The sequence below is a fragment of the Schistocerca nitens genome, chromosome 3 (assembly GCF_023898315.1).
Source record: "Schistocerca nitens isolate TAMUIC-IGC-003100 chromosome 3, iqSchNite1.1, whole genome shotgun sequence".
In the NCBI taxonomy this organism is placed as follows: domain Eukaryota; kingdom Metazoa; phylum Arthropoda; class Insecta; order Orthoptera; family Acrididae; genus Schistocerca; species Schistocerca nitens.
This window is the reverse complement of record NC_064616.1, coordinates 350320519-350608876: the sequence shown is the minus strand read 5'-3', so window position 1 is coordinate 350608876 and position 288358 is coordinate 350320519. Positions and strand designations below refer to the sequence as shown.

Genomic DNA, 288358 nt, shown 5'->3' with positions numbered 1-288358 from the left:
TGCTAACTTACTTGTGACCTGAGCGCATCTTTCAAAGGCTTAACGTGCCTGGAAAGAGTTTATAACGAGACATTTGTCAAATATTTTATTTATCTTTTGTGTTACACTTAATAACTATTTACTAAATATTAGTATCAGTATGTTAAGTTGAAAGATAAATACCCCATAACGCAGCTGAATGCTTGTAGTTTGTACTGTTTACACGATAACTCTGAACATTCAAGGTGGCCATGAAGCATTGCGTATTATTTCTCTCTTTCCGCTCGTTTCATCTTTGCTAACTAACAAGGTGAAAATGTTTAGTAAGAAATGTTTGTAAGAAAATGAAGCTCTTCAATGAAAGATAACATTAACTCATTTAACAGAAATTCTATTTGATACGTCTATACCTCCAGAAAAATGTACGTGGTGAAAGTAAAGTCACTGAAAAATATGAAGTGTATACTTCACTTGTCTTTTTCCTGTTATATAACTTCTAGCTCTTAGAAGCTCAAGCTGAGTATATCTAAATTTAGTGGTTGTAATATTTTTGATCAATAAAGGTTACGTAAATCTGTTGTATTGGCACCATCACTGACTCAAGCCATTACCTTGTCTCCTTATCATTTATTCCATTTATGTTGTGATTTATTATTGTTACAGAAAATAAACAGACGAGGTTGGTGGCGGACTGTTCGGACAGGAACGATCGAACACTGTTGGTGATCTTTCGGCAAATGCTTTCCTATCAGGTACGACAGCCTCTGGGATATTTAAATGGACCAGTTTTTCTATTGTACGAAATACTCTATAGCAAAATTCGCACGAGCCTGATCGGTTTCTGCTTCCGAAAAGTGACTCCCGTGAACCTACTCACTGGCCTGATATAACGGAAAATAGTTGAATAAATACGAGAATGCGCACCACAACGTACTCCGAGTTAGAAACTGCAATATGCTGTACTACAGTGTGCAATTTTCGCTAGCGATGCCCATCCTCAATAAGGGCTGCCCACACGTAGCGACTGTTACGCTATATTTTATTGCATCATTTACAGATCATTAAATTAAAGTCTTTCCTGTGAGAAGCGCATTATATTGTCATCTCATTGCTGAGACAGGAAGTAACGCCACACTATCTACTGTTTCACGCTGTGTTGTCCCAGCTTCTTTCGGGTCTTCTCTTGCTGCTTCGATCGACTTTATTGTCTCATTTCAGTTTTACTGCGAGATTTGTGGAACAACTTTTGTAATTAATGTTACTGATTCCCTGCTTTTATTACGCATATAGAATAATAGCATACGATTTTTCATATGCAAATAAATGGCGTAATTCTGAAATTCTATACTAGCGCTTACTTTTTTAAAACCTCCTATGCCCGTGGGAAAACGTTAGTTTTATTGAGAATCCTTGTACCCGTGCCTCCTCTTTCCTTGGAGTAGTAGTCACCCTGAAACGAGGCAATAATTTACTTATTAATGATGGTATAAGAATCTTTTGACGCCCACACTAACGTTGAAATCTGTGCTGTAGCGAAATTACTACCGCCATGTCGCCAATCGCAATGGGCTGGTGGTGAATACATGCCTGTTACCAACTCATTATCTTTATCATTACTAGATATCTTACTAGTTTCCACCGATCATTATCACAGACCAACATTCAATTTATATGACTGTGCGTTCATATTTCTTCTGAGCACCACCGGAGTGCTAGCACATAATATCACAACACGAAAGAACAACCAAAAAAAGAAAAACACATCAACCATAAGGTACTCGGAAGATGACCGATTGTGTTTCTCGTATTGTGTTTCACAAAATATAAATACTAACATTTATAACACGTAGCTGACTGACTAAAATATTTACGTTCCTTTGTTAACTAAATAACAGAAATAATTACAATACTACATTATGCAACTTTAAATTCATTTGAATAACATTTCTGTTATTGAGTTACCGAAAATATTTTCATTTGTTGTTTACTCTCAGCCCTACGTATCGTCAGCGCATGCACAAGGAAATAAAACAAACAAATATTTCTGTTAGTTCCCGAAGTTGACGTTTCATAACATTAAGAGGAATCAGAGTGTCTGCTGCATCTCAGCACCAACTACCTAAAGAACACCAACATTGGTACAAAAAATTATTTAATTACAATTGGCATTTGAACAGAGGAGTATTAGCATTTCAAAAGAAACCTTGTCTTGGCGTTAAGGACTGTTCTGATAATGAAATATTAATTAACAAAAATGTATTAAAGAGAAGGGAAAAGAAAATTAACTTCACTCTTAAAGAAGACACTGCCGATGATTCCAGTTCGCTCGTAGGGAAGCTCCTTACCAGACTCACCCTACTCTTACAACTATGTGTACAATTAAATATAATCAAATGAATGCAAGAGATAATTTCTGCTCAATTGCTTCCTGAAAATTCGTTAATGATTCACAGTAAAAGATAACAAAGGGATACGAAGACCTATGAAATGTGTCTTAATAATTATTCTGTCACCAGAGAACTTCAGAACTCGCAGACTCTACTTGTATAATCATATTTAGAAAACCATCCTTTTCAACCTTTCCTGTAATGTTAATTTTGTAACTCACAATGCTTCCGTCTTATTCTATTCACAATGAAATCATAGTCATTCAGATCATCCACCCATCAGTTGGTATTGCTATCATATTTTCACCGTAGATACGCAACGTTTACTATAAAGTAGGCCAGGGAATGCCGCCTTTCTGGTCGAGAGTATCGTGAAAAAGCTTTGGTATAGGCTGCAACAGTGTGGTTGCAGCTTCATTAGAACCCTTCATTTCAGAAATCACGTTCACTGAAATACAAGTCAGCCTTTCGGTGCTCCAGTTCACACCATATAATTCGCTATTACAACTTCTGCAAACGACGTGTTGGTCAACACGTCAAATCGTAAAGCGCACGTACTGACAGATATACAGGGTGTACATAAAGTCCGGGGACACTTTCAATTATTTGTTGCACAAGAACTGAAAATTGTACAGATGTCATTCATATTGCAATTTGAAGAGAAACTCTGAAAGGTTTTTTACAAACATTCAATATGCGAACCATAAGTAACCCAGCAGACGTCGATACGTTAATCGAATTCTTGCCATACCCGTCCCAGCATGGCATCGTCGAATGTGGCAGTCGCTTCTCGTATTCTCTTCCGGAGCTCTGCTACATTACGTGGTAGAGCCGATACGTACACCAGATCTTTAATGTGTCACCACAGAAAAAAGACACAAAGAGCGAGAGCTGGTGACCGGGGAGGCCATATCATGAAACACGGCAGTTCCATCGATGCGGAAGCTCCGTGTTCAGGTACCCATGAACTTCACGATGAAAATGGGGTGGAGCCCCATCCTGTGAAAGATGAACGGAGAGTCCGATTGTATTTGAGGCATCAACCATTGCTGCATCATGTCCAAGTAGGAATATCGAATGATATGCTCTCAACAAAGAAGAATGGTCCGTAGAGTTTTCGACGTGATAAGGCACGAAAAACATTTACCTTTGGGAAATCACGCTCAAATTCAGTGCATTCGTGTGGATGCTTTTTAGCCCAGATTCGACAATTATGCCTGTTCACTTTCCCATTAGTGTGAAAAGTGGCTTCGCCGCTGTAAATTAAGCGATCAACAATGCCATCCCCATCCTCATAATGGCCGAGGGGTTCTAGGCGCTACAGTCTGGAACCGCGCGACCGCTACGGTCGCAGGTTCGAATCCTGCCTCGGGCATGGATGTGTGTGATGTCCTTAGGTTAGTTAGGTTTAAGTAGTTCTAAGTTTTAGGGGACTTATGACCACAGCAGTTGAGTCCCATAGTGCTCAGAGCCATTCGAACCATTTGAACCCATCCTCATTCAGTTGTTCCAACTGTCAACAAATCTCAAAACACTTGTCTTTGTCGTCGTCATTGAGCTTTGGCACTAGCTCCAATTTGAATGGGTTCATAGACAGCTTTTGTCACAGGACTTTCCACACTGTCATTGGAGCCATTTCGAGTTCATGGGATGCACGACGCACCAATTTCTTTGGACTCCTTATGAATGTCTCTCGTACGCGCTCCACATTCACTTCACTCACACTGGGACGTCCGCTTCTCTTTGTTGGAAACAAGCAACCCATCGTAACGAATTTGTTGTGCCAGTGGTAAATGTCCTTCCTTGTTGTTGACTTCTTACCGTACTAGGTTCTAAACATCCGTTGAACAGCTGTAGACACTTATTTTTGTCGAACTCCAACAGACAGAAAGCTCGCTCCGCACCTGAACTCGCCATGTTTGCGACTAACGAAGACTATCGGCAAATTACCAAACTACGCTGTGGCCATATACATGAAAAAAAAAAAAAACTTTCAGAGTTTCTCTTCAAAATGACATATGCATGACATCTATATAATGTTTGGTTCTTGAGCAATAAATAGTTGAAAGTGTTCCCGGACTTAATGTACACCCTCACATTGTTAGTCCGAATCTATTTGTCAGCCTTAAGTTTGCAGAAAGAATCCGCCACACAACCTAGTTCGACTGCGAGATAAAGCGTTGCCGAATGCCATTTTTAACAACAATTTACTCAGATCCTCTGAACAAGTTTTCAAGCGAGCTGAGTGACATATAGAACACATAACACGTCATCATCTTTCCATTACTTAAGTACAAAGAAACAATGAGAAGTTTTTATAATTACTACTGATACATAAACAAGAACCATGACACACTACTTCACAATCACATCACTATACAAAATTCAGTCTGCGCTACATTAGGTAGTTATTGTTCTATAATACAAGAGAGATTCATTCAGGTTCGGGAAAGCATCATGCAGCCAATTTATAATAGACATGATTTGTAAAAGAGAGAAAAAAATGTGATTGTGTACCTCAGAGCCACTTCGCAGTTGAAAGACAAATCGTTAGGTCAACTTCGCGTGACCTTATTGTCATCTATCCATAATGAACATCAAATATCACTAAAGCTGCAGTCCTGACTTTGCTTTACAAGTGCTTGGTCTACAACGAAATTCCCCTTTGAACTTTCTATATGCTGTGTTACTTCATTCCGTTGTTAATGAATTACGCCCTACCCACGCACCGTACGACACCTCATGAGTCAAAGAAGCAAAATCTAGCGTCCCTAACAGTGCTATCTGAGGCACTCAAATCATCCACCATGCATAAATGATTCTTTAAATCAAGCATCACTTACAGGAGCCGTCTGTATAGCATGCTACATATCAATGTTATCAACGTCATTCCTTCTAATAGTACAGCAGAAACTAAATACCGATACCCTCCATACCCTTCAGCATCATCAAAATTATACAGTATCCCTGCTTTGCCTCTTATCCGTTTATACGTTCTCATTCTTGTCGACATCTTTACACCTTCACACAACAGAAATAATATAATAGTAGTATTATTGTACAATGAAACGTAAACTATCACTTGATTTACCTTTTAAATATAAAGGACACCTAAAAAAAGTTACTCACGAAGCACTATATTTAAAACTTGTGAGTAACTCTCAAACAACATCATAGCCTCCGGACTACAATTGGCACCGTGTGACCAAATCAGTTGTAGCTCTGACCTGCCATAAGCCTCCGTACCTTTGTGATACTTACTACTGTCTGCGCAGTATGCCTACTTGACAGAAAATATAGCTTTACAATCCCATACCTCTCGTCCTCATTTTCAGGCAACTTGTAAATTTCACTGTGATGGCAAATGCATTAAGTTACATCCAATTGTTATCACAACTTACACACTCTTGTCTCATAATACTGCACGTACCTTACTTAATTCATGAGTCAAAAGAAAAAATGAAATCCCAGCTCCATCTCCCAGATCATGCATAACATAGTAAAATAAAAAAGTACTACATATGAGGAAAAGGAACCAAATCCACAGCTACCTCGAAAAATCCCATACTCGCTAAGTATGTATCTGCGATAGAGTGGCAGATTCTCTAGGGGTTTTAGCTATTTCTCTGTATACAGAGCGAAGAAAAACACCAGCACATGGACTTCGCAGCGAGGTTCCCCATACTAGCAATACAAAAATGTCTCTCACAAGGGAACCTCCCCATCGCACCCCCCTCAGATTTAGTTATATGTTGGCACAGTGGATAGGCCTTGAAAAAATCAATCGAGAAAACAGGAAGAAGTTGTGTGGAACTATGAAAAAAATAAGCAAAATATACAAACTGAGTAGTCCATGCGCAAGATAGGCAACATCGAGGAGCGGGTAAGCAAAGGAGCGCCGTGGTCCCGTGGTAAGAGTGAGCAGCTGCGGAACGAGGGGTCATTCGTTCCAGTCTTCCCTCGAGTGAAAATTTTAATTTTTTTATTTTCGCGAAGTTATGATCTGTCCGTTCGTTCATTGAAGTCTCTGTTCTCTGTAATAAGTTTAGTGTCTGTGTTTTGCGACCGCACCGCAAAAGCGTGCGATTAGTAGACGAAAGGACGTGCCTCTCCAATGGGAGCCGAAAACATTTGATCGCAAGGTCATAGGTCAACCGATTCCTCCCTAGGTAAACACGTCTGATATGTTCTATATGACACTGGTGACGGCATGCGCGTCACATGACAGAACTATGTTGTCGAGCCACCTAACTTTTACACTTGGCGAATGGGTACAAAGATTCTTCTACCTTGCCTGATTTAGGTTTTATTGTGTATGTGATAATCACTCCCAAAAAGTGATGAAAACATGAGTTTGTCAGATAATAATTGTCTGAAAATAAAAAATCTAACTTTTCACTCGAGGGAAGCCTTGAACCAAGGACTTCTCGCTCCGCAGCTGCTCACGCTAACACAGGACCACGACGCTCCTGTGCTCATACCGCCGTTGTAGTTGCCAATCTTGCTTGGACTACTCAGTATGTATTTTTTGCTTATTTTTTACATAGTTCCACACAACTTCTTCCTGTTTTCTCGATTGATATGTGTTCAGTTTTTCAAGGCCTATCCAATGTGCCAACTTATAACTAAATCTGAGGGGGGTGCGATGGGGAGGTTCCCTTGTCAGAAAACTTCGTCCGGTATTAAATGGACGTTAAAGATTGGGAGTTGGCAATACTGTAGTCTCTTGTACGGTAACCACCTAGACCGGGATTTAGCGCAGTTGGTGCAGTGGGTAGCGTTTTGGGTTAGCACACAGGAGGTCGAGGGTTCGATTCTGGGTCGAGGCACATTTATTTTTATTTGCTAAATGTAGTCTGCGTTGTGTGGTATCTGTCATATTAATCGTCATACAGTGATTACACAGGGTCTTCGACAAAACATTTGTGCTTAAGTACGAAGAACACAGAAATGGTAGTACAATCATTTTGATTGGTCAGCTTTTAAAGAAGCATTTTGCACATCGTGGGACGGGAATTGTTTCGCACCACTTCATCTACTGCATTCCAAATCTGTTACCTGTGTTCCTTCCCCCCAATGGTCCCACTGACTAGTATCACCTATTATTCTTACCTCACTCAGGTTCATTGCATTTCGTTAGGGCCTTGCGTCACCAGTAGGACTAAATACGCTTTGCAAATAATCTCCAAACTCGGTTGCTATTTGTGTTATTATCACCGTGAAACCACTAATTATGCCTTTAAATATTGAGTCTGGTAAGCGTATGATGTTTATTAAGTATTTACATGCATTACTGTTATTATTATAATCGACAGAAATGTGGAAGCATCACCTCCAAACAGTTAGGGAAACGGTGTAATTCATGAACGAACATTTCACATTTAGCAGTGTCAGGATGAATTATGCAGAACGAAAGCTGTACTAAAGGAGAAGCGCGTTATGTGCAACAGTCTGCTTGTACTAAAGACGCACAGTTCACCAGACAGGGACTAACTGCTAGCGGAGCAACGAGCCCGACACAGACTCCATGTACATTAGTACATGCATCGTCCTTTCCTCTTGTGTTATTCTAAACAATTTGGCAGATGTATGACATACGAGATGATGAATATGTGAGTATTCTTCAGGTCCTTGGTGCATCTGAAACCCTGGCTGGTGTCGCCGCTCGTGAATATGTTACAAGATATCCTGGTCGACGACATCCAGATAGAAATGTGTTTCGTCCTCTGAAGCTTCGCCTTCGGGAACCAGGTTCTCTGCTTCCATCATCGCGTGACAGTCCACGGACTCGCCGTACTCCAGCTACCGAGAAAGCTATTCTGGAGTTCATACACCAAGAACCCCAGCAATGTAACGTAGCAAGGCAGTTGCGTATTCCGCAATGCACGGTCGTAGACGTGCTACACGAGCATGAGCGTTTTGGGATAGCACGCAGGAGGTCGAGGGTTCGATTCTGGGTCGAGGCACATTTATTTTTATTTGCTAAATGTAGTCTGCGTTGTGCGGTATGTGTCATCTTAATCGTCATACAGTGATTACACAGGGTCTTCGACAAAACATTTGTGCTTAAGTACGAAGAACACAGAAATGGTAGTACAATCATTTTGATTGGTCAGCTTTTAAAGAAGCATTTTGCACATCGTGGGACGGGAATTGTTTCGCACCACTTCATCTACTGAATTCCAAATCTGTTACCTGTGTACCTTCCCCCCAACGGCCCACTGACTAATATCACCTATTATTCTTACCTCACTCAGGTTCATTGCATTTCGTTAGGGCCTTGCGTCACCAGTAGGACTAAATACGCTTTGCAAATAATCTCCAAACTCGGTTGCTATTTGTGTTATTATCACCGTGAAACCACTAATTATGCCTTTAAATATTGAGTCTGGTAAGCGTATGATGTTTATTAAGTATTTACATGCATTACTGTTATTATTATAATCGACAGAAATGTGGAAGCATCACCTCCAAACAGTTAGGGAAACGGTGTAATTCATGAACGAACATTTCACATTAACAGTGTCAGGATGAATTATGCAGAACGAAAGCTGTACTAAAGGTGAAGCGCGTTATGTGCAACAGTCTGCTTGTACTAAAGACGCACAGTTCATCAGACAGGGACTAACTGCTAGCGGAGCAACGAGCCCGACACAGAATCCATGTACATTAGTACATGCATCGTCCTTTCCTCTTGTGTTATTCTAAACAATTTGGCAGATGTATGACATACGTGATGATGAATATGTGAGTATGCTTCAGGTCCTTGGTGCATCTGAAACCCTGGCTGGTGTCGCCGCTCGTGAATATGTTACAAGATATCCTGGTCGACGACATCCAGATAGAAATGTGTTTCGTCCTCTGAAGCTTCGCCTTCGGGAACCAGGTTCTCTGCTTCCATCATCGCGTGACAGTCCACGGACTCGCCGTACTCCAGCTACCGAGAAAGCTATTCTGGAGGTCATACACCAAGAACCCCAGCAATGTAACGTAGCAAGGCAGCTGCGTATTCCGCAATGCACGGTCGTAGACGTGCTACACGAGCATGAGCTCCACCCCTGTCATCATTCTTTAACGTGAATGGTTACAACAACAACAGGAAGTCAACGACGGCTTCATAAGCACTGTAATATGGTAAGATGAAGCAGCGGTCACTCGTGAGGGTGTCTTCAATATGCACAATGTGCACCAGTGTTGGTACGTTACCGACACGTCATCCGCGCGACACGTCATCCGCGACAGTGGATATCAAGTTCGTTTTGGCATCAACTTCTGTCCCGGAATACTGGGAGACAGGAGTTTGGATCACTACTTGTTGCCTGACCTATCGACTGTATGAAGGTATACACATTCCTCTCAAACTATCTGCTTGACGAATTCGTAGATTTTACACTTCATGTTCGGCAGAGGTTATGGTTCTAAGATGATGGTTCACCTCCACAATTTGGAATTAATGTGCGAAGGTGTGCCTCCGTAAACTTTCCTGGCATAGTAATTGATGATGCTCATATCAGGGCTTCAGCCAGAAGATAATGTCATCTTGACACATTATATTGGAGGTCCACCTGGCCGTCATTTTCAGGTAAGTTAGCCCATCGCACTAACTCGCCGGATTTGCAGTCAAACACTTTTTCTTTTTTTTTATTTATTGTAATTTCATTCCCCTGCCCATATGAGCAGTGGAGGGCTGGCAGCGGCACAGTCTACCGCTCTTCAGCCAACTGGCTGTACAAAAATACAGAAGGGTGATTACATAAAGAGGGGGTAATAAAAAGGGGGACATAAAAAACACAGTAAGTGGAGATGATGGGAGTTAAAATATACACTGAAATGAAATGAAATGATCGTATGGCATTGTTGGCCGGGAGGCCCCTTGCGGGGAAGTTCGGCCGCCGTATCGCAAGTCCTTTTTAGTTGACGCCACTTCGGCGACTGGCACGTCAATGATGATGAAATGATGATGATGAACACACAACACCCAGTCATCACGAGGTAGAGAAAATCTCTGACCCCGCCGGGAATCGAACCCGGGACCCCGTGCGCAGGAAGCGAGAACGCTACCGCAAGACCACGAGCTGCGGACAAAATATACACTAAGATGGGGACATGCACTGGGGGACAGTTAAAAAGTCGACACAAAGTTAAAAGAACACAGCTGGCAAATCAAAGTGCACTTACAAAAACACTGGAGGCAAACACAAGTTAAAAGTCTGCCACAGGATAAAAATCATACAGACTACAACACTTAAAAAAACCACTAGAAACGACAGAGCAATTATGATGAGCAAAAAACCGCAGGTAGGGATCTGCTGAGGGGCTGGAAGCTGGAGAGGAGGAAAAAGAGGGTACGAAGGTGCGGTGGGGGGGGGGGCTTGGGGGGTGGGAGGAAGAGGAAAAGAAAAGGGGGCAGGAGGTGCACCAAGTGGCAGGAGACGGGCAGGGTGGGAGATGAAGAGGGAACACAAGGCATGAGGGAGAGCACAGGAGAGGGAGGGGGTGTAGGATGGGGAAAGCCACTCAGGAGAAGGGGGGAAGGAGAGGGAGCCCCTTAGGAGGAGACAGGGCGAAGGTGGAGTTTCAGTTGATAGGAGGGGTAGATGTCAGGGCGAAGTTCATCATCCGGGAGAGTTAGGTGCTGGAACCTGCATTGGGAAAGGAGGTGGAGGGTGTGGAGATAGAGAGAGGGCGGGACACAACGGTAAAGGCGCGGCAACAGCCTGGGGGTGGAGAGGAAGGTGGACACCAGGGGGTGGGGAGGATCGAGTCGTTGGGCAATATACAGGGTGTGGATGTATTCAGTGAAAAGAAGAAGGTGGAGGAAGAGGATGAGGTCATAAGGAATGTGCACGGGGGATGGAAGGCGGATATGGAAGGCGAGGCAGAGTGCATGGCACTCGAGGATTTGGAGGACGTTATAGAATCTGAGAGTGGAGGAAATCCAAGTGATGCTGGCATAACAAAGGATGGGGCAGATCAAGGATTTGTAGGTGTGAAGGATGGTGGAAGGATGCAATTCCCATGTCTGGCCGGACAGGAGTTTCATGAGGCGGAGTCTGTTGTGGGCTTTGTGGTTGGATTGTAAGGAGATGGGGAGTCCAGGTGAGGTGGTGGTCGCGGGTGAGGCCAAGGTATTTGAGGGTAGGAGTGAGGTGGACAGGACAGCCATAAATGGTTAGGTAGAAATGGAGACAGAAGAAGTGGGTGGTGCAGACTATGATGATCGCCTGGGTCTTGGAGGAGTTGATACGAAGGAACCACTGGTTACACCAAGTGGTGAACTGGTCAAGGTGGTTTTGGAGGGTACCACAGGTTGAGGTAAAAGCCAGTGGACATTTTACAGGGTAGCAAGGACAGCCAGGAAGGGTGGGGGGCTAGAGGCGAGTGGTAGGACAGAGATATCAGTGGGGAAGAGGGAGTAATCAAGATGGGGATCGTCAGGAATGGAGAAGACCTCAGAGAGGTGGGAAGCAAAATGGTTAGCCTTACTGAGGCTTTCAGGGTAGGGGAGATCGTCATCGAGGATAGGGTGATATGGGGTGGGATGGCAACCAGTAAGGCGCTGGAAGGCTGACCAGTACTTGGAAGAGTTGACAGGGAGGGTGAAGTTGAGGCATGTGCATGTATGGCGCCAGTCCCAACGTTTCTTTCCTGTAAGAAGGTTCCGGATGTGTTGCTGTAATTGCCAATGGCAGATGAGTGTATCCTGGTCACAGGTGTGGAGGAAGGAGTGGTAGAGCCTGCAAGATTCACAAAGAAGAAGGACGGCCTGCAGAGTAAGTGTAGGGAGGTGAGGGTGGATGAGTTTGGTAGGGCCTCCACAGCGTCAGTGATGGTCTTCTGAAGGAAGGAAGAGGCTTACGTGATGTCAGTGGGACAGTGAAAGGTGAGGGGGTGGCTTTAGACCTGTGAGGCAATGGATTCTCGGTAGGCATACAGTCGGCACGGCAGTAGTCATGGACGGACTTTGGAGGAGCAGCTGGGCAGGGCTGCAGGGGGGCCACAGGCAGAGGAGACAGTGAGAAGGATGGGGAGGTGGTCACTACCAACGTGGTCAAGGACGTCCACAGTGATATGAACAAGGAGTTTGGGGGAAGTGAGGATAACATTGGGGGTGGAGTTACTTTCAGGACGGGTGTGTTGCAGGAGAGGAACAAGGCCACCATGGAGGGTGGCAAGGAACTGATGCCACCCCCCGAAGGGAGGGAAAAAAAGATTCTGAGGAGAAAGTGTTCAGTTGGGTCACTGAGAAGGGGTTGTGGCTCAACAGGGAGATGCTTGAGGTTACAATGGGGACGGGTGAAGGGGAGGTGTAGATGATGATGGTAGTATGGTGTCCATGATTGAAGCCGGCATCCTCTGGCGACAGGAGTCGCCGAAGTGCGAGAGAAAGAAAAACGGGGGCCGACGACGACGGGAAACGGGTGGCGGCTACGGTGGCGACCCGGTGGCGGCGTCGGTGGCGAGCACCAGGAGGCGGCGACCAGGCGGCGGCGGCAGCCACCGGGAAGCGGCGAGCACCGGGCGGCGGGCGGACGACAATGGCTGGCAGGCAGGCAGGCAGACAGACAGCAGCAGCAACAGCAACAGCAAGAGGCGCTTCTAAACCGTACATTGCACCCCAAGGGTAGCCCAGGCTCTGTAATTTGTTTATTTCGAAGTGAGGGGATCCCCACCCTCGAGATGAAACAAACACGCAGTGTCGGCTCCTTTATACACCGCCTGTAGGTCCACCGCGCGTGCGCGAACTTAACTGCCCTCTAGCGCTGAGCACGCCAGCACACTGGTGGCGAAAACTCGCGGAAGCGATAAATCGATATCAGGCAATGTTGGCACAATTTGATGACAGGAACAAAGAACGTTGTTTTCTAACGACAAACAAAACAGGGGTCAAGCTCTTACTTAAAGAATATCCCCTATCTCTGTTTATAATATTGGCAGACAGCCGGATTTAAATAGCTTCTTTTACTATACAGTCTCAATAACGCGACGCAGGGGCAACCACCTGCATCTCATCATCCGATATTTTATGTCCTTCAGTAAGCGAATGTTTCGCCGTAGTAGATTTTTCTGGCTCAAATAAACGCGTGGGTGGTGATGCTCCACGCATCGATTCTGGACAGTAGGAATCGTTTGTCCAATATAGGCTTCCACGCAATGGCAGAGAATTTTGTAAACACTGGGCTTCCGCAGACCCAAATCGTCCTTCACTGAGCCCAGCAGCGCTCTAGTCTTAGCTGGCTGACAGAATTCATTTTTAATATCAAATCATTTTAAAATTCTTCCTATGTTTGAAGATATGCTTCCCGCGAAAGGTAGAAGCTCCATCGTTTTGTTTTTATCTTCTGCTAGTTCCCGCGAAGGTCCAATCTACAGATCACGACTGATCTGATTGTCGGTAAAACCATTCTGCTTGACTACTACTTTTATATGATCCAGTTCTTGTGTCAAGCTATCTGCTTTTGAAATGACATAATCTCTTCTTACCAATGTTCGAAGGACCCCTTTGCGTTGGTACCATGGATGACAAATTGTTGCATGAAGATATCGGTCCGTATGCGTGCGCTTACGATAAACACTGTATCCCAATGTCCCATAAACTCTCCCGTAGACCAAGAATCTAAAAATGGAAGATTTCAATCCTTTTCAACTTTCATCATGCACTAGATATTGGGAGCAAACAATTAAAATGATCTAGGAAACGATCTACAGCATCCCTCCCATGTGGTCATATCACAAACGTGTCGTCGACGTATCTCCAAAACAAGCTGGTTTTAAGAACGCCTTCTTGAGTGTCGTGTATTCAAAATGTTCCATAAACAAATTGGCGAGTATGGGGGATAATGGGCTCCCCATAGCCACTCCGTCCGTTTGTTCAAAGTATTTATCATTAAATAAAAAGAATACGTCGACGTCAAAACATGGCGACAAAGTTTAGTTTTTTCTTCGTCCAAATTTTCATCAATTAACTGCAAAGAATCTTCAAGAGGAACTCTGGTAAAAAGAGACACAACATCAAAAATAACGAGCAAATGCATGGGACTGAGACACAAAGACTTCAAACGCAGAAGAATTGAAACTGTGTGTTCGCATTTTCCTGTCGTTCAACGTCCGATAGGTCATATATCGGATTCACAGTGTAGGGTGAATCTGATAAGTGACCTGACGGACACTAAACGATGATGAATCTAGCCGTTACAGATACGGTGACGCTAGCCGAGAAGCCGACACCCAGCTACAGCCGCCGAGTACCACCACCGCACAACGTCAAAAGCATCCGCCTGCACGTTACCCACTACTACTGAAAGACTAGAAATGCCTTCTGAGAGAGAGGAAAAAGTATTTGATAACTTATTGTGCCTCCCCCACTCTCTAAACTATTATCAACACTACTAGGCTTATTCAACATTTCAATCATCTGGCCAGAAGTATGAGCACCTTCCCGCTTTCGATAACCTGCCAATTCAATAAGCTACTTTCCAGTGGCAACTTCATAACTTCATCCCCTAGTTCGTGAATAACCTCTTTCTGTTTAGCATAAAGATATTGAATGCGGTTGACCAAATAATTTATTTGTGCCTGATTTCGAAATAATTGCATACGGCTAGGAACACTCCCCTGCAGCAACAGTATATTAGCCTGTACGCTGTCAAGAAGGCTACGAGAACAAGCCTTACTCATAAAGCCACCTGACTAACTGTTGATAAGAAGGTTGCGCCCTAACACTCCGTGCAGACCCTGGGCCACTTCCACCACGTTACCATCAAATTTTTCTCCGTGGATGGTGAGTTTGTACTCCAGTTGTGCCTTATTCAAATAAGATATAACCAGCACATGTCTAGCTTCCATACTTCACACGGGAGGAACCTGAAGTCCAAGAAAATAGATACAATAAGCCCATTCACCAACAGAACACCGTTTAACCTAATCCCATCACAACACGGAATCAGAATCCTCCAACTCCTCGTAACGCTCTTCTACCATTGTATTGGTAGGAGTGGCGAGGAAGTGGCAAGGTGCTGGGCCGAAATTACATTACACATTTTGCTTAGAATAATTTATTACACAGAAATTCGAACTTCAATATCAACACGCAAAAACAATGTTTTAACATTCACAGGATAAATGACACATGTAATGTATTTCATATTACAAATTACGATGATATCGTGCTACGAGAAATAACAGTTTAACTGTTTGATGATGATCCACATGAAACCAAACTGAAACCACAAATATTACTCAAATGGTTCAAATGGCTCTGAGCACTATGGGACTCAACATCTTAGGTCATAAGTCCCCTAGAACTTAGAACTACTTAAACCTAACTAACCTAAGGACATCACACACACCCATGCCCGAGGCAGGATTCGAACCTGCGACCGTAGCAGTCCCGCGGTTCCGGACTGCAGCGCCAGAACCGCTAGACCACCGCGGCCGGCTATTACTCACTGACTATAGCTAAGGAAAGGAAGGTTTAAAAAACTGACATCAATTTCATAGAGCTTAGGTAACAACTATACAGGTTACATCCAGAGTATAAACGTAGCTGCGTTTTCGCGATTTTTGACGTAATTCAATTCCAGAAGATTGAACTTGCACTTACCACATAAATTACTAAAACTTGTAAAAGGCATTGTAGCAAAGTTCTCTGCAGTGAACAGATTTTAAAAAGAGCAACAGTAACTACATAACTTCAGCTAGAGAACACTTTTAAAATTTAAAGAGTAAATACACAAATACCAAGTAACGTATATATCAGGACATACATCTCACATCCTTTTCAAACAGTATCTAACTACAGTAGCGGATGTCTCTTATTAGCAACAGTGGTAATTCCAGAAAACAGTAATGACAGTTTAGAATTAAATAGCCATTTTCTGTAACTAACACCAAATAACAATTACCAATGACTGGCTTACAACATAACAAATTAAAACCCAGATTACTGAAGAGAGCGGCTCCAAATAACAACACACAAGTACAAGTCCCACTAACAAATGGTTGCTTCCTTGGTTTTTTACAAAACAACAGTCATCAAGATGGTTCTCCTATGCGTTATCAAAGGGGAACATTTGGGTAGAAATACCTGAAACATAGATTTGTTACCACAAGCAACCAACGTAACTAAAACATAAAGGAGGGCATTTATACATCTGTTACATGCAATAGCTATTGATTCGAATGTTAACGAAACATGACGAGTTTGAAGTCACAGTACTGTTCACACGTTGACGTGAGAATAAACGTAACTTGGTTTTTAGATGTAACCAGGGCGAGGGAAAAGTTTAACTAGTACAAACATTGTCATCGCTTTCTGGAGGACTCGGTTGAACGAAACCACCGCCACATAGCTTAGGTATCTAAACCAGCTAGAATTAACACGGCGACGACAGGATACCAGAGTAAGAATGACTGACAAGTCTCCCACAAGAGTCCACTCTTCAGGGAGCTAATAGAGCCCTTAGAGACATACGTGCCTCTAGCAATGGCAAGCCGGACCACGCTACTGCACAAGTAACAGCCACCTTAGACACACAACGGCAGACTGCTCCGGCGCTTGTCGTCGCAGTCCGCGTCATTCACGGCATCTTGCACAGGGCCACCACAAATGCCACGGTGCTACTCTCGAAGAAATAGCTTCGTGCTCGCTGCACAAGAAATCCTCTGACGGGAAAGTTTTGAGAGAACAGTCTAGTTATGCAGGAAGTTAGAAGGGTCTACAAAACAATCGCAAAAGAATTTCACAAAAGCAAGTTGGACATCTCAATTACAGAATTTAAAGATTTAATGGAGTTCACTGCACACTGCCCGCACTAGGACTCTGCAAGGTGAGAAACAACTTCTTACTGATTTCATGGGAAAGTATTTAAAAAGAAGGGACGCATTCTGACAAACACAGTCAATTTCCCTAAGCTCACAGGCGTTAAAGAAAACACGAGGTTTGAAGAATCCGTTGTAACCTTGACGGAATTACGAAGTTTCATTCGAGACAGTTTCCTAAACGTTTTGAGAAAAATGGCTCTGAGCACTATGGGACTCAACTGCTGTGGTCATAAGTCCCCTAGAACTTAGAACTAATTAAACCTAACTAACCTAAGGACAGCACACAACACCCAGCCATCACGAGGCAGAGAAAATCCCTGACCCCGCCGGGAATCGAACCCGGGAACCCGGGCGTGGGAAGCGAGAAAACGTTTTGAAGACACTGCCAATCTTGCATCTGTTTTTGAACTGTATTCGAGACCGTTTGTCGTTTCAGTTGAAAGCACCCCTTGCATATTCAGATGTAGCTGATTGATCTGCAAGGTAATTCCCATTTTAATGACCAATACCTTTAATGTTAAAACTGCCCAGTACAACTACATTGTTTTCCTCAGTCAGAGTTTCCACGTCTCCATAATGAGGTTGCAAAAGTGCTAGAACAATTCGATCAACATATGTGTGATAGACTTGTTTTGTATTATGAACCTAAAGAAGTCAGCCGGCCAGAGTGGCAGAGCGTTTCTAGGCGCTACAGTCTGGATCCGCGCAGCCACTACGGTCGCAGGTTCGAATCCTGCTCGGGCATGGATGTGTGTAATGTCCTTAGGTTAGTTAGGTTTAAGTAGTTCTAAGTTCTAGGGGACTGATGGCCTCAGAAGTTAAGTCCCATAGAGCTCAGAGCCACTTTTGAACCTAAAGAAGACAAAATTACGTGGTAACCTGATTGCGAAAATCTGTGAAATTGGGTGTGTCTGTCTCTATGTCGACAGTTTGTACCAAACAATAATTATACTATTTCTTCAGCGTGCCATAAATAATTCAATAATACTGAAAATTTCTTGTGTTTGTGTTTGTGATCTACGTTGTTGAGATACGTGAAATATAAAACCAAGTCGTATGAAGTGCGACTGTATTGGCATTTAAATGTGGGGCGATGGCAGTTTCCCCTTCTTTCCGCCGGCCGGAGTGGCCGAGCGGTTCTAGGCGCTACAGTCTGGAACCGTGCGACCGCTACGGTCGCAGGTTCGAATCCTGCCTCGGGCATGGATGTGTGTGATGTCCTTAGGTTAGTTAGGTTTAATTAGTTCTAAGTTCTAGGGGACTGATGAGCTGAGAAGTTAAGTCCCATAGTGCTCAGAGCCATTTGAACCAACCCTTCTTTCCGTTCGTCTCTTATAGCGTGGTGTGGCGGTGGGGGGAAGTGTGCCAGCTAACTCATCGCTGTGGCACTTGTGCCAGGGCACGGCTCGCTAGCTGAATTCCTCGCCACCGCTGGTCTACATCCTTATATCGTAGTCATTAAATTCCTCACCTAATGCTCGCAACATTACTTCGATCTCTACAAGAAGGAGAATGAGACAACGAGTAATCGAGACCAATATCGTTATCGCTATGTGCCTGTTTAGGCTTGTAATAATTGCGAGCATGTCTGAAGGAGCAGATACTGTTGACGATCCACAGCTTTACGAAATACATCGAAACGTAATTGCTGACTGCAAATTCCTTGACATCAGCTGTATGAGGCATAGATCTACCTCGCAAAAGGAACATTCGAGAAATTTGCGCCACACTGCTAGTCGAACCTGGATATCCCGCCGATAGCTAGCGGTCGCCTTAAACACTTTCAATTTATTTTTTATTAAGCTTCATTTTTTTGTTTTTCGGTCCTCCCATCTTCCCTTATACCTCTTCCTTGCTCACGCCAACTGCACCTTCATCGGCGAGCTTCATTGCCATAATTATATGCTTGCTCCACTCTTCTATGTACCCTCTGACGGTGGAAATGTGTTGGTAGGTGAAACGCAAACGCCTCAATCGCAGGAACCAAAATGCATTCTCTACTCCGTAACAATGGAAAACTAAAGGAAACTAAACATTTTAGAAACTCTTTCTGAAGGATTTGAAAAGCTCCACTTCTTAACGAAGTAAGGTGTTTATATTCTTTTGAAACTAAAATATATTTACATCTTAAAAAAAGAAATGCTTCTGCACCTAAAATGAAACTTATTCTTCCTCGGAAACCCTGAACGGCATTGTTGCATTTAAAACAGAAACTTTTGGCTGTTCTCTGACGAAAATGAGCGGCGTTACCAGACACATAAACTAGGAACCGAAAGAAGAAGAAAGATAACAATAGCGCTGCAGTCCTGAATTAAAAACAAAAAAGTAATATTTGCCTTCTGCGAGCCAAAGGTAGCTCCAATACAAACTGGTTAAAATCCCCCTGAGAAATAATCAAACTTTAAATCAGTAAAAGTCCAATACGAAACCTAGGACAGCTAGTCTGGAAAACAGAAAAACACTCCTCTTCAGAGCACCAGAACTTGACCGCACTTAGCATAACTCCAGTTCGGCAAAACAAAAATTTTTTAATTCCTGCCTTGAATGTTGATTCTACAGTACTGGCCATTAAAATTGCTACACCACGAAGATGACGTGGTACAGACGCGAAATTTAACCGACAGGAAGAAGATACTGTGATATGCAAATGGTTAGCTTTCCAGAGCATTCACACAAGGTTGGAGCCGGTGGCGACACCTACAACGTGCTGACATGAGGAAAGTTTCCAACCGATTTCTCATACGCAAACAGCAGTTGACCGGCGTTTCCTGGTGAAACGTTGTTGTGATGCCTCGTGTAAGGAGGAGAAATGCGTACCATCACGTTTCCGACTTTGATAAAGGTCGGATTGTAGCCTATCGCGTTTGCGGTTTATCGTATCGCGACATTGCTGCTCGCGTTGGTCGAGGTTCAATGACTGTTAGCAGAATATGGAATTGGTGGGTTCAGGAGGGTAATACGGAACGCCGTGCTGGATCCCAACGGCCTCATATCACTAGCAGTCGAGATGAAAGGCATCTTATCCGCATGGCTGTAACGGATCGTGCAGCCACGTCTCGATCCATGAGGCAACAGATGGGGACGTTTGCAAGACAACAACCATATGCACGAGCAGTTCGACGACGACGTTTGCAGCAGCATGGCTGCGGTAACCCTTGACGCTGCATCACACACAGGAGTGCCTGCGATGGTGTACTCAACGACGACCCTGGGTGCACGAATGGCAAAACGACATTTTTTCGGATGAATCCAGGTTCTGTTTACAGCATCATGATGGTCGCATCCGTGTTTGGCGACATCGCGGTGAACACACATTGGAAGCGTGTATTCGTCATCCCCATACTGGCGTATCTGCCAGAGTGATGGTATGGGGTGCCATTGGTTACACGTCTCGGTCACCTCTTGTTCACATTGACGGCACTTTGAACAGTGGACGTTACATTTCAGATGTGTCACGACTCGTGGCTCTACACTTCATTCGATCCCTGCGAAACCATACATTTCAGCAGGATAATGCACGACCGCATGTTGCAGGTCCTGTACGGGCCTTTCTGGATACAGAAAATGTTCGACTGCTGTCCTGACCAGCACACTCTCCATATCTCTCACCAATTGAAAACGTCTGGTCAATGGTGGCCGAGCAACTGGCTCGTCACAATACGCCAGTCACTACTCTTGATGAACTGTAGTATCGTGTTGAAGCTGCATGTGCAGCTGTACCTGTACCTGTACACGCCATCCAAGCCTTGTTTGACTCAATGCCCAGGCGTATCAAGGCCGTTATTACGGCCCGGGGTGGTTGTTCTGGGTACTGATTTCTCAGGGTCTATGCACCCAAATTGCGTGAAAATGTACTCACATGTCAGTTCTAGTATAATATATTTGTCCAATGCGGGGGAATTTCTTCTTGGTGTAGCAATTTTAATGGCCTGTAGTGTAAGAACAAGTGCAAAGAGATTTTTCATAACCGTTATGTAGAGCAGTTGACAAAAGTTTTTCACCGTATTCTCGATGTTTGTCAAATTTTTTAATTTGCAAGTAGTGTTCTCATAAATACCTCAAGTAATAAATCGCATCTCCAGTTTGAACGACTATGACGGCAGAGACCGCATGGCCGAGGAACCATACTGTGGTGTTATGCTTCGGCTTTGGCGTGGGGTTAAAACCTGACAGGGTAACACTGGTGACGGTCGAATTTGCACGAATGGTTGTGTAGATAAATGACATAATGACGAATGCCACAATGACTGAAACCCGCCTCGATCCAGATTTAGGTTTTACATTTTTTCCCTAAATCATTCCAGGCAAATGCCTATGTAGTTCCTTTGAAAGCGCACGGTCGATTCCCTCTCCAGCCTTCACACAATCCGAGCTTGTACTCCATCTCTAATAACCTCGATGTCGACGGTACGTTAAATCCAGCCTTCCTTTCTTTTCCCAAAATGAACTGGCAATGTTCCCACACTGCTTTAACAAAGCGACAGTGGAATCGATGTTCACGTGTGTGGAGTAACAACACTTCCAGCATGCAACTGATTGATGTCGTCGAGTCACTGGTTTGTTGGTAATGTATTATTCACTGGTTTGCACCAAGCGCGCGAACATCTGATGGCAGCACTGTGTGGCTGGCATTCTTCCACATCCGTTGGAGGAACCGAACTTGCAGGTTGTCGACCTCTGGTTGCCCGAGCGTTGCAGCATAAAGTAGGCAAACCGTCTTGTGCCGGTCCGCGGCCGTTCGCCCACTCGTACGAGGCCGATAGACTGTCAGAAGTGCCGCTGTCGATCCGTCCGGGCTGCTGGCCTGCAAGCTGGCTGCGCGGTGGACCAAAAACGTCGCATACTTTGAAGTCGACCAGCCATGTCCAAGGGACTTGTCAGCGCACTGACTTTAAAAATCTCGCGTCTCCAGAGCAGCCAGTATACAGCTTGGCCTGCCGAGAAGCTTTGTCAGACTTAGAATTTGAGTAATGTACCAGGATGTGGATAAGATAAACGTTTTGATTTGTGTCATATTTTGATGCAGGTAATCCTGCTATTTGCGTATATTCTACAAAGTCCCTTTATAGTAACAAGGATTCGTCGCCGGGTTCGTACCTTTATTTGTTGCGGACATGCTGTGACTCCAAGGCCCAGCCGGCCGCTGTGGTCGAGCGGTTCTAGGCGATCCAGTCCGGAAACAAGCGGCTGCTACGGTCGCACATTCGAATCGTGCCTCGGACATGGATGTGTGTGATGTCATTAGGTTAGTTAGGTTTAAGTAGTTCTATGTCTACGGGACTGATGACCTCAGATGTTAAGTCCCATAGTGCTTAGAGCCATTTGAACAATTTTTCCAAGTCCCAATATCGTGTGCTCGAGCGCGACACGGTATCAAGTTTGTTTGTTGTATTCTGTGTGGATAGTTGGGCGGAGGTAGTTTTAAACCAACTGAGTGCCGCTCCCGAGGTGCGCGTTCATATTGAATAACTGCCTAATCAAGTCAATGTCATTGGCTTGTTGTATGAAGGTGCCCACGTCATAAGTATAGGCTGCGCACTTGAGGGTGGCGTGTTCTATCACCACGGTGCCAACCGCGCGGCCTTTGACTCGCAGAAGAGGGACACCCGCAGTCACAAAAAAAGAAGAAGAACAAGACAACGGGAAGCCCTGCCGAAAAGACGGTTGTATGGCAATTAACTTCTTCATTAATGATCACCACAGACCTCGCTCCTATGAAGAAGTTCTTGACCATCTGCAGGAACTGTTGACCAAAGCCTAGTTTAGCTATGACCCACCACAGATAATTGTGGATGATGCGGTCGAAGATGCGAGTGAAGTCAACAGACAATTTCCTCGGAGAGCCCATCGAGCCCATTGTAGGAGACTGTGTCCTTGTAAACTGATGCAGCGTGGAAGGTGTTACGACAGCTGACTCCAAATGTCTGAGATGGGCAGACGACATTGTCTACGACAAGCTTCGGTTTCGTCATGATGCATCTTGTTGCAAGTTTGTAATGGAAGTTGGAAAGTGTTATGGGTTGTAGGTCTGAAACACGACACGTCTCCTGTGCCTTTGGTATCAGCACGATTGAGCCTTCTAGAATTTTGCGCGGTATAACTGTACCTCGAATGATGTTTTGCACGTCCTTAAATGTGTCTCCAATGATATGCCAGAGTGCATGGTAAAATTCCGTCGGAAGACCGTCCAAGCCTGGGGACTTTATTTTAGGGAATCCTTTCAAAACCATCGCTACACCATGCTACAACACTTCCTCACCTAATACAATGCGATCAGAGTGAGACATAACGTGGGACATTCCTTCCAACAAGGAGCATATGGCAGTGTTATCATCATCGGTAGACCGAAAGAGAAAGGTAAATAAGTCCGAGATAAGAGTTACAACAGCGGGCACCAGCATCCGTTACTGTGGTTGTAACTTGTCTCCGTGCGTGTCGCGTTTCTCGCGGCAGGTGATAGGATGACGGTGCCTCGTCGCTGAAGTCACATAGGGGGCGGCTGCGACGTGGATCCCTTCTACATCTACATCTACATCTACATGATTACTCTGCAATTCACATCTAAGTGCTTGGCAGAGGGTTTATCGAACCACAATCATACTATCTCTCTACCATTCCACTTCCGAACAGCACGCGGGAAAAACGAACACCTAAACCTTTCTGTTAGAGCTCTGATTTCTCTTATTTTATTTTGATGATCATTCCTACCTATGTAGGTTGGGATAAACAAAATATTTTCGCATTCGGAAGAGAAAGTTGGTGACTGAAATTTCGTAAATAGATTTCGCCGCGACGAAAAACGTCTTTGCTTTAATGACTTCCATCCCAACTCGCGTATCATATCTGCCACACTCTCTCCCCTATTACGTGATAATACAAAACGAGCTGCCCTTTTTTGCACCCTTTCGATGTCCTCCGTCAATCCCACCTGGTAAGGATCCCACACCGCGCAGCAATATTTTAACAGAGGACGAACGGGTGTAGTGTAAGCTGTCTCTTTAGTGGACCTGTTGCATCTTTTAAGTGTCCTGCCAATGAAACGCAACCTTTGGCTCGCCTTCCCCACAATATTATCTATGCGGTCTTTCCAACTGAAGTTGTTCGTAATTTTAATACCCAGGTACTTAGTTGAATTGACAGCCTTGAGAATTGTGCTCTGTATCGAGTAATCGAATTCCAACGGATTTCTTTTGGAACTCATGTGGATCACCTCACACTTTTCGTTATTTAGCGTCAACTGCCACCTGCCACACCATACAGCAATCTTTTCTACATCGCTTTGCAACTGATACTGGTCTTCGGATGACCTTACTAGACGGTAAATTACAGCATCATCTGCGAACAACCTAAGAGAACTGCTCAGATTGTCACCTAGGTCATTTATATAGATCAGGAACAGCAGAGGTCCCAGGACGCTTCCCTGGGGAACACCTGATATCACTTCAGTTTTACTCGATGATTTGCCGTCTATTACTACGAACTGCGACCTTCCTGACAGGAAATCACGAATCCAGTCGCACAACTGAGACGATACCCCATAGGCCCGCTGCTTGATTAGAAGTCGCTTGTGAGGAACGGTGTCAAAAGCTTTCCGGAAATCTAGAAATATGGAATCAACTTGAGATCCCCTGTCGATAGAGGCCATTACTTCGTGCAAATAAAGAGCTAGCTGCGTTGCACAACAACGATGTTTTCTGAAACCATGCTGATTACGTATCAATAGATTGTTCCCTTCGAGGTGATTCATAATGTTTGAATACAGTATATGCTCCAAAACCCTACTGCAAACCGACGTCAATGATGTAGGTCTGTAGTTCGATGGATTACTCCTACTACCCTTCTTAAACACTGATGCGACCTGCGCAATTTTCCAATCTGTAGGTACAGATCTATCGGTGAGCGAGCGGTTGTATATGATTTCTAAGTAGGGAGCTATTGTATCAGCGTAATCTGAAAGGAACCTAATCGGTATACAATCTGGACCTGAAGACTTGCCCGTATCAAGCGATTTGAGTTGCTTCGCAACCCCTAAGGTATCTACTTCTAAGAAATTCATGCTAGCAGCTGTTCGTGTTTCAAATTCTGGTATATTCCATTCGCCTTCCCTGGTGAAGGAATTTCGGAAAACTGCGTTCAATAACTCCGCTTTAGCGGCACAGTCGTCGGCAACAGTACCGTCGGCACTGCGCAGCGAAGGTATTGACTGCGTCTTGCCGCTTGTGTACTTTACATACGACCAGAATTTCTTAGGATTTCATACCAAATTTCGAGACAATGTTTCGTTGTGGAACCTATTAAAGGCATTTCGCATTGAAGTCCGTGCCAAATTTCGCGCGTCTGTAACTTTTAGCCAATCTTCGGGATTTCGCGTTCTTCTGAACTTCGCATGCTTTTTCCGTTGCCTCTGCAACAGCGCTCGGACCTGTTTTGTGTACCATGGGGGATCAGTTCCATCTATTACCAGTTTGTGTGGTATGAATCTCTCAATTGCTGTTGCTACTATATCTTTGAATTAGAGTCACATCTCGTCTACATTTGCATAGTTCGGAAGGAATGGAGATTATCTCCTAGGAAGGCTTCTAGTGACACTTTATCCGCTTTTTTAAATAAAATTATTTTGCGTTTGTTTCTGGTGGATTTGGAAGAAACGGTACTGAGCCTAGCTACAACGACCTTGTGATCACTAATCCCTGTATCAGTCATGATGCTCTCTATTAGCTCTGGATTGTTTGTGGCTAAGAGGTCAAGTGTGTTTTCGCAACCGTTTACAATTCGCGTGGGTTCGTGGACTAACTGCTCGAAATAATTTTCGGAGAAAGCATTTAGGACAATCTCGGAAGATGTTTTCTTCCTACCACCGGTTTCGAACAAGTATTTTTGCCAACATATCGAGGGAAGATTGAAGTCCCCACCAACTATAACCGTATGAGTGGGGTACCTGTTCATGTGGATGCGAAGGACCATGTTTTTTTTCTTTATTTTACTGAGACTCAGGCAAAGAACTGTATCGTGACCTACACGAACGTCGAGTGAATCTTGGAGACATTGCTGAAAAAACGAAAACGTGAGCCATTTCCAGAAGGATGCTTCGTGACTGCTCAGCAATCCTCAGCTGTGGCTTTGGAATATCGGTTCATCACTTGAGGGTGGAGCTGCAACTGCCCATTTTTTGTATGCAGTGATGCCACACAAGACGTACTTCCGAGTGGAGACCGGCTTAATCAACATGACTCGTATTGAATTTCCATAAATATGAGGCTATCACGGAACTATCACCCTGAGGTTTCATTTTACAAGCAAAGTCAGAGCAGTCACTGAAAGTCACGAGATGCACTGCAACACTTTGTTGATCAGCTCAGAGGCACTTCGAGCCTGTCGATCATACTGGCACCGCCATTACACTCGAATATATGCGTAAACTGCGCCGAAGTTGAATGTACATGACACCATATGTTCAATAATTCCTTAGAAGTCAAGAACTCTTTGAGTTTGGGATATTTAGTAGGTATAGGATCCAAGTCGGCCGAGTCCGTAACGCAATGAAAATCTCCGCCGATGACTACTGGATGGGTCGCGGCCAAAAAAAGACCAACATCTTCATTAAAAAAGTATGGATTTGGCCCGAGTGTTATCTGTGTCAGACGGCGCATAAATATTAAGAAATTGAACCCCCTTGATAATACACGTTATAGCGCAGCCATTCGGTAAAACTTGGACGTGTGTTGGCGCAAGCATGTCTTTATAAACAATTACGGTGCACATTTAGTGTCGAGGTTAGTATTCTAGATGAGTCATAGTCAGTTATATTATCAAAACCATTGGTAGTCACCTCTTGAAGTGAAATTACCATAAAGTCGCCATACTTTCGAAAATCAATGAAAGTGTTAAAATGGAAAACGCTTCCAACTTATTTTTATTAGTGGGTATAAAAAATTGTGCACTCAGTATACTTATGTAAATAAGTTATTAAAAATGTACTGTGCTGTCATTTGCTTCTAGAAGTAAAATCAGTGTAAAAAGTAAAACTGGCGTAAAATTAAAAACTGGCATAAAATTACTCTTTTGTAGAAAACATCTGCGACTCACATGTTAGCAAAATTAGTAGACATTACATTGTAAAAATACCGAAATCATGTTACTACTTTATCCAAACCCCCCCAAAAATAAACGCAAAGGACAGCTGTTTAAAAAAGCAGATAGAAATTCGCTTAACTCAATTGTAAGAGACAGTCTCCACTCCTTCCGATTTAGCGTAGACCAGAGGTGGTCTGGATTCAAAGAAACAGTACCGACGGCAATGGAAAGATACATACCAAATAAATTAATAAGAGATGGTACTGATCGCCTGTGGTTCACAAAAGCGGTCAGAACACTATTATATAAGCAACGAGAACGCTTGACAACTTTAAAAGAACGCGAAATCCTCAAGACTGGTTGGGCGAACTTTAGTACGAGATGCTTTTAATAGTTTCCACAACGAAACTCTGTCTCGAAACCTGGCAGAAAACACCAAGAGATTCTGGTCATACGCAGAATACACCAGCGCCAAGAAGCATTCAGTACCTTCACTGCACGACAAGAATAGCTATACTACTTATGACACTGCCACTAAAGCAGAGTTCTAAACACAGTTTTCCGAAAGTATTTCACTAAAGAAGACGAATGAAATATTCCAGAATTCAAATACAGAACAATTGCAACCATGAATAACTTAAAAGAAGTTATTTTCGATGTAGTGAAGCAGATTAAATCAGTTAATAAAGGAAAGGCCGCCGGTTCAGATTGTATACCAGAAAGAGTCCTTTCAGAGTATGCTGATACAATAGCTCCATACTTAGCAATCATGTACAACCGCTCGCTCGTCGAAACATCCTTACCTAAAGGTTGGAAAGTTGCACAAGTAACACCAACACCCAAGAAAGGAAATAGGAGTAATGCCCTGAATTGCAGATCCGTATCACTAACGTCGATTTGTAGTAGGATTTTGGAACGTATACTGTGTTCCAATATTATGAATTACCTCGAAGGAAACGATCTATTGACAAATAGTCAGCACGGATTCAGAAAATATCGTCCTTGTGAAGCACACCTGACTCTTTAGTCTTGCGAAGTAATGAGTGCTGTCGACAGGGGATGTCAAATTGATTCCATATTTTTAGATTTTCGGAAGTCATTTGACATTGTTCCTCAGAAGCGACTTCTAATCAAATTGCGCGTCTATGGAGTATCACCTCAGTTGAACGACTGGATTCGTGAGTTCCAATCAGAACGGTCGTAGTTCGTAGTAATTGACAGAAAGTCAAGGAATAAAACTGAAGCGATATCTGGCGGTCCCCAAGGATGTATTTTAGGCCATCTGCCGCTCCTGAGCTACGTAAAGGATATATGAGACCATCTGAGCTCTCTTCGATTGTTTGCAGATGATGCTGTCATTTACTGTCTTACAAAATCATCAGATGATCAAAATCAATTGCAAAATGATTTAGACCAGATATCTGTATGGTGCGAAATGTGGCAATTGACTCTAAATAGTGAAAAGTGTGAGTTCATCCACATGAGGTCTAAAAGAAATCTGGTAAATTTCGGTTACAAGATAAATCACACAAATCTAAATGGTGTTAATTGAAGTAAATACTTAGGGACTTCAATTACGAATAACTTAAATTGGAACGATCACATAGATGATGTTGTGGGGAAAGCAAACCAAAGACTGCCATTTATTGGCACAACACTTAGAAAGTGTAATAGGTCCACTAAAGAGACTACTTACACCACGTTTGTTCGCCTTCTTTTGGAGTACTGCTGTGTAGTGTTTGATCCACATCAAATGAGACTGACGGAGAACATTGAAAGAGTTCAAAGAAGGGTAATTATTGTTGTATTAGGGGAGTGAGTACCACGGACATCACACGCGAATTGAGGTGGTAATGACTCAAACAAAGGTGTTGTTCCTTGCGACAGGATCGTCTCGTGAAATTTCAGTCACCAACTTTCTCCTCCGATTGTGAAAATATTTCGTTGGCTCCCACCTACACAGAGACAAATGATCACCATAATAAACTAAGAGAAATTAGACCTCACACTGAAAGATTTAAGTCCTCGTTTTTCTTTCGCTGCGTTCGGAGTGCGGAACGGTAGAGAAATAGCTTGAAGGTAGTTCGATGAACCCTCTGCCAGGCACTTAACCCTTTCGTGAGCCGTGGGAAACATGTTTCCCACTACAATGAACTCGCTCCTTGACCCGTATTATTCACAGTTCCCAACTCTGTACGGTACTACCACCTAGTGAACAGTATAGGGTAGTACCTCCAATCGGAAGTTCCCGCCGTTTTTGCTGTACCTTCGCGCAGAGGCATTGTATAGCTGAGTGTTGCTCTGTAGAGGAGCCTTCCAGTGTTGTTTGCGTGACATTTTGTGATTTTTCTCCTGAAAGCTGTAGTATAAGGTAAATACTTTTGATTTACCCAAATTTATGAAGGATAACGTAAATTTGGAACGAGGAGAATTCCAGTTTGAAACAAAAGGACTCATTTCTGCAGTAAAATTGATCGCTGGCTTCTCATCCCAAAAAAGGCGTGGACAGAAACCTGTCCTTCTGGCAAAAAGGGGTAAAGTACCTGAAGATTTTCGTCATGTGGCTGTAAGGGAGCATCAACCCATTTTAGGAGAAACCTACTGGACGTGCCGTCATTGTAGTACCAAAGCTGCGGAAAAGAGCACTCGCTGTGTTTGTACATATTGTCAAATACCACTTTGCATAGACCCATGTTTCAGAAAATTTCATGGCAAGTAATTGAGAACAATCATTGTAACAAGAGAAGTAAATTTATCAAATAAAAAGTTGTTTTTGTCATTTAACTCCAAGGAAGGGCTGTGGGAAGAATACTTCCCACCTTGTTGTGTGACCTCACTCTGACAGTTGGGGCAAATTTGATATTCTTTATGACAAATATACCTATCTGTTAACTACTATCTGCTCTCCATTCATTGAAAAAAACTGCTCAATAATTTTGCCCACGAAAGGGTTAATTGTGAATTGCAGAGTAATAACGCCGATGTAAATGTATTACTAGGCATTTGTGTACAACATTTCTTCCGCGACAGAGGGACTGAGGCAGGGGTGCTACTGCATGTTTGCCGGCCGCTGTGGCCGAGCGGTTCTAGGCGCTTCAGCCCGGAACTGCGCTGCTGCTACGGTCGCAGGTTCGAATCCTGCCTCGGGCATGGATGTGTTTGATGTCCTTAGATTAGATAGGTTTAAGTAGCAGTTCTAAGTCTAGGGGACTGATGACCTCAGATGTTAAGTCCCATAGTGCTTAAAGCCGCCGCTACTGCATGTTTCCGTCCTGCTGCTACCGCCACGGCCCGCGGCTGTCAGCGTGACGTGCTGAGCGAGCGCTGTCCTGCCCACCGCCGTCCTCAGCTACGTCGGTCGAAATTGCTGCTTCCGCCAGGCCGCCGCGAGGGTGGAGCCCGAGACTGTCGTAGCTGGTTTCCACTTGTCCATTGTGAGGGCTCTCGTTACTCTGTTCGTTTTTGCGCTTAGCGAACGCCATGCCCTGCTCTTTTGACGTGTTAAGTGTTCGGTTTGCTAGCAGATGCCGGCTTGCCGAAAGACCCTTTCGTCAGGCAGAGCATACGAGTATTGACCTTCCATTTCACTTACGTTTTCTGATACGGGGGCGCTGGCCAACGTATCTAGGTTCTGTTCTTTGCCACTATTACCCCTGCTCCTCCTCATATGTGATCTTTTTGTTGCCCTCTGAAGCGTTTGCCGGTGGGGGCGGCGGAGTTAAAGTGGCCTAGGTAAAGTCACCTCCAGCTGTTCTGGAACCTCACTTGGATTACTTTCCACTTCATCCGAAGTTCCCTGATTTGCTACCTGTAACTGTTCTGGTGAGAGTGATGGAGCCAGAGCAGCCTCCCTAAGTTCCTGTGTCGCATTAGTAACGGTATACAAAGGAACAGCAGCTTCCACCTCTTCTACTTGTGCCGTCTGCTGGGGTTGTATATCGTGCCCACTACTATCTCATTCAGTCACAGAACAAGAGTGCCACCACAGCTCACAGCACCCTCATGTGGAAGCTGCAGCTGGCGTGTACTCGTGCACTTCATGCTTAAATGTTCCATAGAATTATAGATGGAACAAGTTGTGAGTTGACCGATATACATACCAGAGCCCAACATCTGTCAATGTGGTGATGTGTTTCTTGAGGTCCACGCGAACACTTTTCACGCTACTGTTAACATTATATCAGTGGGTACTGGACTATTCCTCACTGATAGCACTACCCCGTACTGAATAAGGGCACGAGTAGTCAGTTCATTCGGATATCCAGATAGCACATTAAATACCCCGACTTGCTGAACACCATAATCAGATTGCCCAATTTCAACACAGCTCATACTACCGTCAGTGTCCTGGAATTTACGCACGCCTCCGTCTTTTTCTACAGATTGTTTGCAAATGTCATTTGTTATGAATCTGAGAAGTAGTGCGTACTGTATAAAGCCCAGCTGAAATCTCACTAGGATTACTTTCCACTTCAACCGAAGTTCCCTGGTTTGGTGCCTGGAACTGTTCTGGTGAGAATTATGGAGCCAGAGCAACCTCCCTCAGTTCCTGGCAATATAAGATCTTCGAATAAGAATTTATGAATTTCAGACACCGTTGGGCGCAAAGCATTGCAGTCAAAAACGCGCTGAGCCTTTTTGGCCCTAGTGAACGTCTACATTTTCACTAACGTTATGTTGCAATTCAGCGCGTCGCGCGGTTTAGCCGTGCGGTCTAGCGCCTTGTCACGGTTCGCGCAGCTTACCCCCGTCGGAGGTTAGAGTCCTCCCTCGGGTATGGGTGTGTGTGTTGTCCTTAGCGTAAGTTTGTTTAAGTTAGATTAAGTAGTGCGTAAGCTTAGGAACCAATGACCTCAGAAGTTTGGTCCCATAGGACTTACCACAAATTTCCAATTTCCAATTCAGCACGCTGCTCGTCTCCCTTCCGCGAACACTGCCCGGCGATCTAAACATGCCCGTTGAGGCCGCATTGCTCCGTACGATGTGCACTCGACGAGAACCGCTTTGGGTATCCGTGCACACTCCCGGACAGACCCAAACTTCCGTCTCTATCATTCTCTTCGTTGCGGGAATCCAAGTAGCGTTGCGAGCATTAGATGCTGAATTTAATGGACTACGATATAAGGCTGTAGACAGTGCGACATGCGGAAGCTTGAGTCGGTCTGGGCAGCGTGCATGAATGGGAAAGAGTGGTGAAGGCGGCCGCAGTGATTAGCAGGAAATCCGGTTTGAGTCCCGATCGGGCACAGATTTTCATATGTCACTATTGGGTAGTAGATCTATACCTAATACAAGTGATGTCAAGAAATTCTCAGTCAGTGTATTAATTTCGTACAGCTGTGGATCGTCAACAGTTTCCCTTCTTTCGGACATACATGCAAGTAAAAAATATGATTAACATTCTCAAACTGTTCTCGTCGTGGGTAGTCCTCCACTACTATGTCTGGACCTTCTGATGGTAGTTTGAGTGTACACTGCCTCCCAAAAAACGGGAGTACCCAGAAAACTTGGTTAGATGTCAATATATTCGTAACTTTGTACGTGTACACGCCATCGACAAGTATGTAAATGATTGGAGCTGTGATTCTCTGTGACAGGTAGAACAGCCACCAGAATGCATTAGTATTGTTCGTGATTAGTGTTGTTACCTGGCCTTGAGGAGAATGAGGTGCGTGAATAGCATCAGATGTTCAGTACACATTGTGGAGGGCACAGAAATGCAAGGTAGGTGCTTGTGTGAGACAGCAGTATCAACACTTGACACCTTTTGAAAGGGGCCTCATTTTGGACCTCCATTTGCCCAGCTGGTCGAATAGTGGAATATCCAGATTTTTGGGGCATTCTGATGTGAGAGTTGTCAGATGGTGCACTGCATGGGAATATCAGGGTCGTCAGAGTTCCAGTCGGCAGCGTTTGACCATTACAATGGACGATCGCCGTGTGTGGTTGGCTGTCTAATGTGACGGAACCGCGGAAATCTTGGGTCGCAAAAATGTTGTTCACTTGTGACAAGAGTATAGTCGTCGGTGTGCAATCGCTCGTGCGTATCACGCGAATGCAGCAGTAGTTTGCGAAATGAGTGACTGCAGTTAATGGATGTGCATGTGATCTCGAGAGTAACATGTTTAGGTTGAGAGCACTGCAGCCCTGTGATGCGCACAAATATTAATAATAATCAAAGTTCTAACAGACTCGTGTGACGTCACTCGGCAGTGTAGCAACCCCCTCCCCCTCCCTCCCCATTCCCCTCTGAACTTATTTGAACATTGCAGAGACGTTCCAGCATCGTAGCAGCGCACACTACGAGGGACGAAGCGAACGTGGTCTGAACAGTACGAGGTGAGTGGGAATTAAACAGGCATACAGACATTAAACATCGTCATATATACAGGATGTTAAAAAAGTTTCGAATACTTTGAGAGGTGTTAGTACTCATCGAAACAAGAAAAATATGTTCAATAATCATAGGTCCGGGAACACATATTTTACGAGATAAACGCGTGTTTATAGGAAGGGCTGCAAGACGCTCGGTTGCGAATATTTGCAGAATCGTCGCACTGGCGCTCAGTCAGATGTGTCGGCAGGGTATTATGTCTTACTCACAGTACTCTACCTACCATTAAATAGTCTGCAGTTAGTTGTGTGGTTCAGGTCATGTTGTAGATTACGTTAGTTTTCGTTGCGTTTGTGTGCCTTATTGTACAGTACTGTCAATCCTGGCTACGTATCATGGCGTTTTACCTTCTACCAAATGCGGATTCACTTATGTCTTTACTATTATCGCGGTGATTTTATGTCCAGCTGATGTAGTACATTTACATTTGTCTCTTCCACCACTTGTTAGCAATGTAAGCCTACTACTCGGCTAGTACAATGGCGGATGTGATATTCTGCAATGATTTAGCAAATGGACGTAGCCTGCGAGCCCGTGCCCTCTGCCTTTAAAATGTCCACAGCGCTGAGTGCCCTCTGATAAGCTGTTCGGCAGACTTTTCCAGCGTCTGAGGAACGCAGGTACCCTTTTTACACGGAAAATTGATAGTAGGGGACTCCGTACAGTACGCACACCTGACATGGGGGAGCGTGTTCTACGTTCGGTGGAAGAAACTCCTAGGACCAGTGTGCGACGTTTAGCAGCAGCAGAAGGCGTGTCTCACCCTCTATTCTGGGAGGTACTTCATGAACAATTGCTGTACTGTTATCGTCTACAGCGCGTTCACGCCCTAAGGCCACAGGATCATCATGGCAGACGGCGGTTCTGTCAATGACTGTTAACAGAGGTGTGCCGCTGATCCACAATTAACATCCAAGATTTTAATCAAAATATCCACGAGTGTGCTGCCGGTCTGTAGTGTCCAACGGGCATAATACACTCCTGGAAATTGAAATAAGAACACCGTGAATTCATTGTCCCAGGAAGGGGAAACTTTATTGACACATTCCTGGGGTCAGATACATCACATGATCACACTGACAGAACCACAGGCACATAGACACAGGCAACAGAGCATGCACAATGTCGGCACTAGTACAGTGTATATCCACCTTTCGCAGCAATGCAGGCTGCTATTCTCCCATGGAGACGATCGTAGAGATGCTGGATGTAGTCCTGTGGAACGGCTTGCCATGCCATTTCCACCTGGCGCCTCAGTTGGACCAGCGTTCGTGCTGGACGTGCAGACCGCGTGAGACGACGCTTCATCCAGTCCCAAACATGCTCAATGGGGGACAGATCCGGAGATCTTGCTGGCCAGGGTAGTTGACTTACACCTTCTAGAGCACGTTGGGTGGCACGGGATACATGCGGACGTGCATTGTCCTGTTGGAACAGCAAGTTCCCTTGCCGGTCTAGGAATGGTAGAACGATGGGTTCGATGACGGTTTGGATGTACCGTGCACTATTCAGTGTCCCCTCGACGATCACCAGTGGTGTACGGCCAGTGTAGGAGATCGCTCCCCACTCCATGATGCCGGGTGTTGGCCCTGTGTGCCTCGGTCGTATGCAGTCCTGATTGTGGCGCTCACCTGCACGGCGCCAAACACGCATACGACCATCATTGGCACCAAGGCAGAAGCGACTCTCATCGCTGAAGACGACACGTCTCCATTCGTCCCTCCATTCACGCCTGTCGCGACACCACTGGAGGCGGGCTGCACGATGTTGGGGCGTGAGCGGAAGACGGCCTAACGGTGTGCGGGACCGTAGCCCAGCTTCATGGAGACGGTTGCGAATGGTCCTCGCCGATACCCCAGGAGCAACAGTGTCCCTAATTTGCTGGTAAGTGGCGGTGCGGTCCCGTACGGCACTGCGTAGGATCCTACGGTCTTGGCGTGCATCCGTGCGTCGCTGCGGTCCGGTCCCAGGTCGACGGGCACGTGCACCTTCCGCCGACCACTGGCGACAACATCGATGTACTGTGGAGACCTCACGCCCCACGTGTTGAGCAATTCGGCGGTACGTCCACCCGGCCTCCCGCATGCCCATTTTACGCCCTCGCTCAAAGTCCGTCAACTGCACATACGGTTCACGTCCACGCTGTCGCGGCATGCTACCAGTGTTAAAGACTGCGATGGAGCTCCGTATGCCACGGCAAACTGGCTGACACTGACGGCGGCGGTGCACAAATGCTGCGCAGCTAGCGCCATTCGACGGCCAACACCGCGGTTCCTGGTGTGACCGCTGTGCCGTGCGTGTGATCATTGCTTGTACAGCCCTCTCGCAGTGTCCGGAGCAAGTATGGTGGGTCTGACACACCGGTGTCAATGTGTTCTTTTTTCCATTTCCAGGAGTGTATTTCGGCGATCATACATGTCGCCATCATCAGGTCAACTGACTGACTGAGCTCCTGTGAACGTGCCGGCACGGAGATCCGTACGCTAAGGCTGCTCAGAGGGAACTGGGTTCGGTCGCGGCGGCGGCCGATTTAAATACCCTCCGCCCGCGGCGCGCTCCCTCCGCCGTCAAGAGAAGGGCTGACGGCACCCTAGGTCATGGGGTGTATCGGAAGACAACGCACACTGATCTGTATTTGCACGCAGACAGCTGCCACCACCCTTCACAGAGGAATGGGGTACTTAAAACTCTAGTACATAGGGCGCGCACTATCTCTGACGCAGAGAGTCTACCCCAGGAATTGGAACATCTGAGAACTGTATTTCGAAAAACTGGGTACTCAGAGTGGCAGATTCAACGTGCTCTCCGCCCAACCACTGCAGCACAACCTGTTGAAATGGATGAAGTCACGAGGGAGGAGGTAGGCACTGCATTTATTCCATACACAGGCACACTCTCGGGGAAAATCGCCCGCATTCTGAAGAAACACATGGGTCGGAACTGTGTTTTGTCCTCCAAATAAAACTCGTGCACTGTTGGGGAGCGCCAAAGATGACCTCGGTTTGAGGAAGGCCGGCGTGTACCAGATTCCGTGTCAATGTGGCTAGTCGTATATTGGTCAGACGATGCGTACCGTCGAGGATCGATGCCGTGAACATCAGAGGCACACTCGACTGATGTATCCGAGCAAGTCGGCGGTCGCTGAACATTGTTTGTCGGAAAATCACGCCATGGAGTATGACCGCACGAGGATTCTGGTACAGACGTCGAGATACTGGGACAGCGTTGTTAGAGAGGCCATCGAAATTCGCACCAATGACGACCTCATAAACCGTGACTGTGGCTATAATCTTAGCAAGGCTTGGGAACCAGCGATTGGGTTAATCAAGAGTAAATCGAGCAAACGTATAGTTGTGACGACCACGGCGGACAGAGCCATCACACCGACGTCATCTCAGACGCCGTCGCAATCTGTTCCACCGCGCGACCGTGGCGCGGGGCGCGGACGGCGGAGGGAGCGCGCCGCGGGCGGAGGGTATTTAAATCGGCCGCCGCCGCGACCGAACCCAGTTCCCTCTGAGCAGCCTTAGCGTACGGATCTCCGTGCCGGCACGTTCACAGGAGCTCAGTCCGTCAGTTCACCTGATGATGGCGACATGTATGATCGCCGAAATATTGTGCTCGTTGGACACTATAGACCGGCAGCACACCCGTGGATATTTTGATTATCAAATACGCCGGGAGAAACTCAAGAATCACATCCAAGATTTTATTTACAGGTGAGGCAGGTTTCACAAGAGATGGTGTTGTGCATTTGCATAACCAGCATGTATAGGCAGATGTAAATTCCCAAGTAATTCAGGAAAGAAGACATCAACACCTATTCTCATTCACCGTATGGGCAGGCGTACTTGGCGATGGTGATGGATTAATAGGGCCATACATGCTACCACGAAGGTTAACTGAGGGGCATTATCTGGAATCTCCCATTAATGTGTGGCCTACCTTGCTGGAATTTGTGCCACAGTAGCAACGAATACAAATGCGATTCATGCATGATGGTATACCAGCATACTTGCGTCACAATCTGCTCGAACATCTGGCCGCTGGATTGATCAGGAGGGCCAACATCTCGGCCTGCTAGTTCCCCAGACCTCAGACCCCTAAACTTTTGGTTATGGGAACACTTAGAGGAATTAATCTGCCCCATGCCAATCACTGATATGCGGACACTACAGTTGCGCCAGCGCGTGCCAGCAGGTACAACAAGAACCGGGTATACGTCAAAGGGTCTGTCATTACTTACGCCGGAGGGCAGAGGTGCGCCTTGTCGTGAATTTAAGCCACGTTGAACACCTCCTGAAAACAAGTGTTTATCACTGAAAGTATTCATTCCCGTACCCATGTTTGCTGAACTTATTTTTCTTGTTTCGATAAGTACTACCACCTCTTAAAGTATTAGACTTTTTTTAACACCCTGCATACATGCCCTTATCCCAACCGAAGGTACGTTCGCTTACATTGCGAATACGTCTTAGGATTTCTAATTTTCGCATCAGAGGTGCCGATTGCAGGGACTGAGAAATTAGACTCAAGTGCTTGTGACGTGTGTGTAGTGCTTGTGACGTGTGGTGATAGACAAAGAACTTTAAGTGCCCAGTAATCCCAGTTGAAAAAATAGAAGGGTGAGTATATGCAAAGAAATTGCGGTCAAAGAAGTGGCAATAAGATTGTAACAGCTTCCCGCCGTACCAGACGAACAAGTGACGATCGTAGCCATTGGCAATGATTCATAGTGTGGCGCCACAGAAGATCTGATCTCAGGACAATAGAGCATCGCGAGCCGTATCATCTCCCCACCACTAACGGAAGCTGGAGTATGCCAGCTGAATATCGCAGCATTTCAGCTTTGGTCCACGCCGCGGCGCAGCAACAGAGATGATATCAAGACAACTGAGCATCGAGAGCCTCATCTGTCTCCATCCACTCCGCACCCAACGGAACACGAGCAGTGCTGACGTCACACACCAACATGCAGCCGGCGCACTCTAGAAGTTAGCAGACTTAGTGTCGCGGAACTTGCGTGACAAAATTAACGACAGTAGCGCACCATGCATTGTATTAATACTAATAAGGCGATCAATAAATACATTGTATCATATTGCATAACGAAACTAATTAACAGTTATGGTTATTCCAAAACAAACCTAATTTGGCAAATGTTAAATATATGAGCAACTAACGAGTGTTAAAGATTGCTGCCAGCGCTCACTGCTGTGCATTAATGAACTGAAAGTGTATTTTAGTGTTGAGTTCTGTCCTTGTCAGTGTGGAGTGCTGTTGATTTGTACAGTAGTTCTTATGTGGAGGATAGTTTCTGTATCTGTAATTAGCGTGAAGTATAAAAATAGGTAATCCAACTACCGATGTGAATACAGATATTGATGATGTAGCAAGGTTACTTAACTGCGAAACTGAGGAAGTAGATCTAAGGAGAGTAAAGACAGAGATAGTTGACGATGAGGCTTTAAGTGATGGGATATATGTTAAGAAAGAGGTTGAAGAAGTAAAGATGATGAAGGAAAAGACGGAAGTAGTAGACAATGAGGGTTTAGAGGACTCCAATTTTGAGGCAGTGTGTAAGCATGTAACTGAGATGGTTGGCAGGAAGATGTCACATGATGACACTGTCAGAAATACTTCCATGGTCAGTGATGTGGGAAGTTCAGGTGTGGATTTTCCCCCAGCTTGCACATTTATTAAACATGAAGAAAGGAATCATAACCTAGACTTACTTGCTGTGATAAAGCAGCCTTTGGAAGACAACACTAACCAGAACCAGAAAAAAACAGCAGGGAATCTGAAAATATCTGAAGAAAATATAAAAAGAGGTAGTAAACAAATTAAGAAGGAGATTAGGAATGAGACAAAACAAAGTAAAAGGCTCAAGAAGCTCTCATGAAAAAGTTTGATGACAGGCTTCAAAAACAGGATCAAAGGCTGGATGAAGTGACAGGGGAATTTAAGGAAGAAAAATGGTTCAAATGGCTCTGAGCACTATAGGACTTAACTTCTGAGGTCATCAGTCCCCTAGAACTTAGAACTACTTAAACCTAACTAACCGAAGGACATCACACACATCCATGCCCGAGGCAGGATTCGAACCTGCGACCGTAGCGGTCGCGCGGTTCCAGACTGTAGCGCCTAGAACCGCTCGGCCACTCCGGCCGGCATTTAAGGAAGAGATCCAGAAGGTGGAAGAAGATTATAAAAATGGAGAAAGGGAATGGTGATGTAAGAATTGTGTTCGATGCCAGACCTGTAAATGAGCTCATCTTACCTTAGAGAGATAGACCTCAGAACTTAGAGGAACTACTCCAAAAATTCCATGGAGCAAAGGTATTTAGCGGTATCGATTTGAGATCTGGCTACTGGCGGATTCCACTGCATAAATACTCAAGACAGTATACGGCTTTTGTATATGAGAGCAAAAGCTATCACTACTGTGTTCTACCTTTTGGGTAATATTTCAGTTTCAGCCTCCATCAGATCATTAGACAGGATACTGGGAGAGAAACTAAAAAGGTTACTTGTTATGTCGATGATATTTTTAAAGCTGTTGGAATGTGGAAAGAGCATGGAGAAATCTTGGATGTTCTCTTAACTGCATTCAAACAAGGTGGAGTGGCCGTGAACATAGAAAAATATGAACTTGCGAAAGACAGAATTCACGTCTGAGGTCAAGTAATTAGTGAACAAGGGATTGAACCAGATGAGGCAAAACTATAGGCTATTAGAGACATTCCTGCACCAAGCTGTAAAAAACAATTATTGGTGTGGCCGGATTCTACAGAAAATTTGTACGGGATCGGTCATTACATAATCCTCATCTGATGAACCTCCTGACGAATAAAGCCTATCACAATGTACAGAAGAGTGTCAGCGTGGCTTTGATGATATTGAAAGTCAGCTGTGTAATCCGAACACCCTGTCACACCAAGACTTAAATCAAGAGTTCTGTATAGTTTGTGAAGCATCAGATTATTGGCTTGATGTCCATCTCTATCAACTGTATGACGCCAATGAGAGAGAAATCCAGACCATTGCGTTTACAAGTTAAACACTGAAGAAGTGGGAATGCCAATACACAGTTACAGAGTTGGAAGCGATAGCAACGCTTCGGGGATTTAATAAATTTCGATATTGTTTGGTGGTTAGAACAACGAAAGTAGTGACAGACCGTAAGGCGCTCTCTTTTCTACTTAAGAGTAAATTACGTCACAACAGGTTAACCAGGTGGACTCTTGCATATCAGAAATGCCAATTTGAGATCGTATATAGGGCGTGTGGTTCCTGAAGAGGGGCAGCAGCCTTTTCAGTAGTTGCAAGGGCAACAGTCTGGATGATTGACTGATCTGGCCTTGTAACAATAACCAAAACGGCCTTGCTGTGCTGGTACTGCGAACGGCTGAAAGCAAGAGGAAACTACAGCCGTAATTTTTCCCGAGGACATGCAGCTTTACTGTATGATTAAATGATGATGGCGTCCTCTTGGGTAAAATATTCCGGAGGTAAAATAGTCCCCCATTCGGATCTCCGGGCGGGGACTACTCAAGAGGAAGTCGTTATCAGGAGAAAGAAAACTGGCATTCTACGGGTCGGAGCGTGGAATGTCAGATCCCTTAATCGGGCAGGTAGGTTAGAAAATTTAAAAAGAGAAATGGATAGGTTAAAGTTAGATATAGTGGGAATTAGTGAAGTTCGGTGGCAGGAGGAACAAGACTAATGGTCAGGTGAATACAGGGTTATAAAAACAAAATCAAATAGGGGTAATGCAGGAGTAGGTTTAATAATGAATAGGAAAATAGGAATTCGGGTAAGCTACTACAAACAGCATAGTGAACGCATTATTGTGGCCAAGATAGATACGAAGCCCTCACCTACTACTGTAGTACAAGTTTATATGCCAACTAGCTCTGCAGATGACGAAGAAATTGAAGAAATGTATGATGAAATAAAAGAAATTATTTAGATAGTGAAGGGAGACGAAAATTTAATAGTCATGGGTGACTGGAATTCGAGTGTAGGAAAAGGGGGAGAAGGAAAAATAGTAGGTGAATATGGATTGGGGCTAAGAAATGAAAGAGGAAGCCGCCTGGTAGAACTTTGCACAGAGCATAACTTAATCATAGCTAACACTTGGTTTAAGAATCATGAAAGAAGGTTGTATACATGGAAGAACCCTGGAGATACTAAAAGGTATCAGATAGATTATATAATGGTAAGACAGAGATTTTGGAACCAGTTTTTAAATTGTAAGACATTTCCAGGGGCAGATGTGGACTCTGACCACAATCTATTGGTTATGACCTGTAGATTAAAACTGAAGAAACTGCAAAAAGGTGGGAATTTAAGGAGATGGGACCTGGATAAACTGAAAGAACTAGAGGTTGTAGAGAGTTTCAGGGAGAGCATAAGGGAACAATTGACAGGAATGGGGGAAAGAAATACAGTAGAAGAAGAATGGGTAACTTTGAGGGATGAAGTAGTGAAGGCAGCAGAGGATCAAGTAGGTAAATAGACGAGGTCTAGTAGAAATCCTTGGGTAACAGAAGAAATATTGAATTTAATTGATGAAAGGAGAAAATATAAAAATGCAGTAAATGAAGCAGGAAAAAAGGAATACAAACGTCTCAATAATGAGATCGACAGGAAGTGCAAAATGGCTAAGCAGGGATGGCTAGAGGACAAATGTAAGGATGTAGAGGCTTATCTCACTAGGGGTAAGATAGATACTGCCTACAGGAAAATTAAAGAGACCTTTGGAGATAAGAGAACGACTTGTATGAATATCAAGAGCTCAGATGGAAACCCAGTTCTAAGCAAGGAAGGGAAAGCAGAAAGGTGGAAGGAATATATAGAGGGTCTATACAAGGGCGATGTACTTGAGGACAATATTATGGAAATGGAAGAGGATGTAGATGAAGATGAAATGGGAGATATGATACTGCGTCAAGAGTTTGACAGAGCACCGAAAGAGCTGAATCCAAACAAAGCTCCGGGAGTAGACAACATTCCATTAGAACTACTGACGCCGGCCGAAGTGGCCGTGCGGTTAAAGGCGCTGCAGTCTGGAACCGCAAGACCGCTACGGTCGCAGGTTCGAATCCTGCCTCGGGCATGGATGTTTGTGATGTCCTTAGGTTAGTTAGGTTTAACTAGTTCTAAGTTCTAGGGGACTAATGACCTCAGCAGTTGAGTCCCATAGTGCTCAGAGCCATTTGAACCATTTGAAGAACTACTGACGGCCTTGGGAGAGCCAATCCTGACAAAACTCTACCATCTGGTGAGCAAGATGTATGAGACAGGCGAAATACCCTCAGATTTCAAGAAGAATATAATAATTCCAATCCCAAAGAAAGCAGGTGTTGACAGATGTGAAAATTACCGAACTATCAGTTTAATAAGTCACAGCTGCAAAATACTAACGCGAATTCTTTACAGACGAATGAAAAACCTAGTAGAAGCCGACCTCGGGGAAGATCAGTTTGAATTCCGTAGAAATATCGGAACACGTGAGGCAATACTGACCCTACGACTTATCTTAGAAGCTAGATTAAGGAAAGGCAAACCTGCGTTCCTAGAATTTGTAGACTTGGAGAAAACTTTTGACAATGTTTACTGGAATACTCTCTTTCAAATTCTGAAGGTAGCTGGGGTAAAATACAGGGAACGAAAAGCTATTTATAATTTGTACAGAACTCAGATGGCAGTTATAAGAGTCGAGGGACATGAAAGTGAAGCAGTGGTTGGGAAGGGAGTGAGACAGGGTTGTAGCCTCTCCCCGATGTTTTTCAATCTGTATATTGAGCAAGCAGTGAAGGAAACAAAAGAAAAATTTGGAGTAGGTATTAAAATCCATGGAGAAGAAATGAAAACTTTGAGAATCGCCGATGACATTGTAATAATGTCAGAGACAGTAAAGGACTTGGAAGAGGAGTTGAACGGAATGGATAGTGTCTTGAAAGGAGGGTATAAGATGAACATCAACAAAAGCAAAACGAGGATAATGGAATGTAGTCGAATTAAGTCGGGTGATGCTGAGGGAATTAGATTAGGAAAGGAGAGACTTAAAGTAGTAAAGGAGTTTTGCTATTTGGGAAGCAAAATAACCGATGATGGTCGAAGTAGAGAGGATATAAAATGCAGACTGGCAATGGCAAGGAAAGCATTTCTGAAGAAGAGAAATTTGTTAACATCGAGTATAGGTTTAAGTGTCAGGAAGTCGTTTCTGAAAGTATTTGTATGGAGTGTAGCCATGTATGGAAGTGAAACGTGGACGATAAATAGTTTGGACAAGAAGAGAATAGAAGCTTTCGAAATGTGGTGCTACAGAGGAATGCTGAAGATTAGATGGGTAGATCACATAACTAATGAGGAAGTACTGAATAGGATTGGGGAGAAGATAAGTTTGTGTCACACCTTGACTAGAAGAAGGGATCGGTTGGTATGACATGTTTTGAGGCATCATGGGATCACCAGTTTAGTATTGGAGGGCAGCGTGGAGGGTAAAAATCGTAGAGGGAGACCAAGAGATGAATACACTAAGCAGATTCAGAAGGATGTAGGTTGCAGTAGGTACGGGGAGATGAAGAAGTTTGCACAGGATAGGGTAGCATGGGAGAGCTGCATCAAACCAGTCTCAGGACTGAAGACCACAACAACAACAGTATATAAATATATCACCCAACCGAAGGTACGTTCGATTGCAAGAGGTCCTATTGTTTCAGTGTTTAGGAGAGACACAGCGGTGTTACTCCTGGCGATATGATGTAAGAAGACATCGGGTACAAATTCAGGTAGCGGCTGGTAGTGACTGAGGGTACGCTGACGGCACAACGGTACGACAGACCTCCTGTGGCCTCATATGTTACCTCTCGTGCGACAGTATCATAGTGCTGTTTCTGAACAGGACAGTGCTCGTCCACACACGGCACGCGTCTCTGTGTACTGTCTGCATGATGTTGGGGTACTCACGTCGCCAGCTACAGTCCCTGATTTCAACCTTATAGGATATGTATGGGACCACTCCGGAAATCAACTACGTCCAATATCCAGGATATCAAGGACCAGTTACAAGAGCTGCGGGCCAGCTTTCCACAGGAGAGGATTCAACGGTTTCATGCCATCGGGTTTCATGCCATCAGGTCATGGAGATGCAGCGCCGTAGTGATAAGTGGGCTCATACTGCCAAGTTATTTGTAAATTTGACTCGATTTTGTTATCACTGAAATAACATCACATATCCTCAACCAGTGATGTGCCATCTCGCTTCCACCTCTTCTGATGGGTGCCGTACTTCTTTAGTCAGACAGTGAAATTCCTGTTCACAGACAGTCGAGAGATGTCAAACGCTTGCAAGCCACAGCAAGTATTGTTGGAGGGTAACTCCTCAATGCGTTGCGAAACGTCCTCTTCAGGGGCAGGTATTCGAATAAATCATGGATAGCCTTTGACCATTTCTGACACCTAATACCAGACAAAAATGCGGAACCATTGATACAGAATTTAAAAGCCTGCCATACGTACAGTAAGTTTATGCAGTACTACTGTATGTGCAGGAAAATGTAATAAGCACAGAAAACGCAATTTGCTGTAGGTGCACGCTGCAGTTTTGGAGAAACTCCTACGGAAAAAAACGCAACTTACTTACAATTTTCTGATATATAGTACTCTCCTCTTGTTTTCTTTGAATGTCGAGTGCTGTGGAGTATGTCAGTTGGGAACCTTTCGTCGTACAATTGCACAGCAACTGTTCCATTGCCACCAACTTTGCCGTGTGCAAGCATCATATCGTTCATTTCGGTATTTGTGTACTGGTAGATATCAAAATACTTTGAACAACGCTCCTGTACTGGTAAACAAAAGACTGGCATGCTATGAAGCGCAGTTCGTGAATCCACTTTACACTAATGTCTAGTATGTTACGTAACTAATTAGGCCAACAAAGACCAACCTAAGAAACACTGGCGCCACCTTTGTGAAGTATTAACGTTCCAGAGTACCAAAATAATGTATTTCCGCACAGAGGTTCCTCCTTGAAAAATGACTAGTTTCTCATCGTGCCCAAAGTGGTAAGCGTTGTCGGTGGCTTTTGATATACGTTTAGTTTAAAAAAGTATAAAAATGATTGTTTCCTTAAGTATGCCATTGACTGTTTTCATTATGTTAAAAAAATTACACACACTTCTCTCTTCTACAGTCTATTACCTACCTAATCACACTATCGAAATGCTCTTCGAGTCTCTGCATATGATTGAGTTGATAAAGCTGTGCGTGTAGTGTAGTTCTGAAGTAATTAGGTATTCACCCAGACTCTCACTTTTGCACAAGTTGGGTTTTTGTATGCAAATGACCATTCCCACGAGTATTGTACGACTCCTCTTCTGATTTAAAGTTGGCGCCATGTCTTCGAATTCTTTGTGTATATTGAAGTTTTCAGATGTCCTCTCCTTTCATCACAATAACCACATTTTGGCATGTGTTTTTCTATTCTTACTTATTTTATTTTTTGCAACAGGACTAGCCACCACGGCATATTCTTTAATAAGCTGTAATCAATGGCCGGTGACAGACTTAGGCTAGTGCTATCGGGTGGTTTCGATATAGTAGGAAACAGAAGTGTTTCATGAGAACTTTTTGACTTAAGAAGCCTTTGGAAGAGCTTTGTGTACCTGATCATGTGTAACAGAACTGGGGTGCTGCAGATGTCACAAAGACTTCTCTCTAGCAAGTGGTTCGCTTCAACTGCTAATCTAAACTCGGCTCGTGGCAGTCATTGATGACAGAGTTCTGATGTTCCTTTGCCGGCCGCGGTGGCCGTACGGTTCTAGGCGCTGTAGTCCGGAACCGCGGGACTGCTACGGTCGCAGGTTCGAATTCTGCCTCGGGCATGGATGTGTGTGATGTCCTTAGGTTAGTTAGGTTTAAGTAGTTCTAAGTTCTAGGGGACGGATGACCTCAGATGTTAAGTCCCATAGTGCTCAGAGCCATTTGAACCATTTGATGTTCCTTTGTTGTTGACTATAAAGCAGTCTCATACATTGTGTGCTATCTAACAAGATCTGCTGCGGCGGCGGCGTCCTCATAGGGCCTGCAGTGTACGGCCGAGAACTGTCGTGAAGAAGGAAATGAATGACTGGTACGATACTTGGAGTTACATGAAATCAGCCGTTACCTCGCAGCGGACGCCCATACTTGAGATAGTATTGTTCTGGGCATATTTACGTGCTTACTGTGTTCTCAGAATTAAAAAGAGCGACGTGACGCGATCGATAGGCTTACTAGAAACACTGCCCAACACATCCGTGCAAAGCTTCATCGGATTTTCAATGTCGTTTCAATTTTGCAGTCTATCGGACCTGACTTTCCGAACAATCCTCGTATTAACGTACAGGAAAAATGATCACAACAAAAGACCTATAAATATCGTTTAAAACAACGGATGTAATGTCAAACTTCAAGAACTATGAAAGCCAGTCAAAGACTAGGTATGTAACAATAAAACGTGCCAAAGGCTTTAAATATCCAGGCCCATGGTATACAGCTAATCTGCTAGATAAAGAAGCTTTGATGACAAGAGACAGAAAAGTGGGAAAAGCATTCCAAATGGTATGGAACATTTACAGCAAAAAGTGGTTTTCAATAAATACCTAAATTCGTCATTGCAACTCTCTAATACAGCTAGTCTACCCATGTATATCCGAGCTTTTATCCCCTCAAGAAGATGTTTGACTGCGAAATCTGAAAAAAAAGACGGAGAGACTTTGCACAACTTATTGGGACAATATTACAAAAGTCGGACCGATATTAATATACACTCCTGGAAATTGAAATAAGAACACCGTGAATTCATTGTCCCAGGAAGGGGAAACTTTATTGACACATTCCTGGGGTCAGATACATCACATGATCACACTGACAGAACCACAGGCACATAGACACAGGCAACAGAGCATGCACAATGTCGGCACTAGTACAGTGTATATCCACCTTTCGCAGCAATGCAGGCTGCTATTCTCCCATGGAGACGATCGTAGAGATGCTGGATGTAGTCCTGTGGAACGGCTTGCCATGCCATTTCCACGTGGCGCCTCAGTTGGACCAGCGTTCGTGCTGGACGTGCAGACCGCGTGAGACGACGCTTCATCCGGTCCCAAACATGCTCAATGGGGGACAGATCCGGAGATCTTGCGGGCCAGGGTAGTTGACTTACACCTTCTAGAGCACGTTGGGTGGCACGGGATACATGCGGACGTGCATTGTCCTGTTGGAACAGCAAGTTCCCTTGCCGGTCTAGGAATGGTAGAACGATGGGTTCGATGACGGTTTGGATGTACCGTGCACTATTCAGTGTCCCCTCGACGATCACCAGTGGTGTACGGCCAGTGTAGGAGATCGCTCCCCACACCATGATGCCGGGTGTTGGCCCTGTGTGCCTCGGTCGTATGCAGTCCTGATGGTGGCGCTCACCTGCACGGCGCCAAACACGCATACGACCATCATTGGCACCAAGGCAGAAGCGACTCTCATCGCTGAAGACGACACGTCTCCATTCGTCCCTCCATTCACGCCTGTCGCGACACCACTGGAGGCGGGCTGCACGATGTTGGGGCGTGAGCGGAAGACGGCCTAACGGTGTGCGGGACCGTAGCCCAGCTTCATGGAGACGGTTGCGAATGGTCCTCGCCGATAACCCCAGGAGCAACAGTGTCCCTAATTTGCTGGGAAGTGGCGGTGCGGTCCCCTACGGCACTGCGTAGGATCCTACGGTCTTGGCGTGCATCCGTGCGTCGCTGCGGTCCGGTACCAGGTCGACGGGCACGTGCACCTTCCGCCGACCACTGGCGACAACATCGATGTACTGTGGAGACCTCACGCCCCACGTGTTGAGCAATTCGGCAGTACGTCCACCCGGCCTCCCGCATGCCCACTATACGCCCTCGCTCAAAGTCCGTCAACTGCACATACGGTTCACGTCCACGCTGTCGCGGCATACTACCAGTGTTAAAGACTGCGATGGAGCCCCGTATGCCACGGCAAACTGGCTGATACTGACGGCGGCGGTGCACAAATGCTGCGCAGCTAGCGCCATTCGACGGCCAACACCGCGGGTCCTGGTGTGTCCGCTGTGCCGTGCGTGTGATCATTGCTTGTACAGCCCTCTCGCAGTGTCCGGAGCAAGTATGGTGGGTCTGACACACCGGTGTCAATGTGTTCTTTTTTCCATTTCCAGGAGTGTATAATAGTAACATGAAATCCATACATACTACTAAATCAATGTCCCGCGCCCGTTTTTCTGTCTGTATGTGAAAGCTGATCTCAGGAATTACTTTACGGATTTTGAAACGCTTTTCATTAATGACAGACAGATCCAAGAGGAAGGTTTGTTATCACTACGCCAGATGTATCGTCAGACCGTAGATACGAGGGGCGTTCAGAAAGTAAGCTCCGATCGGTCGCGAAATGGAAACGACTATGAAAATCCGATAAAGCTTTGCACAGATGTGTAGGGTAGTGTCTCTAGTATAACCCCGGTTAGCATCACGTCGCTCTTCTCATTTCTGAGCTCGCAGTGAGTGCGTAAAGATGTCTAGAAAATAGTGTCTGCCGCCAAGTACGAGGGCCTGGTGAGAAATTTCGCCTGAAGCTATGCAGCTAACATTACATAACTGTCGTGCTGTTTCTTCTTCAAGACAATTCTCAGCCGCATTCTGCAGGGGCAATGAAGATGCTCCTGCATCGTTTTCAAATGGAAATGTGAGATTACCCACAATACAGTCCGCAATTGTCTCCCCCTGAGTTTCATCTCTGGTCACATGAACCGCTGTCTTTGAAGACAACATTTTGACACAGACAACGAGGTGTAGGCCAGCGTGGAGAATTGGCGGAAAGCACTGGCGGCTGCCTTCTATGATGAGGCTATTGAAAAGTTGGTACAACGCTATGACAAAAGTCTAAGTCAGAACGGCGACTACGTAGAGAAGTAGCTGACAGGTGTAGCTAATTGTTACAAGTAAAACATTTCTGATGTTCACTGTGGTTTCAATTTGGCAATCAATCGGAGCTTACTTTCTGAACAGGCCTCGTAATTAATGCCACCCGTGCGAAGTCAAGGCAGGTCGCTAGAATATTTCAAAATGTAAAACCATACAGACAGAATACGAAAACGCATAGTTCAGTTTTATGGCCACGTAAGAAAAATGAATAACTCGAAATGGGCGAAATACATGTTTAATATCGGAGACTCGAAGTTGTAAACGCGAATACCTTGACACATCAACAACAAGAGGTATCTGTATTCGAGACGAGATTGGTAAATTGTCAGAAGACACGCAAAACCGAAACATCTTCAGAAAAGCTCTAATGACGATTAGAAATTTGCAATATGTGTAATAGATAACTGGTGAAAAATAAGCAGATGAAAGCTTTGCTACACAGTGAACTCACGAAAATATCTGGCTTCAATGATAAAAATGAAAAAAAATAGAGAGTAACTTTAATAATCGTTGTAAGCTAATCGTGGTCTTTACATTGCCGACTAACAAAGTAAATACAAATTACTGACAGTGTGCCTATCAGTCATATAGAACTATATTTAAGTTTTATTTAATTGTACATGAGTGTAAGTGGTACAGTGCCATAAAAAAGTTATAAGACACGAAAAATTGAGTGAAGTACACGAAAATAAAACTATTAAACACTGAAGGAAGAAATTCTGGAACGAAGTACATTGAAAAAATTGTAATAAAGAGTAAAATAATGTAGTTCATTTAACAAATCTAAAAAATTGGTACAGCTGTATTAGATGCAGCTGTACCACCCATCGATGAAGTATGAAAATTTGTGCCAGACATATAAAAATAGTCTCAGTACCTCACAGTTTCATTCTTTCTGGTGCGCCAATACAAGCGAAGTTGCAAAAACTAGGGGGTAAAAAGGTTAGATTATGACATAAGAAAGTAGACAGTCTGACGTATGGAATTTTTGGGTCGGTCTGGGCAGCGTGCTCGGATAGCCTAAGTAATAAGGCGACCACTAGCAATAAGCGGGAAACTCGGGTTTAAGTCCCGGAGCGGCACAAATTGTCATATCTTACCGATGGGTAGTATAGCTGTACCCAATACAGCTGATGCTAAAAGGTTTCGTAATTGAGCGAATATGTTTCGACGGCTGTACGATCGGAAGTACAATATTAAATTAGTGTGGCTGGATTAAGTAAACTATATTAACAATTTTCAATTAACAATTTTCGTAATTTTAGTGATATACAAATCCAGTTATAATAAGTAGACCGTAGCAGTATTCTCTGCTATTTTGTTCACTTCAATAAATTACATCTCTGTAATTCAAGTAAATGGATCTAAAGTATTCTTGCTGGGGAGAAAAGAATCTTCTCACGAGAAAAAAATCCATTTTGGGTTTTAAACCTGCGATCTTTCCCTAACACCCTTCAATTTTTCTGAAAATGCAGTGATAATGTATGATGGAGGGCACTGTACACGTCTTTGAATACTGGTTAAGGATGTGCTCTCGGCATAAAGATCACTCCTCTGTATTGTGTTCACTTCATGGATGCTACTGTATCTTTTAAAGACGTTCATGTTGCAAAATATGAAATCGATTGTCTCTTCAGAGAGTTGCTCATGTAACCAAGGAACAGTGATGTAAAACACCAATAAAATATGTGATAAATAAACTTTCATTTACTTTCTAGTAAATTCTTATCGAGTTATACTATGCATTAAATAGTTAGGGCAGTTTGTATTCGCTATATTAATTCTGAATTGCACTGTAGTACAGATGATGTGAACGTAACTGAACAGCGACAGCTTACGTGCCAGAGGCAAAACGGACGCGCCGGCTCTACTCACTGCTGCTGCCCGCAACAGTTGGAAGCCTGGCGGGTTGCCACTCAAATCCGTGACAGGCGCTTCCGACGCTGTCAGCCTACAGGACGAAGTGGTATACATACAGTTTTTGTTTAGGGAGAAGGGATATTCCACGCTTCAAATTTGAACAGCTCTGTGAGCCAAAACTCTTAATTGCCTGAGAACGATAAGCTGCTGGTTCGTCAAAGTATTTCAAAGTTTCAGTAAACCCATTAGGCAGAACGCTCGAGAGGTTCAGTAATATAACAGGCGATCAAAAAGTTTCCTTTTGTGGGCGTTGCTACAGCGTTTAAGCAACCCAGCGCCACTTCGATGCTGGTATATAAGTACTGATATGTGAGTAAGGGATTAGCGTTGTCTTCGAACGGAAACTTTTTCATCGACTCAGATGACAACGTTTTTTGCCGTTGAATTAATTGACGGTAATACTCACAGGCAATTGGAAAGTTTTATTATTCAAGGAGACATGGTGTTATTCACTGACCATCGAACAACTGTTTTTAAAGGAGTGGAGCGGAAAGTAATTTGTGAAACAATTTGTTGCCGTAAGAGAGCATCGCTAAGGAATGTCTTGAACGATTTGCAGAAAAGTACCGTCTCACGTACCTATCAAAACTGTACGCGAATGGAAATACACAAGATGTACTCGCTGCACTTCCTAACTTCTTAACGCTTGTGTGACACGAAGGTACCTCTAGCATTCAGACATGAGCATTGAGTGTACAACGGTAAAATCACAAAACTATGCCTCATTTCCAGAAGAAACAGTTGTCGTGGTTGTTATTACAAGATATAAAATGTGATATTCAGATACGATGCGAGCTTACGAAAAGTCACTGGTGCGATAATTTGATTATTTAAGGCTACTGTAGTAACTGTCACAATTCTTTAGAAATCCTTCTCATCAGTAGAACGTATTAAAATAAATTTTGATTACAATGAATATGTTAATCATGGAATAAATTCTCTACTTGCAAGATATTATTATTCATTTATTGTTTGCGTGAAAACTTGCACACAATGTCTGTATGGTTGCATTCATAGGAAAGAGTGGACGTGATATATTTGACTGAGCTGAATAACCAACTTTTCACAGTATTAAAGCACATGGGGAATTGTATAAATCATTTTTCTTAAACAGCCTACATTTGTCTCCTGTACCTGTTATGACGTTTGGATTTAGCGAAACAGAATTAAAACAGTTGTGTTTAAAGGTAACTATAAATAGTGACTTCCACGGATACTTCATTTTTATATCTCGCAACAGACCTTACGGGGTAAAGTGGGAATTATTAAATAGCTACGCAGAGAATCTGTGGGAGTAGCACTGAAAATTCATGCAGTTGAGCAGTTGATAGTAAAGCACAGATTCGACTCATTTAAATGAAGTGTTTAAGTCACTCTCGTAGTCAGTATAGTGCTTCTAGTCACACTTTACTTTTCAGAGTCATTTTTCATTTCGATTTCAGCTTGCATCTTTCCTCAGTTTTGTTTAGATTTGTGTTGACATTTTGTAGTTATTTCCCATAATCTTATCTGTCCGAAGTGATTTTTAATTCGTGTTTTCTTTTACTTCTTCTCGTTCCCAGTTACAATGGTGTGTTTACATCTTCTGCTTTTTCCCTTAGCGAATACCGCTAAGTTATTACAGCTTTAGCAACATATCACCTCCCTTTAAAAACACCTTTCTTCTTATATATCGTCTATTATTACTAGATTACAAATGGAAGTTTTTACAGAAATATGACTCAGAGGATGAATTTATTAATTTTACTTGGAGTCATATGTATAAATGACTTTTGAAGTTACCATGAATACAATGAAAATATTTTTAAAAATACGAAAATAGTACATGAATTGAAGATAAGTTCAATAGTGTCACTTCCTTTGAGCATTTCACATGTTGCACAGTAAGTTGACGGTAGGGTTAAATGTAATAGGGACTGATCATCTCATATCTGCTATAGCAACAGCTACACTTAGCCCCTAACATCATCGATATACTACTGGGTAACACTGCAAAATAAGAACCTTGAACACACCTGCTATCAATGTAGCTTTGTGACTGAAGCCTAAGTAATGGGAAAGTATTATCGCATTACACTATCAGGTTCTTTACAATGTGGTCGTTAAAGGTTAACCGAGTAATTAACTGAACAGTTCTAGTCTACGGTCTTACTTTTATTTACTTCTAATAACCACCGGTTTCGGTACCTGGTGGTACTGTGTGGCTGTAAATGAAGGGATCGCTCTAGACCCATGGTTTAGTGTTGTATGAGCAGCTTGAAACAGGAGTCGAGAGTTTTAAAAGCACAATGGTTCCCAAATTACATACTTTGCGTGACTTTCATTTTTAGAAATATTTTACACATTCATTATTTCTCAGAAAGTTAAAAAGAATATTAAAAAAACCTTTGTGTATATGGAGTAGGGGCCACCCGTATCACTCCTGATCGCAATTGCGGTCTACTTCAAGCAAATAACAAATAAGTGGTGCGTGCCAAGGGTAAGGGACTGCCTGTTTATGAGGTTGCAGTTTATACCATACGTTAGCTACCATAGAAAAAAAATATTTTGTAGTTATTTTTTAAATAACACCTTAACTATATACTGTTATTTTTGGTCGTAGTATGATTTGCTGATGATACACGGCATGTAAACTGTATAGTCATTAGAAAAAATAGGAATACTTCTACAGAGAAAGGAAAATAAATTTTTTGAGTGTGCTGGTCGCTGTTCCAATATTTAATGAAAAGCCGTTTGAAGACCTATTCATTTATTCAAACTCCGTTGACGTTACTAACGAACGGACGTTGCACAAGGAAAAAGGAATATTTAGTTAGCATAAGAAATAGAATTGAAATTAGAGGTACTGTAAGAAAAAAATCCATCAAAAGTGTATTGTACACTCTGTTCCTTGTGAAACTAACCAACGAAAGTTTTGGCTCAGTATTAATGCGCGGTTTGTGTGTATCAACGACCAACAGTAAACGTATAAAAGTTTTCAGTGATCTGTGTCTTGAAGGAGTTAAATTTTGTAAGAAATAGGTAGCGATATGTCAACCACACCTGCTATTTTTCTTGTTTGCCAATTAATTTCGAACATAACCAGTATTCACAAGACTTCTATTATAGAGAGAATAACTTATACATGCCCGCATTGAATACGAATAACAAAGTTCCAACAGTATTACGTTTAAGGCGATTATTAGTTACGCAGTCTGGGTGTGGAGCTATACGTGTTTTTGTCACACCACTTCGCAACAACGTAGGGTCACCACTGAAATTTGAAGCATCTGTAGTTTGTATCTTACCCTGTGTTTCTTCATCTATACATTGTGCGAAAATACTTTAACAGTGATCATGTTAACGGTACCTTTATTATTTAACGCTTATACGATATCCCCAAGAACCATGGACCTTGCCGTTGGTGGGGAGGCTTGCGTGCCTCAGCGATACAGATGGCCGTACCGTAGGTGCAACCACAACGGAGGGGTATCTGTTGAGAGGCCAGACAAACATGTGGTTCCTGAAGAGGGGCAGCAGCCTTTTCAGTAGTTGCAGGGGCAACAGTCTGGATGATTGACTGATCTGACCTTGTAACATTAACCAAAACGGCCTTGCTGTGCTGGTACTGCGAACGGTTGAAAGCAAGGGGAAACTACAGCCGTAATTTTTCCCGAGGACATGCAGCTTTACTGTATGATTAAATGATGATGGCGTCCTCTTGGGTAAAATATTCCGGAGGTAAAATAGTCCCCCATTCGGATCTCCGGGCGGGGACTACTCAAGAGGACGTCGTTATCAGGAGAAAGAAAACTGGCATTCTACGGATCGGAGCGTGGAATGTCAGATCCCTTAATCGGGCAGGTAGCTTAGAAAATTTAAAAAGGGAAATGGATAGGTTAAAGTTAGATATAGTGGGAATTAGTGAAGTTCGGTGGCAGGAGGAACAAGACTTTTGGTCAGGTGATTACAGGGTTATAAATACAAAATCAAATAGGGGTAATGCAGGAGTAGGATTAATAATGAATAAAACAATAGGAGTGCGAATTAGCTACTACAAAAAGCATAGTGAACGCATTATTGTGGCCAAGATAGACACAAAGCCCATGCCTACTACAGTAGTACAAGTTTATATGCCAACTAGCTCTGCAGATGATGAAGAAATTGATGAAATGTATGACGAGATAAAGGAAATTATTCAGGTAGTGAAGGGAGACGAAAATTTAATAGTCATGGGTGACTGGAATTCGTCAGTAGGCAAAGGGAGAGAAGGAAACATAGTAGGTGAATATGGATTGGGGGGAAGAAATGAAAGAGGAAGCCGCCTGGTAGAATTTTGCACAGAGCACAACATAATCATAGCTAACACTTGGTTTAAGAATCATGAAAGAAGGTTGTATACCTGGAAGAATCCTGGAGATACTAATAGCTATCAGATAGATTATATAATGGTAAGACAGAGATTTAGGAACCAGGTTTTAAATCGTAAGACATTTCCAGGGGCAGATGTGGATTTTGACCACAATCTATTGGTTATGAACTGCAGATTGAAACTGAAGAAACTGCAAAAAGGTGGGAATTTAAGGAGATGGGACCTGGATAAACTGAAAGAACCAGAGGTTGTAGAGAGTTTCAGGGAGAGCATAAGGGAACAATTGACAGGAATGGGGGAAAGAAATACAGTAGAAGAAGAATGGGTAGCTCTGAGGGATGAAGTAGTGAAGGCAGCAGAGGATCAAGTAGGTAAAAAGACGAGGGCTAATAGAAATCCTTGGGTAACAGAAGAAATATTGAATTTAATTGATGAAAGGAGAAAATATAAAAATGCAGTAAATGAAGCAGGCAAAAGGGAATACAAACGTCTCAAAAATGGGATCGACAGAAAGTGCAAAATGGCTAAGCAGGGATGGCTAGAGGACAAATGTAAGGATGTAGAGGCTTGTCTCACTAGGGGTAAGATAGATACTGCCTACAGGAAAATTAAAGAGACCTTTGGAGAGAAGAGAACCACTTGTATGAATATCAAGAGCTCAGATGGCAACCCAGTTCTAAGCAAAGAAGGGAAGGCAGAAAGGTGGAAGGAGTATATAGAGGGTTTATACAAGGACGATGTACTTGAGGACAGTATTATGGAAATGGAAGAGGATGTAGATGAAGATGAAATGGGAGATAAGATACTGCGTGAAGAGTTTGACAGAGCACTGAAAGACCTGAGTCGAAACAAGGCCCCGGGAGTAGACAACATTCCATTAGAACTACTGATGGCCTTGGGAGAGCCAGTCATGACAAAACTCTACCATCTGGTGAGCAAGATGTATGAGACAGGCGAAATACCCACAGACTTCAAGAAGAATATAATAATTCCAATACCAAAGAAAGCAGGTGTTGACAGATGTGAAAATTACCGAACTATCAGTTTAATAAGTCACAGCTGCAAAATACTAACGCGAATTCTTTACAGACGAATGGAAAAACTTGTAGAAGCAGACCTCGGGGAAGATCAGTTTGGATTCCGTAGAAATGTTGGAACACGTGAGGCAATACTAACCTTACGACTTTTCTTAGAAGAAAGATTAAGAAAAGGCAAACCTACGTTTCTAGCATTTGTAGACTTAGAGAAAGCTTTTGACAACATTAACTGGAATACTCTCTTTCAAATTCTGAAGGTGGCAGGGGTAAAATACAGGGAGCGAAAGGCTATTTACAATTTGTACGGAAACCAGATGGCAGTTATAAGAGTCGAGGGGCATGAAAGGGAAGCAGTGGTTGGGAAAGGAGTGAGACAGGGTTGTAGCCTCTCCCCGATGTTATTCAATCTGTATATTGAGCAAGCAGTAAAGGAAACAAAAGAAAAATTCGGAGTAGGTATTAAAATCCATGGAGAAGAAGTAAAAACTTTGAGGTTCGCCGATGACATTGTAATTCTGTCAGAGACAGCAAAGGACTTGGAAGAGCAGTTGAACGGAATGGACAGTGTCTTGAAAGGAGGATATAAGATGAACATCAACAAAAGCAAAACGAGGATAATGGAATGTAGTCAAATTAAATCGGGTGATGCTGAGGGGATTAGATTAGGAAATGAGAGACTTAAAGTAGTAAAGGAGTTTTGCTATTTAGGGAGTAAAATAACTGATGATGGTCGAAGTAGAGAGGATATAAAATGTAGACTGGCAATGGCAAGGAAATCGTTTCTGAAGAAGAGAAATTTGTTAACATCGAGTATAGATTTAAGTGTCAGGAAGTCGTTTGTGAAAGTATTTGTATGGAGTGTAGCCATGTATGGAAGTGAAACATGGACTATAACCAGTTTGGACAAGAAGAGAATAGAAGCTTTCGAAATGTGGTGCTACAGAAGAATGCTGAAGATACGGTGGGTAGATCACGTAACTAATGAGGAGGTATTGAATAGGATTGGGGAGAAGAGAAGTTTGTGGCACAACTTGACTAGAAGAAGGGATCGGTTGGTAGGACATGTTTTGAGGCATCAAGGGATCACAAATTTAGCATTGGAGGGCAGCGTGGAGGGTAAAAATCGTAGAGGGAGACCAAGAGATCAATACACTAAGCAGATTCAGAAGGATGTAGGTTGCAGTAGGTACTGGGAGATGAAGAAGCTTGCACAGGATAGAGTTGCATGGAGAGCTGCATCAAACCAGTCTCAGGACTGAAGACCACAACAACAACAACAACAACAACAACGAGATGTGATTGGAAAGTTTTAAGAATGGGTTTGTAATTTTACAGTGGTGGTACTTACATGCCACTGTGATGCATCTCCTTCAAAATAGTCTCCTTGTGACTGAACACACCGTTTTCAGTTTAGAAAACAGGTTGAAGTCCACAGGGGCAAAATCAGGGGGAATATGACGGTTGTGGAAGCACAGGAATTTAGAATTTGGTTAAAAATTCAACGATGAAGAAGATACGATGATCTGGAGCATCGTCATGGTGTAGCACCCAACTCCTGTCTTTCCACAATGCAGACCTTTTCTCCCGCACCTTTTCGCGCAAACGCTCAAGGACACATTTGTAGTATTGCTGGTTAATCGTCTGTCCTACAACGGTAAATTCATGATGCACAATACCGGTAGAATCGGAAAAAGTTACAAATATTGTCTTCAAAAAAATGGCTCTGAGCACTATGGGACTCAACTGCTGAGGTCATTAGTCCCCTAGAACTTAGAACTAGTTAAACCTAACTAACCTAAGGACATCACAAACATCCATGCCCGAGGCAGGATTCGAACCTGCGACCGTAGCGGTCTTGCGGTTCCAGACTGCAGCGCCTTTAACCGCACGGCCACTTCGGCCGGCCATTGTCTTCACCTTCGACCGACTTTGCCATGCTTTTTTCGGCTGTGGTGAACCTGGAGTCTTCCACTGCAAAGACTGCACTTTGGTTTCAGGATCATATCAATATAACCACGATTCGTCACCTGTAATTACATTATTTAACAAATCTGGGTTATTTTTAGTCTTTGGTATTGTCTCTGGTCACTTGACAACACTTTTGGAATGAATTTTGTGGACACTCGACGCATGCTCAGATCTTCAGTGAAAATTGACTGAACTGCATGTAAACTTAAATTAAGTTCATCAGACATTAAGTTCATCAGACATCTCCCTAATTGTAAGTCTACGATCAGAGCGCATTAAGTCGCGAACTTTCACAACATTTTCATTCGTTATTGAGGTGAAAGGACGGCCAAACCGTGGTTCATCTTCAAACGATTCGCAGCCATTTTTGAATCTGTTGAACCAGACAAAAACATTTCACTTGGTCATACAATTATTTCCAAAAGCTGTTTTTAATATTTTGTAAGTCTCAGAAGCTAATTCCCCGGTTTTAAAACAAAATTTCACACAAACTTGTTGCTCCGCTTTTACGTCCATTTTCAGACAGAATCCGGCAATAAGCCGTAACAGGCCCGCACTCAACCAGCTGCCACAACGAACTGAATGAAGGAAACGCAGTTTCCTGTCAGAGGGCGTTGAAGGACAAGGCAATGACTCACACTCCCCACCCCCCGTGTACCTGCCCGCCAAACCAGTAAACAGTAGCGGATCCATTCTTAAAACTTTGCAATCACATCTCGTTCTATTTTCTCCACTTCAGATGTATGTATTTATTATGAAGGAAATGTTATATTTGATCTTACTGTGTAGCACGCTATTTTCTGTGCTTTTGCTGCATTGTCCTTTGCGAAATACATTAAACACAAGAAATTTCTTGGCAGATTAAAACTGTGTGCCGGACTGAGACTCGAACTCGGGACCTTTGCCTTTCGCGGGCAAGTGCTCTACCAACTGAGCTACACAAGCACGACCCCCGCCCCGTCCTCACAGATTTAATTCCGCCAATACCTCGTCTTCTACCTTCTAAACATCACAGAAGCTCTCCTGCGACCTTGCAGAACTAGCTATGAGGACGGGGCGTGGGTCGTGCTTGGGTAGCTCAGTTGGTAGAGCACTTGCCCGCGAAAGGCAAAGGTCCCGAGTTCGAGTCTCGGTCCGGCACACAGTATTAATCTGCCAGGTAGTTTCATATCAGCGCACATTCCGCTGTAGAGTGAAAATTTCATTCTAGAGACATTAAACATAGGTTATTGTATAAAAAATCTAATGAGACACCATGTGTCCTGCTGGACAGAGACATTGATTTGGCCGTGAGTGGAGAGCTCATATTAACAGTTGTATCATAGCATTATTCTATCCAAAGTAAGGCATCAAGGAAAGTTCGGTTAATATATGAAAATGTCTTTCTTACAACAACATTCTAGTATTTTTTAATCCCCTAGAGAATTAAACGCTGCCACACGGGATCAACATTACATCACTTCAATGTATTGTATCAGACAGTGTTTTGCTTGTTTTATTTTCGGAGTACGCCAGTCACCAGATTTATAATGCAGACAGCAAAGTTGGACTGCGGAACGGCGGAGAGGTTGCTGCTAAATTTGGCGTTGCCGGGGCAAGCCAAGTGAGCGCGGTTCACAGGTCGCTGCAGATCGATGTCCGTGTATTCTGAGAGCGTGGCTCTCAAACTGGCCACGCTGCAAATCTACGGCCGCGGTCGCTGCGCTTCCCTGCACTGCGTTTTCCTTTCTCTGCCTCTTTCATTACTTTACGAACAACAGAATTTGTGTGCCATTCTGAAGAAATGCAGTTGAAACACAGTAAAACGAACAAATTGCAAAGTTATACTGCTAGTAGTAAAGCATTTCATCTTAGTACAACGAAGTTCATACTTATGTGTTACTTGCAGCACCATTGTTTTCAATATATTTCTGATTTTTACATTGATGCTCGTATTCACCACATTTAACCTCTTACTCAAACATTTAGTTTATCAAACCCGCCATAGGTTGCCTAGCGAAACAAATTACCCTCACACGAAGGCACCGTCCAGTCGTGCCCAGGAACAGTGTTCTGTCCACCGATGAGTCACGGCTTAAACTAGAGAGTAATTTTTATTATGAAACAGAAGTACTTTTTTCAAATACGTGATTCACATGCATTGCTCAGTTAAGACCTCTTATCACATGAAATATTGTTTTCACCCATTGGTCTCGAAGTGCTCTGTTTTGGATCATCTACCGTTTCAAGTAGGGTCTTCAAATAGATACAGGCAACTAAGGGCCTGTGTTGCTGACACCAATCTATTGTAAAGTAATGGAACAAATTTAATGCTTGCGTTCTATTACTGTTTTGGATACCGCAAATATTCTCTCTAGGAATCAGAATGCATTCCTCAAATATATGTCGTGTGAACCCTAGCTCACTCTGTTCGTCGATGTAATGCTAGATAGCAGTATGTAGTTTTACACTGTGTTCCTTGACTTCCAGAAAGTATTATATAGAACTGCACATTGTTGCCTTTTCAGCAGCAAGGAATGTCTGACCAGTTAGACCTAAGGTTTGCTGGCAAATAAAGCTCGGTATGGCGTTCTTAAAGGAATGAGACTTTAAGGGGGTAGGACGTTAAACGGGACGATTTGGAGCAGGAGAGGTACAAGAGGACATTTTGATTTCCACTGTCTATACTTTTACGAATACATTCATAAAACTTTCTCAGAATGGCCAGAAAGGATTCAGGATTCACACTCATAGCAGTGGAAGTTCAAAAACATTAAAAAATATTTTTTTTTACATGTGAACTTACATCATTTTTTTCACTTAAGATGTGAAGTTAGTGTGTGTATCAAAGAAGCATTACAGGATTAGATCTCTTCACAAAACATAAAAATGTCATTGAGGAAAACGTCGGGAATTCCATGAGACCCTTCACAGATAATGCTGTAATATGTAGTACATTCTCATTACCAGAAATAGAACTGAAGCAATACCTGCAGAAGATCGACGCAAGGGCGTGACATTTTGCCCTCAGCACAAAAAAGTAACTTATTAGTGGTAAATAGGCTTAAATACCCATTATTGTGCGAATGCTCTATTATTGAGATCAGTGATAACCGTAAAGTATCTAAAAATTTGAGCGATTTAGTGTGGAACTACCACATAAAAGTCGTAATTCATCGATGAAGGGGCAGCTGACGAAACACACTACTGACTAATTTCTGAGAATCTTTCCTCCGTATAAGATCCTTAAGACGGGAGATTAACGGAAGAGGCGGAGAAGATGCAAAGATGAGCCATGTCTTTTGTCGCGAGTTCTTTCAGTTAGATCTAGAAAATCACTGAGGTTCTTATCCACCTTTGTTTGCAGAGGCTTTAACAGAAGAACTGTGCAGCACAGAGAGACTGATATTTAAAATTTCGATGACAGACGCTGCAAGAAGAGACAATCACCTTATTACTTTGCAGCACATACGGATAGCTATCCTGCTGGAAGATACCATCGCAGGGAAGTCATAAAGCATGGAGAGATGCAACTTGCCCGCAGTAATCTTCACGTAGTCTACAACTGTCATGATGCTACCGATTACTGCCGAAAGGTTCCACTGAAGCCCAAGCGAATGTTCCCCATTGCACGATATTGTCCCCACCGGCCTGTGTCCGTGGCGTGGCGCATGTTTCGAGTATCCGTTTGCCTGGATGATGGCTAATCTGGTCGTGGCCATCGTCCTAGTGTGAGAAGCAATGTGATTCATCCAACCAGGCTACACGTTTCCATAGATCCACGGATGAATTTCAATGGCCACTGCAACCGTTACTGACGATTCCATTGGATCAATATGGGAACACGCAGGGATCATCTGCTCCGGAACCCTATGTTCAACCACGTGCGCTGAAACGATGTGCTCAGAAACAATTGTACTTTCACCACCGTTGTACTCTTTAGTCACATCTGCCACAGATCGCCGCCTGTCCTGCTTTACAGAGCAGGCAAGCTTCCGAGCCCTGGGACCTGTGATGAGGCGTGGACGTCCAACACCTTCTACATCTGCATCTACTTTCATACTCCGCAAGCCACCTGACGGTGTGTGGCGGAGGGTACCTTGAGTACCTCTATCGGTTCTCCCTTCTATTCCATTCTCGTATTGTTCGTGGAAAGAAAGATTGTTGATATGCCTCTGTGTGGGCTCTAATCTCTCTGATTTTATCCTCATGGTCCCTTCGCGGGATACACGTAGGAGAGAGCAACATACTGCTTGACTCCTCGGTGAAGGTATGTTCTCGAAACTTCAACAAAAGCCCGTTCGAGCTACTGAGCGTGTCTCCTGCAGAGTCTTCCACTGGAGTTTATCTATCATCTCCGTAACGCTTTCGCGATTACTAAACGTTCCTGTAATAGCAACGGTTCTACGACACTCTCCTGCGGCACACCTGAAATCACTCTTACTTCGGAAGACTTCTCTCTATTGAGAGTGACATGCTGCGTTCTGTTATCCAGGAACTCTGCAATCCAATCACACAATTGGTCTGATAGTCCATATGCTCTTACTTTGTACATTAAACGACTGTGGGGAACTGTATCGAATGCCTTGCGGAAATCAAGAAACACGGCGTCTACCTGGGAACCCGTGTCTATGGCACTCTGAGTCTCGTGGACGAATAGCGCGAGCTGGGTTTCACACGATCGTCTTTTTCGAAACTCATGCTGATTCCTACAGAGTAGATTTCTAGTCTCCAGGAAAGTCATTATACTCGAACATAATACGTGTTCCAAAATTCTACAACTGATCGACGTTAGAGATATAGGTCTATAGTTCCTCACATCTGTTCGACGTCCATTCTTGAAAACTGGGATGACCTGTGCCCTTTTCCAATCCTTTGGAACGCTAAGCTCTTCTAGAGACCTACGGTACACCGCTGCAAGAGGGAGGGCAAGTTCCTTAGCGTACTCTGTGTAAAATCGAACTGGTATCCCATCAGGTACAGCAGCCTTTCCTCTTTTGAGCGATTTTAAGTGTTTCTCTATCCCTCTGTCGTCTATTTCAATATCTACAATTTTGTCATCTGTGCGACAATCTAGAGAAGGAACTACAGTGCAGTCTTCCTCTGTGAAACAGCTTTGGAAAAAGACATTTAGTATTTCGGCCTTTAGCCTGTGCCGGCCGCGGTGGTCTTGCGGTTCTAGGCGCGCAGTCCGGAACCGTGCGACTGCTACGGTCGCAGGTTCGAATCCTGCCTCGGGCATGGATGTGTGTGATGTCCTTAGGTTAGTTAGGTTTAAGTAGTTCTAAGTTCTAGGGGACTGATGACCACAGCAGTTGAGTCCCATAGTGCTCAGAGCCATTTGAACCAACCTTTAGCCTGTCATCCTCTGTTTCAGTACCATTTTGGTCACAGAGTGTCAGGACATTTTGTTTTGATCCACCTACTGCTTTGACATAAGACCAAAATTTCTTAGGATTTTCTGCCAAGTCAGTACATAGAACTTTACTTTCGAATTCATTGAACGCCTCTCGCATATCCCTCCTCACACTACATTTCACTTCGCGTAATTTTTGTTTGTCTGCAAGGCTTTGGCTATATTTACGTTTTCTGTGAAGTTCCCTTTGCTTCCGCAGCAGTTTTCTTACTCGGTTGTTGTACCATGGTGGCTCTTTTCCAACTCTTACGATATTGCTTGGCACATACTCATCTGATGCATATTGTACGATGGTTTTGAAATTCGTCCACTGATCCTTGTCACCAACTGGTGTCCTTCAACCACTTTCCATATATACTCACAACACCAGCACACCAACAGTCGACCATCTACGCGGTTTTCGAGATGTTCGTTCTCATGCACGGCCCAAAGGAATCTGCTCTTTGCTAAAGGCACTAATGTCGGTGGTTTTCTCTATTTGTGGCCCCTATTGGAGAATGATTCCCCATTTGTCTCCGCTCCGCTCCGTTTATGTAATTTCCTAACGGCGTCTCTTGAGCGGAACGCCACCACGGGAGCTTAAATGTACAGATGCTCTCTTCTGTGAATATCTCACGCAATTGCTATGAAGGTAAAATTAGAAGAACCGTGTTATGTATTTGCTTGCATCCGATCGTTCCTCTACGTGCCATTCGATGAATGTGTCGCGAGTGGGGAGAGTGTTAGAGAACAGAACCACCTGATGTACCCTCCGCCACATACTATAACATAGCATGCGGAATATAAATGCAGATTCCCTCTGTCTCCTCAGCACCCGTGGAATACGTTAAATAACTTCCAGTTTCGGCGGAAGCGACCGGTATGGCTCCGCCAATGTTCCTATTTGAGGCCTCATTTCTTCTAGTACGGTGGCGGCTGTGGTCGACATGCATGGCATCCTCCAATGGTACATGCACGCTTCCCATGGCGCATATGGAACTGAACTCTCATGGATGATACACAAGCCTGGTAAGGTGGACGAGTACCTACAACATGAGGATATCACGTGCGTAAAATGGATATCTCGACCTCGGACTTAACCCCAATGAACACGGATGATGGGCTGATGTACACCAACTAGAGGCTTTTCTGTAAACCATGCTGGAAGGCCTGCTTCATAAGAGGGCGTGCTAAAAAGAATGCCTCCGACATTTTTATGTGAAAACTCTTAAAGCTATTTATACAAAACAAACCTTATTAACATCGTAAACCTTTGTTCTTCATATCCAAATATTTATTTCCCAAAATAGTACCCCTGACGACGAACACATTTCTCTCAGCGAGAGACCAGTTTATTAATACCATCACTGCAGAATGTTTGAGTTTGTTGACGGAGACACAACTTCATCTCAGCCTGCACCACTTCATCTATCTCAAAGTCAAGTTCTCTATGGTGTTCTTTAAGGTATAGAAACAGATTAAAATCGGATGAGACCAAGTCGGGACTGCATGGAGGTCGATCGATGTCAGTGACTCCAAGGCGTCCGATTGTTGCAGATGTCGCAGCGCTCGTGCGTACTCTGGCATTATCAAGCTGAAGGAGAGGGTGCTGCATGTCTGGATGAACTCTTCGAATCCGTGTTTTTAGTTTTCTGGGGTTCTCTCTCGCGCCGATGTAGTTACGCTACACACCGCCACGTTACACGTTAGAATTAGGATCCCTCTAGCAGCAGAGGGCTGCAACTTGCGTCATCGAATCGGGAAATTCGACCGAGTAATATGAATAATATGTAATACCGCGATCTATATTAAGAACAGAATAAAAATACTATTCAGCACGTACTGGTAGAATGCAGAGTTGTTGTGCATTTTGTATTGGCATACCAAAGCAACTCATCCACTGTTGGCGTTCTATAGGCGCTCGACAGAGAGACATCGCATTAAGTAATTTTCACATGCCATGAATGGTCTGTTTTCTGGCCGCAGTGCCATGTGTCAAATGTTGAACGGGCCCCGTTTAATGCACACATTACCGCCATCCTCGTCTTATAGACATGGGTGTACTAATTCTGGTTGCCACTTCGATACATATTTACTCTTGTACAGGATAGGGCAAATAAAAGTTGCCCAGGCGAGTGGATATGATTGGAGGTGAATTTGTGGCGGCATTAATGGAGGCTGGAGCAATTGCTCATATAGAAGAGCGAACCTTGGAGCAGTTCACGCCTGGCAGAGTAGTTAGCTGAGGTCAGTCTGGTAGCGGCCCTAGCTGGCCACCAGGGTGACCTGATCGTCAGTGTGCAATTTGTATGTGTGTGTGTGTGTGGGGGGGGGGGGGCTCAAGTCTAAGGTGTATCGCGACAGCCCTCACAAGCTTCAAGAACTGCAGCAGAGCGTTTAAGGTGAGACTGCAGCAATTCCAACAGTCCAGCCTCGATCTGCCTTCAGCAACTTGCTGACCAAGACCCAACAGTGCCAAGTGAAGAATGGTGGTCACTTTCAACATCTGCTATAGCCGGGTTAGTATTGTACTTCGTTTCCTCTCCTGTGCTTCTTTATACCCTGGAAGACTGTTCTCTGGGCCACTTTCATTTTCCACACAGTGTATATTACGTCCAGCATGCAGACAACAGTTTAAGATGCCTGCCAAACTAATAACAGCACTGTCAAAACCAACACATTTTTCGGAATGCATTTATCATGAATTATACTGGTTTTCTCTTCCATGAATCTGTCTACTGAGTGGCCCTTTGGTCTTGTAAGATGCTTACATGAGCTGTGCCAAGATACTAGTCTTCGGAGCGACGCTAAAAAGTAACATAGAATAAAATGACATATGTATCATAGCATAATGCAATAATTTAGAACAACGATACTCACATATCATGAATTGGCAGCTCTTGTAAATACTGAACAAGGCTACATGTAGAAGGAGAATACATTCACAAATGCTCTTCTCCTAATCGTTTTTTATACCTCTCTTGTCTCAAAATTAAGTATTAAGTCCCTCTTATTAGCCACAACTGGTGTGATGCTGCAGAATTATGTGTTTTTAGTTTTCATTACAAAATAGCTGTTACGGATAGATGAAATTTATGTGAAAGTGCGTTGAATTATTTCATTTCTATAGCTTACTGCAGCGCTAGTTTCATTATCTAAGAAATTTGCTGCTTTGAATAACAATAAGATATATACAGATATGCGAGAAAGTTTCAGCATGATTTTCAGTGTACACAGATTGCGGACGTCCGTAACAACATGAAATTATATCGATTCCGATGATGAATTAAAAAAGGTAGAGAAACGGCAGTACGGAAATATCCGTGTCAAGGAGCTTATTGTGATAGTTTAAGCAAAAATGAATGACAGTGACAAAGTGAAAAATCTTAACCTGGGACCAAGTCTCAGCAGCTGAAGGCAGCAAGCAGCACAGCGGGCGAACGATAAATCGAATCGGCAAGCATTAGGTTTCAAAGGCGCTCCGGACGTCCTGATTTAAGTTTCCCGTTACTCCCTGAACCTATCTACCAACGATTCCCTTCACCTTCTTTGGAAACTGAGGTAGTGTTTGTTCGATGACGACTTCGCTATTCACTGGATGCTATAGCACAAGGAAAATAAATAAAGATAGATTTTCGCTGGAAGATAACACCGGAAACTCTCTTTGGATTCAGTCAGCGATTAAGAAACCAAATCATTAAGACTATTTGTTTTGTAACAAACTGGGTACAAAGGACTTGTCAGTGTACGTATTTCTTCTGCAGTTGCGAAAATTAATCACCTTAAGAATGCATGATGATGAGTTTCATTTTCGCTGCGTATAGGAATATTAAAAAGACCTTTAGACTTTAAAGTGAAGAGAAAAACCTGTAAGATTACTAAAAGCTCAGGTAGCAAGCCAAGCTAAGCAATAAGAGGTGGCAGGAATATACTGAAGGACTGTACAAGGGAAGCGAACTTAAAGGCAACCTTATAGAAAGGGAACAGGAAATAGATAAAGATGAGAAGGGAGATATGATACTGAGAGAAGGATATGACAAAGTACTCAAAGACTTAAGTCGAAACAAGTCATATGGATAGGACGACATTCCCTCAGAACTGTCGCAATGCTTGGGAAGACCATGACAACAAAATTATTGCACCTAGTACGCAAGATACATGGGACGGGTGAAATACCCTCAGACTTCAAGAAGAGTATAATAATTTGAATTCCACAAATAGCAGTTATAGACAGGTGTGAATATTACGGAACTACCAGTTTCGTAAGTCATGTTTTCAAAATACGGAGAGCGAATTGTTTACAGAAAAGGAGAAAAAACTGGATGTCGCCCTCGGAGAAGATCATTTTGGGTTCCTGAGAAATGTTGGAACACACGGGCAATTCTGACAGTACGAATTATCTTAGGGGATAAACTGAAGAAGGACAAACTTACCATTATAGCAGTTATGGATTTTGAGAAAGCTTTCGACAACATTGAGGGAATACACTCTTCGGAAATTCGAAGATAGCAGGAATAAAATAAAGGAGCGTAAGGTAATCCACAATTTATACCAGACTGCACTTATAAGGATCGAAATATACGAGGTGTGGCTAGAAAAAAACCGGACTAGTACTGGTGAAACAATAAAACGAATGCAATAAGGCTGAAAGTCGCGTGGCCTGTCACGTGACTCTCGCTCGGCCTACTGCTCGAGTTTCATCTGCCTCCTGCACACAGTCTGCCCGTGGCGTCTGTTTTAAGTAGTTGACGTTTTGTCTGTGCGTCGGAAAATGTTGAGTGTACAGAAAGAACAGCGTGTTAACATCAAATTTTGTTTCAAACTAGGAAAATCTGCAAGTGAAACGTTTGTAATGTTACAACAAGTGTACGGCGATGATTGTTTATCGCGAACACAAGTGTTTGAGTGGTTTAAACGATTTAAAGATGGCCGCGAAGACACCAGTGATGACACTCGCACTGGCAGACCATTGTCAGCAAAAACTGATGCAAACATTGAAAAAATCGGTAAACTTGTTCGACACTTTCCTTGTCAACTCCTGTTAACTCAGATACTGCTCTGATTGTTAAACGGCGATCTTGTCGAACAAGTTTACCGATTTTTTTCAATGTTTGCATCAGTTTTTGCTGACAATGGTCTGCCAGTGCGAGTGTCATCACTGGTGTCTTCGCGGCCATCTTTAAATCGTTTAAACCACTCAAACACTTGTGTTCGCGGTAAACAATCATCGCTGTACACTTGTTGTAACATTACAAACGTTTCACTTGCAGATTTTCCTAGTTTGAAACAAAATTTGATGTTAACACGCTGTTCTTTCTGTACACTCAACATTTTCCGACGCACAGACAAAACGTCAACTACTTAAAACAGACGCCACGGGCAGACTGAGTGCAGGAGGCAGATGAAGCTCGAGCAGTAGGCGGAGCGAGAGTCACGTGACAGGCCACGCGACTTTCAGCCTTATTGCATTCGTTTTATTGTTTCACCAGTACTAGTCCGGTTTTCTTCTAGCCACACCTCGTATGAAAGGGAAGCTGGAATGTACAGACGGTAGCAGAGCCAGTATGGGGAAGGTGTAGGCACATTTATTTGGTCCAAGCCTTGTTGACACAAATTTATTATTTACCAATAATTGGTTATACATCCAAGTTAACACAATTAACAGTTTAAAGGAAATTTTAGCAATAGAAAAATCCCTTTCCTTTTTTTTAAACATTCTCCAGAAGAACATGCAGCCCCACTCTGAAACATTACATAAAGGTACTGTTAGTAAAAGTTATATTATATGACATGTGCAGTCATCAAGACCTCAAGAATACTGTTTTGGTTCAACATAAGGTGAAAACATAAAAAATGCAGATCTTCAAAACAACTTACAAATAAACAATTTAACACATCACTCACGAAACTACACGAATTATTTCACACATATAGTCTATTACGAGCTCAACAGTCGTTTCTGCCAGCTGTGTGATACCTAAATTTGATTGATACAGAATAAACACAGCTCAAAAGAATGATATTCCAACATACTATAAAACAACTTTATTATAAAGGTGTTTGTCCTTTTTTCATTCAAATTTCTGCATAATAGTTTTTGTACTAGCAAGCTACAGTTGCTGTCTCTTACTTGCTACAGACAGACAAACACATCTGTCAAGAAATGATTGATTAACGAGGTGGCAGTTCAGAGCTAGCAACTTCTTGTAACAACTGATTCTCAAATGCTGCCACGAAAAACATTATACAAAACAGAATCACACAAATTAAAGCTCCACTAACTACAAAATCCAACAAATCACGCAATATAAATAATGGTCACTTCGTAACAATGGAACTGAAAACATTACACACTCAAGTGTGCTTCTCACTCACAACAGTCCTTTTAAGTGCACACACAACACAGGTCAAAATCTATATCCCAAGCAGTATTAGTAGAATTAGGGAATTTGCAATTTAAACGCACCAAGGTTAACAAGATCTAATGTAATAATAATTTGGACAGAACTTTCCTAAAATGATCGATGGTAGTGGATACCGTGCCATACACTATGAAACAAATTAAGAACTATTTACAGTAGACACCTGGCACGTGATGATATTCTGAATATTCCAAATCACAAAATGTTGGCTACAAGTACCAACCCCATAATAAGTAATGATCATGAAATATAATAAAAGTATATGAAAATTTCGGCCTTAGCCAGGTGACGAGAACCACACCAATGCAGTTTCCTGTTACACTCGAGTGCTAGGCCCAACAAACAACAGCTGGTCATGGAGAACCACGCTAAGCAAGCGAGCATTCCGTCCTCCCCACATGCTCGCAAACAGCCATCTTATCGCAGTCCTTAAACGGCAGGCACCAGTTGACTCCCAGCCGCTTCCGTACTGTCGCCACCCGACGAGCTACCAACGGCCTTCCGTCTGCGTCGACCACGGCCCCGGCGCGTACTTGCACCGTGCGGACCTGCTGCTGACTGCCAACTCGTCCAACCACGGAGTAACGACGAACCCGACTCAGTGCACAAGCCAACAGCGACTGAGACTTAGAGCCGACCGACTACCATGCGAGTGTCTGCCTTCTGACTGACTCTGTCGCCTCACTGCACCGACTCCCAGACTGAGCGACTAACCGACTGACCAGACTCGCCGAGACTCTCTCTGGTCCTCTCGCCATGTCCCGACCGAGCCATCTTCCAAAATTGTTGCTTCGCGCACCAGCGCCAACAGCGCTCAGCGATCACGCCCCCTACCGCTGCGGTGAAAACAAGTGAATAATCTCGCGGGTAAATAAAATGAGCTGAGCCGTGACACGGCTCAGAGGCTGTTGCTGAAAAAGGACTGAGACAATCTTGTAGCCTTTACCCAGTCTTATTCAATCTGTATATTGACCAAGCAGTAAAGGAACGCAGGAGAAATTTGGAAATGGAATTCAAGCTCAGGGAACATAAACTAAAATGTTGAGGCTTGACAATACCGTCAGAGCCGTCAAAGGACTTGGAAGAGCAGTTGAACAGAGTGGATAATGTCTTGATAAGAGGTTGTGAAATGAGCACCAACAAAAGTAAAACAAGGATAATGGGATTTAGGGAGTTAGTTAAGCAATACTGAGGATTTTCGATTAGGCAATAAGGCATTGGAAGTGGTAGATGAGTATTGTTATTTGGGCAGGAAAATAAGTGGTGGTGGTTAGTGTTTAACGTCCCGTCGACAACGAGGTCATTAGAGACGGAGCGCAAGCTCGGGTTAGGGAAGGATTGGGAAGGAAATCGGCCGTGCCCTTTCAAAGGAACCATCCCGGCATTTGCCTGAAACGATATAGGGAAATCACGGAAAACCTAAATCAGGATGGCTGGAGACGGGATTGAACCGTCGTCCTCCCGAATGCGAGTCCAGTGTGCTAACCACTGCGCCACCTCGCTCGGTCGGAAAATAAGTAACTATGGTCGAAGTAGAGAGGATATAAGATGCAGACTGTCAATAGCAAGGAAAGCTAAAATTGTTAAAACTGAATATAAATTTAAATGTTAGTAAGTCTTTTCTGAAGATATTTGTCTTTAGTGTAGCCTTCTGCCGAACGTTGGTGATGAACAATGAAGAAAAGAAGAGAATGGAAGGTATTGAAATGTGATGCTACAGGAGAATGTTGAAGGTTAGAAGATTAGATTGGGTGACTAATGAGGACGTACTGAATCGAATTGGCGAGAAAAGATGTGTATATCAAGGAAGCGTCAATTTCATAACGGATGGAAATGTCAGGGTTAAAAACAGTAGAGTGTGAACAAAGCTTGGCTACATTAAGCAGGCTGAAATGGATCTGGGCTGCAATAGTTGTAGAGATAATTTTCCATGCTTGCACTCCGAGCTAACAACGTGCAGTACTGTAAACTGAAATGTGGCAGTTCCTAGCCACGCAACATTCTGAGTTCAAATATAGTAAATTTCCTTGAGACGCAAAAGCTTTTATCCAAACATCAGCGCGGTTTTGGAAAGCATCACTCGCACGAAACTCAGCTTGCCCTTTTCTCACACGATAGCCTACAAATCATGGATGGAGGGCTAAAGATAAATTCCGTATTCCTAGGTTTCCGGATAGCTGGTGACATGGATCCCCACTGCAGGCTGTTTGCGATGGTTCTGGCATGGGGAGTCTGTTCCCCGTAAGGGGTTCGTAGAACTTGTAGGTAATAGAACCCAGGAGGTATTCCTCGACGGAGAGTGTTCATCAGAGACAAGGGTACCGTCATGAGTGTCGCAGGGAACTGTGATAAGACCACTCTTATTCTCTATATACATAAATGATCTTAGCGGGCAGGGTGAACAGAAATCTATGGCTATTTGCTGATGACGCTGTCATGTAGGGGAAGGTGTCATCCTTGAGTGACTGTAGGGGAATACAAAATGACTTAGACAGAATTTCTAGATGGTGGGTTGAATAGCAGCTGGCTCTAAATGCAGAAAAATGTAATTTAATGCATGTGAGAAGGAAAAATAATACTGTAATGTTCGAATAAGCATTATCAACGTGCTGCTTGACAGAGTCACATCGATTAAGTGTCTAGGCTAACGTTGCAAAGCGATATAAAGCGTAATGAGAACGTTGGGTTGGCAGACTTCGTTTCATTGGGAGAATTTTGCGAAAGTGTGATTCATCTAAAAAGGAGATGGCATATGTAACTGTAGTGTGACCTATCCTTGAGAACTGCTCGTGTGTTTGGGAACCCTACTTGGTCGGATTAAAGGAAGACATCAAAGCAATTCAGAGGTATGCTGCTGGACTTGTTACCGGTAGGTTCTATCAGCAAACAAGTATTACGGAAATGCTTCGTGAACTCGGATGGAGAAACCCTGACGTTCTGTCCACGAGACACTGTTGCGTAAGTTAAGAGAACCGGCATTTGAGGCCGACTGCAGATCGATGCAGCTGCTGCCGACGTACATTTTGCGCAAGGACCACGATAACAAGATGAGAGAAATTGGGGCTCGTATGGAGGTTCATAGACAGTCGCTCTATTTCAGAGAGGAACAAGAATGAAAATGCCTACTAGTGGTACATGGTACCCACCACGGTGGATTGTGGAGTTTGTCTGTAGATATAGATACTGCATCAATCTGGGTACCACTAACTACTCACTGGTGGATGTCCTGGAGAACATAGGTTCAGAAGATCGCTGTTTGTGGAATATAAGCAGGTTACTACAAAGGTTGTTTCCTGTCTCCAAAAAATATGTTGACACGCGATCATGATATATATATATATATATATATATATATATATATATATATATATATATATATATATATATATATATATATATATAACGGAGTCGCTGCAACGTATATGCAATGCAGCGCGACTCAGGTACGGGCATATAAGCACCTAAAAGTATGCGAGAGATTAGTGTGGCATTCGTATCTTTCCGATGCTCGTACTAAATGCAGAACCACGAACTGTGATGATGTTATTACCAAACGCGTCCAAAAGAGAAGATCGTGCTGTTTTTTTTCTGCCGAAGGACCAATGGTGGTAGACATCTATCAGAGAATGAAGAATGTGAATGGGGCAACATGCCTGACGTAAGCCACCGTTGTGGAATGGTGCGTGACAAAGGGTGCTGCTGCTTCATGGTAATTCACGTCCAGATATCGCAAATGTGGTAAAGCAGAAATTAGGCTAACACAAGTGGCAGACACTAGAGAACCCGGTCTATAGGCCTCATATTTTCCGATGAGATAATTACGCCTTCTGTCACTTAAATAAGGCCTTAGATGGTCGACGATTCCTGTCTGACGAGGATGTGCAGCAAGCAGTTACGTACTTCTTCACGGAGCACAACACGTTTTACCAAACGGATGCCGTTAAACTAGTGTGTCTGTGGGATGATTGACTCAATGCTGGCGGTGATATTGCTCGATCGGCATACCGATTCTTGACTGTACGGCCTCCGAACGGTTTTGTATGTACCTTCACCCTGAGTGTAGACACCCCAGGTGTCATTTAGTCACCATGTCGTAATGCTGAATTGGTGTCCCGGATATCGGTAACGCAACTGTTTGCTGAAAAGCGGTCAGACCTAGATACTGAGGTCGGACGCTATCGCGCAGTGCTGTAACAGCTACTTGCAGCAATCTGCGGCGCTTACGCGATCATCAGACGGTGATATACAAGAGTTGGTTAGCGGTGTTACGCAGAATTCTTTGCCGTTGGGGACTGATGACCTGAGATGTTAAGTCCCATAGTGCTCAGAGCCAACTTTGACGTTTCCGTCGCTGAATAATAGAATCGCACTTCACCGATTTCATCGTTCACGTTCCACCCAATCACTGGCCTTGTTCTGATCTATTTATTCCTTCCGATCTGACCCAACACATCATACTAACAGTACAATTATTAATTAAAACTGTAATTTATTGTATTAAAACAAATTTACACTACTGGCTTGCTACACCAAGCAATGCAGATGATAAACGGGTATTCATTGGACAAATACAGGGTGTTTCAAAAATGACCGGTATATTTGAAACGGCAATAGAAACTAAACGAGCAGCGATAGAAATACACCGTTTGTTGCAATATGCTTGGGACAACAGTAAATTTGCAGGCGGACAAACTTTCGAAATTACAGTAGTTACAATTTTCAACAACAGATGGCGCTGCAAGTGATGTGAAAGATATAGAAGACAACGCAGTCTGTGGGTGCGCCATTCTGTACGTCGTCTTTCTGCTGTAAGCGTGTGCTGTTCACAACGTGCAAGTGTGCTGTAGACAACATGGTTTATTCCTTAGAACAGAGGATTTTTCTGGTGTTGGAATTCCACCGCCTAGAACACAGTGTTGTTGCAACAAGACGAAGTTTTCAACGGAGGTTTAATGTAACCAAAGGACCGAAAAGCGATACAATAAAGGATCTGTTTGAAAACTTTCAACGGACTGGGAACGTGACGGATGAACGTGCTGGAAAGGTAGGGCGACCGCGTACGGCAACCACAGAGGGCAACGCGCAGCTAGTGCAGCAGGTGATCCAACAGCGGCCTCGGGTTTCCGTTCGCCGTGTTGCAGCTGCGGTCCAAATGACGCCAACGTCCACGTATCGTCTCATGCGCCAGAGTTTACACCTCTATCCATACAAAATTCAAACGCGGCAACCCCTCAGCGCCGCTACCATTGCTGCACGAGAGACATTCGCTAACGATATAGTGCACAGGATTGATGACGGCGATATGCATGTGGGTAGCATTTGGTTTACTGACGAAGCTTATTTTTACCTGGACGGCTTCGTCAATAAACAAAACTGGCGCATATGGGGAACCGAAAAGCCCCATGTTGCAGTCCCATCGTCCCTGCATCCTCAAAAAGTACTGGTCTGGGCCGCCATTTCTTCCAAAGGAATCATTGGCCCATTTTTCAGATCCGAAACGATTACTGCATCACGCTATCTGGACATTCTTCGTGAATTTGTGGCGATACAAACTGCCTTAGACGACACTGCGAACACCTCGTGGTTTATGCAAGATGGTGCCCGGCAACATCGCACGGCCGACGTCTTTAATTTCCTGAATGAATATTTCGATGATCGTGTGATTGCTTTGGGCTATCCGAAACATACAGGAGGCAGCGTGGATTGGCCTACCTATTCGCCAGACATGAACCCCTGTGACTTCTTTCTGTGGGGACACTTGAAAGACCAGGTGTACCGCCAGAATCCAGAAACAATTGAACAGCTGAAGCAGTACATCTCATCTGCATGTGAAGCCATTCCGCCAGACACGTTGTCAAAGGTTTCGGGTAATTTCATTCAGAGACTACGCCATATTATTGCTACGCATGGTGGATATGTGGAAAATATCGTACTATAGAGTTTCCCAGACCGCAGCGCCATCTGTTGTTGAAAATTGTAACTACTGTAATTTCGAAAGTTTGTCTGCCTGAAAATGTACTGTTGTCCCAAGCATATTGCAACAAACGGTGTATTTCTATCGCTGCTCGTTTAGTTTTTATTGCCGTTTCAAATATACCGGTCATTTTTGAAACACCCTGTATATTATACTAGAACTGACATGTGATTACATTTTCACGCAATTTGGGTGCATAGATCCTGAGAAATCAGTATCCAGAACAACCACCTCTGACCGTAATAACGGCCTTTATACGCCTGGGCGTTGAGTCAAACAGAGCTTGGATGGAGTGTACAGGTACAGCTGCCCATGCACCTTCAGCACGATACCACAGTTCATCAAGAATAGTGACTGGCGTGTTGTGACGAGCCAGTTGCTCGGCTACCATTGACCAGACGTTTTCAGTTGGTGAGAGATCTGGAGAAAGTGCTGGCCAGGGCAGCAGTCGAACATTTTCTGTATCCAGAAAGGCCTGTACAGGACTTGCAACATGCGGTCGTGCATTATCCTGCTGAAATGTAGGCTTTCGCAGGGATCGAATGAAGGGTAGAGCCACGGGTCGTACCACATCTGAAATGTAACGTCCACTGTTCAAAGTGCCGTCAATGCGAACAAGAGGTGACTGTGTCGTGTAACCTGTGGCACCCCATACCATCACGCCGGGTGATACGCCAGTATGGCGATGACGAATACATGCTTCCAATGTGCGTACACCGCGAGTCGCCAAACACGGATGCGACCATCATGATGCTGTAAACAGAACCTGGATTCATCTGAAAAAAAGACGTTTTGCCATTCGTGCACCCAGGTTCGCCGTTGAGCACACCATCGCAGGCGCTCCTGCCTGTGATGCTGCGTCAAGGGTAACCGCAGCCATGGTCTCCGAGCTGATAGTCCATGCTGCTGCAAATGTCGAACTGTTCGTGCAGGTGGTTGTTGTCATGCAAACGTCCCCATCTGTTGACTCAGGGATCGAGACGTGGCTGCACGATACGTTACAGCCATGCCGATAAGATGCCTGTCATCTCGACTGCTAGTGATACGAGGCCGTTGGGATCCAGCACGGCGTTCCGTATTACCCTCCTGAACCCAACGATTCCATATTCTGCTAACAGTCATTGAATCTCGACCAACGCGAGCAGCTGTCACCAACGCACATTTCGTGTAAAGATCACAAGTGATTAATTCGTTTTCAGAGTTATGAGTTTTTCAAAGTATTATATGCACAAATATCTTAATACATGAATGGAAGCGTAAACTCGCAGAGTTTGCATTGTGCCCAAAAGTTGGCGTTGTGAGCGCAGTGCGTTGATAAAATGATGACAAAGCAAGAAAAAAATAATCGGAATATGCGAGACTTTTGTCTCTTACAGCAGTGCAGCGTGCATTCACAAGATATAATGGAAAATTACCGTCATGTAAAAAGAGCACAGTGAGCTGTTGTCGACAGTTTAGAGACACTGATTGTTTCAGTGAACAGAAAGTATCGGTCGACTAAGTGTGCCAGGTGAAACTGTGTGAAGGGTGAGGAAAAGCTCCTTCCGCAGTCCAAAAAAATCAACTGTCCGAGGAATCCCGGAGCTTCGAATATGCAACTACTCTGTGATAGATTTTGTGACGGTGGTTACATTTCAAACCGTACCGTCTGCAGCTCGTGCAACAATTAAAACCGTAAGATCATGATCGACTCCTTCAATTTTGCATCACAGTGCTGGAAGCACTTCAAGATGAACATTTCACCTTCAAGCTGGTATTCAGCGACGATGTAACGGTCCATTTATCTGGAAATGTTAATCTCCACAAAGTGATAGTGGGAGCACTAAAGCTCCCCATGAAATTGTGGCGCATGAACGAGATTCACCGAACGTTAATGCTCTCTGTGCAGTGTCACAGGTCAATCTGTACGGGCCGCTTTCCTTCCGTGAGAATGTTGTGACGGGTACTTCTTACCTTGACATGTTGCAATTTTGTTTGTTACCACAACTAACTGCTGACTGCAAATATTTCATCTTCGAACAAAACGGGCCACCCTCTCCATTGGAGCATCAATGTGTGTCGCTACCTAAAGGACGTACTTTCGCATTGTGAAGATGTTGTGGCTCTGTTCTCTTGCCCCTCCAGCTCGGCTGACCTAATACCTTGTGACTTATTCCTTTGGGGGCACGTTATGGACCGTGTTTACGTACACCCATGCCAAAAATCTGGAACAATTCACAGAACGAAACAATGCCGTGTGATGACCATTGACAGGACAGTAACTTTTCAGAACATTTCTCCTGGAGAAAATCAATTGTCTAGCTAAATTACTCTAAAATGGATTAAAACATTCATGAAGGCAATAAAATATTTATTTGTCCTGGTAACCAGCTTCGATCCGAACGTGACAATCTTCATAACTTTTATACTACGATGGTAAATGATGGTGGTGAACGGAGCAGAGGTCTGAAGATGATAGCATTCCAACTGAAACCGGTTACCACTACAAATAAATATTTTCCTGCGTTCAGGACAATTTCAGTCTATTTGTATGTGTTGCTACACTAGGTATAGAACGAACCTGACTACCACTTGGACGTCCGTTGTGTGACCAGAGGGACTCGGAGAACATTTGTAGAGTGAAAAAGGCAAACCTGGTGAGTTTACAGCTCTACTCAAGCTTCAGTCATGCAATAGTTTGGAAAATAAAGAACTCTGAAAACGAATGAATAATCTATAGTAGCCCTTTATTACAATATGAATAAATGTTTCACGTTGTGCTTGCTGCGTCTGAGTTTTCGATATAGATTTCGATAAATCCCCCCGTCGTCATCGTCATAATATTTCAGTACGCCGTTAGGTACTTTGGTTAGAATTATGTCATGGAGGCATCATGAAGTCACGGAACTTCTGTATGCTACCAGAGATTACGTCGATGTTCAACATCAAACGCCCGTTTGCATGCAGCACTAAGTTTGTAGGCACTGTCTCTGTTAGATGGTTCAAATGGCTCTGAGCACTATGGGACTCAACATCTTAGGTCATAAGTCCCCTAGAACTTAGAACTACTTAAACCTAACTAACCTAAGGACATCACACACACCCATGCCCGAGGCAGGATTCGAACCTGCGACCGTAGCAGTCCCGCGGTTCCGGACTGCAGCCCCAGAACCGCACGGCCACCGCGGCCGGCTGTCTCTGTTAGAGTTGTTACACATTCTGATTTCAGCGGCTTCTTTAATGATAGAATCCAAGTATATAGTTGCATGTGATAATATTTTCGTTTTATCAAACGTAAACGTAAGTTTGTTCATGAGGCTGTGTTCGGCGACAGCAGATTTGTCGAAATCGCAATATTTAACGTGGCGTCGCTACTCTGTGCAGCGTTGTCCGTATTGACTGAGCAGTGTTGTTATTTGCTGGCACCAAGTCGTCTACGGTACACGGTTCATTCAAATTTCTGCAGTAATCAAGTTGGGCGGATCTTGTAGTTCGCCACATTCACAGAGTTCGTCATTTCTATTACATCCACATTGCTTCAAATTTTCTTTCCAACGGGATACGCCCGTCCTTAGCCGTCTCAGGACTTTCCAAGTTGTATAAGGGGTTTAAAATCCCTAGAAAATGCCTTCTTCTGGTTGTTCCACGGGCTTTTCGGATATTGACTGTAAAATACCTTTCTTGATTTCTGTCTTAACGGATGAGAAATGTGTCCACACATAGGGGCCTTTTGTTCTTACTTCTGCGGGAGCTGCGCCCATAAGATGATAGATCTGGTTTACAGATGTAGAGCGAAGATATATAATACTAATGCATCCTGCCTCGTTCAGGGCTACAACTCCTTGTTTTGCATGAGTAAACTTCAGTCAGACAGAGGCCACATACTCAACGTCGAAAAAAAAAAAAGAAGCAGACGTAGGATGGTCTATGGGTTGTGCTTCCTATCTGCTGTTTTCCAGCTATCGTGTTACCCTTTTCCGGTCGTATACTTTCATTTTTATAGTCACATAGTGTAAAAACGATGCGTATATGTTGTTTGATGTAGAAAATGGTTTTAAGTGCTAAGTCTATCGACACCATCGCAGCCAGTGGGCTACATATAGACATAAACACAAGAAATAAGAAATGAGTAATATATTTCAACAGGAAGACAGCCTGTACTGTCGAGTACTGACTATTCTCGACATAAGTACAACGGCCCATATCTCAACAAGTATTATTTTCGCACATATGTTTGTAGAAATTTGTTCTGATGTTGACCAGTACTATCGCTTGTAAGAATATGTCACTTTTTGAAATAGCCTCTGTATATAAGCGTACAGTAAACTCATCAGGTCCAGTCACCTCTTCTCTGTTGAGATAATTAAGTGTATGTTCTATTCCATGATCACTTATCTCATTTACGCATTCATGCCAGAATTAAAAAGAGGAAATATACTACGAAATGCTTCAGCGAAACAAGTTTAGAACACAGAATCCAGTGTTTTTGACTTTTCTGTCTCACTTTCCGTTTCGGAGCCCTTGTAACCACTGAGCGACTTTATAGATAACTATGATCCGCTTGGAGACTTTACATAAGATCAAAATTTCTTGCGATTTTTCGTAAGGTTTGTGAATTTTATCTTCGGTTTCATTGAATACGTTTCTAATTGGCTTCGTTCCGTTTTCTCTGACAACAATTCATCGGCTTCTTTAAACCTGTGAAGTTGCTTTATTTGTTTTCGTGGCAACTATCTAAAATTTGTATTTACTCACAAAAGATTTTTCCCCCCTTACATCCTTTGTTCAGCATCTAATTCTTGCCGTATTTACAGAGTAGATATTTACTCATCTGTTTCATCTCATACCTTTTAACACCTTCAGCAATGGCTACTGATTACCCCCCATATATTAACTGAATTCGTAAGTGTGGGTCTCAATGCTATGAGAAGCTCCAAGTCGTTACGTTCAAGCGTCGATCGTACAATAATTAGCTCAAAGTAATTTTTGGATAGGACGGTTATGAGAACCAAGCCATCTGATATGATTACTTGAACCTTCTAATGTAGAGGTAGTAAGTAGAAATTTCCTAGGAAATTGATGCACGATATTCTCCAGGTTTTCTCTGAAGCGTCCTGTTACTAAAACTGCTGAAAATGTGGTCTATGTAACCACCCGATTACCATGTTGGACCATCTTCGAATCTTACCTATAGTCAGTTTATTTCGCAATTTGGAGCCTGTGTTAATCTAATGAGTTATAATAGAGTTATTTACGGCAGTAGAACGCCACCATCGTTGACATCCACCCTATGTTTGCGGTATACGAGGGTTACTTTTTTCGAGGTCCTATCGGTTCCGAAATGGAAACCACAGTGAAAATCAAAAATATTTTGTTCGTAACATTTAGATACAGCTTCTAGCCACTTCTCTACATATTCTCCGCTCAGACTTAGACATTTTTCGTAAAGTGGTACCAACATTCCAATACCCTTCTCATAGAAGACAACTGCGTGTGATTCCTGCCAATTCTCTACGTTGCTCTGCAGCTCGCTGTCTGTGCCGAAATGCTGTCCTCATAGCCAGCAGTTCAAGTAAGCAAAGAGATGAAAATCAGAGGGAGCCAAATCCGCGCTGTATGGTGGATAATCAAACACTTACCACAGAAAACGCTGCAGGAGTGCCATTGTTACAGCTGGAGTGTGCGGCCAAGCAGTGTCATGAAGAAGGAAAATACCTGACGGGAACATTCTTCTTCGCTTGTTTTGAACTGCCCTTCTTAGACGATTTTATCGAATCGCCTGATCCACTTACTGAACAAGGTCGTTGGTTGATACTCGCTTCCTTTCCTGACCGCATGCATTACGAACATCTGCACGTCCTGCTTCAAGGTTCTTCACAATTATCACACTTCGATTTATTGAAACATAGTCAGCACGGATTCAGAAAATAACGTTCTTGTGAAACGCAACTAGCTCTTTATACTCGTGAAGTAAAGAGTGCTATCGACAAGGGATGTCAAATTGATTCTATATTTTTGGATTTCCAGAAGGCTTTCGACACGTTCCTCACAAGTGTCTTCTAATTAAACTGCGTGCCTATGGAGTATCACCTCAGTTGTGCCAAAGGATTCGTGATTTCCTGTCAGCAAAGTCACAGTTTGTAGTAACAAACGGAAAGTCATCGGGTGAAACAGAAATAATATCCGGCGTTCCCCAAGGAAGTGTTATAGGTCCTCTATTGTTCCTGATCTATATTAACAACACAGGAGACAATCTGAGTAGCCGTCTTAGGTTGTATGCAGATGATGGTGTTATTTACCGTTTTGAAAAGTTATCGGATGACCAAAACGAATTGCAAAATGATTTAGATATCTTTATGGTGCGAAAAGTAGCAACTGACCCTGAATAAGGAAAAGTGTACTAAAAGAAATCCGCTAAATCTCAATTGCGCGATAAGGCACACAAATCTGAAGGCTGCAAATTCAACTAAATACTTAGAGATTACAAATAGAAACAGCCTAAATTGGAATGATCACATTGAAAATGTTATGGGTAGAGCAAACCAAAGGCTGCGATTCTTTGGCAGAACACTTAGAAGGTGCAACAGGTCTGCTAAAGAGGTTGCTTACACTACGCCTGGCCGCCCTATTCTGGAGTACTGCTGTGCGGTGTGGGATCCGCATCAGGTTGGACTGACGGATGACACCGAAAATGTTCAAAGAAGGGCAGCTCATTTTGTATTATCGTGAGATAGAGGAGATAGTGCCACAGACATGATATGTGAATTGGAGTGGCAATCATTAAAACAAAGGTGTTTTCTGTTGCGGCGGGATCTTCTCATGACATTTCAATCAACAGTTTTCTCCTCCGAGTGGGAAAAAATTCAGTTGGCACCCACTTACATAGGGAGAAATGATCATCACGATAAAATAAATCACTGATCGCACAGAAAAATTTAAGTGCTCGTTTTCCCCGCGCCACGCTCGAGAGCAAAACGATAGAGAGACAGCTTGAAGGCGGTTCATTGAACCCTCTGTCAGGCACTTTATTGTGAATAGCAGAGTAATCACGTAGATGTAGATGTAGATGAATTATCATAGCGCGATGCCACGCAAGACAGTTACGTTACGTAGGCTACATGGAATCAGGCAGAACCCCTCAGCATGCACCTCACGCTTGGCGGGGAACTCTGTTGTTCCGGACATCTATACGTGTTCACTATGCGCTCAGAACTGAAAAGTGTGAAGTGACGCGTTCGATGGCCATACCAGAGACACTGCGCCACGCATCTGTGCAAAGCTTCATCGAATTCTCACTGTGGTTCTAATGTATCGACTGACTGGACCTTGAAAAGAAAAAAGCCCTCGTACAATTCCAATCGAAATTTGAGATTTCACTGCTGTTCACCTTTGCTTTCAACTAGATTTTTTTCTGATACTACCTGGGCATTGTACACAATAATAAATGAGACCACTTTTGGGACTACACCAAGTACGTTCATGCAGATTACTGATGTTACACACATCAAAAAAAACTTTTACATCACCTTGGTTTCCAGAACTCCTGAAGATAGACGTTGACTGTGGATATTGTATCACAGACACAGTCTCTTTGACTGTTCAGAGATGTCACAAAACCCGCCCAAAGATGTAAACAACCATGCATGAGCAGAGCCTATTAGACGCAAGGGGTCCGAGAGCCTATCAGTTCCACTCCTTCCACCTGGAAGGAGGTGCACGGCTCATGTTGTCTGTAGTTCAACCATACCTAGACGGTCAATACCACGGTTCGATCGCATCCGCATTGTTACTTTGTGCCAGGAAGGGCTCTCAACAATGGAAGTGACCAGGCGTCTCGGAGTGAACCAAAGCGATATTGTTCGGATATGGAGGAGATACAGAGAAATAGGAACTGTCGATGACATGCCTCACTTAGGCCGCCCAAGGACTGCTACTGCTGTGGATGACAGCTACCTTCAGATTATGGCTCGGAGGAACTCTGACAACGATTCCATCGTGTTGAATAATGCTTTTCGTGCTGCTACAGGACGTCATGTTATGACTCAAACGGTGCGCAATAGGCTGCATGATGCACAACTTCACTCCCGACGTCCATGGCGTGGTTCATCTCTGCAACCACGACACCATGCAGCGCGGTACAGATGGGCCCAACAACATGCCAAATGGACCGCTCAGGATTGGCATTAAGTTCTCTTCACCGATGAGTGTCGCATATGTGTTCAACCAGACAATCGTTGGAGATGTGTTTGGAGGAAACTCGGTCAGGTTGAACGCCTTAGACACACTGTGGAGGAACCCTGATGTTTTGGGGTGGCATTATGTGGGGCCGACGTATGCCGCTGGTGGTCATGGGAGGCACCGTAACAGTTGTACGATACATGAATGCCAATCTCCAACTGATAGTGCAACCGTATCGGTAGCATATTGGCGAGGCATTCGTCTTCATGGACGAAAATTTGTGCCCCCATCGTGCACGTCTTGTGAATGACATCCTTTAGTATAACGAAATCGCTCGACTAGAGTAGCCAGTATGTTCTCCAGACATGAACCCTATCGAACATGCCTTTGATAGACTGAAAAGGGCTGTTTATGGACGACGTGACACACCAACCACTCTGAGGGATCTACGCCGAATTACCGTTGAGGAGTGGGACATTCTGGACCTATAGTTCCTTGATGAACTTGTGTATAGTATGCCACAACGAAGACAGGCATGCATCAATGCAAGAGTACGTGCTACTGGGCATTAGAGGTATCGTTGTGTACACAAATCTGGACCACCATCTCTGAGGGTCTCGCTGTATGGTGGTACAACATGCAATGTGTGGTTTTCATGAGCAATAAAAAGGGTGGAAATAATGTTTATGTTGATCTCTATTCAAATTTTCGGTACAGGTTCCGGAACTCTCGGAACCGAGGTGATGCAAACTTTTTTTGATGTGTGTATGTTAAAGTTTTTTTTTTTTTTTCCTGCTCTGAACGGACAAATGATCGCCTCGGAGCTTAATGTTGGTGCTTTTCTCCTGTCTTTGAGTGTAGTACACAACAGTTAATCGGGTCTGCGGACAGGATTCAATAACCTGTAAGGAGAATCAAAAGTCGGCCGAAGTGGCCGTGCGGTTAAAGGCGCTGCAGTCTGGAACCGCAAGACCACTACGGTCGCAGGTTCGAATCCTGCCTCGGGCATGGATGTTTGTGATGTCCTTAGGTTAGTTAGGTTTAACTAGTTCTAAGTTCTAGGGGACTAATGACCTCAGCAGTTGAGTCCCATAGTGCTCAGAGCCATTTGAACCATTTTTTTGAGAATCAAAAAGTTTCCGTTTGAGGGCGTTGCTGCAGCGTATATGCAACCTAGTGCAACTTCGATGCGTGTATACAAGCACCGACATGTAGGCAATAGGTTAGTGTCGCCTTCGAACGGAAACTTTTTGATCGCTCCCTTATACAAAATTCACTTGCGCACGCTACACATACCTTGCTACTCAAATATCCGTTCTCTTTGACTAGCGCTTGACTGAAATATTAATGGGAGTACTATAATTCTTCACCAAATAGGGGAGGGAAAAAATTGCATTTGAGATCGTCTATACCTCTGAATTAAGCCCTCCATTCGGATCGAAACTACAGTACGATATTCAGGTCTGGGAACGATGTAGCAAATCGCGAGTCGTGCTTCAGAAACATTGGCCAAGGCTAACTGTATGCGCCTACTGCGCGAATCGTCTACAGGATACGAATTTGGCTGCTGAAATGAAGCAGCAGACGTCAATCGTACCAATATGAGCTATGATTAGCAGTCGGATGCGCACATTGCGATCAATAGCCACCGGAATGGCCTCCTCCACGTCTCGGACGACAACCGTGGCAAACATACCAAGTGCACACTGGAATTCGTTCTCGACTTTCCAGCTATTTCTCAGGCTCCCGTCGTCCGCGTAACTATGTGCTTACCCGGTCCTCGAAGGAACGTCGGTCACATTCTCTACATACGTGGTGTTTCATTCTGGCTCCGATGTACTCTCAGTAATCGACAGACCCTCTTAGCAGTTGCTGTGACGAAGGGGATCGGCAGTGTTCAGTAGACCCTGATCCGATGTTTACTGAACTCATTAATAATAAACATAAAGCAAAAAGTAGGATTCTGATGTGACTACAGAATGGTCAGCGGCGACTCACAAGTTCCCGATGAAATCTGCCCACTTGAGTTCACAGCACCGTATTTCGCTATATAATTCCTTGTTCGTGCACTGGCTGTCATCATAGACATCTCTCCCACGAAGCAGATGAGAGCACTAGTTTATACACTCCTGGAAATTGAAATAAGAACACCGTGAATTCATTGTCCCAGGAAGCGGAAACTTTATTGACACATTCCTGGGGTCAGATACATCACATGATCACACTGACAGAACCACAGGCACATAGACACAGGCAACAGAGCATGCACAATGTCGGCACTAGTACAGTGTATATCCACCTTTCGCAGCAATGCAGGCTGCTATGCTCCCATGGAGACGATCGTAGAGATGCTGGATGTAGTCCTGTGGAACGGTTTGCCATGCCATTTCCACCTGGCGCCTCAGTTGGACCAGCGTTCGTGCTGGACGTGCAGACCGCGTGAGACGACGCTTCATCCAGTCCCAAACATGCTCAATGGGGGACAGATCCGGAGATCTTGCTGGCCAGGGTAGTTGACTTACACCTTCTAGAGCACGTTGGGTGGCACGGGATACATGCGGACGTGCATTGTCCTGTTGGAACAGCAAGTTCCCTTGCCGGTCTAGGAATGGTAGAACGATGGGTTCTATGACGGTTTGGATGTACCGTGCACTATTTAGTGTCCCCTCGACGATCACCAGTGGTGTACGGCCAGTGTAGGAGATCGCTCCCCACACCATGATGCCGGGTGTTGGCCCTGTGTGCCTCGGTCGTATGCAGTCCTGATTGTGGCGCTCACTTGCACGGCGCCAAACACGCATACGACCATCATTGGCACCAAGGCAGAAGCGACTCTCATCGCTGAAGACGACACGTCTCCATTCGTCCCTCCATTCACGCCTGTCGCGACACCACTGGAGGCAGGCTGCACGATGTTGGGGCGTGAGCGGAAGACGGCCTAACGGTGTGCGGGACCGTAGCCCAGCTTCATGGAGACGGTTGCGAATGGTCCTCGCCGATACCCCAGGAGCAACAGTGTCCCTAATTTGCTGGGAAGTGGCGGTGCGGTCCCCTACGGCACTGCGTAGGATCCTACGGTCTTGGCGTGCATCCGTGCGTCGCTGCGGTCCGGTCCCAGGTCGACGGGCACGTGCACCTTCCGCCGACCACTGGCGACAACATCGATGTACTGTGGAGACCTCACGCCCCACGTGTTGAGCAATTCGGCGGTACGTCCACCCGGCCTCCCGCATGCCCACTATACGCCCTCGCTCAAAGTCCGTCAACTGCACATACGGTTCACGTCCACGCTGTCGCGGCATGCTACCAGTGTTAAAGACTGCGATGGAGCTCCGTATGCCACGGCAAACTGGCTGACACTGACGGCGGCGGTGCACAAATGCTGCGCAGCTAGCGCCATTCGACGGCCAACACCGCGGTTCCTGGTGTGTCCGCTGTGCCGTGCGTGTGATCATTGCTTGTACAGCCCTCTCGCAGTGTCCGGAGCAAGTATGGTGGGTCTGACACACCGGTGTCAATGTGTTCTTTTTTCCATTTCCAGGAGTGTATGCATCGACAAAAGAGCGCTGGGGCTGCTCCGCCGTTTTCCATTTATAGATAGCAGACGGAAGAGAAGGCTTTGCCTAGGCGACTCGTCGAGCTCTGTGTCACTGGATGTCGAGCCATTCCCTGCTCTGCACCGCCCCTGGCCGCTAGTTGCTGTCGATATTTATCTCGGATAACAAATCCGTCCCTCGTGGTTTCAGCACGTAGGGGTGAAAACAACCACCACATAGCTTGCGCTTTATAGGTGGGGAGCGATTGTCAGGGTATCGAAGAGCAAGGCGGCAGCTACTCCGTGCTTGCTGTCGTCCTGGATGGTGACGGTCCACTAGCTAACCCACAACATACAAGCGTTGACTACCTCAGCTGGAACTAATTTTGATGTCTCCGACGGGTGCCATTGGGGCTGGCCACTGTGTACATCAGACAATTGTTGGTCGCATCCGGCATCAAGGGGCGATCTTCTCAAAATCCTGTATCTTTATCAGAACGCCTGAGCGAAAACCAATGATGGAGGCAGGGTGGAGTGATCTCATTTCCGGTGGCAAATGTTGCACGGTGCCCTAGTTTGAGGTCCCTGAATTACTTGAACTGAAATTATTCCATTCACCAGAGTAGTGTGGTATGTACTTGGAAACTACTTAAAAATTGACTCTTCGGCCGTCTCCACTATTGGAGTCAACATGTACTGCTGGAAAGTCTATCATTTTCTCTGTCTCGCCATCAAGTTGCGGGTTGAGAGGTGCGGAGGCGGTAAGCTGTATGCTGTTACTTCTGTAAATTTCCTGGAACTGATGAGGTGTACTATTTGACGATAGCTTGGGGTAGACTTTCAGTGGAAAGAATCTTGAATGAGGCCTTAAGATTGTGGTGGTAGAGTAAATACTAATCACATAGGAGAAATTGGACAATACGTCCACCACTAACAACCACGTGGATTTCAGAAAAGGGCTGGATAAATATAATTTAATTCATTTCAGTAGCTATGTGGCGTTTGATCACTATGAAAGAATGCTCTCTGTGCTGGCTGATGTTCTGCGAGCAGGAGCAAGGGTCGATTAGCCACTCGATGTCTGCTATCAGGCCTGGACTACACATGTAGCTGCAGAATGTTACTTGAGAACCTGCGTACCAGAGCTTATAATGGGTGGTTATAACTGAACTTTCCCTATTTAACACGTTATAACACGGAAACTAATTACCGTACGAGTGCCCAATTTGGTAGCATTAATGGCCAGAGTATGGGATGCATGATTTCCAAGCGTCACAGCGTCACCGTTTAGTTCCAACTATGGCCACCAGGTGCTGTGATCAGTCATCGTGAGTCATAGTCTCACACACCTGAATAGTCGCAGTGCATTTGCTTTCTTATCAACATGAACTTGACAGAAGAAGTAGGGTATTATTGGTGAAGCTCTATTATCAAGCCGGTTGGTGTGGCCGAGCGGTTCTAGGCGCTACAGTCTGGAATCGCGCGACCGCTACGGTCGCAGGTTCGAATTCTGCCTCGGGCATTGATGTGTGTGATGTACTTAGGTTAGTGAGGTTTAAGTAGTTCTAAGCTCTAGGGGACAGATGACCTCAGAAGTTGAGTCCCATAGTGCTCAGAGCCATTTTTTTTCTATTATCAAAACAACAGAAATGTTGCAGCTGCACTTTGAGAATATCTTTGGCTGAAAGGATTACAAAAGGGTCCTCTTTCTGTACCTGCTGTGCGGAGAGTGATGAAGAAGTTCGAATCAACTGGAGAACTGAGCTCGCTCCAGGAAGTGACCGATGACCGGTTGCGCCACAGGTGGCTGACGAAATTGCGTTGCTATGGCAGACAACGCTGTGCGCAATTCCAGATCGTCAGGCAGTGCGAGTGCTGTGTCACGACAGTTAAACAGCCCGTGGTCCGCTGCACGGAAGGTACTTCGTACCATTCTGAAATGGGACATCTACACCTACATGGATTATCTGCAAATCACATTTAAGTGCCTGGCAGAGGGTTCATCGAACTACCTTCACAATTCTCTATTATTCCAAACTCGTATAGCGCACAGAAAGAATGAACACCTATATCTTTCTGACGAGCTCTGATTTCCCTTATTTTATGGTGGTGCTCGTTCCTCCTTATGTAGGTCGGTGTCAACAAAATATTTTGGCATTCGGAGGAGAAAGTTGGTGATTGTAATTTAGTGAGAAGATTCCGTCGCAATGATAAACGCCTTTCTTTTAGTGATTTCCAGCCCAAATCCTATATCATTTTCGTAACACTCTCTCCCATATTTTGCGATAATATAAAACGTGCTGCCTTTCTTTAAATTTTTTCGATATACTCCGTCAGTCGTATCTGGTAAGGATCCCACACAGCGCAGCAGTATTCTAAAAGATGACGGACAAACGTAGTGTAGGAAGGTTTCCTTAGTAGGTCTGTTACATTTTCTAAGTGTTCTGCCAATAAAACGCAGTCTTTGGTTAGTCTTTCCCACAACATTTTCTATGTGTTCCTTCCAATTTAAGTTGTTCGTAATTGTAATACCTAGGTATTTAGTTGAATTTACGGCTTTTAGATGAGACTGATTTATCGTGTAACCGAAGTTTAACTAGTTCCTTTTAGCATTCATGTGGATGACCTCACACTTTTCGCTCTTTAGGGTCAACTGCCACTTTTCGCACCATTCAGATATCTTTTCTAAATCGTTTTGCAATTTGTTTTGATCTTCTGATGACTTTATTAGTCGATAAATGACAGCGTCATTTGCAAACAACCGAAGACAGCTGTTCAGCTTGTCTCCCAAATCGTTTATATAGATAAGGAACAGCAAAGGGCCTATAACACTACCTTGGGGAACGCCAGAAATCACTTCTGTTTTACTTGATGACTTTCCGTCAAGTACTACGAACTCTGACCTCTCAGGAAATCTCAAATCCAGTCACATAACTGAGATGATATTACATAAGCACGCAATTTCACTGCAAGCCGCTTGTGTGGTACAGTGTCAAAAGTCTTCCGGAAATCCAGAAATACGGAATCGATCTGAAATCTCTTGTCAATAGCACTCAACACTTCATGTGAATAAAGAGCTAGTTGTGTTTCATGGAACAATATTTTCTAAAACAATGTTGACTGTGTCAATAGACCGTTTTCTTCGAGGTAATTCATGATGTTCGAACTCAATACATGTTCCAAAATCAAGCTGCATATCGAAGTTAACGATATGAGCCTGTAATTTAGTGGGTTACTCCTACTACCTTTCTTGAATATTGTTGTGACCTGTGCAAGTTTCCAATCTTTAGGTACGTACCTCTCGTCGAGAGAACGGTTGTATATGATTGTTAAGTATGGAGCTAATGCATCAGCATACTCCGAAAGGAACCTAAAGAAATTATTAAAACTGAAGTTTCTGAATTGAGATATCTAATTCCATATCGTGAAAATAACCTAATAAGTACCAGGTGTAACTAAATTCCATTTACAGACTTTGAGGACAGGTTCCTTACACCAAAACAAGAAAACGTCTAGTAAACATGGCTCAAAAATGCATACCTTAATAGCCTTATTACTTGTTCATCTTGTTACAGCTTCTGTTGGTTTAAATAGTCAACTTGTATTTTAACAGAAGCTCGGAGCTATCCAAAAATTATCAGTGCCATACTGATGTCTTCCCGCATTAAATGTACTGTCACATCTCTCCATTCCGTCTGCCTAGAGAACTGAAATTCACCACGAAATTAGGAAAATGTTGTTATGGCACATAAAAGACTCATCAGTATACGCTAATCCAGGGAGCAGCGGTAGGTTGACCTGGATGCAAGATATATTTTCAATGAATTTGTATATACATGTTCAGGTGATAAGGATTCCTATGGTCTACTATGGTATATGGTGTATGAACTAACCAGTACTTTTTCTTACAGTAAGAGCTAATGTATGAGAATGTATACAGATATTAATTTTAGTAAATGTGTTTAAATGTTTAACTTTTGACTGTGTGTCTGATCCATTCAGATATGCTGACTAAGACTACAAGCACAATTGATGGTCAAAGACATATTGTAACAAGGCATATGATGGATAAAAGTGACTGTGTAACTTTTTTTGTAATGGAGGTCGTTTTATATGTGTACCTGTTGACTTATATTAATATCGAGAAATATTTCACGCTATTCTAAGATAATGAAATAAATGTAAGGATTTCTTTCGTGTGCACATATGTATGTGATTTATTCATTATAGGATGGAGTTTTTAAGATGTGTTTCTACTCAGGAGTTTAATATTTTAAGTGTTATGGATAGTAATTAATTTTTTTCCATTCAAATGGTAATAGAATGTTTCAAAACTTTGATCAAATGGTTAAATCATGCATCTGTTATGGAAGGTACATGACATTATTATAAGAGCTGACGTACACTCTAGGACAAGAAAAGAAAAATACCCGCACTGCGATGGAATTATCCGAATGGGACGGAAATCGGTAGATGTAATGAACATCTACAGACAAACAAATGATAACGATTTCAGAAAAATTGGATGAATTTTTCAAGACAAAAGAACTTCACAAATTAAGAAAGTCAGTAATGAGCTGGTCCACATATGCCTCTTACGCGAGCAGTTACTGGGCTTGGGATTGATTGACAGAGTTGACGGATGTCCTACTGAAAGACGTCGTACCAAATTCAGTCCAATTGGAGAGTTACATCGTCAAAATCCTCAGCTGGTTGGAGGGCCCTGTCCATAATGCTCAAACATTCACAGTTTTGGAGAGATCCGGCGCCTTTGCTGGCCAAGTAGTGTTTGACAAGCACGAAGAGAAGCGGTAGAAACTCTCGCCATGCGCAGGCTGACTTTATCTCGTTGCAGTGTAAGCCCAGGATGGCTTCTCACCACAGATAACAAAATGGGAGGTAGAATATCGTCGGCGTTCAGCTGTGCTTGAAGGATGTCGTGTATAACAACAAAAGGAGTTCTGTTATAATTAAATCAATACAATGAAATACATACAGGCTTTGATATACGTCAACGGGGACAGTTGAAAATGTGTGACCCAAGCGGGACTCGAACACAAGGCCTCCTGCTTACATGGCAGATGCTCTATCCATCTCAGTCACCGAGGACACAGAGGACAGTGCGACTGCAGGGACTTATCTCTGGCACGCCTCCCGCGAGTAATGAGTGTAATGGGTAGGGGCACTGCGAATATAGTGCAGGACAATAAGTTGGGAATGTGGGTCTCACAGGAGCCGTGCCAGAGATGAGTCCCTGCAGGCACCCTATCCTCTGTTCCCTCGGTGGCTCAGATGGATAGAGCATCTGCCATGTAAGCAGGAGATCCTGGGTTCGAGTCGCTGTCGGGGCACACATTTTCAACTGTCCCCGTTGACGTATATCAACGCCTGTATGCAGCTAAGGGTATTCATTTCGTTTTATTGATTTAATTGTAATTTCACTCTAACGAGTTGCACGGTCACCGATGGTATTTGTTCTTTCGGACATGTCTGAAAGAACAGATACCATCTTCGAATAAAAGGAGTACTGCTATGAAATGAAACGACATCACTCCTGGTTGTCGGGCTGTATGGCGGGCGACAGTCAGGTTGGTATCACACGGCTGCCTTCGGCGTTTCTAGGGATATCTTCGCTGGTCATCGATGCTCAGTTCGAAGTGGGACTCGTAACCATTTTTTTTCTTCTTTAGTATTTGTATTCTGTCTTGTGATGTGACTGGTGTCTGCTTGTGGTATGTCTTCTAGGCATTAAAAACTAGAAGAGAGGTATCGTTTTCTTCATTCACTATGCCGAAAGACGAGTAATCAAACTGGAAGTCATCATCAGTGACTGTACACTACTGGCCATTAAAATTGCTACAACAAGAAGAAATGCAGATGATAAACGGGTGTTCATTGGACAAATATATTATACTAGAACTGACATGTGATTACAAAAAAAAAAAAATGGTTCAAATGGCGCTCAGCACTATGGGATTTAACTTCTGAGGTCATCGGTCCCATAGAACTACTTAAACCTAACTAACCTAAGGACATCACACACATCCATGCCAGAGGCGGTCGCGCGGTGACATATGATTACATTTTCACGTAATTTGGGTGCATAGATCCTGAGAAATCAGTACCCAGAACAACCACCTCTGCCCGTAATAACGGCCTTGATGCGCCTGGGCATTGAGTCAAACAGAGCTTGGATGGCGTGTATGGGTTCAACAAGACTAGTGGCTGACGTATTGTGACGAGCCAGTTGCTCGGCCACCATTGACCAGACGTTTTCAACTGGTGAGAGATCTGGAGAATGTGCTCGCCAGAGCAGCAGTCGAACATTTTCTGTATCCAGAAAGGCCCTTACAGGAACTGCAACATGCGGTAGTGCATTATCTTGATGAAATATAGGATTTCGCAGGGCTCGAATGAAGGGTAGAGCCACGGGTCGTAACACATCTGAAATGTAACGTCCACTGTTCAAAGTGCCGTCAATGCGAACAAGAGCTCACCGAGACGTGTAACCAATGGCACCCCATACCATCACGACGGATGATACGCCAGTATGTCGATGACGAATACACGCTTCCAATGTGCGTTCACCACGATGTCGCCAAACAGGGATGCGACCATCATGATGCTGTAAACAGAACCTGGATTCATCCGAAAAAATGACGTTTTGCCATTGGTGAACCCAGATTCGTCGTTGAGTACACCATCGCAGGCGCTCCTGTCTGTGATGCAGCGTCAAGGGTAACCGCAGCCATGGTCTCCGAGCTGATAGTCCATGCTGCTGCAAATGTCGTCGAACTGTTCGTGCAGATGGTTGTTGTCTTGCAAACGTCCCCATCTGTTGACTGAGGGATCGAGACGTGGCTGCACGATCCGTTACAGCCATGCTGATAAGATGCCTGTCATCTGACTGCTAGTGATACGAGGCCGTTGGGATCCAGCACGGCGTTCCGTATTACCCTCCTGAACCCACCGATTCCATATTCTGCTGACAGTCATTGGATCTCGACCAACGCGAGCAACAGTGTCGCGATACGATAAACTGCAATCGCGATAGGCTACAATCCGCCCTTTATCAAAGTCGGAAACGTGATGATACGCATTTCTCCTCCTTACACGAGGCATCACAACAACGTTTCACCAGGCAACGCCGGTCAACTGCTGTTTGTGTATGAGAAATCGGTTGGAACCTTTCCTCATGTCAGCACGTTGTAGGTGTCGCCACCGGCGCCAACCTTGTGTGAATGCTCTGAAAAGCTAATGATTTGCATATCACAGCATCTTCTTCTTTTCGGTTAAATTTCGCGTCTGTAACACGTCATCTTCGTGGTGCAGCAATTTTAATGGCCAGTACTGTAAAAATACCTGAGAGGTACGATGCGAAATGTTTAGGCTTTCTTTAATTTTAAGGCCAGTGTTTATTGTTCTATAGGACTGGATAGTAGGGAGTAGGTTTTTACCGGTGACTTGGTGGATTGACTTTCAGTGCTTAGAGAAGCTTATGGATTGTGTAGTGTTAAGAAAGGTGCAGCTTTTGCACTTAGTAGATTTCTTTATTTCTTCTGTAATTTCCTGAATTGTGTGGGGGGTGTATTGGTCGGAACGGTACAATCGACGGGACTTGCAGAGTTGTCGTAGAACTCGTAGAGGGAGTGAGCGAGTGTTGCCCTGCTACCGAGATTTATAGGCCGCGACGGAGTAATAGCTTTGCCCGCGTGATCCATCGAGTACAACTTGATTGGTGGCCGAGGCGCTCGCCCAACTCGGCACTGCTCCCATGTGTGTGTATGTGTGTGTGTGTGTGTGTGTGTGTGTGTGTGTGTGAGAGAGAGAGAGAGAGAGAGAGAGAGAGAGAGAGAGAGAGAGCTCATGGTAGCATAGGAATCTGTCCGCTGTTTGCTGTCAGTATCTCTGCTGGATACCACAAGCAGTACCTGCATTTGAATTCCACCTAGAGATGGCTGAATCTGTTACTATCCACCATTCACTCACAGGTAATGATGGTAGGTAAGGTCACGCACATTGGAAGGCGCAGTGACTCTCAGGAGATGCCAAGGGCATCAAAGGTCCGCAGCCATCACACTATGTTATCATCACCGCAGCCCGATGTAGCAGCCTGAATGAATCGACTGCATCCATTGAAAGTTCCAGTTGCTTCCATACACAACAAGCACAATGTGTATATGACTTCTGCTTTGTACAACTATTTGGCAACTGAAAAGAAGCTGCAGACTAATCTACGAGTACGTTGATACAAACATAAAAAGAGTTCTAACCACGTGATTGTTTCACTGCATGAGGAACAATGCTACACTACAAAAATTACGAAGTACTAAAAATGAAAACAAGAAAATAAAAAGAGTCCCCGTATGTTGCAAACGGTGATAACGGTATTTAAAAACGACACCCTTATTTTTAAATCGTAATACCAGTAATCATAGGCAACGGCCTTGCCACAGTGGATACACCGGTTCCCGTGAGATCACCGAAGTTAAGCGCTGTCGGGCGTGGCCGGCGCTTGGATGGGTCACCATCCCGCCGCCACGTGCTGTTGCCATTTTTCGGGGTGCACTCAGCCTCGTGATGCCAATTGAGGAGCTACTCGACCGAATAGTAGCGGCTCCGGTCAAAGAAAACCGTCATAACGACCGGGAGAGCGGTGTGCTGACCCCATGCCCCTCCTATCCGCATCCTCACCTGAGGATGATACGGCGGTCGGATGGTCCCGATGGGTCGCTTGCGGCCTGTAGACGGAGTTAGTTTTTAATACCAGTAATCATACCAAACCAATGCAAAATCGACAGCTGCAAAACGGATCGAAGAGAACAGGGAGGACTGAAGGATACTCAACTTGCAGTGATGAACCTGCCCAATAGGCAAAACACATAATCATTATCGTCATGATAACGGTAATTAAACTTTGACACCAAAGGAAAACCGGAAGTTGTTGGATGAGCTCTGACACTGGACCCAATAGTGCTACACATAGGCAGACGGTGAAAAGTAATCTGAGATGGCTTCCTCCAGTTACTTGCACTAAACTGTGTGCCATCTTCCTGGCTGGATGCTACATTTCTCGTCTGTGAAGGATCCTACAGATGCTTATCCTGAATGCCAAACTCTGTGGCCCCTGTCGAGTGTAACGAGTCTTGCAATGTTACCATAGTTCGTCTTTTAACTTCCTTTCATACCTTACTCATTCACAACAATAGAAAAATATCAATAAATCTTTCAAGCAACCATCACAATAATCCACGGAATAGATACTCATCTGACAGGCCATCCATAGGTCGCATCGTGTCAACTGCAAACCATTTCCATTAATCGATCAGTCTACAGGTGTACTACTGTTTGATAGTGTCCAACAGTCACAATATTTCTGCTAACAAACAAGTTGCCATCGTCTGGTGCGCTGACGTTCCGACCTGTCTGAGAGCCGAAATGTGACCGTTGTAGATGATAAACCGGCAGGACACACGTGGAATGTTCGCAAATCGCCGCGAGAAACTGAAAAATCACATTTCCATTAATGTCTTTCAAGGGGTCAGTGAAAACATTCTGCGTTATTTCCAGCGATAATTAAACCGTACAGTAAATAAAGAAATTACTTAAGCCCTCTCTTGTGAACAGTATATTTATGTAAAAACCACCACATGTACACAAATACTGTTGGAGTGCATATATACATATTTTGTAGATAAGCCTTACCATATTACTACAGTATGTTCATACACACCATAATCATCGAGAGAAAGTTTTAGATATGACCATTCTGTCTTCATCTCTTGAAGCTGTCACTTTAAATATTCTCAAGCGCTAACATTTCCAACGACAGTCTGAAGAAAGTTTTTCAGGGTAAGAACCCTTCGCAGCCGAAAATCCTACTGCAACACAGTTCAGATGGCATGACATGTAGTTCTTACAACCTGCTGGCCTTGATTTAACGAAATGTTCTGATTTTTGTTTGGTTGCAATCAACGGCATCTTGGTCAAGGAATAGGAATGTGTAGGTAAACCATCACAACAGCTGTGTTGTGCGAAGTTTCATCAGGAGAGGTCCCCAAGGGTGGAATTAACTTTTTGAAACAATCTGTACGGTAATGTAGATTCAGGTGCGAGGATTCACACCCTGTAGCCATCGACCCTGGTGGGCCCTCGTCTACGAGTAATCGACGAGAAAAAGTTCGGGGCTTCGCATGATGCTATGCAGACTTAGAAATGGAAACTATGTACAAATTGTTTGCATAATGCAATGGTTGAGTTAGTGACCTCACACGCAAGAGGTTGTGGGTTCGAATATCGACAGCTGCGTTGAAATCCTTTTATTTTTAAACCTTTACATAAATGACTTTGATGACTGCTTTTATTAAAGTAATCGGTTTCAATGTAATGCAATAACATGGACGAAAGAGTCAGATGTCAAAATGGAAGCAATTAAATCGAAGTTAATATATAACAATAATCAAAATCACAAGAACAAGGATTTTAAGTGGACAAAGACTGATACGAAGAAATGAGAGCAAATGATGTACTTCATACGATGACTAATATGATATGACAAATGAATAGAAAAAATTACATTTACACCGATTACTTGTATAAAAATAGTGATCAAAGTCATTTCAATAAAGATATAAAAACAAAAGAGTCTCAATGCACCTGTCGACATTCGAACCCACAACCTCTTGCATGACAGCCACCACCCTAACAATTACACTATGCAACCAATCTGTAAATAGTTTCCATTTTTAAGTCTATAAAGCATCAGGCGAAATTCTGAAATCTTTTCTTCGATTACTCGCAAACGAGGCCCACCAGGGTGAAGGGCTGCAGGATGTGAATCCTTGGACCTTAACCTACATCAGCATATACACTCCTGGAAATGGAAAAAAGAACACATTGACACCGGTGTGTCAGACCCACCATACTTGCTCCGGACACTGCGAGAGGGCTGTACAAGCAATGATCACACGCACGGCACAGCGGACACACCAGGAACCGCGGTGTTGGCCGTCGAATGGCGCTAGCTGCGCAGTATTTGTGCACCGCCGCCGCCAGTGTCAGCCAGTTTGCCGTGGCATACGGAGCTCCATCGCAGTCTTTAACACTGGTAGCATGCCGCGACAGCGTGGACGTGAACCGTATGTGCAGTTGACGGACTTTGAGCGAGGGCGTATAGTGGGCATGCGGGAGGCCGGGTGGACGTACCGCCGAATTGCTCAACACGTGGGGCGTGAGGTCTCCACAGTACATCGATGTTGTCGCCAGTGGTCGGCGGAAGGTGCACGTGCCCGTCGACCTGGGACCGGACCGCAGCGACGCACGGATGCACGCCAAGACCGTAGGATCCTACGCAGTGCCGTAGGGGACCGCACCGCCACTTCCCAGCAAATTAGGGACACTGTTGCTCCTGGGGTATCGGCGAGGACCATTCGCAACCGTCTCCATGAAGCTGGGCTACGGTCCCGCACACCGTTAGGCCGTCTTCCGCTCACGCCCCAACATCGTGCAGCCCGCCTCCAGTGGTGTCGCGACAGGCGTGAATGGAGGGACGAATGGAGACGTGTCGTCTTCAGCGATGAGAGTCGCTTCTGCCTTGGTGCCAATGATGGTCGTATGCGTGTTTGGCGCCGTGCAGGTGAGCGCCACAATCAGGACTGCATACGACCGAGGCACACAGGGCCAACACCCGGCATCATGGTGTGGGGAGCGATCTCCTACACTGGCCGTACACCACTGGTGATCGTCGAGGGGACACTGAATAGTGCACGGTACATCCAAACCGTCATCGAACCCATCGTTCTACCATTCCTAGACCGGCAAGGGAACTTGCTGTTCCAACAGGACAATGCACGTCCGCATGTATCCCGTGCCACCCAACGTGCTCTAGAAGGTGTAAGTCAATTACCCTGGCCAGCAAGATCTCCGGATCTGTCCCCCATTGAGCATGTTTGGGACTGGATGAAGCGTCGTCTCACGCGGTCTGCACGTCCAGCACGAACGCTGGTCCAACTGAGGCGCCAGGTGGAAATGGCATGGCAAGCCGTTCCACAGGACTACATCCAGCATCTCTACGATCGTCTCCATGGGAGAATAGCAGCCTGCATTGCTGCGAAAGGTGGATATACACTGTACTAGTGCCGACATTGTGCATGCTCTGTTGCCTGTGTCTATGTGCCTGTGGTTCTGTCAGTGTGATCATGTGATGTATCTGACCCCAGGAATGTGTCAATAAAGTTTCCCCTTCCTGGGACAATGAATTCACGGTGTTCTTATTTCAATTTCCAGGAGTGTAGATAGTTTAAAAAAACTGCAACAGCTGGTTGGTTTATTGTTCTCAGAGTGTCCGGCAGCCTTCACAAGAGGCACAAGTCCGTTGCCAGCAGAGCTCTCTCCAACGTTCGCGGCGCTGCGAGCCCGGGCTCTATTTTTCTATGACTTGTCAAGTGCTCGCCACAAGCTCGCTCCGTATCCGGGCGCCGCGACGTCATTCAGGCAGGCGTTCAACTTCGGATCGGCTCCCTCGACCTCAAGAAAGCCTACGACCGTGTATGGCATTCAAGCCTCCTTTCCAGACTCCAGGCACACGCACTTCCAAATAACTATGTCCGCCTTATTGCATCCTTCCTATCTAATCACCTATCCTTTGTCACTATTGGCAGTATCAATTCCACTACCTTCCACCCCACTGCAGAAATGCCCCAAAGCTCCGACCTCTCTCCTCCACTACCTTCTCTAGACTGATAATATGACCAAACCACCCCATACGTCCACCTCCCTCAGTAAACTGATGACACCACTTTCCTCGCACTCTGTCGTACACTCCAGAAATCGCAACGATCCCTCTAAATCCATCTCAACCAGTTTATCTCCTGGTGTAACCAATGGCTACTCAATATCAACCCCACCAAAACTCAGGCAATAATTATAGGACGAACTATGCTCATCTTCTGTCTCCATGACTTCTACCGTAACATTGGCGGCCGTCCTATCTAGTTAACTAAGGCACTAAAATATCTTGGACTAACCTTCGATGGGAAGCTAACGTGGAAACCTCACCTACTGACCATCGAACAGTAAACCCACAATAGACTGAAACTATTAAGAATAAATAGGCCCAACGTGGGGATTACACCTCTCCGTTACTCCCCACACTTACAAAACCCTGATCCAGCTCATCCTCTGCTTTCCAAATGTTACATGGATTTCCATCCGACCAATGTTCTATAAGTCCCTCCAACTTCTCGAACGCCATGCACTCTGTCTCACTTTCTACAACCGTTTACCTTCCCCCACATGGGTCCTCTACCATGTCATCATATTCCCACCCCCCTGCAACCACAACGAACATCTATCTGGATCTCCTATACTATCTGCAAACTGCACTCCAAAAAGCCCATGGCCTCACCTTCGATCACCAACGCTGGTATGTTGTTCCACAATCTATCCCAACGCAACTTCAACTGACTCTCTACCCAGGCAATAATATCCGCTCCCATACTTATCCATCATACCAGCTGTAGCTTTTCCTACCTATTTCTACACCACATCAGGACTCACCCTCTCTCCTCCCTTTCCATTTTATTCCTTCCCTTCTTCTCCTGACACCGCGGCCCTACCCACCCACCAGACTCATCCCCCCTTTCCGTCTTTCCCAGTAACCGCCTTATCACCTACCCTCTTTCTACAGATACCATCCAACTGCTTTTAAATTTGTCCCCAAGCGCTCAATCTCCCCACAGCTTCATCACGCAGCGCAGGTCCTTCAGCTTTTCAGTGAAAGTCCAGTGCTTCTTTTTCACTAACATTATCCTTCCACTTTAAAGTTTTAAACGTCCATTTTTGTTTCTTTTATCTTTAAGCGTCAAATTTTTATTTCCTTTTTAAACTTTATATGAAGAAAACCAATCTGTATATTTGTCTCCATGTCCCTTTTTTAAGTTTTGCATCCATCTATAAGTCTTGTCACTTCTTCAATTAATTTTTGGCAGTGTTCTAGGCTGAAGAGCGGGATATCGTACCGCTGGCAGCCCACCCCTCGCCCATATGATTTTACTTCTTCCGACTTTGGCCTTACACCAACCAAGCACTGACTTAACTGTGACCTTAGACCACTTAATCAGTATTTGTCTCCTTCGCTTGTAAGTAACTTAAAACTCCGCGAAGGAGACTTATGTTCTTTAATATTCAAATAATACGATTCGACATTATTTAGCTGGAAAGTATTCTCGTTGCACTTCCTCCGGCGCACGAAATAAAAGTCTCCATTACAGAAAGATACCTCAGAGACCTTCATATTCGAGAAAGATGATGTTCCATCTCTAAAATGCGTCGTGCCTTAACGAGGAAACCAAGCAGCGCTGGAGCGGGCGGCGTGCTGCGAATAGCTTGGCGCTTCTCAGAGGCACCTTCGAATCTTCTGATACTACAAATTGCTGTTCACTTCACTGCAGACACTTTAATGATAAATCTCATCTGCGACTCTACCAGAACGCCGGATCAGCTCCAGAATCACTTCGCTGTTCTATAAATGGCTGCCGGCCTGTGTGGCCGAGCGGTTCTAGGCGCTTCAGTTTGGAACCGCGCGACCGCTGCGGTCGCAGGTTCGAATCCTGCGTGGGGCATGGATGTGTGTGATGTACTTAGGTTAGTTAGGTTGAAGTAGTTCTAAGTTCTAGGGGACTGATGACCTCAGATGTCCAATAGTGCTCAGAGCCATTTGATTTGAATATAAATGACCATGACACCCGGGACGCACTACAACGCGTGTGGTCCAAACTCAATTATGACACAAATATGTATCAGAACGAGTAAATAATGAATATCTGAAATGTGTGACTAACATTTGGACTTTTTCTTTTTCATGCCATTTGTTTATATTATGCAGTTTGTGAACAACGGGTGTGCAAAGTATAATAATACTTCTGCAACTCCCGCGATTCTAGTGTTACTTCTTTGGCACTTAGATCATGTTTTTGAACAGCATTGATGAGGTAGAGCTTGAAAAGCCATTCGGTAGCTGCTCTGAAAAACATGGTAAGACGAAATTCTCTCAATCGTCGTCCAATAAATAATTTTAGCACGATGTTCAAAGTCCCAACCAGGCTTGCAGCAAAATATGTGACTAACATAAGGGGTTAGCATCTGCTCTTATTCCAAATACACTGATGTCCTTTGCTTTATTTGTGTCGAATGTCACTAAAAAACAGGGTTGTGTATTACATACTTGATGCATTGTGTTGTACTGCAATTAACAGCCAGGCCTTTAGCTGTTAGCCAAGAGTTACATCTCTCCAGAATATGATTTTTAAACTGTTCATTTCTTCTTTGTAATGTGTAATAATCATTCTTGAATTATCATTAACCAAACTGCTTTTGAGCTATCCACTATAGTTAAAAACGAGGTATTAATGTGAAACCCTGAGGAAATGCCCCTCACTGCCGAAATCCGTTCGGATGCTAAATCATTTGCAGTTATATGGAGCGTAAATAAACCTACTTCTTTCTCCTACACAGATAACACTGAAACCAACGAACTGCGTTACTGCTTAATTGCACAACTGTTAGTAATATACTGTAGTCTGCACAGTGGAAAGGCTCCATAAAGTCACATGAAATACCCAACTGTTGCAACCTTTTTTCTCAATAATCTACTATAACAAGCATTAAGGAACATATAGCATTTTCAGTTACAAGAATCAGTCCCAAAATCAACTGCGAATTCGTCAGCAAGTATTACTTAGAGAAATAAGTATTTACACTATTATGTATTATTTTCCGAATTTCTTAAGGATTCTGGTTAACAATTACATAGGGCCATGGTTATGTACCTCACCTTCTTCTTCTGTCTTATGCAGAGGTCTCACGAAGCAATATTTAGATATCCTGTCTTGGCATGAGCTTACCTAAAAGGATGTTCCTACACATGTAACTGAGTATCTGCTACCCCATGGAGAACAAATCTTCATTATCCTACTTGGTGTATGGATGTAATACCTTAAACACCCGAGACTTAAATATTGCCTCAGGTTCCTTTCTGATAGCTTCCAGCGTGTTCATATATTGTCGTTCCTTTAATAGACATACCATGAGAGTTATTAGAAACTGGTGTAGTGTAGGAAGATTAGGCTCGGTTTACCCACAGTAGACAAGAAATGAGCATTAAAGATTTTGGATATTTTACTAATGTTTACTTACCTGTTTAAGTGTAATGGTAACTGAGTCTTTCTGTTTCTTCCTTGAACCTTTTGTCACTCCATTTTAGTTTGTTTTAATTTCTTCTGAGATTTATGCATCCCACTTGGAAAACTCGTATTGTTTAACTCTCTAGTAACGTTGGCAAAGATCTTACTGTGGATTTTACAATCAGTTGCTGTGGCTTGCTTTTAATTCTACCTTAAGTTTTCATACGATTTTCACTTTATTTTACTCAAGCATACAAGGTTTTATGTTCCCCACACTGTCAGTATCGGAACTGTGTTTTAAGCACCTTAGTACAATGTACTTTTCCTGAAGTATAGTAAAAGTCTGAATTAGTGTTTTTCATTCGAGTTACGTACACTGTACATCTCTAGGCAACATTGGCGCTTCAAACTTATATATGTGCTTATGCTACTGCTTGGTGGCTATACATTTCTTAATTCTCTCTTAATACCACTCAATATTAAGACCAATGCCTTATGATCTGATAAGCCACTCGAAAGCTCTTGCTCACTAAACTGATACACTAATGCACCTCAACCTCAACGCATGTATAAATATTTACGTGCTGCTTTTTTCTGTACCATTCTTGAAAAATTCACAGTTGAAAGTGGTTAGTAATTCTCAGCAGAATAAAGTCGATACTGAAGTCTTCATATGGAGTTGTACAAGTAGTCTCTTGTAAGTAGAGATTTACATAATTTGATGTTTTCTCAGAAAGGTCCTGAACCTAGTCTAGAGAAAATAAACTCAAGGGCAGTAAACTGAAGCATCATAAAAAGACGTAGTCACCAAATTAAAAAAAAATTCCGTGGAACATTATTTTTAGCGTTAACGCTAACCCCTGCCATCAGAAATGAACGTTTGAACAAGAAAGCATATTGTAGAAGCCGATGTCATCCGTTTCCTTTTGTACACTGCCGAACGTGATTAATACTAACGAACGACTATTTTTAATTTGATAACATAGTCTGATATTTTTTAACACAGAGTATACTGGTTTTTTCCCTGGTATAGTCTGTTCTCAAACATCTAACAAACTATATATACTTGACATAAGGTTAGTCAGTATTAACACCGTCAGTACCCTGTAACAGTCAGCTGGCAGACGAGTTGCAACACGTTATCGGCATGGGGAAAGTGTGCAAAATGATATTAAGATCAACACAACCATATCAGCATTCTGAATTAGTGAACACAATAGCCCTTAGATTCGTATTTAGAGACCAAGTACGAGGGACAACATACACTACTGGCCATTAAAATTGCTACACCACGAAGATGACGTGCTACAGACGCGAAATTTAACCGACAGGAAGAAGATGCTGTGATATGCAAATCATTAGCTTTTCAGAGCATTCACACAAGGTTGGCGCCGGTGGCGACACCTACAACATGCCGACATGAGGAAAGTTTCCAACCGATTTCTCATACACAAACAGCAGTTGACCGGCGTTGCCTCGTGAAACGTTGCGTGATGCTTCGTGTAAGGAGGAGAAATGCGGACCATCACGTTACCGACTTTTATAACGGTCGGATTGTAGCCCATCGCGATTGCGGTTTATCGTATCGCGACATTGCTGCTCGCGTTGGTCGAGATCCAATGACTGTTAGCAGAATATGGAACCGGTGGGTTCAGGAGGGTAATTCGGAACGCCGTACTGGATCCCAATGGCCTCGTATCACTATCAGTCGAGATGACAGGCATCTTATCCGCATGGATGTAACGGATCGTGCAGCCACGTCTCGATCCCTGAGTCAACAGATAGCGACGTTTGCAAGACAACAACCATCTGAACGAACAGTTCGACGACGTTTGCAGCAGCATGGACTATCAGCTCGGAGACCATGGCTACGGTTACCCTTGACGCTGCATCACAGACAGGAGCGCCTGTGATGGTGTACTCAACGACGAACCTGGGTGCACGAATGGCAAAACGTAATTTTTTCGGATGAATCCAGGTTCTGTTTACAGCATCATGATGGTCGCATCCGTGTTTGGCGACATCGCGGTGAACACACTTTGGAAGCGTGAATTCGTCATCGCCATACTAGCGTATCACCCTGCGTGATGGTATGGGGTGCCATTGGTTACATGTCTCGGTGAGCTCTTGTTCGCATTGACGGCACTTTGAACAGTGGACGTTACATTTCAGATGTGTTACGACCCGTGGCTCTACCCTTCATTCGATCCCTGCGAAACCCTACATTTCAGCAGGATAATGCACGACCGCATGTTGCAAGTCCAGTACGGGCCTTTCTGGATACAGAAAATGTTCGACTGCTGGTCTGGCCAGCACATTCCCCAGATCTCTCACCAAATGAAAACGTCTGGTCAATGGTGGCCGAGCAACTGGCTCGTCACAATACGCCAGTCACTACTCTTGATGAACTGTGGTATCGTGTTGAAGCTGCATGGGCAGCTGTACCTGTACACGCCATCCAAGCTCTGTTTGACTCAATGCCCAGACGTATCAAGGTCGTTATTACGGCCAGAGGTGGTTGTTCTGTTTACTGATTTCTCCGGATCTATGCACCCAAATTGCGTGAAAATGTAATCACATGTCAGTTCTAGTATAATATATTTGTCCAATGAATACCCGTTTATCATCTGCATTTCTTCTTGGTGTAGCAATTTTAATGGCCAGTGGTGTATTTTCCCTTACATCTGGTTGGTTTTATTCAGGATTCCAAAACACCATATTATTCCCCACTCTTTTGACTGGAAAACTTTATTGTTTAACATAACCTCCTCTCAATGCTACGACCGTACGCCACCTGACTTGGCTGGCCTGTATTGCTTCACTGGTCGACAACGGAGCCAACGTCGTGCTGCGTCAAGAACCTCCCTGTCATCCACGTACTGCTTCCCACAGAGTGCATCCTTCATTGGGCCAAATAGATCGAATTCGGAAGATGTAAGATCCGGCCTGTAGGATGGATCAGGAAGATCAGTCCAATGAAATGTTGTGAGCTGCGCCTGGGTGCACGGACTTTTGTGAGGCCTTGAGCTGTCATGGAGAAGGAGAAGTTAGTTTACGTCAACTCGAATTGAAGTGTCTACACGTTCCAACGCTGTGTGCGGCCCGGCTGGCGCGCGGGAGATCGGACAGGTTTTCGAGACCTTGTTGCGATGCTGACAGACGCCTCATTCAACGACTCATCGTTCTTTTGTTCACTGCCAGGTTTCCATATACATTCTGCAAGCGTCTATGTATATCTACGATGCTCTGGTTTTGCCCCAGCAGAAATTCATAACAGCTTTCTGTTTGGAACGCACGTGCGTCACAGACGTCATTTTGAAGGCTACATATAGAGACGCCACCTATTAGAACTTCACGAAAATAAAGGGGCGGGATTATTCTACGATACCCACAACATATTTTGCATTTTTAAACTGAAACTGGCAGAGAAAAAGAGGTGTGCATTACTTATTTAACACCCATCGTATAAGCACGTAAGTGGCTAAGAAAGAGTGTGGCCATTATGATAAGCTCAAGCTAAACACAAGTAAATCTTGAGGAAAGCACAACCCAGGTTGTACAAGACGTCCTAATCAAAGAAGAACAACTTCATCTGATTATTCGGAAATGCAATATAACTTCATATACGACGCACAATAACGATAAATCATTAGCATACTTTTCATAAATTGTTCGAATGAACTTCTTGAATGTAAAGTTTATCCACTTTATATATTTATAAAAAACACTCAGATCCAAATACTTTTAGATGTAAAGTTACATGGTGTGTGTGATAAGACTAAATGACATGCAGTCCAAAATCACAGGTTTTATATGGGGGAGGGAGAGAGTGAGAGGAGAGAGTGAGTGAGCGAGTACGAAAGTGACAGAAGAGGAATAAAATGAAAAGTAAGGCTGAGAGTCCTGTTATCTCAGTCATAGAAGATTTTTTACGAGGTGTTTAGTTGGATTATTGTGGCAGCGGTGAAAAAGAAAGTCAAAAAGTGATCTAGGCACAGTAGCTCCAAAAAAAAAAAAAAAAAAAAAACACTCTTCTCACGGATGAGAGTGAATATTACTGTTGTCGACGTACTATGTAACGTATACAAATCATCTGACGATGATTTACTAAGAAATATAAATCTGTTACAACACCATGTGAGACGCCTGTAGCTGAAATGTATAATAATTCCTTTTCTTTTTTTCTCTGGGGTGACAAAAATTAAGTCTTGTGTTCTTTTTCGTTAAATTAGAAAATCCAAAGGAAGACATGTTAGTTATTTTACACACTACGACAGAAAAACCTATGTTTAAGCAACTTTCTTAATTGAAGAAAAGAACTTTAGTAAAAACAATTAAAAACGTGAAAACAAAAGTTAATGCAAGCAGAAGATCGAAATTCGTAGCACGGTCTCCTCTGAGTGAATTTAATATAGTTAATGCATCGAGATTAAGGAACTGAATTGTAATAAAGGTGGAACAAGGGTCACATGTGCTCTATCCGAATATGTTAATTCTCCTCTGTTACACCGAGTAAAACTTACACATACTACCGCTTCCCTACCATTCTATCTGTCTTCATGAAACAATCAGCGAAACGGTTTTGGTTGTAGATGCCTGCTGAAGACAGCCACGTCCTTCAAGGAAGGAAAGAAAATTAGGTTTCAACGTTTCGTAGACGACGAGGTCATTAGGGACGGACCACAGGCTCGGAGGTATACAGTAGTAAATAGATTGTGTCCTATAGATGGTCCGTCCCTAATGACCTCGTCACCGACGAGACTTTAAAAACCTAATTTTCTTTCCTTCCTTGAAGGATGTGGCTGTCTTCATCAAGATTTGTACATCCTAATACGTTTCGCTGATAGCTTCATGAAGACAGACAGTATTCTAAGGAAAACCTCCTGCCATAGTAATTGACCTTACATCTTCTTGAACGTGTACTCAACGTCAAACCTGTGGACCGCCTCACAGGGTGCGTAGTATTACATGACTGGAAAAGATCGTTTGTCGATCTGTATTAGTTCAGTTGCAGTTTCTTTCACATACAAAGTGGGCAATATTGACTGTTGGGTGGTGGCTGGAAGATCCTCACTAGAAGCTGTTGCGAACTAACATCCCCAAAGATGTTCAGGCTCACGTGCGGTTCCTCTTCGTCGAAATATCTTGGCTCAAACTCGTCTAGGGGTTGAACCACTTGTGTCGCATTACACGCCCTAAATTAGACACTTGTGACCCTTTAGTTAAATTGTTTGGCTGATGGCTAGTTTACGAAATACAAAGTTAACATAACATATAATAACAGCGATAATAATATCGGGAACTAAATCAACGACCCATAAATGATGTACCGGTACGCCATACAGTTGCGATTTGGTTAGAATAATGTTTATTCAGAAAGCTACGCGAAAAGTTAGAGTTCACACCAGACGCGCGGCTGCTCACCGCCCAGAGAGTCCCACAATACCACACAACGCGAAATTTTCTAAGTCGATTCACTTCCTAGCTACCTAAAGATCGACTGTCCGCTTTCGCGCCTCAATGCGAACTGTCCCCTTTGGTGTCTCCAGCCGAAATGTCCGCTTCCGCGTCTGCACCAGTACACTGTCCCTCTGCCCGTTCCCGGCCGCGTTTCCGGCCTGCCGAGCATCGCCGCTCAACTGTCTAGTGCAGTTCCCTTCCCTGAAGCCGTCCATCTGATTGGCAACAGCTTATTCTACATTATTGTACATTTTAACATATTTAAATAATCAAAGCTTGGCCACTTTCACGTTCTAAATAAAGCAACAATAATATCCATTACATAATACACGTTAAATTCTTTTACAGAAAACCAATACAATTAACTTCCTTCTTAACTTTGAATGTCACGGCCAGTAGCCTTGCACCAATGTACTTTCTGATAAATAAATAAAGAACGAAAGTAACTGTTATGCACTAAACTTTACAACAAATATTCTATTACCTAATGATTCAATAAGGTGTCATGCTGTCATCGTTCAATGTGTTGTGTGGAGGAAATGATGACACGATGCTTAACTGTAAATACTGATAATTTAAATTTACTATATCTTTCAAACAAATAATGTAACGGAGTTGATATCTACAGAGTTCGTCATTTTAATGATGCGCTCCTATATGAAATGTCGATCGTTAAGATCGACCAAAGCGTTTAGATTTTAGCAGTCAGGTCTTTGTGACAGAACTTGTTAATTTCCAGTGGCTCTGAGCACTATGGGACTTAACACTTGTTAATTTCACTTTAACAGTAAATCCTAAACTATTGTAGATATGATCAATATTCAAGTTTCATTGGGATCACCATGAAAATTTATGGAGGATGGCATATTGAAATTACTTTGTCTTGATTCCCTGAATTACTACAGAATTAAATAGTTTCCATAAATATTTCCCTTTATGGTCGATCTTAGGTCCGCCATATTTAACACTTCTACGTATCCCTGGCCACAAAAGCCTTTCTACTGGGTTTCCCTATGACATAGGTTCTCGTCTGTCTCACTCGCACACTACAGCGCTTAGGCCTCAATAGGCAACAGACGTCTGTGAATTTCACCGGCCGGTGTGGCCGAGCGGTTCTAGGCGCTTCAGTCTGGAACCGCGCGACCGCTACGGTCGCAGGTTCGAATCCTGCCTCGGGCATGGATGTGTGTGATATCCTTAGGTTAGTTAGGTTTAAGTTCTAGGGAACTGATGACCTCAGAGGACGGCCGCGGTGGTCTCGCGGTTCTAGGCGCGCAGTCCGGAACCGCGCGACTGCTACGGCCGCAGGTTCGAATCCTGCCTCGGGCATGGGTGTGTGTGATGTCCTTAGGTTAGTTAGGTTTAAGTAGTTCTAAGTTCTAGGGGACTGATGACCACAGCCGTTAAGTCCCATAGTGCTCAGAGCCATTTGAACCATTTTTTTGATGACCTCAGATTTATCAAAGTGCCCAGAGCCATTTCTTTTTTTGTGAATTTCTCCATCTCTCGGTGAATCTGCGCGCTTTGTGACACACGGTCACCGACGACAGGGTTCGTTTCACAATTTCCGTAGGCTGACTCTTTCGGCCATATATTTAAATGAGAGCGCAATGATCGTTAACTCACATTGTCGATTCTGGGGCAAATCACTTCTACAGTGGAGTTGGAGCAAGGAGGCTTTCCTCAAGTTGGATCGTATTCTGCGGTGATTCCAAGCTCCTCCTCGGCTTGTTCTGAACTTGTAAGTTCGTCCTTAACTTCCCAGATGCGGTCTCACAGACCGCAAGCGTTTATTTTTACTCTGTTGCTAATGGATAGGGCTGGGTAGGTGATTACAGCGTTGTCTAGTTGCTCTTTCCCGAAGCTGCCGTAGTTTTCTTTGTCAGTAGCCACTTGGACGAGACGTGGTCCCGTACTATTACTGCTTCTTTCGTGCTAGCGGTCTCTGAGACCGCACCTGGGAATTTGCGTTATGGATTCTGTAGCCAGGTCCTCGTCAGTTTTTAGTGTTACAGGCCATGACTTTGAGTGCTCTGTTTTAAAATGGTTGAGGACAGTTTAGGATGTGATGTTTGGTCAGATAGTGACAACGAAATTGGAAGTAACATAATTCAGAATCGGAGCAGTGTGAAAGCGAAGACGAATTTGTTTTGTCAGCTATCAATCCCTTGAATGAAACAAGTGATGAGAGTGATGGGGGTAGAAGTGTAGAGACTGAATTTTTAGCTAAACATTCTGCTGGAAATATATTTCTTCGAAACAAATATGGCTGGTCATCGAAGTCTCTTTTTCAAGCGGTCTCGTGTTCGGCAGCACAGCATCACTCGTTATCGACAATGCGACAACCTGCTCAGGTAGGTAATAATCCAGATCTTCTTACTGTTTGGAATTTGCTAATGACCGACGATATTTTGAGAATCATATTGAAATGAACTAACGTAAAAATAAACAAGAAAGCCTAAAAATGATTCAAATGTTTGTTATGAACTGATTTATGTGAACTAAAAGCATTTTTCGGTTTACTATTTTAATCATCTATTTTCAAATTCAGCAGAAAAGATTAGATTGGTCCAAATGGCTCTGAGCACTATGGGACTTAACATCTGAGGTCATCAGTCCCCTAGAACTTAGAACTACTTCAACCTAACTAATCTAAGGACATCACACACATCCATGCCCGAGGCAGGATTCGAGCCTGCGACTGTGGCGGTCGCGCGGTTCCAGACTGAAGCGCCTAGAACCGCTTGACCACTCCGGCCGGCAGAAGAGATTAGAAATTATTTTATGTCATAGATGGTACTGGATGTGTTATATTTCGTTGTCTTATATCCAAAAACCGGTCTGGTGTATTCCTAACAGGCTTGAGATTCGATTACCCTGCAAACAATTTTGAAGGCAAGCAAAACGATACTTTTGTTTCAGTTTCAGAAATTTTTACAAACTTTATTGACAACTATCAAACGATGTACAATATTGGCAAATGCAGATTCAAAATCTACATTCCGAACATATTATGAAAGTAAGGCTTGAATGTCATGTCCCTTACTGACGCTCGCACCGGTTACCTTTATAATGCATATGATTACACAAGAAGGGCTTCAAACGGACAAAGCCCGAGCGCAGCAGAAAAAAGTTCCATAAACCAACTCAGGCTGTGATTAAATTAGCTAAACGAATTGAACAGACTAACAGCGGTTTTACTTCAGACAATTGGTTTAGAGTAACCGAGTTAGCAACATGACTCAAATCAAGAGGACCAACGCACGTGGGGACACTGAAAAAAAAAAAAAAAATACCAGAAAAATTCTTACCTGTGAGAAGCAAGGAAGTTGGTTCTGCAATGTATGCACTCACACATGACCCAAATCGAGTTTCATTTGTGCCGGAATGATTATAATATCGTCTATGCAGATGATGAATGTGAAGATAGTGATATAGGTAAACCAGAAATAATTTCAGCCTTTAATCACGCTAAAGGTGGTGTGCCAGTTGCAACTGCACGACATACCCAACAACAGCCAATGGCATTGTTTTTCTGCATGTTGGACATAAGCGGGATGAATTACCTTTACCCTTCACAACTACTAGTAAACAATTCTCAAATCAGCTGCTTTAATTTTTTGTAAAGCCTTGCATACACGTTGGTGACACCACAAATGGAAAAGCAAGTCAACAACTCTCACATACCTCTTGAACTTCGTGTATCCATTCCCCATGTTTTGGGTGTATCAGAACCAAGAGCAGCAATCGTTGTAGAACTTTGGAAAAAAGCAAAACTTGTTCCACCTCTTGACCCAAAGAAGAAGAGGAAGAATTCTTATGTTTGCCATTATTGCAAGAAGCCAATCTGCTTTTAATGCCTTACAGAGATTAGCAGCGCGTCCAAAGAAAACTTCTGAGGAGGAAACCAAAAACCAAAAATGTACTATTGTATTTTTAATATTTTTAATGTTTTGTGGGAGTTTCCTATGTCTTTATTATTACATATATAATAAACAATAATATATAGCAAAAATTAAAATTTGGAGTGCATGGTATTTACGTTTTTATAGCTTTAACATTAGTATGTTATGTTACGTTTATCTCGTGCAGTTTTCTACTTAAATGCGTTTCTTCGTAAAAATAAACTTTAAAACTTATTTGAATATATTTTTGTGTGATGTCTATGTAACAGTTTACCTATAAAAACTGAATTGTCTCACTGACATTGTTGAATACCACTTTTATTGCAATTGAAACATAGTGGTCTGTCAGACCGTACCTGGGACAGTGTGTGTCAAAAAATGATCTGGGAAGGTTAGGGTTGATGCCAGATGCACGGACACAAATGTGCATGGGCCCGAAGTACCCACTTCAGATGCTGCAAGTATCTATTTCGCATGTACATGAGCAAGAATCCAGCCGTTCCGTTCCCGTGGAACGTGAGCTGTTTAGCTCCATCTGAACGGTGTTTCTGTTCGGTCAAACCTGTGTATTGTCTCTCCTTCCAGACAGTAGCAAAAGACCGCTCAAACTTCGTACCAACCTTAGAAATTATCTATGGGTGCTCTTGCGCCACATCAGGGAATCTTTTGCAGCGTTTCGTATATTTTCGTGCTTCGAAGCCCATTTACATTGGTCACATTGGCTACAAGATTGCTGCCTCCAAAGAGTGTTTGGACTGACAACAGAGAAATTTGAATTCTTATCATTTGTCTCTTGAGAGTCGTAGACGACTAGCACTAGCTTCCTAGTTGTTGTCCCCTGCTGACAGTGCAGTATGAAGCTCTTTTCTGTAGCGTGGAGTATTAGTTTCATATCTCAAAGTCAGTATTCCAAGTAAAGTGTAAAGACTTTTATTGTGTGTGTATGGTTAATCATTTTTACTGTAATGATACTTTTCAATATTCTTCTTGTTTGTGCATCTTGCATGCGGAGTTCCTTGGGTCGTTTCTCTTGTCTATTTTAAAATGTGAGTTCTGCAGCTGTGGATCTCTGATTTTGTTATTCTTCTCGTCTTCCTAACGACGCAAATCAAAGTCCAACATGATTAATTTCAGTATTTCATGTTAGTTTTCTATGATTTTTTCTTTCAAGAGTCAAATTGCAGTAAGATTCCATGTTGGTTTTGAATTTGAATTAATGACCAGTATTGTGACACAGTCTTCCATTTATGAAGCCTACTTCCTGTAACTTCTTCCATGATTAAGCGACGATTATTTAATAAGTATAATGAGGAACACAGAATGGTGTTGTTTTAGTGTGATAGTGTTTTCATTGTGCGCAGTGGCCAAATTATTAAGGTAGTGTTGCATGACATTTAAAGTTGTTTATTATGGTGACGAATGGTTAGCACTCTCAGGGTTTTATCTTGGAGCTAAAACCGTTACTAATGCAGATTACTGTCATGGCGACCCTATTTTCAGGGATACTTTGCTCTACTTTCCCCTGTGTCCCGTTGTCAGGACATCGCAATGAAGTGTATCTTAGGGTACACAAGTTCTAGCGTCTAGCCCTTTATCTTTGATGTGCTTACATATTTATCGTGTCTGCAACGCAGTCACTGTTAGTGTTGAGTATATTGTATATACAGAATGTTTTCAGACTTATGATATTTTTTCGTCAGTGCAAGAGAGCACTGTTGTGAGTGAAACTGGTGCTGCATCGGAATTTTCATCAGTCGCCAGACGAAATATCGATGATAAGCGTTTCTTTTCTTTATGTATATGTCTCGCTTACACAGCCGGTAGACATCTGCACATACAGACATGGATCGATCAGTTTACAGACGGTTTGCCGAATTCCTGGCCAATTCAGTACAAAGTCGAGTTCATAAGCAGCTACATAATCCACGAAGTTCTGCCATTAATCAGGGACTTCAGAGATACCACCGACTATGAAGTAGATATCATAAAGGTATACTGGTCGACCACAGAGAAAAACTGAGTGCAAATAGGTATCATCAAAGCCTCAGCACTGTCAGCTACTAGATTCAAATTATTCTTGGAATACTTACATGATACGTGAAGTAGAAATCAGCACGTACACCAGGCTCAAAATAGTGGGGAGTTGAGTCACCTTTTTATCAAAAACGTTTCGGTGGAGCACGAAACGTCCTTGTTATGTGTCAGAAAAACTGACATAGAAGGGTTCAGGTTAATTTTAATAGACTTGGACGAATACGTAAGAGAGGACAGGAAGGGAAAAATTATGCTTTGAGATGACACTAATACGAAAATTTGAATGTGGTTCAGGACAGAAATTGGAATATCCTGGAGGAAAATAGCTGTAACAGACTCTACAGGAGAAATTGTACCCATCAGAGGGAACGAAATGATTACGGCAGATCCCTTCCGGCTGATTTTCTACAAGGCCAAAGAACAGAGCAAGAGAATGAAGGGGTGTAAATACTTGCAATTCAAAGTCCAACTACAGACAGGAATCATCAGACCTGAGTTACATTAAAGTGAGAAGTAGGTATAAGCGCAGGCCACGTATATACCAGAACTATTCTGAAGTATGAAGAGACCAGAGATGACTGTCAGGCTGAGATGAGCAACGGAAAAGAGGGTGGTGTGTCCTGTCATTATGATAAAAATAGCCAATAAGTGTTAAGATTTATATCCCATGTAATGTTGGGAAAGCGAAGGACGCTGGAAATAGGCGCACCCACTCAGTATCTGTGTATATAATAAAGTTTCTTTCGGTATTGTATAAATTATTATTATTATTTATTTTATGGCCTTCATTGGACCACTGTAGTCAAAAATACGAAGTTCTAAACAAGTTGTTACACATGGATACAATCTGGTTCGACAATTACTTAATATATTTAGGTAATATAATTATTAGAGGCTATTCTTATATGAAAGGTGTTTTGCTCTTCTGTCTGCCCAATATTTCTTCATTGTTTCAGATATTTTCTTTCTTTCTTCATCTGAGACAACTCTTCCTGTACTTGTTTTATTGATTTTCATTTGTAGTCTGGTTTGCGGGTCTTGCAGTATTCTGCTTTTCTCTTTCTTGTTTTTTAGGTCATCTACTGTAATTTTAAGTTCTTTTATATCTTCCTTAATTTCTGTGATCCATTTAATGTCGCTCTTGCTATTGCACAATTTTTGTATTATTTTTTTACTAATTCTGTTTTCTGGAGTTCTCATCAGATGTCCAAAGAATGAGATGCGTTTCTTCCTGATTGTGCTCATGACTGGTTCTATTTTCTTATATACTGTTTCATTTGATGCTATTCTCCAATGTCCATTTATTTTATACTGTTTATTTATACATGTCCTAATTATTCTTCTTTCTATTTTTAGTATTCTGTCAATTTCTGCTGTTTTACTTGTTTTGAAGATAGTTTCAGCTGCATACGTTATTTCTGGTTGTGTAACTGTTTTATAGTGTTTTAATTTTGCATCTATAGATGGGCTTTTTTTGTTGTATGTAGTTTTGGTAATGTAATTTGCATAGTTCAGTTTTTTTATTCTATTTTGCCATGATGGCTTCTCATTTAGATTGTATGTTATTATTTCGCCTAAATATTTAAATTTATCAACAATTTTGATTTCCTGTTCTCCTATTGTAATTTTGTTTGCAAGTGGTGGATCAGTTAGCATAATCTCCGTTTTTTCAAATGATATTCTAAGGCCCACTTTCTCTGCTATTTCTTGTAGTGATTTCACTTGTTGCCTGGCTTCTTGAACGGTGTTGGCTAGGAGAGCAAGATCATCAGCGAATCCCAAGCAGTTTAAGCTAATATCATCTTTTGCACTTCCAATTCTTATCCTCTTTGGATTGTCCTTGTACCATTCTCTCATTATGTATTCCAGTGCACAGTTGAAAAGTAATGGTGATAGGCAGTCACCTTGTCTTAAGCCTGTTTTTATGAGGAATGGTTCCGAAATTTCTCCTCTAAACTTCACTTTTGATTTGGTGTTGGTTAGAGTGAGTTGTATTATTTTAATTAGTTTTGGATGGAGTCCTAGATTTCTTAAAATTTTTAATACTGAAGGTCTGTGGAGACAGTCATACGCCTTCTTAAAATCTACAAATGTTATTGCCAGAGGTTTGTTCCGTTTCTTGTAGTATGCCATAATCAATTTTAAACTAGTTATCTGCTCTGCACAGCTTCTCCATGGTCTCAAACCTCCCTGATATTCCCCTAACTCCTGTTCTAATTGCTCCTTGATTCTTTCATATAGGATCTTGGATAGAATTTTATATGTGCAATCTAGGAGAGAGATTCCTCTGTAGTTGTCTGGGTTGCTCTTATCTCCCTTTTTGTGTAGTGGGTGGATGATAGCTGTGGTCCAATGTTCGGGAAATTGTTCTGTTACCCAAATTTTTGTTAGAGCCATGTGTAAAGAGGTCTTGACTGTGTCACTTGCATATTTCCACATTTCAACAAAAACCTGATCTTCTCCACATGCCTTATAATTTTTTTGTTCTTTAAGAATTTCTTCTACTTCTTGGAAAGTTGGAGGGTCTAGTTTGTTAGGTTTGGTTTTTATTGGGGTATTTATGTTGATTTGTAAGGGTTCTTTGGGTTCCTCGCAATTCAGAAGTTTGTAAAATGCTTTTGCCATGATTTCTACATTTTCCTTGTTACTGTGTGTCATTCTTCCATCTTCATCTTTCAGTATTAGTGCAGGGGCCTCATATTGTTGTAGTTGTTTCCCAAAGATTTTGAAGTAGTTACTGGAGTTGGTTTTATGATAATTACCTTCTATAGACTTTATAATATCTTTATGAAATCCTCTCTTGATTCTTCTAATATTTTGAGTGAATTTTTTTCGTTCATTTTTTAGGTTGATGGCTTTTTCTTCAGTTTTATGTGTTTGAAACTTTAACCATGCTTGGTGTCTATTTTCATGGAATTTGTCATATTCTGATATCCACCATGCATGTTTCCTTCGTGGGTTCAAGGGAGCTAGATTCTCTGCTTCTTTTTTAAGATTAGGTACTAGTTGTTCTAGATCATCTGTTAATTTGATGGTTTGTGTTATTTGTTGGTACTTACTATTTTTAATTAGCTGATGTGGGTCAAACCTCCTTTTTATTTTATTAGTTTTTCCGGTCCTCTTATTTAACGGTGTGAATTTGATTTTAATTTTAGCCATATAATGGTCTGAGCCTGTGTCTACTCCGCTCAGTACTTTAACATTGTGGATCTCCTTATGAAAATTTTTGTCCATACAGACATGGTCTAGCTGCCACTCGCCCTTCCTCCAGTCTGGATGTTTCCATGTTTTAAGTTTACTTGGCTTCCTCTTAAAGTATGTTGATTTAGATATAAGGTTGTGTTCTCTGCAGAGTTCTACAAGTCTTTGAGCGTTTTTGTTTGTAAATTTATGTGGACTCCATTTTCCAATTATATCTTTATATTTCCTTTCTTTTCCCAACTGAGCATTGAAATCTCCCAATAAGATTTTTACATTATTTTTATTTACTCTGTTCACAGTTTGTTCTAGAAGGTCCCAAAATTTATCTACCTCTTCCTTCGTTTTTGTTAGACAATTTTTTTCATTTGTTGGGCATGAGCATTTATTATTGTATAGGTTTTATTCATTGTTTTAAAGCTTAGAGTCGCAATTCTTGGTGATACTGCTTGGAAATCCGTTACTGAATCTATTATTTCTATGTTTACTAAAAACCCTGTTCCAAACTGGGGACATTGTTTCATTGCCCTCGGTCCTGGTTTACCATTGTAAATTCTGTATCCTTGTGATTCGAATGGGTCCTCTGTGGTGTTTCTCATTTCTTGGATCCCTATTATTAAAATTTTTTGTTTATTTAGTTCATCTGTGAGCTCCTTGAGTTTTCCGGTCTGAAGTAGTGAGTTTATGTTGTGTGTTGCTATATAATTTATTTGCTCATGTTTAATCTTCTTTTTGTGTTTTAATGTGCATTTGGATGGTTGCAAACGCTCCGATTCGTTGCTGTCTTCTAGTTGACTACCCACCGAATCCGATGTAGCCTTTTCCTGCCTTTTAGATCAGGACGGTGGAATTTTTTTCCTAAAAGACCTTTCCATTTTTGACTGTCGAAGGTTGTCAACCTTAGTTGGAGCAAGCTCCGATTTACAACTCCGGTTGTTAACTGCAGAGGGTGTGTTTGGTCCGCGAAAGCTATTTTATTTCACTCAAGTCCGCCAGTAAACCGGTGAGGACTTCCCTATCCGCCACCTGGGACGCGCCACGTAGGAGTATCACCTCTCCTTATTATTACTAACATGTTTTTATTTAAGAAATGTGTACATTAATATACTCATACAACAATATTATGTTTTGGGCCATCGAAGAAACATGTGAAGTACTAAACAGACTGTTGTCGATAGGCACTTCTGCAGTCATCAGTCATGTGTATAATCATATTCTTAATTTTCTACGTGTAAACATACTTAGGGCGTCCGAATCAGACTCGCATCACAGTTTCACAAAGCAAGATATACTTTGGAGAAAACCGCGTTTTCTCACTACGAGTGTCGTTCTTGCGTCCTCCTACATTGCTCTGCACCAGCCAGTTACCGCCATTTTTTGTTTTGTCAATCAGTAAGTGCATGGCTTGGTAATCCTTGAGTGCGTAAGTGTAATGCCATTTTTCTCGAATGTTCCAACTGAAGCGCTGCAGCGGCAGTCAAAGAGAGATGTCACGGGTGCCCATCTATATATGATACCTCTTTCCTGCCCTATCTCCGTGCGATAGAAAGGTATAAGAGTAAAATATCTTTCCTTCTAATTTTTAAAACTGTAGATACATTGCCTCTTTTAATTTGTGTCAAGTCCCATTATCTTACCATATACTTAAATTGGTGCTGAGACGAAGATTTTCTCTGTAAAAAATTTTGAAGGGTAAAGTGTAAGTCTCGAGTATATGGCAAAAGTAACATTTGTAGATTTTTCTAGATGAACTTAGAGGTCACAGGACGCACTACAAATTCTACTGTTTTTATGAAAATGGCATACTACTAGTAACGAACAAATGTGCTGCGGTACTGGCCAGAAATTTTGGGATCGCGAAAAATTTTTATCAGATGCTAGGCCGCTAAGTCAGCACTGGGCAGTGTTGAACATATTTTTGTCTAGGGTTTGTTGCGAGAGTTTTTTCGGACTCAGGTTTACCAAGGGTGCACTGGGCGATGTTTCGTTTGTGTTAGGGACTATGCTCCTCTTTGTGTCAGTGTCAACTATCACTATAGCCAGCAGGAACAAAGCTTTTTTGTCGTTTTCGCCACCCAAATGAAACTTTTTTACCGAAGCACATGTCTCAACAACATGATTACAAGGAAAAACAAGTTAAAGCGCACCAACCTTAAAAATATCATTTATGTGTGTGTGTGTTTTTTTGGGGAGGGTGGGGGGGTGGGCGGGGATGTGTAGTTCTTCAAACAGTATAAAAGTTAAATGAAAGAATTAAATTTTTAACAGAGAGTTAAACTTGACTGTGTAATCCGTGTTGATGTGTTTTTTATATTTTGAATAAGTTAAATATGCGGTTAAGCATTGCAACTCTTATTTAAAATTTTATTATTACACACGCTTTCTTTTTTTTAATCGAATAAAATGAAACTGTTTGATAGGATTACCAGCTGGTTAAAAAACTGTATTGAGGAACAAACATGCGTATAGGAATCTCTATCTGTTTTTCAGCAAACAAGAGATGTGATGTACAAAAAGGGACGCCTATTGTAAAGAGACAGTCAGAGCAGGCAAAAGGCGGATTACTAGACAGAACGGCTGGTGGGAACCGCACTGAATGCAGATATCTGTATCAATGTGTTGGCTGTGATAGTCTAGTGGTTAGTACATAGCGTCTTGCCACGAACACTCATTTTACCTGTGGTGGGATCTCTGTTTTGTCAAAGACGATAAAGTGAATTATATAATACCTAACGTTATATGCTGGCATAAAATTTGTACTCTTAGGTGTAATTTCACTTATGCGGATGAGCCTCTCATCACAGAAAGATAAATGAGAAAAGAATAATAGGTTAATGTGTTATAATCAATTTCTGCTGACTTGGACACTCACAATGTGAAATGTTTAAGCAAAATCTTTTTCGGTTTCCATTTTGCTGGTATGTTAATTTTATTAAAAAATCAATTTTTTATGCACTCAGTCGTAAGTTTTTTCCTTGCACAAATAATTTTGTCATTTTCACTAAGTTAAAACTTTCATTGTAAGACTTTTTCTACTGCCATTATGCTGAAGTGAGATTTTTGTTAAAAAATAATTTCTTTCAACAAACGGACACATTTAGCTGTAAGACGTTTTCTACACAAGCATTTTTCTCACACAAATAAAACCTTAAACGTAAGTTTTCTTCATTTTTGCTATTATGCTGGCATGTCATCTTGCTAAACAATTTTGTCAATGTCATACGTAATTGTAAGTTTTTCATGGGTAAACTCTTTAGCCTTAAATCACTATTTGTAAACCTCAGATATAAACCTCATCGTTTGTCATTGTGCTGGCGTCTCATTTTGATAAGCAATTAATTTTTGCAAAGTTTTACACTTGTTTAGAAGTTTTTCTTGTGTAAACACCATTGTCTTTAATCAATGCGTAACTTTTAGACCTAAGTTTTTACCGTTTGCCATTGTATTGCCACGTCACTCGGTGCCTTTCAGTAAACAGAAAAGAGAAACCTCCTATTACTCTGTTGTAACTAAGTTCTGCAAAATTTGTGCTTATACTCAGTGAATTTTGTTTATATATAGGTATTGCTGACAGCCTTTTAATTTCATGCAGATATTTTTGTGTCTATCACGTCAACATATACTTCAAAAATGGTTCAGATGGCTCTGAGCACTATGGGACTTAGCTTCTGAGGTCATCAATCCCCTAGAACTTAGAACTACTTAAACCTAATTAACCTAAGGACATCACAAACATCCACGACTGAGGCAGGATTCGAACCTGCGACCGTAGCGGTCGCGCGGTTCCTGACTGTAGCGCCTAGAGCAACATATACTTAATAGGGAGATATGCTTTCCTAATTATCTGTACATAAATTAAAGATCTGTATAGCTGCACAAATTACTATCTTAGATCTTAAGTCATTAGATCTTCAGTCATTTATATCAAGTTTCAACTGATACAGTAGATAAGAAAGTAACTTATGCGATATTGCAGTGCTTGTGCTGTTAAGATGAAAGATTCAGTGTTCCGAAGGAACAGGCAATGCGGCGACTACAGCCGTTACGAAACACATGACGTGTATTCGCAAATGCAACAACCATCAGCTGTATGACGACCCGGATGTCCTGCTTCACCCGAGTGGTCGCCTAAACTACTTTGGCTACCCGCGCACGACTCACGGCCATACTAATACTTCCATTTGTCGTCGTTTCTGCGTCACAACCTGCACTCGTGCACATGTTATGTGATTACTGTACAGGGCAGGATATTTTAATTGAAAGTCGCTGCCCAATATCGGCGAATAAATACGATATTGCAGTACCTCTGTTGTTAAGAAAAATGATGCAGTGTTCCTTCGGACATACATCCATGTTCGTATTCGCATCTGCAAATATATTTCACGTATTTCATAACGGCTGTAGTGGCCTCAGTGCCTGTTTCTTTGGGCATGCACGCATGTCCCAAGGAACACTGCATCGTTCCTCTTAACAACACAAGCTCTGCAATATCGTATTTATCCGCCGATACCGGACAGCGACTTTCAATTAAAATGTCCTCCCCTGTGCGGGAATTACATAATACACTGCCGTGAAAAATTAGTACATTTGGAAAGACGACGTCAGTTTTCATCCCATGACAGCATATGCCACCTGTGGGATAGCAGGTTTACTGATAATGGTTTCTACATCTTACGTCAACAGATAGCGTAGTTGCATAGCTACCAGAGCACCGTCTGTATCTACCATTTAATACCGAATGCTCACAGCCAGAAGGTTCAGTGAGGTGCGAACGTGTGAAGCGAGCAGGCAACCGTGTCGCAGAGACGCTCTCATATTTCCTACAGCCAACTGAGCGAGTTTGAAAGGGGGAAAATTGTGGCCTTCCGAGTGGCCAGATGGTCCTTTTGGAGAATTGCCACAAAAACAGGACGTGCGAGTCAGTTGTGCAACGGTGCAGTATCAGTGGTCACCTGAACATTCTCACACCCTTCGACGAGGTTTAGGACGTCCACGCAGCACAAGCGCCCGCCAGTATCGTCGTATTGTAATGGTAGCAGTGGTAGATTGTACAGCTACCACAGTACAGATAAGAGACCTTGTGAGTCCAGGCGTGTCAACACGAACTGTTGCGAACCTGTCATGGGCAGTGGGGCTACGGGCACTCACACCTCAAACCCGTCTTCCACTCACGCTACAGCATCGACGTGAAAGACTTGACTGGCGCCGTCAGAGTAGCACTCGGAGGATGCAACGGCGCGCTGTAGTCTTCAGCTGTGAAAGCAGATTGTGCCTGCACGCAAGTGTGGTCGTTTGCGCATACGACGCACACCTGTTGAGTGCTGTCTAGTAGAGTGCTTTCATCCAAGACACACTGGCCTCACCCCACGCCTTACGGTCTGTGGTGCGATATGCTACAAATCCTGTTCACCTTTGGTGTGCCTGGACGGGACGCTAACCAGCGCTCGGTATGTACAGAATGTTGTTAGACCCACTAATTTACTGTTCTTGCAACAGGAAGGTGATGTGTTGTTCCAACAGGATAACGCTCGCCCACATACTGTCCGTGAAACTCAATGTGCTCAGCAAGACGTGCATCAACATCCTTGGTCAGTACAGTCTCCAGACCAGTCTCCAGTTGAGCACGTGTGGGATATGATGGAACGAGAAGTGACTAGTGCGTCTCGTCAACCAATAACTTTTAGAGGACTATGGGAACATGTCGATCAGCCATGGAAGAACGTATCCTAGGGCAGTATTCGCCATCTGTATGAACGACTGCGTTCCAGAGTCAGAGCCTCCGTTGCCGCCCACGGAGGCTACACCATGTACTAATATGGGTGTTTCGACACTGGTAGATATCCGGTATCTCAGAACCGCTTGTGCTGTTGCTCTGAAAATGTAATTACTTCAAGTAGTCCATATGCACTGTTGTAACAATAAACCTTGCGTGAATTGGAAACCTCTAAAATGCTGTGCTAATCTCTCTTCGCCGGCCGTAGTGGTCGAGCGGTTCTAGGCGCTACAGTCTGGAACCGCGCAACCGCTACGGTCGCAGGTTTGAATCCTGACTCGGGCATGGATGTGTGTGATGTCCTTAGGTTGGTTAGGTTTAAGTAGTTCTAAGTTCTAGGGGACTGATGACCTCAGATGTTGTCCCATAGTGCTCAGAGCCATTTGAACCATTTTTTAAATCTTTCTTCCGGCACTGCATGTGTACGAAGGTTGTGGCACAGGGACGACGACGTATGGAAATTTGGGTCTATCCGTGGATCGTGCACGGATACCCAAGTTGATAAAGCGACTCCTGCCTAAAGCGGGAAATCCGGGTTCGAATGGTGGTTCAAAATGGTTCAAATGGCGCTAAGCACTATGGGACTTAACATCTGAGGTAATTTAGACTTAGAACTACTTAAACCTAACTAACCTACGGACATCACACACATCCGTGCCCGAGGCAGGATTCAAACCTGCGACTGTAGCAGCAGCGAAGTTCCGGTCTGAAGGGCCTAGATCCCCTCGGCCACAGCGGCCGACACGTGAATGGTGGTGCAGCACAAATTTTCGTTATCGTCATTATCTTATATAGCTGATTGTTGTTCGTATCCGCATCCGCGAATACATTTTATGTATAAAGTAAGTTATTTTAATTTTTAACTTTATGTGGGACTGACTTTTTCAATGTATCTTAGAATTACTTTGTTCCTGTTATTTACATAAGCACAAGACGTGGCTTACAGCATTTTCTTTTGTCTTATGTTATTGCAAAAATGTCTTTAGCCATATCTTGCCAGTATTACCTTTCAGTAGGAAGACTGTTAGTTTTCAATTTGTATTATGTCTGTAGGATCGGTTAATTTTTCGGCAATGCCCATTCCCTGTAATGAACGAATGTAGCAATTAAAAAACAAAAAAAGGCTGAAATGATCTAACACGAAGTTGTAGATTGTGGGACAACTCGCATGTACTGTGGAACTGCTACAAGAAGGCTTTGCTCCAGTTGGGTGGGATGCTGGTGTGGTACCCAGAGTCCGCTCCGGATGCTCTGAAATTGCGGTCTCTATTAGTTAATCATGGAGCTGCGGCCGGAACAGTGTCTGGACCCCATGTGCCCACTTGAGATGTTGCAAATATACAGATCAACCAGTACTTTGTTACTACCTACGTAATAGCCTGTATGTCCACATGTGGCAAGGGTAACAGTGGCGCCGCATTACGGCGTGGAAGCAGTGAGGCCTTGGCAGGACGCTGGAGGGAGTTGGCATCACATCTGCGTACTCAAGTCACCTAATTCCCGTAAATTCCGGGAAAGGGAGGGATGAGCTCTGATGCCATGTTCAGTCACATCCCAGATGTGTTCGATCGGGTTCAGATCTGGTAAGTCTGGGAGGCAGCACATCAACTGGAGCTCGCCACTGTGCTCCTCGAAATATTCCATCACACTCCTGGCTTTGCGACATGGCGAGTTATTTTGTTGAAAAATGCCACTGCCGTCGGGAAACATGATCGTCATGAAGGGGTGAACGTGGTTTGCACCCAGCGTGTGGTACTCCTTGGTCGTCATGGTGCTTTGCATGAGCTCCACTTGACACATGGATGCCCATGTGAATATTCCCCAGAGCATAAAGGAGCCGTCGTCCCGCAGTACAGGTGACAAGGAGCTGTTCCCCTGGAAGATGACGAATTCGCGTCCTGTCATCAGAATGACGACGAAGGTATCGGGATACATCAGACCATACGACACACTACCACAGCACCAATGCCCAGCGCCTGTGGTCACAGACCCATTTCAGTCGTAGTTACCAATGTCGTGGTGTTAACATTGGCGTATGCGTGGGTCGTCGGCTGCAGAGGCCCATCGTTAGGAGTGTTTGGTGCACTGTGTGTTCAGACACACTTGTACTGTGCCCAGAATTGAAGTCTGATATTAGTTCCGTCACAATTCCCCGCCTGTCCTGTTTAACCGTCTGCCCAGCCTAAGATGTCCAACATCGGTGATGAGGGGTGGCGGCAGAACCTCACGACGCCTGGATGCGGTTTCACCTTCATTTCACCACACTTACTGAGCCATCGCAATCTACCCTCGGTCAAACTAAGGTAAATCGCTCCCCTTCCCCATTCTACACACGGGCATCACGTTCACTGATACCACATGCAACGTGCATATGTCTGACTAGCAGTTAATCCTCGTCAGGTGACGGTTCTTTCGCCTTTACGGGTTTATATCAATAGTAGGTCGGTGGTTATAATGTTCTGGCTGATCAGTGTATCTGCATATTCAGCACAGATGTCAAAAAGAATCCTGCCCTTCGGTTTCCATGGGACGTGAGAAATTCACCTGCTTCTGAAAGTGTTTATGTTGAGCATACCGTGTGTATTGTCTCCATTTCTAGATACCGTATGTGCTTCGTCAAACAATGGTAAAAAGTCCGTTCAAACTCGGTACCTACTATATTTCTACGCCGTATTATAGACACTACGCCGTAGTATAGACACTACGCCTCCATTATCATGTTTCGAGGCACGTTTACATTTGTCATGTTGCCTACAAGCTTGAGGCCTTTCCTCCAAAAAGAGTTTGGGCTGAGAACAGATAACTTTCAAATCTTATCATTCGTTTCATGGCTGTGGTTCGGTGTTGACTGTGCTGTTTGAACCTTTTTTAGTAGCGAGGCCTTTCCTCCAAAAAGAGTTTGGGCTGAGAACAGATAACTTTCAAATCTTATCATTCGTTTCATGGCTGTGGTTCGGTGTTGACTGTGCAGTTTGAACCTTTTTTAGTAGCATTAGGTGTTAGGTTTATATCTCAAGTCTGTACTCTGAACAGCTCATATTTATCTCGTTATTTATGCATCCTGGTTGCGGAGTTCATCTATTCTCTTTTTTAATTGCGAATTGTGCTCTATTTTTGTTTTTCTCTCAGACTTCCTAACGATGCCAGTCAAAGCCCACATAATTAACTTCAATATTTCATGTTATTTTTCTATGTTTTTTTTTCAGTAATTAGAACAAAATAAGGTTCCGTGTTGGTTTTGAGTTTTGCAATGTGATATCGATATCCGTCTAAGGACCCACCTTCCTACGATTTCTTCCACCCTTATTCAAAAAATATAATTGGGAATACACAAAGGTCTTGTTTAAATGTGATGGTGCTTTTTAAGGCAATAATAAACGTCAGCATTGTCCGTAGTAGGCTGTTATGTGATTTTTTTTAAAATCGTGCGATTAGCTAATTTCGATTACTTGTCATTTTCAAGCACCTGTAAAACCAACATGAAAAATTTTGATTTACGTTGAACGGCTCCCAAAGGATTCTTTACGTGTATAAGCTTATAATATATGTTATATCGATACAACAGTAAACTTGTACTGTCTCTATTACATTGTGTACACAGCAATTGCTCCTTCACTTCGTATTGCAAGCGTTATTTGTTTGCTTCCCCTCCCTACATTTGTATCTATTAACACTGTGTTTATTCTTAATAAGTAGTTTGTCTTAGCTCATTCGTCAATCGATGTACATACAATAATTTATACCCGTGCTTCCTTAGTTCTGCTATTGCTTACCATATATATCTCCTCAAAGTACGTGATCCGTTTCTGTGTGTTTGCTCAATACTGGAGTCATGTATATGAAAATGAGAACAATGTTTTGGCATCTTTACGTATGCAGTAATGTATGGTGTAGTAATGCTGAATGTGTATCGTCACAATATACTTTGCTTTAGGACTATGGTTCATATCTCACTACTGTACCCATTTTTAAGTGGCCTCAGAATCTTTCTAGTCCTGACAATTTATTATTTTTACCGTTATTTTACGACGTCATTTTACAATACGATGTATTTTTATTGAACTGAAAAAAATGTTTTTTATGTATTTCACAATTTTATAACGGAATTTATATCGTGACAACACTACATGTTATATTGTGTTCGCAGTGGTGGCTCCCACACTTCTGGTTGCAAATTTTATGTGTTTTCTGCCCCTCCATACATTTTACAGATGTTGACACCTTTTTTATTCTGAATAAGTAGTGTGCATTAGCTCATACATTTACTTGATATGCGTGATACAACAATGTTTACCTGTTCCTGTCTTAATGCTACTATTGGTTACCATATAGCTTTCCTCAAAGTATGTGATGTGTTATCAGGTATTTGCTTAATATTACAATATTGTGAAAACATTGTTTTGGAAATCCTACACACCAAATAATGTTTGATGTAGTGAACGTTGAGTATATTATGATACTATTATACACTGTAAGTAATGAAGTTCTTGAAAGTCCCAATACTGGTTGACACATTTCATAACGTAGGTGTCATTTGGTTACCACCTTTTCACGCATTACATATTAGTTGTTACTTTACAAAAATCTGTGTGTTATCTTTCCGTACAAATAATCATGTCTGGTTTCTGTGTGTCTATAAATAACTTTCAGTCACTGATGACTTACGATATAAGGCAGTCGTTATACCAGACACGCCAGCAGTTGATGAAGTATTCTATTTATATTATTTATAGAATTTTGTACGTAACTTATGTATATTTTTGATAATATGATGTTCAAAATTTCTTATCTCTCTCATGTATCTCTCGTTACACGTCAGGCAGTAGGCACCACGTATGCTGCTCTTATTACACAGCCGGCCGCTGTGACCGAACTGTTGTAGGCCCTTCAGTCCGGAAATGCGCGACCGCTACGGTCGCAGGTTCGAAGCCTGCCTGGGACATGGATGTGTGTGATGTCCTTGGGTTGGTTAGGTTTAAGTAGTTCTAAGTTATAGGGGACTGATGACCTCAGATGTTAAGTCCCATAGTGCTCAGAGCCATTTGAATCTTATTACACAAATATTTTTCCCGTAGTTTCTTCCACAGTTTGTTAAACTATGATATTTCTGCAAAGTGAACGGTGCTAAATGTGTCATTATCCATATTGATGTGACAATGCTGCTGCGATGGTTATAATAAATTTATAGTCGACGCTGAGGATAATTTATTATGTGGGAGATGGTGGTAGTGGACAATTCGGCGATGTCGAGATAGGAAATGTTGCGGATAAATGCTGTTCTAGTTGAAATCTTGCTTCTGTGGACGGTACGTAAGGAAATCACGGAACTGGGTATATGGGACTATTAAAATCGGGCGTTGGGAAAAGGGACTGACTCCAATTGATGATTCTGAATGGGATAAAAAAACGAAGTTTGGAATGCATAACAATATGTGTTCGTTTGCATGAACTGTGTAGGTAGGAGATTGTGGGCAGCACTGTAACTAGAGATGATCCAAAGTACCTTACCATATATGAAATATCTGACAGACTGCGGCTGATTTGGAGAGAGAGCGCTACTATCACAACGGCGAAGGGGGTTCGCACACAGAATGGGCAAAGCGCATCATATGAATGAATTCGATCGTTGTGCATCACCTAATGCATGGCACATTCCAGACCCAAGGACGTGTAGGGATGGCTCTTATCACATGGCACGGTGTCAAAAGTGCATTCTATGTACCTAGATTCTAAGAAAGTCAAAATCACCGGATTCAACTGCCCTGGGCAATAACATCTAAATCACAGGGATCGACACTGACTCTCCCACATTGTAACAGCGCCTAGAACGGCAATTGATCAGTATTGAGCTCTATACTTATTCACATTAAGAGCTAGGCGACATTATTTCAGTTCCTTTTATATTTTTTCGGTATATGACTCGATAATAAAACAATTTTTACCGAATAACACTTCCTCATATGTAAAAAGTGGTTCAAATGGCTCTGAGCACTATGGGACTTAACATCTGAGGTCATCAGTCCCCTAGAACCTAGAACTACTTAAACCTAACTAACCTAAGGACGTCACACACATCCATGCCCGAGGCAGGATTCGAACCTGCGACCGTAGCGGTCCCGCGGTTCCAGACTGAAGCGCCTAGAACCGCTTGGCCACACCGACCGGCCTCATAGATAACTCCTTCGTCTGTGGAAAGTCTGCGATTTCAGGTCATTTGTCCAAGATACATCAGATCTTGTTTAAACTTGACACTAAGAACATCTGTGTTAGTCTAAGACTTCTGATGTGAAAATATATATCGATAACTGTGAAAGGTGACGTATTTCTCATTCAAAAATACTGATATGCTGGAACATGATGAAGATGTGTATGATTTTTTTAGTCTGTCGTCGACGTGTTATGATTGATTTGAGGGATGAATTTCATTGATGAATTTTTGCAGGATCATTGAATATTAAATTGAGGTACCGATAGATATATTGGGAGTTGCCAGGAGAGATATCAGCCCCTTGGTACAATTTGGGAAAGGCCAAGGAGTTTTATGAGTCTTTGATACGCACAGAACTGAATCTTCGTCTCTCTCAATTTCCGAATTTGTAGAAAGTTAATCAAAACAATTCTTTAAGTCAGTTCAATTTTCGCTGTGGCGTTCCTCTGGAAAAGAAACCTGTTTAAATCAAGATTTAGTACCTTCCACGTGAGATGCAAAGTTTCCATTACTGTAACACATACTGGTCTTGTAACCTACCTAAAAAAGCGCGTGACGCCGCACTGGTGAGCTGTTACTATCAAGGAGAAGTTTTTCATTCCAGCCACAAATCAGGCTAGACGTAACTTTTAAGCACGGGAAAAAACGTTATGTCTGTTCGTGACTTCTAGGAGCCATACGTGAAGAACAAGAGTTGGTTTTTTCTTTATAATTGGCGTTTCCGAAATACATATTCGTTACAATAGAAAAACGCTTTTTTTAACATAGATAATTGTGCTTGAAACCGAAAGATGCTATAGAATTCTGTCATAGTTATGGGTTAATGTTACAGCAGCGATAGTTCATTGAGCTACTTTTACATTATTTCTTTTTAGAGTGTGGTTACCTGTATTCTCTTCGAGTCCATGGAAACAGCCGTCGTCGCGGGACATCTGCAGTCATTGAGGTTAAGACTGCTGTAAATTTTGTGCAGAATGTGACAAGGATTCTGTTAAGCTCTTGGGGAAGTTCATATTTAGTGTCTTCAACGTCACTGGCAGGGAAGTCTTATGTTTAATTTTTGCAGCACTACAGAACGGAATGGTATAAGTATTATCCGAATTTCAGTTGTGAAGTAGCATTTGAGGAAGCAAATCGAGATTTACTATGAATGAAATGGATCGAAGCACTGAAATCAAATTAATGGATTAATGGAGATGAAATCAGGGACATGTAATTGTATCAATGCAAACTATTGAGATACGCAGATCCTGTAATGTAATAAACATATATTGAAAATGGAAAATTTGTGCCAGTCCGAGATTCGAGCCAAAATTTGCTCTTTTTAACCCGATCAGTCACCTTACTCAGTAGCCAGTTCGAACATTCCTTCGAAATTGACTCAAACTCTCACTATCATTAATGTTTCAACCCATGCTTTCCAAACACTACTACAGAGGATTGGCATACAAGATATGTGAGACTAGTGCATGTACTTCGTTTCAGATATATACCTAGTGGCTGGATAAGCCAAAGTGCTCCAACACTGCATGTAACCTACGAGAGGACCAGTAGTAGCAGTGATCGGAATCATCAGTGGAAACATGAGTGCCTCTGAAAAGTTTGAGTGAGACCTGAAGGCGTGCTTGGATAGCCTAAGGATATGGTAAACTGCGATATTCGGCTTCGAGTCCTAGTTGAGGCAAATTTTTCATTATCACTTGATATTTATCTCGGCTTTCATTTTTATGTTGTCTATTTTTTACCCATTTGTCACGTAAAAGAATAGCTACAGCAAATGTTAACACTTGACTGGCATTTCTTTGGATTTTGGTTGTGGTTCTGCGATAGGGCTTTTCTGTAGCTGATACTCGCACTTCCATTCGATCCCTTTACTGACATTGTAAGCCTACTGAACAAAAACGTAGGCCTATGGTCTTGATAATAGCCTCAGTTCGGCGAGGAAGTAGATCTCATAGGCTCGTCATGGTTCCCATAGCCAACCGATGCCACTAATTGTTGATTAGATCCCGTACGTATGCCAGATTTGGAGGTATGTTGATTGTTACGTTTCTCCCACTGCTCCAAGGAGGCCCAGACCTTTTCTGCAGGACCAAGGTCGAGCTATTTAGCGGGCCACTTGAGGTGCGATATGGTGCATGAGCGTTCATCAAAACAGGAACGTATATGCGCAACCTGAGGAAACGGCTACAGTCATGTTGGAAGATTCATCGTGAAAATGCTGAGGAAAGGACAACAGTCGATCACCGAAAATGTGGAATTACATATTCTAATTAATGTTCGCGATAATCCGAATGAGTGGGCCCAAGTCAAAGTGCGAAAAACACCGCAGAACATCATATAAAACATCCTCTGCCCCAAACTGAACCCAGTACAAAATGTAGTTTAAGCCCTGTATTGGACCATCTGTGTACTCGACGACCTGCATCATTTGAAAAAAGACAAAATCGTGACTTGTCGAACCACACTACACGTCTCCTGTCAGAACTGTATGGTTTATGTGCTGTTTGGCCCACTGAAGACGAGCAGCATTATATGCTGTTTCGACCAATGGCCTCTTTACGAAGTACTCAGCACCAAATTTCCAGTTTATGGAGTTCCCTTCGCAACATTCAGCCAGAAACTGGTTGAGATGGACCTGCATTCACAGTTGGGTTTGAGTCAGTTGATTAGGATCGTTTCGAGACCATTGTTCTTAAATGGCTGTGGTGTTGCACCATTCCTAGAGAACACGTCGGAATGTTCCCGCGGATACACCAACATACCGGGCAACTCCATTCAAGATGAGATCATGGCCATGTCCGAACACGATAGCTCATTTCTGCCACTCTGTTGTCTTCCACGTCGACCCATCCTACTGCTTTGATTCCATACACCCGTCTGGCGCGTACATACCATTTCACGGCCATCACTTACGACAATGGCAAAGGGTGAAATGTTTTTCTGGTACCATTTATACACCATTTATTATGCTCAAAAGCGATCAATGTTCTCCTGTAAGAGGGTGACTAACCCTTCGTCCGGCGAGTCTACGCTTTTTATCATTCTTATGGTATACAAGCAAAATTTGCAGAGGACCTTCCAACCATTGTCAGTACATCACGGGAGTTTTGTGGTACGTTCAATTCTTCCGTTTCTCTACTAAATTAAGTGATTCTGTTTCTTATCTGAGATTTTTTCTTATTTATTTACTGAAATATTTTTGGTTAGTTCACTACCGCTCTGTACCTTGCTGAGTGTTGTTGCTTTTCATCATAATAATGAAGTGCTTCACTGCCAAGTAACTTGCAGTTCAGTCTTACTCTTCTTTTCATTAAACTTGATATTGTACTTACATTTAGATTAACACACTATTATTTTCTGTTTTGAAAGAAAGAAGCGAGTTTCAACTGTTTGCCAGATTGGCACTTCTAAGTAAGTCCTAAAATTCTTCATTATCACATGAAAATCACAATATCGTAATGCATACCCACCTGTTGGGTTAGTTTCGTGTTTGCTTTACTAATTAGTCTGTAATGACGTGGGAATGCTCATGAAGCAAAACGTTTTGAAGTGGACTGAACAAAGACGCTATATCTGAAGTTGATCCCAAAGAGCTAAGCGCTCTTCCTGCTGAGAGACACAAGCATTTTCCACTTAAAATGCCTGTATCTACATCACATAGCCGTACAGGCACAAAATACATAATGCATCGATGTGTCTGTATGCTTTGACGCAAGTAGTGTGTATTATCAGACAGCAAAAACTATGAAACCTGTTCTCGCAAGGCGCGAAGCTATACAGTGATTGAGACTGTGGAAGAAAGACTCATTTGTATGATTGTCTTTAACTTTTTGTCTCTAGGTTAGGTGAACTGTGTTTAACAATTGTGTAAAAACTAAAAAGCCACCAAATAATGCCGTAGAAACACAATTTGTTTTTTAGCTGTATAACTTGTGTTCTTTGAGGTTTTTATATTTTATTGAGGAGAAAAGAAAGCCATGAAGTTCTAAAGATCTTCTTTTATTACGTGGAAACAAACTAATAACCAATTACACGGCGGATGACACAAATGATAAGGACATTATTTACACTAGATACTATGAGAACATAACAGATGCTGAGAATCACTTCTCCTTTACATTAACATTCAACAAATGAAATTTGTTACATGAAAATTTCTAAGAAATTCTTACTCAATCTAGTGCAGCTACACAGCTGGCATTACGACAAATACCGCTCGAGTTCATTTTACTCTGTGTTAAATGATTTACTGCAGACATTACTTTCTAAAGTAACTGATTTAAACGTAGCGTAACAAGCAGAATCACAGCTTCTATCTCAATTGTTCTACAAAAGTAACAAAATTAGTGGTCCAGTAATTGTCCACAAAACATCGTCTACAGAAGGTTGATACTTACTTCTTGCTATAGAAACTGTGTCAGTTAAGAATTACAGTTGAGTAGAGAAAATATAGATAGTATTAGTATCGTGTACATGTACTTTAAACAGAGCAAGATTTACAAAGTATTTATTATTTATAGATTTCTTATTTGTCATATATGGAACTGAGGTGATGAACTGTATTTATAAATTTTGTCTACCACACAGTAACACACTTTCACTTTACGTAGTATACTACTGATAAATGGTTACTTCATTTCACCACCTAGTACACACACACTATGGACATTAGTGACTTGATTTCTTCCTGGGTCTGTGAAACAAAGGAAAAGAAATCTTTGTATCTAACAAATAAAGGCCAATGTCACTACCACTCAACAGTAGACACATAATAAGTTTGTGTACCCTGTCTCCGATAACATAGTGTTGCATTCTCTAATATATATGTATCGATAAATCTGTTTCACGTTAAGAGTATTTCTTACAGTAAGGACAATTTTACAACTCTGGAGCTGCTGGATAATTGTCAACTAAAGTAATGATTTTTCTTCCATTGAGCATTTATTTTGATTCTAGAGCTATAAATAAAAGAACGTTAAATTTAATAGATATGGTTGCCAATTCAATAACCTCATCATAAGGTCATTGACGCTCTATCGAAGAAACTGTTGGTTGATTGAGGCTTAATATATGTGGCTAGAGGAGTTTCATACACAGTAACGTATATGAACATTCCTCATCTTCATACATTGGTATTTGGCCATGAATTACTATGTAATTTGAAAGTAATATTGGTAAGGTGTTGATGTGAAGCTGTTATTTTGTGTTAGAAACTTTTCATCAAGTTATAAATGTATACATCCATAAGTGTCAACTTAGTGAATTAATATGTCCATGGTATTATACTTTAGCAGTCAGTTTTCATAACTCCTAGACTAGAGTTTAAGAGATGATAGTTGGTGTTAAAATTATTTGTAGTGCAAAAACATGAAACCTAGAATTAGCTTTAACCTTTCTCCATCTACATTTGGTGATAAATTTCTGCATTTCTAATTACATTCTTCAGGACACAGAATAGATGCACCAGAAGAACAGCCATAGAACTATTGACATGGTAGCATGTTTTTGTTATTTGTGTATTTTCATTAAATTTTTTCGTAAACAGAAAATTTAGTTTTATGCGTTCAGAAAACTGAAATACTTTAACGAACTCTGGATAGTTCTTTTATTTGTAAATTTAAGCATCATACAACTCTTTGTTGTAAATTAAATAAGTGACCTTTCATCACTGTCTTGCATCAAGTTCCTATTCTTGCAACAAAATATTAGAAATATATTTATCAATAAGTGAAAATCATCATTTAACCAATGGTAAAATGAAAATGTCAATGTGGTGCCTAAAATATTGTTTGAAATGTGACCTTAATTAGATGCAATGAAGAATTAATGATGATAAAACATCAATTCGACAGTATCAACATTTTATGTTGAAAAATTATACTGTTATGTTGCTTACACATTTCTTATGTGCCAGCTACATACCAAACATAAAATAAGAGGTGTACCGTTTTTAAGTCCATGATAATAACGTTATATAAAACATCTTTGAAAATTTAAATTATTATGCACTGTTGCAATAATAAATGTCACTTACAAATCGGCGGATGATAATATCTCTAATGTTTCTATGACAATTCACATACTTGGGGAAAACCCCTGTCCAACACGAGCGTTTGTCATGATGTGAAAATAAACGTGGAAGCTTCATCTTATTACATTAGGACAGTGCATCCAATAAGCCGTGCAGGTAAGATTATCCAATTTCGATATGTAGTCCTTTTAGTGGCTGAATAATAACTGGAGCAGGCATTTAAGTTCATGACCTGCTATTTCACATTTTAGATGTAAAGCTTTCTTATGTTATATCTTCAAACATGAGGGGAAATAGCAGCAGGGAGATACTAGACCATTATTTTTTGCTTCTCAGATTGCCGTATGACAAATATACACTGGACCTACTACATAATCTTTGTAATCGTTATAGGTGTGTTTAGTTATGAAGTTAATGATTCTTGTTATTTAAAACCCCTTGATAAAAGTTTTTGGTTATTTGTATTTTTTACAACGGTCTTGTTGTTCGCACTCTTGGACACACTAATCACCACTAAGCTTCTTCTAGTGGTTACACGACATTCATTATATGACACATGTTCTTTGTCTGACGACAATGAGATGTACTCCTTCCTCTTACAATTTTATATATTGGAATAATAGTATAAGTTAAATGAACATCAGGTAAATCTGAGATAATTGGCACCTTGCATTACTTCCATGCCCCTCCCACCATCTTTCTTCTCACACAGGAACTCTTTGGGTAAACTCATTTTATAAGAGTAAAACAAGGAAATACTGCGTTCATACCTTAACCACTTAGGAGACAAGAATATGACAAAGTGATATTAATGACTGCAACGCCATTCAATTATAATATAGAATAATGTTGCATTTATTTCACATTACATTTTTTTGATAGCTAACCGTAAAATACGCTTTTGCTCTAATCAATTTCTCCAAACGTATTCTTTTTATGACAACAATAAAATAAGGATACTTTATTCCTAAAACAGTAAATCGAACCGTGAAGTAAATTAATTTTGTGCCTAACACGTTTTTAGATTGTGTACCTTCTTTCAGTTATTAATACTACAGAAACTATTTTTATTTTATGGCATTGCAAAACTCTTGCCTTTAAGAAAACACAATTTTTAAACAAATTATGTTGATTTTTTAAATTTTTGTCAACCTCTTTCACTCGTTAATTAGCATAAAAACTAGATAAACCCTCCCATAATACTTCATTTTATTTTATGTATAATTTATTCAAATCGAATGTTGTGTAATTATAATTTTAAGTTGTAATTCTTTTTAACTATAAAAATTCGGTGAAACTGGTACTTCAGGCCATATCCATAGACACCATGATAAACAGTGTGTTCGCTATTGAGCTTGCTATAGTGAAACGAGTATTTGAGGTTATATCCCACATTCCATGATAAACAATGTGCTGGCTATCGAGCTTGCTACAGTCTTTGTGCACAGTATCTTCACAAATACCTTATCTGCCGAGGGGACATCAGCATTAATATCAATTGTCTTCATGTAATCTAACACAGATGTCTAGCTATTGAAATAACATAAGCCAAAAACGAATAATATGATGACATATAGTAGAAGATTTATTGTTATAACAAATCATTTTGTCTTGGGCGATAACGTAGTATATTACAGAGCAGCTAGCGTAAATGTCTCATTTCTATCCTTACAAGAAGTGCTTCAGATATTAATTACATGCCTAACGCTAGACGTTCCTGATGTTATTTATGTCTATATGCAGAAATATTCGATGTCTGTTCCAACTGGAAAGACTATTTGTCTTATTAACTATTTATCTTACCCTAGAAACTCCTTCTTATCTAAACTGGTTTATGTTCAGTACTGTATATCTGTTAACATTATATACTGAATTATGAATATCAGAAATCATATTTATTAATTTGTTACAGGGATAAAATGTATTGTACTTATTACTTAATATTGCATTAACATAAATTATCAACTGAAATCATGAATTTAATTGTAATTGTCAATGATTAACAGAAATTTGGGCACATGATTCCAAATTAAGTAATAAGCAGTTTTTCATACGCTTGATCTGTTGTGGACCTTCATCAACTGACAATGGTGTTTGAATCTATGAGTAATATTTCATAGGTTAGTGAATCAAGATTAAGTGAATAAAAATATGTGAATTATCGTCAGAACACATGCTCGAATATTTTTTGTTCTTGAAAATTTTCAAGGAATGACTTAAGAAACAATAATGTTTTACTACAACACAGTGACTACAATCACACAGAATTCACTTCTGTAAATAAATGAGAATCACTTAATCTAGTGGTACAAAATAAGGGAACAACTATTAATTAAAGGAAAAAATTGCTTTCAGCACCTATATGTTTTTCAGTGATAGCTGAAAAAAATTAAGCTTTTATAGTTAACGTTAAAGAGGTAATCGTAGAATGGCGTCATGGAGAATATAAATAAGAACTTTGAGGCTTGGGGTGTGAGTTTATTTTTCGGTTCCTTGTATAGGTCCTATTCCAGATATTATAAGTTCGATTGTCCAGATTTTCCAGAAATGTTGTAATAACTTACAAATTACGTATCACTATTCTGTCCTGATAAGAAACCTTAGCTCTTAATCGGTTTAAATGATTGGAAATAGTTAAGTAAACATTGTTTACAGAGAATCTGTACATCTGAAAAAGAACTGTAATATTTACTGAAGTTGATGTTTCCATGCTTGAATAAATACCAAGAGCGAGATGCAGTAAATTATCTAAAGAAATAAATTTTTATGTTTGTTGAAATCAAAAGTGAATACCAAATTAAGCAGGAACTTGTGATGGTCAGGGAGATACTGGGTCACTTATATATAAACAAAAACAATGAAATGGAAGTAACAATATTTTTCCTCTTGTTCAGAAGGTACAACCCACATTCACATCGTTTGTATGCATGTGTATATATTTTTTCTTTGTGTCTCATCTTTCTAGATGCAATTTTACTTTTTTTAGAGAAGGTTGAAGATTAAAAACGAAACTTGCTATTAACAGAAATGAGATTCGTGAAATAGAGCACTGCATAAGTAGACAGTTACTCAGAAATATAAAGTTTTAAATTTTTGAAAGTATGTGTGACTTCTACTAGATGCAGTAAAGAAGAGAGGTCACAGCATGAAGGGTAACGTGCAGCCTCAGATGTACGAAGGGGAAAAATTTTGAGAGAAATACAGGTCATTTAAGTTATAGTATGTGAATGAACAAAGTGCTTTTTTGTTTCATGTTAACTGAAATCATATGTCAACGTGTTAGACACCAAATTTCTACTGTTATAGCCAAACTAACATATCAGGATACATACGTGCTGTAAGTAATGCCTTAAGCAATTATAAAATTCATCTATGAGAGACATATGGCGTTAAGGATGTGGGAGAAGAAGGCATAGTGGTTGAGTGGTTGGAGGGCGGGATAGAAAGCAAAAGAGGGAAAAGGGTGAGGCAGTTTTTATATCCTCTTGATGTATACGTTCCACGACTACAAAGAGAAAGATGTGTGTTTCATGTCGCTTCAATAACTCCGACAGTCATTAGATATGTTGTGGATTTCTTGATACTACACATAAGCAGGCACATGAGCGACTATGTTGCCATACAGGATACTGATGAAATTTTCGGTGCTCCCTCAACTGATCGATTTTGTTGGGCTTTAAAGGTACCGTCTCTGTTTCTCCGATGTTCTGCAACAGTGTGAATATCTTTAACTAAAATAACAGCACTGTGTGCTGAGTTTCCAACGACTTTATACAAATTATGCACATATCACAATAGATCTGCATAGAAACACTTATTTTCTTGGACGTCTTCAGTAGATCTTATTGGGCCCTGTGTCCCAAAATACTTCACATGTAAGTAGTTCGATTCATAACTTAAATCACAGTTTATAGCTCGTATCGTCCGTAGTAAAGTATACTTTTAAGGTGAGTATTTTTACGTCACTATGAGGAGTCACTTACCATAAACAGAGACAACGTGTAAGCGCTGTTAACCTTCAGTTTTCCTTTCTCTTGTGGGTCAGTTATGTCCTTTTTCTATAACTGTCCGCCAGCTTTATGTAATTATCCTTGTCAGTTAGTGAATATGTGTAGTTTTGTATACATCCACATTCTTAAAATACTACGAAAAGTTCCTTCCAAATAATGATTTCTCACTGAACAACATAAAAACGCTGTGCACAGCAGAGGCTTAATTTTAGTCTTTTATTTACCGAAATGTCATATCCTATTTCGGCATACCTAAGCCCACTAAATTGTTCTCCCTTCAGGCTTTACTATGATAACAAATCCTTTACTATCACTTCTGTTCTAACGAAGGTTTTAATCATTGGTTTCAGTGTGGTTTATATGCCAGTACCTAAAAGACGGATCTACAACTCCATTTCGGGCCCCTGAGACACAATCAAATATGAATTCAGTTGCTGTGGTGTTAGAATTGCATTTGCATGCACCGCTGAAAATGTCTGCTGTACTCGTAACCTATAATCTAAAAACACTGAACACCTGACGAAAATGTATGTTTCTGTTCATATCGGGCGAAATAAAAACGAAACGTGAGATGAGCAGATTCGGTGTATATGTGTGGAAACGAGGAACAGATTATTGCACAACGTTGCCTTTTTCTGTAATTAATGGCTTAAATACAGTGTGTATAATACATGGAATAGATATTTATTTCACGAAATTGGCTGTAAACTTTTAAGTATTACACTTTGCAATCTCGTAGATATAGAAGATATTCGTCCGATAAATTTCAGCTACAAATAATTCTTCATTGCATCAGATGAGGTGATATGCCATTTATGACACAAAGGAAAGAGGATGTGTCCAAGGAACAAGAACCTAAGGCCGCACATTGATATTAATTCTTACGGCACTACACTGCCGTGTCGTTGACAATACGTTTGTGTTTGTTTGTACAATTTGTTACTATTCTCTAAAAAAGTATATTTTGTGTAACTCACAGAGTAGTACCACAGTAACTATCCTTTCGCCAACATATGAAAGTAACAGTCACCAAATCGAAAGTTAAACGGTTACCATTTGCTAATTTTCCGTATTCGTATGTTCTCGAAGTGACAGTTTTTCGCTAAACAGGCGTGGACACTATTTCCAGAAATGAAATATCTCTAAAAATCTGTTGCAACTGGTGCAACTACGGATATTCATGGGATTAGATATTGGCAGATAATTACCAGGCCCTTTTACATCGTAAAGTGTCGCGAAAGAGACAACTCTCTAATTCGAGACTCACAGATTATCTAGAAATCACAGCTAATACATCGTGCTGTCATGCAGAATTTGTATTTTTCCAAAACATCGGCTGTGCATGTGATAATGACTAATAATAAGCGTGCTGTTCAGTAGTTTGTATCGCAATGATGAAACCACGACTCAGATACAGAAAACTCGATTACGTTTTTAGAGGTCCCGGAGACTGCGCATTTAAGCAGTACACCTCGGAGGGGAACTGTGTTCACCGGGTTCTCAGTTAGTAACAGCGGGGATTAGAGGGCAGGGGGTTGTGGTCGGAAGGACTACTTACTGGGGAGGCGCTCTACTCGCGCACAAACACAAACTCGTTGTAGTGGTTCCAGCGGTTCTCCTCCGTGTCGACCCCCGGCTTGAGGTCGGTGACGGATCCGCCGGCCGTTCCCGAGCCGCAAGAGCCGGCCAGCTTGAAGCCGTGCTCCTGCAGCATGTCGAAAGCCTGCTCTATAAATGAGTGCTTGAGGAAGAAGCGCGACGTGTAGCGGTCGCTGAGCCCGTGGTCGGGGTCCCGCGACTCGTTCAGCGTCTCGCCGAAGACGTCGCGGCAGAGGGCGACTCGGCCGCACACCAGGATGCGCGACAGCTTGCGGAACTTGACGTCGGCCAGCCCGTCGCGGCCGAACGCGAAGCTGCCGCGGTAGCCCACCGTGATGAAGCCGGGCGCTCCGCGGCCCTTGCCGGAGCCCGCACACGCCTGATCCTCTTCCTTCTGCGAACAAGCATACCCATCACGCTTCCGTTCTCGGAACAACATCTTTCTTTTCACCTCAAACATATTTTGACACATGGAAATTTCGATCTCTCCATCGTTGACGATGGCATTAAGGAGCCGAACAGCAACAACGTATTTTATTAGATGAAACATTAAAGCCTGCCGAGGGCTATACATTTCTGATGTTGATTATTCATACAAAATACCGGGTGATCAAAAAGTCAGTATAAATTTGAAAACTTAATAAACCACGGAATAATGTAGATAGAGAGGTAAAAATTGACACACATGCTTGGAATGACATAGGGTTTTATTAGGACAAAAAAAAAATACAATGTTCAAAAAAGGTCCGACAGATGGCGCTTGACAGCAAAACGTCAATGACTGCGCATGACAACCGTCATGCTTGACCTCCTAGGTCCCCAGACCTCAGTCCGTGCGATTATTGGCTTTGGGGTTACCTGAAGTAGCAAGTGTATCGTGATCGACCTACATCTCTAGGGATGCGGAAAGACAACATCCGACGCCAGTGCCTCAGCACATCTCCGGACATGCTTTACAGTGCTGTTCACAACATTATTCCTCGACTACAGCTATTGTTGAGGAATGATGGTGGACATATTGAGCACTTCCTGTAAAGAACATCATATTTGCTTTGTCTTATTTTGTTATGCTAATTATTGCTATTCTGATCAGATGAAGCGCCATCTGTAGGACATTTTTTAAACTTTTGTATTTTTTTGGTTCTAATAAAACCCCATGTCAATCCAAGCATGTGTGTCAATTTGTTGTACCTCTCTATCTACATTATTCCGTGATTTATTCAGTTTTCAAATTTATGCTGACTTTTTGATCACCTGGTACATGGTTGATTTCGGAATACACATTCCAACGTCATATGTATATGGAGAACTAAACACTTCTACAGAATTATTCACAAGGACCTCCAGGATTTAGAGGACGATTGTACGAAAACTACAAGATATCTAGAAAATAGATACGGCAGTTAACTTCTCCCAGCTTTAGTTCGTTGTGGCGAACTTGCAGTATGGGGTGGGCAAGTTAGAATATGTGGACCAGCGGAAAAATGCACCTATCGCAGCACAAAAAAGGCGAATATGCTCCTGTTTAAAATACTCTGAGTGAAAAGTGAGGTACCTCAAAAAATGGTTCAAATGGCTCTGAGCACTATGCGACTTAACATCTGAGGTCATCAGTACCCTAGAACTTAGAACTACTTAAACCTAACTACCCTAAGGACATCACACACATCCATGCCCGAGGCAGGATTCGAACTTGCGACCGTAGCGGTCTCACGGTTCCAGACTGAAACGCCTAGAACCGCACCATGAATGAAAATGTGGCTCCATAAACCTCTTCAGGCGCACCATAGACCACATGTAATTAAAAAAGAACCAACCAATTTGCTTCATTTGACTAAGGAAGTGTGTAATATTCAAACTTTGACAAGTAAGATAGTTACAGTAAGTCGATTCTTCAGCTGGGTACAGAAATGGTCCCTAGCCCAAGGACTATACAAAACACTTGAGCGTACGTTTGTACACTACTGGCCATTAAAATTGCTACACCTCGAAGATGACGTGCTACAGACGCGAAATTTAACCGACAGGAAGAAGATCCTGTGATATGCAAATGATTAGCTTTCCAGTGCATTCACACAAGGTTGGCGCCGGGGGCGACACCTACAACGTGCTGACATGAGGAAAGTTACCAACCGATTTCTCATACACAAACAGCAGTTGACCGGCGTTGCCTGTTGAAACCTTGTTGTGATGCCTCGTGTAAGGAGGAGAAATGCGTATCATCACGTTTCCGACTTTGAGAAAGGTCGGATTGTAGCCTATCGCGATTGCGGTTTATCGTATCGCGACACTGCTGCTCGCGTTGGTCGAGATCCAATGATTGTTAGCAGAATATGAAATCGGTGGGTTCAGGAGGGTAATACGGAACGCCGTGCTGGATCCCAACGGCCTCGTATCACTAGCAGTGGAGATGCCACGCATCTTATCCGCATGGCTCTAACGAACGGATCGTGTAGCCACGTATAGATCCCTGAGTCAACAGATGGGGACGTTTGCAAGACAACAACCATCTGAACGAACAGTTCGACGACGTTTTCAGCAGCATGGACTATCAGCTCGGAGACCATGGCTGCGGTTACCCTTGACGCTGCATCACAGACAGGAACGCCTGCGAAGGTGTACTCAACGACAAATCTGGGTGCTCGAATGGCAAAACGTCATTTTTCCGTATGAATCCAAGTTCTGTTTACAGCATCACAGCATCATGATGGTCGCATCCGTGTTTGGCGACATCGCGGTGAACACACATTGGAAGCGTGTATTCGTCATCGCCATACTGGCGTATCATCCGGCGTGATGGTATGTGGTGCCATTGGTTACACGTCTCGGTCACCTCTTGTTCGCATTGACGGCACTTAGAACAGTGGACGTTACATTTCAGATGTGTTACGACCCGTGGCTCTACCCATCATTCGATCCCTGCGAAACCCTACATTTCAGCAGGATAATGCACGACCGTATGTTGCAGGTCCTGTACGGGCCTTTCTGGATACAGAAAATATTCGACTGCTGCCCTGGCCAGCACATTCTCCAGATCTCGTACCAATTGAAAACGTCTGGTCAATGGTGGCCGAGCAACTGGCTCGTCACAATACGCCAGTCACTACTCTTGATGAACTTTGGTATCGTGTTGAAGCTGTATGGGCAGCTGTACCTGTACACGCCATCCAAGCACTGTTTGACTCAATGTCCAGGCGTATCAAGGCCGTTATTACGGCCAGATGTGGATGTTCTGGGTACTGATTTCTCAGGGTCTATGCACCCGAATTACGTGAAAATGTAATCACATGTAAGTTCTAGTATAATATATTTGTCCAATGAATACCCGTTTATCATCTGCATTTCTTCTTGGTGTAGCAATTTAATGGCCAGTATTGTATGACCAACAAAAACCGAGGTATGAGACCTCAGTAAAGTCAGTTTTGATACACGGCGTTGTGGAATAAAAACGGCAAGAAATGCATGCTTGCCATAAATGCAGTTGCTAGCCAAGACTGCAGGTTGCGCTGTTGTATCTGACTACTAACGGCACCTGTGCAATGTCCTCGATACGTTGAAAATGTGTTCTTTGTAGTTGTGAGTATATTATGTCGGAGCTAAGTGAATTCTAGCTTGGGCAAATTGTTGGTACTCTTATGGTGGGTGCTTCCGTAACCAAGGGAGGTGAACTATTTGATGTTACATGAGACACCGTATAATATTTATACCGCATATATGGAAAGCTGAAGAAGATCTCCACTAAGTCACAATGCGGACGAAAGTGTATGTTGTATGATCTTGAAGGCTCAAGAGTACTGTGACGAAAAATAACAGGATGACAGCTACAAAAGTCATTGGAGAGCAGTATGGTGTGGGCAAGTTAGAATATGTGGACCAGCGGAAAAATGCACCTATCGGAGCACAAAAAGGCGAATATGCTCCTATTTAAAATACTCTGAGTGAAAAGTGAGGTACCTCAAAAAATGATTCAAATGGCTCTGAGCACTATGCGACTTAACTTCTGAGGTCATCAGTCGCCTAGAACTTAGAACTAACTAAACCTAACTAACCTAAGGACATCACACATATCCATGCCCGAGGCAGGATTCGAACCTGCGACCGTAGCGGTCACGCGGTTCCAGACTGAAGCGCCTAGAACCGCACGGCCACACCGGCCAGTTAACCTGCGAGTATAGCAGCAGTAACCGATCTAACAACCGCACCAGCTTTTTGGGCATGTTGTGTCAAAAGAGTGATCGCCTTTGGCGATTTTTTCTTCTGTAGTGGCAAGGTGTGAGAAATGGTTTCACTTTATTGTGTATTCACTTGCAAAGGAACTTGGGCTCTCTATGGGTCCTTGAGACCTTTGAGGATGTTGGTTAGGTAGTCGTACGAGTGATGGACAGTAACTACACCGAATAACTGAAGATTGCATCATCTATGATGGTCCTGTGGGGGTGCAATAATGGCTCGAGACACCTTGTATTTGTGCCAATATTGTGGTAGGGCCTGGCCCACATTCGCAAGTTGGCGGATATTTCCCCGATACTTTTCTAATTTGTGAAAAAGACGAGTTGCCTGGTCTTTTATCTTCTCAGCAACGTATTTTTCTCCAGTCAGCTCCTGTATTTCTCTCGTCCTGGCCAACCGAGGGGCGCCTAGACACAGGTGCACAAGATACTTATTGTCTTATACAGGGTGTATCATAATTAATGGCGCAAACGCGTACAATTGAAGGTACATGATGCTAGAAGCAAAAATATCTCAGTAAGGTCGAAAATGCATACATTAAGATCTAAGAGCAATTTTTCATCTTCGATACTGTGAAGCAAATCTCTTCTACTGCAAGCTCTTGGCTTTTCACAGTTTGGGAAGTAGAAGTATGTACCAAAACAAGAAAAAAATTCCAGTAATCGTTTTCTCTAAAATACATACCTTAAAAGTTATGAGCAATTGTTCATTAGAAGAGTTGTGTTTCTAAGTAGTGAAGATGAGCACGTTCTCATAGCTCTTAAGATATGCATTTCAGAGCACATGCTTACTGGACATTTTTTCTTGTTTTGGTCCACATTACCATTTCCCAAAATATGGAAAGCAAAGAGCTTTCAGCAGAAGAGATTTTCTTCCCATTATCGAAGATGAAAAATTTCTCGCAGCTCTTAAGGTACGCATTTTCGACCATATGTACACTGAGACTTGTTTGCTTCTAGTATCATGTACTTTCAACTATATGCGTTTACGCCATTAATTATGACACATCCTGTATAGGCGTTGCTGACCGCAGCGCAGTATTCTGCCTGTTTACATATCTCTATGTTTGAATACGCTAGCCTATACCAGTTTATTTGGCACTTCAGTATAGAATAACAGTTCATTGCAAATTAGAATTTCTGCGTTGTATGGCAATGGCTTGAATGACGCGAAGCCCAGAAAGTCGAGTCACTCTCAGTAGTCATATGTGTCGCCGAAATAAAAGAGTCTTCATCATCTACGTATTCGTCTTCTTATGATTTGAATGAGGTACCGTTTTCGTGTATCGAATTTGTTTATGGAGTTAACCGAAATATATTTCAAATGCTGTGTTCTTCAAACATACAGTGATCAGCCAGAACATTATGACCACCGACCAACTATCGAAATAAACCCGTCCAGGCGATAGCAGCGCCACATGGCGAGGAATCACTGCTACTCAGACCCACAAACGGCGCGTATAGTAGCAGTGGGTGGGATGTCCGTGGATAGACTGGATAAGGCGCGATCTTTCTGAGTTTGACTGAGGGCAGATCGTGATGGCCCGGAAGCTCGGCACGAGCATTCCGGAAACTGCCCCCCCCCCCCCCCTTGTCGGGTGTTCGAGGAGTTCTGTGGTGAGTGTCTTCAACAGGTGGCGAAACCAAGGTGAAAGCACGTCCAGACGTCGTGGAGTTTGGCAACCACCCCTCGTTGCAGATATCAGTCGTTGTAGTATGAGGAGACTGGTAAAAGGCGGCGAACTGTGGTGAAACTAACATCACACTTCATTGCTGGGCAGGGTAAAAGTGTGTCTGCACACGCAGTGCACCGAACACTCCTAACGATGGGCCACCGCAGCCGATGGCCCATGTTTGTGCCAATTTTAACACCACGACATCGGTAACTACGACTGAAATGGTCACGTGACCATCGGTACTGGACGTTGACGCAGTTGCAGACCCTTACATGATCTGATGAATCCCGATATCTTCTTCGTCATTCCGAAGGGAGGGCGCGAATCCGTCGTCTTCCAGGGGAACAGCTCCTTGTAATTTGTACTGCAGAACAGAGACAAGCTATCGGCAGCTCAATTATGCTCTGGGGAACCTCTACGTGGGCATCCATGGGTCTAGTAAAGCTCGTGCAAGGCACAGCCTAGGAGTATCGTACAATTGGTTGCAGACTACGTACATGACGATCAAGTTTCCCGACGATAGTGGCAGTTTAAGCATGGTAATAGGCCATGTCACAAGAACAGGAGTATAATGGAATGGTTCGAGGAACACAGTGGCGAGTCCAGTTGATGTGCTGGCTCCCAAACTCAGCAGATCTGAACCCGATCGAACACATCTGGGATGTGACTGAACGTGGCGTCAAACCTCAACCTCCCCTTCCCCGGAATTTATGGGAGTTAGGTGACTTGTATGCGTACTTTTCAAAGTACGGTACCTCGTAAAAGACCGGCTCGCACTAGAATCCTGCAACAAAAACCACTGACATTCTAATTTACCCTACTTTTAGTTTGCTAATATCAATAGGTATTGTTCTATTTAAAAAACCTTTGATTTTACAATAAGTACACTTTCTAAGCTTTATTACAATCTGCTATTTTTTCTAAAACTGACATGGTGAGAGCGCGGCTGTGTACAATTAATGTAGGTTGATTATTACAAAGAAGAAGACAGCAACAAGCCCGTATTAATACTGCTGTTTATTTGAGTAAATAGCGCCGTAACCGGTTTCGAATTGACACGTTCATCATCAGACGTTTGTTCATCAGATTTACAAGATGCACTTTACATAATCGTCAGTTTTCGATTTTTATTCTTCCATTGTAGCGAAATATTCTTGGTGTGTTGTCAGTTCGAAACCGGTTACGGTGCTATTTACTTAAATAAATAGCAGTATTAGTAGTGGCTGGTTGCTGTCTTCTTCTTTGTAAGAATCAACCTACATTTGTTACAATCTGTTAATTGGCTGACAATATGAGCCGCTGACTACCATTCCATTCTGAGAAAACAGCACATCAACAGCACTTCCCATTTTCGCAATATTTGTGTTGCACGTTTTACGTGAATCACCCTGTATAGTTATATTTCTAATATTTTTAGGTATCCAATGAATTTTATTGAGGAACTATCGGTTGACATTGTATTAATTTACGAAGTGTGACATCAAACTGCATCAAGAGAAAAATGTGGGAAGAAGTAGTAGTGTTCAGCTATTTCCAGCAGTTATGACTCTGAAAATATAGTTTACAAGGAGAAATTAGAAGAAAGGAGAATCAGCATAATGTAAGACCATGTGTATATAACTACAAGAACTTTGATGACAGTCTTGAAGTAATTTAGTAGTATTTAGCAGTATTTAGAAGTAATACTGAAAAGCAATACTAAATGGGACGATTACATAAAATGACTATTCAGGAAGTCCACTACAAGACTTACATTTGCTGTAAGTGTTTTGAAAAAATGCAACGAATCTATAAAGGTAGTCACATAAAATGCGCTAGTGCGGAAAATTCTACGTTATTGTTGCAGTGTTTGGAGTTCTTTCCAGGTATACATAACAATCACTATCTAAATAATCTTGAGTCGCGCAGCTGAGATCGTACCCTATCCAAATCTATGCTTCAGGAATGGTTTAGGAACTTAACATTGGAATCCTTGGAAGAGAGACGACGTAGATCTCTCGTTACCCTGTTGGGTTCATAAAGAGACCGTGGTTTTGAAGAAGACTTTGTTGTGTCCATCGTATAACTCGAGTATAGAGCATGAGAATAAAATAAACGAAATTAGAGCGCATACAGAGACATTTAGACAGTGAATTTTCACTCCCACAATACGCGAACCGAACAGGAAATAAAATTCATAATATTTGTGCTATGTACCCTGCGCCAAGCGTTGTACAGTCGCAAACGAAATACACTCCTGGAAATTGAAATAAGAACACCGTGAATTCATTGTTCCAGGAAGGGGAAACTTTATTGACACATTCCTGGGGTCAGATACATGATATGATCACACTGACAGAACCACAGGCACATAGACACAGGCAACAGAGCATGCACAATGTCGGCACTAGTACAGTGTATATCCACCTTTCGCAGTAATGCAGGCTGCTGTTCTCCCATGGAGACGATCGTAGAGATGCTGGATGTAGTCCTGTGGAACGGCTTGCCATGCCATTTCCACCTGGCGCCTCAGTTGGACCAGCCTTCGTGCTGGACGTGCAGACCGCGTGAGACGACGCTTCATCCAGTCCCAAACATGCTCAATGGGGGACAGATCTGAAGATCTTGCTGGCCCGGGTAGTTGACTTACACCTTCTAGAGCACGTAGGGTGGCACGGGATACATGCGGACGTGCATTGTCCTGTTGGAACAGCAAGTTCCCTTGCCGGTCTAGGAATGGTAGAACGATGGGTTCGATGACGGTTTGGATGTACCGTGCACTATTCAGTGTCCCCTCGACGATCACCAGTGGTGTACGGCCAGTGTAGGAGATCGCTCCCCACACCATGATGCCGGGTGTTGGCCCTGTGTGCCTCGGTCGTATGCAGTCCTGATTGTGGCGCTCACCTGCACGGCGCCAAACACGCATACGACCATCATTGGCACCAAGGTAGAAGCGACTCTCATCGCTGAAGACGACACGTCTCCATTCGTCCCTCCATTCACGCCTGTCGCGACACCACTGGAGGCGGGCTGCACGATGTTGGGGCGTGAGCGGAAGACGGCCTAACGGTGTGCGGGACCGTAGCCCAGCTTCATGGAGACGGTTGCGAATGGTCCTCGCCGATACCCCAGGAGCAACAGTGTCCCCAATTTGCTGGGAAGTGGCGGTGCGGTCCCCTACGGCACTGCGTAGGATCCTACGGTCTTGGCGTGCATCCGTGCGTCGCTGCAGTCCGGTCCCAGGTCGACGGGCACGTGCACCTTCCGCCGACCACTGGCGACAACATCGATGTACTGTGGAGACCTCACGCCCCACGTGTTGAGCAATTCGGCGGTACGTCCACCCGGCCTCCCGCATGCCCACTATACGCCCTCGCTCAAAGTCCGTCTACTGCACATACGGTTCACGTCCACGCTGTCGCGGCATGCTACCAGTGTTAAAGACTGCGATGGAGCTCCGTATGCCACGGCAAACTGGCTGACACTGACGGCGGCGGTGCACAAATGCTGCGCAGCTAGCGCCATTCGACGGCCAACACCGCGGTTCCTGGTGTGTCCGCTGTGCCGTGCGTGTGATCATTGCTTGTACAGCCCTCTCGCAGTGTCCGGAGCAAGTATGGTGGGTCTGACACACCGGTGTCAATGTGTTCTTTTTTCCATTTCCAGGAGTGTATTTACCTGTAGATGTAGAGTATATTACTTCACATTGAAATCAGTTCCTCCAGATACAGTTACAGCAATAAGGGAGCGCCCAGAAAAATATTGCGGCGAAAATAGTCTTGATTTGGAATAACTTCCTTTAAAGCTCAGCTCCACAATTCTAACTGCACAAAAGGTTTTCAGTGAATTTTGTTGTTTCATTCTAATATGTACTTCAATTTGATAGTATACAAAGGGCAACGCATATGTAAAATGTCAAATGGTTCAAATGGCTCTGAGCACTATGGGACTTAACATCTATGGTCATCAGTCCCCTACAACTTAGAACTACTCAAACCTAACTAACCTAAGGACATCACACAACACCCAGTCATCACGAGGCAGAGAAAATCCCTGACCCCGCCGGGAATCGAACCCGGGAGCCCGGGCGCGGGAAGCGAGAACGCTACCGCACGACCACGAGATGAGGACTGTAAAATGTCAATACCGACACATAGTACTAATAACTTAAACTACTTTAAAATAATAAAGTTTTATTTTCAAATCCTGCTAACTGTGACTAATAACTATTTTATATCCAAGATCAAATGCTATACTTTCATTCGTCTTGGCAGGCATGGCATGCATTTATGGGATGGCTATTGATAGTGATAAAATTTTTTCCTGTGATCTTTACTTCCTCGCTACAATAAATGTTGTAAATTTCGGTTTAAACATTATAACATATGAAACTTAAGCATGACGTATCATCTTTTCTTCCCAACACGTCAGTCCAAAACTAAAAATGGCAATTTCTAATACTTCAGTAGCACATACGAGGGCTGTTCTGAAAGTAAGGTCCGATCGGTCGCGAAATGGAAATCAGGCAGAAAATCTGATGAACACTTGCACATATGTGTTGAGAAGTGTCTCTTAGTATGCCCACCGGTCGCGTCACGTCGCTCTTTTCAGTTCTGACCACATAGTAAGGACGTAACGATTCCTAGAAAATAGTGTCTCCCGCCAAGTATGTGTGCATGTTGAGAGATTTCGCCAGATTTCAGGAATACCCACATAACGTAAGTTCATGACGATTCCTTCTTCATGATAAATCTTGATCACACACTGCAGGGGAAATGTCGACGTTCCTGCAGCGTTTTCGATGGGAAGTGTTTAATTACCCACCCTACTGCCCGGACTTTCATTTCTATTCGCATGAACCGCTGGATATGAAGACAAAATATTGGCACAGGCAACGAGCTGCAGGCTAACATAAAGAATTGGCGGAAAGCACAGGCAGCTGCCTTATATGACGAAGGTATTGGAAAGTAAGTACAATGCTACGACAAATGTCAAAGTTTGAGCGGCGACCATGTAGAGAAATAGCTGGAAGATGTAACTAACTGTTGCAAATGAAATATTTCTGATTTTCTGTATTTCCATTTCGCTAACGATCGTACCTTACTTTCCGAATAACCCTCGCACGTTCTTGTTACAACAGAGAAATAGAGGAATAGTTGTCCCATTGAAGATGTTTTTATGATACCGAAATAGAAACAAAACTAAAACTGATATCTGTACCTTTGCTGTTCATAATGTTAGGTAAAAATCTTTGTAATTATCGAACTCGTTATAAGTATTCTTCAAGATGGAAAAAGGTTATCAAGATATTCAAAGTTATTTGGGATGAAAAGTATGTGATGCAAGGCATTATCATTTTTTTAAAAAGAGGGTGCATCTTAAAATTTTATTACTGACAGATTGTAGAAGACAAAAAGTTGCTGCAGAAACCCTTAACATACATGTATGCTGAAATAGCGCCACATGTTGCACGCAAACAGCAACCTTATGCTCATTTCGAGCAATCCTCGTGTTAACTGCACTTAAGTTACTGAGTTTACATTGACACGAATATAATTCCACAGTTCTTTTGAAACACTGACTACAAAGTATAAAAATACACACAATGAACAAGACTGTGAAACATATTTTTAACATATTTTTCTTTTTGTAACACATTGTAAGAGAGGGAAAAAGCTACACTAGTGTGCAAAAATTAAGGACGAAAATAGCTTTCGGATGACGTGTCACTGCGAAATAACATAGCTGGATGAAACTTGGATCAAATGTAGAAATAACTGCATCAGTATGGTACAGAAAGAAACTGTAAGAAATACGCAATGAGGCGAACAGAAACGGCACTTTTATTCGAAGACAATGATTGCACTACAGTCACCGCGATTTATAATGGTCCACTTGATATTACAAAAGGCAGACATGGTTCTTAATAGGGTGTGTGGTCACAGTGGACAGTAGTGCATGCTCTACAGTGTGCTCTCACCGGGCGAGGTGGCGCAGTGGCTAGCGCACTGGACTCGCATTCGGGAGGACGACGGTTCAATCCCGCGTCCGGCCATCGTGATTTAGGTTTTCCGTGATTTCCCTAAATCGCTCCAGGCAAATGCCGGGATGGCTCCTTTGAAAGGGCACGGCCGACTTCCTTCCCTAATCCGACGAGACCGATGACCTCGCTGTCTGGTCTTCCCCAAAAACAACCCAAACCTCTACATTGTGCTCCCATGATGACGACAAGGGTGGTAAGGAGTTCCTATGGTAGCATTCCATTCCTCCATGAGCGCTGTTGTCAACTGCTGTAGTCGTTGGTGCACGTGGTCGTGCTGCAATGCGTCTCTCCAACGCATCTCACACGTGATCGATTTGCTTTCAGTAGGGAGAACGGGCAGTCCAGTCCATTCGCCGAATATCCTCTGGTCCCAAGAATCCTTTTCCGTCTCCAGCGCAGTTCCTTCCGCTAGCGCAATGTCGTCCATTAAAATGAAGTCACTACCGAATGCACTCGTGAAAAGACGCACGTGGGAAGAGAGTACAGTGTCACAATGATGTTGGCCGGTGAGTGTACCGTGTTCAAACACGTGGTGCTTAGTACGCCTAGGTAACATTATGCCTCCCCACACTATAATACCTAGAGCACCAAAACGATTATGTTCGACAGTGTTTCTGGGTGCATTAAGTACCCTCATATAGCGAAAGGTTGGAACACGTGACTTAAGCGTATGTAAGTGTTATTATCTGGGTTAAATAAAAGTGTCAATTATGTTCGTCTCATTGCGTATATCTTTCACTTACTTTATGTAACATAATGTAGCAGTTCTTTCTATGTATATTCCAAGTTTCATAGAGTTATGTTACTTGGCAATCAGACATCATGAGAAAATTACATTCGAACTCCAGTTTTACAAACCACTGTATATTTCACGGCACATCACACAGACTTACAGCAGCAAAAAGAGGCTTATTTATGCGATTTGAAAAAGCGCTGATCGCCTCCACGGCGAACCTAACGTTCTGAATGACAATTTTGTACTTTAAAAGAAATTTTTGAACTGTCATTTACCCTAGCGCACGTACGCCCTTGTGTGTGTGTGTGTGTGTGTGTGTGTGTGTGTGTGTGTGTGTGTGTAAGAAAGAGAGAGAGAGAGAGAGAGAGAGAGAGAGAGAGAGGTAGATAGTATGTATTTGGTGGATTGACACATTCCGGGTCAGAACGAGGTATTCTGTATTCAGTGTACAATTGAAAACAAATCAGTTGACACTAACTCTTCTCTGATTGAATTCTGTGTTTTACATGTTGTGTTAAATACGGTTTCATTGTATTAAGGATTAGCAGGCATCGTACCATGGTGGACATATTATTCCAAATGGAACTTTTAGAGAGCTGGATCAGTTTTGGTGATACGTTAGTGTTGGTGATACGTTAGTGTTGATGCACTGCAAAAAATGCCCCATGCAAAGTTAACGTTTCGTAGATAACTTTCACGTTTCGGCATGTGATAGTTCCTAGAGCGGTAAGTAGCTTCTTAATACATGGACATTAATTGTCATAGTTCTATGTAGTACAGTACATAAACAAATATAATCATTTCAGTTTAACTTCGTACTTTTAACATCGTTTGAGAGCGTTTTAAATTAACAGTACGGCGTTAAGTCGTCTATTAAGATTAGCAGGGAAAGACTATACTACATAGGAAGCCACAGTGTGATTTCTCCATTTTTGTAGACTAGATATCGCGTAATGTGGCGGACATGCATAATGCCAGCAGCCTTCATCTTTATATTTACCACATTTTCCGCCTATTTTATAGCGAAAAATCGTCTTGGAAAGTATTTTTATGTGCTGTGTATTGCCATTAAAAAGATAAATGTTACTTTCCAAAGGAAATCAGTACTTTTTTAAATAGCTCAATAGAAAGCGATATAGGAATTACGCAAAAAAGTAAATAACTACCGCTTTACGCATTGTTAGCTGTCGATACTGTGAATTACATTAGAATCATAAACTAAGGATAATCAGGAGGATAAGAGAAGGTAAGCAATCCGTGTGAACGACTTCCAAGACTTCGTCACAAAAACGCAATTGTGCAATTGGTATAATAAAATAAAACTATCTGATTCGAAGCAGGAGAGATTTAAACTAAATAAAAAGGCATTGCTTTAGATCGATAATGCATCTATAGAGTTTGCATTTCTGTTGTTAGCAGAACGTATGCTGTTGTTGAAGCTAGTACACGTGAAGTAGAAAGCACGCCATCTGGAAGCTCTTTTACGAGGCACAATCGTCCATCGATTCGTTTCAACACATAGTAACGTTTGTCGTACCTCAATCCAAGGTCAGCCTAAAGCAACGATTCAACAACCCAGCAGATGTAAGACCTTCAGTACATTACGAAATACAACCACGTCTCTAGGACAATTGTCTATATAGCTTAAGAATTTGAAGTTTCTACTTGAGTTAACGTTTTCTGATTAAAAAAAATAGTAGGCTAAGAGCAGTTAGGTGGTATGTAATTTTATAACGAGGTTAGTAACATCGCTACTATGCCATCAAAGATCTTGACAGTTGCTCTTCACATCTGAATTCAGTCTTATTAGACTGAAGGGAAAGCAGTGGCTGGTAAAGTCATCACCGGACCGTCGGGGAAAGAGACGAGTTTGGTGGTGGAATGGTTCTGATATGGGGAAATTGGGAGGCAACAGATTGTACGATCTCACAGAGTCTCATATCTTCATTGGTAATTGGAGGAATATCGTGGCCGCATAGAGATACAAAGAGCAGGTACTAAAATCACATGAGTAAATTTTTTATGTTTAGTTCTTTCACGCCGTCTCTGACCTATCAAGCCTCTCTGGTGAATGTATATCTCATAGTCGGTGATATCCATTGTATCGACTGACTCACGCTCTCTTTGAATCTGAGTCTTAAGAAACACATACGTAATCCATTGGTAGGGAAGCAACATACTCACACCTTATAAAATTCACATCAGTCTTTCCATTGTGTGCCAGCCTAGTCCGCTGTAACTAGCTCTGACGTCATAAATATTGCGCAATACTTTAAAATGAAGTAAATAACCTGAAACGTTTCTAGCATGTCAGGAGTAATACAAAATCAATATGTGTTGGATATCAGTTCAATAACTTTAACCATTTTCGAAATTTGGATGTTTTTCTGTAAAAATTGTTGGCGCAACAGAAAAGAGCTAGAAACTTAAAAATTTATATTTAGATTCCTTTTGCATAATAATTTAGTAGAAACAGTATTCTGGATTTCACAAATTAAAATTTTAGTTGAAATTCATGATTTTTCGGTTTTTATCTTAAAAATTAAGGAAGCAAGATAGATTAAGTAGGCGAATAAATAAAGCTAGGATGTTTACATTTAAGTAGAAGGAAGATCCGCTATAATCATAAAGATGTGAGAAGTTTCAACTGAATAACTATAAAACTATAGCGATAGCGTATCTCCAAAGGGCAAGTTCAGAGCTCGTCTACTGCGTGTAGTGTAATTAAATTAATTTTCTCGCCCAAAATATTTGACTTAGCCACGTCAGACTTTTATTATGATTACTTACTTGTGTGCTGATTGCACATTTAAGTGATGGCTGGGTGTTGTGTGATGTCCTTAGGTTAGTTAGGTTTAAGTAGTTCTAAGTTCTAGGGGACTGATGACCACAGATGTTAAGTCCCATAGTGCTCAGAGCCATTTTGCACATTTAAATTGAGAGCTTCATCGGCCATCAGTAAAGGAAGCAATGATTTATTCGATAACTTAAAGTGGTGCATTACTAGCCCAACGGCTACTCGGGAGACTAGATTTGATCAGGCGTTCCCTTAGCCGTCCGAACCGCGGCTTTATATGTAAGAACGCTGCGCGAGAAAAGGAAGGCCCCAGTTCTCTCCAGACGCTGATTAGCGCACCATCTGTGCCGGGAGTCGCGTCGCGTCGGTATCGTTGATATAAACAGCCTCGGATGCAGTAATAAGTTACTCGGGATACGCGTAACCATAAAATCGTTTTCGAGTGAAGTGTTAATTTTGGGATGACGTTAATGATCTATCTTTAGTTTGCGTATGTCGTATTTTCACGTGCCGCAAAAGGACAGACAGTCTACCATTATTAGCGTGGCGTTTGATGAACATTATCATCAAATTATGGCGAACATTCACTTAAACATTTAATTTGAACAGTTATAGTTGCATCAGCGCGTTAGACTCTGAACTGCTCAGGTAGTTAGATTGTGTGGATTCTTTTTGGTCTGTGACTTTCAGAATATAGTGAACATTTTAGAGAGAATGGTTTTTGATTATGAATCCCAGACAATCTCCTAATTCCTCAGAGCTATAAGCTGTAGCTATAAATGTATTTCTCAAATTGAAGTGGGCACTAGGAATTCTAATTACAGGCTTCACGTTTTGCTAATCTCTTTCTGGGTGCCAATATCGTAGTTAGACAGCCAGTGTTGAGAAAGGCAAACAACAGCATTAAATAAATAATAGGAACATTAACAATTATTCCACCCGCCGTCCCACACATTGGTGACACGAATGAAATCAGTCAATCAGCAACCTTAAAGAAGTGTGTTCTTCGATCTCACTCAATAGTTCTAAAATGCTTTGTAAACTGCTCAAGACAATTTTATACTGTCTATATGTCTGCTAACGTGTGTTATTTAAATCTAGAGAAACAGGGAACGAAAGAATAAGCTTCATGACAAAAAAGCTTTAACTGAGAAATAAAACCATAGCAATAGAAATGGAAATGCCGTGTGGCTAGGGCCTCCCGTCGGGTAGACCGTTCGCCTGGTGCAAGTCTTCCGAGTTGACGCCACTTCGGCGACTTGCGTGTCGATGGGGATGAAATGATGATGATAAGGACAACACGACATCCAGTCCCTGATGGGGAAAATCTCCGACCCAGTCGGGAATCGGCCGTTAGGTATGACATTCCGTCGCGCAGACCACTCAGCTACCAGGGGCAATAACCAAAATAAATAAAGTCTGTAGGAAAGTGCACAACCTTACACATTTTTTAAATCCAAATTTGCTTCTGGATAACGTTGACTGCCATGCTGATCCGCTAATGCATTGTAACGTGCTTGCGTCGTCCTTACCATGAGGTCGAAAAGGTGTTCGAGACGTTGCTGCTCAAGCCTGTCCCACTCATCCACGATGGCCCTGCTGAAGACATTCAGTGTCCGAGGATGGTTCCTGCGACGACGAACCGCTAGTTTCAGCTGGGCTCAAGGGTAGTCAATGGAGTTCATATCAGCATACACCGCAGCCCATTAAATACGGTTGACTCTTGTCTTCTGAGGGAAGGTTTTACTTGCTGGGAGTGGTGCAATCGTGCATTATCCTTTTGAAAGACGAAGCTATCCCCAAAATGCTGACTGTATGGCTGGTTAACACGTTGGACAACTTTTGTCCAATACTTCACAGCCTTCAAATTAACCTTTATAGCGATGAGGAGTTTTCGACATCCCTGGGTGATACACGTCGGAAACATGTATAGTGCACCTCCCTGCTGAACCTGTGGGACTGGTGATCAAAAAGTTCACAGCTTCCTGTCCGTCTCTACACTCTCTTACGTCGATCATAAGGCTTCAGAGAAATTTTGAACTCGTCGATGAAGAGAACTCGATGCCATTGTCCAAGGTTCCACTGAAGGAATTGCCTTGTTACTTTCCTCGCGCCCTACGGTACAGTGGGTTTGTACTGTAGTTAATAGTTTAACGGCGGTTTTAGGCATAAAGCATCGTTCCTTCTAGCAACAAAGTATCCTGAGCAAATAGGGATAATTATGAGAGATACAGGGATTAATGCCTATAAGGTAATTCTGGCGAGACTGAATGCCCTAAGATCCAAACCCACCAAAATATAAGCGGAAAATATATGTAATCGGAAAAGGAGATAAAGATTCGCTAGTTGCCTTTCTAACATCGTTCTCTACTCCATCAAAATTACGTAAGCGTAGAGAAAATATGGCATAAATTTAGAGAAATAGTACCTACAATAATAGAGAGATTTGTACCAAATAAATTAATAAGAGATGATACTGACGCCCCATGGTACACAAATAAGGCTAGAACACTGTTGCAGAAGCTACGAAAAAAAAGTGCCAAATTTAAAGGAACACAAAATCTTCAAGATTGGCGATATTTTACTGAAGCTCGAAAGGATCGGACTTCGATGCGAGATGTTTTTGATAGTTTCCGCAATGAAACTATGTCTCGAAAGCTAACAGAAAATCCGAAGAGGTTCTGGTCGCATATAAAGTATAATCGCGGCAAGACACAATAGCAATGGTAATATTACCGACGTCAGTGTCACTGAAGCAGATTTACTAACTACGGTTCTCCGAAATTCCATCACGAAAGAAGATGTCGTAAATATTCCAAAATTCTAATCAAGAACAGCTGCCAACATGAGTAGCTTAGAAGTACGGGGTGGTTAAACTTTTGATGCTTCAGAAGTGCCCCAAGAAAAATGAGTGATCGTAGGACACGGAAACTTTGTGGAGGCTTTTCAAAGAGCATGCGGAAGAGAAATAACGAATAAACCATTGCAAGAAACAATTTTTAATTTTCAGCTGAGTGGATAACATTTGTTAATTCCGTACCATGTTTACGTTCCAGGTTACAAACGTTGCTCAGTGTGACGACCATCTACATCGACGAAAACCTCAAACCGCACTATGGATTGCTCTATTGTTGCTCGAATCTAAATGGCTCTGAGCACTATGGGACTTAACATCTGTGGTCATCAGTCACCTAGAACTTAGAACTACCTAAACCTAACTAACCTAAGGACATGACACACATCCATGCCCAAGGCAGGACTCGAACCTGCGACCACAGCGGTCACGCGGTTCCAGACTGAGGCGCCTAGAACCGCACGGCCACACCGGCCGGCATATTGTTGCTCGAAACATTTCAGATGAAATGTTAGGTACTTCCCTCGCTATGCTTATCTTCAACTTCCAACGTGTGTTAGGGTCTCGTTGATAAACCCTGTCCTTCGGTACCACACAGACAGAAATTACAGGGCTTCAAATCTGGTGATCTTGATGGCAAACCGTTTGGTTCAAATGGCTCTGAGCACTATGGGACTTAACTTCTGAGGTCATCAGTCCCCTAGAACTCAGAACTACTTAAACCTAACTAACCTGAGGACATCACTCACATCCATGCCCAAGGCAGGATTCTAACCTGCGACCGTAGCGGTCGCGCAGTTCCAGACTGTAGCGCCTAGAACCGCTCGGCCACCCTGCCGGCCCCAAACCGTTTGGACCGATCGCCCAATGATTCGGTGTTCTCCAAATGTGTTACGGAGTAGACGAGTGATGTGAGCAATGTGAGGTGGAGCTCCATCATGCATCAAATCAACTGAGTCCAAATCACCTATCGCCAGTAGAACAGCGATCACATATTGGCGCAACAGATCATAGTAACGTGTGCCGTTCACGCTGCATCTCCTTGGTCCTTAGGATCCGAATGCCACAAAGAAAAATGAACCAGTTGTGAACTGTACCGTGGAGCCACACCACACAATGACGCATTCACTATACAGGAGAGTTCATGGACGTTCGTTAGCGGTCGCAATCCTCGAATGCGATCATTGTGAGTGTTGACTGACCTAGTGAGCGTAAAGTGTGCTTCGTCACTCCATATAATGTTCTAATACCATATGTCGTCAGCTTCAACCCTTGCAAGCAACGTAAGAGCAAAGTCTACTCGAACGTCTGTGTCACGTACTAAAAGCTGGTGAGTAATATGAAGTTTGTACGGATACCATTTCACAATTGTTCGCGGTACTTTTCAAACGGTGGATCATGGAATGTTAAGCTGTCGTGACGCATTTCGTGCTATGCTTGAAGATCGCACATTGCGTCCAGCATTCTCAGCCATGGCAACAATAGCTTCCTCAACAATTTCTGTCGCAATCTGGCAATGGGACTCTCCCAGGAGCAATTACCTCGTCTGCAGTTAATTCGAACTTCCGGTTCATGTTCTTCAATCACGGTGTCGAAAATAGACCTCTACGTATTCCTTTAATGCGTCGACACTCGCGAGCAGCAGCAGCACTACTGCTGTTGTTTTGATAAACAGCTTTACGAATAAAGCCCTGCTCACCTTCTCCAGACCAATATTGTCTGTCTGCAACTGTAATGCACACGAATGCTTGTGTTTCAACACTAGGTCGCCGTAACTGCTGCGGCGCCTAATGACAAGTCATGACAGTAAAACTAGTAACAACGGAAACCCTGCAGCGCACTATCTGAACCTCATTGCTCTAAATTTGGGCACCCGTAAGATACAGAGTTTTCCGTTTACACTTGCTCAATTAGCGAAAGTTTCAGTTATAACCGCCCTGTAGATACCCTCTGTGAAGTGAAGCAACTTAAACAGCTCAATAAAGACAAATCTTTCGGTCCAAATTGTATACCAATTAGGTTGTTTCCAGAGTAATCTGATATAATACCTCCATACTTAGCAATCATACACAACCGCTCGTTCGACGAAAGGTCCATACGTTAAGGCTGGAAAGTTACACAGATTACGCCAATACTCAAGAATGAAAATAGGAGTAATCCGCTTGAATTAAAGACGCCTATCACTGATGTCAATTCGCAGTAGGGTTGTGGAACGTATACTGTGTTGGAACATTAGGAATTAACTCGAAGAAAACGAGTTAATGACACATAGCCACCAGAGAATTAGAAAATATAGATCTTTAGAATCACAATTAGCTCTTTATGCACAGGAAGTGCTATGGACAGAGGATATAAAAATCTTTCCACCTTTTGAGATTTCCAGAAGGCTTTTGAACCGTTCCTCACGAGGGAATGTTAATCAAATTGCGTGCCTATGGAGTATCGTCTAGCTGTGCGATTCGATGGACGATTTCCTGTCAGGAATCTCATACTTCCCCCAGGGAAGTCTTGTAGGCACTTTGTTGTTCGTAATCTATGTAAAGGAATTAGGAGACAATCTGAGTAGCCCGATTAGACTGTCTGCAGATGATGATGCCATTTACCTTCTAGTAAAGTCATCAGAAGATCGAAATCAGTTGCAAAATGATTTAGACAAGATATCTGTATGAACCATGGACCTTGCCGTTGGTGGGGAGGCTTGCGTGCCTCAACGATACAGATAGCCGTAGCGTTGGTGCATCCACAACGGATGGGTATCTGTTGAGACGCCAGACAAAGGTGTGGTTCCTGAAGAGGGGCAGCAGCCTTTTCAGTAGTTGCAGGGGCAACAGTCTGGATGATTGACTGATGTGGCCTTGTAACACTAACCAAAATGGCCTTGCTGTGCTGGTATTGCGAACGGCTGAAAGCAAGGGGAAACTACTTTCCCGAGGGCATGCAGCTTTACTGTATGATTAAATGATGATGGCGTCCTCTTGGGTAAAATATTCCGGAGGTAAAATAGTCCCCCATTCGGGTCTCCGGGCGGGGACTACTCAAGAGGACGTCGTTATCAGGAGAAAGAAAACTGGCGTTCTACGGATCGGAGCGTGGAATGTCAGACCCCTTAATCGGGCAGGTAGGTTAGAAAATTTAAAAAGGGAAATGGATAGGTTAAAGTTTGATATAGTGGGAATTAGTGAAGTTCGGTGGCAGGAGGAACAAGACTTTTGGTCAGGTGAATACAGGGTTATAAATACAAAATGAAATAGAGGTAATGCAGGAGTAGGTTTAATAATTAATAAAAAATAGGAGTACGGGTAAGCTACTACAAACAGCATTGTTGTTGTTGTTGTTGTGGTCTTCAGTCCTGAGACTGGTTTGATGCAGCTCTCCATGATACAGTAAAGCTGCACGCCCTCGGGAAAAATTACGGCTGTAGTTTCCCCTTGCTTTCATCCGTTCGCAGTACCAGCACAGCAAGGCCGTTTTGGTTAGTGTTACAAGGCCAGATCAGTCAATCAGCCAGACTGTTGCCCCTGCAACTACTGAAAAGGCTGCTGCCCCACTTCAGGAACCACACGTTTGTCTGGCCTCTCTACAGATACCCCTCCGTTGTGGTTGCACCTACGGTACGGCTATCTGTATCGTTGAGGCACGCAAGCCTCCCCACCAAGGGCAAGGTCCATGGTTCATGGGGGGGGGGGGGGGGGGGGGGACAAACAGCATAGTGAACGCATTATTGTGGCCAAGATAGACACGAAGCCCACGCCTACTACAGTAGTACAAGTTAATATGCCAACTAGCTCTGCAGATGACGAAGAAATTGATGAAATGTATGATGAGATAAAATAATTTATTCAGGTAGTGAAAGGAGACGAAAATTTAATAGTCATGGGTGACTGCAATTTCAGAGTAGGAAAAGGGAGAGAAGGAAACATAGTAGGTGAATATGGATTGGGGCTAAGAAATGAAAGAGGAAGCCGCCTGTTAGAATTTTGCGGAGAGCATAACTTAATCATAGCTAACACTTGGATCAAGAATCATGAAAGAAGGTTGTATACATGGAAGATCCCTGGAGATACTAGAAGATATCAGATAGATTCTATAATGGTAAGGCAGAGGTTTAGGAACCAGGTTTTAAATTGTAAGACATTTCCAGGGGCAGATGTGGACTCTGACCATAATCTATTGGTTATGAACTGTAGGTTAAATCTGAAGAAACTGCAAAAAGGTGGGAATTTAAGGAGACGGGACCTGGATAAACTGAAAGAACCAGTGGTTGTACAGGGTTTCAGGGAGAGCATAAGGGAACAATTGACAGAAATGGGGAAAGAAATACAGTAGAAGAAGAATGGGTAGCTTTGAGGGATGAAATAGTGAAGCCAGCAGAGGATCAAATAGGTAAAAAGACAAGGGCTAGTAGAAACCCTTGGGTAACAGAAGAAATATTGAATTTAATTGATGAAAGGAGAAAATATAAAAATGCAGTAAATGAAGCAGGCAAAAAGGAATACAAACGTATCAAAAGTGAGATCGACAGGAAGTGCAAAATGGCTAAGCAGGGATGGCTAGAGGACAAATGTAAGGATGTAGAGGCTTATCTCACTAGGGGTAAGATAGATACTGCCTACAGGAAAATTAAAGAGACCTTAGGAGAAAGGAGAACTACTTGCATGAATATCAAGAGCTTTGATGGGAACCCAGTTCTAAGCAAAGAAGGGAAAGCAGAAAGGTGGAAGGAGTATATAGAGGGTCTATACAAGGGCGATGTACTTGAAGACAATATTATGTAAATGGAAGAGGATGTAGATGAAGATGAAATTGGAGATACGATACTGCGTGAAGAGTTTGACAGAGCACTGAAAGACCTGAGTCGAAACAAGTCCCCGGGAGTAGACAACATTCCATTAGAACTACTGACAGCCTTGCGATAGCCAGTCCTGGCAAAACTCTACCATCTGGTGATCAAGATGTATGAGACAGGCGAAATACCCTCACACTTCAAGAAGAATATAATAATTCCAATCCCAAAGAAAGGAGGTGTTGACAGATGTGAAAATTACCGAACTATCAGTTTAATAAGTCACAGCTGATAGAAGCGGACCTGGGGGAAGATCAGTTTGGATTCCGTAGAAATGTTGGAACACGTGAGGCAATACAGACCCTACGACTTATCTTACAAGAAAGACTAAGGAAAGGCTAACCTACGTTTCTAGCATTTGTAGACTTAGAGAAAGCTTTTGACAATGTTGATTGGAATACTCTCTTTCAAATTCTTCAAATTTTGAAGGTGGCAGGAGTAAAATACAGGGAGCGAAAGGCTATTTACAATTTTAACAGAAAGCAGATGGCAGTTATAAGAGTCGAGGGAGACGAAAGGGAAGCAGTGGTTGGGAAGGGAGTGAGACAGGGTTGTAGCCTATCCCCGATGTTATTCAATCTGTATATTGAGCAAGCAGTAAAGGAAACAAAAGAAAAATTCGGAGTAGGTATTAAAATCCATGGCGAAGAAATAAAAACTTTGAGGTTCGCCGATGACATTGTAATTCTGTCAGAGACAGCAAAGGACGTGGAAGAGCAGTTGAACGGAATGGACAGTGTCTTGAAAGGAGGATATAAGATGAACATCAACAAAAGAAAAACGAGGATAATGGAATGTAGTCGAATTATGTCGGGTGATGCTGAGGGAATTAGATTACGAAATTAGACACTTAAAGTAGTAAAGGAGTTTTGCTATTTGGGGAGCAAAATAACTGATGATGGTCGAAGTAGAGAGGATATAAAATGTAGACTGGCAATGGTAAGGAAAGCGTTTCTGAAGAAGAAAAATTTGTTAAGGGGCTCCGGAACGCCCTATACTTGCAATGTTAAAATAACGCTTATAAATTACATCTTTCCTCACAAAGTATTTGAGGTAGGAAGTTGAACTTTTTACAGATTATTTATTGGAATATGGGCTACAACTTAACACATGGATTTTACAAAATTTTAGTTCAGTTATTAAAGATGATTTTTTTTCAATTGTAATGAAAATTCACAACATTTTTTTGCAATTTTTTATTTATATATTCAAAAATATACAGTTTTTTGGAAAAAGTCTGTGTTAAATTATGCAGAAGGTACTGTGTAACATTTACTGAAAGTTTGAAACAAATATGTTTGGAAGATCCTTAGAAAACATGTAATTAGTATGAGAAAATAAAAGTTTTGGGAATCGAGCGACAAAGATTGCATTAACTTTTTAGTGCTTTCCAGGTCCATAGGATGGATTATCTTCATCCTCTGCAAACTCCTCCTCCAGCTTCCTCTTGTTCCTCCTCCTGTTTACTCTTGCTTGTATTTCTAGACTCTTTACAGCCCTGTCTGCAGCCCGAAGGCGTTCCTTGTCTAAAGCAAGCATCGGTCGTACCATGTTAGAACCTATCTTCATTCCCATATTTCTAAATACCTTTGGCTTTCCAACATTTCTCCTTTTCTTAAAAGCCTTCAGAGGATTTCTAATAAGTTTACTTTTACTCATTATTATACTTCAACAAAACAGAGACTCAAGAAACAGAATTAATTACGAATATTTTCGAGATAACGACAGAGTAAATAAACATGAAACAATCGACAATAACACCAGCGATATATATTGAACCATCACAGGTTAGCCACAACACATACTTTATCTCACATCACTAAAATGTACCTGATGAACACGGACGTTAATAATAACACCATTTGACAGCAGTTTAACAGCGCCACAGTGGCTCACGCCCATGTAGAACACATTTTTAAAAAAATTTAAAAATAGTTGTAGTCTTCGGAATTGAATAAATTAGATATCTATTAAAAGGTAATAGTCTGCAGATTCAGAAAACTCAAAAAAGTAAAAATTGAACTTCTCATGATTTTGAGCCTTCCCGGAGATTTAAATGTCAGGACGTCGTTTCTGAAAGTATTTGTATGGAGTGTAGCCATGTATGGAAGTGAAACGTGGACGATAAATATTTTAGACAAGAAGAGAATAGAAGCTTTCGAAATGTGGTGTTACAGAAGAATTCTGAAGATTAGATGGGTAGATCACACAACTAATGATGAGGTATTGAATAGAATTGGGGAGAAGAGGAGCTTGTGGCACAACTTGACTAGAAGAAGGGATCGGTTGGTATGACATGTTCTGAGACATCGAGGGATCACCAATTTAGTATTGGAGGGCAGCGTGGAGGGTAAAAATGGAAGAGGGAGACCAAGAGATGAATACACTAAGCAGATTCAGAAGGATGTAGGCTGCAGTAGGTACTGGGAGATGAAGAAGCTTGCTCAGGATAGAGTAGCATGGAGTGCTGCATCAAACCAGTCTCAGGACTGAAGACCACAACAACAACAACAACAACAACAACAACAACATCTGTATGATGCGATGTGTGACAATTGACTGTAAAAATGAAAAATATGTTGTCATCCATGTTGTAAAAGAAATACGTTAATTTCGGTTACACGATAAATCATAAAAATGTGAAGGCTGTCAGTTCAACTAAATACCCAGGAATTACAGTTACAAACAACTTAAATTGGAATGATAACGAAGATAACGTTGTGAAGGAGGCAAACCAAAGACTTCGTTTACTGGCAGAATGCCTAAAAAATGCAACAAGTCTACTAAAGAAACTGCCTAAACTACGCTTGTCTGTCTGCTACAGTACTGCCGTGCTGTATGGGATCCTTACCAGACATTGCCAAAGATAAAAGAAGGGCAGCTCGTTTTGTATTATCGTGAAATAGGGAGGGAGGGTCATGGATATGATACACGCATTCGGGTGGCAATCATTAAAGCAAATGCGTTCTTCGTTGCGACGAGATGTATCACGAATTTTCAGTCTCCGACTTTACGACTTTCTTCCCCGATTGCGAAATATTTTGTTGGCATCCACTTACATAGGAGGCGAAGATAACGTTGTGAAGAGGGCAAACCAAAGACTTCGTTTACTGGCAGAATACCTAAAAAATGCAAGAAGTCTACTAAAGAAACTGCCTAAACTACGCTTGTATGTCTGCTACAGTACTGCCGTGCTGTATGGGATCCTTATCAGACATTGCCAAAGATAAAAGAAGGGCAGCTCGTTTTGTACAATCATCGTAATAAAGTGAGAGAAATCAGAGCTGGAACGGAAAGATTTAGGTGCTCGTTTTTCCCTGCGCGCTGTTCGGTAGTTGAACAGTAGAAAAATAGATTGGAGGTGGTTCTATGAGCCCTCTGCCGTGCATTTACTTGTGAAATGCAGAGTATTCATGTAGATGGTGATGTAGATGGAGATGTTGTGCACGTCTAGAGACCAAATAGTTCTTATGAATACCGTTACGGACTGTCTGGGTCGACACAGCCCTCCCAATTTCCTCCAGGAAGGTGGTCATAATATGGTACTGCTGACTGTAGGCGACTAATACACGGCAGATTTTCTACATTTTGTGCTTCACGATAGCCGCTGTACGTTCGAATGACGTCGGTGTATCGTACGACAATTCTGAGGGAATCTTCCTGTGCTGATAACCCTTTTTGTCGTGCAGTGACGATGTGCGAACAGCTTAAAATGGCCTTTCAAGACAAGTTGCCAGATCGCACAGTGCACAAAAGTCGCATTGTCTTGTTCAAGATTAGAGGTATGGCGTGTTCTGCTGAGCCACATTACAAGTATAGATTTTGTTTTACCTCAATTACAAAAGTACATAGCGATTTCCAGTGCTCAAAACCATATTGGTCACACAGGTTGCTGCAAAACTTAGGAGAGTGTTAGAACAACACTGAGACTAGGCATTTTGCCACCAAGAGCCTTATGTCCGTTACGATGGATAGACGTGAAGTCCACCTGATGCTAGGACCATAAAGGAGCAATCTTAATGCCATGGCAACAGTTATAGTACCATATCCAAAATGGAATACCCAAAGGTACCTAAATCCTGAACCATATACACGACAGCACGGGAAGTGATAGATCGTGGTTGTTCGATGTCATTAGTTTATGTGCAATAATATCACGATATAAGAAAATTAACTGAGAAGGCGCATTTTATTAAACACAGCGGATATAAAAGCACGATCAGTACTCCTCTGAGGTCACAGTGTTGAACGTGAAAAAACGGTTGAAGGTGTGCTAGAGGAAAATAACCTCTGTGTACTGAACAGAGCTGGTCTGGCACTAACCTATGACACAACAGAATGAATGGCAAGCAACATCAATCTAAAAATGTCCATATGGCCTCATAGGATACGACAGTGGACCCAGTGGAGGGAGTGTGAACTACAAAATTTACGCACTTATGGAAATAATATAAGAGGGAAAATACCCGGAAGAGGAAGTATCACCGCAGAGGTCTTGCAAGCAACTACCACCGCCGGTTGTACCTAACTTAACATCTCCTCTAAATGAATCGTTCCAATTGGAACGGGTACTTGAATAGTGGAAAACTGCAAGAGCAGTACATTTGAAAACAAGAAACCCTCGTTATGCTGGAATTACAGGGCTATTTGCTCTCTAAAATTCTGTGTGTAAGGTCCAGGGGCCTCTACCTGTGACAGACTCTAGGCACACTGGAAGCGTCATAGACTTGGGTGGCGTCAATTACAGAGGTTGGATAAAAGAATGGAAACACTGTGAGAAATGTGTGCTTGACCATAAATTCGGAAGCTAGCCAAGCCTGCAGGCTATGCTGGTATATTTGATCACTAACGGAACATATTCAATGTTCCCAGTACGTTGCAGTGTCAGTCGTAGTCAGAATAACCTTCGGTGCAGCAGTGAGCGCATTACGTAGGAGGTACGTGAATTCGAAAGTGGGAAAATTCTTTGTGTTCGTACGGTGAGTGCTTCCGTAACCTAGGTAGCCGAAGTGTGTGGTGTTCCAAGCGGCGCCATATTGAAGATTTATACCGCTTGCAGGAAACGCGGAAAAAACATCGTATGCTAAGCCAAATCGGGAACGAAAGCATGTGTTGAGGGATCGTGACAGACCATCATTGAAGAGGATTTTGTCAAAAAATAAGAGGACGACAATTGAAAATGTCACTGCAGAACTGAATGTGGCGCTCGCGAACCCTGTCAGCCCCAAAATAACACGAAAGGAGCTCCGTAAGCCTGGAATCGCTGGACGAGCTGGCATTCCGAAACAACTCATCACTGACGCAAATGCCCATAGCAGGGGTACGTGATGCAGGCGTCATAAAACATTGACCATGGAGCAATGGAAGAAAGTCATTTGGTTGGATGAGTCTCGTTGCACACTGTTTCCGACTTCTGGCAGAGTTTGCGTCCCACGCGTGAAACATTGTGGTCGTTTGGAGATGATTTAGGCAGTAGTATCGTGGTATTCCACGTGCTTTATAGGTATTCTGCAACGATGCGTTACTGCCAAGGATGATGTGACCATTTTGGTTTGTCATGTTCATCACGTGCTGCAATGTTTGTTTCCCAATGGTAATGCTGCGTTCCAAGGCGACAAGGGCTCCTGTGAACACGAGGGTGAATATTGTCGTATCTTCCTTGACCACCACAGTCACCAGATCTTTTCCTGCACCGTATTGGGTTGAAAATATTTTGTTTTTGGTGTTTCCGTGACATATTTGTGCCCCCCCCCCCCTCCCCCTTATATGTTTTAGACAGGGTCGATCGGTAGGTGACTCCGAAATGTACGACGCCATTTATAATCTACATACCAGGCTCCTTTGATTATCACTGGTAGCTCGCGTTGTTCACGAGACTTCGAGATAGACGCACATGCGTCACTATCGCAGTTTCCGCGATTACTGGGACGGGCGAGCAGTGAAGCGGCCTGTGGGGAGTTTGAATGTGATTAAAGGTATCACGAAAGGACGCCTGAAAAGATCGATCTGTAGACCTGTTTTCTGGGCTCTCATGAAAGAAAACTGTCTCAGTTTTGATGCATGGGGACTGATGTAAACAGGATCGGTGTGTACGTTGAGGAATGTGTTCAAATGTGTTTGAATTCCTAAGCTGCCAAACTGCTGAGATCACGTTGAGAATGTTCTAGTACTGGTTTCTGCGATCCGATAAGTCGCTTTTGTGAACAGAGCCTGCGGTGTGCCGGAGCTTTTAGGGAAGCGACTTGGAAAAAAAAGTAAATAATAATTGGAGTGTAGAAAACTGTTTATAAGCTGCTTGAATGTAGATTATTAATGTCTCGTAATCCAGTATTAAAATCAGGCATCTCCATAGATAGAAAGACAATCTACAGATACTGTGGGATGCTAGTTGATGAGAAGTTACAGTGAACACATGTCGGAAATAGTGGCGAAGGCTTCTAAAAAATGCTTAAATTAACAAGTACAGTACTACATATTTATAGCTACCACTGTCCACGATGAAAGCATACCATTGTTTTACATTCATACAAATAGTCAGTATTATATTCAGAGAATGGACGTACTGACGTAGTGTCGAGTGATATAGAAGATTGTCCGTCGAGTGCAGGGGATGATTGCGAGGCTATCGGGGGCATTCCGACCCACTGAACTGGAGTCATTATATGTGGTTCTGTGAATACGAGGGGTGTCCAGAAAGTAAGTTCCGATCGGTCACGAAATGGAAACGACTATGAAAATCCGATAAAGCTTTGCACAGATGTGTTGGGCAGTGTCTCTAGTATGACCCTAGATAGCAACACGTCACTCTCCACATTTCTAAGCTCAGAATGAGCGCGTAAAAATGTCTAACAAATAGTGTTTCCCGCTAAGTACGAGGGCCTGGTGAGAAATTTCGCCTGAAGCTAAGCAGCCAACATTACATGACTGTTGTGCGGTTTCTTCTTCAAGACAATCCTCAGCCGCATTCTGCAGGGGCAATGAAGATGCTCCTGCATCGTTTTCAATTGGAAATGTTTGATTACCCACAATACAGCCCGTAATTGTCTCCCTCTGAGTTTCATCTCTGCTCACATGAACCGCTGGCTATGAAGACAACATTTTGGCACAGACAATGAGCTGTAGGCCAGTGTAGAGAATAGGCGGAAAGCACTGGCGGCTGTCTTCTATGATGAGGGTATTGGAAAGTTGGTACAACGCTACGATAGATGTCTAAGTCAGAACGGCGACTACGTAGAGAAATAGCTGGAAGGTGTAGCTAACTGTTACAAATAAAATATTTCTGCTTTGCACTGTGGTTTCCATTTCACGATCAATCGGAACTTACTTTCTGGACAGCCCTCGCATATCCGGTAGACATAACTATCGGGTACAAGGACGCTGAATTTTGGCTAAGGAGAAGAAATCTAGACATTGCGCAGAACGTAACTTGTTTGAGGATCTTCAAAAAACTCCATCTGTAAAAATGGAGAATGGATGACAGACAGAGTCAATGAAACAACACTGATAAATACCGACGGGTTTGTTTTCTCTTCTTGAATATCTGGGAAAGGTGAAAATGCACCGTTTAATTCGGAACACTGGAATGCCGCATTTTTGACAGGCCACGGGTCTTATCTTGCTCACCTCAGATCCGGTCAGAGAAGCATCTGCGAATGCAGAGATGAGGGAACTGCAGAGCACATTATCTTCTATTGTGAATTACGAGGTCGTGCTGAAAAGTAATGCCTCCGAATTTTTTATTCTGTTTTCAGTATCGTTCGATGTTTTACATGCCATGCATATTCTTCGGTCGACTCTCCCGCTTCGTTGACGCAAGTTGCAAACTTCCAACTTGTAGCGTGTAACATGGCGGTGTGTAACGTAACTTGTATATTAGAACTGCGATTGAATGGCATCACTGTTATTGTTAAAAATAAGATTTTATTCTTGTGTCTGTCATAGTACCTAACGGTGGACAGCGAATTGCCTGCAGAAAATAAGTTTGAAAAAATGCTGTTACACATCTCTACACAGTTCTACCTCGGGAATGACATCTACTGTCAATAGAGTTCTGGAAGGAACTTACCAAGTAGCTACCAAGCATTTGTGGCAGCAAAGGGTGATCATTTCACCGTTAAACGGTTTTATTCTTGTACAAGAATTTTTCATCTTTAGTTTCATTTTCTGGAATGTCAATGTTCGAGTTCAATTTTTTTTCTAATTGCATATTTTCAACACTGTTGTATGCAAATATCTGATTATTAAACTTCATTTTGTTCTGCGCGCCTTCAAACATTCTGTTCAGGGATTGTGTTCTCTTTTCTTAATTTGTTTAAGTGTTGAACTCGTGTGTAAATAGATAGTTAAGGCTAACCGGCCATTGACCTTCTTCTTCTGTGCTGGATGCACACGCATTGCCCGAACTCTTACGGGACTCGCTAGTAATGAGTGTAATGGGCAGGGGCACTACGAATGTAGTGTGTGGACATTAAGTTGGGAATCTGGGTCTCACGGGGAGCGTGCAAGGGACAAATCCCTGCAGTCGCACTATCCTCTGTGCTCAGATGGATAGAGCGTCTGCTATGTAAGCAGGAGATCCCGGGTTCGAGTCCCGATCGGGGCACACATTTTCAACTGTCCCCGTTGATGTGTATCAACGCTTGTCGACAGCTTAGGGCCTTAATTTAATTATCATTTCATTCTAAGAGAGTTGCGTGGTCACCGATCTTCATATAAATGCTGGGTGGTTTGCTCAAGGTCACCGTTTCTCTCCTGAAATAGCATTACCGTTCCAGATTTGCTTACTTGTGTGAAGTTAATGCTTTTATGTGCTTTGGGAAGTCTTCCTGAGGTGCCTGCTAGGGCCAGACGACGACTGCGAACATGTGTGTCATATCGTACTGTCTCTGTGTCTTTACGCTACTCTCATACCTCAGGGCGCGCTTGTGGTGAGCATTCAAACGAAAGCCGCCTTAACGGAAGGTATAGACAGTACAGTTGGCGCCTTGTGCTTATGAATCATAGTATTGCCCATACAATGTTAGGCCAACACACATCATTGCAGACTTCTCAAACTGGAGCCAGCCGTGCCAACGTGTTGCCTGTGAAATTCCGCGGTCAGAGCCAGAATAATGCTGAGGCGTCACGATGCAAGACACCTGCCAGCCGCAGTGTTGAGCGGAGTTGCCCCATGCTGTTCTCTGGCGCAGTCGCACCCGAGGCGTGGCTTCGCCATAACGAAGCTGACATAAATATTCCCTGCGTGGATCCAGCCGTATCTGTCTTCGACTGCTGCCTTCACCGAGAACTACTCCACTGCAGCCATCAGCTCGATGTGGGTTACCCAGCCTTGTCTACAACAAGCCACCGCCGACTTCAGCTGTTGGCCTACGGGCCGCTCCCAGACCTGCTGGGGTCTCCTCCAGGCGTCATCGACCGGCTCCTGGTGGCCTCCAACGGGTCCTGGGTTCGCAGTCCTTGTCAGACCTGCTGGCTGTCCGGCAGATACGCACCTTGCTGCCCGACCGGGCCACGCGCTGCAAGGCCCTGACGCTGTAACTCTGTCCTTTGTTCTAGCGACGACCGCAGCCAAATACACCGCCTTGCGTTTTGCTGTGGTGGACTCCCCGGAACGCGGCAACTGTACGAGTTATTGTTATATAAAATATGATGTTGATATCGACTAATGTCAGATTCGTGGACCGTGGAGAAATTAGTTCTTCGCAGTCAAGGCCCTGCTCATCATCCTGATTCGGCTTCCTGGCATTTAACGGTATCAATGACGACGATCTTGATACCGAAACACTGATGTAAAAACTGGACTAACCAATGTATTTGTCTGCAGAGGCGTAAAAAAATATAAACATTGCAGATGGTAGCCTAGATTGAAGTTGAATTAAACGATAGCGTGAAAACCGTAATTCAATAATTGAAATACTTTAAACAACGGAATGTCAAACGAAAAGGTTAGAATAATAAAGGTTTCGTTTGTGAGAATTCTGCTGAGTGAGAAACAGGAAGCCAAGGTAGCATTAAATAACAAGATATTCCGCAGAAACACAAAAAGTGTGTACAGCAACTCCACGAACCGCTCCCTGTTCATGGTAACAGAGAAGAGTTAGCGAAAAGGTCTAACTACTGAAAAAGCATCATCTTAAGTATGGCTCATTCTATCTTTAATATTACTCTGCATCTCTTCGTAATGTAACTGCCTATTCCTCTAACTTAAGTTGAGAAACACACTTGAAAATTACTGACGTGTAGAATGACGCTTAAAACGAAGGAAAATTAGGGTTTAGCATCTTGTCAATGACGCTGGCATTAGGGACGGAGCCAAAGGTCAGATAAGGGTAGGGATGTGGAAGGACGTCGACTACGGACTTAAAGAAACCATACGGGTATTTTCCTTAATCTATTACGGGAAAGCCGCCGATAGGCTACATCAGTGTGGTCAGATGTAGAGTCCAGTATCTTAATCACTGCGCCACCTTCCACAGCTTAATGACTGACATGACTCACAACCTGCAAAGAATTACTGTGTAGCGGTGCCACTGTTTCTTGGGCGCTACTATGAAAATAGCAGCTCTACCACAGCAGTTGCAAGAACGCTTGAAAAATGATGGGAGCTAAGACACAGTCATGGCGGCTGCGGACACCGATCTGTTTACACATTGCCATCCTAGTTGGGCCAACAATCACAATACGACGACACAGCAGAAGGACAGGGCTACTACGATTCATTTCCACACCTTCGAGCGACTGACACGGTTACAAGCGGTACACTGGCACAAAAAACGAGAGCCTAATCAGTATAAATACCCGCATTTCTAGCCAAGGTGTTACCATTTTTGCAGCACCAGCAACTAGGAGTGAGCCACGCCAGGCGACGGGGTGGTATGGTTCTGCAAGCAGACACCACGAGTTTGTGCGTGCACCACCATCGGTCGAACTGCAGGCTCTGAGCCCACTTCACTGCACTCGGCATGTTCCCGCTGGTGGGCTGCCTTCCGACACACACTGGCCACAGCTAACTTCTGCCCTGGTGGCAGCCATTCGACACCGTGCCAGTGCAGCCGCTTGCCGTCCTATACTGGTGCTGGCGACCGGGCGCCACGCGTCTTCGCTCGCAAGGGCGAGTTCCACTTCTGAGGGCTGACATCTGCTAGAATTACAGCGAGCCTCGCATAGCTGGTGTATGTGTCGCAACGCGCATTCCGGGCGCCAGCATTCCTCGAGTTGCTCGGATCACATCTGTCCTCTGGGCGCCTGCAGTCCCCAGCGGTTCTCCGCATGCTGTCCTCACAACGCGCCAAAGGGGAGCTACGAGTGTTGTAGCTTCAATCTGAACAAATTGTTTTCCTTTTAATGTTGTTTTCATGTGTTTCCGAAGGCCACCGCAGCTACCCAACCCTGCCGCTGTAGAGGCCATCCATCCTGGACCACTACAACTGATATGAGAACTCAACTAAAGTCGCTTGTGCTTTATCTATTTTTATAGAGAAGCCGCCTTTTATCTGTACAACCTTTTACGTAAACTACGAACAGACATTGTTTTTTAACGACATCGGACTCGCAAAATGGCTCTGAGCACTATGCGACTTAACTTCTGAGGTCATCAGTCGCCTAGAACTTAGAACTACTTAAACCTAACTAACCTAAGGACATCACACACATCCATGCCCGAGGCAGGATTCGAACCTGCGACCGTAGTCGGACTCGCATTCAGGACGAGGAGGGTGAGATGACCTTCCGGGTACTCATACTTTGAGCAGTTGCTTCTAAAAGGTCACAGTCGAATTCTTTCCCTTTCTTGTTCACTTAAGACTTATACACCCTTTCTAATGAATTCGTCGTACACAGGTAGTTAAAACATAATACTCCTTCCTTCTTCACTTTCTAAATGACAGATTTCAGACAACTTCCTTCATCTGCTCACCCTTACATTAGCCTTTCTCAATAGGATTTTTAGTTTTAGAAATATTTTAAGAGCTGGTGAAATATAACACAAAAAATACAAGAGAAGTAAATAATAACGGTACGGGAAATGAAGAATTCTTGTTTAACCTGATGTTTGGTTATTCATAAATACTTCCAGGGTTTCAGAAGACGACTGCGAAAATACGTATTTCAGAAATTAGACGCTTTTAAGTAGATAGGAAATTTCTCCTAGGTTTTAACACACATTGTTCAACATGGGCCCCATCTGTAATGCGACAAAGATCAACCTGTTTGTGCAATCTATTGAAGCCGCTGATACGGATTTCGCGGAAAGGCGCAGCCCACTTTGGATATCTGTGAATTGGGTTGCCTACCTGCAAGCGCGAACTAATATGACGCTACATTACGGATCAGATGATTTGTGTACGCGTTCTGGCACGCCTACTCACTGGCGAAAGTACATATGGTTCAAATGGCTCTGAGCACTATGGGACTTAACATCTGTGGTCATCAGTCCCCTAGAACTTAGAACTACTGAAACCTAACTAACCTAAGGACATCACACACATCCATGCCCGAGGCAGGATTCGAACCTGCGACCGTAGCAGTGGCGTGGTTCCGGACTGAAGCGCCTAGAGCCGCTCGGCCACGTGAAAGTACAACATGGTTCGTATTGCGAATCGAAACTTGAAGGGATACCCTATTCACTGGTACTTATCATTTCTCTGTGTGCATTTTACTTCTTAGGCTTTTGTCTTCGGAAACCGCAGAGGTACTTATGAATAGCCATGCACTTCTCTTAAACTGTTGTTAGAAGTGTCTCGAGAATGAAGGTTTCTTTGTATGATTAGTTTTTAATATTCAATCTCAGTGTAGACAATAAAATTCTGCTACCTGCTACCTGTTGTTGTCGTGGTCTTCAGTCCAGAGACCGGTTTGTCGCAGCTCTCCATTCCTACTCTATCCTGTGCAAGCTTCTTCATCTCCAAGTACCTACTGCAACCAACGTCCTTCTGATTCTGCTTATTATACTCTTGGTCTCCCTCTACAATTTTTACCCTCCACGCTGCCCTTCAATACTAAATTGGTGATCCCTTGATTGCCTCAGAACATGTCCTACCAACCGATCCCCTCTCCTAGTCAAGTTGTGATACAAATGCCTCTTCTCCCCAATTCTATTCGGTACCTCCTCATTAGTTACGTGATCTACCCATCAAATCTTCTTCTGTAGCACCACGTTTCGAAAGCCTCTACTCTCTTCTTGTCTAAACTATTTATCGTCCATGTTTCACCTCCATACATGGCTACACTCCATACAAATACTTTCAGAAAAACTTCCTGATACTTAAATCTATACTCGATGTTAACAAATTTCTCTTCTTCAGAAACACTTTCTTTGTCATTGCCAGTCTACATTTTATATCCTCTCTACTTCGACCATCATCAGTTACTTTTGGTATGTGGTACCTCAATTCGGCAATGTCTTTTTACATGGAGTAAACGAAAACCCATGAGTGGGAACCTAGTTTCCCGCCAGTGGGATGGCAGTGTGCAGATGGTGTAAGCAAAACTCATTCACTATATAAAGTGTCTCATTTCCTAATCAAATTCCCTCAGCATCACCTAATTTAATTCAACTACATTCCATTATCCTCGTTTTGCTTTTGTTGATGTTCATCAAATGTCCTCCTTTCAAGACACTGTCCATTCCGTTCAACTGCTCTTCCAGGTCCTTTCCTGTCTATGACAGAACTACAATGTCATCGGTGAACTCAAAGTTTTTATTTCTGCTCCATAGATTTTAATTTCTACTCCAAATTTTTCTTTTGTTTCCTTTACTGCTTGCTCAATTTTTAGATTGAGTAACATCGGGGATAGGTTACAACCCTGCCTCACTCACTTCCCAACCACTGCTTCCCTTTCATGCCTCTCGACTCTTATAACCGCCATCTGGTTTCTGTACAAATTGTAAATAGCCTTTCGCTCCCAGTATTTGACCCCTGCCACCTTCAGAATTTGAAAGAGAGTATTCCAGTCAACATTGTCAAAATGCTTTCCCTAAGTCTGCAAATGCCAGAAACTTAGGTTTGCCTTCCTTAATCTATCTTCTAAGATAAGTCGTAGGGTCAGTATTGCCTCATGTGTTGCGGCATTTCTACGGAAAACAAATTGATCTTCCACAAGGTTAGCTTCTACCACCTTTTCCATTCGTCTGCAAAAACTTCGTGTAAGTATTTTGCAGCCGTGATTTATTAAACTGATAGTTCGGTAATTTTCACACCTGTCAACTCCTACTTTATTTGGGATTGGACTTATTACATTCCTCTTGAAGTCTGAGGGGGCTTCGCCTGTCTCATAAGTCTTGCTCACGTGATGTTAGAGTTTTGTCATGGCTGGCTCTCCCAAGGCTAGCATATATGCAACGTAAGACTCAGATAGGAAGACAAATCTTCCCGGAATATCACAGTTTAAGAGAAGAGCACACATTCAGCACGTGGTCTTTTCGCAAGCAGTTTACGAGAAGAGTACACATTCGCCTATGAAAAAATGTCATTAACTTGTTGGACGTCTCGTCTTTGGACAACCTTAATTAAAGCGGCACTTAAAAATATGCGTGTCACTGTATGTCGTTAATAGGAGTAAAGGAATTTAGTTCTCAGTGCAGACATCATTCTGCACCCGTTGGGTCAGTGGTGAACAGCCGGCCGGTGTGGCCGAGCGGTTCTAGGCGCTGCAGTCTGGAACCGCTAGACCGCTACGGTCGCAGGTTCGAATCCTGCCTCGGGCATGGATGTGTGTGATGTCCTTAGGTTAGTTAGGTTTAACTAGTTCTAAGTTCTAGGGGACTAATGACCTCAGAAGTTGAGTCCCATAGTGCTCAGAGCCATTTGAACCATTTTTCAGTGGTGAACGGTGGGCGCCTGGTTCCGTCAGAGTTAACACGATTGCGGAGAGGGCATCACGCGATCAAATGTCCACTGGAAAAGTCAAATTACCCGTTGAAGAGTCAGTATCCTTCACGATGACAGCAATTTACGTACAGACTATTAAATGTATAATATCTATTAAAGCAATCAGTATCATAATTACAACTGATTTCTACAATGCAGTAAAAGCTGTACGTCCTTCTAACTGGAATCGACAAATCGGTATGTATGAGAACGAACTTAACACAAAAGTGAAGCGAAAATGTGCAGTACATCTATTAACGTGATATTACGAATAGTATTTATGAACGTAACCTATAGTGCATTGGAGAGTGTAATGTTTTCCTAGGCCAGAATTTTACTTTCTTTTCCTATACTATCACCACTTACTTAAAATAATACGAGTGTTGTAGAGAAAATTTTAATTTTGGTTTATCCCTGATACATTTCGTAGTAATAAAGTGTTCACTTACATCCAACTCAGATTTTTGTACTGTTTTTCACAATGAAAAATTTCTGTTGTCCTGGCACTTGGTTTAAAGAGGAATGTTGTAACACAATACCTGTGAAAGAACAAGGACCCTAGACGCTTATGGTTACTTTATATTTCCACATATATTTCCCCCTTACTTCACTTTCCTTCTGGTTCTTAAAGCTCCAGAAGTTTGACTGTCGCGTAATTGAAATTCTATGGGGGTAATATCGCTCTGTTGAAATTACATGGGGACAATATCATACTGTTAGACATCATTTAGCTTAAGTCTAACACAAAATTAGAATACACATCGCTTGGAAGTGCATTGCATATCAATTTCCTTAATAAACATGGGCACCTTAACATCGGGAACATAAAACCTTATAGTTGTTTACTGAAATACGAATACACAAATGCAGCTGTCTATGTTACTGAAAGTCGTTCCAAAACAAGCCCACTGTTAGACCAAACGTGGGCAGGACAAAGCACTAATTATATGACTATATGTCGGACGGGCTAAATTTTTTTTTAGAGTCTTGACCAATTTCATTTAAACTTTAAATATAAAATCACTATTTTAAATACAAAAATATACTGCACAGAATATGTAAGATTCACAGACAGATGGGGTACGTAATCAACGGTTCAGTTTTAGGTCAAAGTATCCGCACGACAGGAATGACATCAAACAACAGAAGTACCTCGTATGTGGAAATGATTCGAGCACGAGAGAATAACACCAGGAACACGAAAGACGGAGACAGCGGTGCTATTGGTTACACTAATGTGAAAACTTAACGTCCATTTGTGTCTAACACCTAGTTCTTATTCTCACTACTAAACAAATACTTTACGTCTGGCGTGTATCAGTTTTGCTGTTTGGAAATTCAGTAATCTACATACGCTTTGCCATTCATGAATCGACTTGTGATCTCCCTCGGTGCTTCAATTTTCGTGCCACAATTTTTAATGAGACTGTAAATACGTCGTTTTAGACATGTGGAAAATAACCCATACGGGGAATAACACACAATGTCAATTAATATCAAAACACATGATCGAATGTTTCAATAAAGGCCATCCATCACGTATTCATTATTGCAATTTTCCCGGTGGTAGCTTTTTTTAACCACATTATCCGCGGTACAGTGCGGCGATTTCTGCATTCCCATTCATTATCAAGTCACATTTTGTCGCAGATGTCCGTTAAGTCTTTTCTTTAGGTTCAGGCAATATTTTATAACAATCACTGTATGGCTGCAGCAGTTCTTGCGTCGATACAAAGACATTACATGGAAGGCACATCGAAAAACTTGAGAGAACTCGTATATTTTCATAGTCAGTCCTGTTCTCCCACGCGATTCCACAGCTGCTGACTGTTGCGCTATTGGTTTTCATTATAGGAATGTGCTGCTAAATAAAAAGCTAGCAAGTGAAAGCAGAATGCTTAGGAGAGAAATACGAAGAAACAGTGATTAAATTAACTTAAATAATAGAAGTGAAAATTTTCCGTTAGGAGAAAAAGAAGGACACGCCTGGGCAGAGCGCTTTGAATACGTACACGGTGAAGAATAATTCTCCACTTGTAGGAGAAAACAAGTTTGGGGAGCGGAAAAGTGACTAGTATTACAATACATATTCCTTTTTGTTCTCGTAATATTAAGATACAGTAAAGAAATTTGGGCCACTTTAATACTGCTGCAGTTACTGAGATCATCGGTGGAAGATGAGGAAGACGGAAAATCTAGAAGGAAAACAAACTCTATAAAGATCTAAAGAAGAAAAGTTTGCAACAGACTCCTCTCGCGTACAAAAATCAAATGAAGAGACCAATGAGAACGAGCGATAGTTGCTGAGTTATTGTAGTTTGGTAAGTAATGCAATGTACTGAAAGCCAAGAAAAGAAATAGATGCCAGAAGGTTAAATAAATGGTCCTAGTAAAAAAGAAGAAAGCAAACGTACCTGAGAAAAACAACGGAGAAATGAAACCAGGAATATCACTTCTGATCTTTTTTCCGGCCGTAAAAAGTGAATTAAAACTTTTAGACATAAACTTAAGTGCAGAGGTCGTCAAATAAATCACAAAATTGACCAGAAGAAAAGTCAAGATATCAAACTGTGTTACAGGGTGTTGGACGGAATGGTTCGTAGCCACGATTCAATTCACCCTGTGTACTAAACAGTCGGTGACAGACAACGGGAGAACGGTATAGTAGCATAAATGAAGAATCTTTCAACACTAGTGTTTTCCGACTGCATAAACAAGAAAGAACTATAAAATGAAGGATTCAGATAAAAAAGAGTGCAAAAATTACGAAACATTTCAACGCTTCTGTTTTTTTGTGAGTTTGTGCAATGTGTTCGAGACAAAGAAGAGATTACCGATACTTAAAAGAGAGACCTTCCTTGAGAAAGCGAGCCGTGAATCCGAGGTAGAAACCACTACAAGTATGAAGCCGGGGTTAGATGTTGTTCGGAAATGAGGACATCATAAAAATGCAGTCAGAAAACTGGAAATGTCTTATGATGAAGGATATTAAGGACTAAATAACGAATTCCAATAAAAATAGGCACTACCTGAGTGAAGACAAAACAAGGTAAAGAGACGATCAAAAAGTTTCCGTTCGAAGGCTATAGAGTCAAAATAGGTAAGCCAATCAGCATTGAGACAATCATCCTACCGACGCCCCAGGTTGTAGATAGCCGTTTGGTGAAACATCGTGTCCTGCAGCGTGAAGAAGTCCGTAACTGGCTGCTGCGCATACTTGTCGGATAGAAATCATCGACCCTTCAAGGCCTTTTTTAAGGGACCTAATGCGTGATAATTACGTGGGAGAGATCAGGAGTACTGGGCGGATGCTCCAACTGTCTCCCACTTGAGTTGACGTAACTTCCGTTTTACGACATTTGCGATATGGAGACCTGCGGTATCATGAAGCAGCACCACCATTCCGCAACAGTGGTTTTCGACAGACATGCTGGCTCACGAACTTTCTTCATTCTCCGATGGATGTCTACCGGTGTTTGTCCTTCAACAACCAAGAAAAAAATAACAGCACCTTGGTCCCGTTTGGACACAATTGGTAATAACGTCGCCGTAGTTCCCGTTCCCGCATTTACCACATACACATCAGGAAACCACGAATGCCACACTAATCCCTCGCGTAAATGCCTGCGCTTATATGCCACCGTCGGAGTCACGCTACATTGAATAGAAACTACAGCAACGCCCGCAAACGGAAACATTTTAATCGCCTCTTATACAGGGTGGTCCATTGATCATGACCCCTCGGGCATGGTTGTGTGTGTTTGTCCTTAGCATAATTTAGCTTAAGTAGTGTGTAAGCTTATGGACTAATGACCTTAGCAGTTAAGTCCCATAAGATTTCACACACATTTGAACATTCTTTTGATCGTGACCGGGCCAAATATCTGACGAAATAAGCGTCAAACGAAAAAACTACAAAGAACGAAACTCGTCTAGCTTGAAGGGGGAAACCAGATGGCGCTATGGTTGGCCTACTAGACGGCGCTGCCATAGGTCAAACGGATATCAACTGCGTTTTTTTAAAACAGGAACCCCAATTTTAATTACATATTCGTGTAGTACGTAAAGAAATATGAATGTTTTAGTTGGACCACTTTTTTCGCTTTGTGATAGATGGCGATGTAATAGTCACAAACATATGGCTCACTATTTTAGACGAACGTTTGGTAACAGTTAGGTTTTTTAAATTAAAATACAGAACGTAGGTACGTTTGAACATTTTATTTCGGTTGTTCCAATGTGATACATGTCCCTTTGTAAACTTATCATTTCTGAGAACGCATGCTGTTACCACATTAATGCAATAAATACTCAAAATGATGTCCGTCGACCTCAATGCATTTGGCAATACGTGTAACGACATTCCTCTCAACAGCGAGTAGTTCGCCTTCCGTAATGTTCGCACGTGCATTGACAACGCGCTGACGCAAGTTGTCAGGTGTTGTCGGTGGATCACGATAGCAAATATCCTTCAACTTTCCCCACAGGAAGGAATCCGGGGACATCAGATTCGGTGAACGTGAGGGCCATGGTATGGTGCTTCGACGACCAATCCACATGTCATGAAATATGCTACTCAATACCGCTTCAAACGCACGCGAGCTATGTGCCAGACATCCATCATGTTGGAAGTACATCGCCATTCTGTCATGCAGTGAAACATCTTGTAGTAACATCGGTAGAACATTACGTAGGAAATCAGCATACTTTGCACCAGTTAGATTGCCATCGATAAAATGGGGGCCATTTGTCCTTCCTCTTATAATGAGGCATCATACATTAACCCGCGAAAGTCGCTGATGTTCAACTTGTCGCAGCCATCGTGGATTTTACGTTGCACAATAGTGCATATTATGCCGGTTTACGTTATCGCTGTTGGTGAATGACGCTTCGTCGCTAAATAGAACGCGTTGAAAAAATCTGTCATCGTCCCGTAATTTCTATTGCTTCCAGTGGCAGAACTGTACACGACATTCAAAGTCGTCGCCATGCAATTCCTGGTGCATAGAAATATGGTACGGGTGCAGTCGATGTTTATGTAGCATTCTCAACACACACGTTTTTGAGATTCCCGGTATCGCGCAATTTGGCTGCTACTGATGTGCGGATTAGCCGTGACAGCAGCTAAAACACCTAATTGGGCATCATCATTTGTTGCAGGTCGTGGTTGTTTCACATGTGGCTGAACACTTCCTGTTTCCTTAAATAACGTAACTATCCGTCGAACGATCCGGACACGTGGATGATGTCCAGGATAGCGAGCAGCATACATAGCACATGCCCGTTGGGCATTTTGATCTCAATAGCCTTACATAAACACGATATCGACCTTTTCTGCAATTGAGAAACGGTCCATTTTAACACGGGTAATGTATCACGAAGCAAATACCGTCTGCACTGGCGGAATGTTACGTGGTACCACGTACTTATACGTTTGTGACTATTACAGCGCCATCTATCACAAAGCGAAAGAAGTGGTCCAACTAAAACATTCCTATTTCTTTACGTACTACACGAATATGTAATAAAAAATGGGGGTTCCTGTTTAAAAAAACGCAGTTGATATCCGTTTGACCTATGCAGCGCCATCTAGCGGGTCAACCATGGCGCCATCTGGTTTCCCCCTTCAAGCTAGACGAGTTTCGATCTTTGTAGTTTTTTCGTTTGATGCTTATTTCGTGAGACATTTGGTCCAGTCACTATCAATGGACCACCCTGTATACACTTGGGAATTCAGTCACCAAGACTGAAAAACTGCAAGAAGTGATAATTGCAATCGAGAACAAGGGTTACAATACGTAACACAGCTTAGTGGCGACTAATATGAAGACAACGAAAAAAGACTATAGAAAAAAGTGAATTCCAACATTACGTCTTGCAGTTGGCTGGTCTCTGAAACTATGAGCGTAATATACAGTATAAATATGTAGTACCTATTCTAATTTTAAGTCTTTTCTTTGATAACAAATTTCGACAACGCGTGTGTTCACGTCATGGACAGTGGAAATAGTTACCGAATCACTTCTCAAATCTGACGTTAGGTAGCTAATGTATGACTCTCTCTGTATAGTAAGATGTGTTTATGATTTACTAGTCTATGCTAAGAAAAGGAGCAGCTAAGGAACAGCTACCATACCTGCAATTTTGAGAACTATAGATACAGTTGAGTCAACGCTTTCAACATATTCTGCGGTTACTCACAATGTGACTGCAATGAGTGCATTATAAGTGATGTGTGGAATAAGAGAGAAAAGAAGTGAAAAACGGTGCAGGTTATACATACGAATTTTCTTTTACAATTCTCATCCAAGATTCGCTGTTGCTATTTATCAACGATCTGCAAAAACAGCCGATGGGATGATCGGTGCTACGTCATATAAGAACAAACAAAAATAGTTGAAAGTGGATGTACATGTAATAGAACTTATAGCAAGAACACAGTCAACATCAAACTGAGTCTCGTCGATTTTCATCTATAATTTGTTGCCAATGAATTGAGCATTAAAATTGTTTACATATTTGACACCGGACCGATTAGTAAAATACCTATTGCATATCATTAAAGCTTATTCTCTGCTCAGTTCTGGACTACACACAATAATAGAACATAAATCGATTATTTTCAGTATTACTCTTATCATAATCGCAATAGATCATAAATTACAAATTAACTCGACTTCAAATTCAACGCTATCCACAGGATAACTTGCGTACTTCATCATTAGACACATTTTCTAATAAGAAGGCTGCAAAAATATTGTGTCTCATGTGAAGTATTCAGCTCAGCAACAATAACTGCACATGGAATTTATCTAGGGTCTTTTTTATATAGTAACGCCTAGCATTGAGGTCATTTCACCTTTCGTGGTAGTTATGCATATTTGTGTGTGCTGCAGGAGGGGAGTTGGGAGAGGAGGAAAAGGCGGCGTGGTATCGTTCAACTGCAAATCACACAATAATGTTCTTTTCTGCAGATAGGCCCTATGCCACGCAATTAATTCGATTCAGAAACCTGGAGTTAGTGCCGTGTATTCATGGATCTTCGCTGGAACTTCTGAATTGCTTCAGCGCCTACAATGTTTTTTTCCTTCGCGATATATTGTGTTTACTTTACTATGGATAATTTTTGAATTTAATAGTTTGAAAGAATAAAATACGGCACTGTAATATAGTGTACACCTCTCGAGTTAAACTAACGGAGCGGTCTAGTTTAAAGTCTCACCATTAACAGGGAGACGTACCATCACTCAACTTCACATATACTTTTTTCGGAAGATGTGGTCGGTTAGAGATTGTGCCTGTTTCCTCTTGGAGTGATACGAATTTGATATAGCACGTAGATACTCATATTGGTGGTTATAATTGTACGCAGAACCTTTACTTCTCGTAATCGGGGAACTCTGATGACGGAAATTTACGAGGGTTGGAACTTTAATAGTGGCAGCTACTTAATTACAGCTCGCACAAAATAGATACGTGTTTCAAAGTTTTACTGACCTTCAAAGTAGTCACCAGCATTGTGTATAACCCGTTGCCAGCGTTGTGGAAGTCGTAGGATACTCTTAGCAGTGCCAGTTGTGTTGACAGTTCGAGCGGCGTTGTCTATTACCCGACGAATATGTAGCAGTTCTGAAGCGAATGCCGCGAAGTGTTTCCTTCAGTTTAGAAATCGAGTTGAACTCACGAGGGCTTGAGTCAGGGGAGTGCAGTAGATGGTATAGCACTTCGCAGCCCCATCAGTCCAACAAATCAGCTTGCACTGTACGTGCTTGAGCATTATCCTGCAAAATGATGGCCAGGTCCTGCAGAAAGTGTCATCACTTCTGTTTCTATGCTGTTCATATTTGGAACACAACCTACGACCTAACCACTATGGAAATCCGTGAATTCCGGATATACATGCGTCTAGTAGCATTTGCTTCATCGAGACTGCAGTCATGTTAGAGAGAGGGGAAGGGGGAGAGACTCTAATCCCCAACATTCTGTTCGGTTGAAGGTTACCTTCAATTATTTCAAGCGAATGCCTAAAATAGTTCTTTCAGATACACCATAGTTATCTGGCTCCTTGATTCCTTGCCAGAGCAAGCTAGAGTTCCGTCGCTAATAGCACGATGTCGATGGGAAGTTAAACTTTGCCTATAAGACCTGTCTGTATGTTTCATGCAGTGAGGAACGTTGCTGTGTTAGTGGAATGGCAATGTAGAATACAAAAATAGCCAAGGATGTACACTGGGGCAACAAAGTCATGGGATACCCTCTAATATAGTGTCGGACCTCCTTTTTACCGGCGTAGTGCAGCAACTCGACGTGGCATGGACTCAACTAGTTGGATGTCCCCTGCAGAAATACAGAGCCATGCTGCCTCTATGGTCGTCCACAATTGCGAAAGTGCTCCGCTCCGGGATTTTGTGCACGAACTGACCTCTCGATTATGTCCTACAAATGTTCGATGGGATTCATATCGGCAATGTGGATGGCTAAATAATTCGCTCGAGTTTTCCAGAATGTTCTTCAACACAATCGCGAACAACTGTAACGCGGTGACACGGAACATTGTCATCCTTAAGAAGCCCATCATTGAATGGCTACAAATGGTCTCCAAGTAGCCGAACATAACCTTTTCCAGGCAATGATCGGCTCAGTTGGACCATTAGATCCACCCCATTCCATGTAAACGCAGCCCACACCATTATGGAACTACCACCACCTTGCACAGTGCCTTGTTGACAACCTGGGTCCGTGGCTTCATGGGGTCTGTGCCACACTCGAGCCCTACCATCAGTTCCTACCAACTGAAATCGGGACTCATCCGACCAGACCACGGCTTTCTAGTCGTACAGGTTCCAACCGATATGGTCATGACCCGAGGGGAGGTGCTGCAGGTGATGTCGTGCTGTTAACAATGGCACTCGCGTTGGTCATCTGCTGCCATAGCCTATTAATACCAATTTTTCCGTACTATCCTAACGGATACATTCGTCGTGCATCCCACACTGAGTTCTGCGGATATTCCATGCAGTGTAGTTTGTCTGTTAGCGCTGAAAACGCTACGCAAAAGCCGCTGCTCTCGGTCGATAAGTGAAGGCCGTCGGCCGCTGCGTTGTCCGAGGTGAAAGGTAATGGCTGAAATCTGGTATTTCCGACACACTCTTGACACTTTGTATCTCGGAATATTGAATTCCCTAACGATTTTCGGATTCGACTGTCACATGCGTCTAGCTCCAACTACCATTCCGCGTTCAAAATCTGTTAATTCCCATCGTGCGGCCACAATCACGTCATACACCTTTTCACATGAATCACCTGTGCACAAACGACAGCTCCGTCAATGCACTACCCTTTTATACCTTCTGTACGTGAAACTAACACCATCTGTACATGTGCAAATCGCTATTCCATGATTTCGTCACCTCAGTGTAGTTAGAAGATTGTCTTGAGTTTGACACAAGTGTTGTTTATGCATGGACTGGATTTATTGCCTCATCTTAATATTTTTGTTCGTGCTATAGAAAATGGCTTAATAATGAAGGTATAAAAGTGACAGAACAAATTTTATATCAAAATACTGTTTCCTATACTAGCATGTTTCCATGGCCATTGAAAGTAGTATCTACATCCTTCTACATCTACATCTAAACCCATACTCCGCAAGCTACCTGACGGTGTGTGGCGGAGGGTACCCTGAGTACCTCTATCGGTTCTCCCTTCTATTCCAGTCTCGTATTGTTCGTGGAAAGAAGGATTGTCGGTATGCTTCTGTGTGGGCTCTAATCTCTCTGATTTTATCCTCATGGTCTCTTCGTAGATATACGTAGGAGGGAGCAATATACTGCTTGACTCTTCGGTGAAGGTATGTTCTCGAAACTTTATCAAAAGCCCGTACCGAGCTATTGAGCGTCTCTCCTGCAGAGTCTTCCACTGGAGTTTATCTATCATCTCCGTAACGCTTTCGCGATTACTAAATGATCCTGTAACGAAGCGCGGTGCTCTCCGTTGGATCTTCTCTATCTCTTCTATCAACCCTATCTGGTACGGACCCCACACTGCTGAGCAGTATTCAAGCAGTGGGCGAACAAGCGTACTGTAACCTACTTCCTTTGTTTTCGGATTGCATTTCCTTAGGATTCTTCCAATGAATCTCAGTCTGGCATCTGCTTTACCGACGATCAACTTTATATGATCATTCCATTTTAAATCACTCCTAATGCGTACTCCCAGATAATTTATGGAATTAACTGCTTCCAGTTGCTGACATGCTATATTGTAGCTAAATTATAAGGGATCTTTCTTTCTATGTATTCGCAGCACATTACACTTGTCTACATTGAGAGTCAATTGCCTTCTGGGCAAAACAAAGGATGTACACCCTGCGTAGTTCTGAACTAGGGATATGTGTATCAGATGCTTTTTTACAGAGTTGTTCCATAGTATTATAAGTGCCAAACTTTTAATTCGTATTGTTCAACGTTAACATTAATGGGTTCATAAAAAACGAAAAAAATTGTAGTTTGCTTTTACTAGTGCCTAATGACACACGCACAATGCAATATTAGAGCTACTAACTCTGAGGGTAGTAGTCAGAGAGTCCATGCACCAACGTTAATAGTTAAAACAAAACGCTGGTAATAACTAACCTCCAACAAAAAGTAAAAATTGTTGCCAAACGAAATAAATCGACCTAGCTGAATTTTATGCATCTACAATCACTGTAGTATTATTTACGTTAGCAGTTTTGTAAACTACTTTTGTGGATGACTCAATACCCAGCAAATATTTAGAGCGAAGAGAAACCATCACAACGTAATGGCCGTAGCAAAAATTAGTTTAATTACTGTGCTTTATTATGTTAAGTTCAACAACATTTTAGCTATTCAGTCTACATAAAATTGTAAGTGTAAAACATCGTACGCAGTCGAAACCATCGCTGTGGGTAAAAATCACATTCGAGTGCACAGTAATGCCGTTGGAACTTTAAAAGAATTTATGTTTTCCTGCCTTTTATTTTATGGATTTTGTGCGCATTGAGATTGCCATTTATTTATTCCAAAAATACTAGTTCAGTTCCGAAGAAAATTAATAGAAAGGAAAGGACAGCCTCACACATAAGATAGCAAGTAACGCATGTATAAACTTATTGTAAAAAGCCCAACACGTGTATCATTCTGAGAAGACTAAGCGATGTGAGGCAGTGTGTAAATATCCAGTTCCATATACTGTAGAATAAAGTTCAAAATCCACTATACTTATCCAGATTTTGGTTTTTAGTTGTTTCCCTAAGCTGTTAAGATAAATACCGGGTTAGTTCCTTTGGAAAGGATTTGTTTCTGATCCTTATTCATTCACAGATTAAGCTTCGCCTCTGCCTATCTAGTCGTTAACGAGATGTTAAAGTTAATATTAACTTTTAAGCTGAGAAGAACTAAAGCTGAGGCTGGGCATCACACACAAATTCGTGGAAATCGCGAGCGGCGGCGATTGTTACATTAGTTTGGTGAGACTTCTCGTTAGCTATTATAGTATGTTGGGTACGAAACCTATTGCAGTAGTGAATGAAAGCAGTATGATAATAACGTACATTATGTTCGTGGTTCTAGAATTGCTTGCTTCACATCGTGCGTTGAACTGCTCTGAGATTTTATTATTTCCATCTCCCACAGAGTTCAGAGAATATTTGAGTTATAGAAACGTACTTGTTTGATGAGGAAAAGAATTTTGGAGGTTATGAAGAAAAGTAATATTTTGTTCATAGATAGTGAACAGGCAGATGCCATATTGCAATTTACTACCACACCGAAAATCAACAAACGACTTTGGAACATCGAACCATAGCCTTGCAGTCTACGTACCCAGATATCTCTTTAACGTACTGCCACTTCGTAGATGACTTCCTTGTAGCCGCATAATCTGTGCTCGTTGACAGGAAATGGTGGACCTCTTAGAGTAAATTACAGTAAATTCATTTCACTAAGATTTCCCAGATAATATAATTCTGATAGATTTACGTAATTTAATGTCAGACACTGGTCGGTCGTGACTGTTGTAATGTAAAGATCAAAATGTAACTACTCTATGTAGTTATGATTTTATTTCAACTTTTATTCACCAGTTTAGCGGTTTCCAGTTGAGTGTGTGTGTGTGTGTGTGTGTGTGTCTTTGCGTGAATGAGGAATGTAATGTGATAATCATTTTCGCACACTTGACTTGTACATATATCTTAAAATCCGGAAAAACGTTTTTGTTAATAACAAGCCTAATGACGAACTTACAATAAATACAGAGAAACGGCAACATTGCTTGTCGCCAAAGAGTAGTAGTTATACTGTGCAGCGAGTATCGGCAACTGTATGCTACAGATTGCCGCAGGGGCAGGCCAGGAAACCGCATATCCCGTGATAACGCGTCACTGCTGATGTGTGAATCACTCTCGCTTTGCCTTTTTGTATTGTTCTTTTTACATCAATGTCCACTATCACGGAGCACACGCGAATGATTTCATACCAAATTGTTAAGCTGCAGCCCATTAAGTTGAGATACGCTGGGAAGGAAACCAATAGCATACCCAACACATGGTTTCATACAGGTAGTAGATAATCATTTATTCACTCTTTGCTGTGTTCCACATGAACCTCCCCTCTAGGTTATCCAGTGGGATTTTGTTCCTCGTAACAGTTATAAAAATATTTCATTATTTACAGGCAATGTGCACAGGTTTTTGCAAGTTGAATGTAAACATAGACAACACAATAACTACGTCTCCATCTCCCTTACCATCTCCGCAGCAGTCTCCATGTGACTTCCCTTGCTGTCCCTCAGTTTTTCTGAGGCCGATATGTACATGGCACTTCTTATGATTAAGTATTCTCTATCACCACCTGTGAGGTAAAAGTTCCAAAAACAATTATTCCGTCCACGTTTATTTACCTTGTCTGACACTTGACACTGTCTGTACTGTCTCTACTGAGGACCCTTTTGTGAGAATTTATTTGTTAGTTCACTGGAAATACTACAATTTTCTTTATATTTTTTTCCGAAATAGAATAGCGCTGCAGATTTGCAGATAATTCAGAGTTCCTCATTCACTGCACTTTATAACAAGAAATATGTTCAGAACTTACAACTTCTCCACACTGATTTTTGTTGTTATCTGTCCTACATATCTGAACAGATAATCTGGATAAGGTCCTCGTGAGTCAAGAACAGCACCATCTCTGTCTCCGGTTTAATGTCAAACCTTTGTGACATTCTGTAGCAGATCATCCTACTGTTCCCCTGTAATAGAGCTGTCCCATATTTTCTGCCATTCTGTCAGCATCCAGGCATTATGTTCCATTCTGTTGGTTGCCAATTACCAGAGAATTACCTGTATTTTATTGTAATTCACTTTCTGCATCGAGTACTGAGCACAACACCTTATCTCTAAGAGCATTTGATAAATAAACTGCTACGAACATCGCCTGGGCATGTACTGGCGTCGTTCTCTACGTGTAACTGATGCGTATGACTCCCCGTTCCATTTTCCTGACGATTTGCAGGAATTTAATATACTTGCCGTAGCTTTTGCTCTTGCATAGGTAGTCCAAACAATGCACATCAACAAAATATCATGTCAAATACAGACACAAAAAAGGCTGTTCCCAGTATTAAGAGCCGGCCGGAGTGGCCGAGCGGTTCTAGGCGCTTCCGTCTGGAACGACGCGGCCGCTACGGCCGCAGGTTCGAATCCTGCCTCGGGCATGGATGTGTGTGATGTCCTTAGGTTAGTTAGGTTTAAGTAGTTCTGAGTTCTAGGGGACTGATGAGCTCAGATGTTAAGTCCCATACTGCTCAGAGCCATTTGAACCAGTAGTAAGGAACCTTCTTCAAAGGGGTATTAGTGTGCAACGGTTTTTTGTTCTTCAATAGCGCAATGTTTCTTCCTTTTCGACGGCTTGGCTGAAACTGGATGCCTAACTTCCCTTGCTCCCTAGCAACTCTTCTTTATTGTCAAGTTCTGGATTGTCCGTAATGTTTTCACAATCAGACAAGTGTCCTTCTGTCGTCTTCATGTACTACAATACAATCTACTGCATTTTCGAGACATACACTGAAGAAATAAAATCCCAACTTAAAAAATAATTAATGAAATTTCGAGAATTCATTTGTCTAGGGAACATATTTAGGTGATTAATAATGCAAGATCACAGTTAATATAAGCGCGAGACAAGCTATTCCAGATGTGAAATGCTGGTACACTAATAACCAATGTAACCGCCAGAATGTTGAATGAATGCACGCAGACGCACTTGCGTTGTGTTGAACAGGTACTGTATGTTGGTTTGTGGGTTAGCGTTCCAACCTGTTGCACTCAGTCGTTCAATATAGGGACAGTTAGCGCTATTTGTGGATGACGATGAAGTTGTCATCCGTTAATGTCCCATATGTGCTCAATTGGAGATAAATCTGGTGATTGAGCAGGCCAAGGCGACATGTCAACACTCCCCAGAGCATGGAAAACGACCCATGGAATGCTGTTCGTGAATGGCGGCACAACAGGTCGAATCATCGTATTAACGTACAATTTTGCAGCCAGGATGCGTGGGATAACCACTAGAGTGCTCTTGCTGTCACACAAAGTCGCACCCCAGACCGTAACTCCAGGTGTGGGTACAGTGTGTCTAGCATGCAACCAGTATGGTTGCAGGCCTTCAACTAGCTTCCTTCTAATCAACACAAGGCCGTTACTGGCACCGAAGCAGAACCAGTTTCCATCAGAAAACACAACAGACCTCCACCGAGCCCTCCAATGAGCTCGTGCTTAATGCCACTGAAGTCACAAATGTGGATGGTTTGGGGTCATTGGAATGGACGCTGCAGGGCGTCTGGCTCTGAGCTATCCGCGAATTAACCGTTTTTTAATAGTTCTTTGTGTAACTGCGGTGCTAACTGTTGCTGAAATTGCAGCTGGAGATGCAGTGCGAAGCGTCAGAACCATACGCCGAACACGATGGTCTTCCTTCTCGGTAGTGCCAAGTAACCGTCCGGAGCACGGTTTTCTTGCGACCGTACATTATCGTGACCACCGCTGCAAGAAATCATGTACAGAGGCTACATTCCTGCCAAGTCTTTCTGGAATATCGTAGAAGGAACATCTAGCTTCTCGTACTCGTGTCAGCTCACCACGTCCAGTCATGAGACGGTTACAGCGTTTATTTAAAGTAGACCTGATTGACACCTTCATAGTAGCGGTATTAGCGCCACTCTTTTACGACTGGCGTGAAATTTGAATAGACATGATCCTTACGATGTAGAAACAGGCCTACCAACTTTCGTTGATGTCACACGACTTCTTCTTGATTTTGCGATTTTTTCTCCGTCAATGTATATTATTACCATTGTTTACCACCGTTGCATCAGACACGTTGATTATGAATACAGCTGCATTTCTCCATTTTACTGTAATGTCTAGTGGATGGTATTCTGTGTTTACGGTGGACAACAATAATGCTCACTGTATTTGCAGGATCCACTATCGCATGGTTGGTTTCTTTGAGAACCGTGTGTTGCTCCGAATTCGGTAGAACCACAAACGGACGGATGAACTGTCGAAAATGATGTGTCACACAAGGATGGAATTATTAGACTGTTTTCCCAACCTAAGAAAAATATATGTCTGGTTTCTCTAGTGTCACATTGGCCATTTTGTCACATGACTTTTGATACGGCCAATTTTGACCACAGAGTGCACTGAAAATTTTGAATTAGCTAACGCAACAGTGTTTACGGCATCTAAAGATACTTAAGCTACGATATCATGTTAGGTACGTGAGTGGAATACAAAATATTCGTAGCAAACATATTCAAAGAAACCGCAACTCAAATCCAGTCGCATTAGCTACATCCCCTAACTCCTTGTTAGAGCGTTAAGAAGCTGTTCAGTTACAATGTCATAGCAAACGAACCTGTAAACTGAACCGTGGGCATTGCATTATGTTATGTTACAGGTTATGGTTAGCTCTGGCAAACTAAGTATCTGAGCACATAGATTTCATTAAGTCCCGAAGAAAAAGAAGTGATAATTTATAACTTCAAGTGGCAGCAAACCAATGCCACTATGTTACTGTCTGACATCCTACGTCTGCGTTTTCAGAAGTACGCTGTAGGTTGTGCTGAGAAGAAATTGTTAAGAAAAAACTCGACATGTTGCTTCGTTTCCGAGTTAATTAGCAGTGATGTTACGCAATGAGGCCGTTGCGCGACAAATTCAAGCTGCCCGCCAGAGGCCGTGTCGCCAAACATGTTCTTCCTTTGGTTTCTTAAAACCGAACAAGAGAGCGACACAAAAACTGGACTTGGGACGAGAGCGAACCCGAGACAAAAGCTGAACAGTTTCGTGCACAATCATCTACTCCATGAGAATAACTGACACAAATTGTATCAGGCGGGCCACTTGAATTTGCGTCTCAACGGCCTAGTTGGCTTACTTCAATGCTAATAACTCGGAAACGGCGCAGTTTCTTTCTTAGTAATTATTTATCATCACACCCTGCCCTAAAAACCATTACAAGTTTTTCAGACTGTTTCTGACCACCATATATAGTGTGGCAAATGAAGGCAAGTGCAAATTTTGTCACCAAACCCTTACGTATCCAGCTATTGAATTTACACTAATGAGTCAAAGCATTTTGACAACCTGCTGAATAGCTTGTTTGTCCGTCTTTGGAACGACATACATCAGTTTCTGCGTATCAGAACTAACTAACTAACCTAAGGACATCACACATCCATGCCCGAGGCAGGATTCCAACCTGCGACAATAGCGGTCGCGCGGTTCCAGACTGAAGCGGCTAGAAACGCTCGGCCACAGCGGCCGGCAATACCTTTTTAAATCGTTTCCGATGCAGCTGTCTTTCAATTAGTTGTGAAACGGTATGTGTGTTTTGGTAATGGAAACACATTTGTAACTTACAAAATACGTTGTTTTTATATTAATAATTGTTTCAGTACGTGTAAATGACTGCATTACTCCAAGGGTTTAAATGATGACTTAATTAAGAGTAAAATATTTCCGCGAAATGAAACCCTGAATTGGACGAATGGCTTGGTGTGTCCCATGATGATGTCCCATATTGACGTGTACAAAAAGAGAGGGAAGACAAGCAGTGGTGTGGCCTTAAAGGGTGCAGAAGTTCTGTCGATGGCCGCGAATGTAATAAAATTGTAGTGGTATTAAGCAGTGCTTCGAAATATAAAAGTTGTATGACTTTCACTTGCACGATATTAAATCGTCTTAGAAATTCTCAAGTTGCAGATGCAAGAATTTTGGGCTTAGCACAAAGTTTTGTGAGCCATGGCTACCGTTGGAATAATGGCTCTGCGAAGCGTCATGTTAGCTGGGTTATAGCAATTTATCAGAGACGTGAAGAAGCCATGTGAGACCATAGTACACCACACATCTGATGACGCAATCATGACAAGGAAAAATATTAAATTTGTTTCATAGAAATCCATGTGCTTAGGAACAGTCATGTTAGTCAAGGCATAAAATCATAATTAATTTGCATGATACAGTTCATTAGTAACAGCGAATAAACTTTATAATGAACGTTCACCACTGTATATCAAAACTAGACATGATTGTCTTAATGGGATTTCCGCGATCATCCTTTAAATACAAATATGGCATTTCAGTCTTTGATCGCTATTTTTTTATTTTCAATGACCGGTTTCAGGCTAGCTGCCCATCTTCAGATCTGTTAGACAAAGTTAAAAATATAATTAAGAAGAGAGATACATTTACCGATAGAAATATCGTAGTTTACAAAAAGAAGAAATTATGGAATGTATTAAATGCCAACATACCAAGTATTGCAGTTACAGAGTAACTTGTCAGTACACAACTATCGGTTCACTGTCATAACTAAAGTAAATTTCAAGCTGTTAAAAGCTTATATCGCAGTTTTGGAGAAACCTGATTGGAAACAATAAAAAGTGCCCTCTACCTATAAGAATTGTGCATATGTTATTTTTTCACCGTACATATTAATGGCGAATATACTTTTTAATAAAATAACTTTTATTTAGTGGGCCATGAACCGAAATAATTTACACTAATGTAAAGATTTTTTATAAAGGAACTTAAAATTATAATTAAAATGCAGATATTCTTTCGAAAATGCGCATTTCCTCTTCTTTGTATTGATTGGTGGTTGAGAGGGTTTCCCTACGTCAGAATATCTACATTTTAATTATATTTTTCAGTTTCTTTATAAAAAATTTTTACATTAGTGTAAATAATTTCGGTTCATGGACCACTAAAAAAATGTTTTATTAAAAAGTATATTCGCCATTAATATGTACGGTGAAAAAATAACATATGCTTAATTCCTATAGGTAGAGGGCACTTTTTACTGTTTACAATCAGGTTTCTCCAAAACTGCGATATAAGCTTTTAACAGATTAAAATTTACTTTAGTTATGACAGTGAACAGATAGTTCTGTACTGACAAGTTACTCTGTAACTGCAATACATGGTATGTTGGAATTTAATACATTCCAAAATTTCTTCTTTTTGTAAACTACGATATGTCTATCAGTAAATGTATCTATCTTGTTAATTATATTTTTAAGTTTGTCTAACAGATCTGAAGATGGGCAGCTAGCCTGAAACCGATCATTGAAAATAAAAATCAGCGATCAAAGACTGAAATGTCATATTTTTATTTTTCACCACTGTTCTATCCTCAGTCCTTTGTCATTTTGGTACAAAGAATATGTTGTGCCAAAATTACCACCTTTAGCATTATATTCAACTTTTATGAAACTTGAGTATTTCAAAGTAAGGATTACTTATCAGTTAATTGAAATCAAGTGGAACCTAAGATACATGTATCAGTCGCTTTTGCTTTTCCATTCGCTGATGTAAATTTTGCTGAAAGAAAGTTCACAACCCAGCTAATAATTTTCAATAAGTAATTACGTAAAAGTTTTAAAGTTGGTTATGTAAACATGGCATTAGAAACATTACAGCTTGCTTCTATCTTACAATTTTAAGTACAAAGCACAGTTAACACTATTGCTTATTAAATTCACAGTTAATTTCATAATTAATCAAAATCAAACTAACTTCTTCAGAGCTTGGCTACCCTAAGAACCTAGACATAATGTTTATTTCAGAGCGTTCAATAAAGCGAATTACCAACATCTCTTTTCCTGTGCCTGCAACACGTTGTTGAACTGGCGGATTAATTATAGTATCAAGTAATACCAAAGATAGGCAGTGTTTCATTTAAGGCAGTGTCTTTTGTAATAATGGGTGAAATATAGAATGGAGCTCCTACATTGATCAGTTACTTCGGAATTAGTAGTCGATCGCCTTCATGTTCAACCCAGTTAGAGCACATACGGTTCAGATTGAAAGACACTAATAATAATTTCGCTATTTGCCGAAGTAATAACAATGCAAATACTCCACTGAGTAAAGGTGGAAATCTTTTATGTTTGTTGAAAATTTCCTCGAAGGTAAAAGTTACCGTCTGTTTCACAGGCATACAGACGGCAGAGGTAGAATCCGAATTGGCGCGTAGCATCTGGTGGCGCGGACCAGTGACTTTCGTAGTTCAGTGCGGCAAAAATAGTTAAATAATACTGAAAATTTGTTCTGTTTGTGATATATGTTGTTGAGAAGCGAAAAATATAAAACCAAGTCTTCCGCAGTGCTGCTGAATTGCCATTTAGGTGCGGAGCGTTCGCAGCTTCCCCCTCCTCACGCTGAGACAACGTGGCGTGGTGGTGGGGGAAACGTGCCAGCCAGGCTGAGCTTTAAGGCGCGCGTACCCGCATACCGAATTCCTGGCCACCCCTATTATATATCGTCAGGAACATGTAGTACGAATTATGAAACACCCTGTAGGTCGTGATATTTGAGTGAATAAGCTGCCAGGTGTCCACGAGATTTAATTCCTTTGCAAGTGTGTGAAGCTATTCACAAAAATTGCAATTGGGTGTCTGATCCTCTCTTGAAATTAGTCAATTGAAATCATCACCTAATACAATTGGCATACACAAACTAGTGAATAAATCTGACATGTCGCCTTGGTAACAGTCATGTCCCTTCGCTCTGTATTGGGAAGCTGAGGGAGCGTACTGGATACTGATGCAAATTATGTAATTAGGCTGCAGTGCCTGATCCTGTGCGTAGAATTACTTGCCAGGTGCATGGAATGCCGTACAGAATATCACTGAACCATCATCGTTACCACCTCGATACTACATTCAATCTTCTTTGTTGTCTGCCCATGATACATGAGAGTGTTGCACTTGTTTTTATGAGATGCCAAAGGGCTCACTGGATGTGTTACATTTCAGCGGAGTTTAGGAATCTGAATCGTTCGGTGTTGCGTGGCCCTCTTAGAAGTTGTCTTCGACGCCAAATTAGGATTTTTTTGCATTGTTGGATTTCAGAGTACAAGATAATTTTTCTAATTGCATTGGCACCTTTAAAGTGCATTGGGGTCTGTTAGACTCTGTGACGACTAAATAGCTGGAATCCCGCAAAAGTTCCAAGGAAAATATTTGGCAGGACCAATTTTATCAGCGTTTTCGCTTACTGGTTGTTGCATAGAAGATTCAGATTCGCTAGGACTCGAATTTTACGACGTCCGAAGTGCTGTTATTTCCAGTGTTGACATACCAAGTTTTCGTTCGCCTGTGGCAAGAACATCCAAGAATTCTGTACGTGAGCTGTGCTTCCTCATGTGTATGTGGAGAACTGTCGCCTGGCTCCAAATTTCCCGCACGAGCACGCCATGCTGTCTGAGGGGCGAGGGGAAGAAGAGGAAACTGCGAGCGCACTGGATTTAAGTGGAAATGCAGTCACATAAGAAACGCTGAACGGTTTTCAAGCTGGTTAGTTTCATATTCTCAACGACACACATGTCCGCCCCCGGTAGCTGAGTGATGCCGGCACGGTAACTCAGCGTGTTCGGTCAGAGGGTTAGATGCCCTCTGTAATAAAAAAAAAAAAAACTGAGTTAATGGTTCAACGACGAACTGAAACGGCTGTCTTCCGACGTCCGCCCCGAGCAGATACAAAGAACGAAGACAAACAAAATGAGATAAAAAAAAGTGGTCAGCGTGACAGACTGTCAATCCTAAGAGCCCGGGTTCGATTCCCGGCTGGGTCGGAGATTTTTCTCCGCTCAGGCACTGGGTGTTGTGTTGTCCTAATCATCATCATTTCATCCCCATCGACGTGCAAGTCGCCGAAGTGGCGTCAAATCGAAAGATTGGCCCCAGGCGAGCGGTCTACCCGACGGGAGGCCCTCGTCAAACGACATTTTTTTTAACGACACAGATCACAAACAAAACAAAATTTCAATGTTATTTAATAATTTTTATTGCGCTGAAGACATAATAAAATTTATATTTAGTACAAACTGTAGGTGCATGGACAGGTGTAGACAATTCCGCAGATTTTTGTCACTCAGGTTGTCACGTAATCCTGACTTTTTTGGTTTTGTAATCGAAAAAAGTTTTTCACGCATACGTGTTGATCGAAATATTGTATCACGTTCGTAACATTAGTATGGAAATGTGGAAACTCTTGCCAAGGAAAACTTCGTAGAAATCCTTGGCGGTTTTATTGTTAAAGAATCTGTTTCGTAAAGAGCAATCACAGTGCAGATCAGAAGTTCTATCTACACATTCATTGAGGCGCTTTCAGCTGAAGCGGTAAACGGTCTCAAAAACAGTTCAGAAACAGATGAAGATTGATAGTGTCCTCGAAATTTTTAGAAAATTACCCTTCTAATTCTTCCAGCACCATAACGAATTCTTCAAAATTCGCGTTTTCTTTAACGCTTAGGAAAACGGACAGTCCAGCGTCCAGCGTCCATGCACTCAGTTTTAAACGCCTTGTCCCTTCCAATGTGCGATTTTCTCACCTTGCAACGTCTTACTGTGTGATGTGCGCAACCAAGTCCACTTAAAATACGAGTTCTGCAATCCATTCCGGATGTTCTAATTTTGGTTCCTGCCTCAACTTTTCCTTGAAAAATTCAACAATAGCAGGTTTTGAATAGAAAAATATTTCCAGGTACGCCCCTTGATTTGACCAGTGTCCTTTGCAGTAATAAGTATAGTCAATATATTCTTCGTTCTTTTCCACCAAAAACTGTTGCAACTGACAGTGCTATAATGCGTGCGACTTAAGAAAATGTACTTCTCATACCACCAATGTTATCAGGTACTCCGTACATGCAGATGTAGCACGAAGTGCTTCTCGGTATGACGATTCATTATAACTAAATCTTTAAATTCTTTGTGTATAGTACTCTAATGTCGTTCCATAGCAAATTTTGTGGTACGTGTCGATTATGCACCTGTGTACTACATAATACATATTGAGAATTCCTTCTCTTCTGTCGTTGCTATTTATTTTTAAAGGCTAGAGACGATAGATCAGTAGATTGCATCTCTTTGTGCAATCAGCCACTGGGCCTGTGAACTTCCTTTATACCAGGAACAAACAGCAAAGAATAAACTGCGCTGACACAACCATTCTGCCGAAGTGAAGGAAGTCATTTTCACTGAACAATGCTGGACCGCAATTTTAAATGTAATGTTGGGTTGCATCGAGTACTCCCGAGAAGCACCAAGCAAAACCGAGAAGCACCGAGTAGTGGTCGAGAAAGGCCGAGAGTCGGACTGAACGCGTCCAGCGTCCATGCACTCAGTTTTAAACGCCTTGCCCGACACTGGTCTGTGGTCATTACTGAGACCTGCAGATTGTCTAGCGTGGCCGTTTCGGGGGCCGTCACTTCATCAGTGCCGCCTGATTCGGCAAGTGCGCCTTCAGTACCGTGTTCTAAACCTGTTTGCTCTTATAAGCTCTGCAGATCGGGAATTTAGGACAGTATGGACGTATATGGTCTACTTCTCGACATGTCAAACACGTGCCTGGCTGACCGCAATATACGAGGGCCATTCGGAAAATACGGTCCGATTGATCGCGAAAACGAAACCACAGTGAAAATCCGATGAAACTTTGCACAGATGCGTTGGACAGTGTCTCTAGTATGCCCATCGATGGCGTTACGTCACTCTTTTCAGTTTTGTGCATAGTGAGCACGTAAAGATACGTAGAAAAAAGTGTCTCTCGACAAGTGTGAGGGTCTGGTGAGAGATTTCGCCTGAAGCTATTCAGCCTACATAACATGACTGTCATGCGTTTCCTTCTTCATGACAATTCTTGCCCGCACTCTGCAGATGCAATGAAGATGCTCCTGCAGAGTTTTCGATCGGAAGTTTTTGATTATCCGCAATACAGCCCGTAATTGGCTTCCACTAAGTTTCGCTTCTGTTCACATGAACCGCTGGCTATGAAGACAACATTCTGACTGTAGACCAGCACAGAGATTTGGTGGAAAGCACACGCGGCTGCATTCTGTGTCGAGGGCATTGGAAAGTTGGTACAAAACTACGACAAATGTATAAGCCGAATGTCTATGTAGAGAAGCAGCTGGAAGGCCTGGCTAACTGTTGTAAATAAAACATTTCTGATTTTCACAGTGGTTTCCATTTTGCGACCGACCGAACCTTACTTTCCGAATAGCCCTATAGCCGTGGATGTTTAGGTATGACTTACATGGTTTTTTAAGTCTACGAGCTAAACTCGAACACCAGTGTCCATATTAAAGTGTGCCGTATTGACCCACTTTTCCCTCTGTACTTGAAAGCTGGGCCATAAGTAGCCAAAGCTTGTTTTATTGCTTAATTTGGTGTTTTTAAAGGCGTATTATACAGGGTGTTACAAAAAAGTACGGCCAAACTGTCAGGAAACATTCCTCACACACAAAGAAAGAAAATATGTTATGTGGACGTGTGTCCGGAAGCGCTTACTTTCCATGTTAGAGCTCATTTTATTACTTCTCTTCAAATCACATTAATCATGGAATGGAAACACACAGCAACAGAACGTACCAGCGTGACTTCAAACAGTTTGTTACAGGAAATGTTCAAAATGTCCTCCGTTAGCGAGGATACATGCATCCACCCTCCGTCGCATGGAATCCCCGATGCGCTGATGCAGCCCTGGAGAATGGCGTATTGTATCACAGCCGTCCACAATACGAGCACGAAGAGTCTCTACATTTGGTACCGGAGTTGCGTAGACAAGAGCTTTCAAATGCCCCCATAAATGAAAGTCAAGAGGGTTGAGGTCAGGAGAGTGTGGAGGCCATGGAATTGGTCCGCCTCTACCAATCCATCGGTCACCGAATCTGTTGTTGAGAAGCGTACGAACACTTCGACTGAAATGTGCAGGAGCTCCATCGTGCATGAACCACATGTTGTGTCGTACTTGTAAAGGTACATGTTCTAGCAGCACAGGTAGAGTATCCCGTATGAAATCATGATAACGTGCTCCATTGAGCGTAGGTGGAAGAAGAAATAAAATGAGCTCTAACATGGAAAGTAAGCATTTCCGGACACATGTCCACATAACATCTTTTCTTTATTTGTGTGTGAGGAATGTTTCCTGAAAGTTTGGCCGTACCTTTTTGTAACACCCTGTATAGTCGCCGCTCCGACTTAGATTACTGTCAAAATGTGGACCAACACCTTAGTCGTAGAAGGCAGATACTTGTGACTTCCGTCAGTATTCTACGCTGGTCTTCCCTTCGATAACGAAAAATTGACATGAAGAAGGAAATGCATGACAGTTACGTTTTGTGGGTTGCATGAAATCAGTCGAAATTTCTCAGCAGGCGCTTCACACATGGCGGGAAACACTATTTTCTAGGCATCTTTATGTGCTCACTGTGCACTCAGAAGTGAAAAGTGCGACGTGACACGATAGGCGGGTAAACTGGAGACACTACGTAACACATTTCCACGAAGTTTCAACGGATTTTCATTGTGGTTTCGATTTCATGGTCGATCGGACGTTGAAAATAAAATAGCCCTCGGACTTAACATGTAGATGCGCTGCGTACAACAGACCGCAAAACTCGGCTAAAGGATGAACACGTTTCTCGGTGGATCGCTGCTGCTCCGCGCCACGTGTCAAACACCGATAACTCCCGCAAGCAGTAAACGAGCAGGTCGCTGCATTGAGTTTAACCGCGTGATAAATTCCAGATTGTTCCTGGACCAAAATGCACACGATATATCAGCCATAAAGCAAGAATTTGAATGTCATTGAACGATATATGGACATTTAGTCTTTGCATCACCGTTCACGGACTAATACAATGTGGCATCCACTAACAAAAGAAATTCTACCCTATGGTGCTATTAATGGGGGCCACCACACTGTTACGGTATGAACCATACTGTTGGGGCTAAGCGGTGTAAGCAAGTGGGCAACACTGCTTGAAGATGAATTTGTCATCGTAGTAAGACAGTTCTTCAACCGTTTAATAATTAGAGTTTTGTCAACGTATAAATTACTGTTTAATGTTTTGCGGGATTATGAAATAAATGTACGTAAAATAACAACACATTGTCCGCAGATTGTGGTCGTGCGGTAGCGTTCTCGCTTCACACGCCCGGGTTCTCGGGTTCGATTCCCGGCGGGGTCAGGGATTTTCTTTGCCTCGTGATGACTGGGTGTTTTGTGATGTCCATAGGTTAGTTAGATATAAGTAGTTCTAAGTTCTAGGCGACTGGTGACCATAGATGTTAAGTCCCATAGTACTCAGAGCAATTTGAACCATTTTTTTGACAAAACATTAACTACCCAAATGACAGGGATTCGGTGATAGAGGTACCAGCCGGTTCAGTCTTCTGTCCCTTATTGTCAAGACTTTATTGACTGTTCAATAAGGTAGCAATTTCACTTAAAATAATTGCGGCTCATTTTTACAGTTTATACGCGATTTCAAAAAACACACTCAAAGAAAAAAAAAATCTACGCATCACGAAGTAATGATCCGAATGGGACGGAAATTAGTAGATGTGATGTACGCGTACAGGAAACAAATGATTAGCCGGCACGAGTGGCCGAGTGGTTCTAGGCGCTACAGTCTGGAACCGCGCGACCGCTACGGTCGCAGGTTCGAATCCTGCCTCGGGCATGGATGTGTGTGATGTCCTTAGGTTAGTTAGGTTTAAATAGTTCTACGTTCTAGGGGACTGATGACCTCAGAAGTTAAGTCCCATAGTGCTCAGAGCCATTTGAACCATTTTTGAAACAAATGATTAAATTTTCAGAAAAATTGAATGATTTATTCAAGAGAAAGAAATTCATAAATTGAGCCAGTCAACAATGCATTGTTGCACCTCTGGCCCTTATGGAATCAGTTATTCGGCTTGGCATTGATTGATAGAGCTGTTGGGTGTTCTCCTGAGGGATACCGTGCAAAATTCTGTCCAACTGGAGCGTTACATCGTCAAAATCCGTATACTCCGAATTTTCTCAATTGGGAAGTGATCCGGCAACCTTGCTGGCCATAGTAGGATTTGGCAAGCACAAAGACAGGAAGTTGAAACTTTCGCCTTGTGCAGCGGGCTTTATCTTGCTGAAACATAAGCCCAGGATGCATTGCCATGAAGGGAAACTGAACTGAGAGTAGACTATCATCTACGTACTCCAGTGCCGTAAGGGTGCCGCAGATGACAACGAAAGGGGTTTAGCTCACAAAATAAATGGCACCCCAGAATATCACTCCCCGCTGTAAGGTTATACGGCGGGCGCAAATCGGGCTGGTACCCCATCCCCGTACGGGGCGTCTCCACACGCGTCTTCGCTGGCCATGGGGGCTCAATTCGAGGCTGAAGACAATTCTACTCCAGTCAATGAGATTCCAGGCCGACGACGTGTCTGGAGGCCCCGGACAGCAGTGGGATACCAACCTGACTGTCGCCCGACATACGGCCCGACAACCAGAAGTTGTCACATGAGTTGCCGGTTAAAAAGAACTCGAATATATTTGCATACAAAAATATTTGGGAACATTTTTAAAGTTTCTGGTTAAGGTAAAGTGAGGCAGCTGGACCCCAATTTTCAGTGAGAGTCTTCTAAACAGAAGCATATTCGCCTTCTCTATGCTCCGATAGTAGCATTTTTCCGCTGCTGGCATAATACTGCTTCCACAGGCCCTCTTCCGCGGAGCGGCTTGTTCTACGAGGAGCCGTTCGCCTGGATGATGTCAAATACAGCAGCCCAATCTGCAGGCCTGGCTATCATCTGCACTTATAAGCATGTATTTCTCGCGGTGTTTCAGTATTTTTATCCGTCACCCGTAGGTTTCAAAATATGTATGTGTAAACAAAAAGGTAAAGGAAAAGTGTTGTTTAAATAACGTCATGTTCGCTTTTAGTTGTAGCTGATTCCAATTCACTACTACAGTTATGGCGTTTCTGCTGTTTTCAAACACAAGCTTTCATTTTATGTTATGCCACAGAAGTAGGTTAAAACAACATTCTTGTAGGAATGAGATATTCTTGATGGTAAAGTACTCATTGTGTGTTATTAATGAGACGAATAGATTTGTTATTGGCACGCAGATTGAACTTAGTCAACAATATTGACTTACTTTAACCTGTTAATGTCAAATCTATGAATATCATCAATAACAGTCAACAACTGTATTACCATCTAAAGTAACACAGTCCTACAAGAACTTAAACTCAACACCGTCCGAGCAGGCCTTGTAAGGCCTAACGGTACCGACCAGCCGCCATGTCACCCTCAGCCCACAGGGCCACTGGATGCGGATACGGAGGGGCATGTGGTCAGCATGCCAGTATGCCGTATGCCAGTTTACGAGACTGGAGCCGCTACTTCTCGATCAAGTAGTTCCTCAGTTTGCCTCACAAGGACTGAGTGCAGACCGGATGGTCACCCATCCAAGTGCTAGCCCAGCCCGGCAGCGCTTAACTGCGATGATCTGACGGGAACCGGTGTTACCACTGATGCAAGGCCGTTGGCCTCCAAGAACTACCTATTTCTATGACATAATATAACAACAAATCTTTCGTTCGAAACTGGCACAAAAGATAAAATTACAATAACAAAATAAAAACTGTTATAGATAAAAGGGTGCATGACGTCTTTTAAACAATTTAAGGAAGCTATGGTCCATACTACAATAAATTAATTAAAAATATAGTGTTTCGAAGAAGTCGGAATTGTCTGAAAAATGTGTGTTAATGTATCCTGTAGCATCATATTCAAAATTACATGGAAATGATTCCTAACTCCCTCTGTCTGTGTGTATCTTTTACACGGGTTACTATAAACCACGGCCAACAATTATTCTTAAATACTGTCATGTTTCCCAGTATGTCTCTTAATGCTTAAATGAGGTAGATAACATAATGTATTAGGAAAGGGAGGTCCCAGTAAGGGCATGAGTAGTTAAAATTACTTTGTAACATTAGTAACACGTAAACAGGACAACTTTACGTCAAATGTTGACAGTGACCAAATATTAAAAATTGCAGCATATTAATTATATTTAGTTTTATTGTGTAAATAATTTGTAGTAAGTTTTTTTGCACCACGCAGGTTGGCTTGATTTTTTTTTGTGTGGTTGTTGAGCTTGCTCAAATGCAACTCATTCATAGAAAACAAGCGAGAAATATGCAATAGACGGTAAGCAATCACTACTTTCTTTTGTTTCTCCAAAGGAAACTTCTTGTGAAAAAGCAAAAAGGAATATACCTCCTTCGCAGTGACCATGAACTAATGACAAACTGCCTTCTCGTTGAACTGTTCGAGGTCCATTCTGACATTTGCCCAGAAAGTAGTAGAATGTCGAAGCGTTCTCAACAGTACTCCGTCCCTGTCACCGATGTTCCACGGTACCAAGAATGCACAATTTTTGCCCTCTCGGCGTCTGCGTACCTCCTCCTCCCCACCCTCAGTCTCAGGTGTACCCTGCCGCGTGTATTTTATGACGTTCCTTGCAAGCAGGCAGTTAGTCATCAAGAACTGCCAGAAGATGGCACCATGTCCAGTGACAAAACATGGCAGGCAACGGGCCATTTGTTACGGCCGAAACCTCAGGAAGCTTATAAACGACAGGTCTGCGCGTGTAACCTGCTATGTCACATGCCGATACCGATCAGCGGCCCCATCGCAATGCGGAACGCGTGGCGTGCCGTCCCGTTGCGTTTGAGTTTGACTTTGGAAGCGTACGCGGCATGCATTTTGAAGAAAATGAAAAGTGCTCGTAAAACGATACAGGTAAGACATCTGTTAGGTGCAAAAATTAGCAGTTGATCCTAAATAACGAAAAGTGTGAGGTCATCCAAATGAGTGCCAAAAGGAATCCGTTAAACATCGGTTATACAATAAATCAATCAAATCTAGAGGCCGTAAATTTAACGAAATAAGTAGGAATTACAATTACGAAAAACTTAACTTGGAAAAAAAAAGATAGAAAATTTGGTGGGGAAGGCGAAACGACGACTGTATTTTATTGGCAGAACACGTATATTCTGGGGTAACTCATCATTGAGTAAAAGAGTGTTCATTGCATAAGAGCGTATAATCAGAATAATTGCTAGAGCTCATCGAAAATCATCCTGCAGACACTTACTTATAGAGCTAGAGATCTTCATTGTAGCCTCAAAATATGTACATTCACTTATGAAATTTGTTATTAGCAATACGAACGAATTCAAAAGTAATGGCAGTGTACATGGCTCCAACACTAGGAGAAAGGATCATCTTAACTACTCAAGGTTAAATCTAACTTTGGCTCAGAAGGGGGTAAATTATGCTGCCACAAAAATCTTTGGTCACTTGCCTAATAGCATCAAAAGTCTGACAGATAGCCATATAGCATTTAAAAGGAAATTAAAAGAATTTCTTAATGGCAACTCCTTCTACTCATTAGACGAATTTTCGGATATAGTAAGTGGGTAATTTCTCCAACCCCACAAAAAAATTAAAAATATTGAGTGTCATGTAATATTTTGTGTAATGTAATATCTTGTATAGACACCTTTTATTAACCTGACACGTTCCACATCATTACGAAGTGTCGTATTCATGATCTATGGAACAAGTACTAATCTAATCTAATCTTAGAAGATGCAAAACATCTACTAAAGAGACTGCCTACAGTACGCTTGTCCGTCCTCTTTTGGAATGCTGATGCGCGTTGTGGGACCCTTATCAGATAGGATTAACATCCAGAAAGTTCAAAGAAGGGCAGCACGTTTTGTATTATTGAGAAACAGGAGAAAGAGTGTCACGGACATGATACAGGATTTAGGGTGGACATCATTAAAAAAAGGCGTTTCTCGTTGCGGCGGGTTCCTCTCATGAAATTTCAATTGCTAACTATGTCCTCCGAATGTGAAAATATTTTGTTGGCACCAACCTGCATGGTGAGAAACGATCATCATAATAAAATAAGGGAAATCACAGCTCTTCGTCCTCTGTTACAATATTGCTGCGCGGTGTGGGATACTTACCAGGTGGGATTGACGGAGGACATCGAAAGGGTGCAAAAAAGGGCAGCTCGTTTTGTATTATCACGTAATAGGGGAGAGAGTGTGGCAGATATGATATGCGAGTTGGGATGGAAGTCATTAAAGCAAAGACGTTTTTCGTCGCAGCGAGATCTATTTACGAAATTTCAGTCACCAACTTCCTCTTCCGAATGCGAAAATAGTTTGTTGAGCCCAACCTACATAGGTAGGAATGATCATCAAAATAAAATAAGGGAAATCAGAGCTCGAACAGAAAGATTTAGGTCTTCATTTTTTCCGCGCGCTGTTCGGGAGTGGAATGGTAGAGAGATAGTATGATTGTGGTTCGATGAACCCTCTGCCAAGCACTTAAATGTGAATTGCAGAGTAATCATGTAGATGTAGATGTAGATACAGGTGTTCGTTTTTTCCACGTGCTGTTCGACAGTGGAATAATAGAGATTTATTGCTATGGTGATTCGATGAACGCTCTGCCAGGCACCTAAGTATGATTTGCAGAGTAGACATGTAGATTTAGATGTATTCACGCATGTGCCAGTGCCAGACCCCTCTGCGATCACGTCACAGGAGGACGCAAAGCAAGAGGGCTGAAAAAGCATTAGCACCCTTTTTCTCCTTCGAATCGCGTTCAGATTTCGTCGAATGGTTTTTAACGGTCCCTTGTGGTTCCAACCTTTACACGAGAGCAAAAATTGCAGTCGCGTTGCACTCCAAGGGAGAGCGTCCACGTTTATTGGGAATGGAGTGGCACAATCTCCTTAGAAAAGGGTTGAAACGTCCTAGGTAGTGGGCAGTGTCAAAGAACTTCCTGCTGATCATTGCACGGTGAACTCGTTTTCGACGGGGAAATGTGCGGAAATCGACACTCCAGGAAGAAGGGTGGTTTCGTTGGCACCCTATATGCCACCTCCTACGGCCTTTTTGTGCCTATCCCGAGTGGCGGTGTACCTGAAATGTTTTCCTCGCCAACTCTTAAGGAAACCACGTGATTTAAACACCGGGCGTAGCGGGTCTGATCTCCATCGCAGAGGTGTCAAAAGAAGGTGTGAAATGCGAGTAAGAGAGGCTGTGCTGACTTTCCGATCGTATCAAACGTGCGCGGTGGTGCAGGGCGACATTTGGTGCCACTTTGACATTATCAACCTATCTTCCAAGTCATGTGAAATTTCGAGCTCTGGTCATTTTTTTCACATGTGTCGACACCTCGTTGTTTGAAGCGTCGTCGAGCCCGCAGGTGACCTCATTGGATGCAAAGCTTTTGCACCGTAATGGAGGAAGGTTTTTCGCACGTTTAAGACAATTTTCAAACTTATGTGTCGCAGTGGGCGGCTGGTACAGTGTTTCTAAAAAGTGATCCTTTAATTCTGCTGCACAGTGTACATTCGGATCGAGGATGCTCTCATACCGGACAGGAGTTTCTTTCCCGCTCCAAGGAACAACGATTGGAACAACAGTTACCCTTGGATTTTTGGTCACATGCTAGCCGTTATTCTGAGCACTGCATTTGTGGAAAATGGGCGACTGGTGGGGTCATCTCCACTATCATCATTGGCTACTTAAAAAAAAAAAAAAAAAAAAAACAAGAGTTACGCTAAAAGATGTGAGTCTGGAACGATTACTTCCAGGTCATCATTGGCTACTGAAAAAAATGTGAGACAAGAGTTACGCTAAGAGATGTGAGTCTGGAACGATTACTTCACTTCCAGGAGGTTCCCATCGCATCTAGTGTAAACATGTATGCGAGTAACAAGTTCTCTCTCTTTAAGTTTTGGTTATTTACTATGAAGGTGAAAACAGTTTGAGTTTTATCTCCGTTGATGGAATTTTAACTATGAACCTATGTGGCACAGTGGTGTGGCAGTCGACTCACGTTCGAGAGGATGGCAATTAAAATTCCCGTCCGACCACCCGGATGTAGATTTCCCGTGATTTATTTAAACTGATTAAGGTGGATGCCGGGATAGTGCCTTTGAAACAATACGGCTGGTTTCCTTCCACATCATTCTACATTCCGTGCTTGTGCTCCATACCTAATGATCAGGTTGTCGGCACGACGTTAAACATTAATCTTCCTGCCTTTTTCAATTTTAATTTGTTTCATAAGATTATTTATTGTTGTATTTTTTTCTGGAGTACTTACTAACATGTAAAAATTTCTTGAGAAGATTTTTTAACGCCAAAGAAGAAGGCGCTGATAACGAGTAAAACATCGGACTAACACAAGCCTAAAAATTCATTAACATAAAAAATACCGTAAAGGAGAGAAGAAGCAAACATAAGGAAAAAAATAACTGGTCTCGATTTCGGGAGAACTGGTGTTCAGATGCCGTTTCGATAATCCGCATCTATCATGTCCTTCGCAACCTTAATTCGATTAATACTATAGCCGGTATGGTTCCTTCGGAAAGGAATCTCCGATTTCCTTCCCCTTCGTGCTGTTTGAAAGTGGGCTACATTCCCCAAAAACTTCATGGTCGACATGATGTTAAATTCTAACCTTCATTCTCCAAACTTCACCAATCTGATAATCGTGATTTTCACTCAGTGCGTACGTAGGTAAAAGTAAAATGTTCTTAGACGCCTATGTGAGGAGCAGATAAGTAAAAGTAATTGAAAAAGCTCTACTGCGTGCTAGACAAATCTATTACTTAACCTGTTGGCCTTCCTGAAATCTGTTGACTGTCTTCAGTCGCTATAGACTGTCAACTGTCCCAAACAGACTAGTTATGCTCAAGGATACTCTCTCGTGTTTATTCTTATGACTTTCGTACGTCAGCTAATACTTCTCAAGCTTCTCCGCATAAACTGTAAAAAAAGTTGGATGGACACACAATTACAAGATAAATGCGGTTCCATGGTCAGGCTGAACCATTTCAGTACTGTAATAAGCAGGTTTACTTTGGCCCTGACGGCTATAATCACCACATTGTCGGTGAGATGCTAACTGTAACCATCCTATACTTCAATATGACGGTATCAAGACCTGTACAGGCAAATTGCTTTGAATGTACTAATATTTAGATCAACTGAAATATGTGGTAACAAGAATGAATTTTTCTCTAAATCACAGAAACTGACTTAGGATATCAGTTCACGAGGGCGTGCTGAAAAGTCACGCCTCTGAATTTTTTCTTGAAAGCTTTCTTGAAGCTTTTTAAATAAAAAAGACGTTATTAACGCTCTACATCTTTATATATATATATATATATATATATATATATATATATATATATATATATATATATATATAAATAATCACCTTGGCGACGAACACATTCCTCCCAACGAGAGAACAGTTTGTTAATACTGTCATTGTACAATGTTTGACTTAGTTCACGGAGCCACAACCTCACCTCTGCTTGCACCCCTTCATCATTATTAAAGTAAAGTCCTCGAAGGCGTTCTTTAAATTTTGGAAAATGGTGGAAATAGGATGGGATCAGGTAGGGACAGTGCACCCAGGGCCTCAGATTGTTGCAGATGTCGCAACGCTTATGTGTGGTCTGACATCGTCATGCTAAAGGAGAGGGTACTCCAAGTGTGGACGTACTCTCTGAATTCGAAACTCTATTATAGAACGCTATTCCTCACGCACCGACATAGTTACGTTACACGCGCCATGTTACACGTTACAATTCGGAAACCTCTAGCGCAGAGGGCAGCAGATATGTAGATATAAAGAATAAAGATATAGAATGTTAATAACGTTCGCTTTGTTTAAAAGCGCTTAAGAGTTTTCCCATAAGAAATTCGGAGGAATTACTTTCCAGCACGCCCTCGCATATAAGTAGCAGCAGGTTGCCAGGTTTGGTTACCTATCGACAGAATATACTACGTGCTTACCGAATTCTTTGTTTCTACCTGATACCATGTCCGTCCATCTTCCGTGTTCCATAGAGCATCGAAGGCACGGAGCGATGTTTTAATGACATTTCAGTAAAAAAAGGCTTTAGCAGCATAACATTTCCAGCCGGCCGGGGTGGCCGAGCGGTTCTAGGCGCTACAGTCTGGAACCGCGCGACCGCTACGGTTGCAGGTTCGAATCCTGCCTCGGGCATGGATGTGTGTGATGTCCTTAGGTTAGTTAGGTTTAAGTAGTTCTAAGTTATAGGGGACTGATGACCTCAGTAGTTAAGTCCCATAGGGCTCAGAGCCATTTGAACCATAACATTTCCACTTTAATAAATCATAACGTGTTAAAATATTGATAACCTCTTTTTACCAAGACAAAGTAACGACGTGCTTGTTTTCTTAACCCGAGATGAAGATACGGAGCTACCTGGTGCTGTGGTAAGACTGCGGATTCGTGCTGGGAAGCACGCCGCCAAAAATCCCCTCCAGGCTACTCAGACTTAAATTTTCCGTAATTTTCGTAAGTGTCGGAACTATTCTTTTGCAAAAACCACCACCGACTTGCTTCCCCCTCCTTCCGACATCCGCTCTTGTGCTCCGTCCCTAAGGGCCCTGTCGTTGACCGGGAGTTAACACTAATCATCTTTCTTCGAGATAAAGTTACGGTTTTTTAACACAAGCATTTCTCGATTGTATAAATTTAATATAAATAAAAGGTAGTTTGTAGGATTTACGGATAACTTCGTAATAAAAATGAATTTGCGACTAAAACAGATACATCCTGACAAATAAAGTGAAGCACACAGAAGGGCAGGAGGAAACGAAATGAAACTTCACCGGTTGACGGGGTATGTGATGATATTTTTATACTCGAGACAAGTTTACAAAGAACTTGGCAATATGATTCAACTAATCAGTATAGCCTGGCATCCCTTCTGACGTGTGCACTGATTCAGTTGGAAAGGGTGTAATAAACCTGTTGTATATTCTCCTACGGCATGTTGGCTCAGAACCTTTGCATCTAGTGCTTGATATTCTTTATACTGGCACTGGGATGGAGTTGACATACGAGATCATACTACGTGTGTTCTATCGGGGACAGATCTGACGATTTTGATGACCACGGGAGTACATCAACATCTGGCAGAAAGTGCATAGGGACACGTGCCGTATGTTTACGTTCATTCTCCTGCTGCAAAATGGCACCGCATGAGAGATAATTCCTGAGGACGCAGGATGTCTAGCCACGCTATGACTCCAGGACTAACACCGCTGTGCCTCTCCAAAACAATGGAAGTATCGGACATCTCTCCAGATTGCTACCATACTCTCCGATGATGGTCATCCAGGGTAGTGCAGAACCGCCATTCACAGCTGAACATAATACGACGCCATTCATCAGCGATCCATGCTTCCTGATTAATGCGTCACACCAAACGCAGCCGTTAGTGGTGTGGTGTTACCGGCAGCCTACGAGTGGGACTGTAATTTCCTGTTTCGGCTGCTGCTAGTCCAATATTTGTTCTCGGGTTGCAGGCACAGATATGAACGGCTTACCGAGCGCTTGGTGCACAACACGACGAACGTCCCTTGTGTTGGTCAGACGTGGTCGATCGGAACATTCACGACGAGTATACTTGTCCTCGTGTTCCCATGTAGTCCAATTTTGGGCCATTGTGTCATCCGACTGTCCCAAAAATCCGGATATGGCACAATGCGACCAACTGCCCAATTAGAGATCCACAATGAGGTTCAAATGGCTCTGAACACTATGGGACTCAACTGCTGAGGTCATTAGTCCCCTAGAACTTAGAACTAGTTAAACCAACTAACCTAAGGACATCACAAACATCCATGCCCGAGGCAGGATTCGAACCTGCGACCGTAGCGGTCTTGCGGTTCCAGACTGCAGCGCCTTTAACCGCACGGCCACTGCGGCCGGCACAATGAGGCCCTTTTCAAAATTTCTCAGGTACTGATAACGCTGTCTTACACTAGTTTATGTAATCTCCGTCTTCTTCACGAACATCATTCTGCATCTGACGATGTTCACACCCCTTACTTACTCTACCGAGCGTGGTAACAACACTAAAGAATAACTTCGATAATGCATGTTTGTGGTCGTTCTATCCGTCACAGAGAATTGCAACTCTAATCGTATACGTATCCGCCAATGATAAGTACGAAATTACACTGACAATTGACCATGTCATTCACATTTTTTGTCAGGCAGTGTATGCGTTGTTCTTACCTCGGTTCATATAACGCGACTCTCAGAATCTACCACCATTATCTTAGCAAATAATTGACTCTTAGGTGTAGCCCAGTGGAACAACTGTCTACATAAATCAAGCATATTGAAACATACGGCAAAATTCATTTACAGTATATCTACTCAATATAATTACCTGCAGGAGAAAATAATCAGCGTACTACAAACGGTACTGAAAAACAGTACTATATAACCAAGCGGCTCTAAGGCTTCCATCCAATCCCTCGTTGACCAGTCTGGTTTGGCAGTAGATGGTAGCAAAAGGAAGCCGAAGTTTTAAATTCCACGTTTAAGAAATCGTTCAGGCACGAGAATCCTACAAACGTAACGTCGTTTGGCCACCACACAGAGTCTTTTATCAATGACATAGTAATAATCAGTCCTTTCTTAGAGAAACAACTGAAAGAGTTGAAAATAAATAAGTCGCCAGATCAGGATCGAATCCCGCTTCTGTTTTATATACAGTACTCTACATCATTGGCCCCTTACTTACTTTGCATTTATGGCGAATCTCTCGACCAGCGCAAAGTGCCAGCCGACTAGAGAAAAGCGCAGGTGACTCTTATATATAAGAAGCATAAAAGAACGGACCCACAAAATTTTAACAGTGGTTTGCTGCAGAGTTCTAGAGCATATTCTGAGTTTGAATATAATAAACCTCTTAGAAACTGAAAATCTCATGTCCACGAATCAGCACGGCAAAAAGAAACCATCGCTCGTGCGAAACCCTTTGCCCTTTTCTCGCATAATATTCTGCGAACTATGGATGAAGGACTACAGGCAGATTCCATATTTCTAGATTTCCAAAAATCAATCGACAGTGTACCCCACTGCAGACTGTTAACGAAAATACGTACATACGGAACAGGCTCCCAGATATGTGACTGGCTCGAAGATTTCTTAAGTAATAGAACCCAGTGTGTTGCCCTCGACGGCGAGTGCTCCAGGGAAGTGTGAGAGTACCGTTGCTACACTACTTGCCATTAAAATTGCTACACCACGAAGATGACGTGCCACAGACGCGAAATTTAACCGAAAGGAAGAAGATGCTGTGATATGAAAGTGATTAGCTTTTCAGAGCATTCTCACAAGGTTGCGGCCGGTGGCGACACCTACAACGTGCTCACATGAGGAAACTTTCCAACCGATTTCTCATACACAAATAGCAGTTGACCGGCGTTGCCTGGTGAAACGTTGTTGTGATGCCTCGTGTAAGGAGGAGCAATGCGTACCATCACGTTTCCGACTTTGATAAAAGTCTGATTGAGGCCTATTGCGATTGCGGTTTATCGTATCGCGATATTGCTGCTCGCGTTGGTCGAGATCCAGTGACTGTTAGCATAATATGGAATCGGTGGGTTCAGGAGGGTAATACGGAACGCCGTGCTGGATCCCAATGGCCGCGTACCACTAACAGTCGAGATGACAGGCATCTTATCCGCATGGCTGTAACGGATCGTGTAGCCACGTCTCGATCCCTCAGTCAACAGATGGGGACGTTTGCAAGACAACATCCATCTGCACGAACAGTTCGACGACGTTTGCCGCAGCATGGACTATCAGCTCGGAGACCATGGCTGCGGTTACCATTGACGCTGCATCACAGACAGGAGCGCCTGCGATGGTGTACTCAACGACGAACATGGGTGCACGAATGGCAAAACGTCATTTTTTCGGATGAATCCAGGTTCTGTTTACAGCATCATGATGGTCGCATCCGTGTTTGGTGACGTCGCGGTGAACGCACATTGGAAGCGTGTATTCGTCATCGCCATACTGGCGTATCACCCGGCGTGATGGTATGGGGTGCCATTGGTTACACGTCTCGGTCACCTCTTGTTCGCGTTGACGGCACTTTGAACACCACTGTTACATTTCAGATGTGTTACGACCCATGGATCTACCCCTCATTCGATCCCTGCGAAACCCTACATTTCAGCAGAATAATGCACGACCGCATGTTGCACGTCCTTTACGGGCCTTTCTGGATACAGAAAATGTTCGACTGCTGCCCTGGCCAGCACATTCTCCAGATCTCTCACCAATTGGAAACGTCTGGTCAATGGTGGCCGAGAAACTGGCTCGTCACAATACGCTAGTCACTACTCTTGATGAACTGTGGTATCGTATTGAAGCTGCAAGGGGCAGGTGTACCTGTACACGCCATCCAAGCTCTGTTTGACTCAATGTCTAGGCGTATCAAGACCGTTATTACCGCCAGAGGTGGTTGTTCTGGGTACTGATTTCTCAGGATCTATTCACCCAAATTGGGTGAAAATGTAATCACATGTTAGTTCTAGTATAATATATTTGTCCAATGAATACCCGTTTATCATCTGCATTTCTTCTTGATGTAGCAATTTTAATGGCCAGTAGTGTATTTTCTATATACATGTGGGGAGCCATCTGTGGTTGTTCACTGATGATGCTGTGGTGTACAGGAAGATGTCGAAGGCAAGTGACTGTCGGTTGACACAAGATGACCTAGAGAAGATTGGTGGTTGGTATGATGAATGACAGCTGGCTCTTAATGTAGAAAAATGTGAATTCATGAGGATGAATAGGAAAAACAAACCCGTAATGTTCGGATATAACGTTAGTAGTGTCCTGCTTGACACAGTCACGTCGTTTAAATATCTGGGCGTAACGTTGCGAAGCGATATGAAATGGACGGAGCACGTGTAGAATGTGGTAGGGAAGGTGCATATCGACTTCGGTTTTTTGGGAGAATTGTAGGAAAGTGTTGTTCATGTGTAAAGGAGGCCGCACACATGACGCTACTGCGACCTGTTCTTGAATGCTGCTCGAGTGTTTGGGATCGGCACCAGGTCGGATTGAAAGAAGACATTGGAGTAATTCAGAGGCGAGCTGCTAGATTTGTTACCTGTAGTTTCGATCAGCATACAAGTGTTACGGATACGGTTCGGGAGCTGAAGTGGGTATCCATGGAGGGAAGAAGACATTCATTTCGAAGAATACTGCTGAGAAAGTTTGGAGAACCGGCATTTGAAGCTGATAACAGAACGATATACTGCCACCAACATACATTTCGCGTTGGGACCACGAAGAAAAGCTACGAGAAATTAGGGCTGATACAGAGGCATATAGACAGTCGCTTTTCCCTCGCTTTGTCAGAGAGTGAAACAGGAAAGGAAATGACTGGTTGTGGTGCAGGGTACCCTCCTCCACGCACCGTACGGTGGCTTGCGGTGTATGTATGTAGATATAGATAACTATTGATTTAATAAGCTACAGGAAGAGTGAACTTTAAGTGTGAATTATTAGCAAAAAATGTTTGGAATGATGCTAATTTCTTTGTACGTTATTGTATGCCGTTGGTTTTGCTAGTTAGTTGTAGCAGGTAACGTTATTTGCCTTCACACCTGAAAACTATTTCCTCGTTAATAAAAATTCCCCACTGTATACATTTCTTTAATAACTTGGTGTAATTACTCTTCAACGTAGCACAACTAACCTGAGCTGTGGGGTGGATAATTCCATCTGGCTCCACTTAAATTGAAACAGAATACACAATTAGTCAACTTTAACGTATATTCTCCTCGACAATGGCATAATCTCTGGTGGTATTTTATTCAGAACCTTACCAGAAAAATTAAAGAACTGCAATAAGAAATATACATTAAGAAATATTATTTTTACTCATTAATTCCGTTGAGGCCCACAAAACTTCTGTCTCGTCAAATTTACCTCAAAGAGAACTCCAATTCTTGACAAAAGTAACTAAAAGCAGTATAGTACCATTAATAAAATTCCTATGCAGCTATTAATAACGAGGTAAGGAGTACTGGTTCTTCATCATTTATTCGGAGCCTAGTTTTGAAAGTGAAGTTTCATGGTTGACCCAGTAACCGAATGGCTCGTATCACGAATTCCCATAATTGTTCAAAGGAGCATAGTTATCTGGGCACCGCTCAATGTTTCTCTATGCTCTACAAACCATTTTTGTAGAAGGCGTGTTCGATGGCTAATTGGGATATCGTCCGGAAAGACGACGTCAACGTTTTTCGAAGGAAATTATTCTGCAGACAGATCACAGTAACGAAAACCGATCCTATATCATACACAAGGTAAAATAAACAAGTGAATAAATATCATACCAAGAACACGAACTTTTCCGTGAAGCAGAACGGCTGTGTTGTAGCCTTTGGCGCTGGAGGTAGCTGAGAATCTCCGTGACGCTTTCGCGCTTACTAATCGAACATGTAACACAACGTATTGCTCTTCTTTGGGTATTCTCTGTTTTCTCTATCAGTCCTTTCTACTATGGATCCCAGACTGAAGAGCAATATTGAAATTCCGGTTGAAAGAGACTTTTGTAGGCTAACTCCTTGCCCCATCACAAGGATCTTCCAATTAATCTTTGTCCTGCATCTGCCTTTCCTGCGATTACTCTTACGTGTTCATTCCGCATGCGTACTCCCAGATATTTAATGGACGTCACTGCTATCAGCGATTGTTATCCAGTTGTGTATTCACACAGTACTGGGTCTTTCGCCTATTTATGCTTATGACGTTACATTTGTTTACGTTCAGACTCAACTGCCAGCCCCTGCACCAAGCATCTACCCAATGCAGGTCTTCCCGTATTTCGTAACAATTTCCTAGCGTTGTTACTTCTCTGTTTACAACATTATCATCCACGAACAGCCCGATGGAGCTTCGAACTTCATCCAGTAGGTCATTTATATACGAGAGGATGTCAGAAAGTAAGTTACACGTTATTATGGCTTTCGAAGTAACTTTTATTGAATGTCGCTCTACATTTCAAAGTGACACAGATACATGACACTTTTTTCCACATAATTGGTCGGAACGTGCTACAGTCGTTCAATTTCTCGACGACAGAAATCCACTCGTTGGTCACGGAACCATTCTAGAACCGCTGTGTGAACGTCGGACGAAAATGACGAAAATAACAGATATCGAATTAAGTGACCACGAAATACAAAATTAAGTAAATTCGCTCATCAGAGGAAAGGCGACTGAATCTGATGGGATATTTTTACGAATTTACGTGTGAAATAAATTACTCCTCTTCTAGCATCCGTGTATCGTGGGTCGCTGGAAGAGCGAAACGCTCCTAGTAACTGGAGAAATGTGTACACACTCAACTACAGGTCTATATCGGTGATGACAGTCTGTTTTAAAATTTTAGAAGACGTTCTATTCTTGCTTATTATCAAATTTCTGGAGACCAAAAATCTCCCGTGTAGAAATCAATGTGGATTCTGCAAAAAGAGATCACGTGAAACACAGCTCGTCGAGACTGATGATGTGTTCCGTGACTTCAGGAAGTTGTTCTACGCATTCCCGAAAGGTCAGTTAATGGACAAAATACAAACTTACCGAATATCAGATCAGGACTGGATTGAAGAGTTACTTGCAAACAGAACACAGCATGTCATTCTTAACGGAAACACGTCTTTAGATGTTAAAGTACTTCGAGCGTGCCCCAAGAGAATTTTATAAGACCATCACTTTCCACAATATACGTCGGGACTTCAGAAAGAGTAAATTACAAAGGTCGTTCGAAGCTAAGGCCATTGCGAATGGTCCTGCTGGAACTGAATCACTTTATTGGAATAGCGCACTGAACCCATCACACTGGAGGAGTGCCAGGACGCTATTTCTCGTGGCCTGTGTATGTTGAGACATTCTGGTAGTAAATGACTGCGATTTACCCGTATGTGACGCAGTATGGTATCACGTTCGACATACTTCGGCTATATTCGTGTTACGTTTGCAACACATCAACAAACAATACAACATAAAAAAGAGATGGTACTGAGGCGACATGAACCTTAATTACCCGTATAAATCCAGATCCTCAAACGCTCCCACGCTGCTATCACGTAACTATGACGCAGCGCTGCTCTTATTTGTCTATTACAGACAGAAACATCTCGGCGTTTCAAATAACAATATGAGGTAATTATACGCAATCAGAGAAAATCAAAAAGGTCTATTAGCAAAAACTTTACAATAAGAAGGGAACAAGTACAACACTAAAAGTGTGTTACATGTGGCGCTGCCGCCTTTGCCAGCGTGCGTTGCTTTCCTACTGTTGCGAACTGTACACAACGGAAGATACGAGACCTTATCAAGACATGTGAACAGCTTTGCTTTGTAGTCTGTACATTACACTAGAACTCAACAGCTTTACTCTCAGAAGGTAAATGTTTCATGTTGTCCGCATAGGAAATCTGAAATTTATTTCTTGTAGCTGTTACTAAGCAGAAATACCTTCCTACCATTCTTTACATTTTCATATACACCCGCAGTAAGCGATACTCAGATGTTAAGTTGTACAACAAGGATCCTCTTATTCTGAATGACAAAGAATGGCAATAAATATGAGAATTAATTTATTATTATTGAAGTAACTGTAATGCAAATGAGAAGCTACGACGAAAAGAAAAGAAAATGAAGTAAGAGAAGCAGTATACGAGAAAAAGAACGAGAATACGAGATAATATTTTGAATCACTAAAACTCAGTGTTCCGTATATGTTGTTAACGTGGAATTGATACATTTGTGGATAGTTATCGGAGATAAAGCTTAGCGAATATGCGTTGGGGTAAACGTAATACACTATATTTGCGCTGCCACTGACCTGTAATCTGACGAACAGCTATGATAAATTCATATCCTCAAATATTAGGACCAAACGTGCATACGAACATTCTCAAAGCGGGGAAAAATTACTGTTACTGGTAAGAACATCAAAGAAACATACAAGCAGCAACAACCGAAGAGACTTTACTGCTGTCACCACAGAGCCAGAGATGTTGGCCTTTCTGTGTACTTTACATTATGCTATAACGGTTAATATCGTTTCCATGTTGACAAATATATCATTCGAACTTTGCAGATGCAATAACACTATAAGTATAGCTGTTATCGGAATTGAAACATGAGTCAACAAGGGCTCTACGAACTGTTCTTCTTCTATGCGTGGTAAATCGTTTCGTTACCATTTCATTACGAAACATGTTTTGCTTAGTGAAGGGATGGCTAGTTTCTTCATGTTAAGTGTTCACGCAATAGTTCTTCAAGAATTTATCAGTCTCATAGACACATGAGCGAGTACATAGTTTGGCGAAGTTTATTCCTACAAACGATTAGCGTCGGTGGTGACGAATAGCTTATCTGCACTTCAGGAGCGGAACCTGCGCTGCATTACTACCTTACGTCAGGCTATGTGGATTACAACCTAACAGACATCGATGAACTAGTGCCATTCATATTTATGTTTTCTTCGACGTTAGCGTGTCTGTCTGCGCGACTGCAACAGGTAGAAGTCATACAGTATGTGATCAAAAGTATCAGGACACCCCCAAAAAACATACGTTTTTCATATTAGGTGCATTGTGCTGCCACCTAGTGCCGGATACTCCACATCAGGGACCTCAGTAGTCATTAGACATCGTGAGAGAGCAGAATGGAGCGTTTCACTGAACTCACGGACTTCGAACGTGGTCAAGTGATTAGGTGTCACTTGTGTGATACGTCTTTACGCGAGATTTCCACACTGCTAAATATCCCTAGGTCCACTGTTTCCGATTTGATAGTGAAGTGGAAACGTGAAGGGACACGTACAGCACAAAATCGTACAGGCCGACATCGTCTGTTGACTGACAGAGACAACCGACAATTGAAAAGGGTCGTAATGTGTAATAGGCAGACATCTAACCAGACCATCACACAGGAATTCTAAACTGCATCAGGAGCCACAGTAGGTACTATGGCAGTTATGCGGGAGGTGAGAAAACTTGGATTTCATGGTCTACCGGCCGCTCATAAGCCACACATCAAACTGGTAAATGCCAAAAGACACCTCGCTTGGCGTAAGGAGTGTAAACATTGGACGATCGAACAGTGGAAAAACGTTGTGTGGAGTGACGAATCACAGTGCATAATGTGGCGATGCGATGGCAGGGTTGTGGGTAAGGCGAATGCCCGGTGAACGTCATCTGCCAGCGTGTGTAGTACCAACAGTAAAATTCGGAGGCGGTGGTGTTACGGTGTGGTCCTGTTTTTCATGGACGGGGCTTGCATTCCTTGTTGTTTTGCGTGGCACTATCACAGAACAGGCCTACATTGATGTTTTAAGCACCTTCTTGCTTCCCACTGTTGAACAGCAATTGGGGGATGTTGATTGCATATCTCAACACGATTGGCACCTGTTCATAATGCATGGCTTGTGGCGGAGTGGTTACACGACAATAACATCCCTGTAATGGACTATCCTGAACAGAGTCCTGACCTGAATCCTATAGAACACCTTTGCGATGTTTCGGAACGCCGACTTCGTGCCAGGCCTCACCGACCGACATTGATACCTCTCCTCAGTGCAGTACTCCGTGAATAATGGGCTGCCATTCCCCAAGAAACCTTTCAGCACCTGATTGAACGTATGTCTGCGAGAGTGGAAGCTTTCATCAAGGCTAAGTGTGGGCCAATACCATATTGAATTCCAGCGTTACCGATGGAAGGTGCCACGAACTTGTAAGTCATTTTCAGCCAGGTTTCTGGATACTTTTGATCACATAGTGTATAGTGGCTTGACCTCAATACGTGCTGGACTTGGATGGGTACAATCTATGCTACGAGATCATCAGTGACGGAGTACATCTTCAGATTTTTTTGTTACGGATGGGGAAAGAAATCGGCGGGGCCCTTTCAAAGGAAACACCTCGGAATTTGTCTAGAATGACTTAGGCAAATCACGGAAGACCTAAATTTGGATGACCGGAGACGGATTTGAATGGCCGTCCTCCCGAATGTGAGTCCAATCTACTAACCACTGCACCACCTCACTCGGTTTCCAAATGAGGACAGGCTCTGAATTTCCTTGTAAGGTATTATAAAGTCTGTATCAATTTCTCGCCGAGTACAGCCAAATCACATTAACATTCTTACCACACCGACGTATCAACCTTGCAGTAACCACCAGAGAATCCATCTTCATTATTTCAGGCCGACAGAGACGCTATGATAGTCGGCTACCTGTGGTTTACGCCAGCCACCTTCGTCTAGTCCTCTGACTAATTGTTTTCGATTTTATTATTGTTAATCATTCATGGCATAACCACTGATTATTTATTTGCGACGTTTTGCTTCCCTATGAATATAAAATGAAATTGATAATTTCACAAATAGTTTAATTTGTAGATTATTTTTATACATTTCTGTGAATTCTAAACCCACCAAGTCCTCATATACGTTCACGCAGTGTTTGAACATGGCGTTCATATATGAGAAAATATTTTGTTGTGATAGTTCGTGTCTACATGAACCTTATACAACAGATGTTCATGATATGTGAGGAACACACTCAACATAACTTCATAGCATGTCAAACATATGGCGGCTGTAGTGCACGCTTATGATATACAAAATTGCTATATAAAACATATATATAACAGTAACCCAACATAATTTCATTAATAAAGAGAGTGAGTTCCGTTTTAAAAATCTGCACTTTCCACATTAATTTTGAAAGATCTGTGCAGTGACTTTATTCTTGTTTGTGAGCTATAATGTACTGACGGAAAAAAAATCGCTGTATCAGGAAGGACTTGTGCGATATAAACGAAAGACGGGAGGCGTTTAGTTACGCCTAAAGGATGATGTCTGCTCAAATTTCACGCGAGTCGCATGACAGTGGCGCTAGTATCGCCACTAAGAAGATACAAATCAGATTTGCTTTAAATATACGCTGTAATGGTCGAGAGCGTTAGTTAGCTTTGGATTTGGACGTGTTGAGCTGATGTTAATCAAGAATGTCTTTAAGGCCACAGAGACGTCATTATTGACACCTCACTGAGTTTGACAGCAGGAGCGCTCTCGTGGTTATCCCACGCAGTCTGACTGTAAATTTGTACGTTAATCTGATGATTCGGCCTATTGTGCTGCTATTCATGAACAGCATTCCAGGGAGTGTTTTCCAACGGAATAACGCTCGTCCAGGTACAACAGTTGTAGCCCGACATACTCTACACAGTGTGGATATGTTACCTTGGCCTGATGGATCATCAGATCTGTCTCCAGTGGAGCACATATGGGTTATCATCGGAAGACAACTCCAGAGTCTTCCACAAACAGTGACCGACCGAGTGCGACAGGCATGGAACTCCATCTCACAAACTGATATCCGGCACCTGTACAACATAACGCACGCACATGTGCATGCTTGCATTCAACCTTTTGGCGGTTACACCGGTTATTAATATACCAGAATGTCATATCTGCAATGACTTACCTCGCGCTTTACATTAACCTGTGATCTTGCGATGTTAAGTAATTAAGTATGTTGCCTAGACAAATGTATTCCCGAAATTTCACTACCCTACATTAAACTACAGTACTGTGAACAATACAGTTCTGTAGTTCTGTGCACCACTGCGTAAATGTACTCATTTAGCTGCTCCAGCAACCAACAGTAAACAGATGCGTAAAAAAGGAAGATAACGTTTTAACATCCCGTAGATGACAAGGTCATTAGAGACAGAGCTGAAGCTCGGAATATGAAAGTCTGCAGCTCGTGGTCGTGCGGTAGCGTTCCCGCTTCCCGGCCCGGGTTCCCGGGTTCGATTCCCGGCGGGGTCAGGGATTTTCTCTGCCTCGTAATGACTGGGTGTTGTGTGATGTCCTTAGGTTAGTTAGGTTTAAGTAGTTCTAAGTTCTAGGGGACTGATGACCATAGATGTTAAGTCCCATAGTGCTCAGAGCCATTTGAACCATTTGAAAGTATGTCGAATGATATTGGCCGTGTCTTTTCCATTGAAGCTGATATTTGCTTTAAAAGGTTTAGGCAATCCACGGAAAACCTACAGATGGATGGCCAGGCTGGGATTTGATCCACCATCATCAGGAATACGAGTCGATTTTCTTACTACTACACCACGTGGTTCCACCTCAAGCGCTTTAAAAAAAAGAGAGAGAGAGAGAGAGAGAGAGAAATATTTCGTAGGAATTTTATCTTTGTTTACTGCAATTAAAAAAATAGATTATTTCAAATCACATATTTTATTACGCCATTAAGGGGGTAATTTGCATATGTTTTTCAGAGTCGTCTTGCAATTCGACTATTGGCGCAGGGAAGTAAATGATATGGAAAGAAACACATTTGAATCGTAGGGAGAGTTGAATGGTTCAAGCAAATAACTGATACACAAGATGAAACTTTCGGTGTAGTGGACGCTTTACCTATCCAGACATGACACTCGTAATTTTTTAGATCAAGCAAGCTAGAGCCTACGGAGACTATTGGAGACGAAACCTTTAACTACGAACCGAAGAGTCCTGATCAGCCACTGCTATGATTATGATTTTGATATAGCTATGTTTCTTGAACGGAGTCTAAACATGCAGTTTTTGTCGAACTGTTTCGATTTGTCAGGTCGAATGGAATACACACGCTCCAACTTAGAAAATGATAGCTTAAGACAAGTAAATATTTTTATGGTGCCTGTAGTTCGTAAATCATTTCATTAGCACTTTACATTTTCGTTGATGACATAAAGTGGCCATCTCATTTGCTACATAAAATAGGCAATGAGTTTCAACATTTATTATATGTCATGAGGTCAGAATAAGGTTCATTTCATCTGAGTTTGACAAATAAAATACTAAGAGCTTACAAATAATATAGACTTAAAAAGTAGTTCATACAGAATGCTACGCTTGATAAAATGACTCATTTTTTAATTACTTTTTAATAATAAATTCTATTGAAAACATGTTAATACGTGAATGACATAGTTCACACGGTTTACGCACAGCTTTCGTCCCTCAGGGAAACTGATGGTCATCATTAAGCAATAGGCAAACTGCCTTAAAATAATACGAAAATAATCCAGAAATCGAGAGGGATGACAGCCTAACATTAGCTGTCACTACAAAAAGTAGGACAAACGATAAAGAATAAAGACATTATTATGTTTCTTTTTAAATCAAAGATACAGAAAGACTTAAAACGAAACGAAAAAAATTAAAAAAGGTAATCTGTCTGTACCAGATAAAACGATAGAAAAGCTGTACAACAATGAAGGAGTGTATATGACCCTGAACTAATATTTTCACCGAGCTGGCTTTCAACCCTCGTCCAATTATCTTTATTTAGGCCTCCCGTAGACGTACTACACATCTGAGACGAATACGAGTTGGTTACTTACAAAAACCAAGGTGGTTCCTTCCTCCATACTAAATTTTTCTAGTGGTACGTCTCACGTGCTTCAGTACTAGGCAACACGTTAAACTGTGCGGCGAACTATTTCTACTTTACGTTTTAGCGGTGTTTCTGCCAATGCTGACAGCTTCCTCGAGACGATTTTCTTTTCCAAACGCTGGCGTTCACAGAAGATGATTCCCTACGTAAGTTCAGTAATGACTCTGTGTTCGCCTCGCGTGCGTCCCGAACTGCAGCGGTCGCGTGACCGTTGCTCCACCTACAACTGCGCTACGCCGTGTTCTAAATCAGCTGAGTGATAGCATCGCCTCGGACGACCGTTTATAGCCATGTTTGATATACTGTCTGATAGACAGTTTAGATTCGAAACGTGGAGTTCCGACACAGTGCCTTTTTGGTGGTTCTCAGGCTGAAACTGCTGAATCCAGACGTTTGATTTATGATATAGTCGTGTCAGAAGTTTTGCTATCTCCTTGTTGCACGTGAAGGAAACATAATGGATATGAGCCATGGCCGATTCGTCACTACCATAGTGCAAGTCTCAAGATGTAATAAGTTTCTGTTCGCTGATATGTAGAAATGACCTTTCAGGAACTTATAATTATGTACCGGTGCTATAAACACTATTACCTTGACTTTTCGTGGGTTTTTCTTTTATGTCGCAAGAGAAATAACTTTTTTGGTAGCTGTCGTACTATACCTCTTGTAACAATCATTGGTGAATTGAAAATGGCCACATTCAAGAAGTACACGACATTTATTAGCAATACAATGCATAGGGCCCTATTGCACGTATTTTTGTTTGCTATAGAGTGATGTAAAGACATTTCCTGTGATAGTTTAGCGAGTTTACGAGATTCAAATACTGTATAATGATAGTGATTACATTCGCTTGCTTGTTTTAAGATATCATTTTCAAAGTGAGTGTGGTGTATTCTATTCCATCTGAAAGCCCAAAATCGTTCCTCAGAACGCGAAAGTTTGCACCCGTTCAAGAAATGTCACTACGCACATAATCACTGTTACAGTTGATCAGCACTCTCCGGGTGATAATTAAAGGAATCGTCTCCGATGGAGGCCCCATTGCCTCTGTAACGGATTAAACGGCAAACTGCCTACGTACATCTTCTCTGAAGAGGTCAAAGTCCCCTACGCTGGAAGTGACTTCATCGGTAACAGATCAGATGTGACGCGGGGAGCGCCTTGCGAAAAAACCGGTCAAGTTTCCCCCCTTGATTGCATAATGAAATAATGAGATTTATAGTTTTAAAAATGATATTGACCATGAATCGCAGGAAATAATGATGAATACTCCTCTTTTCTTAAATGTTTAACCTGCCTGTGTTAAGGCCTGCTAGTGTCAGGCGATCAATTCTGCAATTATTTTACTTTAATCCTATGGTCACGTGTCTTTCCTGTCGCTGTAGGCGAGGGGTATCGTTCCGGCATCTGCCTATAAAATGCGTAAAATAGGTTAAAATCCAAAATGGTCGTTAAACGTCACGCAGATTAGATCTAGGTTTGTCTCATCTTCGTAACTCGTAAGCCAACGCACTGCACTGTTACATGTATGAGCTGGAGATTGTTGCGGAACTGTCCTGAACGAACTAACGAAAATTATGTGTCTCAAATAATGAGACAACATAAGTGTAATGGTTTCGTCTTTGGTCTTCTGACAATTGACAAGTCCGAAATTCCAATGCGGTTAATACTAATACAGTAATGAGTGACCACACAGTTGCAACGCCTTTTTCTAGATTTTAGAAAAGGCCAAGCAAAAAAAAATACTATTCAACTTACTGAGAAATGCCCAAATGTCCCTCGTATTATTAAGAGAACATTAGAAAGTTACTCTGGAAGCCGAAAAAGGTAAACCGTAGACTGTAATAATTCAAGTTTGTGAAAAAGTACATACTGAATAAAATCAAATTTATCGTGAGATGATGAACTCCATCCACTAAGCTATACAAGAAGCATCAAGAGGTATTTGTAAAATGGGTAGTCAGACAGCAAGTGGATGTGATGTGGGCAGTCTCTTACTGGCACTGTGAAGTATGACTTTCCTTTCTACAGAATGATGTAAAAACATATTTCGTGATACTCTGCTAGTGCTTATTCAATCGACGATGAATATAGGATTCCAGCGTACATACCAAGGAACAAGCTAGTGAAACGGATTGCGATGAGTTTCCTACACGGCTTATTCGTTAAGATATATACATCCAAACAAAAACGTTTTGAATAAAGAACGATATGAAAATGTTAAAGATGAAGTTTTTAAACATAATCACAGTTAAATTACTAAATAAGACGAAAAACTGAAGGCTAACGACTTGCAGAAGTAGAAATATACGTGAGAATTGTTCAACGCGTCTGCCTAGCACTTTCTGTGAAACTGGTGAAACACAACGAAGAATATGTTCGGAGAAAATATTCCTAGTCGCAGTTTCTACGTGTTGTGTTATTTCAAAAGTTTTAACAAAATGGTTCAAATGGCTCTGAGCACTATGGGACTTAACTTCTGCGGTCATCAGTCCCCTAGAACTACTTAAACCTACCGAACCTAAGGACATCACACACATCCATTCCCGAGGCAGAATTCGAACCTGCGACCGTAGCGAAAAGTTTTAATAGGAAATTTGTAATTGTTAATCGTTTTGAACCAAAATGAACTTTCATTCACCTCAAAGCTTAGTATTACTTGATGGTACTGTTAAGTGACAAACCTACTTTTCTTGTGTCTTGCGTAGAGAAATGTCTATTTATGAATCGCTATTTAATGGCCTGGTAGTAAGCATTGTCAGTAGTTCGAATTCATAAATAAATTGTTAATAATAGTTCAAATGGTCGCAGCCATACTTCGATTGATACATAATGATGTATAAAACACCTTAATGTTGAACCGCAGGTGATGTTAATTTATATTGCTTCTAGTGTTGTTTAAAAATTTGCAGGTATTCTGCTGTGAAGCAAACATCTGCACGCTCTCATTAAGACTCACAATGAGATCGTATATGCTGTTGCCTCAAATATTTTCATTAGATATTTAACAGTAATTAATAATATTTAGTGCAAACGAGGTGTCAGAGCATATATTTATCTATGAAGAGAAGGGTCGCAGTTCTATCTACTTCACATCGTATTAGAAAGAGGAAAATTATTCAGTTTATTTATATAGGGTGATTTCTTCCACCGTGTAAAATCTCCAGGGACTGATCGATGATAGAATACGGAACAAAAAAGATCTAATGAACTTATGTCTGGCCATGCATGGTTTCCACGCTAGAGACCATTTATTCAATCATACATTGTTACAAAAACTGCGGTCTAATACACGCTGCACCATGCAGCCACTGCTACAGTATGCGTTGAAAATGGTTTTCATGTGCCTCAATGCATGCGTGTATGCGCCGTAGCATGTTCTATCTCACGCGTTCACATCGGTCAGGCTGCATCCGAACATTGTCAAAGGCAGCATTAATACGCTGCTCTAGTGTCTCCACATCTGAAATGTGCTCTACGTACATGATACTTTTGAGATGTCCGCATAACCAGAAATCGCATGGATTGAGATTCGATGAACGAGCAGGTCATGCAACTGGAGCCCCACGTCCGATCCACCGACCAGGGAAGACACAATTGAGATGCGTCCGGACGTTAACGGCGAAGTGGGCTAGAATACCATCATATAGCAGCCACATAACCCTTCGAATCACCAATGGTGCTTTTTCCAGTAGGGAAATCAAAGTTACCCGCAAGAAACGCCTACGGTTCCGGCCTGTTAGGCGACGTGGAAGGAAAACTGACCCCAAATTACGGTCGCCAATTATCCCACCCACATATTCCGGCTGCACCGATGCTGGTGATTCGCTGTCACCGTACCGTGGGGGTTCTGAATACTGTTCCACAGATGACTGTTACGAAAGTTGAAGATACCACTGCACGTAAAGGTGGCCTCATCTGTGACTTGGACGGATGACAAATCCTGGAATCGTGGTTGCCTGGTGAAGCAACCAGTGACAAAACTGCTCCAGATTTGGAAAGCCCGTCACTAGTAAGCTCTGCACACGCTGTAAGTGATATGGGTAGTAACAACTATCATGAAGAATATTCCACACAGTTGTCTTGCTTACTCTGTACTGGTGGGTCAACTGCCTGGTACTGACACGGCGGTCGCCTTCCACAGTGTTAATCACATTTTCCTCCAAGTCTGGTGTCCGATCATGTCGGGTAAGTCGTCCATGCTTTTCTGCTTCCTGAAACGACCCTGTCTCAGCCAAACGGCGAAACACTGTTGCAAACATTGCATGCTGGGGTTGTTGTTAGCGTGGATAGGGCTCCTGACACAACCTTGTTGTCCGCCACCCTTCGCCATTTGCCTGTCCACAAGTAAACATCATGTCGGGAAGCTCGTGCTTCGTATACGGAACCATTGCATACAACGCTTTATCACATTCGCTACAAGGTGAGTCAGCAAGAGAAGTGAATCGGACACAACATTACCAATTACTATGACAGGAGAGGGCACTAGGGCATGACGTATGGGGGACAGTACCACCCTCTAGGAGGAAACCATGCCTACTGTAACTGTGGCTACATGGTACAGTGCGTCTTAGACCGCAGGTTCTTTAACGATGTATGATTGAATAAATGGGCTCTAGCATGGAAACTATGCATTTCCGGACATAAGTTCATTAGACCTTTTTTGTTCTATATCCTCTCATCGATCAGTCCCTGGGGTTTGTACACGTTGGAAAAAATCACTCTGTGTGCACGCTGAGGAAGACAGCGGTATGTAAACGGAACAACGTCCTATCTGTGATCCATTCCTCATTATGTGTTTATATACCTTTTTTTTATTTCCATGAAGGTGGAAGGGTACCGCTCGTGAAGTACTCATGGAAACGTCTGTCCAGACGCTAGACGCTACATCACGTTAATAATTTCGATACGCCGACGCCTTTAAAAGGAGGAACTACATCTGCTTTAAAATTTCTGCACAGCGATGCCATTTCCAAATCTCGCAGAGGACAGATCGCTATGGCATTAGATTTGGCCAGTTACCAGGTCGTTTCACGGTATTAGTATTGCCTGCCTTCTGTCACCCACAAAAGCACACACAATAATTCCTTTGTTGATTATTTCTACTTTTAACACGTAAGAGCCATGAGCTATGGTTTTATTTGATTACCACTTTTAATTCACGTCCCAAGAATCCAACAGAAAGTCTTGCCTTATGTAAAGTTTCTGTTTCATACAGTTATTTGCGTTTGTATATGATTATTATTTAAGTTTTCAACGCTGTCATAATGGAATCTACGTATGATGTTTCCGGATTTATTTTCTTTCTTTGTTCTCTGACCTAAAGCGGAATGTAGCGATAAGCGCCATCAGTATACTATATCTTGCATACATCCACCGACATTTTGGCAAATATGTGATAAAGACAAATTGTTCATTATGTCTGCTCAAAATATTGTTCCTTTCCTTAGATGGGAGTTAATATTTGTTTGTCCGCTAGCGAACCGCCCCGGCTTCGCACGGGAAGCACTAAGAACCTATGGCCAGACGACTTGTCTGGCGTAGTGGTAATAAATTATATACACAAACATTTCTCATGAATGAGTTTATCTATTGGTTAAAACCGTATTAAAACCCTTAAGGTGTTTTCTGAGATTAGCCTTCACATACTGACCGAATAACGTGGCGGGGGACTTTAAAATACATTATATACTGATTTGTTTCCAATGTCCTGTCAGTGAAAAAAATGTTAATACGAAGGAAAGGAAGATTAGACTTCAACTTTTCGTCGATATCACGGTCATTAGAGACGGATCACAAACTTGGAGTGCGAAACGATGGGGGAAGGAAACAGGCAGTGCTCTTTTCAAAGGAACCGTTCTGGTATTTGCCAGGAGCGATCTTGGGAACCCACGCAAAACCTAATTGTGGACGGCTGGAAGGGGATCTGATCCATCGTCCTCACGAAAGTGAGTCAAGGAATGAGAATACGGTATTAGTTAAATGGACGAGCGTAAGGTCTAGGAATTATACTCACTCTTTAAATATTACAACGCTCACAAACTACTTGGAACAAACAGCTAGCTGAGACTATAAGTGAAACCTTAATTTTCTATTGTAATGTGTATCAAAAAGAATCATCAGATTTGGCACGTCTAGTTTTCTGAAACTAATAAACATATACAATGAATTATGTTTTTTGAAACGGGAAACTCAAACAGTTTTTTCATATCTTTTCATAGGTATTCAATATGCCACCTTGAGATGCATGGAATATGTCGACGCGGTATTCAAATTGTTCACAAATTGTAGCAAGCATGTCTTAAGTTACAGCTCTCACATCTGCTTTTATGCGATGTCTCAGTTCATTCATTGTTGTTGGCCATGGAGGCACATAAACAGAGTCTTTTATAAACCCCCACAAGAAATAATCACATACAGTCAGGTCCGGTGACCTTGGTGGCCAGTAATGTAAGGCTGAATCATTTGGTCCAGTGTGACCGATCCATCATTCAGTAATCCTTTGATTTAAAAATTTCCGCAGTTCCACATGCCATGTAAAACTCGAGAGTTTGCTCTTTCCCACAGTAGGTTGTTCACACACGTATCTCAAACAACATAATGGTTATGATTTTTTTAAATTGGATAATTCTTTTTGATACATCCTGTATTGCGAGGATAGTTTGAACGCTGGTGGTCGTAGCGGCGGATTTATTTTGCAAAGAACTCGATAGTATCTAATGAGGTTGTTACAGTTTCTGAATGCGAAATATTCTGGTGACAGCAATAATCTGAGATGAGCCAAAGCTGGTAATCAAATACTTTTATACATCACTTTTATAAACTACATAATTGATCATTTGGAGGATATTGCACTTGGTGCTAGTGCGAGGTTTAAACTTACCAGCTGCAGGGAGGGCGACGTGATTCATTTAAAGAGGTTCCAGGAATATTAATTCATGTCAGATCGTTCTAAACATCATGGGCACCTAGAGAATCTAATTGTGAGCGTAACGTGACAAAAAGAAAATACACACATCAAAAAAAGTTTTGCATCACTTTGGTTCCGAGAATCCCGGAACCTCTACAGAAAATTGGAATATATATCAACATAAACATCATTTCCGCCGTTTTTATTGCTCATGAAAACCAGACATTGCGTGTTGTACCACCATACAGCGAGACCTTCACAGGTGGTGGTCTAGATTGCTGTACACACCAGTACCTCTAATACCCAGTAGCACGTCCTCTTGCACTGATGCACGCCTGTATTCGCTGTGGCATACTATTCACACGTTCAGTAAGGCACTGTTGATCCAGATTGCCCCATTCCTCAACGGTGATTCGGCGTAGACGTTGGTGGGTCACGTGGTCCACAAACAGCCCTCTTCAATCTATCCCAGGCATGGTCGATAGGGTTCATGTCTGGAGAACATGCTGGCCACTCTAGTCGAGCGATGTCGTTATCCTGAAGGAAGTCATTCACAAGATGTTCACGATGGAGGCGCGAATGGTCTTCCATGAAGACGAATGTCTCGTCAATATGTTGCCGATATGGTTGCACTATCGGTCGGAGGATGGCATTCACGTATCGTACAGTCGTTACGGCGCCTTCCATTAACACCAGCGGCGTACGTTGGCCCCACGTAATGCCACCCCAAAACAGCAAGGAACCTCCACCTTGCTGCACTCGCTGGACAGTGTGTCTATGGCGTTCAACCTGATCGGGTTGCCTCCAAACACGTCTCCAACAATTGTCTGGTTGAAGGCATATGCGACACTCATCAGTGAAGAGAACGTGATGCCAATCCTGAGCGGTCCATTCGGCATCTGTACCGCACTGCATGGTGTCGTGGTTGCAAAGATGGACCTCGCCATGGACGTCGGGAGTGAAGTTGCACATTATGCAGCCCATTGCGCACAGATTGAGTCGTAACACGACGTCCTGTGGCTGCACGAAAAGCATTATTAAATAAGGTGGCGTTGCTGACAGGGTTCCTCCGCATCATAATCCGCAGGTAAGGATCATCTACTGCAGTAGTAGCCTCTGGGCGGCATGAGTGAGGCATGTCATCGGCAGTTCCTGTCTCTCTATATCTCCTACATGTCCGAACAACCTTGCTTTGGTTCACTCCGAGACGCCTCGGCACTTCCCTTGTTGAGAGCCCTTCCTGGCATAAAATAAAAATGCGGGCGCGATCGAAACACAGTATTGACCGTCTAGGTATGATTGAACTACAGACAACACGAGTCGTGTACCTCCTTCCTGGTGGAATGACTGCAACTGATCGGCTGTCGGACACTTTCCGTCTAATAGGCGGTTTTAGTGACATCTCTGAACAGTCAAAGAGACTGTTTCTGTGATATCCACAGTTATCGTCTATCTTCACGAGTTCTGGGAACCGCGCTGATGCAAAACGTTTTTTGATGTGTGTATATGGTTTCTGTTCAGTTAATGAAGAGGAGGGAATCAGTTGCCTTACTGCTGTCATGACACGAGTGACACAGATGTTGAAAAGAATATAAAGGAATATTGTTCCCACGCATCTGTGGCAAGAAACAGATGACATATTGCCTTACCAATGATTATTATATTATATTATACTACAGTCTATTTTAGGTCCAAGACGTGGAGTATCAACGGCTAAAATTTACAGGTATTGCACAGTAAGCTTTAAACGAGAATGTGGAAGGTTATGAAGGACGAGAAAACCCGCCGTGCTTCAATAGCCGTGTTAAAATTTCTTAAATATGCAAAGATGGCGAAATCACTGATATCACTGAAGTTCGAGCGTTCTTAATAAACAGAAACTGAACGAATAAAAATTATGCGTAAAGAGAGCACCACAAGCAACGTGCAGTAAAGTCGATAGTGAAATATTACCTACTGATCTCACGCGAAATCGTATGGCAATATAAATCTAGCATAAAGTCAGTAAACAAATAATGTTCCTCAGTGATAATACAACAACAGAGACGCAGGTTAATAAAGAGAAGATCTAAATACTTAATTCGGTTCTATGAAATTGATTCACTCAGTATGATAGTACTATGGGATCTCTTTCGACTGTCGCATGAATTCGGGAAGGGCAGACATTGCGACGAGCGCTCGTGGGATTGAAAATCAACTGAAATCGTTCAATATAGAAAAGGCAACTGGATCTGATGATATACATGTACGATTCTATAGCGAGTATGTGAAAGAACTTGATACCATCATAGCAGCAATTTTTTGTAGGTCGATGGACAACGAATGGTTCCATGTGCTGAAAAAAAAAAGTCGTTCTGGTTTTGAAGAATGGTCATCGAACAAAGGTACGTAAGTGTAGACCAATCTGTTGTTGAACGATGGAAATATTTTATGATCACGCATTATTACCTTTTTCGAGGCTGGAAATCTCCTCTGTAGTAATTGACAAGGAGTTTGTAAATTATGATCTTGTGAAACTGCTTGCTCTTTTTTCACATTAGATCTTGAGGACCGTGCATAACAGCGCCTATGTTGATTCCTTGTTACTTGACTTCTAGAAGGCATACCACACAGTTCTACACTTTCGGATGGTGAAGAAGGTACGATCTTACGACGTATGGGACCAGCATTGTGAATAATTCATAACTTCCTAACGGATAGAAATGTCAGATGCAATAGAAACTTTCCGAGTAGCACAAGTGAATGTTATAGTGTCGTTACTGTTCAATATCTAGCGGAAAATATAGGAAGCCCCTTGAGGCTGTTGCTGGATGATGCAGTTGCATCACAACGCTAAAAAATTGTTTCTACTGCGTAGGATGACTTGGAGACTTGTTGTTTGGCTAACAGTTTAGGCTAAGGAATACATAATCTTCAAAAAATCATAAACAATGAGAACAATTTTTAATGTCGTTTTGAAAAATGTACTTTTACTTTTGAAGCTTAATACCTAGTTACTATTACTTTTACTGATAATTTACTGAATCCCACTGCTCGTGCACTTCACGTATTTTCTGATTTGCGAATAGCAACTAGTCTATAGCTACAACTATAAATTTCTCGGCCCTTCCGTCGCAAACGGTTTATATTTTTACAACTACATAGAACTAGTTTTACGGAATGTGGAAGCCATACTGAGATCCATAGCAAAAGTCCTATGGAAATGTAATTCTTGCTCGAAAAGAACGAAACGTACAAAATCGTTATTCGTTCGAATATTGAGTATTGTTTGCCCCTCTGGAACACTTACTAATTAGAATTATTTGAGGAACAGCATCAAGTCTCGTCATAGGTCGTACTGGCAAGCACGATACTTGCGGAAGTGTTCATCCAACTACAGTGGAACATGCTACAAAAAAGGCATTGAATGATGTGGTTGGCTTTTCCATTAAAAGTCCGAGAGCGTGCTGCCCAGGAACGGTCAAATAACAAGCAACTTCCTTCCATATGTATCTCGCGAAATAACCATGATGGTCAGATGAAATAAATTCGAGCTCATATGAATATTTATCGCGGAAAATTCGCGAATGAAGCGGGAAATACCTAAAATATTCTCAAATACATTCCATAAGATGTTTTGCGGTCTAAGGCGCTGCAGTCATAGACTGTGCGGCTGGTCCCGGCGGAGGTTCGAGTCCTCCCTCGGGCATGTGTGTGTGTGTGTGTGTGTTTGTCCTTAGGATAATTTAGTTTAAGTAGTGTTTAAGCTTAGGGACTGATGACCTTAGCAGTTAAGTCCCACAAGATTTCACACACATTTGAACATTTTTTTAATTTTGTTTTGCGGCTTAGACACATAGATGTAAATAATTTTCGTCATAGCGCTCAAGATTACTTGGATTCCATTAAGGACCTCTGTGCTTCGCTCGCTGTAGCAGGAGTCCACATGGTCCTCCGCACATGGTCAGTTGTAAAGTGTAGACACTAAAAGAAGCAGAAACAGATGAGCAACTGCTAGGCAATGAGAAGTAACAGACCGTGTACGATACTTAATGTTTAAAAATTTTTGTAAAATCAAGGAACGCAATAAAGATTTCTTAACGGAATAAAAAATCACCCTGTAGTATAACCTAACGTACCTTACTTGAAAATCACTTATACTAAAACCATTCAGGATAGAACGAATGCCTCTCACAGCGCTGAGGAATCTTCTAGGTAACAGAATATTCTAGAAAATCTAACGTTTTCAGTGTAGTATTTCAGATCATATATTGTCGTTAGCTAATTCCGAGGATGAACTAGGTTAAACGTCGATCATCAACATTAAACGTCACAATGATACCAGTGTTTCAGATTAGTATTTTAGAATAAAATAATTCATTTCATGTTGTGGTCACTTAGGATAACTGAGTTCCAACCCGGAACACTTGAGAATAAAGCAGTTATACGCGACCGATATCTTTTATAACCAATGACACCACAATTATATTCACCCACTGAGGCGATATTTCACGCCGACAAGCTCGATGTTGGGTACCTTAAGCACCAAATGATATTGAAGTCTGATTTAATATCTGGTAATGACTTGACATACAGAAAAATATGAAATACTGCGCTCCTTAACATTAAAGAGCTTAAGTCTCTTTTTAACACTCACGCTTGTTGTAGTCAACGGCAGTAGCGTTAGTGATAAGTAAATATAGGAGAAAGAAAATGACCGTGAAAATACAACACCTAGAAGGAATGGCCTAAATAAATCTATACGCGGGGGATTTGTAGACAAGTGAACGAGAAATAAGTGGTTAAGACGGCAGAAATTGCATATACGAAATAGCGGCGATCTATATTGCATGGCCGAAAAGTCAGATTTACGCCATACCCAGCTTCCAGACGCAGTGGAATCGCGAAACCAAGCGCCGGTAGATCTACTTATCAACAAAAGGACCAAACGACAGTATATGAGTGAGTTCAAACGGTGATATGTCTTCGGGAAGTGAGTATTTCTTATCGTTTCAAATGTAGAGGATTTACTGCCACGACAATGATGCGTGTGTGGATCTATTGTACTGAATAAGGTCACACAAAGCAAGGAGAGGATACTGAACCACACAATGTGACCACAGAACGGGATGGCCGCCATTACATATTCATGGCTTTTGTAGATTTTACAGTTTCGTCCACAATCTTGACTAAATCACTGTAAAGGATGTGGATCTATCTGTGTCGATGGGGAGATGGTGTCTTCTGTGAAGTTTAACTCGAGTGACTCACACCACTGCGTTTGTTTCCATTACCCAGCATCTATAACCACTTCTGACTGCATGGGGCACGTCACGTTCACGCTGGCCTGCTGAGTGGCATAATGTAGTGGCAGCAAGTATGTTTCTCTTCAGCCTGTCCTACAGTCCCTTCTGCGTACGTGTTAAATGCTACCGTGGTAACTGTACTCTGGCAACTTGCATTGTTGAGCGGCACAGTAGAAAAACTAAAGCCAAATACACTCCTGGAAATGGAAAAAAGAACACATTGACACCGGTGTGTCAGACCCACCATACTTGCTCCGGACACTGCGAGAGGGCTGTACAAGCAATGATCACACGCACGGCACAGCGGACACACCAGGAACCGCGGTGTTGGCCGTCGAATGGCGCTAGCTGCGCAGCATTTGTGCACCGCCGCCGTCAGTGTCAGCCAGTTTGCCGTGGCATACGGAGCTCCATCGCAGCCTTTAACACTGGTAGCATGCCGCGACAGCGTGGACGTGAACCGTATGTGCAGTTGACGGACTTTGAGCGAGGGCGTATAGTGGGCATGCGGGAGGCCGGGTGGACGTACCGCCGAATTGCTCAACACGTGGGGCGTGAGGTCTCCACAGTACATCGATGTTGTCGCCAGTGGTCGGCGGAAGGTGCACGTGCCCGTCGACCTGGGACCGGACCGCAGCGACGCACGGATGCACGCCAAGACCGTAGGATCCTACGCAGTGCCGTAGGGGACCGCACCGCCACTTCCCAGCAAATTAGGGACACTGTTGCTCCTGGGGTATCGGCGAGGACCATTCGCAACCGTCTCCATGAAGCTGGGCTACGTTCCCGCACACCGTTAGGCCGTCTTCCGCTCACGCCCCAACATCGTGCAGCCCGCCTCCAGTGGTGTCGCGACAGGCGTGAATGGAGGGACGAATGGAGACGTGTCGTCTTCAGCGATGAGAGTCGCTTCTGCCTTGGTGCCAATGATGGTCGTATGCGTGTTTGGCGCGGTGCAGGTGAGCGCCACAATCAGGACTGCATACGACCGAGGCACACAGGGCCAACACCCGGCATCATGGTGTGGGGAGCGATCTCCTACACTGGCCGTACACCACTGGTGATCGTCGAGGGGACACTGAATAGTGCACGGTACATCCAAACCGTCATCGAACCCATCGTTCTACCATTCCTAGACCGGCAAGGGAACTTGCTGTTCCAACAGGACAATGCACGTCCGCATGTATCCCTTTGCCACCCAACGTGCTCTAGAAGGTGTAAGTCAACTACCCTGGCCAGCAAGATCTCCGGATCTGTCCCCCATTGAGCATGTTTGGGACTGGATGAAGCGTCGTCTCACGCGGTCTGCACGTCCAGCACGAACGCTGGTCCAACTGAGGCGCCAGGTGGAAATGGCATGGCAAGCCGTTCCACAGGACTACATCCAGCATCTCTACAATCGTCTCCATGGGAGAATAGCAGCCTGCATTGCTGCGAAAGGTGGATATACACTGTACTAGTGCCGACATTGTGCATGCTCTGTTGCCTGTGTCTATGTGCCTGTGGTTCTGTCAGTGTGATCATGTGATGTATCTGACCCCAGGAATGTGTCAATAAAGTTTCCCCTTCCTGGGACAATGAATTCACGGTGTTCTTATTTCAATTTCCAGGAGTGTATTATCATCTAGGGCGCCATTGAATGCAACTAGTGATCTCGACCCCTATGCACTGAAGATAGCAGGCAGAGCAATATCTATATAATTTCGAAAGATAGGAATAAGAGTTTTATGGTCGCAAATCTTACATACAATTCTGTCATTGGGAAGGTAGACGAAAAATACAGCTCATGTGTAAAATACTGAGCGAGTGGGATTCATGTGTGACAGAATCTGTTGCCCCAACTACTTGCCTTTAAATTGATAAAGCCTGCGCAATGATCAGCAGACTGTTTTAACAGAGAATACTGAGTGCGTGCATATATTTATAGTCGGCCGTTCTGGCATGTCCACAAAACTGAGTAAACCTTGAAACATTCTTTAAGAAACAGAGTATTCTTTTAGGTTTGGCGGGTTATACGTTCAGTAAATATTCTAACGTCATTTGCAGTCCGCAGTTCTGCGTAATTGCCTTCACTGCCTCAGTCTACCTCTGCGTCACATTAGAGGTATTAATATTTAATATTCCACAGTAGCAATGCCGTTCGAGTCGTTACAAACAGAAGAAAAAGTGTGGACTCTGAAGCATACGTGCATGTCTACAGAGTGTAATGACTGTTGACTAAGATACTTTATTTGAAGAGTAGACGTGCAAACTTCAGTTTAAATGTAAATACCTTTCGTGGCTATATAATCGGGTACGCACCATTCAACTTTCTACCCTAAAATGTCATTAATATTGCAAGCAAGTCGCAGAGGTGGGACAAATGTCACTGAGTAGGTAATAATATAAGTGTAATTCCTTGTAGCTCAATAAAATGTCGCAACTCGAAGCAATAAGAGGAACAAATACTACCCTAGAGTATCGTACCATGTCCGTTTTATGGCTATGTGTCCAACAGAGATGTCCAAGTGAGCCATGTGACCGCCTGCATGACATATCAAGTTATCTTGTCTGATGCGGCTGTTATTTTCATAAATTTATAGAGTACCTGCCATGAAACAAAGACAGAGGAGCCGCGCGGGCTAGCAGCGCTGTCAGGGGCCTTGCCACGGTTCGCGCAGCTCCCCACGTCGGAGGTTCGAGTACTCCCTCGCGTATGGGTGTATGTGTTGTCCTTAGAGTAAGTTAGTTTAAGTTAGATTAAGTGGTGCGTAAGCGTAGGGACCGATGACCTCAGCAGTTTGGTCCCACAGGAACTTACCTCAAATTTCCAGTTTTGTTTGCAAAGGGAGGGGAATTACCGAAAAGTGTGTGATCAATAATTATGTTGAAGAACTAATCATTTATGATCGAATACAAAATACAGAGAGGAAATATCAAATTTTAACGTCTCATCGATATCAGAATTATTAGAGAAGGAGTAGCTCGATTAGTAACGATCGAAGAAGGAGATATCCGGCATTAGTCTAAACTAATTTAAGAAACCCAGAAAAAATGAAATGAGAACGGCCGTATGTGAATTGAACACCGCTGTTTCCGAATAATAGAACAGAATATTAACTGTTTGGTCATCTCGAGGGGCCGGAATCTAATCGAAAAACAGAATGAACTTGGGTATACATTGCATATACAAAAAAGAGATGACTAATGACCTGCGCACCTTGGAGATTGCTTTAAGACACCATCCCGATAGGAAATCTATGGTAAATACTGCAGTAGGAAACTAGGAAGGAGAAAACCTCATAGCGACAAAAACTGATAATCAACATCAATACAGCTAGTTAAAAACACTGGCACTGAAATTGCGACCAGTACTTGAAAACGAAATCTAGAAGGATAAATGTCTCAATAAACATGGAAGTAATATTAATATTATATTAAGTATAATATTAAGTATAATATTATATTAAGTATATTAAGTAATAATAATATTATTAGAATATTCATAAAGCCATAAGGTTGGACTAAATTAATATTGTTTCATGTTTTATTTTCTTTTGAATCCTTCAATAATGCAATGGAAATGCTTACGTTACTGTTACCACAGAATAATATTTTTATTATCTCTCAAAACGTTTTTAAAAATAAAACATCAAGGTGTAGCCGTAGTAATAAATATCAGAAGCTTCGGGGAAAATTTTTGCTTATTTTAAAGGCGCGATTTACTTTGGAATATTTCACCAGTTTTGGTGTAATTTGCCTTCTCGGGTTGTAGGAGAGATCAGCTCTTCGAAACCGCCAGACAATATGGACGCAGCGGAAAACGCTGACTGCAGGAGGTAATTTAGCTTTGAAGATTTTCTGTTGATTTAATACTTACTGCCAAGAACTTCTATCAGAAACGTAAGCTATTACAATATTTATTTGTTCACTGACGAACAGAAAATTAAAAACAAAACTAAGTACTGTGTTGGATGGATTCAAAGCAGTTATCTGTAAAGTGCAAAGATATTCCGAACTTCGGAAGAAATTACTTGGACAACTAGACATGAAATACAGTTGAGCTAACAAAAATGAAATACGGTATGCTTAGATGATTTTTGGAGTGGAATCCTCTCTAGGAACGAATAATTCAACTACTATAAAAGTAATACAAATCATTTAAAATGAAATACTACAGTGTTAATTTCTGAATGAAGAAAAAAAATAATAAACGTATACATTGTTTCAAAAGGAAAACAGCTATATGATTGTGGATTGTAGTAATGCTAGGGAAGTTAAAAGGTCCATCGATAAACTGATATAAGACTAGTGAGAATCGTTCGTACCTATAACTTTAAACGTCGTAAAGGAATATATGCACAGGGGCACAAAAACAGACTTACTTTTCTTGGTAAATCTAGTAACTACTGCTCTACAAATCGGGAAACATTCCAAATGTGAGTATACGTGACCAATTGCTACAAATGAAAGTTACTGGTTGGTAGAAGCTGGAGCGCTGAGCATCATTTAAATCGATGAGGATACATTTAACGTACAAGATGGAACTAGGAGATAATCCAGCGTCAGGTGTACCGCAAGAAAGTTGAACAGTAACGTTACCGTTCTGTATACGTATGAAGAACTTCATACCTAAAATCAGTAGCTCCTTGAGACTCTTCGCAGATGAATAAATTGCGAACACCTTCGATGTACCGTTAGAGAATTGTCCCTAAACGCAGGACGTTGTGCTGATAGCCAACATTGGGAGCAGAGACTGTCGGCTTAACATACCATAAATAAAAGTAATGAAATATGCGTAAATAACCTATAGGGCCAGATATAGTAACATTACACCGAGGAACGATTTAAGGTGAACGGAACACATAAATCTTGCATGAAGAAGGCAGGAGCAGGACTTATATTTATTGTTAGAGCCCTTAGTAACTGTAGATTACTATTTTAAAGACATATTTTTCTGAATTCTCATTAAATACTGTTTTGAGTATAACTCGTCTATTTCAGACATCTACAATGAGAAAACTCGAAAAAGAGTCGTGGCTTTATATAATCAGTGGTACAACAGGAGACGCTATGGAAAAACATTGAACTGTAAAAAAAGGCTTACTTTCATCTCTCCGAGAATGTACGTGCCAAGACGAGTCAATTAATGTAGTAATTTCTCCAATAAATCCTACGTAATGTTGACAGACGATAAAGTTGGACGAAGTTGGGTATTAACGAAGGTGTATCAGCAACGTTATTACTTCCCGCATACCATTCACGAATGGTAATGGCTACTGCTGCGTAATGCTACCGGTCTCATACACTGAACGGTGGATGGTGGAATTCAGATTTAGATATACTGTCCGAAAATCAGAATGAATGTAGAAACAAATATGATGTAAGCGCACGGATTTTAAAACTGAATAGGTTTCATGTGGCCTAACGTGAGTTTTTGTATCTAACGAGAGATTATGATCTGTCAATGATGTGTCATGGACGACAAGTAGGAGAGAGGTGGCCAAATGATTTCAAACCCGGAGCAGACCTCTGCCAATGGTTCTCGTGACAACGTGCTAGCGTGTGAACATTTTTTAAATTTTTTTATTTTTTATTTTTTATTCTTTGGAAACAAGAACTTGGGGTCACATTGTTTTACCACCACGCAGTGGCAAGTATATCAGCGAATGTGAGAATGTCACGCTTTGACATCACTTTCGTTTTGCTTAACATTCGCTTGTCAACTACACTCTAACACAAAGAAAACGACGCAACGCACCACGAAGGAATTATCCGAATGGTCCGGATATCGGTAGATACGATATACATGTACAGAAAAATTGGACGATTTATTGAACAGAAAGAGGTTGAAAAACTGAGAAACTCAATAACGCGTTGGTCCACATCTGGCCCATAAGCAAGCAGTTATTCGGTTTGGCATTGACTGACAGACTTGTTGGACGACCTGAGGAATATCGTGCCAAAATCTGTCCAATTGGCGAGTTTGATCGTCAAAATCTCGTACTAGTTCGAGGATCCTACCCTTAATGCTTCAAACGTTCTGAATTGGGGAGACATGCGGTTACTTTGCTGGCCAAGGCAGGGTTTGACAAGCAGGAAGACAAGTAGTAGAAACTCTTACTGTGTGGGGGCGGGCATTATCTTGCAGTAATGTAAGCCGTGAAAGGCACCGAAATGGAGCGTAGAATGTCGTCGACGCACCACTAAGCTGTAAAGCAGCAATGGAAGACACCCAGAGGGATCCTGTTATGAATAGAAATGGCACCCCAGACCATCATCCTGGTGGTCGGGCCGTATGGTGGACGACAGTCAGGTTGGTATCCCACCGTTCCAGACACGTCTTCGGCCTGGACTCATAGTGACAGGAGCAGAATTGTCTTGAGTGATAAACCTCGGTTAGAAATGAGCCTCGATGAGCAGCGAAGACGTGTCTTGTGACGCCCAAAAACCAGAAATTATGGTCTGGGACGACACTTCTCTTCATAGCATGACACCTTTTGTTGTCATCTGCGGCATCCTTACAACACAGCGGCACGTTGACCATACTGTAAGGCCCTTTTGTTGCCCTCCACGACAAGCCTTCCTGGGCTTACATTTCAGCAAGATAATGCCCGCCCGCACACGGTGAGAGTATCTACTGCTTGCCTTCGTGCTTCCCAAATCCTATCTCCACGAGGATGACGTACTACAGATGCGAAATTTGACCGACAGGAAGAAGATGTTGTGATATGCAAATGATTATCTTTTCAGAGCATTCACACTAGGTTGGCGCCGGTGGCGACACCTACAACATGCTGACATGAGGATAGTTTCCAAACTGCAGTTGACCGTCGTTGCCTGGTGAAACGTTGTTGTGATGCTTCGTGTAAGGAGGAGAAATGCGTACCATCACGTTTCCGACTTTGATTAAGGTTGGATTGCGGTTTATCGTATCGCGCCATTGCTGCTCACGTTGGTCGAGATCCAATGACTGTTAGCAGAATATTGAATCGGTGGGTTCAGGAGGGTATTAAGGAAAGCCGTGCCGGATGCCAACAGCCACGTATCACTAGCAGTCGAAATGACAGGCATCTTATCCGCATGACTGTAACGGATCGTGCAGCCACGCCTCGATCCCTGAGTCAACACACGGGGACGTTTACAAGACAACAACCATCTGCACAACAGTTCGACGACGTTTGCACCAGCATGGACTATCAGCTCGGAGACCATGGCTGCGGTTACCCTTGACGCTGCATCACAGACAGGAGCGCCTGCGACGATGTACTCAATGACGAACATGGGTGCACGAATGGCAAAACGTCATTTTTTCGGATGAATCCAGGTTCTGTTTACAGTATCATGATGGTCGCATCCTCGTTTGGCGACATCGCGGTGATCGCACATTGGAAGTGTGTATTCGTTATCGCCATACTGGCGTATCACCCGGTGTGATGGTATGGGGTGCCATTGGTTACACGTCTCGGTCACCTTGAGAGGTGGCATGAGCCCCCTCTCATATTTCTATCTTACGATTCTCCTCTCTAATTGCATGCAGTGGAAAGTTGCTATTCCTTCACACGCGGACTTCCCATGCAGCGTCTCTCGTCACCCGGGTGGCCCGGTGACAGGCGGGCTCTGTTGAACTGGAGAGGGTTAAGCCGACGGGTGCGAGGAAGTCGAGTGAATGCTTTGCAGACGCCGACATTGTCAAAAGACACGCCCGGAGGGGTTTGAAGTAGCGGCTGGGCTAGAGGTTCCGTTACTTCGCAGAATCTTAGCGAAAACACTTTCTGGCGGGCTACCAGCGAGGCGTGGGAATGACTTGTGTACCCAGGCAGTTGTGGCGGGAAAATTCCCGCGCTTTCTGCAAAATAGTAACTGTGATTGGCTTGCTCAGGGCATAGCTCCGTGACATAGCAAAATCAGCACAGAAGTTGGCGCCAAGAATCTCCATTGGTGGAATGGTAGTGCTCCGGCAATGGAGTGGAATTTTCCGCCGGTTTTCGAGTTGCTGATTGGAACGTTTAACCACGGCCACTGTCGTGGGGGCGGGAATGTTGTGTGTTCGGCCTGTACGGGTGCTCTAGGTAGTCGGCTCTCGCCTTTCGGTCGAGGACGTCGAAGCAACCAGCCATCGCCGCCGATACGCCAGAACGTGTTCTGCCAGTCAAGAAGACAGTTTGGTAATATATGTCCGCAGCACCGGCAGATAGGGATTTTCCTAGTCAATCAGAGCTCAGCAGAGCGCGCCTGTTCGTCTTTTTCTAACTTTGTTCTGTCTTGAGTAGCAGCAATTACTGTTGGGTTAGCTGTGTGTCTCTCTTGAGATTTGAGTGGCAAGGAATTGGCTCCACATACCACTTCGTCTTAAACCTCACGATCTAGTTTAGGGACAACTTCACCTTTACAGTGTTGTATGAGTCTCCAATTTGAGCCAATTTGATGTATTATAAATATTTCATGTGTTTTTTTTATTATTTTGTGTTTAGTCTTAATAAATCATATTGATATTTTGGACAGAACTTTCAATCTGTTAATCGGTAGAGCAACCCATCATTTCCCACTATGTTAATGAAACCTTCGTTTATTTAACTTATTTATCAAATTAAATTATTGCAGGTGCCAAACTCTCTTCTACTCCACTGGCAGGGTTGATTAGAGTCAGTTCGCGTGTTTTTTTTATCCTTGTGCAACAGCAAAAGTCGGAGTTAGAATAGGGGGGGGGGGGGGGGCTTAGAGCATCATTTACATATGTAGATTCAAGAAGAATTTAGTGTCAAATACACTGCTAGCCCCGGCACCTCGCAACCTCTTGTTCGCATTGACGGCACTTTGAACAGTGGGCGTCACATTTCAGATGTTTTACGACCCGTGGCTCTTCCCTTTATTCGATCCCTGGGAAACCCTTCATTTCAGCAGGGTAATGCACGACCGCATGTTGCAGGTCCTGTACGGGCCTTTCTGGATACAGAAAGTGTTCGACTGCGGCCCTGGCCAGCACATTCTCCAGATATCTCACCAATTGAAACGTCTGGTCAATGGTGGCCGAGCAACTGGCTCGTCACAACACGCCAGTCACTATCCTTGATGAACTGTGGTATCGTGCTGAAAGTGCATGGGCAGCTGTACCTGTACACTCCATCCAAGCTCTGTTTGACTTAACGCCCAGGCGTATAAAGGCCGTTATTACGGTCAGAGGTGGTTGTTCTGGATACTGATTTCTCAGGATCTATGCACCCAAATTGCGTGAAAATGTAATCACATGTCAGTTCTAGTATAATATATTTGTCCAATGAATACCCGTTTATCATCTGCATTTCTTCTTGGTGTAGCAATTTTAATGGCCAGTAGTGTATATATATTTATTTCAGTGTAAATCTTTTGGAGTGTGATTAGACTTCATACTTGCATAAGGCGAAAAAATTTTCAGTATACATATAGGCCACTGAATCATTGCAGTAGCTTACTTATACTCTGATTAAGTCAGTGCTTGAATATGACTTTCTACCAATGACAGCTCCGTTCCTGTCTGGACCGAGAGCAACATAATATGGAGCTAGAGAGAAGTTTTGAACTATTTTATGTTTGTTGTAAATATGACAAATGAACCCTGTGATACCAGTTCAATTTTCATTCATTAACTTATAATAACACATCACCTTTCCGATATTTACATCATTCTTTGTTTTTCAGCAATCAGAAGTGTATATAAGCTTGAAACACGTAAAAACTGAAGAATACTGGACTGCTCGTATCTCAGAAAATTTGACAGGAACTTAATGCCTAGAACGGACTGGAAAAGTAGTATTTCACAAGATTAGTATTTTCCATTACTTGGAACTTAAACCCAAATTTTCGTGACTCTCTTTATTGTAATCATCATGTTTTAGAAAGTAGCTGCATTCATACAGAAACATAGTGTTCCAACCACTAGAATTTTAACGAAACTGCAGCTGTAAAGTGTACACGAAATTCCGCGTTACGAACAGACATTCAGATGCATCTGTAGAACTAGCCTATTTGTATGCTTCCACTCGTGAAAACGCTGCTGGGCATATTTGTTAAAACGATATTCTAGGTAACCTGTGCAACTATTCTGTGGCCTTCTTTTTATGCCTCGCATAAGGGTGAACGATGGTAAGAGAGGTTAGACCTGGCGGGGATTCATATAAACCGTAATGTTCCATCGCAACAGCGGCGAATAGAATAGAAGAGGGAGCGGCTATTATTGATAAACATAACCCTTCGTTGAGCCTTGTACTGTGATGTATCGAGGATGTATATAGAATACACTTTTGGGATCCAAAATAACGAGCATTACGTCTACAACCGACGATCTCTTCGGAATCGCGTTGATATACTTAACAGAGAAACTCGTCAGATACACGGAAACAACTCTTAGGTAAGTGTGGAATATCACGAGAGCGTGTACAGGCCATCATTGTAGAACTGCCGGTAAGAAAACTGTGCATGGTGGGCGTCTCAAGTGCTCACTCCTGACATGAAACTAAGGAATGTGGATATCTGTCAACAATTTCTTTTGCGTTCTGAGCCTGAGGATGATGGGTTCCTTAATAACATTGGGACAGGTGACGAAAGCTGGATCACCAGTTTGAGCCCGAGAATAAGTACATCAATGGAGTTTCGCCGCAAAGGATCACCGATGCCGGAATGCCCGCAGCTCGTGTTCGTGCGGTAGCGTTCTCGCCTCCCACGCCCGGGTTCCCGAGTTCGATTCCCGGCGGGGTCAGGGATTTTCTCTGCCTCGTGATGACTGGGTGTTGTGTGATGTCCTTAGGTTAGTTAGGTTTGAGTAGTTCTAAGTCCTAGGGGACTGATGACCATAGATGTTAAGTCCCATAGTGCTCAGAGCCATTTGAACCATTTTGATGCCGGAAAAGTTAAGGGCCATGCCATCGACAGGCAAAGTATTGCTCACAGTGTTCTGGGAGTATCAAGGCGTGGTGCATTTGTAATTCATACCTAAAGGCAGCACCAGAAACTCTTCAAGTTACTGCGAGATCCTTAGAAAACTGAAAGCACGAATTCCAAGAGATGGTCCACACATGTAGCACCCCCTCTTTCAGCATGACAATACTAGAACACACATGAGCGTAGCATCATCTGCAACAAGCCGACGCCTTGGATTCACTGTCATCGATCATCCTTCACACAGTTCCTACTTGGCCCTGTCCGATTTTCATGTGTTACCTAAACTTAAATAACACTTTTGTGGACTTCACTTTGCTAGTGATGAAGAAGTGCAAGCAGAGGTGAGGTCAACGAAGCCAAAAATCCTACAATAACGGTGTCACCAACCTGGTCTCTCGCTGGGAGAAATGTGCTCGTCGCCATGGTGACTATGTCGGGAAATAAATATGTAGCCATGAAGAGTAATTGTGTAGAATGTTAATGAAGTTTTTTTATTGAAAAACATTCGAATTTTTTCAATAAAAAAATCTGCGGCATTACTTTTCCGTACTCCCTCATTTTTACACTACTGACCATTAAAATTGCTACACCAAGAAGAAATGCAGATGATGAACGGGTATTCATTGGACAAATATATTATACTAGAACTGACATGTGGTTACATTTTCACGCAGTTTGGGTGCATAGATCCTGAGAAATCAGAACCCAGAACAACCACCTCTGGCCGTAATAACGGTCTTGATACGCCAGGGCATTGAGTCAAACAAAGCTTGGATGGCGTGTTCAGATGCAGCTGCCCATGCAGCTTCAACACGATACCACAGTTCATCAAGAGTAGTGACTGCCGTATTGTGACGAGCCAGTTGCTCGGCCACCATTGACCAGACGATTTCAATTGGTGAGAGACCTGGAGAATGTGCTGGCCAGAGCCGCAGTCGAACATTTTCTGTATCCAGAAAGACCAGTACAGGACCTGCAACATGCGGTCGTGCATTATCCTGCTGCAATGTAGGGTTTCGCAGGGTTCGAATGAAGGGTAGAGCCACGGGTCGTAACACATCTGAAATGTAACGTCCACTGTTCAAAGTGCCGTCAATGCGAACAAGAGGTGACCGAGACGTATAACCAATGGCACCCCATACCATCACGCTGGGTGATACGCCAGTATGGCGATGACGAATACACGCTTCCAATGTGCGTTCACCGCGATGTCGCCAAACATGGATGCGACCATCATGATGCTGTAAACAGAACCTGGATTCATCCGAAAAAATGACGTTTTGCCATTCGTGCACCCAAGTTCGTCATTGAGTACACCGTCGCAGGCGCTCCTGTCTGTGATGCAGCCGTGAAGGGTAACCGCAGCCATGGTCTCCGAGCTGATAGTCCATGCTGATGCATACGTCGTCGAACTGTTCGTGTAGATGGTTGTTGTCTTGCAAACGTCCCCGTCTGTTGACTCAGGGATCGAGGCGTGGCTGCACGATCCGTTACAGCCATGCGGATAAGATGCCTGTCATCTCGACTGCTAGTGATACGAGGCCGTTGGGATCCAGCACGGCTTTCCGTAATACCCTCCTGAACCCACCGATTCCATATTATGCTAACAGTCATTGGATCTCGGCCAACGCGAGCAGCAATATTGCGATACGATAAACCGCAATCGCAATAGGCCTCAATCAGACTTATCAAAGTCGGAAACGTGATGGTACGCATTGCTCCTCCTTGCACGAGGCATCACAACAACGTTTCACCGGGCAACGCCGGTGGAAAGTTTCCTCATGTCAGCACGTTGTAGGTGTCGTCACAGGCGCCAACCTTGTGTGAATGCTCTGAAAAGCTAATCATTTGCATATCACAGCGTCTTCTTCCTGTCGGTTACATTTCGCGTCTGTAGCACGTCATCTTCGTGGTGTAATAATTTTAATTGTCAGTAGTGTACTAATGAACCTCTTCAGTCAGCCTCCTCCGGTTCAGTTGATTCGTCCCAGGTCTTTCTGTTTCGATAAAATCGGAGGATTCAATTTGAAGTGGAATCTATTTTTTTGTCACAATCATGGGTGTGCTGACAGATAACGGTAAATTAAATTTGACTGTCTCCCAAACTACCTAATATTTGCGGCGAATTCTGATTCTGCTTTTGTACAGGAGCATTTCATTTTGAACTATTAGCCAGATTTCGTTGTCGTGAGAGTAGAAAAACTGGTTGCCTCTATCATTTACATGTTCATACGCATCAGTAGAGTTCAATTGTAACTGACGCCTGCTCCTGACGGTGACCTGACAGAGCAATCAAGAATCTTAATTTTGTCACTACATTTGTCGGCCGCGTACTTTCTTTCCAAGAGCAGATTATCCCAGTGCAAACACAATATAGATTGGATCCTAGCATAGATGACTTTCTGCTGGCTCTATAACTAGTTTGCAGCATATTCAGCAGAAAGTAATTTTCGCAACTGCTCATTCTCTAGCGGGATCCGTAGTATAAATATTACGATACGCTAGAAACAAAGGACATTGTCTGAATTCGAGCAGCGAAGAATGGATGACACACGGTATCTTTTTGTTTTCCTGGAATTTTTCCCGCGTTACGCGCCCCGGATTTTTCATTGTTTATTATTCCTGCCCTATCGTCAGTTTAACCTGAGAGAGAAGTTCATTTATTCCACCTTTATATAAATTTTGTAAAAAATACTTTGGGGTTCTTCGCGCTGTAGATGCCTGTACGCCCTATTTTCGGAGTGCAGATCGAGAAGCATTACGGCATGGGAGTTGAAAACCACCGCAGAAATAAATTAATGGTGAGCGTTGTATAACACAAACGGCCATCGGTCATGTGTATGTATTCTATACAGTTTTGGCTCATTTATGAGTCCAGTAAATCAGCACGTTAGGTGTGAGACTATACACGCTCATAGAACCACTTCAAACAAAATAATCCAGTCGCATTGAGGAGGACGGCGATTACAATCCCCCCTGACATCTAGCTTTAGGTTTTCCGTGGTTTTCCTAAGTCGCTTAAGGAAAATGTTTGGATAGATACCTTGCATGGGAGAGGCCGAGTTCCTTCCCCCATGCCTGCTTCGGGCATGGATGTGTGTGATGTCCTTAGGTTAGTTAGGTTTAAGTAGTTCTAGGTTCTAGGGGACTGATGACCTCCGATGTAAAGTCCCATAGTTCTCAGAGCCATTTGAACCTTCCCCCATCCAAGTGCGTGCTTCGTCTTTAATGTCTTTGTCATGATGGGCCGTTAAGTCAAACTCTTTCTTTTCAAATCTTATAAATCTTCGTGCAGCTTTAGACGAACATATAATTAGGGTGTTTAATATCTGTAGGCTGTTTACTTGAAAAAAGAAATTACTTCCTCTCACATATCGGAGATATTAGGTACTAATATCTTCAAGTAATAACAAGCAAAATATTCATGTGTAATTATAAGCAGCGATCAAAAATTTTCCGTCGTTTTCAAGGCTTTGCTACAGCGTATAAACAACGTAGCGTGACTCCGATGCGTGTACATGAGCTCCGACAAGTAGGCAAGGGATTGGAGTGGCATTCGTGTCTTTCCAATATGCATTCTGTAAATGTGGAAACGTCAACGATGGCGGCGTTATTAGCAAATGCGTCCAAACAGTGTGAACGTGCTGTTATTCTTTTCTTGGCTGCCGAAGGACAAACACCGGTATACATCCATAGGAGAATGAAGAATGTTTGTGGAGGAGCATGTCTATCGAAACCACCGCTGAGGAATGGTGCCCCAGGTTCCGTGCTGGTCGCGATTCGACACGTGACGCCTTCATATTACGAATGTCGTGAAGCAGAAGTTAGCCAACCCAAGTGGGAGGCCCTCAAGCACCCGTCCCTATAATCCTGATATCACCTTGTGTGATTATCACACTTTCGGTTCCTTGAAAAAGTCCTTGAATGGTCAGTGATTCCTGCAGGACGAGATTGTGCAGCAGGCAGTTACGGAATTCTTCACGCAGCAACACACAGTGTTTTAACAAACAGTTATCTTCAACCTGGTTCGTCGGTGGTATAACTGCTTCAATGCTCACGGCGATTCTGCCTGATTGGCATGACGATTTTGGACTGTCCGGTCTTCGCACGCGAAGTTTTTGACCGCCCTTTATAAAGTGTAAATATTAATAAAACCGACAAACTGCACGGACGGATTCCTGACCGGAAATGGAAGAAAAATGTCCTATGAACATGTGTCCGCAAATGCATCGTTGCCACGGTAGATGGTCGTGACGAATGACATTTCCTCTAACCAAATAAAGCACTCCGTCGTCAGGCCACGAGTGGCCTACCGTGACCATCCGACCGCCGTGTCATCCTCAGTGGAGGATGCGGATAGGAGGGGCGTGGGGGCAGCACACCGCTCACCCGGTCGTTATGATGGCATTCTCGACCGAAGCCGCTACTATTCGGTCGAGTAGCTCCTCAATTGGCATCACGAGGCTGAGTGCACCCCAAAAAATGGCAACAGCGCATGGCGGACTGGATGGTCACCCATCCAAGTGCCGACCACCCCCGACAGCGCTTAACTTCGGTGATTTCCTCTGACCAAGCGCCGTGTATTATTTGCGTATTGCAGTCTGGGTGAATGAAGCAGAGTACTGCAAGTAGCAGAATGGTTCCTTATTCATGTCGAGAACGAGCCGAGATGGTGTTCGTGTACGGCCAAGCATATGGAAATAGTTGAGAGGCTGCACGGTAATACCAAAACAAGTACCTCACAGACACCAACTACATCACACAACATTTCAGGATCTCTTCGGGCGATTGTGTGATCATGGGTCCTTTATGATGGACGAACGTGCATGGAGGCGGCGGACTGTGCGTACACCACATTTCGAGGACCGGGCTCTACAGGAAATTGCGACGAATCCTAGTAAAAGCTCGAGGCAAGCGACGCGCCAACATGGTGGAAGCCGAAGTACGATGATGTGACTTGTGAATGCATTCATTGCATCCCATGAAGGCCACTTTGAACACCTGCTATGTCGTGGATGCGATGTAGCTCTGTACTGTGTTCCGGGACGATTTGTCGTCGTTGCGCCGGTCAGTGTGGCCGAGCTGTTCTAGGCGCTTCAGTCTGGAACCGCGCGACCGCTACGGTCGCAGGCTCGAATCCTACCTCGGGCATGGATGTGTGTGATGCCCTTAGGTTAGTTAGGTTTAAGTATTTCTAAGTTCTAACGGAATGATGACCTCAGATGTTAGGTCCCATAGTGCTCAGAGCTAACAACTGTCGTCGTTGCACGCACACCGTCCGTTTCCGGACACATATTCATAGGACCTCTTTTTCTCCATTTTCAGCCAGGAATCCGTCCCTGCAGTTTGTTGGTTTTGTTAATGTTCACCCTGTAACTAACGAATGTGGTAACATTTAGGTTGGAAGTTTGGTTCGGTAATTTATCCATAAAGTACTACCTACGTGATCAGTTGTGGTGCTCTGTACAGCAGTCGGGTTTGATTGAACGTGGTAAGCTTAACACCTCGTATGAGTTTTCAAATAATGTGCATTGACCAACCGAGCTCGTATGTGACAATGGACGGCATCAAAATGTAAACTTCACGCGTTGCTGTCATAATCATCTTAAAAGTTGTTTATAACTGAGTGTCCGATCTCAGTCTTCAGGGGTTTTATACGTGTTATTCATTTTCAGCGGAACGTAATTAGTTAAAGATTATGAGATTATTTTATTTCAGTCTCTTATAAGTAATTGCTGCTAAGTGCGCTATAACTGTTAAATTATCGGAAGGATAACCTCCTTACGAAAATGGAAGCTAATCACACGCTACTATCACAGCAGCTATATCTCTTGATTCTTTGAAACGTACAGTCACAATTTATTTCAATTTCTCCATCTCAGTTTGTTACAGAAAACTCTCGAACTTAGCCTTCTATAGGTTCTCTTCATTAAGTACTGTAGTCTCCTTTTGAAAACCAATTTGTTTGCCAAGATCGCTGTGTTAACATAATTACTGGATTACTAGTTTCGGTAAAATGTATTGCCATCCTCACACCCATAAAGCCGGGCAGTGATAGTTACACCATTCTGTCACATGAGGACTATAAAATCTGCTTCAAGTCGAGGCATTACAATGACATAACAGGTGTTCTATCATAAAGTACCTACAATTTTGTCTACGCCTGGGTCAAACAAGACAGATACATCTCAAGTGTACTGAAACTTGTACATACTTTACGACAGAACACCTGGAATGTCAGTTTAATGCCTTGATTTTTTATACATATTTGATAGTCCTCCTGCGGTGTAAGCAGTGCATGACGTAACTATCACCGTCCGGTTTTATGGATCTGAGAGTGGCAATACATATTGCTAAAACTAGTAATCCAGTTATTGTGTTAACATAGCGACCTTGTAAAATAAATTGGTTTTCGAAAGAAGATTACAATACCAAATTATAGATTGCCTCCTGCACTGAATGATCATGTCAGGTAACCCTGTCTGTTCATTATGTTAGCACATTGTTCAGTTACCTGAAAAGTTATTTTACCCATTCATAAATTATACTAAGTTGCTCGTGTATCAGCGTCATAAATTACGTTCACTGAAGATTAAAATTAAATCCGAAATATTGTGAAATTTCGCAACGTCTTTGTTTTAAATAAGAACCCTAACTCGTTAATGGATTCTAGGGTCGCTGTTTGGTAGAACGATTCCATATGTATCAGTGGAAACCACAAACTAAAGTCGTTCCGCTTTACTGCTTTATTTCGTGAACCTGTTCTCTGCTTACAATATCATAAGACAGTAGATGACTGAATCAGTTACTCTCTGATGATGGTTTTGTAAACCGGGAAGATTAGAAACAAATATACCACCATTTAGTTCATGGGAATCAATGCAGTGAACCTACTTATCTTACTTTGATATGTCAAATAATTGCGCTACATTTCTGTTTCAAGCAGGTATGCTTGAAGTGATAAGCAGATCCCCTGTGCCCATCGGATTTTCATTTACGGGGATCGCTTTCACCGTAAAGCATTTCCTGTGCTATCATTAAGGCGAAAACAAACTGGTTTACGCACTGCGAACGACTCCAACATATAACCTTAATGCTACTTTTCTAAAAAGAAATGAGGACATTTCGTCGTTCTAAGTCCTACTGTTTGTAATTGGGAAAATTAACGTGGTAAAGGTTTTAAAGGTTTTGTAGTCTTTCGAATCGGTGCAGGTAAGGCTTAATTATGCTGATCTAAAAATAATTCCCTACTTTCTCTCAACTTTTGATTGAAGACTGCTTTTGCAAGTGATGTACTATGAAAATTATTCTTTTGATCAGACAGTTTCTGTTCCGTCATCAGCAGAATCTGTGATTTTTATCCCTGAGACAGAGCAGACAGCGTTGCACGAAAGAGTAAATTTTGATGCTTTAAAGAAGGAAAGAATTTTCAGAAAACCCTGTCATACTAGGATGGCAATGATGCTAGACAGAATTAATAGGGATTTCAATAAAAGAAAGAAGTAATATTCTGCATGGTCAGTGGGACGAATATGAAACGTAGGTGTTACACATACAGTATGTAGCAGATAACTGAAAGTTCAGTAAACTCGAAGAGGTTAATGGTGTAGAGAGGACAGTTCTTTGATGCAGTAATAGCCTTCTGTGGCTATAGAACGGCACAAAAAGTAGTGTACGTATGAAGGTATCTGATTTTTTTTAGCATTGGGAAATAACCTTTTGGCGTTAACCATGTGCCAGGTAATCATATTTTGCAGTTTGTTGGGGGAAAATGATGAAGTGCTATGATCTAGTCTTAAGACCCTACATTATATTATCATTGGCAGCTGTCTGGTGTAGTCGACTTGAGCTGTAATTTATTTAACACAGATAATTGGCAAGTGTCTGTGAATATATCTTTAAAAGTGTCATTGCAGGCTCTTATCCTGACGTACAAAATTCAGTGCTTCCGGCAGTCCCATCAGGCGACTGTTGCTTTCTCCGAGAAGGTCACAGTCAATGGCTACCCCCTCTCCTCTTCTTCCCCGTCGCGGAATGTTTCCTGAGTAAGCCTGAGATGATGTTTTGCCTGTTGTGACCTTTACGGGACGTTAACCATCAGAAATGAGGTCTCCGTAGTTTTTTTCTCCATCAGGGGTGAGGAAAAAACGAATTCACATGAAACAGGAGACCAAGATGCGCGTTTTGAAAAAAACAGTATGTGGCCCAGCGTATGATAGAAGACGTAAGAGGATAGTAAACCTGTGCCGCTAGATGTCTGAGTCAATCTGAAATACAAGTAATGTGTTAGTTGTTAGGCAGCAATAAAAGTTTCAACTGACATAGCATGAAATGAAGTGATATTATTTCACAAAATCATAATATCAAGTAAAACTAACAATCTACGTGTTTACATACATTAGAAATGCTTATCTTTATTTTCTTCATAATCCGACACTGAAAATGTTTAGTGAAACAATATATCACGCGAGCATGTGGAAAACCAGTATGGAACGGCTGAAAACTGAAGCTGCCGAGGAAGCACTGAGATGCTTCCAGCTACGCTTCTTACAAATGTGAATAGTATCCTATGATTTCATTACTGTTAAAGGATGTTTTTGTTATTCTAGAATGGATGTTCCAGTTTCTAACAACATTTTTCTTGGTTTTAAATCACGTTCCATTAATAAAATGCTTGATTTTGTTGCTCTGAAGGCTACAATTACACAACGGCAGATGAGGCATAGATTTAAATTTACTTTTAATTTATACTTTCACCACAGTCATGCTTTAAAGAGCTTCATCATGTTAGTGCACAGTTTAAGCAGCATAAATACAAATTTATTGTTTATCTTCTATCAAGGAAATACACAAGCTGGCTTTGGTAGAATACTGTGTACAAGTAAGAAGAGGAAGTAGATAATTTATTCCTGGTACTCGAGTTATACACAAAGACTTATAATTTTGAACCAGGCGCATTTATATATATAGTGACAGATAGTAGCTCCGGAAATGATGTATCATTTATTCCTTCTCAAAATATTGCAGACTAGCAGGTTAGAGAGTCGTGAAGACATTTAGCAATACGTTTCAAGATTTTCCTCTGTACGTGCCATTGCCTGGGATCTATTTACTTTCCTGTGTCCCATTTCTATTGGGCATTATTAGGTTGTACAGGAGAAGAAATAAAAAAAAGTAATGCTAACATGTACACTGCGTATATATGTCGAGCTCTTAAAACATAGGTCTGATGCCAGTAAGTAATGACGACAAAGTTAGTGTTAAAAATCCTCTCTTGTGGTTGAACTTAAGTAGAAAGCTTGTATAAATGATAGCAATATTTAAAATCAGTTGAGAATCACGGCGAATTTTCAACGTTACTAATGCTGTGTGTTTGTCAGTGACTGTATGAAATACTCAGAGTAATAAAAAACTGCCCGCCACTGGTCTCTTAGCGCTAATTAGTTCAACATTGTTGTATTAGTTGCAGGCGTGCGCATATCATCAGGTACAGCTACACATAGAAATCGTATCTTACGGATAGTGAAACATTTAAGGCAAGTAAATGATCCAGACTTTGATGCAAATACTGTTCGCGCAAACCTGTGTGCTCTATAACGATACAAGACAGTCACACATCCTGAGAGGACACCAAATTTATGCCCTCTCAGTCTGTAATTTTAATAGAATTTTTTGAAACACTCGCATTGACTTGCAAGTGTCTCGCAGTCCTTCTCTACAAGTGGTTACCGTAAATTTTGGAGTCTTTACTAGCTTTTAATTTTTTACTAATCATATTTTATAACTGCTGTATGTGTCTGTACCTGATGTCTGGTACAAGACTGAAGCAGCTATTGTGGTAACAAACGAGTTATCGGTAAATGAGTGGTTGCGTGACAGTTGCTGTAAATTTGTGTAGTGAGAAATAAGGGCGACATTAGGAGGCGGGCACGGCGCGCCACGAAGTGCTAGAGTAATAGGCGTCGCGCGGGGCGCAGGCGCACCTGTCGAGTGACGGCGTCGGCGAGCGCGGGCAGGCGGAAGTGCAGTGCCTCCTGGCGCAGCCGCTGGCCCTCGCGGAAGCTGTCGGGCAGCACGAGCGCGCCGTTGCGCAGGAAGTCCAGTACGTAGCGGAACAGCACGCCGTCGCGGTCCAGAAAGTAGCGCCCCTTGGCGTCCCTCGGCGGCACCGCCGTCCTGCCCGAGAACGTGTCGGCGAGCAGCGACGGCGTCAGCGTTAGCGTGCTGAGCGCCGTCGTGTAGTAGACGCCGCCCACGTTGAGCTCGAGCACGGGCGGGAAGGCCGCCGCCGCCGCCGTCGCCGCCGCGGAGCAGTCGCCGCTGTCGTCCTGCATGCTGACTGCTGAGCCGCGCCGCTGCGAGTGCCGCGCCGAGGCCCGCGGCCGGCCGACGCGGGCCGCCGCTCTGCGCATGCGCGCGCGCGCGGCTGCTGCGGCTCCGGCGTGCCGTCCCGCCTCGCCGACTCATTAGCTAACCTTTGGCGGCCTCGTCACGGTTCACACCTCGCATTCAAACGCTGCGCAAAAAAATCGAGAAGTCCCCTCTGTGCTGCCAGCGCTGCACAAAGTCGCCTCTCGGATCGACGAGCTGCAGCGCTGTGGCTAACTACGGGCTAACGACGTTCCCTGCGGACGTTATGTAGCTTTTGTTTTTCTCCATTCTGGTTCGGTGAGCTATTTCCCTTGTGTAATCGGGAACAAAATAAACTGTCCACCAGTCGGCTTCCCAAAAAGAGGACAATTCACAGAAAGCCGAGGTATCATTTTCTGCGTTTAAAAATATATTTACACGTGGCAATACCAGGAGCAAATCACCACAGAAATATACTAACGGTTGGTATGGAAGTAAACATCCACCTTAGGGACAGACTACATGAACAATACTTAGTAACGGTTGAAACGTCCCCATAGAAAAATTAGTGAATTACTGTGCTGGTAAATCCCTTACGTTATTTGATTTTCAAACAGCTGAGCAAAACTGAACTTACTCAGACATTTCGCTCTTTACCTATTCTGATCAACACTAAACTGACACACAATATTTTTTAGCGCAACACAATCTGACTTTCAAAAATCCCTACAAAAGAATGGCCCTGACTAACATTAGCCGGCCGCGGTGGTCTAGCGGTTCTAGGCGCTCAGTCAGGAACCGCGTGACTGCTACGGTCGCAGGTTCGCATCCTGCCTCGGGCATGGATGTGTGTGATGTCTTTAGGTTAGTTAGGTTTAAGTAGTTCTAAGTTCTAGGGGACTGATGACCTCAGATGTTAAGTCCCATAGTGCTCAGAGCCATTTGACTAACATTAACCTATACCTTTCACAAATCACTTACCTCACAAAAATCTTCGTCACTTGAACTACTGCAATACAGCGAGCGCCACTACTGCCAGCTAAATAAAAGATTCAAACTACTGAAGGCTCTAACTACTGATAGGCATAGTTAGCAAATGATAGATTTTGATAGAGAACAAACAATGTATTTACCTTAATAGTGTTCAAAAGTCATAATATATATAGCATTTCATGACATCCATTCTTACAAATGTACTGTTTCTGATGGACACACGTCCAGATCATCCGCTCTCAAAAATCCGCCATCTCACTTCCCCACATCCACCACTGCTGGCGGCTCACCTCCAACTGCGCAACGCTACGCGCTGTTAAAAGCCAACTGCCCAACACTACAATAGCCAACAACAATGCAAACCGGCCACAGACTGCACACAGCACTACGTGGCGTTACCAATATAAAAACCTAAACAGCCTACTCACACGGTGAACGCCTGACACGAAAGAGATACCTTTTTTTGCTTTACTCCCTAAATATTTACACTACTGGCCATTAAAATTGCTACACCACGAAGATGACGTTCTACAGACGCGAAATGCTGCAAACTAGTTACCGAGTCAGCAGAAAGTCATCTATGCTAGGATCTAATCTATATTGTGTTTGCACTGTGTTAATCTGCTCTTGAAAAGAACGTATGCGGCCGACAAATGTAGAGACAAAATTGAGATTCTTGATTGCTCTGTCAGGTCAACGTCAGGAACAGACGTCAACTACAACTGAACTCTGTTGATGCGTATGAAAATATAAATGATAGAGGTAACTAGTTTTTTTACTCTCACGACAACGAAATCTGGCTCATATTTCATAATGAAATCCTCCTGTACAAAAGCAGAATTAGAATTGGCCGCAAATATTAGGTAGTTTGGGAGCCCGTCAAATTTTATTTACCGTTATCTGTCAGCACACCCATGACTGCGATGAAAAAATGGGTTCCACTTCAAATAGAATCCTTCGATTTTATCGAAACAGAAAGACCTGGGACGAATCAACTGAACCGGAGGAGGCTGACAGTAGTGGTTCATTGGTACACCACTGGCCATTAAAATTGCTACACCACGAAGAATACGTGCTACAGACGCGAAATTTAACCGACTGGAAGAAGATGCTGTGGTAATCAAATGATTAGATTTTCAGAGCATTCACACAAGGTTGGCGCCGGTGGCGACACCTACAACGTGCTGACATGCGGAAAGGTTCCAACCGATTTCTCATACACAAACAGCAGTTGACCGGCGTTGCCTGGTGAAACGTTGTTGTGATGCCTCGTGTAAGGAGGAGAAATGCGTACCATCACGTTTCCGACTTTGCTAAATGTCGGATTGTAGCCTATCGCGATTGCGGTTTATCGTATCGCGACATTGCTGCTCGCGTTGGTCGAGATTCAGAATATGGAATCGGTGGGTTCAGGAGGGTAATACGGAACGCCGTGCTGGATCCCAACGGCCTCGTATCACTAGCAGTCGAGACGACAGGCATATTATCCGCATGACTGTAACGGATCGTGCAGCCACGACTCGATCCCTCAGTCAACAGATGGGGACGTTTTCAAGACAACAACCATTTGCACCAACAGTTCGACGACGGTTCCAGCAGCATGGACTATCAGCTCGGAGACCATGGCTGCGGTTATCCTTGACGCTGCATCACAGACAGGAGCGCCTGCGATGGTGTACTCAACCTGGGTGCACGAGTGGCAAAACGTCATTTTTTCGGATGAATCCGGGATCTGTTTACAGCATCATGATGGTCGCATTCGTGTTTGGCGACATCGCGGTGAACGCACATTGGAAGCGTGTATTCGTCATCGCCATACTGGCGTATCACCCGGCGTGATGGTATGGGGTGCCATTGGTTACACGTCTCGGCCACCTCTTGTTCGCATTGACGGCACTTTGAACAGTGGACGTTACATTTCAGATGTGTTACGACCCTTGGCTCTACCCTTCATTCGATTCCTGCGAAACCCTACATTTCAGCAGGATAATGCAAGACCGCATGTTGCAGGTTGCAGGTCCTGTACTGGTCTTTCTGGATACAGAAAATGTTCGACTGCTGCCCTGGCCAGCACATTCTCCAGAGCGCTCACCAATTGAAAACGTCTGGTCAATGGTGGCCCAGCAACTGGCTCGTCTCAAAACGCCAGTCACTATTCTTGATGAACTGTGGTATCGTGTTGAAGGTGCATGGGCAGCTGTACCTGTACACGCCATGCTCTGTTTGACTCAATGTCCAGGCGTATCAAGACCGTTATTACGGCCAGAGGTGGTTGTTCTGGGTACTGATTTCTCAGGATCTATGCACCCAAATTGCGTGAAAATGTAATCACATGTCAGTTCTAGTATAATATATTTGTCCAATGAATAGCTGTTTATCATACGGTTTCTTCTTGGTGTAGCAATTTTAATGGCCAGTAGTGTAGATTTCGTCTTAGTTGCGTGTTCGTGAGGGTGTGCTACTAATTTATGACTATTTTTTACGTAATCGGCAGTTAGGCACACAATATGGCTCCAAGCTCCTTTTTTTTCGCCTTTCACTAGTGGTTATAATGTCCAACCTCACAGATTTTGGGTGACCAACCGTGTTATTTGTTACCAAATCGACTTTATTCCTTTTTTGGACGAGGTGGAATGGTACAATACACCGTTCGTCCAAAAATTATATATTTCTGGCGTATAAGCGCTGTAACTACGGTAGCAGCTTCTGCCAATAACTGGAAACAGCAGACATTCACTCCACCAGTGAGTTGTGAGCAGGTAGTGTTAAGTGGTGAGCGTGTGGCCGTAGTGCGTCATCGTTTTTGTGTCACAAATCGCAATGGAGCAACGAACTAAACATGTCTAAAACAAGTGTTCAAGACATTCTCCATAACGTTTTGACGAAGAGAAAAGTATGTGCAAAGTTCGTTCCACACAAATTCACTCCCGAGCAAAAACAACGATGCATGGACGCCTACCGCGACTTGATTGACATAAAATGTGTAAAAAATTTATCACGTCTGACGAGATTTAATGTTATCAATACGAACCTACCATAAAACGACAAATTGCGGAATCAGTTTCTTATGGTTCGCCAAGACTGAAGTAGGAGCGAATGTAATACGTGAGCTGGGCAACATCACAAAGAATGACTTTTCATATAGTTTCGCATAATTGTACGAACATTCTGTTCTTTATACTCAAGAGAGGAGAGAACAACTGAAGTAATAACATTTGAGATGAGTGAAGAGAACTAGATTGCAACATGTTTCGATCATGAAAATGCATAAGTAATTCGGCTTTACAAAAATAGACCTGTACCAAATATATTGTTATTAAGAGAATTTACGATCTTCTCACTGTGGGCAAAATTTTCCATTTCAAAATGAGAAGGAAGGTGAAACATCTGAAGAAGATTCGTCCGTTGTGCTGAGTCTGTCAAGTGATGGCAAAGCACGTAAAAAGCTGATATTTACAAAAGTCTACAAAAAGGGAGGGAGGATTATACATTAACGTAAAGCCGTCAGAAAGAAAGCACAATACGAATTAAATGAGAATATGTAAGACTATAGGCTGTGTCCTGTTCTAAGGAGTTACCCGACATTCGCCCAATGTCATCTGAGAAACAACGGTAACATAAACCTAGGTAGACAGACGGGGACTGAAACCTGATGTTATGGAATACGAGTCCACTGTTTCAAGTTGAACTGTCGAAGGATGACTTATATTTAAATCAGTATGCAGTGAAAATACAGCATCCGAATTACGGTTCGGAAACAGCGAAACACAATAACTTAAAGTAAATGTTATTGCTTGGAAAATTCAGTTAGACAAGGAGAGATATGCTATGATTTCCAAAGAATTAAATTAAAATGCACTTGCATGGCACTTGTAATTTTGTCAGCGTACGCTAGCCTCGGTAACTTGTGGTGGAGTGTAGTTTGATGATGTTAAGGATCCACAGTAACGTACAAAGTCGCGAAACCGTTTTCCAGCTGCGGTCGACCTTTCACTGACTTTCCTCGGTCACGAGGCTGCAGCGTGGGGTGGCTGAAGTCAGATGGTGATGTTGGAAGTTACAAGGCAGCAGCGTCATCCTCCGGGGGATTCGTATCTTGAATGAGGCGCCAACTGTTGGATCTTGCATGGTAATGGTGGTGCGTTACATACACCACCACCTCGCTAGGAAGTTTCAGGTTTATGGATGAGGAAGATGAGGATAAAAACCAAGTCCGAATTTTATCCAACAAAACTACAAAGGAGCAGCTGTGGCCTCACTTCAGAATTTGAATTTTTTTCGCTTTCGCACGTTACAGTGAATGGTGGTTAGTGGTTAGTAAACTTTGAGCGTTAGTGGCAAGAGGATGGGGTGGTACAATTAGCATATCATGTTAGAACCAAATGTTCATTTATTGGTTCTTCCTGTTCGGAGTCATCAAGCAGCGCTTTACAAGCTCAGATGGCGATGATTTTTCCTTAAGTTAAAGCAAAATAGGTATGTGCAACACATTTCAGACGAAGTTACAAGTCGCCTCCTCATGCACCCCGAGATTTGGAAATGACATTTTGAAGAGATTCATTGTTGATAGTACACAAACACACGTTGACACAGATATTGCAAAACAACCAAATGACGACCTACAGATTCGTACGCGTCCAGGTCAAATGCCCTTTCTAGTTTTCAAAGAGCGCCATTCCACAACGGCGAAGGAAAGCTTTGGGAGTTTGTTTTACGAAGATAATGTTTTCATCGCTCATAGCTGGGTTATTTGGAAGGTCATGAATCGTCACCCCTGCTATGTCACAGAAAAGAGGTCTACAAACCAGTGAACTGGTACCTTACCAACTGCATTGAATATTACTCTGCAATTAACGGAAATAGCTACGTAAGCTAAATTCGTGGAATCGTGTTGTTATTTTTGTAGATAGTGCTGCTCGAAATTCATGAAAGTATTTAGATACAACGCCACTGAGCGTCTTTGGAATTTAGTGTTGCGGAGAGAGAAAAAAAAATGGTTCAAATGGCTCTGAGCACTATGGGACTCAACTGCTGAGGTTATTAGTCCCCTAGAACTTAGAACTAGTTAAACCTAACTAACCTAAGGACATCACAAACATCCATGCCCGAGGCAGGATTCGAACCTGCGACCGTAGCGGTCTTGCGGTTCCAGACTGCAGCGCCTTTAACCGCACGGCCACTTCGGCCGGCGAGAGAGAAAAGATCTGGCGGATAACTGGAGATACTATATCGATCGAGTCTATCAGACTTGAGTAGCACAAGGCGAGGACTTCACTGACGTGAGAAAAGCACCGTCAATGGCTTGCATGTGTCTAAATTGCTGCAGTGGAGGACGTAGGCGTTCTGAATTCCTTTTCTAATTTTGTTTTCTTTCCACCTCGTTTAATATGTAAGAGGCTATCACAAAGTTTCTGCTAGAAGGCCGTACTGTCCTCAATCGGTACGACAATGAGGCAAAATCGCCGTAAGCATTGATGTAATAATCCCACTGATGCACTAGATTGAAGGTACCCGTTTGGTAAAAAGCCATGTGCTGCTATATGGAGAAGTCCGCAACTGCCTGCTGCACATCCTCGTCCTACATCAATCGTCAACCATTCAAGGCCTTTTTTAAGGATGCGAAGGCGTGACAATCGCATGAGGGAGAGATAAGGACTATAGGGCAGGTGCTCCAGGGTCTTCCACGAGTCGGCGTAACTTCTGCGTTACGGCATTTGCGATACGGGGGACTATTGTGTCGAATCGCGACCAGCACGGAACTTGGCGCACCGTTCCACAACGGTGGTTTTCGTCAGACACGCTACCCCATATACATTCTTCATTCTCCGATGGACATCTACCGGTGTTCGTCCTTTGGCAGCCAAGAAAAGAATAACAGCACGTTGGACCTGTTTGGGCGCATTTTGTAATAATGTCGCACTACTTCACGTTTCCGCATTGCCACTCTAATCCATTACCTACATGTCGGTGCTTATATACTCTAATCGGAGTCACTCTACGTTGCATATACGCTGCAGCAAAGCCTTCAAACGGAAACTTTTTGATTCCCCTTATACTGAAAACTAGTTTTGTGACCCCTACGTACTGTAGAAAAACGTTAAGTTTCTTTTTGTGTAAAACTGCGTTCATTCTCTTACAGGAAATGCAATTGACTAATTCCTCACAGCTGTATTATGAACTGCGGCGGTCGACTGACTGTCGCAATGGCGAGTGGCGAAAGCAGGTGCTGCGCGGGTGGCCTACTGCAAGCGTGGTCGCTCATGTTTCTTCCTACGTGGTACTCACCATGGCGAATCCGGAAGTTGCGTATTCCATTTGTTCCTCAAGGCACCGGTTGCACTACCTTATTGTACATCAACAATCTTCTTGTGACTTCCTGCATGACGCATACTGACGAAGGGCTTTCACAGTCTCTTTTGTGAGGTCTGAAGGTCTTGTGGCTTGGATGTCTGCACAAGGATATCCGGATACTTTTAGGAGTCTTAGTCGCATTTTGCGAGTTACAAATTTTCTCCTAATTGAGTCTCAGACTTACTTGCTTGCTTTAAAGGATTGAGATCCAGAGTCCTCAATGGCCGGTAGACGTTTTTAATACCTTCACCAGAGTCAAAAAAATAGCTCTGAGCACTATGGGACTTAACTTCTGAGATGATCAGTCCCCTAGAACTTAGAACTACTTAAACCTAACTAACCTAAGGACATCACACACATCCATGCCCGAGGCAGGATTCGAACCTGTGACCGTAGCTGTCACGCGGATCCAGACTGTAGCACCTAGAACCGCATGGCCACCCCGGCCGGCCATCAGTGTTATTCACCGGTGTAGCTCGATGGGCTTTATTGTCCATAGCAAGGATATCTGCATTACCAGCACCTCTGCAAAATCTCACATATGTTTGTGGTATATATTCTTTGTACCTTTCCACAGTGTTTCTATGGCTGTAGCGGTTACCACTTTTCGTCCTGCCGAGGTTTCGACGGAAATCATTCTACAAACTGAAGCAAGATAAATCAGTGAAGACCACATTAACCTATTCATTCATAAACTGGTATAGATATCGTTGACGCCACAACAAAGAAAATGGCTCTGAGCACTATGGGACTTAACTTCTGTGGTCATCAGTCCCCTAGAGCTTAGAACTACTTAAACCTAACTAACCTAAGGACATCACACACATCCATGCCCGAGGCAGGATTCGAACCTGCGACCGTAGTGGCCTCGCGGTTCCAGACAGTAGCGTCTAGAAACGCACGGCCACTCCGGCCGGCGACGCCACAACAGATAGTTCCGCCTCTCACTAGGAGCTAGCTGTGCAACCTACACACAGTCCAGCAGCTTTCGACTTTCGATACACGGTTTATCTTGAAACTGCAACTTCTGAGGCAGCTGTAACTTTTGAAAACAATTACATGGCAGACATTGCGAGATTTTATTGTGCATTTAATCGCAGATATCACAGTAATCAAGAGACAGTTACTCTTGTTTTGCATTGTACTGTTAAATATTGAAAATTTTCCGTGTCTACGGACCTTTAAATACCTTTACGACATATTCAAAGCTGCTGAGATTGCAGTTTGAGCACGTGAAGTATTCTACCCTGTAACAAAGGAAATAAATGACGTGGATAAGAGAAGAAAGGTCGAAACACTGAATTTGATCTTCTGAAGTTGCTTCGCCTCGTAAGATCGGAATGCGGTCCCTCCTTTCAGTCATCGTACGAACGTCGAAATGGCAGATATTGAGAGAACCGATCGCGGAATAGAAAAGTAAGTACTATCGCTTAGTAGTGGCAAGGCATCAAGACCAGATGAGACGCCCGTAAGATTCTACAAAGATTATGCGAAAGAACTTGTTCCCCTTCCAGCGGCAGTTTACCGTAGTAAGCTGGAACATGTCATTCCTGTTTTCAAGGAGAGTCGTAGGACAGATGCATAGGACAGATGGTCATAGTTATGGGCCTATATCGTTGAAGTCAATCTGTTATAGAATTATGGAACATGTTTTGTGTTAAATAATTATATTTTTTGAGAAAGAAAATCTCTTCTGTAAGAATCAACCTGGATTGCTCAAATTCAGCTCGCTCTGTTCCTCCATAAGATCCACAGCGCTTTGCACAACGGCGCTCATATTCATACCGTGTTCTTTGACGACAGAAAGGCATTTGACACCTATCCGCCCTGTCCAATACTGAAAAAAAAAGAGCTTACCCTGTATCGGACCAGATTTGCCACTTGGTTCAGGATTTCGATGCAGACGGAATTCAACACGACGCTCTTAACGGAACAAATTCGATAGATGTAAAGATAGTTTTCGGAGTAACTCAAGGAAAATGATAGGACCATTACTGTTTACAGTGTATATAAACTATCTAGTAGAAAGCGTCGGAAGCTCTTTAAGACTGTTGCCGGTGATGCGGTAGTCCATAAAAAAAAGTAACAACGCCAGAAGACAGTATCGATTTTCAAAATTGCGTACAGGGGATTGGTGAAGAGTGCAACTCCAGCAGATGACCTGAACGTAAATACATGTAACACATTGCGTATACATACGAAAAGTAATCCACTGTTGTACAACTACACTACTGATTATAATTTACTGCAAACAGTATTACCGTAAAATATCTGTGAGTAATTATTCAGAGCAACCTTAAGTGAAATGGCCACATAAAGGAAATTGAAGGAAAAGCAAATTCCAGACTGAGATTCATAGGAAGAATCTTAAGGAAATGTAACTCATCCAGGAAAGAAGTTGCTTACGAGGCGCTTGTACCAGCGGATCCTGAGCGTTATTCATTTATCTGGGACCCTTACCGGGTAGTCCTGATAGAATACACTCCTGGAAATGGAAAAAAGAACACATTGACACCGGTGTGTCAGACCCACCATACTTGCTCCGGACACTGCGAGAGGGCTGTACATGCAATGATCACACGCACGGCACAGCGGACACACCAGGACCCGCGGTGTTGGCCGTCGAATGGCGCTAGCTGCGCAACATTTGTGCACCGCCGCCGTCAGTGTCAGCCAGTTTGCCGTGGCATACGGAGCTCCATCGCAGTCTTTAACACTGGTAGCATGCCGCGACAGCGTGGACGTGAACCGTATGTGCAGTTGACGGACTTTGAGCGAGGGCGTATAGTGGGCATGCGGGAGGCCGGGTGGACGTACCGCCGAATTGCTCAACACGTGGGGCGTGAGATCTCCACAGTACATCGATGTTGTCGCCAGTGGTCGGCGGAAGGTGCACGTGCCCGTCGACCTGGGACCGGACCGCAGCGACGCACGGATGCACGCCAAGACCGTAGGATCCTACGCAGTGCCGTAGGGGACCGCACCGCCACTTCCCAGCAAATTAGGGACACTGTTGCTCCTGGGGTATCGGCGAGGACCATTCGCAACCGTCTCCATGAAGCTGGGCTACGGTCCCGCACACCGTTAGGCCGTCTTCCGCTCACGCCCCAACATCGTGCAGCCCGCCTCCAGTGGTGTCGCGACAGGCGTGAACGGAGGGACGAATGGAGACGTGTCGTCTTCAGCGATGAGAGTCGCTTCTGCCTTGGTGCCAATGATGGTCGTATGCGTGTTTGGCGCCGTGCAGGTGAGCGCCACAATCAGGACTGCATACGACCGAGGCACACAGGGCCAACACCCGGCATCATGGTGTGGGGAGCGATCTCCTACACTGGCCGTACACCACTGGTGATCGTCGAGGGGACACTGAATAGTGCACGGTACATCCAAACCGTCATCGAACCCATCGTTCTACCATTCCTAGACCGGCAAGGGAACTTGCTGTTCCAACAGGACAATGCACGTCCGCATGTATCCCGTGCCACCCAACGTGCTCTAGAAGGTGTAAGTCAACTACCCTGGCCAGCAAGATCTCCGGATCTGTCCCCCATTGAGCATGTTTGGGACTGGATGAAGCGTCGTCTCACGCGGTCTGCACGTCCAGCACGAACGCTGGTCCAACTGAGGCGCCAGGTGGAAATGGCATGGCAAGCCGTTCCACAGGACTACATCCAGCATCTCTACGATCGTCTCCATGGGAGAATAGCAGCCTGCATTGCTGCGAAAGGTGGATATACACTGTACTAGTGCCGACATTGTGCATGCTCTGTTGCCTGTGTATATGTGCCTGTGGTTCTGTCAGTGTGATCATGTGATGTATCTGACCCCAGGAATGTGTCAATAAAGTTTCCCCTTCCTGGGACAATGAATTCACGGTGTTCTTATTTCAATTTCCAGTAGTGTAGATAGAGAAGATCCAACGAAGAGCGGTGCGTTTCGTCAAGGGAAGTTTAGTGATCGCAATAGCGTTGCAGAGATGCTCAACAAACTCCAATATCAGACGCTACACGAGAGGCGCTGCGCATCGCGGAGAAGCTTACTATTGGCATTGAAAAGAGTACTTTCCAGAAATAGTCAGACAGCATATTACTTCGTCAATATACATCTCGCTAAATGATCACGAAGAGAAAATTCAAGAAATTAGAGCTAATACAAACGCTTAACGACACTCATTCTTCCCACACACCATACGCGAGTGGAACGGGGAAGGGGGGATCAGTTATGGGTACCAGAAGTCCCCTCACCACACATCGTCATGTGGCTTGCGTATTATTTATGCAGATGTAGATGCATGAGACATTACTTCACTGAGCCACTACACACTTGTCACAACCTTATTGCAACGTGGCTGAGTCATTTCGTTTTTAGTTATTTTTTAAACAGGTAGCAGTTTACTGTACAGATACAAGAGTTGTACACTGATGAGCGAAAATATTATGAGCACTACCAAAGCCGCGCGGAGTGGCCGCGCGGTTTGAGGCGCCATGAGACGGATTGCGCTGTCCCTCCCGCTGGAGGTTCAAGTCCTCCCATGGGCATGCGCGAGTGGGTGTGTTTTTCTTAGTATAAGTTAGTTTAAGTAGTGTGTAAGTCTAGGGACCGATGACCTCAGCAGTTTGGTGCCTTAGTAATTCACACACATTTGAACATTTGAAACACCACCAAACACGAGACTAAATGCTGCATGGTAGCTTTGCGGATTGTGGCGTCATAATGAAAGTATATAAGCGGTGAACAGACGAATGGGGAACCATTCAAATAACGAGACTAGTCTCAGTCGGGATAATCTGTTAGTGTAATGGACTTTCAGAAAGGGCAGATTGTCATAGGCCTACGTTTAGGAACGAACATCTCGAAAACGGTTGGTCGGCTATTTGCGTGCTACTGTTACGAGCATTTACGGAAAGCGGTAGAAGAACGGTGAAATAACGAGTAAGCAACAAGATGTTGGATGTCCACGCCTCATCGCAGAACGCAGAGGTCAGAGGTTTGCTCACCCTTTAAGGCAGAATAGGCGACGGAGTGTGATAGACCTGACCACGGAGTACAATGCTGCTGCAGGCATAATTTTTTCGGAGCACAACGTTCAGCGCACATTGTTGAACGTGTGGTTCCCCGGCAGACGATCCCTGCGTGTTCCAATGGTGACCCAACGACATCGTCTATTAGAATTCCAGTGGGAACGTGATCATCGAAACTCGATCGTGGACCAATGAAAAAGTGTCACTTGGTCGAGTGAATCACGTTTCTTTCTACAACAGATCAATGGCCGGGTCCAGGTACACCGTTATCCAGACGAACGGCTGCTCGAAACATGCGCTGCTCCACCGACACAGAACGTGTGGGGAAATATTATGCAGTGGGGTCGTTCACCTGGCCTTCCATGCGACGTGTCGTACTAAGCGAAGGTACCGTGACAGCTGTGGACTACGTGAACATTATTTCAGACAACGTGAGTCACTTCATGACTGATATCCTCCCCGACGTTGACGGCATCTTCCATCAAGGATTTATGACCGTGCCACATCGCAAGAATCGCGATAAAAAAAAGTGTTTCGGGAAGCATGATAGTGAATCATATTGATGACCTGACTACCACAATCCCCTGGTATGAACTTCGGTGGAACACATCTGGAACGCCGGCCGGGGTGGCCGAGCAGTTCTAGGCGCTACGGTCTGGAACCGCGCGACCGTTATGGTCGCAGGTTCGAATCCTGCCTCGGGCATGGATGTGTGATGTCCTTAGGTTAGTTAGGTTTAAGTAGTTCTAACTTCTAGTGGACTGATGACCTCAGAAGTTAAGTCCCATAGTGCTCAGAGCCATTTGAACCATTTGAACATCTGGGACGCTATCGGGCGCCAGCGCCGCTGCCACAAAACAGCGGTCCGTAATTTACGGAACTGCGTCACCTGTGCGTGAACATCTGGTGCCGAATATCACCGAATACCTACCAAATATTGTCGAATCCGCTACTGTTTTCACAATTATGTTTAATTGTATGCACTGGTGCAGCTGCACTGCTTTTCAGCTGTACGATTAAAAAGACAATAACGAACAATTTATCTCATACCGCGGACAAACTGGTAACACATCTAAGGCAACACATCTGTATGATATCAGCTGTGCGAGCATTTACGGATTTGAAGAAGAGGAATTCTCGCACTGAAAAGACTTGTGTAAATATCTGTTGCGGTAGGTATAGGTCTGTATTCGTCGGGAGTAGCTCAGGCGTGTCGTGCGCAGATTTTAGAACTTTAAAGAATTTCTATGACAAAAGAATTCCAGCGAGAGCGAGATGAGTAGGTTTTGAACTCACGATGATCTTAGCATATTTGATGTCAAAAAGTGAGTGGTGGAAATTCAGAAAGGGCACAGATAATTGGAACCACCTCTGTTCTGGGATATGAAGAATAATTGTCGATGTTTCAATACTAAAAAGAGCTATTACTTTCGCTAGCTTGGAAACTGTGCAACCTTTGCATATAGAATATGTATTGATTTTACATACAGTGAGCGGAATTCGTGTTTTGTGTCAGTAGTAAATTCCGGCTAACGGTGCTATTGTTCCTTCGCCTTATACAGTTAAGGGGACTCGATACAGCAACTGCATAATATCGTGTGATTCTGACACTCTGCGTGTCTCATTTCAGATCGTGACCTCCTTAACATCATTTTCATTGTCCCACGCAGTGTCACAGTACCCGCAACTAGAGCTCCACGTTTCCAACATAACTTGTGCATCTACCCCGTCTTGTTCATTCAGTACAATATCGAGCTCCGAATTCACCGTCGTGTGACACCTTTCAAATCGAAGTACTGATCTTACACCTTCTGCACATAGCCATCCCACTGGCGGGAAATTAGGTTCCCACTCATTGTGTTTCGTCAAGGATGAGTCATATATTACTCCATGTAAAAAGACATTGCCGAATTTAGGTACCCCAATACCGTAGAGATCGAACCATCACACTATACCTGTTTCAGAGGGCTTGAGAACGAAAGTACTGCCTAAATGTCCGTCGCGTTATGTATCGGGTGTCGTATTATGTACATACAGTGACGCTACAAAAACTTCGACCTTCTTTTCCTGAGATGATAGCAGGTTCGCGTGTGTAAGCCCTGTGGTGACGGAAATGTAGCCTAATGAAATACTCCCATGATATACAGTCATTCCAGGTGATGAATGTTTGTCTCCATAGCTGAGTGGTCGTAATGCCGTCGAATTAGAAGCTAGTATGACGCACTGTCAAGGCGATAACGCTAAATTCAGACATACGTTCGACCTGGTACGTCATGGTGAATAAAAAATAGATTATTCGCGAGAGACGCCATACGATCCATCTTACCGATTTGCCTTTATGCGCGAACTGCCACGTTCAGGATACAGACGTGTCTGCTACATTTTCAACCGGTGGAACAGATCTGGTATTTTGAGCGTAATATTTTGGTTCTCCAACAACACCGCACGTTCGTGTTCCAGAAGTGTTCCTTTAAGTTTCTTTCTTTCTTTCCACGCACTTAGTACGTTTCCCTTCTCTTAAAATCTTGGTGACAGAGACACGTCATGGAAAAAGTGGATTTACTTTTTGTCAATAAATAAATGAGTATTGCGGGAAACCCGGTTTCGATTCTCGGTCCTACTAAGGATTTTTTTTTGGTTTGGGGATTTGTATGGGGTGCAATCAGTCACATGAGGCCAAATGAGAAACAAAGTCAACAAATCCAGCAACGAATGGTACAGTGGTCTGCTGACCACACGACCCTCCGTTCCACACCCGATGACGCCATTGGCATAGGATGACATGGTGGTCGGTCGGGGTCGATTGGCCTATTTAGGGCTACAACGTAGAGCTTTGCCTTTCCTATATGATGAACAGCGTGGAGGTTTTATCAGTGGCGTGAAATAAAGCAACCAAATTCTTGACCAGTGAATTCTCATACATAAAGTAACCTGCTGTATTATTAACAATAAGCAGAGTAATCTAAACGCTGAGCATTACATCTGCACAGTCATGTAAATTGAATTAACAAGAAGATCACACAATAATCGAAATTTTCTATATTTTATATTTATGTTACGTGAAGTACAGAAGTCAAATAACAGTCGTTCAAAGCAACTCCATGCAACTCTAAAAAATTCTCGATGAAATCGACTTTGGAGTTCGCCGAGCTCATTAGTATCCTAAATCGAAGGACCGCTTCTTTGAACGGGAGACGTTGCTCTGTGTTAGACTGCTCGCCAGTAACGTGACAGACTGCGGTTCGGTTTCCAGTTGATACAAGTTTTTTTAAAACAAATTTGCGTTTCTACAAACTTTTCTGTGGAACATAAAATACGCAAAGAAGAAAAAATATAACTTATCACTCCTTTAAATGTAAACAATGTTTTATTAGACATCGGTGACTAAGAATTTATATTTGCAATAACTGGATTTTGTGTGCAATATATAGCAAAAAATAAGAATACGGGCATTTTTCATAAAGATGACAATTAGATTTGTGTTTCCAGAATGAGATTCTCCCAGGAAGTTTTTAGATTTATGTTAATTAGCATCTATTTTATGAATTTTATATCTAATTGGTGTAGGTATTCGAACTGAATAAGAAAACGAAAAAAGACTAAAAGGAGACCCGACCAGCAATCCTGCGATTACTATACTCGAGCACTATCATTTTTTTTATTCTTTATGTATGTTACACTTCATGTAAATGGTCGTAGGACCTACACCACTGTTAAGAATTTCCATTAGCCGAAATGAAAAATCCTAGGCTTCCACATACGGCAAGAGAGCATTCTCCCACACAGCCGCATTGCCTGTTCAAAATTTAAACCTTAATTGGAAAACTTCGAAAGCAATTTCATCGAGGAATTTTGAGAATTTCATAGGCGTGATTGGGGGATTGATATCTGGGTTTTGAGCTTCACATACCATAAACATAAAAATTACAAAAACCTGATTGCCGTGTTGTCTACTTGTAAGTAAAACCTATCCATGCCTGAAAAACAGTTGCTCATTGTGGACTAAATAGGGCTACGGAAGATGTCAAATGACGTCAGACAGGCTTCACTGCAGTTATAAAAGAATGCGTCACAAGCTAAGTATAGGATCAGCACCGCACCTTTTGAAACGGGCAGGCGATTTCTACAGAGAAATATTACCGAAATAGAGCAGGGATAAATAGCAATAAAACGTTACAATGACAGAGACCTGTAGAGATATCACCTGCTAAACCTTATGCTTTTACGCTATAGCTGGAAAATGGTCAACAGTACGCTACACATACGGTGTATACACAGGTGTAAGAACATTTGAATTTGGATATAACGTAACATAAATAACAGATCACTGTAAATTCTGAGATTTACCGCTCCTAATGATAACAAACGAGGAAAATTCGGTTACCAAAATGTAGTATCAATCACAGCAGCATTTTCAAAGTTAACAAGGGTAGAACCTATGAAGCCGTTATCTGGCTTGCTCACGTTGCATGTTACCCACTGAAAGAATGACCCAATGCTACACATATCAGTTAGCTTCCCTTGCTCAACGTCAGTGAACTTTAAACTTCCAGCGTGAAAATATAATTAAAAACACAATGATAGATTACGTTGTGGTTTTATTTCCTTATTCTTTTTTATTTTGTATTATATTTATTTTTATATTTTCTGTGACTGTCTGTTGAATATATTAATAAAAGCACAATGCTATGAGTCACTAAATTAATGACTTGTTACGTAACAGTGTAAACTTTTTGGAATGTTTTTGAAACAGCTGATTACGTCAGATACTGTAGGTTGTCTGACGAGATATTGTGGAGTTTCAGCCACAATATCAAACAAAATGAATATAATGACACTTGGTTACTCATGCACGAATATATTTAAGATGCATCATACAGTACGTAAATGTTTTCATTTTGAGAATTGCAGTAAAGAGTATTACGTCGAAGAATGGCCACCATAAATTAAAAAACAAATAAAAATAAAAGATCTGACGGACGCGAGAAATCGTCTCTGTGAACGGCAAGAAGAGAGTCAATCTAAGTTGTGATACCTATAAAGCCGATCCCTCTATAGAATCATCCAAACTTATACATATTTCGGTTCGGTATTGTCCAAAGTATGACATTGCTATGGAAGTCTAAGACTGTGGAGGGAAGCAGCCTACTCACGCCGTAGTAAATTCACATCAGTCTTTCCATTGTGTGCCAGCCAGTCCGCTGTAACTAGCTCTGACGTCATAAATGTTGCGCAATACTTTAAAAATCAAGCAAATAACCTAAAACATTTCTAGCATGTCAGGAGTAGTACTAAAACAACATGTGTTGAATATCAGTTCGATAACTTTAGCCATTTTCGAAATTTGGACGTTTTTCTGTAAAAATCATTGGCGCAACAGAAAAGAGCTAGAAAATTAAAAATTTATAATTAGATTCATTTTTCATAATTATTTAATAAAAACAGTCTTCTGGATCTCACAATTTAAGATTTTAGTTGAAATTCAATATTTTCCGGTTTTTGTCTTAAAACTTAAGGAAGCAAGATAGATTAAGTAGGCTAATAAATAAGGCTAGGATGTTTATATTTAAGTAGTATGGAGATCCGCTATAACTATGAAGATGTGAAAAGTTTCATTTGAATACCTATAAAACTATAGCGATAGCGTATCTCCAAAGGGCCAGTTGAGAGCTCGTCTACTGCGTGCAGTGTAATTAAATTAATTCTCTCACCCAAAATATTTAACTTAGCCAAGTCAAACTTTTATTATGATTACTTACCTGTGTGTTGAATGCACATTTAAATTGAGAGCTTCATCGGCCATCAGCAAAAGAAGCTATGATTTATTCAATAACTTAATGTGGTGCATTACTAGCCCAGCGGCTAGTCGGGAGAGCCGATTTGATCAGGCGTTCCCTTAGCCGTCCGCACCGCGGCTTTATACACTCCTGGAAATTGAAATAAGAACACCGTGAATTCATTGTCCCAAGAAGGGCAAACTTTATTGACACATTCCTGGGGTCAGATACATCACATGATCACACTGACAGAACCACAGGCACATAGACACAGGCAACAGAGCATGCACAATGTCGGCACTAGTACAGTGTATATCCACCTTTCGCAGCAATGCAGGCTGCTATTCTCCCATGGAGACGATCGTAGAGATGCTGGATGTAGTCCTGTGGAACGGCTTGCCATGCCATTTCCACCTGGCGTCTCAGATGGACCAGCGTTCGTGCTGGACGTGCAGACCGCGCGAGACGACGCTTCATCCAGTCCCAAACATGCTCAATGGGGGACAGATCCGGAGATCTTGCTGGCCAGGGTAGTTGACTTACACCTTCTAGAGCACGTTGGGTGGCACGGGATACATGCGGACGTGCATTGTCCTGTTGGAACAGCAAGTTCCCTTGCCGGTCTAGGAATGGTAGAACGATGGGTTCGATGACGGTTTGGATGTACCGTGCACTATTCAGTGTCCCCTCGACGATCACCAGTGGTGTACGTCCAGTGTAGGAGATCGCTCCCCACACCATGATGCCGGGTGTTGGCCCTGTGTGCCTCGGTCGTATGCAGTCCTGATTGTGGCGCTCACCTGCACGGCGCCAAACACGCATACGACCATCATTGGCACCAAGGCAGAAGCGACTCTCATCGCTGAAGACGACATGTCTCCATTCGTCCCTCCATTCACGCCTGTCGCGACACCACTGGAGGCGGGCTGCACGATGTTGGGGCGTGAGCGGAAGACGGCCTAACGGTGTGCGGGACCGTAGCCCAGCTTCATGGAGACGGTTGCGAATGGTCCTCGCCGATACCCCAGGAGCAACAGTGTCCCTAATTTGCTGGGAAGTGGCGGTGCGGTCCCCTACGGCACTGCGTAGGATCCTACGGTCTTGGCGTGCATCCGTGCGTCGCTGCGGTCCGGTCCCAGGTCGACGGGCACGTGCACCTTCCGCCGACCACTGGCGACAACATCGATGTACTGTGGAGACCTCACGCCCCACGTGTTGAGCAATTCGGCGGTACGTCCACCCGGCCTCCCGCATGCCCACTATACGCCCTCGCTCAACGTCCGTCAACTGCACATACGGTTCACGTCCACGCTGTCGCGGCATGCTACCAGTGTTAAAGGCTGCGATGGAGCTCCGTATGCCACGGCAAACTGGCTGACACTGACGGCGGCGGTGCACAAATGCTGCGCAGCTAGCGCCATTCGACGGCCAACACCGCGGTTCCTGGTGTGTCCGCTGTGCCGTGCGTGTGATCATTGCTTGTACAGCCCTCTCGCAGTGTCCGGAGCAAGTATGGTGGGTCTGACACACCGGTGTCAATGTGTTCTTTTTTCCATTTCCAGGAGTGTATATAAGAACGCTGCGCGAGGAAGCAAGGCCCCAGTTCTCTCCAGACGCTGAATAACACACCATCTGTGTCAGGAGTCGCTCGCGTCGCGTCGCGTCGCGTCGGTATCATTGCTATAAACAGCCTCGGATGCCGTATTGAGTTACTCGAGATACGAAACATGAAATCATTTTCGAGTGAAGTGTTAATTCTGGGATGACTTAAATTATCGATCTTCAGTTTGTGTATTGTCGTATTTTCACGTGCCGCCGCGGGACAAACATTCTACCAATTATTTAGCGTGGCGTTTGATGAACCTAATCATCAAATTATGGCGAGCATTCATTTTAACATTTAATTCGGACATTTATAGTTGCATCAGCGCATTAGACTCTGAACTGCTCTGTTAGTTAGGTTGTGTGGATTCTTTTGTTTTTCATCGGTGACTTTCAGAATATACTCAACTATTTTAGAAAATCGTTTTTGATTATAAATCCCGGGCAATCTCCTAATTCCTCAGAGCTATAAGCTGTAACTATAAGTGTATTCTCAGATGAAGTGGGCACTAGGAATTCTAATTACAGGCTTCACGTTTTGCTAATCACTTTCTGGTAGCCAATATTGTAGTTAGAGAGCCAATGTTGAGAACGGCGAAAGACAGCATAAATAACATTCAAAATAATAGGAACTGGTTTCTACATTCATTCAAACATTTATACAACAGTAAATATTTTCCACCCGCCGCCCCACATATGGTTAATCGGCCGGTAAATGCAGTGTTTCTCCATTCAAACAAACATTTATGCAACAGTTAAACAATTAATCCTATCCGCCGCCCCACAACTGGCTAGTAAAAGCGTCCCTCACAGCGTGAGAGACCTTTTCGGCACTAAATGAATGCTCGCTTGTCTCGCTAGGTTTTTTATCGTTTGGGACAGCAATAAGTCACTTGGAATCACAGCTCAGAAGTATGTCAGAGTAACATTGCTAGATTGAATTTTATCGAATATCTGAACGAAGAAGCTAGGAAACAGGACCTGAATTCAATAGAAGCTAGGTTGGAATCTCCAGCCAGAGTTCAGATGTTGGTTTTTGTAGTTTCTCAAATCATTTGAGGGTTTCCCCAAATGATTCCTAGAAAAATGAAAGAGCGAGTGAGAGTGCACTGTACTTTTCCTCCATAATCTTTCACATCTCGAACTTGTGTCCCATTTTTAAAGCCCTATACGACAATGAGAATTCCATCTTTCACTTCACTGTCTCACAAAGAGCTGAGCGATATTATGAAAGACGAAGGTTCCAACTAATTTACAGGATTTCATCGCTTTTTATTCACTTTCGCACAGTGCGCTATTATAACACCGGTACAATTCCAATTATATTAATCGTTACCTTGAATAAAATGAAATAATCTTTCTTTACTTTGATCGTAGACAATACAGGTGAACATAACATCTATCCTTGGTGATTAGACGCCTTAAAAGTCGTTTGCTTTGTTGGTAAACATTTTCAAATTATATTTGGGTACTACTCTTGAAAGATGTCACTCCAGAAGGATCTTATTTCCCTACAGTACATAATTTAAGCTTTCACTTTCCAGAAGATTCTCGAATCTTCACTGAGTTGTGGTGTGTGACATTATCGTGTGTCACACACTTCTTAGCTATGACACTTTCTCATAGTCTTGCACATTTAGCCGTGACACTTTCTCGTAGTCTTGCACATATTCAGTAAATTACTGTACACATTCATCATGACCTTACTTCGCTGGTCTTGTTTGAAAACGCAAACTTCTCATCATGACCTGATTTTACAAAGGCCATAGCACAAAACCTAGCTGGTATGGGTACACTGTGAAAATTCCATAACGAGATTAAAGTGCGAACTATATTTGTGAATACTGGACTATATTACAGTGGTTTCATGAAATTTAGTCACACTTATATATCCACTCAGTCTATAGAAATAAATCTGTGTAATTTACGACATGTAATGGACACATGTGACTGAAATGAACTTCTTAAAGTGGTTCATAGTCCGTGGATTTCGGCATTCAGTATTATGTGAAGCCAATAAGTGTTGCAGTGGGAGTCTATGAAGGTCGTTATATGGAATGAGATAGGTTCAAGTCTTGGTCATGGAATATCTCCCTCCACGAAGTTTGTATGCGAATCGACAACATACTGATATTCTTGCTGCGAGGATCGTGATAAGTACCTTGTCGATCAAATATATTCGATGGACAATATGACTGTCGTACATCGAGGTCAGGATAATTGTACCAGGCGTTCTTCGAAAATGAGCTTGCACATTTATTGCAACATAGTGCTGATTCCTTTTCTGATAAAACATAAAACCTGGTGTTGCCTTTACATGTTACTGTACCTTCAGTGAACTGGGATCTAAAATTTCTTTTTGCTGTTCCGTAGTTTTGATACAGTACATAAATGACGTAGTAAATGGTAAGATTACCGGAAGTATTAGTGGTACTGGTAGGAAAGAAACGTAAAGAGTGTGTGCAAGAACAACTGGGGGCCGATGACTGCTGTTTGTTCTTTGTTTGTTTGTTTGTTTTGCAATTAATTGAAACCGCACGTCCTTCAGCGTTAATCCATTGTGTATTTTATATCCTTACAAAATATAGACTAAATTGCATTTTGAAAGTAATAAAAATGATTGACCACATGACTTCTGCGCTCTTATGTAAATAAGGCAATCGCTTTTGATGCAGGTATAATTTAAAAGCACAAACTTAACAAATATGTATATACACACTCGTGTATATATGGAATTGTTGTTAGTTTGTGCCCAATGGAATCTTATTCATCATGATAAAAGGCAATAGTTTCCTGTTATTACTGCGAAAGTTATTTAGCGATAATAGAAACATGTTTTATATATGGTCGACGAAGTATTGAAGAGATGTTTGATATGTTTTCGTTTTCAATTTTTTTAACTTTACCTTTTTTCGGGAAAATTGGGTTTTCTAGAGCTATATGGTGAATCCGTATTTTTTTACATCCCTCGGTTTCACGTTACAAATCAACAATTTTTGAATAAAACCACATTTAAATATTGACAATTTCAATTTTGTTTTCAATACTGTTAATTTTTCAGTAACAGACTGGAGGATAGCTATATAGAACAAAAATATTCCATGTCCCTTGATATATCCTCACTCACTTTCTAGACGATTCACTGGATCTGGTATCGAGGGGAATCTGGTACGACAACGAGCGCATATGCAAACAAAGTAATCGAAATGAAGTTGGTTGTTGGTTGGTTTTGGGGAAGGAGACCAGACAGCGTGGTCATCGGTCTCATCGGATTACGGAAGGATGGGGAAGGAAGTCGGCCGTGCCCTTTCAGAGGAACCATCCCGGCATTTGCCTGGAGTGATTTAGGGAAATCACGGAAAACCTAAATCAGGATGGCCGGACGCGGGATTGAACCGTCGTCCTCCCGAATGCGAGTCCAGTGTCTTACCACTGCGCCACCTCGCTCGGTGAAATGAAGTAATAAATGGCTCTGAGCACTATGGGACTTAACATCTATGGTCATCAGTCCCCTAGAACTTACAACTACTTAAACCTAACTAACCTAAGGACAACACACAACACCCAGTCATCACGAGGCAGAGAGAAATGAAGTAATACCTGATAGGTTTGCAACACACCTAATGTACAGGTAACGCAGTTACAAACTTAACTGACCAATGCTACTAGGACAACTACCGTAGTCTACGCTTACTTATGATAGTTTACAGTACAATTGTAATTATGATCATTACGATAGCATATAACACATATGTGGTTGTCATTATACGTCTCGTCCTAAAACACTACGCACGAAAACAGTAGCTTTCATGTGCTCACTGCAGTCTAAGGCGATTACGGTTACTGAAAAATGAAAGCCAACGGTTCGTCATGCGCGCTATCAGTTCATCCCACAGCAGATGACAGTTTAAAGTGCTCCAGCGTCAAGACAAAACAGTGGACGTAGATTGGTGGTCCGTTATAGTATGTGTAGGCGTTCCCGGCTTATCGCTTTGTGGTCACATTAAGAACGACTTCCCTGTGCTCACTGGTCCCACACATGCATCGCTGTCGTAGTAGGAAGCCCAAAAATTGCAGTATGACACATTTATCACCTGTCATTCTATTCAGTCCTAATTCACTCAGTGTTTGATGTTTCGGAAGCTAATACCTATGAGGCATAGTGACATTTGAAATGAATTAAACTCGTTGAAATAAAAAGGAATCAATGTTGATGGTGTCAACGAACATACAATGACATGAAATAAAATGAGCGACAACCGTTCAGAACTGCTATTATTGGATATGTTGTGACAAATGAAAATTTATGAGATAATTGGGTCTCGAACTTGTCACAAAATTTTCGTTTCACGACAGATTCAACATTTGTAAATGGTTTCGCAAATAAAACTTCATGCAACTGTACTTTCACTTACTTTATTTATTTAGTAATTTTAGTTAGACAGGGTAAGCTTCTTTAGCCCACCATATCCATACCTCGTGGGACAATTTCTGGCTGCACTGTTGGGACATAGTGGAATGAAACACAAGTAACAACGAAAACTGCAGCAAGGCCTGGAAACGTGCTCATAAAACTTAACGTTTAAAGTGAAAAGCAGGAACTCCGGGTTCGTGTCTTGGTCTGGCACAAGTTTTCATTTTCCATAACATATTCAGTACTTGCGTTTGATGTACCGTTTGATCTTCATTTGACGGGCGAGGACTACTCACTTTGGAGTACTACTACGCTGGTGTATCCGATAATACAAGGGAGGGCTCTGCTGGAATCATGTACACTGTACCTCTAACAAGTTATGATAGGAATCCATTTCCGGAAGTGTCATCCAGCTATATTTAGAACACTGAAGACATGTGGATCAATTAAGGTTTCACGCTGACAGAACGCAGGTGGCAATCCCTTCAATAACTTTAGAGGTGCTTCAGCTCTTACAACACCAGCGTTATTAAATTATTTCGAGTTGTGTTTAGTAGTAAGATGATAGAGAGCTCCATGTGAACTGAGCTAGCGGCACGGTTGTCAGGGTGACTTGCCACGACTGAACAACGGTATCTGTTCGCAGATAGGGTTCCGTTGAAATACTGAATAATACAGATAGTGATCGTGTGCCAAAAGACTGATACGTATTTCGTTTGCACTGCCTCACCGAACAACGAACGTAAGAATCTGAGTGTGTGCCTATGTCATACCTGTTTTCCTGTTATTTCTCATTCTTTGAGTAACGATTTTACAGCGTTGACCCACTCTGTGGATTGACGGTACCTGTAGTTCGTCCACGGTCGAGGCATTATTCAACGTCAGGGCGTGTATGACTCCCACGTCGACTGCTGCTAGCGGAAGGAGGATCGGTATAATTAGGTTTAGACTGTAGCCATCATCTACTCCTGATGATGATGTGTAGAAACTATTTCTATGGGACATCTTAAGCAGACTCCATTAGATTAAATAGATGACAAGAGCAATATTTTACGGTAACATGTGGTCGCAATAGCGTTTCCGTCGACATTGCTGGTCTATGGCCGCAATACATGTAAATATTTCATTGTG

General features: G+C 42.7%; 1 protein-coding gene across 2 annotated transcripts; it reads right to left on the bottom strand.

Moving 5' to 3' along the window:
• Positions 1-135138: 135138 nt before the first annotated feature.
• LOC126248304 (BTB/POZ domain-containing protein KCTD12) lies at positions 135139-263055 on the bottom strand. Of its 2 annotated transcripts, none has more exons than XM_049949171.1 (3): positions 262703-263055; positions 142755-143189; positions 135139-135848 (listed from the first exon to the last, which is right to left on the bottom strand). In XM_049949171.1, the coding sequence occupies exons 1-2, from the start codon at positions 263051-263053 to the stop codon at positions 142767-142769; spliced, it is 774 nt and encodes a 257-aa protein (XP_049805128.1). In that variant the 5' UTR covers positions 263054-263055; the 3' UTR covers positions 135139-135848; positions 142755-142766. The 2 variants fall into 2 exon arrangements, with proteins under 2 accessions (XP_049805128.1, XP_049805129.1); XM_049949172.1 differs by having other exon boundaries at positions 142755-143186.
• Positions 263056-288358: the final 25303 nt, after the last annotated feature.

Excerpts from the sequence above, each read along its gene's own strand:
- LOC126248304 (XM_049949171.1), bottom strand. The coding sequence starts at position 263,053 with ATGCAGGACGACAGCGGCGACTGCTCCGCGGCGGCGACGGCGGCGGCG. Across the intron at positions 143,190-262,702 it reads CCGACGCCGTCACTCGACAG|AAGGAAGAGGATCAGGCGTG; the intron begins GTGCGCCTGCGC and ends GCTTGTTCGCAG.